The sequence below is a fragment of the Mesoplodon mirus genome (genome assembly GCF_964341445.2).
Source record: "Mesoplodon mirus genome assembly, chromosome: 2".
In the NCBI taxonomy this organism is placed as follows: domain Eukaryota; kingdom Metazoa; phylum Chordata; class Mammalia; order Artiodactyla; family Ziphiidae; genus Mesoplodon; species Mesoplodon mirus.
Genome location: NC_138977.1, coordinates 210,613,268 through 210,865,805, shown reverse-complemented (window position 1 = coordinate 210,865,805; position 252,538 = coordinate 210,613,268). Strand labels below are relative to the sequence as shown.

The window sequence follows — 252,538 nt, the reverse complement described above, 5'->3', positions numbered from 1 at the left end:
GAGTAATACCAATGCCTGGCACATAGGAGGTTTCCAACAAATGGGAGCTGCTATGACTTAAAAAATAAAAGCCCAATCCAAAATATCGTCACATGTGACCTCAAGTTCTCTTCCCCCAATGCACGCACACTCACTCACTCACTCACAGACGCACGGGAATCTACCTTCGCGGGGCCAAATGAAATCCCCAGGCCACCAAATCCCAGTTACAGATTTACTCACTCTTTCTTTCTCCCTTCGAATGCAAAGTTATTTTCCAGGAAGAGGGAGGAGGTGTAAGCATCTCTCCCCACACTCCTCTTCCCAGCCATAGTCCAGCTGTGCAAAGCTCACAGTAGGGTGCCTCCACACCTGGCTCTCTTTTATTTGACAGAAAGGCAGAAGTGGCAGCCAAGGAACCTCCCACCCCTACCCCAGCTGAATTCCACCTTTTGGTTCTGAAGACCCCTGCCCCAGTTGACATTGTTTCGCTGCTACTGCAGACCCAGTGAGAGTCTGCAGGAACCATGGATGCTCTCCAGGCCCGGGAAGGATGGTGGGAGTCAGGGCCCTTTGGGAGTGCCATAGAGAAGGATTCAAGTCCCAGCTCTGCTGCATACAGACTGCGTGTGTGCCTGGGTGAGTCCTATAACTGCCCTTGGCCTAAGTTTCCCCATCCACGAAACCTCTGATAAGATTCGTGTGCTGATTAAATTATATCTGCACTTAGTACACTGCCTGGCCCATAGTAAGATCTTTTGCTTCCAGTATAGACCCAGACAAGAGCCTGAGTCCCCTACCTGCAGCTAAGGGGGGAAATAAGTTGCAAGAAACAAGACTCTTCTGCACTTTGTTGGAAAACATATCTGCAATAAGCCCACCTAAATATTGTCAACTTGCGAGGTCACCTGGAGTTTTCCTCCAGGGAAACCGTTTACTTAGAAGACACAGTGAATGCTGCCCCCTGGAGTTGTGCAACCCAGCCACCCTGCTTAGAGTCAGCTTCACACACCGTTTGTCAGGAAGACTTTTCCTGGAAATGGAAACTTTTTGAAAAAAATGAAAGTACATTTCTTTGTAAAAACACTCACTGTGTAAAACAGAATACACACACCCTCACCAAAGTCCTGTGTATTTGTAGTCTATAATAACCTGCTGCTGATATGACAGGAACAATCAGTATTTGGCATTTTAAAGCCAATATATTCACAGTTTGGATCATAATATAATCATACTACACATACTCTGCTCACTTTCCATCTTGATTGATCTCTGCATCCTTTGGCTAGGGTAGAGGAGAAGATCCTAAAAGCTGTGGGATAAATTACTTCCATCATCAGAACAATTACTTACTATTTGTTCTATTGGAACCACAATCTGAGTTACTCATGCTTAAAAGTCTATAAACGTCTAAGGATTTTAGGAAGTACAGTTTCAAACAAGTTTTAACCAATGCCATTTTGCAAAAACTGATCACCCTTGTCCTAGATGAAAGACGATAGTGAGATGACGAACCACCTAAGCCCGGAGAAAACCTTGGTCCCTCTTTAATTCCCCGGTGGAGGCATGGGCCAAGTGTGCACATATACAGTACTGTGACCTGCATGTATGTATATACACACGCACCAAGATAGGCACACCCCACACATGAGTGCCAGGGTGGGGGTAGGGTGTTTTGTCATTATTAATTTATCCCTGTTTCATCTGTCATAGATCTGCAAGCTTCAGAAAGACCAGTGGGAATCTGCAAGCTGGGCCACAGATCTGACCAAAGCCAAAACAAACAATGGCTTGAAGAAAATCTCCAAAAATTGCTGATTTGCACTATTCCCACAGTCAGCCACAGCCCCCGCCATCATTCCCATGGAAAACACCACTGCTGATGCCAAATCAAGTCTTCCCCCCCATCATAGGGGCATTGTTTTTTGTTATTATGTGAGTTCTTAGCATCAGACAATGGCACCACAAGAGACACATTGGAAGCAGGAGAAATGCCTTTTTGTTTCACAAAGTCTATGCTATTGTGCCCCAGAGTGTCACATACAGTATAGTTGCATATATTTATTTTGGTAACGTGTCTGTGGAACGATGAATGTGCTAAAGCTCAAAGGTCCTCCCTTATTTTTTTCAGAGTCCATCAAGTGTTAAATCATGTTAGCATCCCTCCTCCCTCACCAACCCCCAATTAACAGATTTCTCTAATAAAGTTGGCCCCAACAGAAAGGGTGGTGTTTCAGAAGTTATATCCTGGGATAGGCATCCAAGATGCTGGGTTACAAGCTCAGCTCCATTCTTGATTACCTTTGCTTCCCAGGAGGAGCCATCAGACCCTCTGCACCTCTTTCTCTGGGGCTTTGACTCCATAAATAAACAGGTCTCTTTGGAACCTTGCTGAGAATTTCTACAGAGAACAGGTAGGGGATGAGAAGGTGACCAGCCTGATAAGAACATGTGAACTCTTTGAAAGGAAAGCAGTGAATTTTTGCAGAGCCTGGCCAGGCCAGCCATGATGCTCCCAAGGGCCCTAGGTGTCTTGGGTGCCCACTCAGTCTGGTCTCGTTTTCTCAACCTTCTGTTTCTTTGTTTGGCCTGTTTGCCTGTTTGGTAATATTTTTCCATTAATCTTGTTTCCATATTAAAGCAAAATCACTCTTTCTTTTTTTTTTTTGCCCCTCTTTCCCCCCAGACTACACTACACTCTTACATCAAAGGAGTTGTTTTGCCTGTAATTATGTCTTCAGGTACACAAGCTGGTTAACTACTGAGGCTGTGATATGAGTTGCCCTCAGACCTCCCCATCCTGCATTTGTATGGGATGCCCTTCCCCTTCCTGGACCACTTTGGCTCTCCTGGGCTCCTTAGCCTTGCCTTTCCTCCTTACCTGTGCTCCCCTCACTAGCCCTTTCTGCCTAAGTCTACCCTCCAACATATCACTTTTCCTCGGACCTTGTCAGCACAAACCCGTCAGGTTCTCCTCCGCTCTTTGACCTGTGGTCTTTGCACTCAGGCTTGGTAAACACCATCAAGAGATCTTCGGTCCCCTGCATTTCACTTGAGTCCTAATCCTCAGAGTTTTCCTAGACAGATTTTTCCTGGGCATCTTTCCCTTTGGAAAGGCATTGTCCAGCAATGATCTGAGGAGCTGGCTTGGGGCTCCTTCTCTCCTTGGGAGCCATTATCTTGCCTTCATGTTTTAGAAGAAAGAAGTGGCTTCAAGGAAAGCCGGGGAGTTGGGGGTTAGAGACTGATGAGGCACAAGCAGAACGGCAGGAACTAGGAGAACTGTGGGACTCTGTCTCTCCCACTGGCTCCTGCACAGGCTTAAAAGTGCTGACCAGGTCTCCTTCAACCACTCCCCATGCCCCCACCCCCAACCCCACACTCACCAGTGGGTGTAGTAGACATGGGCAGAGGATTAAAAGCCTCTGCCCTACATGGGAGCTCACCCAGACGTCACCTGCTCCTGGGCATTATCTCTGCTCTTCTGGACTCTGCCCTTCTCCTGGACCTCTGAGGTTGGCAGGCCCTTCCTGTCTCAGCCAGCTCCTGGGCTTCCCCTATGCAACGCCCAGTACTTACAGGGTTCATTAGACTATGAGCTCATCGAGGGCAGGGAGCACGCCTCGCTTCCCCAGCATCCCCAGCCCCTGGCACCTAGCATGGCACAAGCGTGACAAAGAAGAGAGGCTTAGGCCAGGAGGGTCAAAGGGATGAATGACCTTCCCTTGCCTGACCAGAACTTGGTGCTGGCCCTTCATGGTTTCCTTGCTCCAGCATGGCAAAAAGAGGCATCTGACACTGTCTTCAAAACTATTCCTGAGTCACTCACTTTAAAGTTTAAATATCAAAATGCTGCCTCTGTAGAGAAGCCAGAGACCCATTGAGCCAGATGGTTGAAGTTCCCTTCCCCAAAAGTGCAGAGACCAAGCCACCTTCTCCCATGTTCTTATTGTTCTACATATCGGTGACAAGATGGGTCTCCAAGGTAATAAATTGCCTCTAATGGAGAATCTTCCAAAATCACCAGGCCATGAAGGCAGTGGCCTGAGACCAAAGTGGGAATCAAACAGAGCTTACTTTTTCATGTCTTCTTATTCTAAGGTATAACCTGTCTAAGTCTAAGGTATAACCTGGGGCGAGGGGTTGGGGGAGTCCTTCAGGCCTCTGTTTTCTTTAACATCTCCATATTTTTTATTTTTTATTTTTTATTTTTTTCTTTTTGCGGTATGCGGGCCTCTCACCGTTGTGGCCTCTCCCGTTGCGGAGCACAGGCTCCGGATGCGCAGGCCCAGCGGCCATGGCTCACGGGCCCAGCCGCTCCGCGGCATATGGGATCCTCCCAGACCGGGGCACGAACCCGTATCCCCTGCATCGGCAGGCGGACTCTCAACCACTGCGCCACCAGGGAGGCCCTCCATATTTTTTAAATGAATTCAACAAAGATTCTAAATTCAGGTACATTAAGGTACCAGTGTCTGACACTAGCTCAAATATGATCATTTCCAGGGGCATTTGGAAATAAAAGATGGCCAATGCCTTAAGCTAAAGGAATACAGTTTTAATGGTGAAATGTTAGGCATCAGGAGATGGAAGGGAAAGGCAGCGCACAGGTGGCAAAGGATCTTCTTCCTGATGATGAGCTGATTGTGTGAGTCACTCAGAGCCTCAGTAGTGAAGAACAATGTTTGCCTTGCTGAAAGGGTATATATAAAGGAACTCTGGAAACTGTGTTGTACACATGTCAGGATAGTATTGGGCTAAGAGGTCTTGGAAGATTTTCAGGGAAAACTAAAAGAATCACAAAAGGATGGGAGCAAGAGTTAGGACCCCAGAGTTTGGGGCCAGCCGTTCGACTGCACTGTTGTGTAATTTTGGAGAAGTAATCTCACCATCTGTAGTGTCAGTGTCCCCACCCAAGATGGGAGAGTTCCACTGGCACACAGTCTACCTCTTTCCCCCTTTCTGAAAAGCATCATTAATTCGTCTTCCCCATGTTCATTAATCACAGACAGGGATGTCACTACCTATGGGGGTTTTGGGTCAGCATGGGAGAACCAGGTGACCGCACTGAACTGGTAAAATTCTAGCCCAAAGTGAAGAAACTGGCATTTTAGGTCACCCTATCTGCCTTATCTCTGGGAAAAAAAAACCTGCTTCCCTTTGATATTCTTTTTGGGAAACAAACAAAAAACAGGTGGAGGAGACCCATCTCTATCTTCAAAGAGGTCTGGGGGACCAGGACCCCTGTCTGTGAACCATTAGACTCAATAATCTGGGAATCAGCGCCCACATTGGGAGCTACACAAAATCTACAGGGAAGAAGCAGCCCAGAATGGTGCTGCTTCTAGTTCCTGACCTTCTGCCTGGACACCTGTCCACCACCCAGTCTCTCCTCCCCTCTGAAGGTTTTTTTCTCTCTCTTCTTTTTCCACCTCTCCTGACTGAGGCCTGCAGGTTGCCCTCTCCCTTTCCTGACACAGAGCTCAGTTCTCCTGGGTGAAAAGGTTGATGAGCACTGAAGTGGGTATATTTATCAGGGATAATAGATGCATGAGCACATACTCAACATATGGATTAATTCATTCCATCAGAAGACATAGTCTCCCACGTGTCAGGCTTCTTCTAGGTGTAGGGACACAGCAGTGAGCAAAGAGCCAAAACTCCCACCCTCACGGGACTTATTTCTTACCCAGGTACACATGTGACATAGAACCAGTGGGATGCATGCAGGTATACACATAGGCACATACATGCACACAAAACCCTTTACTCCCATATCTTTCAGAAAATGAAATGTAAACTCCAAGTTGGAGCCAGAGTAATAGGGATTCATACAGAGGGACTGTTACATCCTTTTACGTATCACAGAAACAGTCATAAAGGAGAGTAAAGAAGGGTTTGCCCTCACTGGAAACCTTTTCTCTCTTCTTGCTTACCTTGGAAATTGACTTTTGTTTGCATACACTGACCTTGTGCGTGTTTTCACATAGTAAGGCATACTACACTATGTATCAGAATACTTAAATTTTTTAAAATTTTCATATGCTATTCTAATTCACAGAGTTCTGAAAATCTCACAGATATGTGTGGCCTGCCAAAGAGTCACGTCAAAACAACTGTCTAAAATTATGACTTACCTGGAAAAGTCAGAAATGTAATCAGAGGCTATTTCCATATAACTACACCCTAAAAACACCCATCCCAGACAGGCAGGCACACGAGAATAACATGTTGGCATATAGTTGCAAGAATCTGCTTTAGACTTTTGATTCTTAATTGCATCATTGTTAAAGTAGAATTGAGTAGAAAGTACCAACACGGAGGCTAGAATTGGGAAATTCTTCTCCATTTCCTGGTTCACTTTTCAGAGTCTTGGAAGAACTGGACTCTATCAAATCTTAGGCTGAACTGATGCTAAGGAAATGTCTTCTCATCTTGTTAGTTTAATTTTTCATCCTTTGGACATGAGCACTTTTGGGTATACTATACTTATGTGTAATGAGGTCCCATATTGAGACACTGTAAGTATAAGAGCTAGTATTCATGGGATGCTTATAATATTCCAGGCCCCGTTCTCCAAGCACATTCTATTTCATCCTCATAATCACTCCATGAGCTATTATCATCACCCCCATTTTACAGATGAAGAAAGGGAGACTGAGGGAAAATAAGTGCCTTGTCCCAGATGGCACAGCGAGCAGGTGGCAGTGCTGGGGTGCTCCCTGGTCTCCAGTTGAGCACAGCAGGATGTTCCTTCTTCCTGTTTATAACCAACTTACCTTCATCCAGTTCTGTCCAGCCCATGTGGGCTGGGGGTAAGTTTATGCAGTCTCGCACCTATGTACATAACAAGGTGCTTGTTGCAAATCCTCATTAGATTGTAGACCGAAAATTTCTCCAGTAAAGGAAACTTGGATTCTCCCTTCCCAGGCTGTGAGTTCTTCCACAGCTTCCACAGCAAACCCTGCAGTGCCTAACAAGTGCCCTGCGTGAAATAACTGCAATACACGTTGTTCAATTACTAGGAACTCTGCAGAGAACCAACTCAGGGTGTAGGCAGCACCTTCAGTGTTATTTATCAGACACTGCCAATCTCCCCTTGGCACCCAAGCTAACTTCTCATGAGCTATCTGCCCTTTTACACAATTAGTCTCACTGCTGAGCCAGAGGACAGACACCGTGCCACAGAGGGCCCTAAAAACACACACACACATATTTACTGCCTGTGCCAGAGGTTGTGAAGCTGAGTGCAACACATAAGTGCACTTAGAAGGATTGTTGACCACATAGGGAAGAGGTTCTCAGCCTGGACCTGTGCATTAGAATGACTTGGAGATAGGATTACCAGATTTATCAAATGAAAATACAGGATGCCCACTTTAATTTGAATTTCAGATAAACAACAAATAATATTTTAGTACAAGTACGGCCCATGCAATTTGGGGGACATATTTATGCTAAAAACTATTCATTGTTCACCTGAAATTCAGATTTAACCAAATGTCTTGTATTTTATCTGGCAACTTAATTGGGGAGGTTAACCTAGTCAATTAAATTCCTGGAGGTACAGTGGTTAGGACTCCGTGCTTCCACTTTAGGGGACGCGGGTTGGATCCCTGGCTGGGAAACAAAGATCTCGCATGCCATGTGGCGCAGCCAAAAACAAACAAACAAACAAATCAAAATTAGAATCTCTGGAAATGGGGTTCAGATACCAATACTTTTAAAAGGTTCCCTAGGTGTTTCTCATGTGCAGCTGGGCTTGAGAATCACTGATAGAAGGGACCTAATATTGTGGAGGGTAAAGGAGGGGAAATGGGGTTTGGCCCAGGGTAGGTAACCCCCAATTAGAAAGTGGTGGAGAGGGACTTCCCTGGTGGCGCAGTGGTTAAGAATCCGTCTGCCAATGCAGGGGACATGGGTTCAACCCCTGGTTCAGGGAGATCCCACATACCGTGGAGCAACTAAGCCCGTTGTGCCACAACTACTGAGCCTGTGCTCTGGAGCCCGCCAGCCATAACTACTGAAGCCCACGCATCTACAGCCCATGCTCTGCAACAAGAGAAGCCACCTCAATGAGAAGCCTGCACACTAGAGAAAGGCCACGCAGCAACGAAGACCCAATCAATGCAGCCAAAAATAAATAAAATAAAAAAAATTTTTTTCATTAAGAAAATTTTTTTTTAATGAAAAAAATTTTAAATAAATAAATAAATAAAAAGCCTGGAGTTTAAAGCCAAGTAGAGATAGGTTCAAATTCTGTTTCTGTCATTTACTCAAGTGTATACGCTTGGGCAAGTTACATAACTTCTCTGAACGTTGGTTTTTCATCTGCAAAATGGAAGTGATAATTATACTTACCTCAAAAAGTTCTTGTGAGGATCAAATGATATAATGCCTGTAAAGTGCTTAGCACGGTGCCTAGCGCAGAGGAAGCATTCGATATGTACCTGTTATTATTATTGCATTGCTGCTGCCTTTCCCAGATGCCCCTGCAGATCTTCCTCTCCCAAGGCTTGGCAGCAAAAGAGGCTCATACAGGTGACTACAGTACTGTCCAACCCAGAGCTCCCCAAGGAGTCCAGAACATGAGCTCAGACCCTCTTGTTCTCACCCTTCTGGCTTTGAGCCCTTGACCAAGCCTTGTAAAATAGGATTACTCATAGCAAAAGGGAAAGGGCAGATTACACAAAAGGGACCTGACTCCCTGAATTCCACTTGTGACTTTGTCACTAACTGGTCATGATCTTGGGCAGGTCACTGCACTTCTCAAGGCTTAGTTTCTCTCTCTGTAAAATGGATATAGGCCAGATGGTCACATCTAGGCATAATTCTCTGTGATCAGCTCGCTTGTAGAAATTCTGGCCCTGACTCCCTAGCCACTCTCCTCAGAGAATTAAGGTTATTTTTCTACTTATTCCCAGGGTTCTGAAATGGAGCTTCAGGGTTCATGCAGGGCAGAGAGCTCTGAGAGTTGTGGGTTTCTTGCCTTCTCTTCAGGTACATATATACTCTGCTACAAAGTTCAACATACCCTCCCCTTTATATTTTCCCTTCGAAGAATGGAGGGAAACTTCAGTGTTTATTCTGTCTTTTGCCCTTCTTAAAGATGATACCACAATCATCACCACTGGCCACTGCCAAAGTCCACGGGTGCAAATGGACCTGAAATGTGAAGGGGCGACTTTGAGGGTGTCATTCAAAAGCTAAAGTGCCCCCTCCAGCTGGAGCACCCTGGATACACCTGTTCTTTTTCTCTTAGGTAATCCCTTACTAATTCTTTTTCAAAGTTCACCTGCCACTGAGAGTCCACTGCTGTTGCCATTTTGGAAGGACAAACCTGTTTCTCAAGTGATAATTGCACTGGCCATCTGTCTCTCTTAGCCATCCCCCACACATCATCTTTCTCCAAACCCCTAAGTGACTGAAATAATAGTGCAATAGAAGAATCTGGTTGCAACAGACGGCATTTTGTCCATGTGTGTTCAATATCGGGATGGACCTACAAATAAATCAAGTAACAACAGAAAAGTCCTCTTTGGTTTCCCCAAGTTTTCCTGCCACAGGGCTCAGAGCTGAAGAAACAGCCGACTCTCACCTCTGATGAAGATGATCATTTTATTAGTGTGGATCCCAAGGAGGGGTTGTGTTACTGTTTTACAAGGGGATGTAATTGGCTAACATCCACTCTGATGGATAGTCTGAGAACACGCCTGTCTCCATGAGCACTGGAGATAAAGTCCTAATCAAAGTGGTCATGAACTCCTTTTGAAGCTGCACAGGAAATCTCTGGGAAACACAGTTTAAAAGACTCTAGTTCAAAGGAAACTCCTCCTTTATTAATAATACTCAGAGATTTGTTCCTGATTTGTTTTTGGTAAGTTGCTGTGCTGAAAGAAACAAAATAGGAATTTGGGCAATATCTGTGGGAAATCAAACCCAAAAGGTTGGAAGGGGTTGCAGATAATTAATTTTGGGGAAACTTGTCAGCAACCATTTGGAGTTTTGGCATGGTGAAGGAAGACCAAATTGTTGGTCATGTTGGTGTTTTTAAGGCAGCCATTCTAGTATAAAACTATCTCCACCTCCCCGCTTTGAACTGTCAAAATATTAACATCCTTCGATGGGCTTATTTTTATTCTAATAACAGATTTACCCAGAGAGGATCCTTGCATAATTCAAGACTGATCATCTCTTTGGAAAGATGGGCCCAAAATATCTCATGGAGATAGTCTATTAGCAAAGGACTTTGATCACTTAAATTGTTGGTAAGTTATGCTAAAAGTTAGCATGATACTGAAATTTCAGTGGGTTTTTGCTTTTGTTAAGAGCTGTAAGTAAACACAGGGAGGAAAGAACTTCCACTTCTAGGAAGATGAGGTAGACATAATCTTTTCTATCCTTCCTACTAAGCACAACTAAAAACCTTGGACATTATGTATATAACAAACATAAGAAGACTCTTAGAGGCAGAGAGAGAAAAACAAACCTGCTAGGGATCTCAAGACCCAAGGAACAACACAGTGGTGAATTCTCTGGGTTTTATTTTTGCCTCATTTATCCCAGACTTGGAATTGAAGAAGCCAGCAAACTGGAAATGCCAAGTGCAGACAAAAAAAAAAAAAAAAAGACGAACAAAAGTCTGTCCTCTCTAGCCAAATGATCAGGAAAGGGGCAGCCTAGGAAGACAAAAAACTTTTAGATGATAACCACTCTGCTTCAGCCAAACACCGCAGAAAAATTGTGACCCCACCCCCACCCACACCAGTAAAGGCCAAGTGGGAGATTAGACTTCCACCCTAGCCAGGCTGTAACAAGGCTCCCCAACATCCCCTGCCAGAATGGTCCCAGAGAAGGCAGAACAGGGAGCCAGGACTTTCACAGCTACCAGCTGGTAAAGAGGGCCCTTTCTCACAGTGTTAGTGCAGATCGCATGGGGAACTCCTGTCTCTGCCCAGATTAACAGAAGGTCATCGTCGTCAGGTGTCAATTGGGATGAGAGGGGAACCTGGACTCTTATCTCCATGAAGCAGTAACAAGGCAGCGCCCCCCCCCCCTTTTCCTGCCATAGCGATGTCAGAGGAAGCCACATGAAACAGAAGGTTTAAATAAGATGCAGAGTCTTATAATATGAAAATGTCCAGGTTTCAATAGAAAAATCATTCGTCATTCCAAGAACCAGGAAGATCTCAAACCAACTGGAAAAAGACAATCAAAGGATGCCAACACCTAGATAACAGAGAAATAGCTATGATGAAAGTATTTCAAGGAACAATTACAAACATGATTGGAACAAATTAAAAAATGGAAACCCTCAGCACAGAAATCAAAGATCTAAAAAAGAACCAAGTGGAAGTTTTGGAACTAAAAAGTACAGTAACCAAAATAAAAAGCTCAGTGGATGGGCTCAACAGCAAAATGGAGGGGACAGGAGAAATAATCAGTGATCTAGAAGATAGACTAGAGACCATCCAGTCTGAACAACTGAGAGAAAGCAGAATTAAAAAAAAAAAAGAACAGAGCTTCAGAACATGAGACTATAGCAAATCATCTAAGATTAAAGTCATTGAAATCCCAGGAGGGGAGAAAGATGGCAAGGCTGAAAAAATACTTGAAGAAACAATGTTTGAGAACTTCCCAAATTTGTCAAGACATAAACTACTGATTCAAGAAGCTGAGTGAATCCAAGACAATAAATCCAAAGAAATCTTTGACAAGACACACCGTTATTAAACTTCTGACAACTAAAAACAAAGAAAAAGTCTTGAAAGCAGTCAGAGAAAAGTGTAGATATAAACAAGATTATTCTAGAATTTATATGGAAAGGCAAGTGAATTAGAATAGCTAAAACAATTTTGACTCCATCTGCTTGATATCAACACTTAGCATGAACTCTATCTTATACTACTCACAAAAATTAACTTGAAATGGATTAAGGACTTACGTGTAAGAGCCAAAAACATAAAAATCCTAGAAGAAAATGTAGGGGAAATTGTTCCTTGACTTTGGTCTTGGCAATGATTTTTTTGAATATGACACCGAAAGTGCAAGCAACAAAAGCAAAAATAAACAAGTAGAACTATATCAAACTAAAAAACTTCTGCATAACAAAGGAAACAATTAACAAAATGAAAACGCAACCTACAGAATAGGAGAATATATTTACAAATTGTATATCTGTAAGGGATTAATATCCAAAATATATAAAGAACTCATATATCTCAATAGTAAAAAAAAAAAAAGAATTAATCTAATTTTAAAATGGGCAAATGTCCTGAATAAACATTTTTCCAAAGAAGATAACCAACAGGTACTTAAAAAGTACTCAACATCACTAATCATCAGGGAAATGCAAATCAAATCTGCAATGAGATATCATCTCACACCTTTTAGAATAGCTATTATCAAAAAGATAAGAAGTGCTGGTGAGGATGTGAAAAAAAGAGAATCCATGTGCACTGTTGATGGAAATGTAAATTGGTACAGCCACTATAGAAAATGGTATGGAAGTTCCTTAAGAAATTAAAAATAGAACTACCATAGAATCTAGCAATTCTATTCCTTGGTACATATCTGAAGGAAATGAAATCACTATCTCAAAGAGATATCTGCACCCCATGTTCATTTCAGCATTATTTACAACAGCCAAGACTTGAAAACAACCTAAGTGTTCATCAACAGATGAATGGATCAAGAAATGTGATATATATGCATATATAATGGAATATTACTCAGCCATAAAAGGAAGGGAATCCTGTTATCTGCAACAACATGGGTGAACCTTGAGAGCTTTACACTAAGTGAAATAAGTCAGTCAGAGAAAGACAAATACTGTATGATCTCACTACATGTTGAATCTAAAAAAACAGAAAAAACAACCAACTGAACCCATAGAAACAGAGAGTAGATTGGTTGTTGCCAGAGGCAAGGTTGGGGAAAATGGGTGAAGGTGGTCAAAGAGTGCAAACTTCCAGTTATAAAATGAATAAGTTCTGGGGATCTAACGTACAACATGGTGGCCATAGTTAATAATACTGTATTACATACTTTAAAGTTGCTGAGAGTAGATCTTAGAGGTACTTACCAAACATACATACAAAAAGATAACTATGTGAGGTGATGATGTGTTAATTAACCTGATTGTGGCAACCATTTCACAATACACATGTATATCAAATCATCACACTATATGGCTTAAATTTACAGTGTTATATGTTAAATATATCTCAATAAAGCTGGGAAAGAATAACTATAAACATATACACACCCGCAAGTTTCTTGTAAGATGTTATCATTGGGAGAAATCAGGTAAAGTGTAGACAGGATCTATAATTATATTAAAATAAAATATTTACTTAAAAAATAGGTCAGGGGGAAAAAAAGGAATCAGAGCTACCCTTGGAAGACACAACTATGTTCCCCTTTCATAACTGCAGAATATATGTATGTCAAATGAGGAGGCCACTTGGCAGTATGGCTGAGGTGACCGTGTCTGCCCAGAAACAGAATCTAGCACATGTCTACACGATTGCCCTAAGGAAACATGATTACAGAAAAGAGGGCCCAGCAACTGGTAGCATGTGTCCCAGGGGCCCAGTTAAGGTCATAGGCATTGTCCTTGGGAGACCAGACTGCAGATAAGGTTCGGAAGCAACTAGAGTTTGCCTGTGGCTCTCTCAACACCCCTCTCCTCCCTCCCAGCTCTCTCAAAGAGATATCTGCACCCCATGTTCATTTCAGCATTATTTACAATAGCCAAGACTTGAAAACAACCTAAGTGTTCATCAACAGATGAATGGATCAAGAAATGTGATATATATGCATATATAATGGAATTTTACTCAGCCATAAAAGGAAGGGAATCCTGTTATCTGCAACAACATGGGTATTGGTCCTCCAGCCATCTAGCTTGGATTTCTTTTATTCCTTTTTCCCCCCCAATAACTTAAAAAAGTTTAAATAAGTAAATAATTAACACAAAATACAGAGGAGGGCTTGCCTGGTGGCGCAGTGGTTGAGAGTCCGCCTGCCGATGCAGGGGACACGGGTTCGTGCCCCGGTCCGGGAAGATCCCACATGCTGCGGAGCAGCTGGGCCTGTGAGCCATGGCTGCTGAGTCTGCGCGTCCGGAGCCTGTGCTCCACAATGGGAGAGGCCACAACAGTGAGAGGCCCGGGTACCACAAAAACAAACAAACAAAACAAAAATACAGAGGAGAAAAAAAATAATAAAAACCATCCAAATCCCAGCTGCTACTTATAATACCTTGGTTGATATATACACGCAAATACACCTACTCTACTCACTTCAGGCCCTTAATTTGTACCACTCTCCCCTCTAGGGTAAAGTCAAAGCATGTCAAGTGAAAAAGTGTATTATCATAATGCAGAAACCTCCTGCATAAAGTCCTATGTTACATGTGCCTCTAGCAAAGAATGTTCTCCCGAGCTACATCATATATATATATATATATACTTTTTTTTAATAAAAAATGAGATCATACTGTACAGGCTGTTTTGTAACCTCTTTTTCACTCAATAGTGAATCATGAACATCTTTCCAGGTCAATAAATATGCTTTTACAATATTTTAATGGTTACACAATATTCCACTGTACCATAATTTATTTAACCAGTGTCCCAAAGGTATGCATTTAAATTGTTTCCAAATATTTTTTGCTGCTGTAAACAATGTTACAATAAACATCCTGGAGCAAAATCTTAGCACATCCTTAATTATTTCCTTAGGATACCTTCCTGGAAGGGAATAGCTGGGTATATGTTTGCACGTTTTTAAGGTTATAAAAAGGTTTTGTCACATTGTCCTGCAGTTAATTTGCTCCCTTTTTCTGTATATGAAAATGTCCCACCCCCTCTCCCCAACACACATGTAGCAGCAGAGTCCCCAACACTTGGGTGCCATTCTAATTTTCAAGGAGTTGCCAACTAATTCCTGACTGGTTCTTAACTGATGCTAAAGGTTTAGGCTAATGACAAAGTTTGGACCTTTCCATGACAATTTGCATTTTAGATGTGGGTGTCTAGGAGGGTGGTGTGTCCCTTTTAATGGACTCTGCCTCTGTAACATCTGCTGCTGGCACTCAGAGATTAGAGAAGGTACTTTTGGGGTGTCCCCAACTATTACCCACCATGCTGGAGGGCAGTTTGCTGAGAGCACCCCTGTCTCCACCCCTTTTGGGAAGGAGTGATTCCATTAAAAAACAGCAGAGGGCTTCCCTGGTGGTACAGTGGTTAAGAATCTGACTGCCAGTGCAGGGGACACGGGTTCGAGCCCTGGTCCGGGAAGATCCCTCATGCCATGGAGCAACTAAGCCCGCGTGCCACAACTAATGAGCCCGCACGCCACAACTACTGAAGCCCGCATGCCTAGAGCCTGTGCTCCGCAACAAGAGAAACCACCACAATGAGAAGCCCGTGCACCGCAACCAAGAATAGTCCCCGCTCACCACACCTAGAGAAAGCCCATGTGCAGCAACGAAGACCCAATGGAGCCAAAAATAAATAAACTTAAATAAATAAATAAATAAATAACAGCAGAGCCTAAGTCTCTCAAGGTGCCCGCCCACCAGGACAGACACATACCACCTCTACTTCCAGGATCACCAACTTCAGTGGTGGCAACACCCCCTTCTAGGCCATCTCTAGAAGGCACAGTATCTGTTCAAATTCCGCACAGGATCTGCACCTTGCCATCCTTCCTCCAAGTAGACATGTGGTCCAGGTCCCTGACTGGCCAGGCTGCCTTTGAGCCACATGTAGAGAAAAGAGCACTGGTTCTAAAACCAAGGAAGTAGGGGTCTTGGATCTCAACTGTCCAGCAGGGCAGCCGGGGATGTGGAGTAAAACCTCTTTCTTCTGTGTCATCCATCCTGGCAACAGGGAGAAGGGAGGTCCTGTTCCATGTCTCTTGCAACCTAGCAGGACTGGACAATGGGAAAATGTCTGGTGAGAGAGCAGACTTTGAGCCCTCAGGACATGCTTGCCTTGTGTTTATTATCATTGTTCTTGTTAATAGTCCCTAACACGTACCAAGTGCGGACCACCATGGGCCAGTCACGTATTGCTTAACAGGTATTAGCTCACTTAATCTTAACAAACTCTATGAGGTAAGTGCTAGCATTATCCCTATTTTACTGGTAAGCAAACTAAGGTCTGTAGAGGTCAAGAGATTGCCCAAGTCCCACAGCTGGTAAGTGAGGGAGCTGGAAGTCTGACCCAGGTGGTCTGACCCCAGAGCCCACATTCTTAGCCGCTATGCAAAACTGTCTGTATAGTAATCACAGTGCCATCACCCACCAGCCACTGAACAGAGATAAACTGGGTGTCTGGCATGGTGCTGAGAACTTGAAATGCAGTCTCACTTAATCTCCTCCACCCCTGATGAACTGGGGATTACAGTCACTGGTTTACAGATGAATAAACTGAGGTCTGGATAGATCTGATGGCTTGTCCCAGGGCCAGGAGAGCCCTGATCACAATCGCTCACACACCACTTCTCCAGTGGCCCGCAAAGCCCTGATAAGCAGTGACCATGGGACGCCAGGACAGCATCTGTGTACTCGCTCCCCAGGACCCCTGGCAAACAACACCCCTCCCACTGCTCCCTGGCTTATCTCCTAATTAAGCATTTTGTCAGGGCAAGTGGCTTTTTGTCCTCAAACAGAACTCCTCTTTCCTATAGAAGAAAGCAATTTCCTCCATGTCAAAGTTGCCACTTCCTGGAGTGGGGGCCTGGGTGACACCATCAACAACGTGACTGTGGCAGGGCCCGTGGCCCTCCTACCCCTTCAGCCTTCCTGAGGGCTCCCGTCTTATCTGCAGGTAGAGCGCTATCAGTTTCCAAAGCCAGCAGGCTTTCTCTATTTCCAGAGAAGAGAAGGGAGAGCTTTCGGGCCCTGGCTCCATTTGGGATGCTAGTCCAAACTTGCAGCTGGATCAGCCTTCAAGGGCCGATGGACTCTCCCTTCCACTGGGATCTGTGTTCTGAGACCAGCTATGGCCTCAGGGTCTCAGGGTCCTTTTTTAATCTAAAAAGTTCTATATTTTTACACATAAACACATTTGAGGGCTTCCCTGGTGGCGCAGTGGTTGAGAGTCCGCCTGCTGATGCAGGGGACGCTGGTTCGTGCCCTGGTCCGGGAGGATCCCACATGCCGTGGAGCGGCTGGGCCCGTGAGCCATGGCCACTGGGCCTGCGCGTCCGGAGCCTGTGCTCCGCAACGGGAGAGGCCACAACGGTGAGAGGCCCGCGTACAGCAAAAAAAAAAAAAAGACTATATTTGAGGAGTTACCAGGTACCGGGCATTGTACTAGATGCTTGAGATACAAAGAAGGAAAAGTTCAGGTGCCAGGATCCGCTGTTCTATCAGGGAAGAAAGAGGTAGTCATTAACCTGTATTTCTTGAGAGCCTACTCCAGGTATAAAGCATATGGCAGTGAACAAAATGGACAAAAATGCATAGAACCTACCTCAGAGGCTCAGACAAATGCAGATAGATACACAGTGGGTGGGAGAGGGTGCAGCTAGCCCAGCCTGGTGGAGCAGGGAACAGTTGCACATAGAGACAACACTTGAGATCAGTCTTGAAGGACAAGGGGAAATTCACAAGCAGCCAAAAGGGGAAGAGCATTTGAGTCAGAGGGAACAGCCTTTGCAAAGGCACAGAGGTGTGAAAGAGAACAGCAGTTTGAAGGAAGTCTGAGTGACTGGAGAGCTGAGAGGCTGGGCAGGTGTGGGAAGGGGGCGTCACCAGGAGATGAGGTTGGCAAAGTAGGTCAGGAAAAACTATGAAGGCCCCTGTTTTAGTTTCCTATTGCACTTAGCACTTAGTGGCTTAAAACAATACACATTTATTATCTTACAGATCTCAAGGTCAGAAATCTAAAATGATCTTACTGGGCTAAAATCAAGGTGCCCACAGGACTATGTTTCTTCTGGGGGCTCTAGGGGACAATCCATTTCCTTGACTCTTCCAGCTTCTAGAGGCTGCCTACATTTCTTGGCCTATAGCCCCTTTCTCCATCTTCAAAGCCAGAAGTGTAGTGTCTTCAAGTCATTTTCTCTTTGACTCTCTCTCTTGCCTCCCTTTTTCATAAATAGGAACCCCTGTGGTTATACTGCATCCAGCTGGATAATCCAGGATACTCTCCCATCTCAGGATCCCCAGCTTCATCACATCTGCAAAGTCCCTTTTGCCATATAAGGTAATTATTCACAGGTCCCAGGAATTAGGAGGCAGACATTTTAGGATGCATCCTGTTTTCTGCCCACCACAGGCCTTTGAATTAAACCATGTCAGAGATGTGGACCTGGCTGAGTTGTGGACGGAGCCTTGTTTGCAACGTGGGTTTTGGAGAGCTCATCTTGGTGGGCAGTGGGGAGGATGGGCCTAAGTCCCGAGACGCTAAATAAGGGAAACCTGTCAGGAGGCTGACTTGATGGTCCAGGAGAAAGAAAGGGACCAAATGAAGTGAGTGGAGGGGATAGTGGACTTGAGAGGAGATGTGAAGAACTTGAGAAAGGTCTTTCTAGAAGTCAAGACAGAAAGGAAAGGTAGAGCTGAAGGAAGATGTTTCTTGTATTTGCTTGTTGGTTGCTACTGTTTTATCTTTTAAGATAAAATAAAGTGCCTAAGTGTGATTTTTGGCTGAGGGCACAAGACAATGAATGAGAAGGAGATTTTGAGAAATTAAAGATTGAAATAAGTATTATGTAATTTTTTTAACTCGAAAACTTGTGTTTGCCGGGTCTCTCAGCTGAGGAACCACCTTCATTTTCTTTCATTCTGCCCAAAACTTCTGGCTCTAAGATAAAAATTCACTAGAGGATATTTCTAAAAAACATTCACCCAGTATCAGTTTCAGAAGAGGCAAGCTCTTCCTGTATATATTATTTTAAATGTTTTTGCGTTGGCTTCTTCAAAAATTTTGAGGTAGGGGTAACTTAAGCCCTCTAGTTCCAGTGCTTTGATGACATCGGAGCCTTATGACAAGTTTACTTTATGAAACCACCTCTGACACTTTCCATATCAGTGAGAAGAGTTCTGGAATCAGAATTGAAGACCCGGGTTTGAGTCTCAGCTACACGCACCTATGTGACCTTGGACAGGTCACTTATTCTTGCTTCCTCTCTGTGAAACGAGAATAATTATGATACCTGCCCACTTCACGGTGTTGTTATGAGAGAATCAGTTGCAACAGTCCACAAACAGCACTGTAATTGATAAAACACCATATAATTTGGGGGCACTATTGTTATTTTCTTCATGCCCAGACTTCTTCTGTTATTTTTTCTGAAGATTACATTCTATTCCATCTAAAAGTAGGGATGGGCTTCCCTGGTGGCTCAGTGGTTGAGAGTCCGCCTACCGATGCAGGGGACAGGGGTTCGTGCCCCGGTCCGGGAAGATCCCACATGCTGCGGAGTGGCTGGGCCCGTGAGCCATGGCCACTGGGCCTGCGTGTCCGGAGCCTGTGCTCCGCAACGGGAGAGGCCACACCAGTGAGAGGCCCGCATACCGCAAAAAAAATAATAAATAAATAAAAGTAGGGAAAGGAGCTTTGGGCAAAGCCAGGTAAGTCTCACCTGGCCATAGGGGAGATGGAGACGGATGAGCTGTTTGCTCTGGCTCCCCTTTCACAGAAGGGGCTCCTGCTCACCTCACAGGGCTCTCTGCCCTCGGGGGGCTTACAGTCCAGTGGGGGAGTGGAGAAGCGAAGTGACAATTACCACCTGCTGTGGTAAGTGTTGCAGATATCATCTGAATCTTTGGAGAGCAGATTCTCCCAGAATAGGAAATCTGATGCTGGGGACTGGTGGTCAGGGGTGGCTTATAGGGAGGTGATCATATACTGAGTTCAGACAAACAAACAGGTAGGCAAAGGAAGGGGAAAGGGCCTTCCAAGTAGAAGAAACAGCATGTGCAAAGGCATGGAGGTTTTCAGCAATGTAATAGGTTCAGGAGCCTTTGATGGGACAGCCAAATTCACAAGGTTGTTGCCAGCTCATACTTTTATCTTACGGGCTTCCCAAAGCCCAGAGTCCATCTCATTTTGTTCTGATCTGGCCTGACCATCCTGTAGGCTGCATCTCTGCCCTGGAACAACTCCACACAGTTATGGAACTCAAGGAGCACTCAGCTGGCCAATCAACCTTGACTCCTTTACCATAGAAGTCTTAGGTTGCAGCTTTATCTTCTGGAATACATTCGCCTTGTAAAGAGCCAGTTGGCGGCCATGAGTTTCTCACTGAAAGCAATTTTGCTATTAGGAAGAAAAAAAGCCTCTGACCCTGCCCCTGTCCGTCCTCCCCCAACTCCCTGACATGAGCCCGCGTCGTTAGTTACTCGCTTTGGCAGTTTTATTATGGAAATGACATATTGAAATACAAATTGGGACGTGTACAGTATAATTACTAATACTGCATATTCATTTCCTCCCTTTGTTACTGTTGAGTCCCCATAAAGCCCTCTTACTAGCCTTATCCCGATCCTGTGTGCAGTTGGTTCTTGTCTCTTTTTTTCTGAGGGCCAGTCACGGCTGAGAGGGGAAACGCAGCCAGAGGAAGTACCTGCCTTCCCTGAGAAGGGCTATTTTTGTGACAATGCTGAGCTGACACGGCAGTCGGGGCCTTCGAGGTCCAAGGGCTTCCCAGCTCTTCCCAGACAAAGAGCTTGCAGACCAAGCCAGACATGGGAAGTCCCAGACAGGGAACATTTCAAAAAAATTGAATGCAACAAAACAAACATTTTCAGTGACATGGGGGCCGATGGTCCAGGCTGGACTCTGCCACCCTCCAGGCCCCCTGACCTCTCTTCCCTCAGGAGCTTCTCAGGAAAAGGACGTCACATAAGTTGGTTAAATGACCACCTGCTAGAGCTGCACAGTCGGGCATTCAGTGCTGTGTAGCCTGTGCCATCTCCCTCCATGGTCTTGGTGTCTGCCCCTCCCCAGAGGAGCACTGTGCTGCAAATACGCCTCACTGTGACACACAGTCACTTAGCAGATGCACCACTTTGGACAAATTTGCTTAATCCACCTGTACCTCAGTGTCTCCATCTGTAAAGTGGGGCTACTAGTGGCGTCCATCTCACAGAGGTGTTATGCGAATGAAATGCCTTAATACAGATGAAGCATGTAGAACAGAGCTATCGTACTGTAGATTTATTGCACAGATGACCTCAATTAAACCCTTTGCAAAGTGGCTCTGAGAAATAACAGTGGGCCAGTTCTAGGCCCCAAGAGGTCTTACCCACTTCTGTTCTGTTGGAACCCTGCCTCTGCCATGAGAACAAGCTCAGTCCAGCCTGCTGGACGATGAGACTCAGAGCTGAGTTAACCTTCTTTTCCCAGCCGAGGCTCCAGGCATGGGAGAAAGCCCAGCCATGAGCAGCCCACAGGTGACCCACGGCTGACCACAGGAGCATAAGTGTGGCCCTCTGAGACCAGAAGAACCACCTAGTCAAGACATAGACTCGTGTGCTGTTTATTTGTTTCTTATATTAAGCCACTGAAGTTGGAGGTGTTTAGTTAAGCAGCCATAGCTAACTAATGCAAATAGTAAGCTATTAGTGTACTTTCCCCCTCCTCTCATACTCACTGTCTGTATACCTTGATCTATTGCCCATTTAGACTAGAGTCCCCAGGGGCAGAAAGATAGTAAGGTACCAGGGCAAGAACATAGGTCCTGGAGTTGGACAGAGTTCAAATTCCAGCTGTGGCATGGAGAGAGTTTGGAGTTGTAGCAAGTAAATTTTGCTCTATTACATGGGAGTAATAACATCTATCATATGAGGTTGTAGTAGAGATTGAATCAAGTACTGGACAGGGAAGAATCTGGCACCGGGACTCTCCTTCTCTTTCCACAGGAAGCTCAGTGTCTTGCGCATAAAATAACATTCAATACATGATGACTGAAGGCATAACTTTCTTGACTAGGTTGAGCTGTTAAGCTCAGTTACCTGATGCTCTAAGAGAAGGCACAGGTCATAGCCCCATTCAAAAGCGTAACGGGGGTCTTCTCCAATTAGCCAATGATGATAATCCAAATACCAAAAATAACAGAAATCCATGGCATTTGCTTAGTGCTTTCAAAGCACTTTCACATATATTACATTGTTGAATTTCACATTCACTTTGTGGAGCCTCTGAGGATCAGCATTGCCCCCATTGTACAGCCTCCAAGAATGTCACTGGGGGTCAGTGCTTTGCCCTTTGATACATAGCTCCGAAGTGGCAGGACTGGGACTCCAAGGGCCCACACTGCCCCTAGTAAACCAGCTGTTGCAGCACTGAGGGCCCATGAAGAGTCCCGCTAATGGTACATTAACCTCTGCTTTTCTGTTTATTGAATACAGATAGCTTAAAATGAAATGTTCCTCATCTCCTGGAAACACAACTCAGATCTCACCTTGGCTCAGCACCAAGGTCTTGGGCTTTTTCAGTCCAGGAGCCTTTTATTCTGGGGCAAAGAATCTCTCATTGTCCTCATCACTCACTGACAGGAAAAAAAAAGGACCCACAACAGTTCGCAAGGAGAACTATGCAAGTCAAACTCTGCAGCTAACATGCAGGCAGCCAGCCGATTGCACTGAGGGCCCTTCCTCCACCATCACTGGGAGCATCCCTTCTAGCCACATTGCTGGACAATGTGTCCCAGCAGCTGAACTCTCCAAGGATTAGGGTATTTCTTGAATAACGATGAACTCCTTTCTAGAAGGACAGTAGGAAAGACAGGACTACCCTCCGCAATGTCAGTCAGTGCACGTACAGAGCCCTCCCCATGAGTAGATTTCTGTCCTTGGAGAGATCAGGGGTTGAGAGGTAGGGATAGGGGATATGAAATGTCAGCGAAACAGTTAGGTCGGTTTCTGCTTTCCAGGAGCTCGAAATCCAAATGGGTCCTGAGAAATGCCCTTCTGGGGAAGCCATCTCCAGGAAATTAGTCAAAAGTTAAAAGGCTATTTGGACAAAGATATTTATAGCAGTGCTTCAGAGTGGTGAAAATCTACAAATTGCCCAAATGCCCAATAAAAGAGAGTTGGTTAAGCAAACTTTGCATTATCAAATTGATGAAATATTACTTTATCATTAAAAAGGATAATAATGAAGTTTAACTAGATCCATGGAAAAGTGCATATAAAATAATATTGCTTAGAAGAAAAGTGCAAAACAGTTTCTAAGCAGTCACACTTGTGTAAGATCATATATGCACAGTGACAATGATTGTAGGAAGATGTCATAAAATAAAAATAGCAGTTGTTTTAAGGTAAATGGGACTGATTGTAATTTTTTGGTTATGTAAGTTTAATATGCAGTGAGAAATCTAGAAAGTAGCAAGAGAGAGACACATGCTGCCTGGCTTTTAGAACACTGTGCAACACACCAACAGTGCAAATGAGAAGGAAACAAGCAGACAGTAGTGGGGGGATTATTGTGGACTTTGAGTGGCTCAATGATAGATCACTGCTGAGCTGGCATTCCCAGGGACCCCCTGAAATACAAAGCCATACCCACTGAACATACAGCAGTATCTACGATGGGATATCAGATACAAGGCCAGCATATTAGGAAAGAGTTTGGGAGCTCAGGGAGGTCAGTTTAGTGCCCTTCAAATCACATCAGTAACATATTTCTCATCCATCACTTGGAAGACTGGCCTCAACCTGCATCCAAGTTTTTTTGTTTTGTTTTTTTAATATAAATAGCAAGCATTGCATAAAGATGAGAAAGAACAAAGATGAGCAGTGAGAAGGTGAGCTGTGCATCCAATTTCCTTTGAAGAAGCCAGGTTTTATGATCAGGATGCTCAATGTAGGATGTTTCTGGGGGTCAAAAGGAGGTCAGTGCATATATCCCCTCTAAATAGCTTCTCTAACTCAATGGTTAGTGCCCCAAATTGCACAGCTTGAGACTCAACCCATCTGTTCTCAAACTTTAGTCTGAGATGGACTTCAGATGCTTGATAAATAAGCAGATTCAGGGCCCCACCTCCTGATTCAGACTACAAACTATTTGTCAACAAGCCTGTCAGGTGACACTAATGCATGTGGTCCTAGGACTATACTCTGAGAAGTATGGAGCTTAAAGATGTGTTTTATTTATTTGTTTTTTTATAAATTTATTTATTTTATTTTCTGGCTGCGTTGGGTCTTCGTTGGGCTTTCTCTAGTTGCGGCGAGCAGGGGCTACTCTTCGTTGCGGTGCCCCAGCTTCTCATTGCGGTGGCTTCTCTTGTTGCGGAGCACGGGCTCTAGGCACACGGGCTTCATTAGTTGTGGCACCTGGGCTCAGTAGTTGTGGATCATGGGCTCCAGAGCACAGGCTCAGTAGCTGTGACGTACAGGCTTAGTTGTTCCATGGCATGTGGGATCTTCCCGGACCAGGGCTCGAACCCGTGTCCCCTGCATTGGCAGGCGGATTCTTAACCCCTCTGCCACCAGGGAAGTCCAACATTTAGTTTATTTTAAAGTGCAAATCCTAACCCAGACTTACCACCCCATTTGCCTCCTTGAAGCCATATGGGTCATTTTCACATTTTAATAAAGAAACAGGAGGGAGAAGGAAGGAAGAATCCAAGAGCATAGGATGCTGAGGAAAAGGGGGCAGGTCTCCCTCCCCCAGAGGAGAGGCCGAGACCAGGAAGCCAAGACCCTTGCACCCAACTTTACTGATGCCATCTCTGCCACCATTGGCCAATGGTGTATGATGTCTACCATCTTGTTATGAGTGGAATGGGGTGTGTGAGTTTTGGAGCTCAGGCTGGGGCAGGCACAGGAATGGAATGGGGCTCTGGTTGCCTCTTTGATCCTCTGACTTTCTCAAGGTGCTCACAGATAGAAAGAGAGAGACTGATTTAAATAAATTATTATATTTAAAAACCCCCCAAAAACCCAAGAGGGAATAATACAAGTATTGGGGGAACAGGGGCAGAAAAGGGAATGACTAAAGCTGCTTGGGGGCAGGGGGAGGGTGGGGCTCTTGGATGATTAGTTGATGGCCTATTAAGGGCCAGGCACCATATAAGACAGTAATTTCATCCTCATAACAACTCTGCAAAAAGAGGTATTCTTTTATGTGGATGAACCTATATCTCAGAAAGATCAGTTGTATATACAACATCGTACAGTAGTGATTTGGACGCAAGTCTGTTTAACTCTGAAACATGAGGTGTGATCTTCCCCTAGGATTCATTTGGCTGTGATGTTGGGTGAGTCATTTCCCCTCAGGTTCCTCATCTATGACAACAGGGTTGGGCTCTCGGTGTGCCGTCAAGGTCCTCCCAGTTCAGAGCCTTGAGGAGCCTACCAAGACCTCAACTGGGGAATCACTGGACCTGAAAGGAAAGAAGATCTTGCTCTCCAAGAGGGATCACTGCCTTCCAATGAGGAGTCACCATGAGACCGGACACCTGCGCCACCTCCACCCCCGCTGCCAGGCTTTAGAGCAACCACTCTTAGATCTGGGTGAGAGGTGAGCATGGACGGTCCAAAGCCAGGAATATTTCAGCAAGTTGCAGCAAAACCACCAGGGAAAGAGGATGAGATTTTTTTTTTCTGGTTTCACATTTTGATCCTGATCTCCCATCTCTTTTCGAAACTTTACTGATCCTCAGTGCAGTGTGGGATAGAGGAAGTCTTCTTTGTTAGCCGTTAAAAAAAATATTTTTGACCACTGGTGGCCTCAGCAACCCACAGTGGCTACACAATAAATGGGCTGGGAGGAAGGCAGAAAGGCGGGGATCCTCTCTGGGAAGGACCACACATCAGGCTTAACCTCCCATAGCTTAAATGCAAACAGAAGGAAAATCAACCCTGGGTGGTGTCAAAACTCTGGCTCAAGGCTGTTAGGAAAAGAAGAGATCCCCACCCTCTATGCCTGCCACCCCGCCCCCCCCAGAAAAAACCTCCTAGGTTACCAGAAAACAACTCTTCTGCTGCAAAGCCACACCCATTCCTGCCCCAGCAAAAGGCCTGCACGTGAGCCCCCAAAGTGCCTACCACAAGATCAGAGAAAAGGACATGGAGACTGATCCTCCCCTTCCTGGGGCAGCAGCCATGGACCCAGCCCAGGTCACAGAGGGCTCAAGGGAAGCTCCAGGAACAGCCCCGGGTGTCCTCACTTCAGCTGCCTCACACAAGCAGCTGCCCAGGGTTGGTGAAGTTGGTGGCAGAGCCCCTCCCCTTGGCCCAGATTATTTCTCTCTCTCCATGGACAAACAGGCACTCTAGGGGACCCCATATGATGCTTTGACACCCAGAACCTTAGACCAAACATTTCCCAGCTGTGGAAACAAATAGACCAGCTGTGGCTCATCAAACCATGGTGAGCAAAGCAAAAGACACCTCACATTTGGACCATTCTGACACAGCTGGAGAGTAGCCTTAGCTACAGTAGCAAAGGCTTGCTAGAGACATTCATATGGGTAATCTTATTTATTTCTCAAAGTAGCCAGGTGAGGTGAATAATAGTTACTATCCCAATTTTTTGTTTTTGTAGATGAACAAATTGAAGCTACGAGACTTTAAAAGGTAGAAGCAAGACAAGCACCAAGGCAGTCTGGTTCCAGAGCCTAAGCTCTCAACCACTACGCCAAAGGGAACTCTGGGTTCCTCTCAGAGGTGGAAGAAATCCACGATGTCCTCCATTCCATGATGACCAGTTAATGGGAGGCTTTTAGAGGCCCCTCTCCCTCCTGAGAAAGAGGGAGCAGTTATCTCAGAGGTCGGGGGGCACATGTTCATGTCGGGAGGGGGAGTGGGCATGGGTGGGAGGTCACGTGTTCAGGACCCTTGGGGTCGGCGGCCTTGGCTTGCCAGGGGCTACTGGCCCCTGGGCTGCTGCTCCGAGGCAGAGCCTAGGCCCTGGGGCCCTTTCCCCTCAGCACCCAGCTCTCCTCCTCCAACACGTTCTAAAGCTTAGTTGTGTGAATGGGCTATTGGCTGCCAGGGTCACCTGTTCCCTCCTTTGGGTCCCAAGCATTTCTCCAGAGGCCTTCTAGAAGTAAAGTGGGAAGTGTTAGGGAATCTGTGGCACCACAGCAGGTCTGAGGGGGAGATCTCTATCTTTTCCTCAAATCGAACCCGAGAGGTTGCCACCCAGCCTTGAGGTCCTCCCATTCAAGGGCAGAAAAAAATCTTGTCGGGGAGAGGGGAATTAAGTGGGGTGTGGCCAAGATATGGAAGCAATCTAAGTGTTGGCAACAGGTGAATGAATAAAGAAAATGTGGTGGCTTGTGTATATGTGTGTATATATGTATGTATATATACACATACATATACACACAATGGAATATTATTCAGCCTTAAAAAAAAAGGAAATCCTGCCCTTTGTGACAGCGTGCACGAACCTGGAGGGTATTATGCTAAGTGAAATAAGCTAGACATAGAAAGACAAATGCTGCATGATCTTACTTATGTATGGAATCTAAAAAAATAGTCAAACTCATAGTAACAGAGAGTAGAATGACAGTTACCAGGAGCTGGGTGGTGGGGGAATGGGAGAGATTTTGGTCCAAGGGTCCATCTTTCAGTTATAAGATGAATAAGTTCTGGAGACCTAATGTGCAGCTTGGTACCTATGGTTAATGATACGGCTGTATCTTGAAATTTGCTAAGAGAGTAGATCTTAAGTGTTCATACACACACACAAGATAACTGTGTTAATTAGCTTGATTGTGGTAATCATTTCACCACGTCCATGTATAACAAAACATCACGTTGTACACTTTATACAATTTATGTTTGTCCATCATACCTCAGTAAAGCTGGAAGGAAAAAAAAGGGGGTATTGGGGCGTCAGCCACTGCCAGATACCCGAAAGCCTATCACAGAAAAGAAATTAGGAAGTAGGGCTTCAGAAGGCACAAAGAGTGCGGTGGATGTGCATCCTAGGCAGGTGAGTATCAGCTTAACATAAGAAAGAATGTAAGGGGCTTCCCTGGTGGCACAGTGGTTGAGAGTCTGACTGCCAATGCAGGGGACATGGGTTTATGCCCCAGTCCGGGAAGATCCCACATGCCGCGGAGTGGCTGGGCCCGTGAGCCATGGCTGCTGAGCCTGCGTGTCCGGAGCCTGTGCTCCGCAACGGGAGAGGCCACACCAGTGAGAGGCCCGCGTACCGCAAAAAAAAAAAAAAAAAAAAGAAAAGAATGTAAGACTACTTTCTTGTTGTTGTTATTATTACTCTCGCAGCTGCCGTTTATTGGAGACAGCGTTAAGCTTTATGCTAAGCACTTTTATCTACACTGCCTTAAGTAAACCTCCTGACCGCCTGGGAGGTAGATGCCTGCAATTAATTAGTGTCCCTACATCATGGATGAGGAATTAAGCTCAGTGAAGATCAGTAACTGGTTGAATGTGGCTGAGTTAGCAAGTGGGAAAGCTGAGCTCCCTACCCACACCTGGCTGCAAGTCCACACTCTTAACCTTTAAGTCCATCCGCTTCCCCACCCTCTAGAGGTGATGGTGGGGTCCCCATTCTCAGAGGTATTCCAGAGGTGCTGTAACTTGCCTGATCACAGGAATCATCCTAGATGTTCCTCAACATACAGCCGCCCAGGCCTCAGCCTGGAACCACAGCTGAACCTCCGGGGAGGGCCCCAGAGTTTGTTTTTAACAGGCACTAAGCCAGCACTGAGGAAGCTGGACCAGATGCCCCTCAGGGCTCCCAACTCCTGTGTGGGCTGAGATTTTGTGATTCTATTTTTAGGCAGGTCTTTCCTGAATCAAAGTGTCAGACTTTCTGGCACCTTGTGATGGCTCTAGGGCACCTGAGCTGTCTTCAGAGCTGCCCTGATGCCCCAGAGATACAAGGAGCGGGGCTGGGAGGAACTCTGGGCGCCAGCAGAAAGCAGAGGGAAGCCACATTTGCCGAGTGGAAGGGGGGTGGGGGAGGTGAGAGGGAGAAGACCTTTCATTTCCAGCTCTGAGGGGAATTCTTGGTTCTTTCCACACTGAGGCCAACAGCTGAGAGCCTGTCCTTGCTGTAACCCTCCCTTGCAGAGAAGTTATCCCTTATCAGAAAGCATGGATGGAGGGAGGGAGGTTTCCATGGACCATTTTCCTGACTGCTTTGGTGGGATGGAAGATGGCTTTTGGGAAATGAGTAGAAGGGACATTGTAGAGAAGTCCTGTTTCTAGGAACTTCTGCAGCAACAAAATGATGGGCAGGGATGGTTGCTGAACCTCCCTGAGTGCTTGTTTTGTGCCAGACACTATGCTGACCACCCTATAGGGCAGCCTCTCAGTTAACCCTCATGACAATCTCGGGAAGTAAGTACCACGACTGCTCCCATTTTACAGATGAGTTAATAAGCTTAGAGAGGTAAGATTACTTGTCCCCAGCCCCCAGTACCTGGCAGAGCCTTCAGATTTCACTGATGGAAATCCTGCACTCCTAACCACACCACGTGCTGCCTCTCAGGCCCCCAGAGAACCTCAATGTTTCTTAACCTACCTTTGGATCACTGACTTTTTTGTGTGTGTGTGGTACGCGGGCCTCTCACTGTTGTGGCCTCTTCCGTTGTGGGGCACAGGCTCCGGATGCACAGGCTCAGCGGCCGTGGCTTATGGGCTCAGCCGCTCCGCAGCATGTGGGATCTTGCCGGACTGGGGCATGAACCCGTATCCCCTGCATTGGCAGGTGGACTCTCAACCACTGCGCCACCAGGGAAGCCCGGATCACTGACTTTTGAAGAAGTGCCAAAAGCTATTATTTTGTTGTCACAGCTAGTGATCAGTAATATTTGCCATGGCCCAAGTACTATTCTAGGTGCTTTGCAGGTACTGATTCATTTCATCCTGGCAACAACCCTACAGTGTATCACCATTTAACAGATGAGAAAACAGAGCCTCAGAGAGGTTGAGTAGCTTGTGTCAACGGTTGTAAACTGGCGTAGCCAGGCTTCAAATTCGGTGAGTTTGACCCCAAAGTCTATACCATTAATCATTATTCTATACTGCTTTACCCTAGGAAAGCATGCACTCCCCCGCCATGCAATACACATACTACAGTGTACTTAATTTCAAGGGATATAAGGCTCTTCTGAAATCCTCTGTTGGGGTCCAATTCTAGGGGTCCAATTAACAATAACTATGGATTAATTTTACCTGTCCAGGAGCACCACGTACTGGAGGAGGGGCACACAGGCCTGGAGTCTTCGGCCCGGCTGCTCTGAAACTCTCTTTCTCCTTTCACCAGTCCTAGATCCTGGAGTCTACCTCCAGCCTGGTGAAGAGGTCAGCTCTCGCCATGCCTTTCTTTCTGAAAAGCCATGCTATTGGGCAACTCCATCTCATGCCTGTCCCCTTGCCCTGAAACTACTGGGCCTACATTTGCCTTCCTGCAAGGGTATGAGCCAGTGGTCAAGTCCAGGAAGGTGGGGCAGGTGAAGAAAGTTCTACAACTAGATCACAGGTATCTTAAATTTTAGTTTATATCAGAATCAGCTGTTCAAAGGCAGATTCCTGGGCTCCACCCCCCCAAAGATTCTGATTGAGTCCAACTGAGATGTTTTTAATAAAAGCCTCAAGTATTTCTGATGTGATGGCCCAGTGACCAAGCCTCTGATCAAGGTCAGAGTCCACATTATCCTCCCTGTTGGCAGTTGCACTTAAGAGGAGGACTCTTGGTTAATTCTACTCATGCTTGGGGCAGGGCGGGGGCTCCTGGGTTGTACACTGAGCAGGGAGGGGAGGAAGGGGCGGTCCTAGAACTTCTTCCTGGTTCTGCCTCCCAGAGTCCCTGCGGGTTGCCCAACATCAGTCACTCTCCCTTTCTTCCTCTCTCCCCGTCGCCAGTCGCTGGCCTTTATCAGGCCTCCACCTGAGTCCCTGCTCTGAGCTGTGAAAGCTGCTGAGGGATACAAGACTGAATCTGATAGGATGAGACATAGTTCCTGGCCTCAAGGGACCAAAGTCTCCTTGAGAAGGTGAATAAGTCAAGCGAGAAATGTCAGTGAACCTGGGGCTTTTGAAATCAGGGGACTGTGGGAGCCAGAGCCCAGCCCAGGGGCAGGAAAGCAGAGGGTTAGAGAAGGGAGGTGATTCCCAGTGAGAGGCTGCAGTGAACGCTGTTTGGGGGCATAGAGGCGAACGGTGGGGAACCTGGGAAGTAGGGTAAATAACTGACTCTTTTGTTCTGGGGACGGAGGGGCTTCCCAGGACGCAGAACTTTCGGTGGAAAGTCCTGGGCAGACTCTATAGGGAAGGCAGGTTGAGGTCACCTTCAGAAGGCCCCAAGTGTTCCCCCAAGACACACGAGAGCCCACCTGAATCCTTCATGACACTCTCCATCCAGGGAGGAGGTGAAAGAAAGCTGGGGTATCTGGAGATTTGGGGACCCACTTCTGAATAGGCCAGACTGTTTTACAAACCTTGAAAGGTCCCTTGAAAGACACAGAGGCTGGACCAGTTCACCTCAAGTTTCAAGTAAACAGATGAATTACACTCTAAGAAACACGAGGAGGAGCGGCAACTAAATTAGTTCTTAATTGAGCTCTTACTATGCGTCAGGACTGTTATAAGTGTCTAACAGGGGCTGTCCCATCTAATCTCCATAACTTCCTGGTGAGGCAGATTTCATTACCCCCATTGGACAGACGAGAAGAAAGAGGCACAAAGGGAGCAGGTCACCTGCCCAGAGTCACACAGCTGGCCAATTGCTGAGCTGGGACTATGGACAAAGCACACCTTAACTGAGGAATACATAAAGATCCACAGGGTATTTGCTCTAATAGGTCAACGTGAAACGCTCCAACGTTTTAAACAATACTCACCTGTCACAGAGGATTAGCACCAGCATGAAGAAATGACTTAGGTCAAGGCACAGCACTTAAAAAAAAAGGAAAATCTAACAACTAGAGACATCAAAGTGAGTCTTCAGAGTTTAAGCTGCATTCTGAATGGCTAAGTTGAAGCAAGAAGCGAGAGCTTCAATAAACCTGTTTTTCTAGACAGAAAGGTGCCTTCTGGTTGGGGAGGATAAACAGCATTTGAAAAAGGAACGATCTTTCGGTTGAATTTCTGGAGCACGGTGAATAACAAAAGGCGCCTCTGTCATTCTCTGGGTCCGGCAAGGTGACACTGCTAATCCTAAAATCTATCCCACAATCGCACAGCCAGGGAGAGGCCCCTGTCCCAGGAGTCCTCACCAGAGAGTCAAACAGGTTGAGTCAGGAGATGAGGCTACTCCTCACACGACAGTTTCCTTCTATCTGGAAGAGGAGGAACTCTATAGCAGTGTTTTTCAAACTTTCTGACCACAACCCACAGTAAGAAATATATTTTCTGGGGCTTCCTTGGTGGCGCAATGGTTGAGAGTCCACCTGCTGATAAAAGGGACACGGGTTCGTGCCCCAGTCCGGGAAGATCCCACATGCCGCGGAGCCGCTGGGCCCGTGAGCCATGGCCGCTGGGCCTGTGCGTCCGGAGGCTGTGCTCCGCAACGGGAGAGGCCACAACAGTGAGAGGCCTGCGTACCGCAAAAAAACAAACAAACAAAAGAAATATATTTTCTGGTATAACCCAGCATGTACATATGTGTACATGTGTTTCAGAAAAACTATACTCACCGTATTAAATGCAGTGTGCTCTGTTATTTTCCATTGTAACCAGATTCATTTGTTTGAAAGCTGGTTGCAACCCACTAAACTGATTTCACTACCCAAAAATTGTTTATGATCCACAGTTTTAAAAAAAAACTCCTTGCATTGTGAGCAGGGCCAGGGAAACTGAATAGGGGGTGTTAATGACAGGAATTTATACTGGAGGCATTATCTCTACCATTGTGCCTATGAATAGTGTTTTGTGTTTACCCTACTTTTATCTAAACCGCATTTGTCAAACTGTGTTCCATGGATTACATTTATTCAGGGAGATTTTAATAGGTATTTTTCTCCAAAGTGGTTCTATGGTCAGAAAAGTTTGGGAAATGATACATACTATAGCCACATGTGAATGTCACAGTGTAGTTAGCATGTTCAAGGCTCTGAGAAGGTCTGCAGTGAAGGACCTGATTAACTTTGTTTACCCAGGCTTTCCTAGACTTTTTTTTTTTTTTAACCACGCAGAGCCCTTTATTCCTTCCAGGAGCACTAGTGTCCTCAGAAACCAGTCAGGGTCTGGCTGCTTCACACTCTCCTTTGTGACCCTTACCCTGTCCCTGTGAAGCTGGGGAGACAGGTATTATGGGATACTGTTGCAACAGGCAGTTCGCCTACTTATCTGCTCTCCCACATCAAGTTGGGGCTAGAGCTAGGCCAGAGCCAGACCTTCTGACTCTCAATCAGATGGGGGAGCCCTGGGGCAGCCCTATGGCTCCTGAAGGGCCACCCTGAGCTGCATCCGGGGCCAGTGGAAGGGTGCTGAGTGTCCCAGGAGTTCAAAGCTCAGCCTGAAGAACCTTGAGCTGCTCAACATCCCTGAACAACAGGAGCTGAAAGTCAGGGGAGTGGGTGGCTAATTTGTCTGCATAATTGCTGTGTGAGTTACTTAACCCCTGTTCAGGGGTGAAGGGGAGGTGATGACAAGGCTCACATCCCCTTTTTGTCTTCAGGGCAAAATGAACATAATCTGCACCCTGTCTGCACCTTATTTTTTTTTTTTAGCGGTACGCGGGCCTCTCACTGTTGTGGCCTCTCCCGTTGCGGAGCACAGGCTCCGGACGCTCAGGCTCAGCGGCCATGGCTCACGGGCCCAGCCGCTCCGCGGCATGTGGGATCTTCCCGGACCGGGGCTCAAACCCATGTCCCCTGCATCGGCAGGCGGACTCTCAACCACTGCGTCACCAGGGAAGCCCTGCACCTTACTCTTTAACTTAATGATGGATCTTGGAAATTGTTCCCTATTAGTACACAAAGAGGTTTCTAACTCTTTTTACTGCTATATATATTATGGCCGTTTATGGGTGTATCATAATGTATTTAACTAGCCTCCCACTGATGAACATGGATCAATTCCAGTGCTTTCTATCAGAAGCGATGCTGCAGTGGATACTTGTGTACCTAAGTTGTGCACACCTGTGTGATCGTGTGTAGGATAAAGTCCTAGAAGTGGAACTGCTGGCTCAAGATACAGAGGCTCCTTTAGGTGATGTTGGAGGCTGCCTTGCGATGCTGCTCTGGCAGGGGGATCACAGGAGGAGACCTGGGGTTTCCTTTTCTCACGTTTAATGTTTAATCCTGGCCAACTTCACACATTGACACTGGACTTAGGAGACATGCGGTGTAGTTCTGCCCTGTCTTAAACCAGCTGTGTGATCTTAGGTCAGTCACATGCCTAACCCGAGTCTTTCCCCTCCTTTGTAAAATCAAGGTGTTGGAGCACATGATATGAGGACCTACCAGCTCCTTATTCTTTGTGATTCTGGTAGGTGTTCTTGCTGAGTTTTCCAGGAATGGGTAAGGGCAGCACGAACCGTTCTTACCTTCTTGTCTAATCTCTGTTCTGAAGACATTTCTCATTTATAAAATAGCTGGTTGGGACCAGGTTTTTGGCCTTATTCTTTGGAAGACGCCAACTAGGCTGTCCTTCAGTAGGTAAATGGATCCATAAACAGTGGTACATTCAGACAATGGAATATTATTCAACACTAAAAAGAAATGACCTATCAAGCCACGAAAAGACATGGGGGAACCTTAAATGCACATTACCAAGTGGAATAAGACAATTTGAAAAGGCTACGTACTGTATTATTTTAAGTATATGACATACTGGAAAAGGCAAAACCATGGAGATATTGAAAAGATCAGTGGGTGCCAGGGGTGAGGGGGATGGGAAGGATGAGTAGGCGGAGCACGGAGGATTTTTAGCACAGTGAAACTATTCTGTATAACACCATAATGGTGGATACATGTCCTTATGCATTTGTCAAAGCTGATATAATGTACCACATCAAGAACGAACGAAATCTAATGTAAACTCTGGATTTGGGGTGATAATGATTTGTCAGTGTGGGTTCATCAGTTTTCACAAATGCAGCATTCTGCTGTGGGATATTTGTAGCGGGGGGAAGCTGTGGGGGGCACAGAGTATATGGGAATCCCCTGCACCTTCCATTCAATTTTGCTCTGAACCTAAAACACTCTAAAAAAGAAAGTCCATGAAAAAATGTGAGCCACGTATGTATTTTTTCCATCAAAAAGTTAAGATATAATTCACATAACAGAAAATTAATTCCTTTAGCAGGTACAGTTCAGTGGTTTTTAGTATATTCAAATGGTTGTGTAGCCATCATCACTATCTAATTCTAGAACATTCTCATTATCCCCCAAAAGTTTGAAACCCTGTATCTGTGAGCAGTTGCTCTCCTTTCCTCCCTCTCCCCAGTGCCCTTACAACCTCTAACCTACTTTCTTTCTTTCTTTTTTTAAAAAATATTTTTATTTTTTTAATTTATTTTTGGCTGCGTTGGGTCTTCATTGCCGCGCGCGGGCTTTCTCTAGCTGCGGCAAGCGGGGGCTACTCTTTGTTGTGGTGCATGGGCTTCTCATTGCGGTGGTTTCTCTCGTTGCGGAGCACAGGCTCTAGGCTCGTGGGCTTCAGTAGTTGTAGCACGCGGGCTCAGTAGTGGTTCACGGGCTTAGTTGCTCCGCGGCACGTGGGATCTTCCTGGACCAGGGCTCGAACCCGCGTCCCCTGCACGGGCAGGTGGATTCCCAACCACTGCACCACCAGGGAAGTCCCTGTATACAGATCTTATATTCTGAAAACTTGATTTGTTTATTAGCTCTAAGAGTAATTTTTTGTAGCTTCCATAGAACTTTCTGTGTAAAAGATCATCTGCCAATAAAGATAGTTTTACCTCTTCCTTTCCAATTTGGATGTCTTTTATTTCTTGTTCCTCCTAATTTCTCTGGCTAGAACCTCCAAGACAATGTTGAACAATGGTAAGAATGGACATCCTCGTCTCACTCTTGATCTTAGGGGGAAGCATTTAGTCTTTTATCACTGATTATGATGTGAGTTGTGCACTAATTTAAAATTGGTGGCCTAGTAGCCACATTAAAAAAAGAAAAGGGTAAAATTAATTTTACTAATCTATTTCATTCAACCCAATATATAAAAAATATTATTTCAGGAGTTCCCTGGTGGCCTAGTGTTTGGGATTCCGGGCTTCCACTGCTGTGGCCTGGGTCCAGTCCCTGGTCAGGGAACAGATCCTGCAAGCTGTGTGACATGGACAAAAAAAACGCAACATGTTATTTCAACATGGAATCAATATCAAAATTATTAATGAGATATTTTATTTTGTTTGCATACTAAGCCTTTGAAGTTTGGTATGTATTTTATATGTTTAGCGCATCTCAATTCAGAGTGGCTACATTGTAAGTGGTAGTAACTCCCATAGTGAGCAGCACAGGTCTGGAATATGCCTGGATCAAAGCAATAATAGCTAATAGTTACTGACCACTTACCACAGGCCAGATACTCTTCTGAGATTTTTCATATATTAACTCAGTTTATCTCTACAATAACCATATGAGTTAATGAAGGCATAGAGAGGTTATGTTACTTGTCCCAAATTGCCTAGCTGGAGAATGACAGAGATGGGATTCCAACCTGGGGAGTTAGATATTTTATGTTTTATATCAGATTGACCATGATCTGATTCACATACTATATAATTCACTCACTTCAAAGTGTAAAACTGGACGGTGTTTAGTACATTCACAGAGTTCTGCAATCATCACAATCAATTTTAGAACATGTCATCACCCCAGAAGGAAAGCCCTTACCCATTAGCAGTCATTCCCTAGGTAACCACCAATTTACTTTCTATCTCTATAGATTTGCCTATTCTGGACATTTCATGTAACTGGAATCATACAATATGTGGTCCTCTGTGACTGGTTTCTTTTGTTTAGCATAATGTTTTCAAGGTTCATCTGTGTTGTAATATGTATCAGTACTTCATTTCCTTTTATTGCCAAATAATATTCCACTGCATAAGTATACCACATTTTATTTACTCTTTCATCTGTTGATGGACATTTGAGTTGTTTTCATTTTTTGGGTATTATGGATAATGCTGCTCTGACCATTCATGAGCAAGTGTTTGTGTGGACATATGTTTTCATTTCTCTTGGGCATATATCTAGGAGTGGAATTAATGGACCATATGGTAACTCTGTATTTAAGTTTTTGAGGAACTGCCAGATGATTTTCCAAAGTGACTGCACCATGTTACATTCCCACCAGCAGTGTATGAGGGGTCCAGTTTCTCTATATCCTCACCGATATTTGTTATTATCTTTTTGTTTCTAATCATCCTAATGGGTGTGAAGTGGCCCAATGCCTAAACTCTTAATTATTATTCTACACAGGAGAAAGTCAATGAATATTTTTTAAATTAATGAAGAAATAAACACATCTTGTCACTGTCAATTATATGTTCTGAATAATAGAACAAATGGCTCAAAGCTTACTAAAAAGGAGCTTTAACAGAAGAGAAGAGTGTTTTCCTCTAAAATAGTGATCTCCTGGTTATATCTGAGTCACCCAAGGAGAGTTTTAAATGTGCCAATGCCCAGGCCCCATTCCCACAGATTGATTTGGTAGGTAAGATGAGGGCCCTGGGAATCTGTATTTTTAAAAAGCTTCTGCAGGTGATTCTGAATGCAGCCAGGTTTGGGTGGGACCCAGTAAGCTAAGAGGCCATTTAGAGTATAGGGTTTACATTTGCAATAAGCCAGTCACTGGAGTGCCTTTCAGAAAGGCAAGGTTCTGGGAAGGGCAGGAATCGACCTGGCTGAGGTTTGGGAGCTGAACCCCTTGCTCAGGGCTGTATCGCACATGCCAGAGGAAGAAAGAAAAACAATAACGAAGGCTCGTTGAAAGCTTACGTCGTTCTGCCTAAGCCTGGACGTGGAACACCTCATTTAATCTTCCAACCAAGATCTTAGGAGGAAGGTGCTCTTAATTATTCCTCCGTTATAGATGAACAAACTGAGGCTCAGAGGGATTGAGCTGCCTGAGGTCTCACAGCTCAGTAGAGCCAGGCTTCAAGCAAGGTCTGTTTGACTCCACTCTGCCAGCTTCCCTCCCAGGCCATTTCTCTACCCTGGATGCACTCCAGCATTCTGGCGGAGTCAGGACACAAATTCAAACACGTGGTAGCTAGACAGGCCAACAAAGAAAGGAGCGAGATGCTTGGGGGGAGTGTATGGAGTGGTTCTGGGTGACATGTCGGTGTGAGGAAGGGCAGCGGGGTAACAAACAGGAAAAAGAAGTGGTTCTTGGTGGCAGTGACTCTGTACAGTTTATGAGCCCTACAACCGACCCCATTCCTTCCTGCAGCATTGCATGCTTGCCCCAGAATGCCCTCCCACCTCTCCAGAGAGACTTGGATACAGCAAATATTCCTTAGCATCTAAGAATCAGTAGCAGATGATTTCAAATGCTATAGCTCACTTAGACATCATTTCTAGATGAGGAAACCGAGGCTCAGAAACATTAAATCATTTGCCTAAACTCACACAGCAAGTAAGTTTGCAAAGCAGAGGTTCAGACTTTGTTTTCCACTCCCAGTTCAGGCTCTTTTCCTTTTAGTAGTGATTCTTTTTTTTAAATTGAGTTATAGTTGATGTATTACATTATGTTAGTTTCAGGTGTACAGGATAATGATTCTATATTTGTACACACTGCAAAATGATCATCACAATAAGTCTAGTTAACATCTGTCACCATATATAGTTACAAAACAATTGATTTTTCTTGTGATGAGAACTTTTAAGATCTACTCTCTTAGCAACTTTCAAATATACAGTACAGTATTATTAACTATAGTCACCATGCAGTGGTTTTTAATTTGGGGCAGATTGTGGGTCCCTTGGAGAGTCTGATGAAAGCTTATCTTCCCAACGTTGTGAGTGATCATCCTGCATGAGTGTGTGTACTGGGGGCTCATTCACAATGCTTCAGTTCTAGGACAATACCCAGACCCTGATTAACATGCTCTGCTTTGCTCATGCTTTGAGGGACCCCCTCCCAGGAGCAGCAGTTTCACAAGAACATATTAACACCTCTCAAAGACAAAGGCAACTTAAAAGAGCTGGTTCATCACAGAGCTGAGTCCCTCCTTCACAGACCCAAGGAGACCCGGAAACCATCAAAAGCTGAGGCTGGGAAACCCGGCTTCCTGCTTCTGGCCTCAATTTCTCACCACCATTACCACCATGACCACTAAAAATAAGACTAAACCCTACACACACCCTCCCCAAGTCATTCTCCTTGTGATTTATCTCCTTGTTTCCTGTTGATCTTGAAGGTTGTTTTATTTCACAGCCTCTGACTTCTGTTCACAGCCCACTGGGCACTCCCCCAGCTTGAGAAGAAACAGCATTAAAAAAAAAAAGACCGAGAGAAGGTGAAAGGTGGGAAACAGCAGGGTAATGAGTGTCGATGTCCTGCCTCTGTTCATCCACTTTGCTGGGAAAGTGGGAATCCCCCTCCGACCTTCCAGTGTGGCTGCTCCCAGGAACCCTGGTCCAGACCCAACTCAAAGGCTGCCAGGGCCAACCTGGACGAATCTTGGTTACTGGCTTGACAAATGTCCCCACTGTCCCACCAGTGGTTGTGGAGATATGGAAGGCATGAACTCTAGGTGAAATTATTCCACAAACTTCAGGGAGGACTAGGTTACATGACATAGGATTTTGGGGACAGTTGATGAAAAATGCCCTTTGCCCCTCTCTATTTGTCCCCTAGAAAACCACGGACCATTGGCCGAGTTTTCTGATTTACTCCCCCAAATGCTTCTTCTGGCCATGATTTCAAAGTCCGTCCCCTCCAGGAGATCTCCCTGAGGCCCCTCAGTAAGACTAACTCCGCCCTCTCCCAATCTCTTAGCCTCCGCTTTGTAACGTTCATATCTGTCTCCCTTGCTGGATCGTGAGCACTTGAAAGGGCATGCGTGACCTCTTAAACACTGTTCTTAGAAATTACACAACTAGTAAATGTTTATTGTGTGGAAATATCAGAAAATCCAGAGAGATTTTATCTCAAAAAAAAAAAAAAGACAAAATTTATCCACAAAGGCTTGTAACATTTTGGTGATCTTTCCATTTTCCTATGCAGACACACACACACACACACACCACATTTACTTAGAGCTTAGAGTGGAATCATATATTCTATTTCGAGTTCTGTAACTCCTTTTATGCCCGCTCAATAATCTTAAGACATTTTCATATCAACATTTTATATTATTGGAAATCACTGCAGAGTGTTCTATCTGACAGTTGTAACACAGTTTTCTCAACCAGTCTTATATTGCTGGACATTTAAGTTGTATCTAGTTTTTTTTAACAGCTTTAGTAAGATATAATCCACATGCCATAAAATTCATCCTTGTAAGGTGAACAATTCAGTGGTTTTTAGTACACTTACAGGGTTCTGCAGCCATTACCACTAACTGATTTTGAACATTCTCATCACCCCCCAAAGAAACTCCACAGCCATTAGCAGTCACTAGACCCCTAGACCCTGGAAACCTCTAATTTACATTCTGTCTTTATGGATTTGACTATTCTCGACATTTCATCTAAATGGAATCATACAATATGTGGCTTCCTTCATTTAGCATGGTGTTACCCAGGTTCATCCGTATCGTGTCGTGTATCAGTACTGCCTTTCTGCTGCTGCCGAATAATATCCCATTGTACATATAACACCACATTTTGTTTATGCGTTCATCAGTTGATGGACATCTGAGTTGTTATACTTTTTGGCTATTATGAATAATGCTGCTCTGAACATTTGTGTACAAGTTGTTTTTTTTTTTTTTTTTTTTTGCGGTACACGGGCCTCTCACTGTTGCGGCCTCTCCCATTGCAGAGCATAGGCTCCGGACGCGCAGGTTCAGCGGCCATAGCTCACGGGCCCAGCTGCTCCGCAGCATGTGGGATCTTCCCAGACCAGGGCACGAACACGTGTCCCCTGCATTGGCAGGCGGACTCTCAACCACTGCGCCACCAGGGAAGCCCTTGTGTACAAGTTTTTATGGGAAAGTATTTTTCAGTTATCTGGGGAATATACTGAGGAGTCGAATTGCTGGCTCATAGGTTCACTCTATGTTTAACTTTTTGAAAAACTCCAGACTGTTTTCCAAAGTGGTTTTACCATTTTACATTCCCATTAGCAATGTATGGAGACAGATTTCTCCACATCCTTGCCAGCACTTGTTTTTGTTTACCAATTTTTTTTTTTAACCAATTGGTTTTTAACCCCACACAGCACCCAGACCTCTCCCTTGAATATAGGAACTGCTGAATCCATGTTTGCTTGGCTGATCCTGTGCTTTTCCTGAACCAATTTTTGCTTCTTCGAAACTCATCTACACACTTTGTCCCCCAAACACGAAGCCAGATCCAGCCTCCAGCCCTGGAGATGGGGAAGGCTTTGTGGAGGAGGAAGAGTTTAATCTGGAAGACAGTTGTAACAAAGAGCGTGGATTTGGGAACAGGATCAACCGCTTGAGGCTTTAGTTCTATCACCTGTTAAGTGGGGGATGATAACAGCACCTATCTCACGAGATGATGCAAATCAAATGCTCAGCACAGTGCCTGGGAGGATGAGGAACTGGTTCTCCAATTCGAGCTGGGGAAGGACACGCCGCTCTGAGGAAAGAGCACTTGCAATGACACGCGTGTGAAAGCAAGTGTCTGGAGCCAGGTGAGAAGCTGAAGTGTGGAAATAAAGCCAGGCTGGTTCCCCAATGGGCTCCTGGAATGCAAAGGAAGTTGGATTTCATCTTTGCCATAAGTCATAGATTCTGGGCAGCGTGTGACAGGACCACGATTTGCATTTTAAGGAGCTCCCTCCCCAGGAGTGTGAGGCTGGAGCAGAGAAACCAGTAAGGGCACTGTTTAAATGAATTTAGGTGAAAAATGAAGAGCCTAGACTAGGGCCATGACAATGGAAATAGAAAGAGGGGCCAAAAGGGGGAGAGATTTAGGAGGAAGCACCAATGGATACGATGGCCATGTGGCCTCTGTTATGGCAGAGCGCTCTACAGATCTCACCTTACTAAATCCTTACAAGTCTGCAAGGAGGTACCCACTTTCCCAGTTACAGATTAGGAAACTGAGGTTTGAAGAAAGTAAGTGACTTGCTCAAAGTTGTAGCACAGTTATAAAATCTGAACCCAGGTCTGCCTGCTCTCTTTGTCTTGGTGTCTCTCTGGGCAGGACTTAGCTGTATGGTAAAGCCTGGGGCACATTGGGAGGGTTGGGAGAGCAGCGGGAGGACAGTTCTTCTCCTTGAGAGGCTTGGCTTGATTGGCAGCTCAGAACTCAGGTGGGGCAGGCTGAGGGCTGGAAGGCCTCTCCGAGGAGCAAGACAGAGAGTGAAGTAAGAGGATTTGCCCAAAAGGAACTGAGATGTTTCTGATCCTCTCTCTTCCCCTGGGGGCTGGGCACAGCATGAAGCCTTGGAAACGAAGTGTGTTCAAGGTAGACCATGACCCAGCCTGCCCACGTCTGGAGTAAGGGTGATGACGTGTGGGCCCGGGAGGAGGGCAGGCAGCCCCTACTTCCTCCCTCGTTTAGAACCCCATCCTGGAGTGAGACCTAGATCCTCTGGGCTTGGGGCCATGCTGGGAAGTCACAGGGCTGGTGGCTGAGGCCAGGCTCTCCCAGATAGCCTGGGGCCTCTTCCTGAATGCTGCCAGCAGCAGGGGGGCAGAGACCCCATCCCCTTGCAGGAAAAGTGAACACTCCCAGCGTGTGGAGCTGTCCCAGGCCTGCCTCACAGGAACAGGTGAGCTGAGGGGCAGTGTGGACATGGCACAAGATGCCCTGCCCACTGAGTCGGGAATGAGGGAGGGGCACCTGGAGGGGGGTCCCAAGCTGTCAGGCCTCACACAGAATGGGGAGCCCTTTGCTTCCACTTTCCCCCAGGCCCTACTCCCCATGGCCCCCTTCATGTGTTCAGTAGCCTTTGTCCACAAGGCCCTGCTCACTCAGCCTAAAGTTAGTGGAGGCCCAGATGGGGACATGGCAGGGAGCCATCTGGTCTTCTCCCAAGACCCTCAGCCCCCACCCCCAGTGCCTCGCCTGCCTCATCCCAACCACCCCATACTTCTCTGCCCCAGGGTCTTTCTCCCTGTTTACTATCTTTCAGCTAGGCAGCCTCAATACCCTGCACACAGAAAGCCAGCCAGCCAAGCGTGGCGATCCCAGGGCCCCCTCTCCTGACTCTCTTTTCCTCTGGGTTCAGGGACTGGGGCGGCGGGGGGAGAGAGAAAGGCAGTCTGCAGTCTCCCCTCCAGCTAAAAGTGACCATGGCCGTGGTCTCTCTGCAGTCAGCTGTTTCTGCAGGACCACAGCTGGAACTCCTGGGGTAGCGGTCGGTGGCAAGCAGGTGCCTGTGAGTGAGGGGCGGGGTGGTGGGTCGGAGGCCCGGGGTATGGCTGTCATGGGACACGTGTCCTCTGATTGACTCCGGGTCTGGCTCAGTTAACCCTTCCGCTTGGAAGTGTTCTAGGTCACCAGCAGGTGTGTCCAATGACCCCTCCCAGAGTGTCCCTGGACACTCAGCCACATCTCTCTGGCCACACGGAAGCCCCCAGCCACAAAGAAGGGAGGGGGAGGCAAAGAGTGAAGAAGGCGGAAGAGGAAGGAGACAGAGAAGGAGAGGCACAGTTGGGGTGGCCGGGTCCCAGGAGGAGCCTCACAGGCCCTGCAGTGACACGCGGATGCCTGGAGCACTCCAGCGCCAGTGCAGGCGCTGGGCTCACACTTGCTTAATCCCCAGCATCAACCCTACAAGGCAAACATGCTCACACTCACTTTAGAGCTGAGAAAACTGAGCTTGGAGAAGAAAGCTGCCCAAGGTCACTCAGCTGGTCCTCGGCAGAGCTTCCGGCTCCAGAGTTCACATGTTTGCTTCCTTCTGGGCCGCTCAGCCTCTGCCTCGCCTTGTTCCCTCCCCCAGAGTGGAGTCCACGATCACGGCCCTGTCCACCCACGACCCAGCGCCTCCTCACCAGGCTGGGTCCTGCCTTCTCCAGGGACGCACTTGGCCCGGTTTCAGGCCCCAGATCTGTTCTGGAAAGGCCTGCCTCACAGCAGGGATCATGGGAGCTTCCCAGCGTGACAGGGCCCAGCCTCCGTCCTCGGAGGAAGCTAGAGCAGAACAGATGGCTTCAGAGAGGCAAGACTTGGGGGTCCCACGCATGGAAGAGGAGACTTCTCTCAGGAGAGACCTAGGAGCTCGAAAGGGTCAGGAGTCAGAGACACCAGCCTTTGAATCCTGACCCCCACTTACCACTGTCTTGGGCAAGTAGTTTAGCCTCCATGGGTCTGAGGTTCCTCAACAGAACAGGGTGAGTAATATTGCAGCCTGTCCCCAGGGGCATTGTTGGGAACGCAACCGTCTTTATAAAGCACCCAGAGCGCTGCCTGGGACATGGCAGGGGCACCACGAATACTAGCAGAGGTTATCATTCCTGTACTTTCTACCCCCAGACTGACCTCTCCCAGGGCCACACCACACACTCGTGGGCTCTCAGGACAACACGGCAGGGTTTTGTTCACCTGCACACAACATGGTCTGGCACTGACCTGAAGCTGCCCTCCTGGCAGGGTTGTGGGCTCACCTGCTTCATTCATCAGTGTCAGATGTCCTGGGGGCTTCCACGTGAGGGATCAGCCTTAGCTATAAAGAAAGGGAAACTTCAACCTAATTGCTGACCAAGGTGGACAGCCAGCAGCTAGCTTATGGGTCCAGTCCCTCCCAGAGTCTCCCTCTACCCCAGCGAGGGCAGCTCTGGTCCTCTGCAGAGGTCCTGCTCTGTGTCCCAGGCACACACTGCTCCAACCACGGCAGACAAGCCCTGGGTCTTCGTCCATGAGGCGACAACTTGGTGATGGTTCCCTGCCAATAACCTCTCAGTATTTATTGCTCCTTTTCTTGGAGAGGAGGCTGAGCACAGAGAGAAGAGTGGAGAACCAAGTGGGGTGGGGTGGGAGCAGCAACGAGCTTCAAAGGCACAGATCACACCCAGCGAAAAAGTCCTGCTGTTCACCAGATCTTCACCTTTGGCAATAAATTGATGCAAGAGGTCTCAATGCCTTCCCCTACCTCGGAGTATTTCCTCACAGTACTCTTTCAGTCACACCTGGTTGAAAGATACTTCCCAAGAAGTTGACATTCTTCTTCCTTTTTACCTGAAAGGGTGGTTCTGAGTGCCCCTATGGACTGGAGCCCCGGTTAACGGCCCAACTGACCTGCATCTCACTCCAGCTCTGCCTCTGATGGCAGCACTGGTTCCTTAGCTTCCAAACCAAGGAGAATTCTCTGTACAAGGAAATGTGCCTTAGGAGATGAGATACCCATGGAGCAGAGTTCCAGGGATTCCCCAGGCATGAATTCTCAGCAGAAAGGACAGGGTTGACCAGAGAATCCATCAGAAGTTTGTTTCCTAAGAGGAATGGAGTGGCCAAAGCTGAAAAGGAAAGTGGGGTAGGAGAGTTATGGATTCAGTGCTTTCTCCTCTAACCCCAGCCGGTAAACCTGGCATGCCAAAGAGCTGGTCCTGCCCTGGATCAGGTCCCATCTCGCAGCAGTGAGGAGGCCACCAGCTACCTTTGGAGAAAAGTACTCATGTGACAATCAACGGCTGGGAGGGCAGCATCGGGAGAAATCTATATTTGGAAGAGGACACTGAACTGGGTGGGTGACTCCCTGGCTTATCAGGCCCCCGCAGTCCAGCATGGCACCAGGGCAGATGGGCTGTCCGATCTCCACCCTATTGGGCTTGGTTCAGTCCCCATAAGAAGGAGGGCCTTGTCCTCACACACCCCTGTGCTGTGTCATCTTACTCCATTGACCCCACTGGCCTCCGTATCACAGCCAGCTTCAATGGGAAGAGAAGTTGGCTGGCTTTCAAAGTCAGGGGTGAGCAGAGGCGTGGCCCTGCCCGGACTGGGTACATACTGGTAATGGCAGAAGGCAGGGGAGGTGCTTCTGAAGGAGAATTAACACATTTGATTCCAGGGAATTTAAAAGTGAGTTAAACAGCTCTGTAAGAATTCATTCAACTTGGAGTATTAATCACATTTCTCTCTGGTGACAAAATAGCCATGGCTTAGATAAGTCAAGGTAGCAAATAGTTGAGAAAGCTTTCCATTCCCCATGGAGATGGCACAGCTGTGACCTCAGGCTGACATGTGCTTGACATGCACCTCTGACACTTACTAGCTACTACGTGACCTTGGACAAGTTATATATCCTCCTTGGGTCTCACTTTGCTCATCTGTAAAACGGAGAATAAGTTTTGATGAAATTAAACACCATCATGTGTGTGAAGGACAGAACCCAGGACATAGCAGGTGCTGAATGGGTGTGTCCTTCTTCTAAAAGCGACCTTCCCTTATTTCTCATTGTCTTTACCATCTCATTTAACTAATTTGATATGAATTGACTAATTCTGATTATTTATTATACCCTGTGGTGGTTTTTAAATACGACTACAAATTCTTTGACACCCCTCTCTTCAAAAGGTGAAGCTGAATAGCTCTCCCCCTGAAGACTGGCTGGACTTGGTGACTCACTTCTAATGAAGAGGCTATGGCAGAAGTGAAGGTGTGTGACTTCCCGGGCAAAGTCATAAAAGGCATTGTGTCTTCTGCCTTGTTCTCTCTTGGATTGTCTGCTCCATGGGCCACCCTGTCCTGAGGCAGCCTGTGGAGAGGCCCATGTGGGGAGGATCGAAGGCCTCCCACCAATAGCCAGCACCAGCTTGCCGACCGTCCTGGAAGCAGGGTCTCCAGTCCCAGTCGAGCTCTCAGAAGATGGCAGCTCTGGCTGACATCTTAGCTGCAAACTCTTGAAAGATCCCAAGCCAGAATGCTCCTGAATTTCTGACCCAAAGAAATATAATCTGTGAGATACAATAAATGTATATCGTTGTTTTAAGCCTCTACATTTTAGAGTAACTTGTTACCTAGCAATAGCTAATGAATACATATCCATTGCCTTCTAAAGAGGTTTTGAAACTGCATCTAGGGCAAGGAATAGCTCTAACTAAATGGAAAGCTATTAGAACAAAATTTGAAAGATGAGAGTGGAGTAATAAATGGGGTAGGTTTAGTTATGAGTCTGACTGTCCCCTTTAACCAGACAGTCTGGTTGAAGACAAAACATAGCTCAAGGTTTCTTGGAAGCCAAGGCAAAAGTGGAAATTTGATGGGTCATATTAAGACTAATTTTTTTTTTCTTTTGGCTCTAAATGAGGATCCGCATTTGACATGTGGGCCTTTAGATAAACAGCCCCACACAGTGTGGTGGATGGTATCGTGGTACCTTGCAGACATTCTACCCACTGTAGATCACACAGAGCATGTTTGAAATGGTGAGCATATAGTTCACTTATAATGATGTGCTTTCTGACAGTTTTCAGGAACTCTTGACATTACAAAAATAGGGGAAAATATACTGTATTTAAAAAACATTTTACAAAAAAAATAAAATAAAAGGGTTTATAGTGAAAAGTCTCCCATCCCTGTCTCCTACAGGGCAGTTCCCCTTCCCATGGTCAATCCTCTGTGACTGATTTCTGGCTTAATTTTCTTGGGGTATTTTATATACGTACAAATAATATATATTTTTTGCTTCCTTTATTACATGACTGGTAGCATACAATAGGCACCATTCTGCTCTGCGCTTATCATTCAATATTGATATATGACTTAAAAATAACATTAACCCTATTTATCATAATTTTTGATTTTCTGAGTTTTTAACATTTTAGTCAAAATTTGGAAATATAAAAGAGTCAAAAAAATAAAAATAAAAAGCACATGTAATCCCAGTACCAAGATATCACCACTGGTAGACTCACAGATATAGAGAACAGATTTGTGGTTGCCAAGGGGGAGCGGGAGTGGGGGAGGGATGGATTGGGAGTTTGGGATTAGCAGATATAAACGATTATATACAGAATGGATAAACAACAAGGTCCTACTGTATAGCATAGGGAACTATATTCAATATCCTGTGACAAACCATAATGGAAAAGAATATGAAAAAGAATGTATATATATGTATAACTGAATCACTTTGCTGTACAGCAGAAATTAACACAACATTGTAAATCAACTATACTTCAATAAGGTAAATTTAAAAAAAGATATCACCACTGTTAAATATATTCTCTTTGGGTGTATTCTTTCCTGTCTTTCTCCTATGAATATGAAAGTGTATAATGTGTTTTATTATTCAAACTGTAGAAAGAATTTTACATTCTGGGCTCCCTTCCCATTTACTTTTACATAAGCCCTTTCCCTCTCCCCCACTGTTAACAATTATATTGTGAGCATATGCAGGTTTTTCTCATGAAGCATCTTTATCTTCTTACTAATGTTTTGCCCAGCCCAGGATTGCTATGAACCTGCCTTTTCTGGGATTTCTCCATGGTGCTCTTAAAACAGTTCACACTAACCTCTGTCACCAGAGCCACCCCAAGATGCTGAAAACTGAAAATTGTGAAGCATCATTTAAGCTTGTTCCTAAAGGACTTTCTTTGATTTCCAAGATCAGACAGTTAGGGCCACAAAGGCTGCAGATAACCAACCCCCTATGTGATGGCACTCAGCTTTCAAGGGACAAAGAGAACTAGGAAATGTAATCCTTTCCAGCAAGAGCCCCAAAGTTAGTTGCTTCCACGAATACACCTTAGAACCTACAGGATTCTCCAGGAAGGTGCCTTAGGTCTAAGCATTCCCACTGATCTTGAAGTTGCTGCTCTGGAGTAGCCTTGTCTGGGAGGAATCAATGTAACAGTTCCTTCAACTATCACCTTCCCAGGGCACAAACCACACCTTCCAACAACAAAGTTTCTTACTGGAAAAGAGCAAGTTACGTATTCACTCCTTGTCATCTTCTGCCCTTCTTTTTCAAAGACTGGAAATCTGGTCATAGCTGTACAAAGAGTTCTGAAAAGAACAGGAATGACAACATTTCAAATGGATAACTGTGGAAGGGGTAAACCATCTGTAGTTTCATCTTGTTTTCTAATACGTATTCTCTTCTGGCAGATAAGGGAGACCACAGAACGTGATAATACTAACAGTACCAGCATTAGCTGAGGGCTCACTGATACTGAGCTCCGTGCTAGGTTTTGTGTATATTACCATTTCACTTAATTCTTTTTTTTTTTTTTTTTTTTTTTTTTGTGGTACGCGGGCCTCTCACTGCTGTGGCCTCTCCCGTTGCGGAGCACAGGCTCTGGACACGCAGGCTCAGTGGCCATGGCTCACGGGCCCAGCCGCTCCGCGGCATGTGGGATCCTCCCAGACCGGGGCACGAACCCGTGTCCCCTGCATCGGCAGGCGGACTCTCAACCACTGCGCCACCAGGGAAGCCCTTCACTTAATTCTTATAATCATCCTAAGAAGTGAGTACAATTATTATACCCAATTTAGAGAAAAGTAAGGAGCCAGGAATCAAACTCAGGTCTCTATGACTCCAGAGCATAAGCTCTTAATTATTAGACAATCATGTTCTATTACTGGACAAAAAAAAAAATGCTACAACAATTTCAAATGTGGAAATTTCAGGGTATTATTGGTACAATTGTTTAATTAGATAATATATACCACATCATGTGCCATAGATAGAGTATTCTAGCACCAAAGTGACTGAGAGGGAAAGAAAACATGAACCCTGTATAATGTAATAGTTTCTTTAACTGATGTCTGTTGTCCCCAGAAAGTCATGTAAATGAAGAAGATGAATGAGATAGCAGTTATCCTTGGGAATCAAAGACAGTAGAAGTATGAGCTCTCAAGTTTGATTACATAGGTTTCAACCCCAGCTTTTGCCACCTTAGGCACCTTCTCTAAAACTTTAGTTTTCTCATCTGTAAAATGGGAGATAATACTATCTCTCTTGGAGGTTTGTTGTATTAAATGAATGCATCCATTTAAAGCACATGGTACTCAGTAAATCCTAGCTATTACACTTCACCCACGGAGTTATAATGTGCCAACAACTTCTATCAATGACAGCAGTCTTCAGTTAAATAAACAATTAGCGAAGATCCAATGGGCAATACAGGAATTTAAAAAAACCACACTGCTGATCAGGATGCAGTGGCTGTATCACTGTTAATTTAATAGCACACCTGTGGTGGTGTTTGCTGAGAAAAGACCAACACCCAGTCTTCTATTCTTTATAGGTCCTCTAAGTTGTCCTTGGGTTCCTAACCAAAACTACATTGTGTACGTGCACAGGAAGCCCTCCCCCACTGTAGATTAGTGATTGCAGTGGCGCTGCCCAGGAAGTCTGCCTTGGGTAGACTCTTCGTCACTTAGAAGCCACTCTAGCCATGAGAGAGACAGGTTGGGGAAGGCTCCTCTGACATTGCTGCAAGTTCTAACGCTTGAATTTTCTACCAACTGACAAGAGGGTTGCATTTGGTGAATAACCTGGCAAACAGTAAGAAACAGACTTGGAGTTTGAATCCTGGATTTACCGCTTACTATGTAGCGATATGAGACAATTTATTAGCTTCTCCCTTAACCTCAGGTTCCTGTCACTGCGGGAATGGGGATTAAATGAGATAATGCAATTCAAACATGTAGTACAATGCCTACGAGTGGTAGGCACTTGATAAACTGTAGCAATTATTTTTATTATTTGCTGTGCAGATCAAACTAGGAACTCCAATCAGGATTTTCACCTCAAGCCACTTCCTGATTTTGGCCATTTAAAGTATATGAGAACATCTTTTTGCTATGTACATATCATTAACTTGTACAGTAGTGTCCATCATAAGCAACAAAAATGCAGTCTCTATGTTTGACCAAGCATGGCGGAAGACAAAAGGATGAACAAGGTGTAGGCTTTGCCTTCCCAGAGTTCACAGTCTTGTAGGGGAGACAGATAATCAACAATGGTAATTTAAGACAGGCTGAAATAAGTTTGACCCTAAAGTGCCATTGGAGTTTGGTAAAGAAGGAAGTCATTTTGGTGAGAGTAACATCTTTCATCAAAGGGGCCAGGTGGAGGATGCCTGGAGAGCTGGGAAGCTACCTGAGAGGCTGCAAGCCCTCTGCGGGGTAAGCAGGAGAAGGGAGATCGGTGTAAAGAGGTTCTGTTTGTCAGGGAGTGGGAACAGGTGCCCTGTGGACAACTACTGGAGTGGAGGACAGAACGATTCAAAGAGAGGATGATGACCGATCTGAGCTTTGACAGGTGAGGGCCCGAGGAAGTTATCCTCTCTAGTAGCAGGCTGGAGGAGTGGACTGAGGGGTCGTTATGTGGGCAAGTGTGGCAAGACAAATCAGTGAGGCCTTCGGACTTGGGGCAAAAGGCTGTTACCACAGCCGGAGGGTCTGGAGGACGTGCCATGTGGAATCAAAGCTGTTTCGGGGCTTCCCTGGTGGTGCAGTGGTTGAGAGTCCGCCTGCCGATGCAGAGGACACGGGTTCGTGCCCCGGTCCGGGAAGATCCCACGTGCCGTGGAGCGGCATGGCCGTGGCCGCTGAGCCTGCGCATCTGGAGTCTGTGCCCCACAAAGGGAGAGGCCCCAACAGTGAGAGGCCTGCGTACCGCAAAAAAAAAAAAAAAAAGCTGTTTCACCAGCCTAAAATCGGAGCCTCACTTATTCCAGCAGCAGCGGCAGGCAGACCGTGCGCCGATCCTCTTCTATCCAGGTAGTACTCTTGAGTCGCATCTCCTAGTGACCCCCAGAAGAGGGGCCAGACTCGTCCCTAGAGCTCATTTTTCTGGGGTGAAGCTGTGCCTTCAGACAGAGAAAATGAGTTCCCAAGGAACACAGGGCCATTTTCACAGCTAGTGTTTCAGTAGCGCTTGGCCCTTGTCCTCCCAGGTAGGTTCTGGTGTGAAATATTAATAACCCATTCTGGCTGCCCTGCTGAGTCTTGCTGTCACATGGGGCTGCCTCCACTGTGAGAGTCAGGCCAGGCCCCTGCCTGTCTCTGCAGTCCCCTCCCCCCATCGGCTGGAGCCACTTGACCCCCTCACGTGGGTGTGGGCTCCAGGATGAGTCCTGATGAGGCAGGAGGAACTAAGGTGGCTCTAGTTCCAGGCTCTGGGACTCACTCAGCAAGAAGCCACACCTGTCTCCAGGCCCCTCATGACCTTGTGTCTTGGCTCCGAACCCTGCTTTGCTCCTGGGATCCTGAGCAGTATCACGTACCTCAGCTCTGATAACAGGATCCCCATCTGTCATTCTCCTTCCATCTGAGTTTCTGTCCTGAAGCCTGAACTGTACTCAGGCCCCGTAAGCCCGAGGTCCTGCCTTGATCTTGCCCTTGCCCCACAGGAAGAGGATGAAGTGTTGCTCTTGAAGCTTAGGCTGGGGCTGGGGCTGGGGCTCCTACACGTGCTACAAGACTTCTGCGGTCCTGCGTTCCTGCTCCGGTGTCTGACGGGGACTTACATTTCCCAGATGCAGACCACTTTACCGGATTGTGCTCTTGGTTGACTGCCACGTCTCCAGATTCCATGCTTCACCTGCTGGGCTGGACTTCCTACTAGCTGCTTCAGCTTAAGCTGTTGCCCCAGTGCCTGACTTGGCTCGGTGACTGGGTAGAATTCCAGAGCTTGCCCCACCCAGTCTGCCCTGTTCTTCTCAGTTAACTGAGCCATGCTCAGCTTGACTTTAGCAAGTATATGTGCATGTACTCTTGCTCAATATCCACCTAAAGGTCAAAATGGAGACATGAGACCATACTTATACAAAATCATTTCCCACACATGGTTCTACAATATAAAATTACTTAAAAGATATTTTAAAAAGGAAACATCTCAATTACCACACAACATATTTTAAAGGGCTTAATACAGCCAAACATCCAGATGCAGTGGGAGCCTCACCCCTCCCTCTCCCCATCTTCCTCTCAGCACCGAGGCCCAGTAGATATTTGGAATACATTTTTGGTTGTCTGAATAGCCTCAAATGACCTTTATTTCAGTTGAAACAATTGAAGCCAACATTTCCAAAATAGAAATCAGGTAGGAAGTAATGTTTAACCTTAACTTGTTAGTCCAGTAAACACCTTTGGAAGAGTAGGCCTGTGCCTGCCAGCAAGTTGGCTGTATCTCCATGTTGTCTCATAAAACTGAGGAGGTCATCTACTCTGAAGTCAAAGTCTACCAAACCAGTCCCCACTGAAATCCAGCCCCTAGAGCATTACTCAACAGGAAAGGGCTGAGTTATAGAGTGCAGCAACGACTTCCTCCAGAGCTCCTGCTCAGTAAGAATCTTCAGAAGTTATTGCTTGTGGAAAAAACAATTAGTTTAGATCCTGCTTATGAAAGAAAGTGCCCTTACATTAAGGAAGGACACATGCTAGTCTGGCAATCGTTGAAAGGCGTCTAGCAGCACTGCAGCTCCAGGTCCAGGCTGGGACTGTCACTACCACTTTTTTTTTTGACCCAGAAAATATCTTTTAAGTCAAGAGGACCAGTGGGAAATCCACAGAACAGTCTACCTCTTATAACCAAACCACTTCCTCATTTCCATCCCCATCGGTTAGGATATTACTGCTTTGGGAAATCCAAGTTTTTTCTCTAAAAATCTCAAGTCTAAATATCAACCCGATAGGACATTCTTTGGTCTAAGAAGTCCAATAATTAACACAACAAATTGGTCCTTCCATAGGGCTCACATACTTACTGGCCTTTCGAGGAACAGTCTAATATAAGTAGACAAATAATGAGGAAAAATCTTGTCTATAAGATTTTGTGCTACATATTGTTATTTCAAAAGCATATTAAAAAAATTAGAATCATTTCTTAGAAATTTATTATTTTTTTGTGTGTGTGTGCGAAAGCAAGTTTATTTAGAGAGATACACATTCCACAGGCAGAATGCGGTCTGTCTCAGAAGGCAAGAGACTGAATGATTTCTTAGAAATCTGATATTCTTCAGTGAACATCCAAATTGGATTAATAAAATCAATGCTATTAATTTTAAGGTATAGAGTTTAGTGAGGAACTAGTATTTTTTCTAGTGACAGGAGTTACCTGGGACTGAAAATAAGGATTTTTTTTTTTTTTTTTACTATTATAAGCAAGGTCGATGCTGGCCTGAGAATGACAAAACCTAAAGTAGTTTGTGCAGGAGTAAAACAAAAGCTAGCTTAATCAATTACCTTCACCATTGCTTCAATATCAAGACTTAACCAACCAGAAATTATATAGGCCTTAAAAATAATTGTTGACTGGAGACATATCCATCTATCAGCTAGATAAGACATATAACATTTTTTGATATGGAAGGAATATCTAAAGGTATCAGTTTGTCATTTAAGGTATAAATGGCATTTAAAATATTACAGGCTGTAGCACTAAAGAAAACATCGTCTTGAGGGGAAACATAGAAGACTGTTCTATCAGAGCATCTAACAGACTTGAAATTTTAGGAAAAACAATTATTGATAAATAATATACAGGCTCCATTCTGCAATGTTTCTCTTAACTATTCCCATAATAAAGTTCTAAACATTAATTTGCAGGGAACTTTAGATAACTGTGTATCTGTTCCTAGGTTACGATCCAATGGGCTTCCGAGGGGGACTGTAGCATAGCAGACAAGTGTGAGACGCAGACTTGAAGACCTTTGCTTGAATCCTGGCTAAGCCATCTCTGAACTGTAAGTCAGGCAAGCACAGCTTCTCTGGAGGACTGATTCTTCCTAAGTCAGAACAAGATAACTAGGCTGTAAGGCATGAATGAAGTAATTTGGTATTTATAAACTTTCCTCAACCTTATTCTGCATCTAGTAATGCATAATCAGAAAAAAGTTGCAAATCCAAGCTCATAGATATTTTGAAGGAATTTCCCTCAATTAACTAAAGCTAAATATAGACCCAGGATTGCCCCCTAATGGTCATCTCTTAGAAATGAAATCTCTTTGAAAACTACTGAATTTGCGAATTGTTTTTTCTATCCAGATTTCTCCCAAAGGCTTGCTTATCCTTGTTCTGATCTCCAGCATGTACACTAGATTTTTCTCCAAGAAAGATCATCTCCAAGTATGTTCATTTAAATAAAATTGTACGTAGGTACAGTATATTTCTTATCTTTAAAACTGCTTCTGTAACTAGATTAAGCAGCCTTTTCAGGTTTTTAAAATAACTTTCCTTAGAATGTCTCTCCTTGATCCCAACATTGGAAATTAAAAAAAAAAAGCAAAGATAAAGAGCATCTCCCCAAGCCTTTTTTGCATCTTAAGCAAAAGTGTAGATATCTTATCTTCCAGGTATTATGGTGAAGGTTCAAGAGTTGGTTCTTTATCCTAAAGGATCATGTTACCGCAGGTTGTTCCCACTTTCCAGGTATTCATCAATTTCTTCATTCTTGGGGTAATTTGTTAAAAAAAAGTCTTCCAAATCAAAAGTTAATGTTTTATCCCAAATCTATATCCCATCTTATATCAAAACATGAATTCACCATGGCTGGACTTATAGTCCACATTAAGTAAACTGCCTCTCCCCCCAGAAAACGTACATTGGAGGCACATAGGGTCTGGCACTAGCAGTTTTAGAAATCTGAATCTCTGAGTGAAATACTAGCGCCCCCTTTTAGTTTTCTGCAAGCCTTAGTCTCTATCTACAAAATGAGAATATCATCTACTTTCTTAGGATGTTGGGAAGGCCAAATGAGGTAATACATGAAAAGTATTTAGCATAATCTTTGATAAACAGAAGGCATCAAAAAATGACAGATATTATCAGTTATCTCCTGCAAAAATGTCAGTTATTGAAGCAGGCATTATATTACCACTCACAGGCACGAAAACTCCTCCGAGGAGTTATATTCTACCGTGGTTTCTTTCTGAGACCACACCTCAACAATTTTCAATGTGCTCTCCAGAGGCACTGAGTCCCTGCTGGTGGTATTGGTATTGGTGAAATGGGACCTGCTGAGACAACTAGGTTGAGAACAGTCTAGAGAGGAGAATGATAAGCAACAAAGTCTTCTAAGTTCTGGGTATTTCACAACAAACATGGTGGCGCCTAGCAATTAAGAAAAGGGAAGTTAAGTTCAAGGACTACAAACATACAGGATTGTTAGGTCTATTCCACCCTCTAGTGGCTACAAAGAAGATTGTTCTTTTTAAAATCCTAGTTTGGTCTAGATTGCAACTTTGATGTATATACTTCACCCTGGAGTTTGAAAAATAACCCACTTGCCTTTATGTGTTTTCTGCCTGTGTCAAAAAAAAAAAAAAAATGCTGATGTTAAGAAAAACCAATGCTGTCACAACTTGATCCATTTGGTTCTCTTTATTCCCTGCTGAATGAAAATACTAATCAATAGAGGAAAAGGCACAGGCAACATTACCTTTCATGCTATATGGACTCTCAAGTGAGAACTGAAGATAATTGCCTTTGTTGCTTTATGAAAGGGAATTTTGAAATGAGCATCTTTCTAAAACAGCAGTTTTTCGCCAAAGGATTATTTACAAGCCAAAGTAATACTTAAATATGCCCAAGACTATGAATCTATCCTCTGCCCAAACCCTTCATTTTTATAATGGGTAATTATAGTAAAAACTTCAATCAACCAGAACCCTCAATTAACATGATTTCCCCTCTTGCACTCTATTTTTAGGACAAAGTGGTAGAAAAAAATCACAAGAAATCACTCATATGAGGGATTTGGTTTGAAAATCTTCTAGGACAGATTATGCTATGTTTAAGTAGAAAAAAAATCTTGAATAAAATTACACTCACCCCATGATAACCAGTACACAGGAAATACATACATAGCTGAATAAGAGCTAGAAGGGAGTGAAATATTTTGTTGAATGTTAATGTAGTGGAATTGTAACCTTTCTATTCTCTCTACTATCTTCTTTATTGTTACATTGTTACATAAATAAAAATCAAAGAGAAGTAATCTATAAACTCAACACATATTCTGCAACATTTTCTATTCTACATCCATAGATTCTGAGACTGAGAATCAGAATCCTTAATCTATAAACTCAACACATATTCTGCAACATTTTCTATTCTACATCCATAGATTCTGAGACTGAGAATCAGAATCCTAAGTCCTTCAAAGATCTCTAGATGTCAGAGAAATAGTTAAGGTTGCCATATCCTATCAAGAAAAAAAAGTAGGTAACTTGGGGAATATTTCCTCCAAAATGAGCTGAAACAAGAAGGGTTTTATATAGTTGATTTTCAACTAATTTGAAAATAAATGTATTAGGACATTCCTTATTCAGAAGTGTCAGTCTTACTCAAAATCTCACTGCAGTACAAAACTCAACAGTCCACAAAGTAATTCAGGATAAGTAACCACCCTTGAACTGAAAGCTCTTGATACCAAGTCCATCTATTTAAAATACTGTTTATTTGTGATTTTACATTAATTAGCATTACATCTAAGAGCAATATCAGATAACATTTATACATTTTCCACATGACACAGAGGTTCACTGGCTCATTCTTTATGCCAAAGCAAGTAAATAGAGGCATTAGCAAAAGGTGCAAATAGTTCACTGTTGCATTTAAAAAATATTTATGCACATTGCATTCATTTTATATATATTTTTAAAAAGTTATGGAAAAGCATAGTTCACAGGTTACTGTTTCTACATACATTGTAATACAACATAAATGATGTAGAACATAAAAGAATCCTCAAATACAGAATTAAGCAACTGAAAGTTTCCACTAAGATTAAAACACTGATTCCAGTAGTTAGTGAGATCTAGAATGAACTTTCCAGGCTCCATTTCAACTTTGCATCATCATACACTCACAGTCAAACAGAACCAGCCCCAGAGCACACTATCATCAGTGTAATTTTTTACACGCCAACTCACCCTTCAGAAATACTTTGGATTATTTTTACCCACTGACTATGTTGGATCATTGATTTTACATTGATTTGTGACATGACTTGGGTGAAAGGGAAAAAATAACTATATTAAGCCTAGGTTTAAATTTGTATTTACATTAGAAAGAAAGTTAACTGAAAAGATAAGAAAAATTGGTAAAAATTAAGAAGTGGTAGTTCTCTCACGGTGGGGGTGGGATTAGACCCACTGATTTCTTCTTGTGCTGCCTTCTGAAGATACACAAGTTAAAAGGAGGATCTGACCCTTTTTAAAACTCAAATATCAACTAAGAAATACAATAATTTTGGCAGAGAAGCAGAATTTTAGAAATTTGGGACATGCATTAAATAAATGACACTTCAAATCCTATCATGACTATGAATCATTATCGAACTAGAATTCTTCTCATGACACCTCTCTTGTTCCCTTCATTTTTCACTTTCTCTCTCATTCTTTTCCTTTCTGTTTGGTTACCTTATGAGGGCTTCTTCATTCATTAGTGATACTAAGAGAAAAATACATTATAAGGTTCAAATATGAATCCTGTTATGCCTTTAAATGCTCTAATCCCCTTTTGATACCAAGTCCCTGGATTCTTTAATTATATTTAAGTATACTTAGTACCAAGCAGCCTCAAATGTGCTCTACTGTTAAATGATTGGCTAATATGCTCAGACACTTTTATACTGAATGGTATACAAACATCTCAACATACAAAAATCGTTTTTGCCAGAGTTAAACTAAATAACCCATATTATGTGTATAAAATCCCCTTTGTTGAAAAATAAGGGGCTTTCTAAACTAATAAAAAAGGAATTTTTCAAAAATTATAGTTTACTAAAATGACATGTTTTTTTTGCAAACAAAGTTACTTTAGGTGAGGAAATTTTATACTATGAATAAAATTCCAAATGAATCTTTTCTTAAATTTAAAAAAACAATTATGTGCCAGTGTATACTAATGCTATAGATTCTTATCTTAGAAGCTTTTAAAGCATTCTGTTAATGCCCATTTTAACAATGGGAACCCAAAAGGGACAGTCAATAATCAAGATAAAAAACTATAATCTGCTTACCAAGTGAAGCAGGTTTTGAGAAACAAAAATTCTCTCACTTGTTCACTGGTAATTTCTTTCCAACAGATATTATGTAGAAGGCCTGAAGTAATTCAGACAGATATCTGTTTGTGGTGATTATAACAATACTTCATGAGGGCAGAGCTAATCAAAACTAGCAATTGTTTAAAAATTCAAAACTTTTGGACATACAAAATGAGAGATGAATTTGAAAGTGTTTTTCATAATATGTTTTTCTTTTAGTAAAACCTCTTTCCAGTTCTTAAAGTCCAGTTTGCTACATACCCCCAATCTGATCTACCACTGCATATTAATGATCAACTTAAATGTGGTTTTTAAATGTGCAACGTCACATTGTAATAATAATAATTACAAAAAGACTTTATTTAGGCTTCAACTTTCTCCTTTTTTTTGTTCTTTTTCAGAAAAGAAGGAGTGCGGAATTTCTTCTTTTTCTTGGATGGTGATTTTGAAGGTGAGCCTTCAGGTGACAGGACTTCTTCAATTTTTTCTGGAGACTTAATGGTAATCTCGATGTTTTCTATGGTGGTGCTTGTAGTTAACCTGCTCACTCGCTCAGCAAGCTCGTCTTCAACCCCATGCACGTCATCCTTGCCGTTCACTATCAGGACAGGCATGTCCATGGAGATGAAGCTCTTGGAAAACAGCTCATGGTTTTCTACAAAAGGGGAGGATTTTTTAATTTTATATAGTCAACATCCTTGCTTTATTTTACAAAACTGAAATGTTTAAGCAATGTACTTTAATTCCAATAAAGATAGATCATTATTTTAATAGACTATGGGTCTATTAGCATAAAGCTAATGCTCTTAAGCGGTATAAAGAGGAAAGTTGTTAGACCAAAGAATGAAGGCTGGATAAGTCCAGTTTGATGACTTGATAGTTTCATTGTAAAGCAAGTCAGTATAAATGAGGAAGACAACATACATATATTTTTCTTTAACTTTGGGGTCACTGGGCAATCAAAATTGAAAAAGATTTCATGCTTCTGTTTGGAAGACATATGACAAACCAATTTTAATTTCACAAATTCTTAAGAATTGCCAATATCCAGGTTAAGGTAAGTCAGTATAAATGTTGAACAAAAGTAGCACCCCATTTAATAAAAAATATAAAATTATTGGGAGCTTTAAGTAAAATCCATGGTAAACTTACTGTATCAGGTGTTCAATTTCTTTATATGAAGACAAATGACAGAGGGACAGACTCTAAAGATTAAGTCGGTGAAGGCTATGGGAAATTACATTGAATACCTTCTAATTTTTCAGGGATATTTTGCGGTGACTGAGTTTGAGACTGAATTTGTGAAACAGATGAAGCGTCATCTGAGAGTAATTCCTGCTCAGCATCTGTTGGATAAGAGTTTAGTTAAAAGCCATGCAAAACAAAGAAGCATAAGATTTCAGGGAGGTTAGTGCATACATCAAATACCTGCAATACACAGGGATGATAAGCTCTTCAGCAATGAGCTGAGCATGCTAACAGTTATCTCACATATCGATAACTATGCAGTAAGAGGAGGTTAATGTGTTAACATTTCTGGCTGCTACTGGTAATTTTATATACATGCTTTAAGGAAGCATGGCTACTGGAAGCCCAGGCAAATAATATGTATGCATTTAACTTTTGCTAGAGTGTTAGAAAATCAAAATACATTGAGCAGCCAAATGAAAAGAAATATGAAAGCTTCACCAATGATGCTACATTAATGAGGCAGAATGCCTCACTGAATTTTTGAGCAATATCCAATTAGTGATTCCTGTCAGCAATATTAGTGAGCCAATTCAGGTCATAATGAATGTGGAAGAAACTATAAAGTTATATATAAAAGGTGATGGTTCTATTGTGCGTATTTGTTACCTGGCATCTTTAGGCTTTCAAAAAATAAGAGATTAAAGAGGGACATTTTACAAAATACAAAAACAGAGAAAGTTTCCAACCTTATGTTAGAATAAACAAGTTGAATAGTATCACCTAACATTTAGTGTAATTACATTAATGAGTCAGGATGACTTCCTTTTGTGACAAAGACACTAACACACTTATAAAAACTGTTCCCTGGATGATCCAGATGTCATTAGTTCTTTCTACATGATATCTAACTGGGACAAAGATTCTTTAACTATTGGTTCTGTTTTGCATAAAAATTTCAACTGTATATTGAAGATGCTCTAAAGCAGAGGCTCTTACCCTCTTTTGGGGTTACAGACTTCTTGCCCTCCACCTTGCACCCTTGCCTTCCTCAAATCTGTATTGCACAAAATTAAGCATATATTTTTCAGATGGCTCATGGACTGTCTAAAGCTTATCCAAAGACCCAAGATTGAGAATGCTTGCTACAAAGAATCTCTTATTCTTGAGAAAAAGGGAGCTAATATTCAATTGGCATTTTCATGAACAATTCTAAAATACAACCCTTGCTTAGGGTTCTGAAGTCAGATAAAAGCAACCTCACTAGAGTGCCCATGTACTTAAGGAAAGTCACATAAAAATTCTAGCAGTTTGTTTTATATTTTGATTTTGAAATTAAATATTGACATCTTGAGACATCCAGTAACAATAGAGATTTTACAAAGCATTAAAGCCACATACTTGTTAATCTATAATTATGTCAAAATAGAAAGTTTTTTTAAAAAGCCACATATTCTGAATGTTTAAATCTATTAATGTATCTACATTTACTCTAGCTAGTGATTCTTTACTCATCCGGGGATTTCACTTTACTATAGAAGACGTTTTGCTAGCAATCAGATTGTTTTCTGAGGAAAACAGTCTTCTCTACACGTTAACATAGATGGTGTGTGGTAGCTATTTGCATTTCAGTCCTACTTATACTCAAGTAAGGACTGGGAGAGAGGATATGGAACAACTGATTGTAAAAGGAACATTAAAAAAAAAAACCCTGACTGCCCTCTGTCATCCACCTCAAGAGGCTGTTAGCAGTGTGGTTATCTTGGGCTCAATCTCAAAACGAACTAACCTTCCAGTCCTTGCTGTTTACGTTCAATTGCCTTCTTATACTCTTCAAGTTCTCCTTCTGTGAGATGACTGAAGGGGTTGGGAGGAGCTGGTGGGGCATGATCGTCTTCTTCAAACTGCATGGTCTTGCAAAGAAAAGCACTGACTTGTTACCAAGAGCTTTACTTATATCTATATATTTATTTATATATATTTACATATATACACAACTTCATACACACACTTAAATGTATATATGATGTTTGTGACACCCCACCTCACAACAATCATAAGAAATGATAAAGTAACATGCTTTGTTTAAAATATTCATATCAGATTAATGCTTTTAGACTACTGATCCAATAGACTAAAATTGCCAGTGATGTTTCCTCAATAAGCCTGCATAGGTCAATTTTAATAACTCTGAAAAAAAAACTAAGCCAAGTTCTAGAAAGCTTCATATAACTAAGAAATATCTTAAAAATGAAGAATTTCAAAAAGTCTTTGAAGAAAGTCTTAGAAAAATGAAACTGTACCAAAAGAACTTTAAATTTGCTATGAAAATAAACTTGTACCTATTTGCTCTAGAAAAGAAATTAATGAGACTTACAGCTAAACCTGGCAGATTGAACCCATGCATTTAAAAAAATTCCTCCCAAAACCCCACTAAAATGATAGTAAAGGAACAACCACAAAAAAGTATAAACTTTTAAGGACAAAAGAATGGAAGATGAGCCAACAGAGGATGAGAAGTCGTAACACATTGTTGGAAGATGGAAAGCAGGTGGAAGAATGGGTGGAAGAGCTGAGAAAGTTGAAGCCTTCGCCTTGCAAAGGAGAAACCTGCTCATTTGCCCTGTGGAGGCCTGGTAAGGCTCAGGTATCACAGAAGGTGCGGTGAAGAAAAGCTGAAAAGTGGGGACAAGTTAGAAGTGTAAATAAGGAACAGACAGATTCTCAGGTCCCCTTTCCTGTTCCACACAGCTGAGCATTTACTTCTCTCTCATCTCTGCAGAAGATCAGAGGCTTATTCTTCAGAACAACTGATTAGGGGACACAAAACATAGCTGAGGGTTCCCAGGATGATGGTGGGAGACTGGCAAGAGACTAGAGAATTCTCTGGATAAATTAAATGACCCCAGATAAAACAACTACAGATACTAACATCTGGGCATTTCTGAAAGAATCAACCTGGTCCACATCCAGTCACCCTACAGTGGAGCTCGCCAGTTCCCAAGCTCTGCACCCACCTGAAGCTTCTGACTGGCTTTCAGTGTCTCATTCTTAAATACAGACAGACTACCACGGATTTCCAGACACTTGAGGAAAGTTTCCAACATGGAGGAAACCACAATTAAAAAGAAAAAGGGAACTCAGAAGAAACAGACAATAAAGGCAGCTGAAGAAAATTTAAAATTGATTCCCTTAGAGCAATAAGAGAAAATACTGTATCCAGAAAGACCAGGATGTTATTTAAAAAAAAAAAAAAAAAAAGGAACATTCAGGGAATAAGAAGTCTTAAAAAGTAAAAAAAAAAAAAATCAAAATAGAAAATTAAATAGAAGGCTTAGAAAATAAAGTCAAGCAAATCTCCCAGAAAGTAGGATTAAAAGACAAAGAGATATAAAATAGGAAAGAAAAAAATCAGAGGCTTAGTCAAAGAGATCCAACTAACAGCATATATATCCTGACAGAAAAAGAAATTGAAGGGAAAAGGACTACTTACTGAAGAAATATTTTAAAAAATTCCCAGGACATGACTTTGCAGATTGAAAAGGGTTACTACGTGCTAAAAGTGGAGACTAAATAGAAATTACTACAAAGCACACCATCATAAAATTTCAGAACAGCAGGAATATAGAAAGGGTCTTAAAAAAAAAAAGCCTACACAAAGGTACACGAATCACAATACTCTCCTACTTCTTAACAATGATATGGAGCTAGGGGATAATATGGTGATGCTTTTCATTTTATTTGTAAACTAGAATTCTGTATCCATTACATGCACATTTGAAGGTAGAATACAGGTTTTCAGACTGTTACCTCCTATGTATCCTTTCCCAGAAAGCCATTAGAGGATGCGCTCAATGATAAAGGAGTAAGAAAGGAGTCTCCTTTCTTAAGTAGGAGACATATGATGCAGGAAACAGGACTACATGGTGAGAAGCACAGGAATCCTCAGGATGGGCCTGTACCTCTGGCCTGAAGAGCACCTAGTCCAGATCCGGACCAGAATAACAATGACAAAGGGCTAGAACTGAGAGATTACCTGTTACCCCTGACCCTATGGAAAATACTATTAAGAAAAGTTTGGGAAGAACTAAGCCCAATGTATCCTAAGTACTAAGCCAATGAAAAAAGGAGGCAACTTTTTCTCCAAGGGGAGAAAAGTTGTATAAGAAAGGAAATGTCATCATGGGATACTACCTGGCTCAGCAGTAAGCGTTTAAAAATATAAACACTGAAAGCTGACTAGACAAAACATTGTGGTACAACCTTACTGGGTGAATGAAAAAGGGAAGCCTTGTGTAAACAGGCTAGATCCTCATAGTCCACAAAAGAAGTCACTACTGTCTTTCATTAATTCTAAGATGCACTTTTCTCCCACATTTTCTGATCCTGAAATTGGCATTCATCTTATAATTAGGTTTTTTTCTCTTTCAGTGATACATAAAATAATGGTACTTCTCATAGTTGATGAAATAGATTTGATGAAATACAGTTGACGACTAAAACTGATAAACCAAGAAAAAGCAGAATAAAGATGCTCTTTAGAACCAAAAGTGTATGCTAGAATAAAGTCCTTGCTCCTAGAAGTTGGGAATTGAAGGTGACATTTTAAGTCTTGTGGATTATTTGACTTTCTAACTTGTGTTTATATTAACTTTAGTAAAGACAGATATTCATATTTAAAAAGCAAATAAATTAACGTGAAAACAAAGATCATATTGCTTTATGGACTTACAGAAGGAGGCTTATCCACAACAATTCCAGCAAGCAACTGAGATTGTGGTCCTGCTGTTTTCAAGTCATATCGATTTTGTTCTCGAATCTGAATTGAAACACAGTAACAAGTTCTTGGGGGCAACTCTGCAGGTGACCTTTGGCTTACTATTTGACCACCCCAGGGTAAGAGCCTCTTTAATTCCCACCTCCACAAAGCCCTCTTTTACCATCATAACAACTCACATTAATCTCCACTCTTCTTGATGTGTGATTTCCTATTGTCTTACATTGTTAGAGGACTACATTTTTCACTAATACAGCAGAAATATGTCTAATACTTCTTCCCCGTATAGCCCGCTCACCAGAAACTAGAACAGAACTGGAGGTATTCAATACAAGCTAAAATTATACAGAATTAAATTTCAAATTCTTCTGTATTTAAACCTCTAAGCTTAGCATTAATCAGATTCAGTCACCAGTGATTTAAACATAAAACTGCATAAAAAGGCCTCGTCTAGTCACAGATCAACCATGTCTTACCTTATTTCTCTTCTCTAGTACCTCATTCGGGTTTGTGTTTAAAGGAACAAACTGATTTGGATCTTCAATTTTGATAGGTGTTCCACTACTAACTTTTGAAGAGTCCTCTGCCTTCATCCACTAAAGAATCAAACATTTTCCAGAATGAAGCTTTGTGTTAAGGAAATATGGTAGGTTCTTGACAACTGTTGATTGACTCCAGTGGTTGGGTGCATACACTGCTAATATTTTAAAGAATTTCACTGAGTAGTTTTTAGTGGTCAATTAGTGTATCTCCCATACTAGTTAGAATCAGCATTCACTTAAAAACAAACAAATGTCATTACTATTCACATGAATACTAAATTATGCCTATTTAAATTTTTTCCTTTTGGCATTTTAACTATATTGGTGAAAATATTTCAAGTATATAGAGCTTGATCTCACATTAACTCACATTCAGAGTTGCCACCTGCATTCAAGTTTTAAGTGATGATGGCTAAGAAGTCATCAAAAAGGACTCAAGAAATCTCCTAAGATTTAGTTTTCCAGATATCATTTTTATTTTTGGCTGACAGAATGGGCCAAGCCCCTGACCAGCATTTCACAAAGGGGATAATCTTGTAGTAATCTATAGTGTAATGGCACCACAGGGGTGGAAAAGCCTTAAATAATTCTTCTCATTTTCCCGTTATATCCCTTAAAGAAAGCTAATATTCATCAAGATTAATGATGACTGGCCGCTAGTTTCTGTCAATAAAATTAATTCTGGGAAACTTATGTTCTTTTACTAGGAGATAAGAAATCAATATAGACTAGGGGAAATAAAAAACTTTGATGCCTAGGTATTTCCATATTGAATACTACTGATTTATATGATAGGATGAACCAATTTTGAGTACCTATAGAATATTTAGTGATAAGCACTCCAAAATTAAACCAAATCTGAGACAAAATGCTGAAAAATTTAAGATAACCTGTTTCTTTATCTACAAGATCTTGCCTATGTGCAGTAATTCACAAAATCTGGCACCGTTAGGTGTTGATAACTTTTATAGTTCTGATTCACAAGTACAATATAAACTACAAAGCAGTATCATGCAATGGGTAACACTGGGCTCCAGAGTCAGACTGCCTGCATTCAAACCCTGATTCTACCATTCATAAATGATTAGTGAATCCCTCTGTGCCTCCGTTTTCTCATCTATAAAATGGAGGGGAAAAACAGCATCCCTTCCATATTAGGAGAAGTAAATGAGATAATTCATGTACGGCACTTAGAACAAAGTGCCTCGCACAAAGGTTACCTGATAAGTTATAGTGATATTATTGTTAGCGTTATATTCTACTTCCCCAATATTTTCAACATAGACCATCCAATTCATCAGTAAACGAGGCAAAATATTTAGTAAAGGCAAACCACGTAACGTAGGGGCATACTGTGATTTTGGTCCTGGGACTGGTCTCCCCATTCCGAGACTCCTCAGGCACATTCACTTTCATGTAGGTATTTGGTGAGTTCAGCCATCTTGTTTTTTCACGCTGCTGCCTCTGTGCCATGTATTTGAGAGGAGAGAGTGGCACTGTATCATCTTCAAAGGAAAAGGCAGTCACGGTTGCTGGGATCTCCACATCACTCTTGTGCCTAGGCTTTTCTCGAATGAGAGGATGCCTGTAAGCATAGCCTGTTCTATATCCCTAGGGGAGGGAAAAACCACATTTGAAGCTATCAAACTTGTAGCAAACACAGCATTTAGAGTCTAATTCTTTAAACAAATGATTCAATAAGACCCTTTTACCAAAAAACAAATAAAGGGAAGATCCTTCCAAACTCCATATAACCTCCACATAACACTAGAGTTGAAAATTAAGCAAATACCGAGATCTGGTTAAAACTGATTTCAGCTGACAAAGCAATTTCCACTCACACAACTGTTCCTGACAAAGGTAATTTCAAAACTGCTCACCAGAAACATGTTCCTAGATATAAACTGGTGTTCTGGAGGCCAAATCTCAGTGCTCATTTAATAAGTATTTGTTCCCGGGTCTGAAGGCAATCTGCCTTCTGACTCTTAGTGCAAGAGGCTAATAACTAAGATAAGACAACAGTTGCATGTTTCACTGATTCTTAAAATACACTGAATTCCTTCTTGGGGTCACACTCTGGAGTAAGGAGCATGTTCCAAAACCAAAGGGAGATGGAAACATCTGCTCTTGAATCTGGAAACATGAAATCAAGGTTATGTTCAATTTTTCACCTACCAAATTGTCCAGAGTCCTCATCAGCCCTTCAAACTCAATCTCGCCAACCTTCCATTTCTGATGGGCACCCATATTCACTCCTCCTCCTCCAGATGCTGCCACAGTGTGAGTGGAAGCTTTATACTTCTGAAGATCCAGTACAAGCAGATTGTCTACTCCACCTGCCCCTGCTAATGCCCGCACCTGTAATCAATGGCAAAATATAGAGGCACAGGACTGTAAAGACTAGAATGAGTATTTCACTTTTAAAGAGGCATAAGGTTGATTCAGCAAATATCTGTAACACTTTCCTCCAGGCTGCCAACAAAGAAATACACTTGTGAAAGCAGGCAGCTGAAGTATCTTTTCCATCTATCTATACCTTCCAGGACTCTGACCCTCCCTGATGGAAAACACATTTAGAGCCATACCTTTTAATATATTTCAAGAAACTGAATTCTCTTGCCAAATTTTAAAGTTCTTTCTTTGCAGTTTTCCCATGGCAATCCAGTTAATACTTTTGTTGACAGTTATAATTTTAAAGGAATATAAACACTATACTGTGAATTTAAGAATATTTAGGCAGAAGTCAGCTCATTATCTCAATATTATTAAGCTTTTCATAGCCTCATTTGAGAAGAAGAGTGACCAAAAAAAAAAAAAAAAGGTGGTTAAGACAAGTTGGTAGAAAAAGTTTTTTCCCCCTTTTTTGCGGCCTTTCCAATAAATTCAGATTATTACCATTTGCTTCAAGAGAATCTGCTTGATTTTTCTTAAAGGGCGAAATTAGGGCCATTAAATGCATTCAGCTTCTCTGGGGGAAAAGTGGTTAATAAGTAATCCATTATAATAATGAGGCTGAGGCTGTGGCATCGCCGGAAACTGCATGAGTTCATAAAACTTCTGGCACTGCTCTTACACTTTTTATAAAAGTGGCCACAACACAGCTGGTCTATTTTGATAACTGGTAGTCACCTTTCTCAATTAGCACCACATCACTAGAGGGTGAAAATGGAGAAATGTGCAACTATACCATCTTAAAAAGTAGGATTATGAGGAAAATGATGTTTATGCAGCACTTAGATTCGGTGTGTGTGTCTGTATATGAATTTCAATTTTCTTTCCTCCTGTTTTCAATTCAAGAGATACCTCAGTTGACCCTTTTTTACTCAAGTGAAGCAGAACTTCTCTTAAAAGACAAAACAAAAAGCCACCAACTGACAGAACTCTGGAAATAAGTAAACACAATACCCAACACAACAAATAACAAAGCAAAAAAAAAAAAAAAAAAAAGAGAGAGAGGGGGGTAGACAATTTTTCTTACCTGAATCTCACAGGCTATCTGCACATTAAAAATGTAATGAAAAGCCTCCTCAACTGTTTCTCCAAGTGCAACCACACCATGATTTCTGAGTACCAGCACCTAAAATAGAATCCCAAAGCAATCACTTTAAATAACTGGCATAGCTCACACTGCTTTCATCAACAGTAACGGCAACAAAAATAGCTCCTTAGATAGAAACTCTACTACATACCTTACAACTTGGCCCCAGAACTTTCTGCAGTTGAATTCTCTCCTCCTGTTCATCAAGTGACCCTTGGTAGTCATAATAGGCGACATCTCCCAGGATCAGGGACTCTTGAGAAATTGGAAGGATCCCGCACTTCATGGAGGATACCTATTTGGTTGGGTTCATGCCAAGATAACACACTTAGTTACTAACTACACCTTCATAGGAACTGGATTCTTCAGTCAGCTCAGGGACCGCTGGCCTATTCACTGTGTTCACCATTCCAGCCCACCTCCCACTTCAGTTCTTCACTTCTTCAAGAGAAAAAAAAAAAGACCTTTTAGGGATACTACTCAATTTACATGCTGTGCCAGATATTAGGAAAGAAGGCTTGCTCTAAAGAACTCAATGACCCCATTATTAAACCGATGAGATCAAAATGCAAATGCTATCTCTCCAGTTGTTTCCTAGAACAGTAGCATTTACTCCAAAGGGACTTTTGCTTTCTGGGTATGCAGAGGATTAATACTTTGAAAATAACTTCAAATGGTGGGGTCTGAAAGAATGAAGATTATAAAGTATCATGTAAGGAAAGCCATGAAAAAATACACTTCCCAGGGTCATTGTTGATTTTGGCCCTTCAGTGACTTACAGCTGCCGTTGCAAGGGTATGGATGTGTATCACACACTTAACATCAGGACGTGTTGAATAGATTGCGGCATGGGGACTGAAGCCTGTGTGGTCAATTTTCAAATTAGTACTTCCCTGATCAACCACTTCTCCTATTATATTGACTTTCACCTGGAAAAATCAGAAAGACACAGTTAACTGGCACACATGCATCAAAGTTTCCTGTGTTTCATGAGCTAAACCAGGGGGTAGCAAACTTTTTGTCAAAAGCCAGATAGCAAATATTTTAGATTTTGTGGGCCTCTGTTGCAACTACTCAACTCTGCCATGGTAGTATAAAAGCAGCCACAAACTACTGTAAAAGAATGGGTGTGGCTTTGTTCCCATAAAATTTTATTTACAAAAACAGGTAGTCTGCAACAAAACTCAGCATTTAGCAAGAAGCACAGTTTCCAAGAAACTGAATAACTTAAGCTCTTCACTGAAAGTCTGGATAAGTCTGGCATTTACTGAACTGGCTGGAAAATGTTCATTTGCTAATTAACACTACAGCACCAGAACCCACGTAGTTCCTACTCTTCTAGAGGCCAATGACAGTGGCTTGGGGTACAATCATGGAAAAATAAAATGCTAGAATGTCAGACCCCATACTCACACCAACTGAACTTTGTTTAAATCTAGCTAAACAATATACAGAATTTGTGTGTGGGTTTTTTTTGTTTTTTTTTTAAAACAAATTACAGAGAATACAGGGTGAAAAAAATCAAGATTCTCTAAAAAACATAAATAGGTTAACTGATTAGACCAATTCATTTATTATGCTCTTCAACTACCCTGTTTTTCTTGAACGCTAAAGCTTTTCTTAAAAATCAACATTAGCTTTCCAAATTCTTCCCTGTTCACTAGTAAATGTTCTTCCATCCATACCTTTGCTTGTTCTGTCCTGTATTAAAAGCTAAAATCTGTCAGAAAAGTACAAGGAAGCACAGAAAAAGTAACATAGGAATGAAAATTGTACCAAATTGGAGGCGGTGGCTTCAGAAAAAGACAGGCCTCTGGGAATTATTATTATGTGGTCTTGCTCCTTACTTATTCTTACCTGGGAAAAAGAAAAACAAAACAAAACAATACAGATTTACTATGAGGTGTTCATATTTTGCAGTGTAAACATGACTAGGAATATATTTACAATGAATAACTGTAAGATATCTGGGGGGAAAAACAAAGCAGAAGTTAAAGCTGTGCAGCATGAAACTTTCCTTGAAAAGTTTTCTTCCCTCAAGCCCTCAAGTACTGCTAAAAAATTCTGACATTAGTTTCTCGTTTACTGGACTTACCTAAAAGTGTTATTTTGGGGGTCCTAAGGTTATTTAGGGTCAGCTACACGCAGGAGAAACGAATGCCAGTATTGTTCAACCCAATGCAATATGGAAATTAAGGGGAAATGGGCAAAGGAAAGAGAATAGATTCTCTTCCTAGGAACGAATTAAGGTGGAAATGGAAGGGGAAGCCAAGGAATAGCTGGAGGAAGGGATGAAAAGTTGTAGGAAGACTGCACCTCACATCTGTGCCATTTTCATCACACAATATTTTCATACTTTTTGCTTCCAAATATTGTCTTGTGTCCAAGTGTGGCAACATGAAAACAAGATGATGATGAATGGGAAAAATATATTTAAAAAATAAAGACGAGAGAGGAAACTTCCCTGGCCCCCTCTATTTTCCCTGCCCCAAGTGCTTTTTAAAGCATTTTTTTTTTTTTTTTTTTTTTTTTTTTTTTGCGGTACGCGGGTCTCTCACTGTTGTGGCCTCTCCCGTTGAGGAGCACAGGCTCCGGACGCTCAGGCTCAGCGGCCATGGCTCACAGGCCCAGCCGCTCCACGGCATGTGGGATCCTCCCGGACCGGGGCACGAACCCGTGTCCCCTGCATCAGCAGGCGGGGTCTCAACCACTGCGCCACCAGGGAAGCCCTAAAGCATTTTTTAATATCACTGACTCTCAGACATAATTAACACAGAGAGAGAAAATTCTGCCAGGAGGATTTCTTCCTGGATAGGTTCTGCGACTGGTCTGAATTAAGGAAACGACACAGATAACAAATGGAGAAGAACGTTGGGGTAACTGCAGCCTCTCCCTTAAACATAAGGTTTATATCAGGATGAGGTTGTGGTCCAGCGTGCTAGGTTCAGAGAATAAGGCCTGAAAACCAGACTTCTGAGTAAAGGTGAGGAGAGTATAGTTGCCTTTAAGTTGGGATTTTAAAAAAAGGAACTGAAAGACGAAGGACTCACTGAGATATATGTATTTGCCAGGTGGGCCCATCCAAACAAATCTGCAAGTCTGTATAGGCTGGCAAGTTTACAACGAGTAAGCTTTTCTCCCTTCATGTACGAGGATGTATCTGTCCCAGGAAGGTCATTGATAGGTGTGACCATGCCGAGACCTAAAAGAGGAAAAATTGTGGAGAAAGATTCAGGTCAAATAATTCCTTACCTGAAAATCAGTTGCCAGGAAGCAGCCTGAGTCCGAGAGTGTCCCAGCCTGTAAATGATGATCTGAAACTTATCAGCCCACACAATGTTGCATTAGCTTATCTGCCTTCAGAGAAGTACACTGAGAGTAAAAATACGTATCAGCTATCGCCTTGCTGTTTCATCTAGTACTTGTGATGTTAAGGAGTCAGGTTCACACCACTGGGGAAAAATGGTCACAGGATCCCAATGGTAAAAGCGTTATTAACACTGAGGTTATTGCTAATTTTATGATGAAAAGATCTCAACAGAAAGCTATTGTACCTTTCTAATACCTCTTTTGACTTTTATTCAAACAAAAAATATTTAAGAATGCAGTCAAACAGCAGTCTGGTTTCTGCCCTCACCAAGCAACAAAAATGAGTCTTAATCTCTAATGACCCAATTGATGAATTCAACTTTCGCTCAGTCTTCATTCTCCTGGACACCGTTTCCCACTTCTTTCCTAGACTTCTTTTCCAGGCCTGTGTGGTACTATCGTGGACCTCTTATCCCTTATGGACTCTTGTAAGGATTCATGGCACATGACAGATTACGTTATAGAAAAAGTGAACAAAACTAGCTCAACATTTTAACTTTCCTGTTGATTCTGATAGAATGGTTCTCCCAAGCTGGAAGAGTGGGTGATTTGGGAACTCATCGTTCTTCTCACCATCCATCTGCCACCCCCGACATCACCACATTCAAACCTGTGGCTAAGTCTTCTCTCCTCTTCCTTGGCTATGCCTTTCTCACTGATCTCGTCCTTCTTTTACCCTCAACCACTACTTTAGTTCAAGCACTTATAATTCACTTTGGGACTCTTTCAAAGATTCTTTAACCCGTATGTATGTCCCAACATACTGATCCACTTAGGAGTTCTACCCTCACCTTGCACGTTCCCACCATCATGTCTCTTTTCATACCATTCCTCTATTTGCGAAGTATTTGAATTCGTTGAATTCCTGTTTGTAAATCTTTAACCAAAAAGAAAAAAAAGGAAGTAACAAAGGAAGAAAGAGAAGGAAAAGAAAAGTCCCTGATGGTCTGGGACTCTGTGTACCTGCCCTGGTACAGCAGTGAGTTCTGTGCATGTCTCTCTGAGATGTAAAGTGCCTGGACTCAATGCCTTATGATTCTTGGTATCCTTAATGTTCAGTCCACCAAATTGGTGCTCTCACTAAAGAACTGTTGAATGAATAAAATGTCCTAAACCCTTTTACACCAAGTTCTAACTGCTCCATCCTTTAAAGTCTGGTTAGTTGAGGCCTCTCTTCTTCCACAAAGTTCTCTCAGTCCACTTCAGCCAATAATCAATTCCAACTCTGAGCTCATAGCAAGATGACTTAGAAAAGGTCATTAGACAATTTCTTACCAGCTGCTTTGTAATTTTTTCCTCTACAGTTACCTTGCAGTTTTAATCTTTTGTGCATTCACTGTATGTCTCCTCAATTCAAATATGCATTTATCTGGGGCAGGAACCACACTTTATAACTATTTTGTAATCCTCACAAAGTCTAATAAATGTCTGGTTGGTATGAAAAAGTAAGAGATCCTAACACTATGTTCCTCTAACTATTAGATGTTATAAACTTAAGGACTGAACCAGATCAGAATATGCTGCTAGAAATGTGCAGTGTACAAAGTAGAGATGAAATTACTGTCTTTTAAACTTTACGAAACTGACGTACTGAGGGGAGGTGAAGTAAAGCCCGAGAAAGAATTGGCCATGATGTAATCTGCAATCTGTTGTAATGCTAGTAATCCAGTTGGATTGTGGCCTTTCTTCATCTGTTCTTGAATAAGGCATTCCAGGTCTTCCCGAAAGGCCTGTAATACACAAAAATAATCACTGAGCACATGCATCTCGCTTGGAGCAGAACGACCCAAACATAACTTGCTCTGATGTAATCAGTCTTCTTCTCCCATCCCTCTCTTGAATAGCTTTCATGTACATTATTTTAAAACAAATATAAAACAAAAAATAATAAAATTAAAACACTGGAAGAAGAAGCAAGAAGCTTGCTTTCAGGGGAGGGAAAATCATTAGGCATTCTTAATCTCAAAGCAAATGAGCTATATTACAACATCTATAATAGACAGGTATAGGTAAAAGCAACTTTGTTAATAATATGCAACTAGAGCACCAAGTACAGACTGATGTAAAAAGAGACCCATTCCTTGCCTAGCAGCTCATTATCTAGGTTAGGATAGAGTTCTTATCTGAATGGGGCATGACTCTGACTATAGCAACTCCCAGCAAAAGTTTAAGACATAGTAAGACATAGTAAAAGTTTAAGACATAGTAAATCATGGCTTCCATTTTACGATTTCCATGGCAATTCCGTAGCTCTATAAACTCTGCAAGCAAACTTATAAAAGCTGAGAGCTGATTACTCCCCTTATGCAATACTGTGCTAAAGAAAGAACTTTTCCCCCCAACTTTGGGTACTGTATGTTCCTGTTCTGGAGTGCTGTTTTTCTTTCTTTTCTCTTTTTTTTTTTTTTTTTTGCGGGGGTGGGGGTGGGGGGGTGGTATGTGTGGCAGAAGCACTATTTATATAAATAAAAATACTGAACATTAAGAGAAAATTTTCTATTCCAGTAACCCTTGAGTTGTGAATATGATTCATCATTTGAAACATCTCCCAGTCCTTCACATTAGTTGAAATAGCTGGTTTTGTATTTCTATCACACCCAACCAACACTTATTTTATTAAATTCATCATTTATTCTCTTGCTCATGTTTATATTCATTCATCTTAAACATGAAGGCTCTTGCAATATAAACCATCTAGACCTTGCTCTTCCGTTTGAGATTGGTTACATGTATAGCAGAATACGCTGCTGGAAATTAAATTCAGTTTGTTCCCACCTCACCTAAGAGGGAGAAGGCAGAAAGCTGCTTTGGAAACATTACCTCCAAGAGGGGTAGATATAAACACCATGGAGATCACTGGGAAATCCTCCTTAGAAGAGTGACTCTCCTTCAAGTCGCTGAGAATAGCCCTCCTCATAAAGGCTGGGAATAAGATCTCCTGGAACAGTTGCTTAGATGTAGCTTTGCTTAGAGGATGGCTGAACACCTCTGAGGTTTTCAGAAGGAAGAACTTTTTAAAAAAATTTAAATAATGGCAGAGAAGCCCATGGTGAAAGTGGAAATGTGGTTGTGAGGCTATGAGGTGGTAGTACATATTAGAACCAGTACTGACTCATGCTTGTGTTGCTTTTAGAAAACTTTCTGCTCATACAGCAAATGGATGTTTGAATGATTAATTTTAAAAATACTGTGACCATATTTGAGTTCTGAGTTCATAGAGAAGTTTATACCAGTTAAACATGGTTTTTCTTTTACAAATTCAAGGCTTATTAAATATAAATCCTTAGCATAATTATAAAAAAATTCTAAACATCTAATTCCATTGACTTTGATCTAGTTCATTTAAATACATGATTTAAACCGGAGAAACTATCATATAAAATATTCTCTACAAAGACACATTACATTTATCAGAAAACTCCATTAGTACATATCTAAGACCTTGTGAACATAAAATCGTTGTGAGCTGCATATAAGATGGATGGACGCATTCATACTGATGAGTAACATGAGTGTTTTACCATGTTTAAGGCTGAAAGGAAAAGAATCTCCCAGATATACTCATTTATCTTTATATAAACTACAGAAAACTTCTAGATACCTGGCAGTGGGCCAAAATGCTCTTCTGAAACTTTATCTTCCCTTCAAAACCAAACTCTATTTAAACCTTCCACAGTTCAAAGCAGCTATAACCAATATTCTTTGATTCAGTGTAAAAAAAAAAATTTACACCTACTGTATGTATCACAATAGCTCTGAGAAGTAGGCGTAATTTATTTTATTGAATGCACCTTATGTTATTCCAGGAAGAATTTAAGGCAGATTCCATAGATTAACATGACATGAAAATAAATTAAATATAGGTAAGAAAAATCAAGCTAACGAGAAAATAGGCATATGAAGGTAAGATAGAGCCAGGAATGAGGTTAAGATACAAAGAGCATACTATAAAATTGTATCATTTGCTAGAGATGGGCCAACTTTTATCTAAAGTCTCCAGCAGCCAACACGAATCAACACAATCGCTCAGTATGCTGGTTTATAGGGGTTTTAAGAAATAAAAAAACCCCAACTAGTTGCTCAAGAGAATCACGACTATTTATGACCCTGATGAGAAATTTTTGCTGGGTGGATTGAGAAAGCTAAATAAGAAAGGTTGAAAAATTCGTTCACAGAGGTCACAGAGCTGGTAAATGTCAGAGGCAAGGACTCAGGTCAAATGCTTTTTTTAATCAGTGAAAATGCTTTTTTTACTTCCATTTATCCCATTGTATGGTGAGTACCATCCTAAAGCTTTGAGATGATCCATGGTGTCACAGAGGAATGTATAAGCCCTTCTGAAATTAATTAAGAAAAAAATATGAATTTCCCCTTTAAGGCTAGTGAATTGCTTCTACGCAGTATAGGAGAAGAAAATAATTTTCAAAGTAAATGGAATGTCCCCAGCCTTTTTATATAGTTGACAGTTGACAGCTTCAACAGATATGAATTCTTCTATTCCAAAAGATTTAATATTTTTTTGTCATGAACATTTATAACTCAGTTATTATGTTCCAAATATTTCTGAAATATTGTTCAGATAATTACCTAAGCCATAAAACAGTCAGTATAAAATTTACTAATGATATAAAATTGTTTCAGCTGGTTTTTAAAATTTATCAGTAAACTTAAGCTTTCGTTAAAATAATAAAAATTTTGTTTGTCTTTATGGTGGATAGTTAATCATATTCCTACTAAAATTCAATGTTAATAAAATAATCCTTTACAGTTGATTCATTTGAATCTCACAACAAAGTCCTGAAATAGGCAATGACTTGCTCATGGTTACACAGCTAACAAGTAAATGGAATAAAGATTCAGATATCGAACTCTCAGTTGGGCACAGATATTTGCCTAATTTTATCAGAGATGGGTTGTATCACTGAAACCAAACACAGGCATACCTTGTTTTATTGCACTTTGCAGATACTGTGTTTTTTATAAATTGAAGGTTTGTGGCAACTCTGCCGAGCAAGTCTATCAATGCCATTTTTCCAACAGCATTATTTTAAAATTAAGGTACGTACATTGTTTTTTTTAGACGCAATGCTACTGCACACTTAATAGACTACAGTATAGTGTAAATATAACTTTAACACGCACTGGGAAACCAAAAAATTCATGTGACTCACTTTATTGCAACGTTTGTCTTATTACAGTGGTCTGCAACTGAACCTGAAATATCCCTTAGGTATGCCTGTACAACTAATAAGGCAGCAGGTGTGCTGTGATCAGAAATATGAGTAAACCTCTTAGGCTAGATTAGGGCATTAGGTTATAATGATAGATAAAGCAAAAAAAAAAAATTATACAGCAGATCTTGGAGTACCAAAACTTGCCCTCTTATAGCTAGGAATTCTCCCACCAAAGCAGAATGAGAAACTCAGTTATAAGCAGGGCAGCAAGATCACATGCTGGGGGGCTTCTGAAGTCAGATTAAACCAACAATTCCCTAGGGTCTCTACTAGAGAAGAGTCAGGTTAAAATATCAAACAACACATACACATATGTGGTTTTACAGCATAAACCGTCTTCCTTCTCAGATAGAGAAGAACAGAGAAGAGAAGGCAGTCCCTGAATACATGAACATCAATAAGGCAGAGTGCCATAGGGGTGACAGATCCTTTAAGGCCTTCAAAAACCAAAATACAGTCTAATGAATTATGATTATAATCTTCAAAGTGTTGTCACAAAAGCATAAAAATGCTTTAAGTTAGCGATATTGTATTCAACCCTATGTATTCATTTCCACAGAAACAGTTGTCTACTATGTGCTAGGCACTGCACTACAGGCTTTTATGTTATTTCATTAAACTGTCACAACCACCATGTGAGGTCCATTTTTACCAGCAAGGAAAAGTGAAGTTCAAGTTAAGTGAGTTTCCTAATGTCACATAGCTATTAAGTGGTGGTGAGCCAAGATCCAAAACAAACACTATATGCATATATATGCATGTATAAAACATTTATATAAACAGATTAAAACTGGAAATGATGAGAAAATGGGCTGACCTCTAACTTAGGTCACAATAGTCTGGTACTCCAGGATCTCTACAATCTGTTAGGTCAATTTTTGGCTCTATCTCCCATTACTACCTCATGCTCTGGTAGCCTATGAGGTTTGCTGAGCATTCTCTGATCACAACTTGTACTTTTCTATCCTTGCTCACTGTATTTCATCAAATGGAAATGCTGGTTTCTACTGTTCCTCTACCAGATGAATTCTTACCCTTTACTCAACACTCATCTTAAAATGTCACCTTCTCTTTGAAGTCTCCCCTTTAATCACCACAGTTAGGAGGGATCTCCATATTTCTTCTCTTCTCACCCCACTTTGAATTGTTTTAACATTTGCCTATACTACATTTAGGGTAGCTACCATGATTGTGATTTATTTTTCATACTCTACTATACAGTAATATCTGATGGCTGGGACTGTGTCTTTCACACTTCTAGAGTCTCCTGGACACAATTATTCAGTGCTCAATTATTATAATCATAAGTTGGAGCTTCTTTTCTATATTTTCCTAGATATAAGGAAAGAATGCAAAGAATCTGATCTCCTCTTGAGTTAATGATAGCAAAGATCCATTTCATAGGTTATTAGCACTGGAATCTGAAGTTCTAGAAAACAGTCTTATCAGTCTGTCACTTGAATGAGAAATACCTCCTGTGTAATAAGGCTTGTCCATCATCTAATGGGAGAAATTCAGTTTTTTTAAATAAGAAATGAATCTTAACAGAAGGTTATACATTTTTGAAAAGTCATTTAGTTCTTCAACTCAAACAAAATCCTACTTGAAAACTTGGTTTGTCCCCAGAACATTATAGTTTGGACAGCTCTCTCATCAAACACATGTCCAAAAAAGTGTGGTTAAAAAAAAAAAAATCACTAGGTGAAAAACAAAATGTTTAAGTTAGAGAGAGGGTGCCTGCCTTTAAAGCTTTCTCTGAATCTCCCCCGTTTCATTTGATACTTCTCCTGTCAATGTTGAAGGAGTGATCCTATAAACTTTGAATTCATAAAGGTATGGATAAAAATAAACTTGTAAAAATACAAAAGATTCAGAGATTTGAATGTAAGGTCAGAGTATACTTTAAGTATACTCTTAAAGTATATACTTTAAGTATATACATATTCACGTATACTATACACCAAAAGTAGGAGTAATTTGAAACATCAGATCTTAAGGCTTCTGCATCTAAGATCAGAACTTTCAGGAGAAAGTGGCAATAGATGAAAGATTTTCTATTTTTAAATCACAGAAAAGAGAACCAATTTGATACAAGAAACAGACTTGATGTGATTATTTTGGTTAAGGCTAAAAAAATTACATAGACTGACCTATAAGTAATGTCTAACTTATGAAAATCAGTTAACAGAATACTGATAAGTATCAGAGCTGGATTTTAAATATCCACATCTGGATGTTCTACCTCATAATAATTACTAGAAAGAAAAACTGGAGCAAACAGAAAAACAGATTACAGACTTGCTGCTCCCAAGGCACCCTGCAATTATGCTATTAGACCTCTCCTAAAGTGGGATTAGGAGCAGAACAAACTTACTTAGAAGTTTTCCATTAAGAAATGTATTCATTTGGAAATAGATTACCACTGGTCCTGTTGAAAGGAGAAAACACAAATACACCAAATTTTCTTCTGGATGATCTTTCTCCTGTATCTATGCGTCTTAATTAATATAAAGCTAAAGGTTAGAATAATATCTTTTCTTAAAGCTGGTATAAAATAAAAATGCAAACAAAGTTAATAAAGAATACTTGTGACCAGATAAATCATGGTAATTTTGACCAACTATTCTAACTGAGGTGATCTGTTAACATTTTAGGCCTTGATTACAGTGATATTCTAACATGTATATGGCTTTGAAGTTTCTCCTATCTTTAAAATAAGTTTGAAGCATTACACACTGCCCTTTTATTAAGAAATGTTAGTGTGTCATGTGCCTGAGCAATCACCACCTACACTCCTGTTGTCCTATCTTTCAGAGTAACGTTGCACACTTCTGTTAACAAGTCTAAATTGTTAACTTCTGTTAACAAGTCTAAATTCTTGTAGTGATATGGCTTAAGAACATTCATTCTTTTTCTGAAACCCACCAACTGATTGTCATTTAAGCAGTCAAGTTCAGTAGGAGCTTGTTGGACAACATTCAAGTGTTTAATGACTCAAAGCCCACTCAGCTATTCATATATCCATCCATCCATGTATTCAGAATTTACTAAATATCTACTATGCACAATGCGCTATTAGTTTTCAACTTACATGATTCTTTAACTTTGATGAGGTCCATCATTTAATTCTAACAGTTTGCCCTGGACACTTCATTCCGAGACAAGGGCAATCTTATATATGCCATCAGAGACATATATATGAGGAATATATTGGTCAAAGAAAACTTATGGATTCTCCCGAGTGCATTAACAAAATCTCTAGCTAAAACAAGTTTACTCGCCAGCTCTTAATTTCTAAGACAAATACTTTCTTAAATTAAAAAAAAAAAGACAAAAGGCCGTGAAATTCCTAGAAAGAAGTAATAACTTGGAGTTAGGATGAGACAAATTGCTGTTATTTTCTCAGCTCAAGGCAATAAGGTGTCAAGTTTGTTATCCAAATTTACAGACACCAAAATGTCTTATGATTCGGAACTCTTCTTGAGTTGGGTTGAATTAACTTGAGCAAGAGAATTTGAAGAAGAATGAAACAATAATATATGAGTGGAATTTTTTCAAAGTTATTGAATGCTTTAAGTGGTACAGCCTAGTGCGTAAGGGTGTGAGCTTTGGAGTTTACATCCAGACCCCACCATTTAACTAAGCTTGTAAAAACTTCTGCAAGTTATTTAATGCCTCTAAGTTTCAGTTTATTCCACTGTAAACTAGGGATAGTAATACTTCTTTGATTGAGTTGTTTTGAGGATTAAGTAGGGTTTGATACATAATAGGTGCCTGGTACATAGTAAGTGCTTTCAAAAAAAGTATTATACTTTGCTTTTATTAGTTTTTCTCCTGATTTCCTTTCTTCCCAAATGAACTCAGCAATTAAAATAGAAGGATTACAAATTTGTTTCTTACAAACATGAATTAGTAATACCTTTGATTTGGATCTTTATTGGTTATGGGTTTTGTCCAACAGAGTGAACCCCAATATTCACAGGAGACACACAAAGGTTTTAGGAAAATTATATTCACAGAAACATTACAAGTTTGGACTTAAAGAAACAAAGAGAGTACAAAAAGGAAAGAGGTCTTTGAACTCTAAAACCTCTACAAGTGGAACCAAAAGCTCAGAGGGCAGAGCCAAGAACTAGGGAGACTCATTCCTACTAAGTAGAAGGACTGGGTCTTCATCAAGGGAACTGCCAAACATTTGCCCAGGTGAATTTCAGAATTGCTATGGACCAGTGACTTCTTTGTACTCCCAATTTTCTCCCTTTTTGAACAGGAATGTCTATAGCAGTTATCTTTGCCTGTCCCACCACTGGGTGTGTGGGGGGCAGATAACTTGTCTCTTTAGTTCTCTGGTCTATAGATTGAGAGGAACTGTACTTAAGAAATTACACTTGAGAAATTACATCTTGAGAAATTACACTTGAGAAATTACTTAAGGAATTACATCTATACCTGGACCATATTTAGATAATGATATTCTGGATTCAGGCTAATGTTGTAATGGGATGAAACTTTTGCAGGGGTGTTAGGAGATGGTGAATGTATTTTGCATGTGGAAGGAGGAGGTGGTGAGTGTATTTTGCATGTAGAAGGAAGGTAAATAAGTTGTGGCAGACTGTGATACTTTTAAAATAAACTGTGATCAGAGAGTGGACAATCCTCCCCTCAAAAGGTGGAGCTTAATTCCTCTCCCCTTGAGTATGGGCTGAACTTAGTGACTCACTTCTAACTAATAAATTTGGTGGAAGTGATGGTGTTTAATGTCAGAGATTAGGTCATAAAAGGCACTGCAGGCTCCTCTTTGCTCTCAGATACTTCCTCTGGGGGAGAACACTCAAACAGCCTCAGGTTAAGGTCCATGTGGCAAGGAACTGTAGCCTTTTGCTGACAGTCATGTGAGTGACCCATCTTAAGATCAGAAACTTCCGCCCCAGTCAAGCCTTCAGATGCAGCATCCCTGACTGATGTCTTGACTGCAACTTTATGAGAGACCTTAAGCCAGATCCACTCAGCTAAGCTGCTCCTGAATTCCTGACCCACAGAAATGACAAGCTAATAAAAGCTTGTTGTTCTAAGCTGCTAGGTTTTGTTATTTAGCAATACAGGCCACCATGTATTATTTCCTGTGGTGAAAAGTTTGTTGTATTAAAAGAAATTTGAAAGCCATTGTCCTAGAACATGGCAGAAAGACAAAATGTATACACTTTTCCAAGTCTTTCACAAACAAGATTTTAAATTCACTAGTAAAGATCTAGGAAAAAAGTGATCAATCCACAATTCTTTTAAATTTTCTTTGTTTCTCTCTGGGCTAAAAATTATCACTCTTGCTATATGAACATGGAAATGACAATCTATGTACCTGCCCTTTCCCATTTGTTCATTAAGTTCCCTTGGGCATAAGTAAAACTGATACTTTTAAGCCAATCTACAAGTAGTAATACACAAGTAAAAACATTAGGTAATCTCCTTACTGTTATACTGTTGTTAGTTTAGTGGAGAAATAATCTTAAAAAAACCCTGGCATAGAAATGTAGTTTGGTACTTTTTCCTTTTAAGCTTTAGTTAGAATTGAATGATCCTCTTTGGAGCACTTCCCAAAGAAATCTCAATATTTAATAACCTTGAACAAAATCTGAACTTCATCTCATTCTTTCAGTTACCTTATTCTATATATTACCATAATCCTTTGGCTAATGAGTTTGTTCTTCAAAGTGGAGTTTCTTTATAGAAGGAAATATATCTATATAATTAGCATGCTCTTCAAGTATTTATAAACATAGAAACTAGTCTGCATAAAAGAAGGCACTGAACATTTAGTCCCTCATGATGAATTTTATGGTTAGTCTCCTTTTCATTGGGAAAAGGTTTCTTTAAGGGTTTATTTAAAGGATAGCTTTACATTTAAGCTATACTTAAATTCCTCAAAGCTTGCCTTGCTTTTATAACTTGTACTTGCTTTTATCTAGGTCACTGATATATAAGAACTACTCAGGAGTGGAATTCCCCTTTGGCTTTGGGCTCAGCCTCTGTGATTAAATCCACAGAGGCACAACAAAAATGATTCACCAGGGCCACCTCAGGCAGTTCTATGTCTTGGTGTTTATTTTAGTACCTAAGTTGGAAATCTAATAGAACCCCAACCTGGGCATCGTGTGTCTATGTATGCTGAACTCTGTCTTAAGGGGCCCATGATCTTCATTATACATAAAGCTATGAATTCATTTTGCATGTTAAATCAAGCTGTTCACTCATTTTCTAAAACTTATATGTGACCTTTACAATTCCACTAAAGGTTTGTAAGAAACTTAACAAATCACTTGAATATGATTTACAAAGTCTGGATATTACTGTGCAGACAGAATTTCAGCTTGAGTTAAGGTTAGAATCCATGTTTAATCTAGTTAGTTTGGTGCATATGCATATATGTGTGCCTACATTAGGTGTATGTAACATTAGGCTGACAAATCACAGACATCCTCATGAACCTTAAGTCTTCCTATGCTGCTCTGAGTGTCAAGATACCCAAAGGAAGAAGAAAGTATGTTCATGGGGTGTATCTGTTTCTTGGTTCCTAACACTTCACTCATACCTTTATTTTCTTCACAGATATTCAGTCTGTAATGGGGATCCTTGAGTTCAGTAGCATCTTTTGTCCTCCTTTAATGAAACATTACACTCAGAAATCACTCAAGAAAATTTATCCCACCAAGATGATACCAGTTTATTATTAAAGCCTTGCAAATTAAATTTATAAATTAGGTGCTTATTTTGCCTCTGAAAGACTGGGGACAACTAGTCACTCTTCCTCCACCCCTCTTCTAACCTGAGAGTATCATTGTATCAAGGTTTCCAAAGAGGAAGAAAAATTATAGCCTTCAAATTATTTTGACTCACCGGACTTTGCAAGATCTGAGTAACTCGTTTCCTCTGCTCCATCATATTGAAGTCTTGCCGTAGATCAGGAGACATGTTCCTCTCCCTTATGTATTCTGGGTCATTTTCATTGATGCGGTCAAAATACCTCTCTTTGTGAGGCACGCTGGGAGGAGGAGAAGTAGTGACCACGCCTTGGCTAGCATCTGAACTCATGCTTCAAGTCTGCCAATTCTCCTTGCTATCTGCATTAATAAACACAAGTAGGACATTCATAATAAATTCATTATTAAATTCAAATTTTACACAGGTCATGCAGCACTTTTTTTTTTTTGCCCTCAGAGTAACAGTGGCAACTTTCTTTAAAAAGTAGCTTTTCAAAAAATATTAGAACAATTTTTTATTAAGGTGAAAATATCTTGGATTACAATGCTAAATTGGAAATTGATATTTTCAGAGCTAGTGGCAACTTGTGGTTCAATTATAATGTCATCAACTGCTATATGAATTTTTTAAAGGAGCAATGATCAAAATATCTGAAAGTAAAATGCCACACCTAAGACAGCAAATTTTCACAATTAGTGATTACTGTTAGTGGAGATTCTCTTTCCTCTCTTACTCATGCTTTTACGTTAGACCAAACTCTGGCCATATTTAATGATCACTGTTTTATAGTGAATGTAGTTTTAGTTTATTAACACATGAGAGAAACAGAGTTGTAAGCTTTTCAAGTGATTCAATAAGTTCCAGGGAAAAGGTAGGAATTATTAAGGTTGCCACACTATATAACTTTAGCAGATAGTGCTTCAAATCCAAGTAAGAAAAAATAAAAAGCCATTCAGAAACCACAGGAACAGCTGATTCATTTAATTATTACTGACACTTAGGATAATCCTTGACTTTATGCCAGGAAACAAATTCATTTGGGCTTTGCTACAGCTGAGCACCTAATCAACCAACTGTAGCTAGATCAACAGGACAGTTATTTAACATCCATCCCCAGCCCCAGGCTGTGATGGCTTGTGCTAGAAGTTGATGAAGTCATCTAACCCAGTTCTTCTCAGACTGTCTGTGGTGAAGGACTTTCTCCAATTTTCTGTAAACCAGTATTTTTGTAAAATACAAAATAATGCATTTAGATGTCACGGCAATGTCAAACTGCATGAAGTTTCTAAATGCTTAATATTATATTCTGTACTTGTCATGGACTGCAGTCTGCAGAATGGCACCGGATCCTGGACCACACTTAGAGTATCATTGACCTAGTAGAGAGCAACAGTCACTGCACACTGAAGGAATGTTTCCTCTTTTAGATGTGATTTGGCAAAAGCCTAAATCAAGAGAACAGGACAGCACTGATTAGTGTATCCCTTTACATAGTTGTTCTTTTGAACTGAATGTAGAAAGTGCAAAAAATGTGCAACAAGGAAGAATAAAAGGAAACAAATTTTAAAGAAGAAATTGTAAAGACAGTTTTGCTTAGCACGATTTTCTCTACAGGTGGTAACAAATGCAACCTGTTCAATATAAATGACTGGGTAACAGAAAAAAACATTCTCACTACAAAATGGTATTTATTAAACTGATTATTTGCCTAGTAAGAAGAATCACTTCATAATAAGGGAAATTAAATGTGAAAAATTCCAAGTATTCTTTTTCTATTTATGTAGAAAACTAAGGGGAGAGAAATATCTGTGGACCTGAAACTCTGAAGATTCTTCACAGCCTTGGATTCCCTCTCAGCAGAATAGTGTCTAGGTAGATCCAGAAGGGAAAAGGCAAGGGCCACCTTTTTTCTTAGGGATCTGAATCCCTGATAAAGACCAGAGATACCTGATCTCATCTTTTAAACACAATAACAACCAGTGAGGTTACTGTATTTGTCTCTAATAACAGTCTTCTCTGATAGAATTCATTTCTAAAGCTGCCTTGACTCAACTTAGCCCAAGCAAACTCATTGCAAGACATTAAACATTCTTGCATTAATTCTGGTCCTGGAAATGTAAACTTATTCTGTTGAATAATTTTTGCAAAACAACGTTAAAACTGTTTTCTTTTACTTGCCAACATCAATCTCATGCTGAACATTCTAAAAGCTACCTAAATTATTTTAGTGTACTACCCCCAAAATTCATGAAATATGGTTAAAAACACTTTATATCATATGGTTTTAATGAAATTCTGATTTTATGACTAGAAAGCAACTAATCAGTGAAGGAAATGTGAAAAATGAGCTTTTCTATAACTGAGTCTTCCACATCCTAATTCATTAACTTAAAAATTGGGAGAAAACACTCAACTAAAGAATGAATATCTGATCATTATATGTATTCTCCACAGGATAAATGGCCATTTTTTCTTCTTTTTAGTATAACATCCACTATTAATGGAATGATCCTGGCCATATTATATTCTTCCAAAAATTAGGTTTTGCTACACTGTTATCAGACTGGCACTAGCCTATGGTATTTTATGTATGTATGTATGTATGTATGTATGTATGTATGTATGTATGTATTTATTTATTTATGGCTGCCTTGGGTCTTTGTTGCTGTGCGCGGGCTTTCTTTAGTTGCGGCGAGCAGGGGCTACTCTTCGTTGCAGTGCGCAGGCTTCTCATTGTGGTGGCTTCTCTTGTTGAGGAGCGCGGGCTCTAGGTGCATGGGTTTCAGCTGTGGCTCAAAGGCTCTAGAGCACAGGCTCAGTAGTTGTGGGGCACGGGCTTAGTTGCTCAGCGGCATGTGGGATCTTCCTGGACCAGGGCTCGAACCCGTGTCTCCTGCATTGGCAAGTGGATTCTTAACCACTGCGCCACCAAGGAAGCCCTAGCCTATGGCATTTATCATCATCTTGCTATTATCCAAAAATGTGGTGCACAGAGCACCAACTGTAAGAAACTTTTTTTCATATCCAGCTGGGTTATCAGCAGTCTAAAGGTCTAACCAATCTTTGGAACGTAGTTTTCTTAGAAACTTTTTATAATAGGTCATTTGAACTCCTTAAAATAGTTTACTGCTAGCAGATAAAAATTTCAAGGAGAATGAAAGTTTTTAAAAAAGCAAACAAACAGGGCTTCCCTGGTGGCGCAGTGGTTCAGAGTCCGCCTGCCGATGCAGGGGACACGGGTTCGTGCCCCGGTCTGGGAGGATCCCACATGCCGCGGAGCGTTTGGGCCTGTGAGCCATGGCCACTGAGCCTGCGCATCCGGAGCCTGTGCTCCGCAACGGGAGAGGCCACAGCGGTGAGAGGCCCGCGCACGGCAAAAAAAGAAAAAAAAAAAAAAAAAAAGCAAACAAACTCACATATATTAGTAAATGTCATGCTGCTCTGGCCAAGTACAGACTAAGTGGGTACTCAATAAATGGGACATCAATTAATAAAGAAATTAGTTCTGTTTAGTTTACCACACTAGGTCACTGGCTATGAATAAGTCATTTTTAAAAAAGAAACTCCACAAATATTGCCTTCAGTTGGATTTTAACCTATTCCTCAACCCCAAAAAGCTCTGTTTAGCCTAATGGAGGAACAGAGTTAGATAATAAGCTTATGTCTAACTGAATTTGCTGATGCTTATAAACTAATTTTATTAAAACACAGCAAAAAGCAAGGAACTGTTGTAGTAGATTCATTTTGTTGTCCCAGCACTGGTTTAAGAAACCGATAATAGAAACATTGATAAGTAAAAGCTTAGAGTTTAAAGAACTCTTGATGAATGCATTTTTAGATGAGTAAGGTAAAGAGGAAAATATATCTAACCACCCATTTTAATAATAAAAGAACATATTATAGATGTGTAACACTTTATATGGTTTATACCATGCTCTTACACCTTTCTATCTTATTTTACCTTTGCAACTACACAATGAGATAGAGGTTAATAATCTGGAGGTTCAGGGGATTAAACATCCTGCCAAAAATCACACTGCTTGTGTCACAGGCAATATTCAAAGCCACAATTTCTGTCTCCTAGTCCACTTACAATGAAACATATCATAAAACATAAGAGGGCTACAAAATTTTGAGACTTTTATTCTACATTCTGCCCTAAATATTAAACAATTCAGAGTTTATAGAATCTGTCAAAATTGAGGAAATGACACCAAAAAGGGGAAATAGGATTAGAAATGACTCAAAACACTCAGACCTTTTTAAAACTTCAAAAGCTCATTATTGAACAGACTTGTGGTTGCCAAGGGGGAGAGGGGTGGGGGAGGGATGGATTAGGAGTTTGGGATTAGCAGATGCAAACTATTATATATAAAATGGATAAACAACAAGGTCCTACTGTATAGCACAGGGAACTGTATTCAGTGTCCTGTGATAAACCATAATGGAAAAGAATATGAGAAAGAATGTATATATATGTATAACTGAATCACTTTGCTGAAAGTAGAGATTAACACAACATTGTAAATCAACTATACTTCAATAAATTTTTTTTAAGCTCATTATTTAGCATGGCTTTTTAATACAAGAAGTTTCAAAGTTTTATGTACTTGGAATAAGAGTTGAGAATTTATAAGAAGGATATAGAAATAAAGAATAAGAACACTAGCTTGCCATTTTGGTGCTCTTCTATACCTAGATACTCAACACTAAGAGTTTTACACAGATTTTTAAGCCAATCATAAGCAACAACTGATTATTTGCAATTTTACATACCAAACACTATAGACTGAAGTGTTATTTCAAGCCTGGAAAAAACTTAGGATCCACAAGATTATCTGAAATAAACAGAATTCAGAAAAAAAATAAGGGAAGCTTTAAGCATTATTTACAACAACCAAGACATGCAAACAACCTAAGTGTCCATCCACAGACGGATGGGTAAAGAAAATGTGATACACACACACAATGAAATATTACTCAGCCATAAAAAAGAAGGCAATTCTGCCACTTGCAACAACATGGTTGGACCTTGATGGCATTATGCTAAGTCAAGTAAGTCATACAAAACAAAGAGAAATACCATATGATCTCACTTATATGTAGAATTTGAAAACATCAGACTTATAGAAACAAGGGCTGAGGGGTGGGGGAAATAGGGAGATGTAGGTCAAAGGGTACAAACTGTCAGTTATAAGTTCCAGGGACCTAAGGTACAGCAGGATGACTATAGTAACAATACTGTATTATATATTTGAAAGCTGTTATGAAAGTAGAACTTCAATGTTCTCACCATAACAACGACAAAATAAGTATGTGATGTAAGGCTGTGTTAACTAACCTTATTATGGTATTTCACTATACATGTATCAAATCATCACACTGTATACCTTAAACATATACAATGTTATGTCAATTATATCTCAATTATATAGTTACCCATAAGACACATATCACCAAATACCATTCTGGAAGACTAGGATACCAAAAGGAAAAGACTAAAGAATTTTTACTCAACCTAATAAATTCGCTTATATAATATAAAAATAAGTGGTTTCTATGCTTAGAGAGAACTCCTAAATTAGTCTGAAATAATGATAAATGGGCCACAGTCAACTAACGTGCTGTATATAAATATATGTCAGAGGTCCTCCTTCCTTCTTTCAAAAATATTTATTGAGCATCTACTATGTGCCAGGCCTTGTACTGAAGGTATGGATGGAATGTTGAATCAAATCCTTCTGGGAGCTCCCAGAGTAGTTCAGAGGTTTCTATAACCCAGTGAAAAGGATTCTACCCATCACAAGGGGAAGCTTCCTAGAGAATATAGCATTTTCTTACACTAAGGAAGGTACAGGCCCAGGGAAACAGCAATGTGCCAGGGAATAAAGTTAGCAACGGGATAAACAGCACATCTTACAGAAGCAATTGCTTAAAGATTTGGTTAAAAATCAGTCCTACAGGTAACTTAAAGCATTTAAATACATTATTGTTATAATAAAAAGTTACATGAGTTTTAAAGAAACAGGTGAATTTCACATTTGCTTTAGAAGGCAATGCAAACTTACTAACAGACTGATAAGGCAAGCCAAGTAGTAATTTCCTACCATTTCTCAGAATTTTGTACAATATCAAGTGAAAAATTGGGTTTCCAAAGTGAAAACTTTACACTTAATGATTACTCTAGTAATCACTACTTATTAATGCATACACTCTATTCTCCTTCACTAAAAAGTTGACCCAGAAGTTTTTTCATAGTATTTTGTAATAAAGTTCAGTGGTTTTACTAAGACTAGGAAATCAAGCCTACTTCACCCACTAATGTTAAAATATTCTTTTCTGGGAGCAGGGGAATAAAGTAGTCTAAGGAAAATAACAATATTAATAGGGCCCTAAAGATAGCAGCTAAGTAGACTTCTTTAAATAGAAGTTTTCTCCTCAAGCTAGTTTCAGGAGTAAGATTTTTAGGTCCCTGAGCTTAAAAAAATTCAACAAAAACTAACAAGTCATAAGCAATATATGTAAAATGGTGCCAGTTTTATTAGTCTGAGGCTGATTTTTCTCAAGTTGTTTTTCAAGCTTCTAAGTCAGAAATGCCACAGAAAATGCATGTGAGTTCACTTAAACCGGGTGTGAAAACCTTTCTACACATTTGTGTCAGTCTTGCCTGACCAGAGCCCTTATTCCATCCTACCAAGAGTTGTTGTTCTTAAATTCCATCTTTTAATTTGATCTGATTATGTCTGTCTTTCTTATAACCTTAAATGGCTTCCTGTCATCCATGGGATAAAACTATTCGTGGCTCACTTGTTTTCTCTTTCTCTCATCCTCAATACGTAGAAAATACAATTGCTTTGTCTGTAATAGAAACATCCAAGCTTAAACTTTCACAAATATAATATAAAGAAAAGCCCAGTAAAACCCACCAAACTATCTTTACAATGCTCCATTACTAATTCTTTTGCTTTTCTTCAAAATTACTGTATACATACAGAAATTCTAGTGATTCTCCAAAAGCTTTACAATATTCTTTAAAATGGCCCTTGCAAGAGAGCCTTCTCAAAAAAAATGGTGAAGAAAGTGTACATCCATAGGCAAAGAAAAAAAAAAGAGAGAAAGAGAACCTCAACCTAAGTCTTATACCTTATTAAAAAATTAACTCACTTCTAAATATTAACCCAAAAGAACTGAAGACAGGTATTCAAACAAAAACTTGGACGTGAAATGTTCATAGCTGCACTATTCACAAGAGCCAAAAGGTGGAAACAACCCAAGTGTCCATCACCTGATGAATGGATAAACAATAAATATGGTGTTGCCACATAATGGGAATATATATCCATAAAAGAAATGAAGCACGGATACATCTACAACATGAATGAACCTCAAAAACATTAGCTAAGTGAAAAAAGTCAGACACAAAATGCCATACATATTATATGATTTCATTTATATGAAATATCCAGAACAGGAAAATCCATGGTACAGAAAGCAGATTGATGGTTGCCAGGGGCTGGGTTGTGTGGGGGGGCAGAAATGGGGAGTGACTGCTTAATGGGTACTGGGTTTCTGTCTGAGATGATGAAAAAGTTCTGGATCTAGATAGTGGTGATGGCTGTACAGCATTGTGAATGTACTTAACGCCACTGAATCATACACTTCAAAATGGTAAATTTTATGTTATATGTATTTTACCATGATAAAAAATTAACTCAAACTAGATCAAATTAACTCAAAATAGAAACTATAAAGCTTTCAGAAAAATATAGAAAATCTTCAGGATTAAGTCCCAGGCAGTGTTTATAGATTTGACACCAAAACATGGTCCATAAAAGGAAAACTGATAAATTGAACTTCCCCTAAATTTTAAATGTTTATCTGCAAAAGACCCTGTTAAGAGGATGAAAAGACAAGCCATAGACCATGAGAAAATATTTGCAAACCATACATCTGACAAAGGACTAGTATGTATAATATATAACAAACTCTCAAAACTCAACAGTAAAAAGAAACCAAACAATTCAATTAGAAAATGGGCAAAAGACATGAACAGTCATTTCACTGAAAAGGATACATGGTAGAAAAGCATATGAAAAGGTGTTTAACATCATTAGTCATTAGGGAAACACAAATTAAAATCACGAGATACTACAACACAGGTCCCAGGATGGCTAAAACAAACAAAAAATAATGATAATCTCAGACGCTGGAGAGGATGCAGAGAAACTGGATCCCTCATACCTTGCTACTGGGAATGTAAAATGGTACAACAACTCCAGCAAACAGTTTGGCATTTTATAAAACGAAATATGCAACTATGAAATGACCCAACAATTGCTCTCCTGGTCATTTAATCCAGAAAAAAGAAAACATATGTTCACACAATCTGTATACAAATAAAGCTACTATGGACATTTGTAACAGTCAAACACTGGAAATAATCTAGTTGCCCTTCAGCAGGTGAATGATGAAACAAACTGTGGTATACCCATCCTATGGAACATTATCAATATAATAAAATGGAATGAATTACTGATACACAACAGCCTGAATAAATCTCCAGTGAATTACACTGAGTAAAAAAGCCAATACCAAAGGATTATATACAGCATGATTCAATTTATATAATACTCTTCAAATGACAAAATTATAGAAGTGGGGAATAGATTAGTGGTTGCCAGGGGTTGGGAAGGAGTATGCTCTGGAGGGAGGGAGGGAGGGAAGGAGGGAGGAAGGTATGGTTATAAAAGGAGGTATGGTTATCCTTGTGGTGATGGAATTCTTCTATGTCTTGACTATGGTAGTGGATACATGAACATACACATGTGATAAAATTGCACAGAACTAAACACACAAACATACATCCATACAAGTGACTTACAAGCAAAACTGGGAAAATCTGAATAAGACCAGTGGATTACCACCATGTCAGTATCCTGACTGTGACATTACACTATGGTTTTACAAGATGTTACCATTGGGGGAAAGTGGATGAAGGGTACAGGATTTCTCTGTATTAATTATTATAATTGCATGCAAATCTACAATTATCTCAAATTTTAAAAGTTTAATTTTAAAAAAGGCCATTCCATAAGAATGTGATCAACCCTAGAGCAGAATAAAGCTTATACTGTAGATATTTTTAGATATCTTTTGTACCAGAATGTATTTTAAATATTTAGATATTTTTAGATATCTTTTGTACCAGAATGTATTTTAAAAGCAGTTCCGTCAATACAACTAAATTGCATCTGAATAAAAATGCATACATTCTATTAGCATCAACTGGTCACTGCAAAATACTTCTCATGATGATTAGTCTAGAGCAACTTTGGAACTTAACATCTGCTTACATAGCAGTTTACTCAAGTTAAGGACAGTCAGAATATGAAGCCCCCAGGAGACAAAATAAAATACCGTAAAAAAAGCATTTAACGGATACTGTTCAGATTTCACTACTAGGCTTTATAAGCCAGCGGACACAGCAAGGGGAAACATTAACTCAACTACTGGCTTTGTAAAGGAACTTTAAAAAATCTTGCTGTGGTCAGATCAATTTAAATATGATTGTTTTCTATCAGAAATTTTCACTTAGTTGAAAATAGTTAAAATGTTCTAGGAGCCTTAGCTGATTATCAGACTAAAAAACTTCTAATTATATTCTAAAAATTTCCTTGTATGTAATCCTGTCAAGAAGAAAGCAGAATGGTGCAGAGTACTGGACTGAGGACAAAGAGACCAGGACTCAAGTCTTTGCACGTCCACCAAGTACTGTGTGACTTTAGAGTAGCCATGGCACATTCAGTCAGTAAGTGTCTGAGCAACTACTACGTGCCAAGGTCCTACTATATGGAGATAAAAATGGCAAATAATACACAGTTCTTCCTGAGGTTTGCAGTCTAGTGAGGAATATGAAGAAGTAAGTAAGCAATTACATCATAAAGTTCCCAAGATTAACTGTAAAATAAAAGGGCTATCTCAAAAGACCCTTCAGATTTTCCTAGTTCTAACATCCTATGGTCCTACTGGTATCCCCTGATCTAGTCCCATAATGAGGCAGAGAAGGAACCTTGATATAGCTTGGTATTCATAACAGCTAGAGATTTTCCAACAATAACTAGGTATTCCTTACTTTAGTGAAGGGTCATCACAGCATTTAAAAACAACTGTCAGGGGCTTCCCTGGTGGCGCAGTGGTTGAGAGTCCGCCTGCCGATGCAGGGGACACGGGTTCGTGCCCAGGTCTGGGAGGATCCCACATGCCGTGGAGCGGCTGGGCCCGTGAGCCATGGCCGCTGAGCCTGCGCGTCCGGAGCCTGTGCTCCGCAGCGGGAGAGGCCACAACAGTGAGAGGCCCGCGTACCGCAAAAAAAAAAACCCAAAAAACAAAAAAAACCCAACAACTGTCAGTTACTGAGCTCTTACTATGTGCTAGCTGCTGGAATTTAAATGCATTAGCTCATTTGCTCCGCATAATCCTATGAGGTAGGTGTTATTATCTCCATTTTACTGATGAGGAAATAAAGTCACTGAGAAGTAACTTGTTTCAGGTCCAAGAGCTAGCAAGTGGTGGACCCGGGATTTAAATCTAGTCTGTTGATCTCTAAAGCTCATGGACTTGATCACAACTCAGACCCAGGCAGGGGTAACTAGTAGTTTCTTTTCAAATGCCAATTCTAGCTATTCGGTGGCACTGAGGGATTGAAAAGGTTTCACTCAGGCCCCAGAAGAAAAAGTACCAGAATTGCCATGGCTTAGAAGGGAGTCAGGCATCTTCACTACTGCCCCCAGGGCTCCTTCTCTTTAAAATTAACCAACCCTATTTTTTAAGACCACATATACACAGTCATGCTTTCTACTACTGCAGAACAATATAAACACCAGTGCAAACCAGTATGAACTACATTAGGGGAAAAAATTAGTCTTTCAACAATGTTCTCTGAATTGAAAATGATGCAGAAGACAGATTTAAAAAAATATAATGTTATAAAACTTGTTAATACTATGGGTTTTCCTCTGGCCATGCAGATTAGAAACAAGATATCAAGCATAAACAAAATTCTAGCTTTAAAAACATTATCCAAATATTTATGTAGTAACTATACAATATGTATGTTTAAAGGACATTAGGTTCAAGACAAAATTAGATAAAACACTTTAGAATGATGGCTTTTGAACTTTTAAAAAATGGTAATCCACAATAAGAAATACATTTTATATTGTAATCACATACAAATACATGAGATGTATAACTGAAACAAATTCAGGGCATGATACTTTCCTTTACTATGTAGTATATTCTGGTATTTTCTATTTTAATCTCTTCCTTTTTTAAAAACAAATGCTCATCAAATTGATTTATGATCTATTAATAAGCTGTTGTAATCTACAGTTTGAAAAACACTGCCCTAGGAACTCTAAGTCATGGTCAGATGGGAAATAGAAAGAAAAAGAAGAATGTGTGTGTGCATGTGCGTGTATGTGTGTGTGTGTGCATGTGTGTGTGTGACAGAGAGAGAGAGATGGGGGGAATGAACATGTGCTAGAGAGATGGAAGGGAATAAGAAATGATTCCCTGATTTTTTTTTTAATATTTATGGCAGATTATAGCAATAAGATCCTAGTGCTTTGTGGGATAACTAGATTTTCCTCCATCTGAGCACTTAGAAAGTACCATCTGTACTACCCAATGTCAGGGTTTTTTTTTTTTTTCTTTCATTTTTCTTGACTCATATTTACTTCTAGTTCAATTTTCAAGACCTCTTTGCTTATGTTTGTAGTCCCCACAACAGCAGAATACTCCACAGCAGCGGCTGAATTGAATTATTTTACTATATCACAACTCCTTCCAAAACAACCTTGTTTGTGTTACTTCTAGACTGGGAATGGTAAAAACAATCCTACGAAAAGTTATTACTTATAAAAAGTCTTTCCAAGCTTGAAATTCTTGGTAGTTTTAACAGCTTTCTCTAGAACATAAGCAAAAAGATGGCTGTACTTTCAAGTACCAGGCCCACTGTTTGGTATTTAAAACAATAATCAAAGATATGCCGAGACTTCAAAGCAGCATATTTGGTTAAAAACAACAACAAATGCTAGTTTATTTAGTTTTTCTTGATGAAAGTTACTATAAAATTGTGAAGGTATTTAAAGTTCTAGAAAACAACTTGGACTCTGCATAAACTATGACAAGCCACATCAGATCGACCACTGAAATTTTATTCATTTTAAACTGCAAAATACATGAACTACTTTCAACTGCTAGCCAAAATTTTATATACAGCTGACATAGAAATTGATAGATATGGAAAATTGAACAGAAGTAGATAAAAGTCAAGAAAAATGAAAAAAGAAAAACAGGCATTGAGTGGCACTGAGTAATACAGATGGCACTTTCTAAGTGCCCAAATGGAAGAAGATTTAATTATCCCACAAAGCACTAGGATCTCACTGCCATAATGGCTACTGATTCTATGAGAGCTCTCCTGGAATTTTTCAGACTAGATTCAAGGAACACTTTTTACTGATGAGAGGAAACTATAATCAGAGGTGTTGAGTAATTTTTCTAAAGCTACAATTTTTCTAAAGCTCAAGTATCAGATATTGCTATGAAATCATAATAATGACATTTATTAGTATTACCATATCATTCACAGACTGCCCTATGGCCATAATTTACCCTCAAATGAAATATAAGAAAGAAACAAGGCCCACCACACACAGTTTATGCAGGTAATTTATGAATAGTATTGACTGAGAAGAAATAGGCTATAAGGAAAGCCTAAAAATCCTAGTGCTTCTAAATGGACTTAATGTTATGATTGTCTGTCTGTCTAGCATGCACAGAAAAGTAGATGTACAAATGAGGTAGTTGTATAGTGGTGGTTTGCATGACTTAAATACCTTAGGAATACTCTTTTTTTAAGTAACTAGATTTTTAAAGATTAAGAAGTATCTACTAACATATTACCAGTAAATTAAGGATCTGTCCTTTCACTTAAATTCTTTGAAGGCTTTGAAGCAAAAATTAGGAGAACAACCAGTCCAAATCTCTTGTGTTCTAGATTAGGTAACTAATGAAAGAGGTCTTCATACAGAGACATGCCCAATATCATACATCTAACATCATCAGGGTGATCTAAGTTCTCCTGGCTCTTTATGCAACACAATATTGCCTCCTCATAATTGGCCTTCTTTTCTATCAGTACTTAGCAAACCAGATAAATAAGATACATAAGGACAAGGAGTATTAGGACATGGGCAGACCAAGAAGCTTAATGAAGTAGGTGAAGATGAGTAGTATCATAAAATATCATGGAACATTCCATACAATTTTGAGTTCCAAACAAAGAGGAACTAAATACATGCAGGGTAAGGGCCCTTAAACTGGTTCAAGTCCATCTGAAAACACCACCACATGGGCAATGATCAGTATGTTGGAAGTTGTAACTGTTAACCTAGCAGATAACCGCTATGTCTTAATTAGAAGTTATCAGAATGACATTGACTGTGCCCTGGGTAACAATAAATTATGTTCAAGTTTACATTTTTATCTCTAAAGTTAAGTTAGCATCATTTTGAAAGAGTTGAGGGCCTTTAACTATTTATAATGAAACAAATCAACCCTTGGAAAAAGATTATGTTGGCAATAATTCCACTGTATAGATTAAAAAAACTGAGATTTAATAATTTGCCTCAGACTACCAAATATTCTTCACCAAACAAGGAATTATTCATGGTTATAGATCTTAATTAGGTGTGGAAGAGTTGACCAAAAAAGATGGAACGGCTCAAAGGACTGTTATTTCCTAGAAGTATACACAGCTATTACAAACTTAATTACTGTCTTTCTTTACTGGGGCATCTGAAAATATATTATAGGATCACAATATTCAGCACCAAAACAGAAATGGTAAATATTATCAAAGTAGTAAAATAAAAAAATCTTGTATGGCTACCAAACTGGTATAACTGTGAAAATTTAACTCTCTGTGGTCTATTGCCAGAATCCTAAAATTGATCCAAATGGGCCTTAAATTTCTGAATACTTTTTTTTCTCTTATGAAATGACTTCTGTTGAGTATATCTTTAAAATAAAACTATAAACTCTAAGCTTCAATACAAAAGTCTAGGAAAAAATGAATCTATAGTTGATTAGCAAAAGATACCATTAATCTGGGCCTGAGTCAAAAATGCAACTTAACTCAAAAAACTAAAAGTAGAAAAACAGGGCTTCCCTGGTGGCGCAGTGGATGAGAGTCTGCCTGCCAATGCAGGGGACACGGGTTTGAGCCCTGGTCTGGGAGGATCCCTCATGCCACAGAGCAACTAGGCCCGGGCGCCACAACTACTGAGCCTGCGCTCTAAAGCCGGTGAGCCACAACTACTGAGCCCGTGTGCCACAACTACTGAAGCCCACGCGCTGTACTCCGCAACAAGAGAATCCACTGCATTGAGAAGCTCACGCACTGCAAAGAAGAGTAGCCCCGACTTGCCACAACTAGAGAAAGCCCGCATGCAGCAATGAAGACCCAGCGCAGCCAAAAAAAAAAAAAAAAAAGTAGAATACCATGTGATCCAGCAATTCCACTCCTGGGTATATATCCAGAAAAATGAAAACACTAACTTGAAAAGACACATGCACCCCAATGTTCATAGCAGCACTATTTATAATAGCCATGATATGGAAGCAACCCAAGTGCCCAGCAACAGACAAATGAATAAAGAAGATGTGGTGTGTATATATATATATATATATATATATATATATATATATATATATATATATACAATGAAATATTACTCAGCCATAAGAAAAAATGAAATTCTTCCATTCGCAGCAATGTGGATGGACCTAGAGAATATTATGCTTAGTGAAATAAGTCAGACAGAGAAAGACAAATACTGTGTGATATCACTTATATGTGGAATCTAAAAAAATACAAATGTATATGCAAAACAGAAACAGACTCAGATATAGAAAACAAACTAGTGCTTACCAAAGGGGAGAGGGAAGAGGAGAGGAGCAAATTAGGGGAATGGGATTAAGAGATATAAACTGCTATGTACAAAATAAACAGCACAGGGAATTATAGTCATTATCTTGTAATAACTTTTAATGGAGTATAATCTGTAAAAATAGGGAATCACTATGTTCTGCACCTGAAATTAATATAATATTGTAAATCAACTATACTTCAATAAAAAAAATCTGACAAAGTCAAGGAAAAAATGCCAACAATAATAAAACAAACTAGTAACAGTGACAGCAACACTTTATGTTTCTAAGGGTCTTGTACTTTTAATGGAAGTTGATAGCTGGCTCAGCATTTATTAAAAAAACAGATATCAGAAAAGTATCAACTGGAGGGCACAGCTATGAGAGTATTTTGGTCTCAAACTGTTTTAATAATAAAAGCAATGCTGCTAATTAACATAAACTACTGTAGCAAACATGAAAAATACATCCTGTGCTTGTATAATTGGAACATAGTAGTAGTTCTGTATAACCATAATACACGTTGTTTAAGTAGGTGCTTGCTAGGTCACACTGAGCAGGGTGATCCAAAGACCAAAGGCATTCACTGCTGGATAAAGCAGAAAATGAATCTAACTTCTTTCTCACTAAGGTATCAGTAGTTGATGAAGAATATTTTATTGATCAACATTACCTGTTGCAAGGAACAGAGAGCTGGACTTTTGTACGTAAAGAGTAGGGGCTGGGGAGAGGAGAGTCAGTCACTTGCTTAGACATTGGTAGGACTGGAAATAATGTTCACCGGTAACTTGAAAAAAACTTTCATTATAAATAGGTCAAATTTACCAGTTGTAATGGCCATGAGAGGGACAGAGTTATAAACTTGAAAACATGTACAAAAAGTTCAGAAGTGTATTTTCTTGAAGCCTAAACTCAATCACTTTTTAGACTTAGCTCAAATTGTTCCCAACGTGAATCATTTGGAAAAGCAAATATAAGACTGATTTATATATATATATATATATATATATATATATATCTTATAAAATGATGAGTAAAACAATCAACCACAGAGAGGCAATCTCTCAAGTATCTTGCAGAATCCAAAAACACATGGCCTCAGTGCCTTTACCCTCCTTTCTACAAAACATGATGAACGTTCTGTATATATTCCCTCAGTCATCATTTGTCTTCAACATGGTGTGTATTGGAAATGGTTGGGAAAAAACCAAAAGGTGTTTTTTTTTTTTCCCCCCTAAGAGAAAGTTGACAGAGACCAGTGGATTGATTACTCAGATGTGCCACTAAGACATTTAGTTTCTGTTATTATGTCCCCTGGTATCAGTGAAAATTTTTAAATTGAGATCCAGGGAACTATCCAGAACTTGACAGCTCATGATAAATGAGAGGTTTAAAAAAGTGGAATAAGTGGAGATTAGGGTTTTTAAAGAAAGATTCATTGCTCTCAATTTCTGGAGATACCTTAAATCGTTGGCTCTTTACTATTTAGTAGTCCTGGAAAAAAGCTTTTTTTTTAAAAAAAAATTACATGTGCAGCACTGAGCTTGAAAAATTTAAAGCTATTGCTTTTGACATTTTCTTGAGAGCAATGTTTGAGGAAAAATCACTCTTACCTATTACTGCATATCTACTCTGAAACCTCAGGAAACTTTTTCCAAAGTGAGTATCAGAATACAAGTAATATAGAAAACTTAACTCCCTCAAATTCCAATCTTACATATACCTATTTTTCAAAATTTCTGAACTCAAGAAATTCTAGTTCCTCATTCTGAAGAAATGCAAATGATCCTACAAAAGCTCATTATTAAAAATGAGCTGAGTTTGCAAATCAAAACATTCACCCAAAAGGCTGGTCTAGAAAACTGATTTGTTATAGTGGATCGTACTTCTAATGGTCCATTCCTAACGTGATTGTTGTGACCAGTGAGGGACAGAAGGGAGGCTGGCACAAAAAATATGAGGCAAAGTTCCTTACTTTAAAAACTGGAGGAGGGGCTTCCCTGGTGGTGCAGTGGTTGAGAATCTGCCTGCTATTGCAGGGGACACAGGTTCGAGCCCTGGTCTGGGAGGATCCCACATGCCACGGAGCAACTAGGCCCGTGAGCCACAACTACTGAGCCTGCGCATCTGGAGCCTGTGCTCCGCAACAAGAGAGGCCGTGATAGTGAGAGGCCCGCACACCGCGATAAAGAGTGGCCCCCGTTTGCCACAACTAGAGAAAGCCCTCGCACAGAAATGAAGACCCAACACAGCAAAAATAAATAAATTAAAAAAAAAAAACTGGAGGAAAATATACAAAAAAATCTTAAAGAACACAAGGTATGAGTAAGTTCCAAGAGTTCATTTTGATCTACTATCAGGTATCCCAACTAAAGACTTCTGGCTTTCATGATTATAACTTATAAAATACAGCTGCAAAAGTCAATCCAAAAGCTGTAGGTAACTCAGTACATCGTTACTGCAAAGAAGTCATTTGAAGGAGTTCCTACCTCTAGATTTGGCTGGTAAGGAGGATTTCAAGATCATCACAACCTCATCTGTTTTCTTTCTATGGAAAGTCTAATACTGAGTCATGAAAATGCAATTTATTAAGCATAGGTAATAGTACTTGAAAATTATTTCCAAAAATACTGGTCATAACCCACCATTCAGAACTCTGATAACAGTTTTAAGAGGAAGTCCATGCAAAGAGATGTTTGTCAACCTTGAAAATCTGTTTTTATAATAAAAAAACTATTTTTGTGAAACTAGCTTTTTTAAATGAATTATCCTTTAAATCTAAAGTTTGATATTACATCCTGTACTGGGGTTGAATAGTGTCCCCTAAAATTCATATCATTACCTCAGAATATGACCTTATTTGAAAATAGGGTCTTGGGACTTCCCTGGTGGCGCAGCAGTTAAGAATCTGCCTGCCAATGAAGGGGACATGGGTTCGAGCCCTGGTCCGGGAAGATTCCACATGCCGCGGAGCAACAAAACCCATGCGCCACAACTACTGAGGCTGTGCTCTAGAACCCGCGAGCCACAACTACTGAGCCCACGCTCCACAACTACTGAAGCCCACGTGACTGGGGTCTGTGCTCTGCAACAAGAGAAGCCACCGCAATGACAAGCCCACGCACCGCAACGAAGAGTAGTCCCAGCTCACCACAACTAGAGTAAAGCCTGCGCGCAGTAACGAAGACCCAACGCAGTCAAAAATAAATAAATATATTAAAAAAAAGAAAATCGTGTCTTAATTTGTAATTAAATTAAGATGAGGTCATATTGGATTATGGTAGGCCCTAAATATGATGACTAGTGTCTTTATAAGAGAAAAGTAAGAGAGATGTGGATACAGAGACACACAAGGGAAAAAGCCATGTGATGATGGACAGAGGCACAGACTGACCTGATGCAGCCACAAGCCTAGGAACACCAAGGATTGCTAGCAACTACCAGAAGCTGGGAGAGAGACACAAAAGAGATTTTCCTCAGAGCAGCCAAAAGAAACCAACCCTGCTGACACCCTAATTTTGGACTTCTGGACTCAAGAACTGTACGAGAATAAATTTCTGTTGTCTTCAGTCACTCATTTTGTGGTACTTTGTTATGGTAGCCCTAGAAAACTAATATACATACTGTTCCAATGGAATTTCCATCTTAATAATACCTATTTTAGGAGGCATTTCACCATCACAACAGTGTAGATAGGTAGCACACCTTTGCAAAATCAAAGTCAGCTCTTTGGGAATAACAGAAATCAAAATAGCAACCCGAATGACATTAAAAAAATAAATTTATTTATTTTTGGCTGCATTGCGTCTTCTTTGCTGTGCACGGGCTTACTCTAGTTGCAGTGAGCGGGGGCTACTCTTTGTTGTGGTGCGCGGGCTTCTCATTGCAGTGGCTTATCTTGTTCCCGAGCACAGGCTCTAAGCCGGTGGACTTCAGTGGTTGTGGCTTGCGGGCTCTAGAGCACAGGCTCAGTAGTTGTGGCGTATGGGCTTAGTTGCTCTGCAGCATGTGGGATCCTCCCAGACCAGGGCTCGAACCTGTGTCCCCTGCATTGGCAGGCAGATTCTTAACCACTGCGCCACCAGGGAAGACTCCCGAATGACACTTGATATACCATTTGATATACGTAAGGGCAACGCAACATAGATGTCTTGCACAATGGTATGACTTTTGCAAACTATTACCATGTTAGATCAAGAAACAATGTTTCCAAGAAAATCTGAAGCCAGATGATATGAATGTTCTTGTCACATCAGATTCTGAACAGAAATTTCTTTGTAAAACTCCATGAAGATTCACAGTGAACATCAACCACAAATTAAAGATACAGTGGGCTCTACTGGTCCTATCATAGCTGAAACACTTAAAGCAGTTATCAAATTTTAAAATATTCTAGTCTGATGGAATGTCTTTTCATTAAGCAAGAGTGGATTTAAAAAGCCACTCACTCCGTTTATCAGGTTTCTTGCCATGTGTACATACAAGCTGCATTTCTGCCCTTCTCCCCACATTAGGGACCACTAAACCCTAACCTGCAGATTCAGCATCATGCCAGGCTCTGGGCCCCCAGGATTATGAGAGAAACCTTAAGAAACTAGTTTAGCAGCTCAGCATCAAGTTAGTCTTGCTGCTGCTGCTCCCATTCTGATGTCTGACTTTCACTTTAGCAATACTTTTATCTGATTGTTAATAATCAAACTTAGCCACTCCACTCACTCTAAAGCAGCCTAAATCCCTTTCTTGTTTTTCTATCAGGTAACTCCATATACTTTCAAAATTGAAGATTTATGCCTGAACCCTCTTTCCCAGGTCTCAGTCTTAGACCCTTCTATCAGTTTCTACCGTTCCCTAAGGTAACCTGATGGCTCACACCCCGGCTTACACTAGGGGATTTCTGATGCCATGCAAACTTCCCTGGTATGAATTCCCCATCTAGGCTTCTACCAATTGCCACCCTTTGCCAAAACACCCTGTTCCTATGCACTGCCTACAGGCCAGGGTTTGAAACCTACTGTCCAACCTCCCTGACAGTCCATACACCTGGGCTTTTTCCTACTGTCTGTTGCTAGGATTCTGCCCTGTCCTCAAGGGTCTGCCCGGATTCCAAATCTTTGTCAGGCATTCAGCCACTCCGACTCTGTTACTGACACCATCCTTCTTAGTAATTTAGCTTTCGTGTTTTTCTATTAAACAAATTACATCAGAATTTTTAAAAACACAACTTTTGATGAAAGTATGTTTTTATGGGGAGAGAGGGTTAATGGCCAGTAGTCAACATTTCCTGAGCATCTACTATTACCTAACATTGTTTTAAGAAGGCAGCGTGTTTTAACTCATTTAATCCTCATAATAACCTTAGACAGGTAGGTGCTATTACCATACTCATTTTACAGACAAAGAAACAGCATACAGAAGTTACGTGTACAAGGTCACATACCAATATGTGTGCAGCTATGATATAAATTCAAGTAGATGGGCTCCAGAACCTGTGTTCTTAACCACTACACTATATTGCATCTCTACCTTCTACTACCCTATCCCCACCCCTAAACTCCAATGATGTTTTCAAATTTTAAGTCGTTTCAAATTTATACCTGTTAAGATCCTCCAGTAAATGTTTCCAACTCCTCCCCTACCCAGCCCCAAATCTAAGTCCCCACCTCTAATGTGAACTCTTTGAAAAGATAAATGTTTTCATAGGCTGTATTTTCTTACGATGAAGTTTACCTGAATGTAAAAGCATGATGTACAGGGTGTGACACTCAGGAATTTGATGATTAAATCAATAATAAATAAGTAAAATCCCCTGGTCATTCATCAAATTTCATCTTCTACAAAGTGTAATCTAAATTACAACTATAATTGTGAGCTTTAGAAAGAGGTGAGGGGAGTCCTCTGGATCCTACTACCTAGATTATATATGCCCCATTATTTCATCTAGAACTGTGTTGGACATTTACTGCCATATAGGTTTGTCGATTCATTTAAAGAGGTCTAGGCTCTGACCTGGTATAAAATAAGATTTAGCCTTGCAAAGTAGGCCTAGTCAATATGAATAAGAATCCTGAAGATGTGTGCAGACATTTTGATATTTTATGACAATTCATATAAGAGAAACGAGATCGAGATTCTTTTCTGACATGAATAGTGAGGAGACTGAAGATGATAGGAAGATAAAGAGACAACCACCCAAGCCTCTAATCCACAGCTGGAAACTGGTCTTAATAAAAAGTAAAAAAAAATCTGAAAGAAGATCTAAAAAGGCTAACTGTCCAAGTCATGGGAAAAGAGAAAGCATTAAAATAACTCATTGTTTAGTTTATGGAGGAAAGTTTATCAAAAACAGCAGGCTGAAAAATACCTTTGTAAGAATAACAGAGAAACAAAACATTTATAAGTCCATATAACAACTCTTCCAAGAAATAAATACTGCCTTCCTTAATATTATCTAATTACAGCCAAAAGAGGAATAGCATCTCTAGAATTTAAAGGTGTTAGAGCTTAATAGGGTATAAGGTATTATTACATCTAGTACTACCCCTCATTTCTCCATATGAAGAAACAGGTCCCAGGAGAGAATCTGACTTGCCCAAGTCCCTCAATTTATCTTACTCAAGATTTTTCATATTATCTAGAGCAGCATATGATACATAGAATGTAGATCATATGATCTATCAATGTAAGAAAAGATTTAAATATGAACTACATTTTAAAAATTCCTTTAACTAAAGGTTTTGGCAATAAACTAATTCCAGAAGCTACTGTATGTTAAATAAAATGTTAATTTTCATGAAAAAGGAAAATCACCTAATGCCTCAAGTACCGGTTTCTTGATTTTAAGGGGTTTGTAGGTATGCATTCAGGGTTAAAAACACACAAAACAAATTTTCTTGATGTGTGCTTCCATAAGAATTTAGAGTCATTTATACCATTTTAAAATAATGAGAACACTTCTCTGTTAAGCTTTCATGGTAATTCACTAGGGAGAATAAATTTTATGACTCAGCTTTTTGTGCTCACTCACACATGCCTGAATGGTCCACTTAAATTGCTTGCTATATTTTAAATTCAGGCCTGGAGTAGGATTCTTGTTTCTCTGAGGCTCACAAAGACCAGACTCACAGCTTAGTTCTACAGTGCCTATTTAGCTGGACTTAAAGCCTACATCAAGTAGTTTATTGTCAAAATAAAAAGCAATCTTCATAGAGCTTAGTAACTTAAGTAGCTCTCCAGAGTTTGGTAAATATTTTGTGTCTACTTTTTATCTCTATTGTCAAGGAAGGGTTCTATAGAGTGGTGAAGTATTATTTTACACATCTAAAAGGTACTATAGATACTACAATCCTTCAGGTTCATGGTTACAACTGAGAAGCACAAAGCCACCTACAATAATTTTCCAAACACACAATTTTCTTAGTCATTCCCAAGTTTTTTTTTTTGTTTGTTTGTTTGTTTTTTAAGCATCCTGGAGTCCCATCTTAATCAGTCTAGGTTTTTTTAAAATTCAGGCTCTGAAAATAGCATGGAAAAGGCTTTTAAGTAGACCCCACAGACTGAGAGGAAAATGATGACCCTCCCAAACAAAAGCCACTTCTCTAACTAATGCTTTGCTCACCTTATTTCTCACACACTTGGACTGTTTTCCCTGCTCACCTCCATCCATTCAAATCTTCCACATTTTGTGGTGTGTTCAAAAACCAACTCCTTCCACGATGGCTTCCCAATCTCCTCTATCAGAATTAGCGCCCCCTCTTAGTGTTCCCAAAGCACTTTGTCATAGTCTGTGTTGATTTTGAATTATCTGAGTATGTCTTTCTGCCCCAGTAACTGGGCCAACATCTTTTTCCTTTCTTCACTGTCTACTAACTGTTATACTCAATAAGGGGTTATTAAACTGAGTGAGGTGAGTAGGGCTATTGACTCATAATATCCCATTCTCTAGTCTTAGAGTAAACTAGCGCAGAGAATCTACAGCAGCTCTTGAAAAGTGGGCTAATCATGGTTTGATCAGAATGGCCAGCTACCCAAGATGGTTGAGGTAATGAAAAAGTAATCACAAAAAAGTATGAAGGTATAAAAAGAGCAATTAAAAAAAAATCTATACCTACTGCTGTGTTCTGAGACCAGATACAAATGGTGCTACAAAATGTCATCTTAAAATAACCAAAAAACTACTTATCCAGTCAATCAGTAAACACTAATATAGCTGTTAGGTAAAGAGTATAAAGAGATATAAAGCACAGATCTAGGTTCTGCCCTTAAAGACTTCCCAGTTTTAACTATTAAGAACTAAAATTCTCTACTAAAATTCTCTATTGACCTCATGGAAAGAAAACTGATAATAAAAACCAGTTTATGGGACTGCCCTGGTGGCACAGTGGTTAAGAATCTGCCTGCAAATGCAGGGGCCACAGGTTCAAGCCCTGGTCCAGGAAGATCCCACATGCCGCGGAGCAACTAAGCCCGTGCGCCACAACTACTGAGCCTGCGCTCTAGAGACCGCGAGCCACAACTACTGAGCCCACATGCCACAACTACTGAAGCCCGCGCACCTAGAGCCCATGCTCCTCAACAAGAGAGGCCACCGCAATGAGAAACCCACACACCACAACAAAGAGTAGCCCCCGCTTGCCGCAACTAGGGAAAGCCCGTGCACAGCAACCAAGACCCAACACAGCCATAAATAAATAAATTTATTTATTTAAAAAAAAAGTTTATGACAAATGCTAAATGAAAGATAAATATAAGATATCCAAGAGTTGTTGAGGATTGCTGATAAACAGAATTATGGATTAAGATAGTAAGGGAAGATTTCAATGAAGAGGTAAGGTCTGAGTTTCATGATGTATAAAATGAGGTGGTTTGAAATAGATGACCTCTGGGCTTACCTTCCAAATCTGAAATTTTATTGTAGTCTTATCACATAATTATATCAATAATAGTGACTTGATATTAACTAACCACCCCCTGAATAGAGTTTTCTTCTTAATCATTATGAAAGTAACAGCTTTTAAAAAGCTGTCAGTCCTCAAGTAAGCAGTTTTATCAAATCATTTTAAATATAAATATCCAAAACTGAATGTGATATATCTCACAAGAAGGTTTGGTATTTTGTAAGAGAACTTGAGCTGGAGGCTTTCTTTCTTTATACCAGTTTCTTGGTGTGGCTTCCAAAATTCAAAACAAGCTTTTAAGTGCACACATTTTCATACCCAAAAGTTGTATTTGAAATCATTTAAATTATTCTTGTCTGTGGATAGGAAGTGAATAGAGTAAACCTGCAAAAGTTCATCACCACTATTAAAGTACTTTTTTCTTTGTTCTTTTTGACTGTCATGGCTTTTGTGCCCAGCAGTTACTGATGATCAAATGTATTCTGAAGGTCAGCCAAAGTTTTTTTTTTTTCTTTTTTTTTTTTCAGGCAACACTCAAAACAAAGCAAATATTGGCTTAGTTATGACACTTGTTGTTCTAACACATTAATAGCCTATTGTCCACTGTGGTTGTCTCAACAAGATAATACATTGAAAAACAGCGTTTCCTGATAGGAAGTGAATTCCCACTGTGTGTCACAGGACCCTAGCCAAAAGCTGGGCTCTAAAGGAGAAAAAGCAGTCGCTTCTGAGATTGCATACATAACAGACCAGAGTAATGATTAGACTTTTTCTTCCCTCTTGTTTAAAAAGGCTTTCTGCTTCAGCTCAAACTACAGTCTATTTGACTGATTTTGCTATCATAGGACTGCTTTTCTAAAATGGTTTCAAATATTTTAGACAAAGTTTGTTCAACATCCTGTAGGCAGCAGTATCCTGCATATTTCTGACTCTAGAGAACTTCCTTAGTCGTAAATGCCACAATGGATAAGGTAACATGACAAAGAAGATATTGGGATGTGTCATAAAGACACAGTGTGACCATTTTCAAGGTTAGTTTCATACAAGCAATTATTTAAGCCATTATAATATACGGAGGTACAATAATTGCAACGGTAGGCAAAAATTGGGGCTCAATTAATCCACACATCACAAATGTGTTTATTTCATTTAGAATTTGATTAGTGAGAAACTGATGTCACTAGCAGATCCACACACAGAAGAGTAACTGACATTGCCCTAAAAGACATTAGTACCCCTTTTTAAATGCTGAAAATGTACTTTTTTTCCATCTATTTTCACACACTCAAACTTGGAGAACTTTCTCTGCCCAGTTCCACTTACCAGTGGATACTGCAGAACTCCAACAATAGAAGAACTAAGAACAGTTGTCATTTTGGTACATTCCAGTGAGACTGTCTCTGTCATCTAGGTACTCCCACCTTTTAATGCAATGCTTGCCTCTTAGAAGGTCCTCAATACATTTTGCTAAACTGAACTATGTCAAACAATTGATATGAAAATTAATGCAGAATTCTAGCATTATTTGGATAACAAATAATCTCTCAGGTTTTAGGGAAGTATACTTATTCAAGGTATGTCAAGCCTTCTGCTAAGAAGCTAGGGTCACCAGCATGAAAACACACAGACTCCCCTACCTCCAGGCCAAGAAAATGTCTTTTTATCTTCCTGTTGTAATTATATAAATCAAACGATAAATTCTTATTCCATTTTGCTTTCAGGACAGCTGTCGTTTGATGGAATTATAAGAATAAAATTGTGAAACAGGTAATGTTAAACATCCTACATGTGATGCAGCAAAAATTCCTGCTTCGGTTACTTTATAACTTTGCTGTGTAACTTGATAACTTTGCTGGCAGGATGGTAGTGCACAGTTCACCTCTAAGGCTGCTTCCTCAGCACCAAGTCAGAAAACTTTAGCTATGTCGAGCAACATCAATTTTAGCATTCAGTGAAACAGAGAGATGGATTAGAGGGCTAGAATGTGAAAACAATTTAAACAAGGGGACTGAAGCCAAGTTTCAAAGCCCTCAGGATTAACTCTGAATGGCTGGATTCATTGAAAATTACAAAGATCCATTTTAAAAACAAACATCACCTCAGAATCTTCTCAAGTATTCAAGCTTGATAAAAAGATTTGCTTTTACTTCTGGAATGGATTTTATACTTTTGAAAGTGATTTTTTAGAAAAGGAGAGTTTACGTAAAATATAGTATAATATTCAACTTCTCTCTCTCTCTCTTTTTTTTTTTTCACATGCTTAAACTTTCAAATAGCTTAGGCCATATGGCAGGTCAAACAAATTACAGACCACACAATATACACAAAAGATGTTTTTAATTTAAATAACAGAAACTTCGTACAATTTGGGTTATATAGCTTAAGTCAATATTAAAAAAATACTATGTAACTATTACAGCTGGAAGGGACATTAAAACTCATCTATTCCAATCTTTCATTTTATACTCAATAGATGGTAAAATTGAGGATCAAGGTGGTTAAGTGACAGGCTCACAATCTCACACTCCAGTTACCAGATTTTGAACCCAATGTTATTTCATTAATCTGCTGAAAAATGACTCCTAGGGCAGTCTTACCCACTCATGAATGGCTGGGACAGTGGGGCCTACTTTTGGTGTTCTAGCCAGAGGAAGAGAAGTTGGTGAGGGGTTTTTCCACTTCCACACAGCACTATCACCCCTTTCCAGTAGCACCTAGGTTCTGGGTTCTGTCCCAAAATGGAGGTAGGAGGGAAGGCTAATAGCCTAAGTATATCTGATGGGGAGAAAGGGAACAACTTGGAAATAATCCAGATACCTATCAAAAGATGAATGATTAAATAAATTATAGTCTATCCATCCATACACTGAAGTACCATACAACCATTAAAAAGAATGAGGCAGATACATAATGGTGTGTGTAGTATAATTTTATTTGGATTTTTAAAAAAGATGTCCACTCATATTCACAGAAATTTTCCGGAAAAATAGAGAAGAAACTCCCCACTGGGGCACAGCGTTCAAAGATTAGGGTAAGAAAGAGACATTTTGTCATATGCCCCTTATATTGTTTCATCTTTTTACCATGTGCATTTTTTAAGTTATAAAATTAATACTTTTTAGAAGTACATTAAAGCAGAGAAGGGAACTTCTCTAGAGCCCTGGGAAAACTCTGAGGAGGACAAAGATGGGGTCTATCAAGGGTAATTTGATACTCTGTATCTAATCTATGTGACACACAGTTTATTTCTCTAGAAAAGACTTCCTAACCCTTTTCATGTCATATTAGTTTTCACTAATACAGTGTGCATAAATAAAATTTGTATAGCGTACTGGAGTAAAGAGGAGGGGGTTTGGGGGCAGCCATATAATAGGGCTAAGTAAAAAAAACCCACCCCATTTTGTCTATATTACATAATTATTACAAGAAAAAAATAAGATAGAGTATTATTAGATATTAGCTATTGACTTTCTACAAAATTTCCAAATAAAAATCTATCTAGAAAATCTTCTAATTTCAGTATTTAACAGCAAACTAGTTGGCCAGCTTTGCTCTGGAGCAACTATAAAAGTCTAGGAGTAACTATATTCTCCTAGAGTTCAAAGGGACAGTAGAGGTCATCTAGCTCAGTGGATTGAAACACATTTAAAAAAAATAAATCAGAACAGAAAATATAGCAGTGTTTTTTTTGCACTGTTAAGATAAATTTATTTTAGAGATTAAGTGGTGTGTATGTGGTACATATATTGGGTTGTGATGCAAAATATATTAAAAAAAAAAGATTGAAAGCCACTTACCCAAGGCTATATAACTAATAATTGTACACTGAGTATAATAGGAAATGTTTAATAAATGTCTACACAACACCTGTGGCAAGAGGTTCACCTAGTTCCTGCTTGAAAATTTATTTTCTTTTTTTTTGTGCGGTACGCGGGCCTCTCACTGTTGTGGCCTCTCCCATTGCGGAGCACAGGCTCCAGACATGCAGGCTCAGCAGCCACGGCTCACGGGCCCAGCCGCTCCGCGGCATGTGGGATCTTCCGGACCGGGGCACGAACCCGTGTCCCCTGCATCGGCAGGCGGACTCTCAACCACTGCGCCACCAGGGAAGCCCTGGAAATTTATTTTCTTGTTGAGGACATCACATATATACTAATTCTACTGCTCAGATATTAAACAGTAAATTTCCAAAATTTCTGATATACACAATTTATTTGAAGCAAAGCTTTAGTTTTCATGTCATTTGTAAGAATGATTCTGGGTTAACGTCTAAACATTTTTTTCTCAAATCTAATACATTCCCTTTAGCATCTCTGGAATAGGCATGAGTCTTTTACCAAGAAAATTAGGGTATTCTAAGCTGGAAAGTGTCTTAGAGAGCTAACCCAAATTCCTACTTTTACAGGTGAAGAAACTAGTGTCCAAAGTAAAAGCCTCTTAATTCCCAGGCTAGTGCTTTTTTCTATTATATAGGTTTTTACTTTATTCTTGTATCCTTGTGATGTTAGAAAATAGCTAAACACATTACTACTACTACCAAAGAGTAGTAATTCAGCCAAGAGGAAGCTGAAGCAAGGAAATGCTAGGAAGTTTAAGTCAAGAAAGGATGACACAATGCCACCCCTGCAAGCTTTACAGAAATCTGCCGTTTTCAACCCGCAGCTTTAGATTTCAACTAAGGCAAATGATTCAACTTGCTTGTACTGAATGGGTGTGTTTGCACCACAAGGGGACACAATGAACACGCAAGAGAGGAAGACAACAGTACAGACATCACAAAGCACAACCTCTCTCCCAACGTGCCCACTTTGATCAGTGCATAATTAAATGCTTCGCAGGCATTTAAAACCCAACTACAAAGAGAACTCCAATATGCGAGAAGAAAGGTTAGACCCCATTTGCAAAGAAATATTGCTGAATGTGGACCTCACTGAATAACAATCAATCTCCTATAGTTCAACTTACCGTTCACGTCACAAACTCTAGAAAGAACACAGAGTCACAGACAAGGCACAGAGCAGAACTTGGGGCTGCAGCCTTCCCCAACTCCTCTGACAAATACCCAACAGCAGGAGGACAAAGCATCATTATGACAGAAATAAAGGCTCTTTAGATGCTGCCTTTTTTTAATTCAATGAACCCACTCTTACACACAGAGTTCATGCCACGATGTCTCGAAATACACTATTGCCAGATTATGCTATTAATGAGTCCAATAAATTCAGTGCAATATTTTAAAGCATTTGTATCTTAAATGAGAGATACATTTGTATCTCAAATGTATCTCACATTTGAGAGACTACCAGTATTTTCCTTAAACAGTCAATGTCATCCCCCAAACAATTAAGAACAATTCAGTAAACAGTTCAAGGGGGGTAAAAAGCAAACTAACAGGAAAAAATTTAATTGACTGATAAAGTCACAAGCTCCTCCCCAAGAAGAATATTGCACATTGCTAGCAGCTGGCACAAAATTAAACACCTATCTTATCTATGCTTCCCCCTAAGCTGTGAGCTATCGGTATTACAATAGACAATTTTGTACTTACTTATTAAAAAGAATGGAAGCTGCCGCACATATCTTAAGCTGGGTTTTGTGTGGCAATTCTGATGCAATGCTGCCCTAAAAATGAACTTTGTTTTAAACAGTGAGATATCCACACAGTGTGGTTAGAGCAGGGGTGGAGCCCACTCTGGGGGAAACAACACACCCAGGCCGACTTCAGTGAGAGCAAACGGCACGTTAATGTTGCCACAACGTTTTTCAGTGTCTCAGAGTCAAAATTAATTGGGTTAAACCCTCTTCATAGAAATGGGGGGAAAGTTCAGCTTTCCTGCCATGGAATGAAATACAGACATTTCTTTTTCGTGAGGAAAGTAAAGATAAAATGCAAGGTAGATCACGCAGCTCAGCCAACAGAATGTTAGGTGGAAGTGGACTACTGTAAAGGAAGTCCAACCATGCCAACTGCTAAGTTTAGCAACAGCAGCTTCTGCATATCTCAAGGTGTCAGCAACACTGATCTGGCACTTGACTTTGGCCTAGGTGGCCAAGACAGGGGACCTGAACATTATCAAGCATTACCTATCCTTCTCTACCAATGCTCTAGTTCTCCTGGCAATACAGAAACAATAAAAGCATTTTCTTATCAACTAATTAGCAAGAATTGCCTTCAAAAATAAGGGATTTGACTGATGCTTTAATATTGAAATAAACACATAAAAGAGGAAATTATTTTGATGAAAATCATTAATATGAATACTATGCTTTAAAAAATTTGCAATCATCCACTTTTGCAAATAATTCCATAAATTTTGATTTTTAATTTTTTTCTGATTTATTTCCAAGTAAGATATTCAGGAGGATGTATACGTACTGTCTAAAAATCTTTAATAGCGTGTAAAATTTCAGTTATTGAAACTATTATTAAACATCCGATTATTGTTCAAAATGATTTTAATCAATACTACTTTCTGTATGCACGTTCAGAGATGCACCAACAGTTACTTTTAACTGAACTCCTATAACCCATGAAATAAAAAAATAGGTTTCTCAGTAGAATACCCAAGCATGTAAAAAATAAGCTATATAATCGTTTACATAGAATGTAAAACAAACAATGGAAATAGCTTTGGGAGAAGACCAGGAAAATATTTTTAATGATACATGTTGTCACATTACCCTCTCCAACTGCTACTCCCTCACACTGGAACAATAAATCAGTCTGGAGTATTGAATATTTCAATATTTTGAGAGATGGCCTAGAACACCCTCTTTCAGGACCCTGCGGGTAGGTGCTGACTGATTTCGTCTGTTGTTGGATTATGAGGTCACTCTTGCCATGATAAGTTAACCCGTTCCAAAATCCTCCTTTCATAGTCCAAGTGCCTGATATAATTATGTTTTTCATCCATATATATAATTATGAATTGCCTGCTGCCATCCCTTGCTCTTCCCCACCTAACCCCCAAACTGCACAACTCAAAGGTAGCAGTTGGATATTACATTTGAAGAATCCCATCTTGATACTTTCTGGATTTGCACTGCTGGAAATGTCTGTTTTCAAGTCAAACTTCACTTTCACAGCTGCAAAGGAAATGACAAGAGAAGAAAAACACAGCCAATACATATCAGCAATTAATTCCATCCACAACTGCCCAGCTGTTTGTGCATGGAAGAATCAGTCTGTTTCCTTTTGGGGCTTTCACCACTGAAAATTGATACTGCATATTCAGAGACACAAGCTGTTTGTAACATGTCAGGAATGTGCACAAGATCACACAGAGTTGAAGAGACAAAATGAAATCCAGATCTAGTTTTCTTGGGACTTGCCAGTATTATTTCATAGCTAAGAAAGAAAAGAAAAAGAAACCATAAAAACACCTCAATCACAGAGAGAGGAAAATACACACAAAAAAATTATCCTGTCTGAATTCACCCTACCAATAAGGAGGAAAATCTGCCAATGACATCAGATTTAGTATCAAGAATAGACACTCTGATTTATTGGCATAGACAAGGTGTGACATTGCTTGGAATCCACATGCCCCTAGTACACTAAATCCAGCCAATACTTTCTGGACTACACAGCTGCTTGCCCAATGTGTAGTTAGTCCTCAAAACAAAATCCTTATAAACGTGAAAGCTGTTGGGAACCAATGCTTTCACCAGTCATGCAGAAAAGCAAGTTTTTCTTGGTTAGTTCAGACATTATTTGGCACTTACAAATACCTGCCCGTTTCAGGGATTCAGGTAAATTTACAGATCCAATCTTCTAGTGTAACAGTCAAGGAATCAAATTTCTCCTTTCCTCTCCCATTCAGCTTTGTGGGTTTTAAATAAAAATACTCTCTACTGAGTGCCAGAGACTCATGTGCAACTCAAGAAGTAGTCTATCCCCTTCTCTCCCTGCACTCCAAGTCCAATTTTATCTCAAAATGTCTGTTTCACTTAAGTCTTGTAAAATGTCATTTTGTTTTTTCAAATATGTATTTGAAAAAATATGTATTTGAAAAAATATGTATTTGAAAAAAACACTGTATTTTCAAATATACAGTGAGTCAAATAACTTGTGTTTTCAGTATGTAAAATGACTTGTGGTTAATTATTGTCATGAAAGTTAGAGAAAAGAAAAAGATGACATTTTAAGAAAATAATTCAAAACATATTTAAGCTATTTTACTGTTTTTTTTAAATATGAAACTAGGTATCCCAGGACTGAATTCATTGTTCTAAGCACCTCCTCTCTCCCCTTTTGCTGCACAAGAGTTCATGTACTCCTAATGCCAGTATATTTTCAAGCACAACTTGGATGGCACACTCAATTTGGGCACCACTAGGGGATAGGGCTTAACCAGTGAAAAGAAGAAAAGCTCTCTGCTCCAAGTATGAGAGAGACATTCTGTAATCTTCAGAATGAAGATGCTCTCAAGTGCCAGAACTCAAACCAGCACAATGAGAAGCTGTCTCCAACTAAAGTGCTGTGAAAGCACGAAGTGTGATTTGTTAAAGAAATAGAAGGCATCTCAAACAAGTGGTAGACTGAAAACAAAGCACAAAACCAAAAAAGGGTTTTTTTCCTTAACAAACACCATCTGATCAAGGATATATCTGGGGTAGGAAAGGGGAGGAGAAGAAGAGTTTAACCTTTGGCTTCTGGTGACACTAACTTATAGAAATATGGTATAACTATTAGTGACTCAAAAGCCACAGAGACGAGCTTTGCTTGGCAAACTTCAGCTCTGTGGGACACAGACTAGTTTGAAATGTCTAAGGGAAGGAACTTCCCCACCTACAAGGTTGGCTGAGGAAAGAAAAGGTCTCTCTGAGCTGTTGAAACCAGGTCACTTAAACTCATGATAGTCTAACTAGAGCCTTGGGTAGCCTTAACAAAGACCGTTCAGGAGAGGAGGCTGGAGATACGAAATTGTCAGCTCATATTTAAAGTGATTTTTTTCCCTCAACAATTTATTATGATAATATTTGATACTAATATATATGGATTTACTATTTTATTCTTAAAAATTTTACATATACAGCAAATTTGAAAGAATTTTACAGTAAGCACCATGTATGCACTAGCTAGATTCTATCATTAACACTGTACTATACTTATTTTATCACATATCTCTTCAACTACCCATTCCTCTTTCCATCCATTAATCTATCTCACCTTTCAGGCATTTAAAGTAAATTACAAGCATTAGTATACTTCCCCCAAATACTTCAGCATACATATCATTACCTAGAGTTCAGTATTTGCTTATCGCTTTTTTCTTTTACGTAAAACATACATACAATGAAATACAGAAATATAAGTGTACACTTGTATAACCCCAACTCCTGTCCAGATATAGAACGTTACCTTCCCCCCAGAAAAGTTCTCTCGTGCCTCTTCCCAGACAATCCCCTTCCCCCACATTCCCAGAGGCAATCACTATTTTGATTTTAAAAGTGATTTTAAACAACTCCAAGTAGTCATGCCTTCGCAACCTGTGCATCAGAACATTCTCCGCTACATCACGTAACTTATACTTGGCTGAACAAAATGATCAGATATGAACCAAACAGATGGAAGGAGCCAAAGAAGAAATCATCAAGTTAGAAGGAAGTGTAGACTCACCTGCTCCAATTGCTCAATTTCTTAGGTGAAGGAAACAAAACTTAGAAAGCTTTGGCTGCCTGTACCACTCATCCAACTACTCAGCGATTTATTGGGTGGGCCTAGTCTAAGGCTCTTAGGCAGCAGCTCTACACTTCATTTTAGGGTGAAGAGAACAAACTTTGGAGATAATGCTGGTTCAGAGGGAGAGCTCAACCACTTACAGGCTATACATCTTAAACAAGTTTTTTGGTTTTGTTTTTTTTAAACTCCTTTGAGTCTGTTTTCTCAACTGCAAAACAAGGAAAATCTTAATTCGTAAAGTTTTATGGATTAAAAGAGATAACATTTGTAAAGTACCCAGCATATTGTAAGTGATCAAAGGAAGGAAACACAGGAAGTGGAGGGAAAATTGACAGTACGAAGCACAGTTCAAGAATATGCACTTTCACATATTGCTTCTAAGTCCTTGTGCTACCCCTACATTTGCTCTCATTTTGCATATATATGCAAAGAAAATAACAGCACTGAGGCAAGCCGTTTTTCACATCTAAAAAAAACACAAAGGCTACTCCTTTTCTTTTTTTTTAATTTTTTTTTATTAGTTTCTGCTTTATAACAAAGTGAATCAGTCATACATATACATCCGTTCCCACATCCCTTCCCTCATGCATCTCCCTCCCTCCCACCCTCCCCTCCAGGCGGTCACAAAGCACCGAGCTGATCTCCCCGTGCTCTGCGGCTGCTTCCCACTATCTATCTACCTCACGTTTGGTAGTGTATACATGTCCATGCCTCTCTTTCGCTTTGTCACAGCTTACACTTCCCCCTCCCCATATCCTCAAGTCCATTCTCAAGTAGGTCTGTGTCTTTATTCCCGTTTTACCCCTAGGTTCTTCATGACATTTTTTTTTTAATTCCATATATATGTGTTAGCATACGGTATTTTCTGTTTGCCTTTATGACAGAACTGGAGACTTTTGACTTTACAGTGACCATATGTACCTTATATCCTTACCTGTCTTTGTATAAACAGCTCCCTTTGCCTGGACTGATCTTTTTAGCCACCAAATGAGAAGGTCCAGTTAAAATCTAACGTACTTTCTTGATCTACTCAGAACAAATTTAAAGCTCCTTCATCTGTGTTTCCATAATGCTTTAAATAACAGCATTACAGAACTCCTCATCCCAGCTGGCTGCTTCCATGTTGTTTCCCCTACTTGAACGGGAGCGCCTCTGTATCCCAAAGCCTAGCACAGAGCTTAGCACATTGAAACCATCCATAAGTATCTGCTGAATGGATATGCCTGGGTAAATCGGTATTCGGTTATGGTCAAAGTAGCAAAATAACTAAGTCTGAACACTCACCAAAAAAGGAAAGCAAAGTGGCCAGAAAAATGGGGGGGCAGGGAGATGATCACAGGGCATATCAAAAGGCATGAAATTTAGAAAAGATTAAAAGCCAACTGTGTGTAAATTTTTGTGTTCTCAAAGAAGTGACTGCCACTAAGCAGCTGAAATGCCACTGGAATAATTCAGTGTGCTGTGTGCTTTATATACTTATCCCATGCACCACCCACGACAACCCTATCAGGCAGTACTATTACGCTCCTTTTATAGATGAGAATACTGAGACTCAAGGAAGTTAACCAAATAAGGTCACACAACTAGTGGCAATGGAGATAAAAAGCAGAGTAGTGATGTTTCATTACAAGTCATTTGCATACTAGGCCTATTTCACACACCGCGTGGGGAGGCTCTGCATTAAAGAAGACCCAAACAGTTGAGGGGCAACCAAATAGTACAAGAGACTCAACAGAGGGAGCAAAAGTCAATGCCAGAAAAAAAGGCCTAGACAAAAAGCAAACCAAAGCTGAGGTGATAAGAGGTGTGTGACTTCTACGTAGGAGTCATCTTCACAGAACAGTTTGCAGCCCAGAGTTATGAAACATAAGCCAGAGATGGACCTAGAACACGTAGGAGTGCGAAAGAGTAGCTCTTACTCTCGGCATGGTTGTTTTCCCCAAAACTAATTGTTCTCAGAAGGGATAATACAACATGGATAACTCCTTGATAAAAATGCTGACCATGGTGTTCATGCTTCAGAAGATAATGAAAGCCTCACCAAGTTGATGAAATGGTCTCTTGTCTGCAGGCATCTCTGGCTACATTCTGTAGTTTCTCCTTTAGGAATACCCTGGTTTTGCCTCCCTTGCAAAGATGGATTTATGAAGGAAAGCTTCCTAGAAGCCTCCACCTTGAAGTTTAAAGCCTCAAGTCCCACAGCCCTCTGGCTTACCTCCAACATAGCACTCATTACACTGGCTCACAACTGGCTGTTCACGGATATAGTTCTCACACGTGCTGTGAGAACCTGCAAGGCAGGGTCCCTCAGGACCTAGCACAGGGCAAGTTCAAAAAACATTATGGATGGTAAATGAATAATGTCCTTTGCCTATTTAACATTTGATAGATGGTTATCTGTCAAAAGAGGTAATACAGGATTTAAAGAGGAAGCAATTATAAAAAAGTCATATTATAGAAAAGGTTGGGGATAACTGAGACTTCGTTAATGTTCAAAACAGGTCTTTTTTTCTGGATTAAAAAGAAATGTACTCAACATAACATACAATGATTGGCGAGTTAAGTCTAATGGAGTGAGGCTGAATTCAGTAAAACATTGGGTCTAAAGATTAGGCATGATCCCAATTTAAAACAAAAATCAACCGAACTAGTGAGCTTAGATTGTATCTGAAGGTTGCCAAACTCCAAGTGGAAAAAAATGTGACTTTGACTCAACTATGGCATAATACTTCCAAAAACAATGCATTTCATTAACCACCTCTTAAAAGATGGCAAAGACTACACGAAAAGAAAAAAAAAAAAACCCACAGAAAAAAGTGAAGGATAAATATTTACGTGCTATTAAAAAACCTGCATTCACAAATAATTTTTGCTTTGAGAAGAAGTCCAAAAACAGAACAGAAAACAAGCAAAAATAAAATGTAATATGGCCATGCAACATATGAAATATTCATGACACATGCAATTTCTTGTTAAAAGTATTACTTTTGTTTTGATCTGCACCATCTAAGGATATGGGACTATGCAGCCATTTTTTAATTGTTGCTTTTTCTAAATATGAGGAAAAAACTCTTTAGTTGGAAAAATATGTGTCATATTTCAAATGACTTACCCAGTAAAAAAAGACATACCAAATTTTTTTTTAATCTTGGGGCATTTAAGTATTCTCTTCCTTCCAGATTCAAGTACTTAGCTTCAAAGACTGCTAATAAGATAGGTAGGAGGCCAAGCTGACAAATCACAGGATTTACAGGACTAACAATCCTACTTCTCCAAGATCAAGCTCTGGAGCAGGGGTCTAGCGTCTGTGGCCTGTTAGGAACCAGGCCTCACAGCAGGGGGTGAGCGGTGGGCGAGTGAGCAAAGCTTCATCTGCTGCTCCCCATCTCTGGCATTACTGCCTGAATCATCCCCCTCCCCCAACCCCACGGTCCGTGGAAAAACTGTCTTCCAGGAAACCAGCCCCTGGGGCCAAAAAGGTTGGGGACTGCTGCTCTAGAGCACGTGCTGCCCATCCATGACAAGAACCACATACCATCCTCTAAAACTAAAACAGCTTTGAGTCACCAAATCCTATCATAAGCTCTTTCCAAGACAGGGCAAGAGACAGGTTTAGGAATTTTCTCCCCATCTTCACTCCCATTCCTCAATGCCTCAGTGAAAGTATCCATGGATGGTTGGTAGATTTGCCCACTTTCTATTTCCTCAGGCAAACTGACAGCATGATAGGAGGTTTAATTAAAATACAAACAAACACAAAAACAAAAGTAGCCTATAAACACATCTCTTCTTTGCATCTGGAGACACTTCAGTTTACTGCATCATACTTCCTGCCCCCAAATATTACTAAAGTTGGAGAATATCAACTTGTTCTGTGCCAAATCTATACTATACTGATTTTAATCTACTCTGATTTTAGATTTTAAAAAATTATCTTTAAATTCTAAGTTGGTTAGTCAATTCATCAACTAATTTCTCTACTTTTCTGCTTAAATTCATTTATTCTTTGAACAATAACTCATTCAACACCTATCATGTGCTACAACTGAGGAGGTGGTACAGTTGGAGAATGCAAGACATGAATGAGACATGAGCCCTGATTCTAAAATACTAGCAACTTAGTGGGTTCGGGGAGGAAGAAGGGAGAGACAGTTTCTTAAAAATTTATATAGGACACTGTATTATTATAGATGTATTACAAACTCAGAAAGGAGCCAATATGAAAGATTCCTGAGAAGTTACACTGGAGTCTGGTCTTAAAAGGATGAGTAGGTATGAGGGGTGGGGGGCAGACAGGTATGCAAAGCAGCATACTTAATAAACCTGTCCTTTAACACATGGTTTTAACTTTAAATAAAAGTATTACAGATCCATTAATACAAAAAGGAAATCAAAATTGTCACTAGTTAACAGCTTAACAGTGGTTCGTATAATTTAAGCTAGAGAAACCCTACAATCTATTAGCAAACCATACAGTTTTGTACCACGTGCTTTTGCTTTCACTCTAATCTTTTGATTTGCATGCTAAGAAAAGAAACTCAAAAGCCATTTATATCCTTTCTTGGAACAATGCTTGTTCTTACACTACACTAACCAATGACTTAGAAATAATTAAGACCAATTATCTTGAAGCCAGTCCAACTGCAATCTGCCACGTATCATCATGAAAGGAGGCTTAAGAATGTCCTAGGTTAACACAAAGGTCAGTAAACAAAGACTTGGTCAACCTGGCACAGATATACCACACCCTATGAGCTCAAAGCCTTAATGGTATCAAGCATAAATCATGGTTGATTCAATGGGAGGGGCTAGGAAAAAAAAGAAAAACATAACTGATCACAAGCATTGTGTTTGTAAGGCACCTAAATGCTCAAGTTCACTGGCCCAGAAAGATGTTGATACATACGAGAAAGATTACTTTCGTGGATTCGAAAATTTGGCTAATCTGATGAAAGGTGAAAAGAATGCCATGTTAAACTGCTGAGAATAGACCACCCATTTTGATCAAGTTACTATTGATGTGAAAATGCTGTAAAGTTAAAATTTAAGATATGTTTCCACATCAAAGTACACATAAGTAACAAATCTCCCATTTTTATGGAGAGTATTATGAAGATCATTTACAACGCACACTATATGACCACCCGAGTGAAAAAAATCTAAAACAGAAAAATTAAAGTAGGATTACTTATATTATGTGACTTCTTTATTCTAAAGATTCCTCTGCCAGGTTCTTTTAAATAGTAATCTCCCCTGCATCTAATATATTATATTAGGATACAGCCAATTTTTTAGAGCACATATTTTACATAAAGCAAGCACTATCTGTATTTTATATTCATGAATTCACACATATAATACCTAAGCTCTGACAAAAAAGAAAAAAAAGACCTCCTGCAAAATGTTTGAACTGAGAGGTTTAATCCTAGTGTAGGAATTTCTCAATGAAACATGTATATTTGGACAGTGTGTAAGTAACTTCCTCAAAATATTTAGAGAAAAGGGGAAAAAAAAACCTTATGAGAACTGCTCTTGAGCCTTTGAGAAGGGAGGTGACTAGAGCAATATAAAAACTGGGTGGAAGAGGAAAAAGGAGGAGCTAAGACAGTAGATGAAGAGACAACTAGGGAGCCAAGAGATAAGGAGGATCATGTAACTATCTGAGCAGCAGTCTGAGGCCGGCACACCCACACGGAGCTATGCGGCTTATTTCAAGGGGGTGGAACACTGAGCGAGTGAACAATTTTGGTTTTGTTTAACTGAAAGGTTGAGCAATCCTACAAGCGGGAGAGGGAAAAAGGGGTGTTTTTCTAATATAGAAAAAATTAGGATATAATAAACGGCTATCATTTTAAAAACTATTAAACGAAAAAGAGAAGTAAATACCTTATATATGAAAATGAAAAATTGAGACCTTTGAGGAAAAACACTATAAAGTCCATGTAAATCCAGGGCCATATCATTTATTGATTGTCATGATAAAGCTTTTTATCCTGTGGACTACACCATCCTTCAAACAACAAGATGCCAGCAAAGTATACTGACGAGAATTTGGGGGGGATGTGGATCAGTGTAGTTTTTCTTCGATCCAACTTTTGATTTGGCAGCTTATAGAAACAGTTCTCAATGGCTGAGTTTTAAGAACTTACTCCAAGATAAGCAGGACTGTGACTCCAGTGGGCTATTTCCAAGTTGCCAAGCCATTAATCTAAAACAGCTCTCGAGTCCTTTAAACTGATTCCTGCTGGTCCAATATAATAAATGACATGATGTTTTAAATAAAAAGGGGAGAGGGAGGGGAAAAAGAAGGTCCAAACAGTACCTTTGGAGTTGCTGTTAAGTTAAAAAAAAAAAAAACCTGGAGGTGGGAAGCAATAAGATAATACACATTTACTACTATATTTTTCAATCATGTGGCTAGAAATTACAGAACGGATTTTGGATAGGCCTTCTACCAGAAGCAAATTACTTTCTTCAATTTAAAGTTTAACAGCTATTTATTACATTTGCTACACTCTCAGAAATGAAAGCTGAAAACAACCCCCCATAAGAGATAGTTCAAGCTTTTTGCAGATGATTTACTACATTAATCACATCTCTTCATTCGTCTAGGCATTAATGAATACCTTCCTACAGGAACTGGAAAAGGGATACGGTATAGTCAAGTGTTTGCCTTTGTCATGACACAAAAGATGTACCTGATAAACCAGTTAAGCCATCAGTGCACCTAGACCAGTGTTTTTAGTACAGTCAGAACAGAGCAACCAGCTGCAGCTTTAGCATTCTGACTCGTTGGTTTAACAACAAAAATTTGTAGATAGGGCTCAAAGGAGCAAACCTCTCTCAATATAAAGTCATTACATAGATCATACCACTATTAAGAAATACTCATGGAAATACTCTTTTATTTCAGTAATTTCAAAAAAACTAGACATTTAATTACATCACAAAGCAATATAAACAGCTTAAAACTTATGAAAGAATTCCTAATCATAGTCAATCAATTTACCAGGGTTAATTGGATTAAAAGGAAAAAGTAGAAGTTGCCTAGTCTTCTGAAAATGGTGTTATGAAGAAAAAACTGCTAAATTAGAAATCAGGTTTTCTTCAAGTCACAACTTACAGGGGCAGACAGAAAGAGAGTTCTTTCCAGAAAGTAGGGAGTTGTTATTAGACCACCCTGCCACCACCCTCCCCTCAAAAGTCAGAATCCTGAAGGGTAATACCCTCAGTTAAGAGGTAGACCAAAAAAAAATCTGTCCACAAACAGAGGGAATTTAAAACACACACACACACACACACAACCACCAAAAAGCCTTATCTGTCTTCTCCAGAGCACTGAGTGGGAAAAGAAAAACCTCTCCTGAGAATCTGTAACAACAGGTCTATCCTCCTAAGAACTCGGGATTTGAATTTACACACCATCATGGTCCACAAAACCCCACGCCAAGAGAATAATCTGAAGTGGTCTTACACCCCCACCAGACACCTGGCGAAAAGGAAACAGATATATTTGGAGAAAGGTGCTCTCAAAAGTGGGCCACCTAAGGATACCCACAGATAAAATCCTGCCAAATTCAAAATTCAGAATTACAAAGCACATGTGTAAACAAACCACATTAAACAAAAGTCAGCAGAAACAACAGAATAGAATTTGACACCTCCCCCATGCCCAGAACTGCACACAATAGAATACTGAGACATAGACTGTAAAATGAGTATTTTTACCATGTTCAAAATCCTTACAGATAGAATTAGAAGCATGAGAAAGAAACAAGATGTTATAAAGACCAGTAGATTTGAAAAACTACTGAATAATTGAAAAAAACATAATGAATGGAATAAACAGTAGACTAGACCCAAGTGGAAAGAGAATAAGCTGGAATACAGATTAGAAAAAACCAGCCAGACTGAAGCACAGAGAGACGGAATATATAAAAGAGAGGCTAAGAGACATAGAAAATAAAGAAGTCCAACGTACTGGAATTCCTGAAGAGGAAATAGGACAGAGGTCATGCTCGAGGAGATCATGCCTAGAAGTTTTCCACAGCTGTCCAGAGACAAATCATCTGAAGGACTGACAATTAGATTTGCAGTAGACGTCAAAAGAAAAAATAAATATATGTCATGAGACAGAAATAATATTTACAAAGAGCTGAGAGAAGATAACTGTCAGTCTAGAACTGCATATCGAACAAAACTATGACGTAAGTAAAATAAAACACTGTCTCACTAAAGTGTTCGATAAGCTCATTAAAGGAACTTTCAAAGGATTAATTTCAGAAAGAAATTAAAACTGGAAGGAAGAGCTGAGATGGAAGGAGTGAGGGAAGAAATTGGTAAACAAGTGAGTAATTTCAAAAATGTTATATAAAACAATTCCAACAACAAATGTAGGGGGTTAAAAACAAGAAAGAACTAAAACCCCATCACATAAGATTGGAATGGAGAATAAGAGTTAAACTGTTTTAAGATCCTTATATTGGTCAGAAGGGGAGAGAGGGCTATTACCTTTGTCTAGAATATTTTCAAAACCACTAAAATCAGTACTAATAAAACATGACACCCTAATTCTGCCTATTAGTAAAAGATCTGAACAGGCACTTCACAAAAGAGAGTATCTAAATGACCAATAAATACATAAAGAAGTGCCAACATCATTAGTCATCAGAGAAATACAAATTAGAATCATAATGAGATACTGCTATCTACCAATAAGGTAAAAATGAAAACAAACACAATAGGCTGTTAATATCAAGTATTGGCAAGGATGTGGAGCATCTGGGACTCCTGAACACTACAAGTCCTTGTGCAATTAGTACAGATATTTTAGAAAATTGTCTGGCATTATCTACAAAAGCTGGACACACACCTGCCCTGTAATCCAGCCACTCCTCTCCCAGGAACAGATTCAACAGAAAAACGTACATATGAACACCAAAAACAACAAAACAATGTTCATGGCAGAATTGTTTTTAATAGCTAAAAACTGGAAGCAATCTGAATGGCCATCGACAAAATGGGTAGATTATTGTATGTTCATGTAATGAAATACACACAATGAGAATGAACTATTGTTACATGCAGCAACATGGGGAAAAAAATGTTGAGCAAAAGAAGCCAGATACAAAAGAGTAGACAGTGGGTGATTCCATTTATACAAAACTCAGAAGCAAGCAATGCTAAGCTATGGTACGTCAGGATTATAGCTACCTTGCAGGGAGGAGGAAACGCCTGAGAAGGCATATCAGGGTGTTCCTGGTGTTCCGTTTCTTGATCTAGGTGAGGTTACACAGTGTTCACTCTATGTATATTCACCAAGCTGTAGTACCTTATGATTTGTGCATTTTTCTGTTATGTTTAACTTATACCTGAAAAAATTAAAACAATTTAAAAGAGAGAAAAGCCTCCTCTCTGTAGCAAAAAAAGCATATACAAATATTGAATCATTATGCTGTACACCTAAAACTAACATACTGTTGTATGTCAATTATACCTCAATAAAATAAATAAATATATATATTTTAAAAAAGCAAACAGCTAATCCTTCATTAATCCAGTCTATTTGCTATGGTAGATCTCCATACAAATGGATATTCCTTATTTCTCTACAAGCACCTGGATTTCATCTGTGTATTACAGCAACTATGTGCACTACAGTAAGTTTACTCTGTGTGAAGTATAGCACCAATTTGCTTCACTCCTTATAAAAATACTTCTTGAAGATGCTCTCATTCTGTGTTCCCAAAGGAAGGTTTAACTCCAGTCAATTCTTTCACTTAGACTTCCCCAAGGCCAACTAGCAGTAAGAGAAAGAGAAGACAATCCTTTTCTGCAATGTCCTACTCCAATAAAAGTGAGTGTCACTGAATAAGTCAATCCATTAGCCCCTACCACCAGTCCACTACCTACACTGTCAGGAGGCCATCAGCCTTACCTGTGCCTACTTTGGCTGGAGTTTGTGGCTCTGCTAGATGGGCCTAACCATCTGGAACACTGTGGCTTCTTCCTTCTAAATCAAAAAGCTCAACTGGCTTACCTTCTCTTCATCTTTCATATGATATAGTGGGTGTTTGGAGAAATAGCCATTAACATAATGAGAGAGAGAGCTGCATTTTGTGCTAGCGGAGAACTCATGCTCCAAAAATGTAAAATACAGCTGAAGGGACCTTTAAGGTCATCTAGTCCAATTCTCTCTTTTCACCTGTGAGAATTCAGGTCCTTGAGGCTGCTACCTAAGGTCACACAGAGTACTCATCTCCTGACTTCAGGCCAGTGCTCTTTCCACTCTTATCATAAAAGTTAAAGTTGCCATTAAGGAAAGAATGTTCAAATTGGAATCCTCTTTCCAATGGAACTTGTTGATTGTCATTCTGCTGAATCATCAATGAACCATTCCATCCCAACTGAGATGAGATACTGAAAAACATTTCCAAGCTATCTGTTTAATGTCAAAAAATGAATTTGCACTGTTGAGAGCAACTTATCAGTGTAACAGACATTAGAATATAAATCCCAAAGAAGGAAGGAGCTCTGGGTAATTAGTATTGTTCCAGTGGCAATCAAAGATTTTTAGGATGGTAAGATGAAAGGTGTAATATCCTGAGGTTGTTCTGAAGCTTTAAGAGAGAATAAAGTGGTAGAATAGTTACAATGCAGAGCAAGTATTTAGTTCTTTGTAAAGGAATTGTCTGGTTTATAAAAGAAATAGAACTGCTTCAATTATAGCATGAAAACTTCTAAATGTTCTTGGGATCTTCTTTAAAAAATTTATTCAGAAGGGGTTTCTCCTTGTCATTCAGTCTTTGCAGCACACATATTCCATATTTAATTCACTCTCTGCCTCTAACCCAGTATTTTACTAATGTTCACATTCTAATCTGGGCATATATCCAACCCCTTGCTCCATGCAACACTGGAATAAACTTTAATATATTAGGAAATTAGAAAAATGAACAGGAGGAAAAGCAAATGTATTTTCACACAAAGTACAGGATACAGCTGTGATCTGTCAAGCTTACGGGACTATCTCCTTAGCTAACAGCAGAGTTATAGGACTCTCCTTAGCTGAACAGGAAGTAGCAATCTAAAAAGTATAAATGTTCCCAAGCCCCAATTCTATTCCCTTCCCTTCACATATTCAGCACACACTCACCCTTTGACCAGGCCTGTGGTGAACACACCCATTCAAATAGCCTTGATGAAGTGTCAGTAGTCTATGGATGACAAGTATTTTTTTTTTATTTTTATTTTTTTAACAAATTTAATCAGTCATACATATACATATGTTTCCATATCCCCTCCCTTTTGCGTCTCCCTCCCACCCTCCCTATCCCACCCCTCCAGGCGGTCACAAAGCACGGAGCTGATCTCCCTGCGCCATGCGGTTGCTTCCCACCAGCTATCTACCTCACGCTTGGTAGTGTATATATGTCCATGCCGCCCTCTCACTCCGTGGATGACAAGTATTTTTGAGAGTCCACAAGAATAACCTTTAACCATGATGTCCCCAAATAGAAAACCTATGTTGGTTGTACTCTTCTGAGGAAAGAGGTTGTAGTAAGAATGACCAAACCAGCCTTGGCTCTTCAGAAATTCATATTTGTATGAATGATCTTTAGTTTCCCAGTTCTGAAAGCTGTTTCCAGGGCATCAAAATATAACTAAAAAAAAATAGAATTTCCTTTCATATCCTTTGCAGGACACTATGTAAGCTCACAAACAAGACACCTAACCCAGGTCCAGTGCAACAGAGGTGGAAAGGGAGCATTTCATAGTGGAGCTAACATGTGATGATAATATATAAAATTTTTATGAGACTTATAAATTATATATATTTGATTTATAAATTATAATTTTAAAGGATAAGAGTTAGCCAAGCAAAGAAGCAGTGAGAGAGTGTTCTAGGCACTAGCAGCAGCATGAGCAAAAGCAACGGTATATCTGGGACCAATGATGATTTAGCAGTAGTACAGCAGATCCTTCCTAGAGCTCCACTTTATTTTTTTTAAATTAATTTTTATTGGAGTATAGTTGCTTTACAATGTTGTGTTAGTTTCTACTGTACAGCAAAATGAATTAGCCATACATATACATATATCCCCTCCCTTTTGGACTTCCTTCCCATTCAGGTCACCACAGTGCATTAAGTAGAGTTCCCTGTGCTATACAGTATGTTCTCATTAGATATCTATTTTATACATAGCTGCACTTTAGAATGGGGTTGATACTGAAAAAGTCAGTTAGCTGGATACTTGGATGCTGATTAGAGGTGCTCAGGTGAATCAACAGGAGATCATATTCCAAATGGTAATTCTGCGTATATAAATAAGAGAGGCTCAAAACTAAGGAAATAGGGATATGCTCAAATGGGTGTGCTTAGAGAAGGGAGGAAGCGGTGAGCATTTTAACCAAGAAAACACTATAGAATTACTTTCAAAAGAATACCCCTTTTAATTGCTTGATTTTCCCAGCTTACCTTTTAAATCAATAAGAGAGCACACCAGTGTTGCCACAATCCTTAAAAAGTGTTATCACCATGGGTCTGACACACAAAAACAGAGCTCACTCTCAAACAGGAAGTCAAACAGGAAGTCACCATCTTGTCAATTAGATGGTACACATTAGAAATGAAAAGATCAGCTGTATGGAAAAAGCAATAAAAAAAAAAACATGTGGAATGGAGAGAAGGAACTCTTTCTGAGATTTTGCCCTCTGCCACCACAGGCTCCACAATTTATAAACAGCTGGGAAATTTCCTTTTCACAGGAAAAGGATGACTTCTTAGTTCACATTAAAGTGGAAATGACAAAAACTGACACACAGAAAAAAAGGTGTTTCCTGAAGAAAGGAGACAGAGCACAGCCTTTATTAAAACACACACATGCACATGCACACACACACACACACACACGAGAAGCAAAATACATGAATACAGCAAGCAGAAAAAAATCTTTTTCAAGAGATAAAGGAGAAAACAACTAAACCAAGGAAATGTTTCACATGGTAGGAGTTAGCTTAGTGGGATAATCATTTTGCCCCAGCGGGTTATCTCAAGTGCAAATAGGCTTAAGGGGAATGATAAGAACATATTTGCACTTTATATTCATGCAGGGATTTTTATATATATTAAAAAAAATAAATGTCTAGTTTCAGTTTTTCTTTCACACTCACACACACAAAGGATCCATGTTTCATCACTAACTTATCACAAGTTCTTATAGTTCAGATTATTTCAAAGAATTGATGCTTGAATGGTTTGTTCTTTAAATAAATTACACTAATTCTTAAGCATATTCTTTCATTCAGCAAAAAGTATTCTCTGAGTGCCTACCCTGCACTAGTTACCAGTTTACATGTTTGAGGCACAGTGGAGTACAAGCTTCCTGCCCTCTCTGAACTTAAACTACTCACAACTGTGAAAGATATATTTTAAAAATTGCTTTGTCTAGTTTTGTTGTACTGAATAGTAGCAGTGATTTTAAAACTTTACTGAAAAACAGAATCATATGAGGAGTTTTTAAAAATCCCAGGCTGCATCCCATTCCATTTAAATCAGAATCTTGGGGGTGAGACCCAAACATTAGTATTTTTTTAAGCTTCCTAGATGACTTCAAAGAATAGTCATATTTGAGTACCAGTGAACTAGCACATTGGTCCTCACTAAAGAAATGAAGATAAAAATAAAGAATCCCTAGAAATAGATTCCTCTATGTTCTTCTTCCAATCCTACCAACCCAAAGTAAGAAGATTCATTGGGCGTATAGGACAATTTTCTTAGTGGGGAGGTGAGATCTACTTGCTATCCACATCAGCAACTCCCCCACCCCTCACCCTAGTCAAAATATAATTCCTGCAGGGGGGGCTACCAAGCTTGCCATTTCTGCCTTCTGCTAGGACATCTGGGATAAATGGGGACAAAAGAGTCATCTTGGAATATGCTGACACACATGAAGCATATAGGGGTGCTTCTATAATATGATAATCATAGCATAAGAATTTAATTGTTTAAAAAATTCTCCTTATTGGATCATTTTCTTAAATCTTAGGATCAAAAAGTCACACTGAGGTTCAAATTAGCAAGAAGGGGTTAGGCACCATTAACTCAAGTATATGTCTGAAAAACCAAAATAATCCAAAATCAAGATGTTTTGGTTCTCAATGGGAAGAATACAGGTAAAATCATTAGGAAATGCCCAAACCCAAAGGTAGGTATTTTTAATAATGTTGTGGAATTAAAGGGAACAAAAGCCAAAAGACAAAATTAAAGTCCTTTATAAAGCAAAATATAGTCCCTTTAATTTTCATATTTCTATATAAGTTTATTTAAAAAGCAATTTAAATTAACTAGTAAGAGCAAAATAGAACTAAATTTTTCACCATGAAAGGTCATTCCCTGCACTTAAATATCTCATAAAAGCTGATTTATAAAATTCTAAAGAGTTCCCATGCTAGACCTACACAGATCTTTCTAGAGAATATACTTGATGATATCTTAAAAGTTGCATCTAGAAAGTCTGTCATTACCTAGTTTACAAACCCTTGTGCTCCTCCAATTCACTATATCCATCAGACTTTACAGCCAAATCCTTCAGGCATGTCACTGATCCCTTCCTGGTTGTTTTCATTTCACGTGTGAGTCACAAGCATTTCTCAATATTTATACCATGTGTTGTAATATCCACCATACTCAGTTTTTAGTATACATCTTTTCTCTTCGAAGTAAATATTCTAAATGCTTTAAGCATGTCCCATTAGTATGCCCCAAGAATGTACTTGGTAATAGTCCATGATTTAAAAATAACTATTGGAAAAGTAACATCATACACAGACACCACAAAAATCACCATTTCTAAGATGGTAGAAACATTCGTTATAGTATATTGCCTGTTAACCAAGCAAAACATTTAATCTCTTTTGACATGTTTATGTACAAAGTTCAACCCACGTTACAAAGAATACATTCCAAGTTGAAGACATCTTTCTTTCACCTGTGAGTAGAGAGATAAAGAGATCTAGCGGCAAAAAACAAAGACACCTCTTGTTTAAGTAAAAATGCTTTCCCACATCTTTTCAAAGGAAGGAGAAGTTTCCAGAACAAGCTATTAGGGAAAATTACTGGCAATTATTTTTGGATACATAACAACAATGTAATACACAGAGAAAAGTTAGTTGTCACATAATGACCAATTAGAAAAGTGTTGGGTGGGATGGGGTAGTGAAGGGGAGAGCTAGGGGTATAAGGGAAGAATATGCAAGTATCACAGATCTCTTAAGAGTCTGTGTCACTGAGTGTCTACCCTCACCCCTTATAAGTCTACCTCTTATCAACAAAGGCATCAAAGGATTTTGCAACCAAAGAAACTCTTGAGGACATCATTGGAAATAACCGGTTAACCACTGTTAATAACCTAGTGTTTCCTTATAACACTGACCACAGGAATCCAAACGACTTTCTCATAAAGACATGGGTCTGGAAAGAACCAAAATAATCTAATTATAATTCTATCTTCCCATTAGTATCGCCACTGTCCAAACAGTCCTTTTGGAAGCTGAAGAAAACCAATCAAAAAGAAAGAGTTCTCCATTTGTTCTAGATACATGATGAGGGTACCTCTGAGGAAGGTGAGCTATAAAGTAACTTCATCAAGTTTCACTTGGGAGGGGTTGGAGGGTTGGATTTTAAATTTATGCCAGTTGTTTTAAATTCAATGCTTTTGTGAATCTATTCAGTGTTGACTGGATGAAAAATCTGATTTGTCCATTTCCCACTGCCTCTGTTAGCTCTTGGTCAGAACAAATTAACACCCTAAACCACAAAGTGCATTTTTCACTTTCTATACCAAATCCTGGAATTATTTTGCAAAAAATTCTATTTCTTCCCAAAGCATAAGGAAAGGTATTCTCCTACTTCTAAAAACTGTATCTACTATTGTTTGTGAAGGGGGTAAAAATCCTCAACTTCAGCTGGGCTGTAACCTTCAAAATAATTTTAATTCCCAATATAAAAGGTCAAGACTATTTTTTTTTTTTTTTTTGCGGTATGCGGGCCTCTCACAGTTGCAGGCTCTCCTGTTGCGGAGCACAGGCTCCTGAAGCGCAGGCCCAGTGGCCATGGCCCACGGGCCCAGCTGCTCCGCGGCATGCGGGATCCTCCCGTACCGGGGCAAGAACCCGTGTCCCCCGCATCGGCAGGCGGACTCTCAACCACTGTGCCACCAGGGAAGCCCCCAAGACTCATTTTTTCAAACCTTGCTAGGTCTCACCTGTACTTTCCTGCTTTTTATAAGTATTACTGTTTGTGCCTGAAATTGATCATTAAAGGAACCAGCTGATTAGAAAACATACCATTCAATCCAGGAACAGAAAGTTTGGAAATGCAAAATGGAAGTCACTCTGGTATGCAATTTATTCATGGAACTAATTGTTTGAGGCTCATCAGAACCCTTCTGAATTATGTCAGCTCAAGGATTAAGGCTTTCCCTCCAGGTCTAAGCCTTGGAACAGAGGGAGGGTGACAGTTATGCAGCTAGTCATCTCATTAAGAACACGGGATTGTGATGTGATTTTTGGATTAATGTCTTTGTTGATGTATAAAAACCTGTTTGCAATTCAACAGCCTTCAGGTCATAAGCTCGTACGCTACCACAGGCACTATAAAAGTCTGCATGTTTAGCTAGGCCAAAAGATTTCTTAGTGGTTAGCTTGGATTTACAATAAGTGTTCCATTTCACCATTACTGTCTAATTCCATTAAGAAAATTGGTATGATGAGCTTTAACGTCATCTGATAAAACATACTGTGCAAAGAAGGTCTAGATCGCAAAAAGATTACATAGCCCCTTTTATGTATAGTGCCTTCTAGTTTACAATACACTTTCATATATATTGTTTCATTTTATGCTCAGAACAACTCTTAAAATTATACCTCCATTACACAGATGAAAATCTATCAAGGACACAGAGTTAATAAATAGCATGATTAGGACTGGAATCCAAGTCTTCTGATGCCTGCCTCTTTATTCTTAGGCATACTTTAGAAACTTAAACTTTCAGCATATCAGTTTTTTATTTTTATTTTTTTTTAATTTTTTTAATTTTTAATTTTTAATTTTTTTGCTGCGTTATGCGGGCCTCTCACTGTTGTGGCCTCTCCCGTTGCGGAGCACAGGCTCCGGATGCGCAGGCTCAGCGGCCATGGCTCACGGGCCCAGCTGCTCGGCGGCATGTGGGATCTTCCCGGACTGGGGCATGAACCCGTGTACCCTGCATCGGCAGGCGGACTCTCAACCACTGAGCCACCAGGGAAGCCCCATATCAGTTTTTTAAATTAAGGTTTCCTTAGACTTACAATATGAAAAATCAAGTAAAAATAATAAGTTATTAACATTGTAAATATTTATAAAGACTTGAACCTTAGATAATCCCATTACCCCAATAATTTATATTGTGAAATTTTTTCAGTTTTGTTTTATTGTGATAAAGTACACGTAACATATAATTCACCCTCCTAGCCATTTTTAAGTGTACAGTTCACTGGTATTAAATACCTTCATAATGCTATGCAACCATCACTACCATCCATCTCCATAGCTCTTTTTGTCTTATAAAACTGAAACTCTATCCCAATTAAGAAATAACTTCTCATTTCCCCTCCCCAGCCCCTGGTAACCACCATTCTACTTTCTGTCACTTCAAGTGAAAATTGTAGAATCTCATGTAAGTGGCGTCATAGAGCATTGGCCTTTTTTTGACTGGCTTATTTCACTTAGCATAATGTCCTTAAGGTTCATCCATGTTATAGCATGTCAGAATTTTCTTCCTTTTAAAGAGTGAATAATATTCTATTGTAAGAATATGCCATATTATGTTTATCCATTCATCCATTGATGGACACTTAGGGGTAAACCAGATTTTTGATTGACTCTGCCAAATATGGAACACTGTACTCAGCACTTAGCCCAAAACACACGTATTTTAAAGCAAAGTAATGTTCAGGAAGTACCACATGTAGTATCTCTGAAATTAAGGGTAAGAGTGATAAGCAGCTGAGTGGCCTATGTAAAGACACTGATTTACCACTATTTTCTACATCCACACAATGCCAAAATAATTCAGAACACTTGAGCAAGAAGTTCAACAGTTCAATCAAATACTGTGAATACATCTGCCTGGATGTTTTTATCACTACAGCTTTCTCCTATTTCTTGTCTTTCTGGTATTTTTTCCAGTTTGACATCATGTCAATCAAGGAAGATTTCAGTAGCATTATAACCATGAATAATATTGGGAACTCACTAGATGCTAAGCACTTTACTTGGATTTCATTAAAGAATGAGAAAATTAGCTCCTAAAGACCGGCTTTCTTCAAAGTTTTGTCACAAGTTGGGTGGTAGTTCCAGAATATGAATCTAGGACCTCTAACTCTAAATCCAGTGCTCCATCCATTACACACAAATAATATTAGCATTATCTGATAGTACTAAAATATTCTGTGACTAAGAGTTACAGCTCTTACATTTTATACTACATTCTTGAGTTCTAAAAATGTATTATTATAAAAACCATACTCATATTTACATACCATTCCCCAGAAATAAATTTATTCACAGTTTCTGTGGTTTCCTTTCATACCTTTTCTCAGCATATAGAAACAGAAACATTCTTGTTCACACTTTTTTTAAAGAAAACCTCATATTATATTGTATATTCTGCTCTATACCTTAGTTTTTAAATTAATAATTATGTAATGGACATTATATTCTAAATCAGTATAAACAGAATGATGCCATTCTTCAATAGTTACGGTGAATGATTATGCCATCGTCATCCCACATTTTCAGGTTTTTTGTTTTTGTTTTTTTTAATCATAACCAACTCTGCAGTAACAGACATCCTTGTACATATAACTTTGCACACGTTTTGGAAGTAAAATGTAAAGTAAATTCCTAGAAATGTCATTGATGAAATGTCATTGATGGGTCAAGGGTTAGGGACATTTAACCTCTGATAAATATTGACAACCTTCCATGAAATTTGGACTTATTAACAGTCTCATCACCACTGTATACATTAGAATTAAAGTTTCACTTATAATTTCTATTCCAGGGGAATCTTACTCATTTCTTTACTCAGTGAAAACATTAATGCTCAAGGAAAAGGAATCAGTGGTTCTATTAACTTTCCTGCAAGATTAGACTACTAATTATCAGTGAAGGTTCCATTTACTGTTTTTAAGTTTAAAAAAATAATCAAGCTAAAAAAATAATTCACGTACATTCTGTGATATAAACTTTGCTACTTTAAATTTATAGAAAAAGAATAGTCTTGGTATTAGAGCACAGCACTTGATTCTAATAGAGTATTACTAGAAATGCTGACATAAAATACATCTAAACACCCAACAGTGACCTTATAGAATCCAGATAGACAGTTTCTAATAGTAATAACCAAAAAGATAATATATTAAGGAGTGCTCACGGAAAAGTGAAAAGCTTTCATATTCCATACTATTTGCCATAAAAAAGAAATATTCACATTAAGTCCAAACAGAACCTGGCATTATTTAAATTCACCTACCTTAAAGTGAATCTAAAAGCATCCTTTTTATTACGATTGAACTAAATGGGAAAATGTAGAAAGACGACTAATGGTAAATTGTTGAGTTTAGTTTTCCCCCTTCTGCTATGATCTTATGCTCTTAGCCATCTGGATTGTATTTACTGTCCTATTGGGAAGCTATATTTGCTCACTAACAAAAGTAAAAGCTCTATCTTTCCTATTGTGTTTGCACAGTTATTCCCATGTGCCAGGCCAGGTATTCTGCCCACCTCAGAATGGATTCTTTAAGGCCTCATGATTATTTATTAATGCAACAGAATATGCTATACTTCCTTACAATATTGTTGTTTCTGCACTATAGTTGAACAACGGTTTCTCTAAGCTGTAAGGAAATTCCTCTGTCTTACTCCAACTTCTCCAGCAACCCTGTCACTGTAAGGGCCTTAGTGCCTGTGATAGTTTATTTTATGTGTCAGCTTGACTGGCCACAGATGTCCAGATTAACTGTTATTTCTGGGTGTGCCTGTGAGGGTGTTTCTGGATGAGATTAGTATTTTAATCGGTGGATTTAGTAGACTGCCCTCCCCAATGTGGATGGGCATCATCCAATCCTGTGAAGGCCTGAATAGAACAAAAGGTGGAGGTAGGAGGAACTCGCTTCTCTTTCTGCCTTACTGTTTGAGCTGGGACATCTCATCTCACCTCCTGCTCTCAGACTGAGATTTACAGCATGGGCTACCCTGAGGATTTTAAAATTAAAAATTAACTTAGTTTTACAATAACTATACTTCAAGAACACTCCTGCCATGAAATTCCATTCCCCAACACCCCTCTGTCTGTTCTCTGTATTTATGACTCTGTTTCTGTTTTATCTTTGTTCATTTGTTTTGTTTTTTAGAGTCCATATATAAGTGAAATCATTGGTATTTGTCTTTCTCTGTTTGACTTATTTCACTTAGCATAATACCCTCTAGGTCCATCCATGTTGCTACAAAGGCAAGATTTCATTCATTTTATGGCTGAGTAATATTCCATTATATAAACATTATATAATATGTATAACATTATATATGTGTGTGTGTGTGTGTGTATGTATGTGTGTGTGTGTATATATATATATATATATATATATATATATATATATATATATATCTCAATATACCAATCACATCATCTTTATCCATTCATCTATTGATGGGCACTTAGGCTTCTTCCATATTGGCTATTGTAAATAATGCTGCAATGAACATAGGGCTGTATATATATTTTGGAATTAGTGTTTTCATTTTCTTTGGATAAAGACCCAGGATTCCACTGTCTTTTTTTTTTTTTTTTTTTTTTTTTTGTGGTAGGCGGGCCTCTCACTGTTGTGGCCTCTCCCGTTGCGGAGCACAGGCTCCGGACGCGCAGGCTCAGCGGCCATGGCTCACAGGCCCAGCCGCTCCATGGCATGTGGGATCTTCCCGGACCGGGGCACGAACCCGTGTCCCCTGCATCAGCAGGCGGGCTCTCAACCACTGCGCCACCAGGGGGTGGGGGATCAATTTCTTTACATGATAATGTTATAGCTTTCTCTGAAAACATTAATTCAGATACAGTTGAAAATAAATCCTCCTTCTTTCAAAAATATACACGCACAGATTTGAAAAGTTTCTATTGCATGATTTTAAAATATCAAAAAACTTGATGAATATATTAATCTTATTTTTTTTAGTGCTTAAAGTTATTTCAGGAAAAAAAATTCATCTGGATTTAAAGGCTAAGACAATCTCAAGTAAAGTTACAGTTACTACAAGAGCAGAAAGTGATGTCCACCTGTAAAGAGCAAGCAGATTGACTAAAAACTGAACTGGCCCAACAATCATGCAGACCAAGGTCTCCAGCACACAACTGAAGTGCAAACAAAATTACTGTGTCTTCCCTGGGCTATTCCACAGCCTGGAAATACGTTTTTTAAATCAACATTCTTGACCACTGAACCAGGATTAATCATTACTGGCCCAGTGCATGTAATTTGCCAAAAAGCTTAAATACATAATAATTCATGAAAAACAAAATAAAAAGTGACCATTAAAACTCTGAAGTAAAAAAACATGCATTCTACTTTTTTTCTCAAAGTTTTAATAACTAGTTTAGGTCAAAATTAATTTAAATTTTCTTTGGTAGATATATAATTTTAGACAAAGAACAAAATCAAGTTGTTTCACCATTAGTGGAAACCTTCTTATGAAATACCCGGATGATGGAAGTTGTTGAAGAAGTACTTATTTGTAATTACCAGGATAATTAGATTTGGTTCCTGAGTTTAAGACATGAAAAAATTGATGGAAAAAATTACCAAATAAGTTATGAGTAAGATTATTATTAATATTGTATTATTGTGCTAAATCTAAATTAAAATCCACATTACATGTAATTCCAGAATATTCCCTGACTAATAATAGCATTATTTTAATTGAAATGAATTATTTTTTCTTCTTTTAAAACATGAGGTTTTTCTGTAAAAATATTTGTAGGATTATTTCTCACATAGGATTTCTCTTATAGAATTATTTTATTTATAGGATTTTCTTCTAGTTCACCTAACATATATTCCTAAACACCTCCAAGTCACTTGGGCAAGACCGAATTTGACAAACACGTTGCCATGAACAAGCAAAACACTTCTGTACAAGTCAAACCTCCTGAATGCCTGGGCTCTTTGTAACCTTCTGGCTCTGCCTCCCTCCCGAGATGATAATATAGAATGTTAGTATAAACTAATAGTTATTTTAATATAGTTGTGTTTTAAATCACCTATTCTTCTTAATGTTAATGTGGTTTCTAGTTTGCCCACAGAACAGGCAACTGTTTTCTAATTATGACAAGCTCTGATACAAACAATAATAATGCCTTTAAGAAACAACGTTGTTCGAAAACCATGACAGAATTCCTTACCTACAATTATCTAATCACAAAGTATATTTTCAAAAAGAATGAGGCCTCCTTTCACAACATATAAAGTCATAAAATCTTCGAGGAGAAGATTTTTCTAAGATAAGGAATTTAATATAGGGCTCATGGATCCCAAGAGCTTCCATGGATAAACTTCAGAAAAATTAATTTGGATTCTCTCAAATTAAATACAAAATTATATGTGTACTTTTCTGGGGAGAGTCCATAGCTTTCATCAGATTCTCAAAGTAGCCTGTGACCTCAGAAGAGGTTAGGAAGTGATCTAACTAGATTGGGAGTTTTAAGTATGGTTTCTTTGGTACATGCCTATCAGCTGTGAGGTTATCTATCACGAGTAACTTCTTGCTGATTTAAGTACTCAAGTTTGTGAAATATTTGCTTTTTGAAATATATAATGGAGCAGACCTAAAATTATCTTTATATTAACATAACTCTCATTTACTTGCATTTCTTATATGACAGAGAGACTCAGAGCAATGAATTTGACCATAATTCTGAGCACACTTGTAGAAATGTGCTGTGCATGTGAACATCCTACGTTACACATAATCCTGCAGAAAAAAGCTTGAGAATATCTGATTTGAAGCAACGTCCTCATTTTATAGATGAAGAAACTTAGGCTCAGAGATTTTAAGTGATTTGTTCAAAGTCACAGAGGAGTCCTGGTACTTCTACCTATGTAACCTCAAGTAGGGCTGAGATTATAACGGATCCCTACAATGGTACTTTTTAGTCTGTATTGTAGCTATAAAAAGAATGACTTTAGACCTTGGTATCTGACAAAGTTCCATCCTGGGCATGCTTTTTTCACTCTCACCTTCACCTTGGACAACCTCATCTGCCTCCCATGACTTCAGCTATCACTCTCCTCTCTCATTCACAAATCTCTATTCCCAGTCCTGTCAAACTCCTTGCTTGCGCTCCAGATCTATGTCCAACTGCTCACTTTATATCTCCTACTGCTGTCCAACTCTCAACCTTCACATGTTGAAAAATCAAACTCCTATTTCCCACACATCCTACTACTGAGACAGAAGAGATCTTTGCCACAGTTTTCTTTCTCTATGCCAGAAACCCCAGAGTTTCTTTAACTGGACCTTTACCTCCTACATCTGGGTAACAACCAACTCCTTTTGATTTTACCATTTTTCCTCTCAGGGCTTTTCCTCTCTCTCCCTCTTTATCCCTGAGACTGCTGATTTATTTCAGGCACTCATTCTCTCTCTCCTGGAATACTGTTAATAATTTCTTTGCCTTCAAACTTTCATTCCTCAATCTACTTTCAATATTGCTGTCAAAATGAGAATTTTTAAACCAATCTGACCACATCACTCCTTTTCCCATAAATTCTTCAATGGCTCCCCATTTTCCAAAGAATAAAGTCCAAATTCCTTAACATGGTAAGTAAATTTCTCCATGATATAATCTTTGCTATAAATTACTATCTGCTTTATACTGCAATTAAATAATGAGTTCTTAAATTTGCAATTAACTCCTAATTATGGATAACCATTAAAAAATTACTGTAGGGCTTCCCTGGTGGCACAGTGGTTGAGAGTCCTCCTGCCGATGCAGGGGACACGGGTTCGTGCCCCAGTCCGGGAAGATCCCACATGCCGCGGAGCGGCTAGGCCCGTGAGCCATGGCCGCTGAGCCTGCACGTCCGGAGCCTGTGCTCCGCAACGGGAGAGGCCACAACAGTGAGAGGCCCGCGTACCGCAAAAAAAAAAAAAAAAAATTACTGTAGAAGTATACATATATCAACTGGTACATACATTAATCGGTTGTAGATATGTGCTATATAATGCTGCCAGTGTGAATTTGTTCAGTCATGTTTCAGGTAAGCTGGCCCATTAATCACCTCTCAATCTTGGCAAAAGTGTTACATGATCTATCTTCACTAGGTAGAGAAAAAAGCTATATCACATTTTCCCACTGAGTGTATTCTCATCCAAAGCTCACTCAAACAAGTATCGCTGGCAATGTCTGACATCACTTTATAAGATAAAGGTTGGAAATCTGTGAAAATATTAACTTCCCTAGTGATTTACCTAAAACCACCATTAGTATTTGTGGTGGGCAGCCTCTAAGATGGCCCCCAATGAGTTCACCCTCCTGGTGTGCACACTCTTGTGTAGTCCACTCTCACACTGTATTATGATTGGCCTGAGAAAGCAATAATAGCATATGACAAGTGATGGTATGCCTGCAAGATTAGGTTATAAAAAGACTGTGGCTTCCATCTTAGATCCTCCCTGACCCCCCCTTACACCCCACCCATTCATTCTGGGGGGAGCCAGCTGCCATGTCTTAAGGACACTCAGACAGCCCTGTGGCAAGGCTCACGTGGCAAGGAACTGAGTCTCCAGTCTTGAGGAACTCAGGTGTGCCAACAACCAAGTGCATGAGGCTGGAAGGAGATTCTCCAGCCCCAGACAAGCCTTGAGATGGCTGAAGTCCCAGCCAGCAGCCTGACCGCAACCTCAAGAAAGAGCCTGAGACAGAACCACCCAGCTAAGCTGTTCTTGAATTCCTGACCCACAGAAACCATGCAATAATAAATGTTGTCTTGAAGTGCTAAGTTTTGAGGCAATTTGTTACATGGCAGTAGGTAACTAATATATAGTATTTTGGGTTTTGCTTATTTTAACATTAGAGAGTGCTCATGTATGCTTTCCTCTTGGAAGCAATGAGACACACAAATTCTTTACCCATCTCTAATATTTTACCAGAAATTCCTTAAAGCAGCATTTGTCAAACTTGAATAATACACCAACTTTTAAAGGAAAAAACCCAAACACTAAAAAAACAGAACCAAACATGTGACCTTATGATTTTGTCCAATAATGATTAGAAGAATGTATAACTTTCAGCCTCAAAACATACAATAGGGAACGTTGAGTAAATCAATATATAAATAACTCTGGCCATATTTTATCTTCTAATAATAACTTTACTAATTTTATTGATTTTATAAAAATGATTCATGCACAATGTTAAAATTAAAAACTACTAAAACATTTCTGAAAAGTTGATAAAAATCACAAATCTAACAACTCAGAGATAAATTACTGTTAACATTTTGGTAAACATCCTTCAAGCACACATAAGGACATCCATCTCTGTTTACACGTTTGCTCTGCTCCTGAATTCTTTGGAGTAGGATTTAGTCAAAGAGCATAAAACATTTTAACACACACGCAAACCTTCAGAAAGGGTGCATCAAGACGATGTGCTTTTAAAGAGCATCTCGAGTACAGCAGCTATCTTTCACATCTGTTTAAAAACAACACTTAATAATGGGACAGTTTGTAAGGGCTGCATAATATTCCAGTAGTACTTAATGACTAGGGGCAAATGATAAGCAAATGTTTTAATAAGCAAGATACAAAATTGTTTTTACACTGCTGTCCCAGGTTTGAACACTAGTTCTTAAAAGCTACTATGGGTTCCTTCATTGTCTCTCTCTTCCCTCACTTACTGGTCAGTTGCAAAAGATCCAAGATCCAGTGCAGGATCCAAAGGCCCTGAGGGATGGAGCCACTGTTTGGATGGGCCTGGATCTCAGAACCACCCCTCTCCCCATTTACACTGAACTACACATAGTGAAAAGTAAACCACTGCATTAAGTCACTGAATTTTGGAGATGTTTGTAAGCACTGATAGCCTACTGTAATATATTAAGCTCTTTCTGTGGGATGATTTATTCCTGGTTTTTATTTACTAACTTGTATCTGTATTTCCTAAACATTTTACAATGGGCTTGTATTATTTTTACAGTCAGAAACAAACATTATTAAAAAAAAATAAAATACACACATACACACAATATATGCTATGATATGGCAGCAATTTCTTTGGATTTACATAATTTTTAAATCACCAAAAACATTATGATTTTAAAAATAAATATTACATGCCATTAATTTCTTAAGAAGCTGAACTATGTGGCTAGTTACTATCTCAGTATGCCACAAAATTTCCCTTCATGCCAGTGTCAAAGAGCAGCAGAAGCCCTGCAGCAAGACGGAAACAGTGGTCAAGTGATTTGTAAATGGCTGGCTATATGACTATGACCTTGGGCAAGTCTGGGAAACATTCCACTTCCTACCATGTCAAGTGAGAAAGCTGAACCAGATGACCTTTAACATCTATGAACAGTTCCATGCACGTAGCATTTTCTTACTTTCTTATGATGCACCTAGTGCTCTTATAGCTCTCTGTCCCCCAGAAACCCACCTGCTTGTTCTCAGAACTCAGTACCTGGCCATTTCATGGTAGAAGTTAAGAATGACAAGGCTGTCCCTGAAGCTTGAAGCCTGGACATGGCAGTGCAAGCTGAGGCCCCTGTGCCGGTGCTACAGAGCCCTCCCCTAGCAGTGAAAGTAACACCAATCTCCTTGGACACACCCAGTGGCAATTGCCTAACAAGTCATTCCTATAGCTATTACTACAGCTCTATGTAATTACCTTTTGTTGCACACACAGTCACGCTTCCCAGCATGGCCCAACACTGGAGGCTGAGCAGGATCCACTCCCGGCAACCAGCTCACAGACCCAGAAGCTCAATCCCACCTCTCAACGACGAACTTTTTTGCCTTTTCTCAAGCAGGGGCAAAGCACCTTTCTTATTAATCTCTCTAAACCATAAAGGACCCTGTTGATGCTGCATATACATGACTCAAGAAGGCTACTTACATGACTTTTGCCTAAAGACTTTCTGGTAGAGCCTACGCTGAGGAGCAGTGTGAGCCTTCTATGGGTGGAGCCTTCTCTGGGGTAAGCCTTCTCTGGCCAGGGGGGTTTTAACGTTCCCCTGAAATAAAGAGTCTGACCCCGTTTTTGATGTTTGACTAATTTTTCCTCCCAGTTTTATTGAGGTATAATTCTTATTTAAAAAATCTGCACATAATTAATGAATACAATTAGATGAATGTGGATGTATGTATATACTCATTTTCCCCATAGCCAAGGCTTTTTTTTTCTTTTTTCCTTTTTCCTTCTTTTAGGTTGGGGTTCTGTTTTACCTTGCTGTTGTTGATTCATTTATATTTTTGAATTTTATTTTTTTTATACAGCAGGTTCTTATCTATTTTATACATATTAGTGTATATGTCAATCCCAATCTCCCAATTCATCCCACCACCACCACTCCCTATATTTTTATTTTTTTCTAATAAATCTTTTATTTTTCTAATTTTATTTTATTCTTTATATTTATTTTTTAGTCTTTGTTATTGTACTGCTCCTTTTTTTCCTTTTCTTTCTTTCTTTTTTTTTTTTTTTGCTGTGCCATGCAGCTTGCAGGATCTTGGTTCCCAGGCTGGAGGTCAGGCCCGAGCTCCTGTGGTGGGAGTGTCAAGTCCAAGCTGCTGGACTAACAGAGAACCTCAAACCCCAGGGAATATTAATCAGAGTGAGGCCTCCTGGAGGTCCTCATCTCAGCACCAAGACCCGGCTCTACCCAACTGCCTGCAAACTCCAGTGCTGGATGCCTCAGGCCAAACAACCAGTAAGACAGGAATACAGCTCCACCCACCAAAAAAAAAAAAAAAAAAAAAAAGAAATGACAAAAAGTATGTTACAGACAAAGGAGCAAGGTAAAAACCTACAAGACCAAATACATGAAGACGAAATAGGCAACCTACCTGAAAAAAGAATTCAGAGTAATGATAGTAAAGATGATCCAAAATCTCGGAAACAAAATGGAGAAAATACAAGAAACGTTTAACAAGGATCTAGAAGAACTAACAAGCAAAGAAACAGTGATGAACAAAACAATAACTGAAATTAAAAATACTCTAGAAGGAATCAATAGCAGAATAACTGAGGCAGAAGAACAGATAAGTGAGCTGGAAGATAAAATGGTGGAAATAAGTGCCAGAGAGCAGAATAAAGAAAAAAGAATAAAAAGGACTGAGGACAGTCTCAGAGACCTCTAGGACAACATTAGACACACCAACATTCGAATTATAAGGGGTCCCAGAAGAAGAGAAAAAGAAAGGATCTGAGAAAATATTTGAAGAGATCATAGTCGAAAACTTCCCTAACGTGGGAAAGGAAATAGTCAATCAAGTCCAGGAAGTGCAGAGAGTCCCATACAGGATAAACCCAAAGAGAAACATGCCAAGACACATATTAATCAAACTATCAAAAATTAAATACAAAGAAAAATTATTAAAAGCAGCAAGGGAAAAGCAACAAATAACATACAAGGGAATTCCCATAATCACAGCTGATCTTTCAGCAGAAACTCTGCAAACCAGTAGGGAGTGGCAGGACATATGCAAAGTGATGAAAGGGAAAAACCTACAACCAAGATTACCTGGCAAGGATCTCGTTCAGATTCGATGCAGAAATCAAAAGCTTTACAGACAAGCAAAAGCTATGAGAATTCAGCACCAGCTTTACAACAAATGCTAAAGGAACTTCTCTGAGCAGGAAACACAGAGAAGAAAAAGACCCACAGAAACAAACCCAAATAAATTAAGAAAATGGTAATAGGAACATACATATTGATAATCACTTTGAATGTAAACAGATTAAATGCTCCAACCAAAAGACAAGACACAGACTGGCTGAATGGATACAAAAACAAGAACCTTATATATGCTGTCTACAAGAAACCCACTTCAGACCCAGGGACACATACAGACTGAAAGTGAGGGGATGGAAAAAGATATTCCATGCAAATGGAAATCACAAGAAAGCTGGAGTAGCAATACTCATCAGATAAAATAGACTTTAAAATAAAGACAGTTACAAGAGATAAGGAAGGACACTACATAATGATCAAGGGATCAATCAATCCAAGGAGAAAACATAACAATTATAAATATTTATGCCCCCAAAATAGGAGTACCTCAATACATAAGGCAAATGCTAACAGCCATAAAGGAGAAATCGACAGTAACACAATAATAGTGGGGGACTTTAACACCCCACTTACACCAACAGACAGATCAACCAGACAGAAAAGAAATAAGGAAACACAAGCTTTAAATGGCACAAGAGACCAGATAGACTTAATTGATATTTTTAGGACATTCCACCTGAAAGCGGAAAAATACACTTTCTTCTCATGAAACGTTCTCCAGAATAGATCACATCTTGGGTCACAAATCAAGCCTTGGAAAATTTAAGAAAACTGAAATCATATCAAGCATCTTTTCTGACCACAACACTATGAGATTAGAAATCAATTACAGGAAAAAAACAGTAAAAAACACAAATATATGGAAGCTAAACAGTGCACTGCTAAATAACCAACAGATCACTGAAGAAATCAAAGAAGAAATAAAAAAATACCTAGAAACAAATGACAACGAAAATACGATGATCCAAAATCTATGGGATGCAGCAAAAGCAGTTCTAAGAGGGAAGTTCATAGCAATTCAAGCTCACCTCAAGAAACAAGAAGAATCTCAAATAAACAATCTAAACTTACACCTAAACTAACTATAAAAAGAAGAACAAAGAAAACCCAAAGTTAGTAGAAGGAAAGAAATCATAAAGGTCAGAGCAGAGATAAATGAAATAGAAATGAACAAAACAATAGCAAAGATCAATTAAACTAAAAGTTGGTTCTTTGAGAAGATAAACAAAATTGATAAACCTTTAGCCAGACTCATCAAGAAAAAAAGGGAGAGGACTCAAATCAATAAAATTAGAAGCGAAAAAGGAGAGATTACAACTGACACCACAGAAATACAAAAGATCCTAAGAGACTACTACAAGCAACTAGACGCCAATAAAATGGACAACCTGGAAGAAATGGACAAATTCTTGGAAAAGTACAACTTTGCAAGACTGAACCAGGAAGAATTAGAAAATATAAACAGACCGCTCACAGGTAATGAAATTGAAACTGTAATCAAAAATCTTCCTACAAACAAAAGTCCAGGACCAGATGGCTTCACAGGTGAATTCTATCAAACATTTACAGAAGAGTTAACACCTACCCTTCTCAAACTCTTTCAAAAAATTGCGGAGGGAGGAACACTCCCAAACTTGTTCTACAAGGCCACCATCATCCTGATACCAAAACCAGACAAAGATATCACAAAAAAAGAAAATCATAGACCACTATCACTGATGAACATAGATGCAAAAATCCTCAACAAAATACTAGTAACCAGAATCCAACAGCACATTAAAAGGATCATACACCATGATCAAGTGGGATTTTTCCCAGGGATACAAGGATGCTTCAATATACGTAAATCAATCAATGTGATACACCATATTAACAAACTGAAGAATAAAAACCACATGATCATCTCAATAGATGCAGAAAAAGCTTTTGACAAAATTCAACACCTATATATGATAAAAACTCTCCAGAAAGTGGGCATAGAGGGAAACTACCTCAACATAATAAAAGCCATATATGACAAACCCACAGCAAACATCATTCTCAATAGTAAAAAATTGAAAGCATTTCCTCTAAGATCAGGAACAAAACAAGGATGTCCACTCTCACCACTATTATTCAACACAGTACTGCAAGTCCTAGCCACGGCCATCAGAGAAGAAAAAATAAAAAGAATACAAATTGGAAAAGAAGAAGTAGAACTGTCACTGTTTGCCAGTGACATGACACTATACGTAGAAAATCCTAAAGATGCCACCAGAAGACTACTAGAACTAATCAATGAATTTGGTAAGGTTGCAGGATACAAAATTAATGCACAGAAATCTCTTGCATTCCTATACACTAACAACGAAAGATCAGAAAGAGAAATTAAGGAAACAATACCATTTACCATTGCAACAAAAAGAATAAAATACCTAGGAACAAACCTACCTAAGGAGGCAAAAGACCTGTACTCTGAAAACTATAAAACACTGATGAAAGAAATCAAAGATAACATAAACAGATGAAGAGATATACCATGCTCCTGGATTGGAAGAATGAATATTCTGAAAATGACTATACTACCCAAAGCAATCTACAGGTTCAATGCAATCCCTATCAAATTACAAATGGCATTTTTCACAGAACTAGAACAAGAAATTTTACAATGTGTATGTTAACACAAAAGACCCCGAATAGCCAAAGCAATCTTAAGAAAGAAAAATGGAGCTGGAGGAATCAAGCTCCCTGACTTCATACTATACTACAAAGCTACAGTAATCAAGACAATATGTTACTGACACAAAAACAGAAATATAGATCAATGGAGCAGGATAGAAAGCCCAGAGATAAACCCACACACATATGGTCACTTTATCTGTGACAAAGGAGGCAGGAATATAAAATGGAGAAAAGGCAGCCTCTTCTATAAGTGGTGCTGGGAAAAATGGATAGATACACGTAAAAGGATGAAATTAGAACACTTCTTAACACCATACACAAAAATAAACTCAAAATGGATTCAGACCTAAATGTAAGGTCAGATACTATAAAACTCTTGGAGGAAAACCTAGGCAGAACACTCTATGACATAAATCACAGCAAGATCTTTTTTGACCCACCTCCTAGAGTAAGGGAAATAAAAACAAAAATAAACAAATGGGACCTAATGAAACTTAAAAGCTTTTGCACAGCAAAGGAAACCATAAACAAGACGAAAAGACAAACCTCAGAATGGGAGAAAATATTTCCAAACGAAGCAACTGACAAAGGATTAATCTCCAAAATATAAAAGCAGCTCATGCAGTGCAATATCACAAAAACAAACAACCCAGTCAAAAAATGGGCGGAAGACCTAAATAGACATTTCTCTAAAGAAGACACAGAGATGGCCAACAAATACATGAAAAGATGCTCAACATCACTAATCATTAGAGAAATGCTAATCAAAACCACAATGAGGTAACACCTCACACCAGTCAGAATGGCCATCATCAAAAAATCTAGAAACAATAAATGCTGTTGAGGGTGTGGAAAAAGGGGAATGCTCCTGCACTGTTGGTGGGAATGTAAACTGATACAGCCACTAGGGAGAAGAGTATGGAGGTTCCTTAAAAAACTACAAATAGAACTACCATATGACCCAACAATCCCACTACTGGGCATATATCCTGAGAAAACCATAATTCAGAAAGAGACATGCACTACAATATTCACTGCAGCACTATTTACAATTGCCAGGACATGGAAGCAACCTAAATGTCCATCAACAGATGAATAGATAAAGAAGATGTGGCACATATATACAATGGAATATTACTCAGCCATAAAAAGGAACGGAACTGAATTATTGGTAGTGAGGTGGATGGACCTAGAGTCTGTCATACAGAGTGAAGTAAGTCAGAAAGAGAAAAACAAATACTGTATGCTAACACATATATATGGAATCTAAAAACAAACAAACAAACAAACAAATGGTTGTGAAGAACCTAGGGGCAGGACAAGAATAAAGATGCAGACGTAGAGAATGGACTTGAGGACATGGGGAGGGGGAAGGGTAAGCTGGGATGAAGTGAGAGAGTGCCATGGACATAAATACACTACCAAATGTAAAATAGATAGCTAGTGGGAAGCAGCCACATAGCACAGGGAGATCAGCTTGGTGCTTTGTGACCACCTAGAGGGGAGGGTGGGAGGGAGATGCAAGAGGGAGGAGGTATGAAGATATATGTATATGTATAGCTGACTCACTTTGTTATAAAGCAGAAACTAACACAGCATTGTAAAGCAATTATACTCCAATAAAGATGTGAAAAAAAAAATATGGCTTCCAATGGTGATATTTTTTCCCCCTCAAAGAAAGTTAGGTACTCCAATAAAGATGTGAAAAAAAAAAAACTGAACATAATTAATGAGTACAATTAGATGAATTTGGATGTATGTATATACTCATTTTACCAACACCATTGTCCAGGTAATAAACACATCCATCACCTCCCCCAAAAAATGAAACAAGACTTTAAACTTTAAAAGGAAGATGTTTTTTCTAAACTATGAAAGGGGATGTTTCCATGAGATATATCAAGGCTTGGAGAAAGTATAAGGAATTCCAAGACTAGTAAAAATATTGTACAGTTATAAATTGACTCCATTGTACAATGCTGTCTCACTGTAGATGGTTAAAAAAAATAAAGGAAACCAATGTAAGAAAAGCTAATAAGAAAAGAGGGCTTCCACAACAGTTCCATAACAGAAGACAGCTAGCTTTGTTGGGGACAGCGGGTGGCATGAGGGAGGAAAAGGAACGAAAGGAAAAGAGAAGATTCAGAAAGATTTCCTAGTCTAGGAAAAAAACAGTGGTTCTCAAATTTGGTCTCCGAACAGCAACATCACCTGAAAATTTATTAGAAATTCAAATTATTGGGCCTTACTCCAAACTGCTGAACCAGGAAGTGTGGGGTGCAGCCCAGCAATCTATGGCTTAACAAGCCCACCGGCTGCTTCCAATGCAGGCTGATGTCTGAGAACCACCAGTCTAAAAGGCTTCACACTATCACTGGCAGTAAGAGAGTTGGTCCCTCTACAGGTAACTGGGAAAGTTAGTTCCATACGTGCAGTTTCTCTTTCGTCAGCTCATCTAGCTTGGCTGTAAAATTTTTGATACTGTTTCTGTTGCTGAGCAGCTCCTTTCTGGTGGAGTTAGTTATCACTATAATCTTTAGGCTTCCTCATTAAGCAATCCTATGGATGAAAGGAAACTGTGTGGATAAGATATTTACCTTATGTTCCATAAGAGAGCAAGTTTAAGGATCTTGTACTGTCTAACGTACTACTAAAGGGAAAAAAATTTTATATTTCAGTAAAAGAATCTCTCCCTCAATTCCATTTGGGGTTTGATGGTCTAGTCATTAAATACTACTTAGTTTTAAACATGCCATTTTTAGTTATTCAGCAAATGGCAAGCCAAAGCTAACAGAAACATGGTCTTCCAAATACAACTGAAAATAAAATATTGTCTCATGGTTTAGTTTGGTGGTTAATGGGTAAGACAGCTATTTCTTTTCTTGTAGGAGGTTATATTTATACATTACATATCCCAAAACCTGAAACATGGCTGGTTAAGCTTTTTTGGTCTAATTTAATGTATGCACTGGCTCACACTAAGCTTGAATATATTTAGTATTTTTTATTACTCACAATACGACACAACTTTCCAGTTTTCCAACCTGGGGATGATTCAAGAACCACATTTAGCTGTAACATTTTTAAAAATTCTCAGATGTCATTTTTAAGGAATTCATGAAAAGCAAGAAATGCTTAAAATCCATGATGTATATTCAGGTTAGAGAATATGAATAGTTAGGCTTTGATATAGATAAGTAATTTGTTTATCCGTAGAGTGTCATTGTCTAAGTTGACGGTCTCAAAACCTCATTTCATAGAACAAATTTCATAGCAGTATCTTGGGTTACTGAAATCTTTGATTTTCCTTCCAGTTCAGGTAAAAACAATTACAGACTAGTTTAATTGCTACTAAAATGTCTCTTTACCTACTAGTTGAATTTAAAACAATTATATTTTATTTTATTCTTGAAAAAATATATAATTAGAAAATAGCTTGCTAAAGAAATTATCTGGCCTATCAAAAGTAAATGTAAATTTTAAAGTATAAGAAAAATTACATTTACAAAAAACATCAAAATGCCCCCAAAAGATATGAATATCAATGTAAAGACATACCTCATAGAAATGAACATTTCTATGTAAAATTATAAAATTTCTATGTAAAGTTGTCTTATAATTTTAAAACAAAAGTTTTAAACACAAGCATTCTATCCCCCAGGCTAAGGTATCTATAACTGCCAAATATAATTTTAATTGTGATTTTTTTAAAAAAAGAGTAATCACAAAAATAAGCTCTGAGATCTGCTAACACATTACTTAAGGGCGTTATTTCCCCCCGGTATATTCTAAGAAACAAGAGTTCCATGGGATATTAATACATTTTATTAGAGAGACTGATTGATTTCCCTGGTCTATGTGACATATTTAATTTGTGATACACTGAGGGGTTTTTTTTGTTGTTTTTTTTTTTAAGGTCAACCCAGTACTTAGCAATACTTCTCAGTCTTTGCTATGCTAATGTTCATTATGAGCCTTTAAGAGAAAGAGTGCAGAAAATAGTTTCCCAAACATATTTGGAACTATTTTTCCTGAGAAATCTTTTAGAACTAATGATCTACAGAACATACTGTGGGAAATGCTACTCTGGGGCATGAGGTTTCTAATGTGAACATGAAAGTCTATATTAACACTTATACAGGTTAACTTCGAGAATAAAAAGGAGTCATATTAGTTCTTCAGGTCTAATCCCCATGTATGCTGTTTGAATTCTTTTTCATTTATGCCAAGTTGTCTTTCACTAAGCCTATCTACCACCTCACCTTAAACAGAGTATTAGTTTAAAGCTAATTCTACACAGAAAGTGAGTTGCCTACTTTTACTAGGTTTAACCCATCTGCACTTCAGTATCTTTCTTGTTCATAGAGATTAAGGGGAAGCAAGTTATGATCCCAGGAACTCAAAATAGAAATGAAAACAAATGAATACAATACAATGAACCTACTGTTCCTGCTGTTTATTATTTATAAAAATGCATGAAGTATCTGCACTACATATATTACAATGTTTATACTACATACATTTCAATATAGCACATGAGAATTTTAAAATTAAAATTTAATTTATTTTAAAAATAACTATACTTCAAGAATACTGCTCCTGCTATGAAATTCCATTCCCCAGAAATGGGTTCATCTGATTAGCACAACTGATCTGCCAGCTGGATGGATCCCAAGTAAATTTCAAACTGGCATTTGGCAAAATATTCCTGTAGCCAGCATTTTACATGGAATACAAACTAAAGATGCATTCTGGGATTGCCCTGAGAACCAAACAATTGTACGGTAAGATGAATATATTCAACTTATCCTCTTTATGCTAAATTTACAAGATGAGCAGTTTAAATAATACTTCAAATTCTGTGCTTCAATTCTGCTTACATTCATTCTGTGTAAGTCTGTTGGTGTCTAACACTGGATTAAGAAAGACTGCCATCTGGTAGTTATAGCAACCCTTTACTAACTTGGTCGGAAGTTGAAGACCATGAGCCTCAAAGAAATGCAAACCAGGTTTATTACTATGAATATATCAAAATCTTTTTTAAAAATAGTCATGGAATAGCGCTTTTCACTTAAAGAGAAACATCGTGTGTGCTTGCACACTCATGCATTATATAATCGACCTACAAAAGTCAAGTTTTAAAAGGAGTTAAAAGGATGAATGAATTAAATAAGCAATTAGGTCCACATTCCCTTCACCCACAAGGCTGCCACTGTCCCTTTTATAAAGCCTAGGGATGTGAGCCAAATTAGTCCTATTTGTTGGTCGTTTAACTCTAACTTCCCTTAATCATGTGTGTTCTTGGGTACCCATTTTTTCCTCTCAATGAAGTTTCACAGGTAAGCAACACTTCAGATGAAGAGTAAATAACAGTATAAAAACACTAAAAACATGCATACAGCACATGAGCATACCCAAAGTATTTTCAAACTCATCACAATCATATTAAACCATGAAGGAAAGTCAGAGAGGTAGAAAGACAATGATTATCTCAGATTCTATAATTTCCTAGGGTTACACAGTTAGGGGTGGTAGAGCTGGGAAAATTGAATCTACACCACCTCGTTAGAAATTTTATTTTCTTTCTAGTATATCACAGTTCCTTTCCTGAAATAACAGTATTTTACAGTTTACACAGTTTTAGTATTATCAATATAATGTGTGTACATGTATAAAAGGGCTTTGCATTTTTGAATTTGCCCAAACCTCCCTGTGGCCCACCTCCAGTCTAGTGTCACTCCTTGAACCTCTTTGATCTTCCTTTTCTCCCCTTATTTTTTTCAAAGTCACTACCACTTGCTTGAGCCTAAGTGAAGGCAGCAGAGTAAATGCAGCATCCAGCCTTCCAGAGCACTCATGAGTTATGACTATATCTACTCCAATTTATAGACAAGCATGCCAACACATGGACTAGTTCCCCTTGCTCTCATTCTTAATGCAACAATGTCAAGGACACAGCCATTAAACGATGACCTAGGATTATACAAGACTTATCCAGCTCAATACGCTTATTCTATCCCATTATTTTACTTCACCCCCTTTGTCTATAAAAAGCCCCTTCCTTATATGGCCAGTCTCTGAAGTCTAAGATTTGATATTCCTGGCATTCAGAGTTCTCTTCTTGTATCTCTTCCTGAAGGCATCTGAAACATTCTTTGTTGATGGACTTTAAAGGTGGAAGGGATGCTCTTTCACAGGAGGCTTTTAGATTATCTGTCCTGCTCAACAGGCTGTCAATAAGCTTAAGTCTCTCCATTAATGTCTGGGCCACTCACTAGGTACTAGACAGGGGAGGAAAGTGACCTGGAGTGAGGAGCACTGAAGTCATTCACCAACACAAAGGAAATCAACTTAAAGATCAGTCAACACCATTTGGCAAGAGACCCCTTTATAGAGAGCACTCTGTTTCAGACTAAAGTACACACATAGTTAATGGAAAACATGAGTAGAGCATAATAAAGCAGAAAGAACAATGGCTCTGGAATCAGAGAGATTTGGGATGGAATCCTGATTTTGCCACATAGCTGCCACTAGCTGACCCAGGGCAAAGTCACAATGTATCTGAATCTCTTTTGTCATTTATAATTATCAATCTTGAAGAAGTGATGTTAGGATTCAAGATTTTATGTAAAGTATCTAGCACACTATCTGGTACATGGTCAGTGCCCAATAAATAGTAGCTATAAATTTATCTTTTTAATCACCTACCTTCAAGAAGCAGCTAGTCAGGAGATAACACCATTAGAGGTTGTGGGCAGAGTAATTTTTTTAAAATTCCTCATGAAAATAAATACATACATACATACATACATATTTCATGAACTGGGAGAGTTAGAGAACAAGGAGAGACAGTGGCTGCTTGTAGGCAACAGCTCTCAAAACAGCACTGTAATACAAAGTGGCCCAGCCAGGTCAGCTGGAATAGCTGTAGCTAAGGCATCCTGAGGGAGCATTTCCCTGAACCTCTGCAAGCTCCCAACAGTAAGAACACAACATAAACTCTCTTGTCCTTATAATAGCATTGTCCAATAGAAATAAAACGTGAGCCATAACTGCTTTTATTTTATTTATTTATTTTTAAAAATAAATTTATATATTTATTTATTTTGGCTGCGTTGGGTCTTTGTTGCTGTGCGTGGGCTTTCTCTAGTTGCAGCGAGTGGGGGCTACTCTTCGTTGCGGTGCACAGGCTTCTCACTGTGGTGGCTTCTCTTGTTGTGGAGCACGGGCTCTAGGTGTGCGGGCTTCAGTAGTTGTGGCACGTGGGTTCAGTAGTTGTGGCACGTGGGTTCAGTAGTTGTGGCACAGGGCTCAGTAGTTGTGGCACACGGGCTTAGTTGCTCCGTGGCATGTGGGATCTTCCCGGACCAGGGTTCAAACCCTCGTCCCCTGCATTGGCAGGCGGATTCTTAACCACTGCACCACCAGGGAAGTCCCCATAACCTGCTTTAAAATTTTCTAGTAGTCACATTAAAAACGTAAAAAGAGGGCTTCCCTGGTGGCGCGGTGGTTGAGAGTCCGCCTGCTGATGCAGGGGACGCGGGTTCGTGCCCTGGTCCGGGAGGATCCCACATGCCGCGGAGCGGCTGGGCCTGTGGGCCATGGCCGCTGGGCCTGTGCGTCCGGAGCCTGTGCTCCGCAACGGGAGAGGCCACAGCGGTGAGAGGCCCGCGTACCACACACACACAAAAAAAAAACGTAAAAAGAAACAGGGTAAATTAATTTTAATAATATATTTTATTTAACCCAATATATCAAAATATCATTTCAACATGTAATAAATATTAAAAATTGAGTTATTTTACAGTCTTTTTTCTTGTACTAAGTCTTCGAAATCTAGTGTGTATTTTACACTTAACAGTATATCTCAATTAATTCTAGCTACATTTCAGGTGGTCAGTAGCTACACGCAGCTAGTGCTTGCTGTATTGGACAGTGGGGCCCTACAATCCTGACACCAAGCCTGCCTGGGCCCAGTCCACAGAATCTACCCCAATACTTGTTACTCACCATCCCACTAGGGACCTTGAAAGCCTTGTTATTAAAAGATCTGACTTTTAAAATGTAAACTTCTCTGGAAAAGCAGTGAACTAATTAACACTTCAACAGAGATTATCTGATACAGGTTAGCCACCTGGAAAGTCAAGAGGAAGAAAGCAAAAGAAAGCCAAAACAGGCGGTGCTGAGAAGGGAATCTTAAGGAAACCAAGGACATATTTTGCCTAGTTCACAGGTTAGCCTAGATTCATGCCACTTAATACATGGCACAAATCTTCTCTAGGTTGCCTAGCCCTAGATTACTATTATTATATCAAAAGCTCACACAATCAGTTTTGACAAAGATCTACACAAGAATGTAACTAGTAACACCTGTAGGGAGCTGTAAGAAATTGGTAAAGGAATGCCAGTCACGTCAATTAACACCATTTCTTGATTGCCAATCAGCACAGTGTATTCCAACCAGGTCAGGGCCTTCAAAATTCCACAAACCTTAAAGAACTTTTAGTAAATAAGACCTCTGTCAGGGGTCATTAGAATAATGAAAAAGTCTGGACAACTTGAAAAGCTGGTAACTATAAGAATCCTCTATCTCAGGTGTCAGTGATAACAATCCATGCATTTGGACAATTATGCCTTTAGTTACGTTGTTTGTTAAAGTTCACCTATAACTGTAAACAACTTTCAGTCAGGTAAGAAAATGTGTCATGTGGTTTGCTCTTTTGCAATTCAAAGACTACTTTCAAAGTCTGTAATGCAAAGTGCAACCAGATGCTATTGGCAAAGAACTGAATCTTCAAATGTGACCGATTTCCAAGAACATTACCACAGATGTGGGCTACACATTGGGTGCACACAAAGCTTTGAAAAGTTCACATCTAATCTAATCATCTATTCAGAACACTCCACGCTTTCCCACATTTCAATGAATTATAAATTTCTCAAAATGCATAGCAAATCAGAAATATATGTATGATTGAAAACTCCCTCCTAGATAGATTCAGAACATGCTATACAGCTAATGACACAGAAAGTCCCCGTTCTATCTAAAAAATACAAATTGATGTTAATGCCTGAGCAAGAACAAAAGGTCACTTGCATTGTAACATAAAGCTTAGTCACCAAGTGGCAGCTTTCCTTCCATTTAGAAAAGTTTTCCTCAGTTCCAATTACTACACAAGTTTACAATCATCAGTATACTATTACTCTGAAGACAAGCCTTCTGAAGTAGATGCAAAACATAAATTCCAAATTGCAAAATCCCTTGTGGTAAAAAGATAAAGAGGTATCTTTAATAATTGAGATTTTTCTCTTAAATAATTGAAACAAATTTTAGAAACATTTGCAGGTTCTATTTTTACTGATTATTGAAATAAGTATACTGAAATAAAATTGGCAAAATTCATTTCTATTTCAACAATGTAGAGTACGAACTATTTCACATCATTACTCTGTGAACCTTTCAGATAATGGTCCTGAACTAAAATCTCAATTAACCACAATGCTTAGGGACTAAGTTTGTTCTGGACAAACATTGAATCCCAATCAGTTTAGTGAACGGGATAGGTTTCTTTACTCTATTTCGACATTTATTTTAGGCATACCTACCTCCTTTCTTATTCCTCTCACAAGCAGGGATTTGGGAGTGGGGGACATAAGCAAGCAACAATCATTTACTCAACACAAACTTACTGAGCACCTCATAGGTACCAGATACACAGGACATACTTCACATACATCATCTTATTTAATCTTCATAGCAACTCAAGAGATAGGTAATTTTATCCCAATTTTACACATGAATAAAGTAAAAAGGCTCAGGGAAGTGAAGTAACTTGCTCAAGGCCAGCAGGATTCAAAGTGAGATCTGTCCTATTTCCACTACCCAGTGCTGACTCTTCCTTTTCCACCCCAGCTCTCTTCACCTACGCACACCAACTGAAGCTGCCCTCTAAAGTTCTCATTCAGTAATACTGGTATTTCTTCAGCAGTACTAGTTTCTGTAAAGGCGAAAAATTGTTAAAATAAATATGATTGAGAATTGTTTTTTCTCTATGGAGTTTTTCCTTTTCCACTCAATTATAGAAGAGCATACATAGAGATAGACGGCAAGACTGTAGTCCCCCCAAAATAAATTTCTAGTGGAAGAATCCTCAACACTGATGTGGGACAAAAGAGAAAGATGTTCTAGAGCTGTGCTGTCCAATTTGGTAGCCACCAGCCACATGTGACCACTGAGTACTTGAAATGCAGCCAGTATGAACTGAGATGTACTAAAATGTAAAATATGTACAGGATTTCAAAGACTTGGTATATTAAAAAAAGAGCAAAATATTTCATTAATCTTTCACTGAATCAATATTTCAATGAATCAACACTTCATTAATATTGATTACATGTTGGATATTTTTAAATTGTGTTCAATAAAATTCACATTTCTTTTTTTTTTTTCAACATGGCTACTAGAAAATTTTAAATTACACTTGTATTTTGGGGAAGGGGACAGCAGTAGTCTAGGGTCTTCATATGAGACTTCAAATCAAACTGTGTACAAAAGCCGTCCCTGAACAGAAGGCCCAAATCCTTATAACTAAACCTCTTAAAAGAAAATGTAGTGGGCTATCAAAACTTTGGAGAAACCCATAATTAATTACTGTGATCATAAATGGTAAATAAATGTCAATTCTTATAGTAACCAGCCAAACATGTGGCCTTCTCACTTATTTTCCTCCAAAATCTAAAAGCCATCATTCCAACTTCTGGTTTCACATACATTCGTGAATACATTTATCTTTATTGCTTAAGACTTGTGCAAAATATTACAGTTTTCCCTCTGAATGTTGATTGTAAGTACAGTAGACCAAAGAAGATAGAGGAGTCAAAGTGTGCTGACTTTAGCACCCACCTAGAAGTCATTGCTTCCAATACCTCCCTGAAACTCCCTTGTGTGCTTAATCATTTGGTTCTCTTCCATTAAAGGACCCAAGGAATTTCAGGTAATTGAAGCATCTATTTAAAAGACATTTTATTCTCTATAGACCAAAATCTCAGGGAGAAGCACCAATAGAAGCTTTTAAAAAATCAATAATTAACTTAAAAGAAATATGACATGGTTTTCATAAAATTGACCTATAAGGTTTTAATACAAATACTGTCATCATGAAACACAGCTAGCCCCCAAGTAGTTTAAATCAACTTAAACACTGAACTCAAAGTTCTCCAGTAAGTACTCTGACCTTGTACCTACTCCTATTAACATTGGTTTAAAATCAGAGCAAAACACATCTTTTATACCCATAGTAAAATCAAAAGCAATTATATTTTATTTACACACCCACCATAATAATGAATCTTTTCAGTTCCTGAGAAGGATGTATTACATAAAGCCATATGTAGTAAATATTTTGAAAAGACCAGGTTATCTTGAACACTGCCTACTGAAACTGTTGTCATGAAACCAAATGCTATAGCAAAACACTGAAAAAAAAATCTGATAGATTCCATTCAAAGTCCTTGGTATGATGCAATATATGATGGCTAAAAATCTTATTTGATAAATGAGTTTAATCACAAAATTATACTAAAACATTAACATTTCTAATATGACCAATTTCTTCCTTCGCTGTGCCTCATGTAATGGGACACTTAGTTGAAAATAATGGAAAATTGGGGCCATAAATTCTATCATCTATTTTACTGAAACAAATGACCTAAAACTTTTTCTTTTCATCAGAGGGTGGAACTGTTTCTCATTTAAATATGTTCTTTTCCAGAAAGAAAAAAAAAAAAAAAAATCAAGGCAGCCAAATACATCTAGTTTGAATTTCCAATATAATGTTCCTAAACATGTCAGTAACATTTACCATGTACATGACTTGCTTCAGTGGTGAGCATGCTTAAACTGGAACAATATATAGAAGATCAGCATAGCTTTTTGTCAAGATAACAAGAAAGTTCACGACATGGTCCAGATTTTTAGAAGAAAAACTTCTTTACAATACACTCCCTAATTCAATGAAAGATTAAAACAAAGAAAGGTACCAACTATTTCTTGAAAAGCAGCTTCAAATCCCTAAGAGATAAAGGTCTCCCATCCTGCCTAAACCCTGCCCTAAGGAAGGTCAAGTGGAATTCTGGTGAACTCCCTCACCCCAGAATTGCATGAATGGGTTAAGATGGCTGGTAATGTGATAAAGTAGAAAAAGCACTAGACTGAGAGTCAGGAATCACAGTTGTGAGTCTAGATCAGCCACTCTGAACATGTCATTTCACTCAATCAAACCAAGTCCTTCACCCATAAAAATGAGGAGAGGATTTCCAAAATTCTATGAGTCTAGATTTCATCCTCCTCTTTACTCTACCAAACTTTGCCTCTCCAAATGACAGAGTTTACAGAGAATTCCCACTTCTGCTCATAATAGAAACTCTGAATGATTCAACAAAGGCAGAATTTTAGCATCCAATGAAACCTGCAAACCTGTGGAACCCCAATTTCTATTACTGGGGAAAATTCTTTCTTACTGGGTCATGGGGGCAGAGGTCAGCTAGCACCAGTTTGCTGATCCTTGCCTCTCCCATAATTATCACCCCCTCTCCCATCCACCAACATTAATTTGCACAGCTGATGGAGAGGGTATGGAGAAAAGGGAACACTCTTGCACTGCTGGTGGGAATGTGAATTGGTACAGCCACTATGGAGAACAGTATGGACGTTCCTTAAAAAACTACAAATAGAACTACCATATGACCCAGCAATCCCACTACTGGGCATATACCCTGAGAAAACCATAATTCAAAAAGAGTCATGTACCAAAATGTTCATTGCAGCTCTATTTACAATAGCCCGGAGATGGAAACAACCTAAGTGTCCATCATCGGATGAATGGATAAAGAAGATGTGGCACATATATGTAATGGAATATTACTCAGCCATAAAAAGAAACGGAATTGAGCTCTTTGTAATGAGGTGGATAGACCTAGAGTCTGTCATACAGAGTGAAGTAAGTCAGAGAGAGAAAGACAAATACCGTATGCTAACACATATATATGGAATTTAAGAAAAAAAGAATGTCATGAAGAACCTAGGGGTAAAACAGGAATAAAGACACAGACCTACTTGAGAATGGACTTGAGGATATGGGGAGGGGGAAGGGTAAGCTGTGACAAAGTGAGAGAGAGCATGGACATATATACACTACCAAACGTAAGGTAGATAGATAGTGGGAAGCAGCCGCATAGCACAGGGAGATCAGCTCGGTGCTTTGTGACTGTCTGGAGGGGTGGGATAGGGAGGGTTGGAGGGAGGGAGACGCAAAAGGGAAGGGACATGGGAACAGATGTATATGTATAACTGACTCACTTTGTTATAAAGCAGAAACTAACACACCATTGTGAAGCAATTATACTCCAATAAAGTTGTAAAAAAAAAATTTGCACAGCTGAGGGGTGAGGTCTCTTCCAATTATAATGCAGCTAAATTCTTCACTTTGAAATATGTATCAAAGGCCATAGGTTCTGTGTCCCTTGTCTCAATTCCTGGGTCTTGAATGTCAATCATAATCTTTGCTGCATAATACAGACCTGTATAGAGGGTTTCAAATCACAATCTTGATTAGGAACAGGAATAACAGATTTTGTATCACCCAAAATCTTGATCTTAATTTTTCTGATCCAGGAATATAGGAGAGGGAATGGGAAGTTATTGTTGAATGGGTATAAAATTTCAGTGTTACAAGATGAAAAGAGTTCTGGAAATTGATGTTGGTGATGTTTACCCAACATTATGAATGTATTTAATACCACTGAACTGTACACTTAAAAATGGTAAATTTTATATTATGTGTATTTTAGCACAATAAAAAGTATTGGCAGACACCCAGGACTCCAAGATGGCATCAGGGGCTTCCCTGGTGGCGCAGTGGTTGACAGTCCACCTGCCGATGCAGGGGACATGGGTTCGTGCCCCGGTCCGGGAAGATCCCGCATGCCGCGGAGCGGCTGGGCCTGTGAGCCATGGCCGCTGAGCCTGTACTCCGCAACAGGAGAGGCCACAACAGTGAGAGGCCCGCGTACCACACACACACACAAAAGATGGCATCAGTTGCACCAGTGAAGAAGAAACTCATGGATGTTAAAATAGGGGAGCTGCCAAGTTGGATACTGAGGCAGGATTTTGCCCCTAAGGGCACTGCTGGAGTGTTCCAAAGAGGTTACCAGTGGTATGACAACAGGTATGTCAACGTGAAGAAAGGAAACACTGCTGGGGTTTCTACAGTACTGGCAGCTTAGGTGCTTTTCAACTACTGCCTTTCTTAGAAAGAACTCAAACATGAGCAGCTCTGCAAATACCACTGAAGAAGGCCCACTGCAGAGGACACACTGACCATGACCTTTGCCCGACACTCCTCCTTGAGGAACCTGATCACTGCTGAATCTTTTCATATCCTAATTGAGAACAATGACCAATAAAAGATAACCAGTATAAAAATTTAAAAATACATTGGAAAACTTTTTAAAAGGACCCTTCCACACATAGCACAAATATGAAACTATTATTTACAGTATCTGCTTAGGAATGACATTCTATTAAATACCATCTAAAGATGAAAAGAAACCAAATCCAGTATCAGAAAGTTTAGAGTCAGGTAATCCCAAGGCTTGGGAGAAAATCTTATGACTTGGTGGACAGCCAAAGGCAGAGTCAACAAAATAATGCCAAGTACTAAAAAACTAAAAGTAAAGTTTTAGAAGCAGTCCAGTCCAGCTGGATGCACAAAGATGGGAAAAGATGGGAAATGCACAAAGATGCACAAAGATGGGAAAGGCTGACCATTCTTTTCCTTAGGTACTAGAGAATGTTTTTGCATGGGAGCACTTCTCAGCTGGAATTTGCTTTGTTAGCACATATCATTTCATAAAAGTTACTTGTCATTGCCTAGGGTAAAATATGAGTGAAAGATGATTACAATTACCACCTCCCACTTTCCATACCTTTGCCTTAAGTGGAGGGGAAGCTAGGAAAGCACACTCTTTAATGAAAAGAGACAATGAATCTAGAAACCACACTTATGAGAAGAACAGGGCTGGCTATTTCGCCAGGTTGTTTTGAGCCTAAAGCTATTATTTATATCTTTTGCAGCAATTCATGCACCAGGTGTAGGCAGGCAAAGCCTTGATTCAGGATTTTAAAAATAAAGAATGAAAAATATCTCTAGAATAATATACAAGGAAGAAAGAAAGTGTAGTAGTTCAGGGATGGAGTGACAACTTACTTTCACTTTATACTCTTGTGCCTTTTGTTTCATGTCCTCATATTTCATACTCAAAAGTTAATTTCAAATATTTTAAAATGAAATTGATTTCGTAAAAATGTGACTCAAATAGTAAGTTTACCTTAGAAATCAAGTTAATAAAATCATTCTTGCTTTAAAAAAAAATCGAGTGCTCTTGTTTCTGATTTTTAAACTTTCATTATATTGTAATGTTCATAAAATATTTTTCAATTTTATTGAGTTGCTTTTGAATAGGTTATTTTAAACATTACTTAATACTTAGAATTTTTAAGCACGAAAGCAAGTTTTATACTGTGATATTTTAGAAGTCAGTTCTGTCAAATCTGGTATTTTCTTTCAGCCATTTATAAAATCACTGTGTCCTAATATAACACCCTCTTTGTACATGTTTTATTAAAGGGAATTACAAACAAACAAAAATGGCCAATCATGCCTGTAAATAAGCGATGAGAAACATCAGAGGAGCCAAATCTTATGTTAGTTGTTTCATTAAACAAATGTGCAAAAAGTCTTATTGGATTGGATTCTCCACTAAATTTACACAGAAAAAAACAAATGACTTTGCACGTACTTCTTTTGACATTTCTAATTGTTTCTTACAGGTGCTTACCATGTGTTACTTTAGAATTTACAAGATAAACCACTAAATGTAATAAAGGGGAAACTTCAAGATGGCACAATGACTTCCTGTAATGACAGTGTACAATACTTAATATTGCAATGCCCAATACTACCTTCAGTTCTTTTTTATTATTCCACTACACAAAAGTTTAAAATGAAACACAAAAGCACAGCATAGGGAGGCAGTTTCATTTGGAAACAAAAATACTATTCTTTTGCCAAAATGATGACTATTCAACCATTTCCAAATGCACAAATGAAAACATATCCAAAGATTGGAAAATTGAGTAATAGCTGACAAGCAGTAAAAATTAAAGAAGATTACGAAATAGTCACATTTCTAAAGTCTTTTATGTATAGTAAGGAAAAGATACATTCAAGACTTGCTGAATCCACCTAATTTCTAGTTTTACAGGTGTATCTTGCCTCTGTCATAAATCAGAGTATTCGAAATGGAGTAAAGCACAATATTTAAATTTCTATCCCTGGTGATCAAATGTTCTCTCAACATCTGAACTGTTCAGCAAGTTGCATGGATTTCTGTCTCCAAAATGTCTCATTCCTCCCTTTCTAACCTCAAAGCCATTGCCTCAGTTCATCCGCTTATCTCTAAATGCTTCCTAACTTGCCTCTCTGCCAACACTCTCTATCACCACATTCTTCACAACAACAAATCTCAGACACATCTGATTATGCCTCTCTTTAGCTAAAATAAGTGCCACAGAATAAAACCTAAATTTCTTAAAATAGCACCCAAGGCCTTCACGATCTGGTGCTCTCAACCTTACCTTCCTGTTTTCTCTCCCACCACATCCATCCACAGATCACATGCCTTTGCATAGCCTATTATTTCGGTCAGTAATTTACTCTCCTCTTCAACATTTAAGAGATCCCCTAAAGCTCAACTCAAATTCCATCCTCCTCCATGAATTATTTCTTCCCATTGGAATAAACATTTCCCTTTTCTGTGCCTACCTGCACTTCCTATAAATTGTTGCTATAGCATTGCTCTCAGGTTGGTGCTGGAGTCAGTGACATAAGTGTCTCTTTTTCCCACTATGGTTCTGGTCTGGTTCTCATATGCTTCCCTTAAGATGCTGAAAACTTATCAAGCCGCTCAAATAATATGGACCTCTGTTCTCCAGACATTTTTATCCTAATAAAGGAATATATGAATATATGTATATTCATAATAAAATTAGGGGGTAAATTTTATGGTATGTGAATTATGTCTTAATAAAAAAATAACATTAGGGTAAGTGGTACATGAAAGTTAAAGACAATCCTTTCCTGTACTTCCTCAACAGGCAACTCTTTGATGGTAATAATGTTTTTAAGAAGGTAAATATCATCTTGGGTTGTCTAAAAAAATTGTTGGGAATTGAGTTCTCCATTTTTTTTCATTACAGGCACGGAGAAAAATATTAAGCCATCTTTAATGACTTAAGACCTAATAAACTTATTTATAAACTGGTTCCTGCTCTCTGAAACCCACAGAAATGATAATAATAGAGCCTTCTTTTGCTTATCTAGGTCATCTCCATGAAATTGGGTATTTAAAAACATTTAGATTCACCCATGACTTCACCAATAGGATCACAAACTGCTTCATTCACCCATGACTTCACCAATAGGATCACAAACTGCTTCCTGATTCCTACCGGAATGATCTAAGTATCTTAACTCTGCCTCTTTAAGCAAACCAAGCTAAACCAAGTTTAGTGTGGTAATTCTTGCTTCATCAACTTTCTACTGGGAAAACAGTTTGATTTTAGGAATAAGATCCATGTAAGTTGTTTCAGTTGTTCCTGTGTACATATGGGTGTGCACATACACTTTTTTTCCTGGTATCTTCCTTTAAAAATTGAGATATAATTCACACACCATAAAATTCACTCTTTTAAACTGTACAATTCAGTAAATATATTTAGTATATTCACAATGTTGTGCATCAACATTATCTAGTTCTAGAACTTTTTCATCACCCCAAAGGGAAACCCAGTACACATTAAGCAGACACTCCCTATTTCCCTTACCCCCTGCCCCTGGCAACCACTAATCAATCTGCTTTCAGTCACTATGGATATGCCTATTCTGTGCATTTCACACAACTGGAACCATACAATATGTGGTGTTTTGTGTCTTGCTTCTTTCACTTAGCATAACGTTTTCAAGGTTCAACCACGCAGTAAAATGTATCAGCATTTCATTCCTTTTTATGATTGAATAATATTCCATTGCATGGATATACCACATTTATTTATCCATTAATCAGCTGATACACATTTAGGTCGTTTCCACTTTTTGGCTATTATGAGTAATGCTGCCATGAACAGTGGTGTACAAGTTTTTGTGTGAACATGTTTTCACTTCTCTTGAGTGTATAATGTAGGAATAGAATTGCTGGGTCATAATGGAAACTATCAATATGTTACTATTTTTAACCATTAAACCATATTAACTTTTGGAGGATCAGCCAAACTGTTCCATCTGACATTCACATACACATTTTTAAGGGCAGTAACAACACTTTTTATTTTCACATTTTGCTTAAAAGTAAATTGTTCTGTCCCTAGAAGAAAAGATTTCCTTTGGGACTAAGTGTCCTTAGAAGTCAAAGTAAATTCTAGATTTTACAAGACAGATTAAACCCCTCCAAAAAATAAAGATGTATACAGCAATACATCAAACCCTTACTACAGCAAAGTTTATTCTAGTCATCAAAGGCATTAAATATGCAAATATTTTTAAATGAAAGAGGAAAATAATAACAACTCCCAATTTTATATAGTCAGCCAATAAATATGCACTGATCTTCCACTCACAGAAACATCTACTCCAACATCACTCATAGACATTTCAAACTTAATATGTCTCATGGGACTTCCCCAGTGGCCCAGTGGTTAAGAATCCGTCTTGCTAGGCAGGGTACACCAGTTCGATCCCTGGTCAGGGAACTAAGATCCCACATGTCACGGGGCAACTAAGCCCATGCACCACAACTACTGAGCCTGCATGCCACAACAAAGAGCTCGCGTGCTACAACGATAGATCCTGCATGCCACAACTAAGACCCGACACAGCCAAAAGATAAATAAATAAATAATTTTTTTAAAAAGATAACAAAAAAAACTTAATATGTCTCAAACTGAACTTCTGTTCTCTACTACTCCCCAAAACCGTTCCTCCTGAAAACTTTTGCCTACGTCCCAAACCCTGGTGTCAAGTTTGACTTCTTCCACTCACCTATACTCCACATCCCAGTCAGTAAATTCTATTGATTCTATCATCCAAATACATATAGAATCCACTCAAATCTCACCACCTCTATCAGATACACAATCTTTCACCAAGATTATTGTACCACTATGGTCTCGTGTCAAAACACAGCCAAAATAATCCTTTTAAAACATAGGTCAGATCGTGTCCCACTTCTAAGGGTCATCCAGTGGCTTCCCAACACCAAATACCACATGCTTGGTATTCCCTCTGCCTGCCATGATAGTCCCCTTGATATTACACAGTCATCTCAGTACTCGAGGGGGATTTGTTCCAGGACCCTGGCGATACCAAAATCTGTGGCTACTCAAGTCCTTTATACAATATAAAATGGCCTAATATTTGCGTATAACCTACATACAGCCTCCCATATACTTTAAATCATCTCTAGATCACTTATAGTACCTAATCCAATGTAAATGCTATGTAAATAGTTATAAATACTATGTAAATAGGCTCTGGCACACAACAAATTCAAGTTTGGCTTTTCAGAACTTTCTGGAATTGTTTTTCCCAAATATTTTTGATCTGTGGTTGATTTAATCTGCAGATGCAGAAGCCACAGATACAGCATACCGATTGTACGCATTCTCTTACCTTCTTCAAGTCTTTGCATACGTGTCACCTTCTTAGTGAGGACTTCACCTATAGCCACTCTATTTAAATTTGCCATTGCCCCCTAACACTCCCTTTATCTTCCTCCCCTGTTCTATATTTCTCCATAATATTTATATTAACAAATATATACTTCATTTATTTATTTCTCTTTACCTCCAAGAATATAAACTCCATTAAGGCAGGAGGGTTTGTCTGTTTTGCTTACTGCTGTATTCCAAGCACTTAGAACAGGGCCTGGCACATAGTAAGTGCTCAATAAATATTTGTTGATTGAATAAATGAACAAGTGAAAGGAAGCATAAAGCTGCTCAGAAGAGCTAAAAGGAGGCCAGAGAAATATTTATGAGGAACTAATATACTAAACATAATAAAGTTGTGATGGGAATGGAAAGCACCATTTCAAGAAAAATATGCTACAATGTTTCTATAGTTGGCTTTAAGAAAAATTGCTATCCTTGACTGTTTTCAAAAAGGGTCCATCCATTGTCCATTGCCACGGGCCCTTAGCTTCTGAAGAACTGAAAAAAACTCTGGGAGTTGACAAGTTCCTAGAATGATGATGTCCTTTTCTAAACTGCCACATATACACGGAGCCAAGGACTTTCATGGTCTTGGCTTTCTATGAGATCTATTCCCAGGACCATCATATAGTACAATCATAGGTTTCTTGGCCACCTTCCAGCTAAAGCCACTAATTGGTAAACTCACCTTCCTTAGAACTACAATCACAGCATCTTCAAACTAAAATGGATCTTAAAATGATCTCAACCCCTTACGTACTTTATATATTTAAAAAACTACAGTGAAGGGGCTTCCCTGGTGGCGCAGTGGTTGGGAGTCCGCCTGCCGATGCAGGGGACGCGGGTTCGTGCCCCGGTCTGGGAGGATCCCACATGCCGCGGAGCGGCTGCACCCGTGAGCCATGGCCGCTGGGCCTGCGCGTCCGGAGCCTGTGCTTCGCAGTGGGAGAGGCCGCAACAGTGAGAGGCCCGCGTACAGCACAAAAAAAAAAAAAAAAAAAAAAAAACTACAGTGAAAAAGAAATAGTGACTTGCTCGAAATAACTTGAATAGTTACACTAAGTATTTTTCAAATAGTAAGTGATAAATACTATTAAATCTAAGAGAATTCAGACACTTGGAACAAATTCTCTAAAATCCAAAACAAGACAATGTTATTTATAAAAGCTAAGTCGAAATTATACCTCATAGTATCAACAACTCTATCTATCTACACATTAAAGTTAAAAGTTATAACAGAACCATCAATGAAACTTTGGCATTCAGCAAACAGTAAACGATGGATAAATTTGGATTTTAAAAAAATGTACACCTCTTCCCCAAAGGAGGCTTTCCTTGTCCAGTGTTGGGAATGATGAGGATTTCTAAAGTCTTTTTCAAGTACCAACTTTCCTAAGCATTACTGGCTTCAAAATAGCAGTAGAAGGATGTTTCTATGAACCAATCATTTTCACATGGGGTTCAGAGAGAATATCTGTTAAAAGGTACATGATTTTCACCACACCTACCACTCTCTCCCCCTTCCCCTGAAATATTCTAACACACCTCCTAGGAAAGTATGTCCTCAGCACCGTTTCTGATACGAGTATGTTGCATATTTCAAGTGCCTTACAGTGAGACGAGATTGTGAACCACGATTATAAACTATCTCCTGTCATGCTACACAAAAAGGATGACTATTTTCATGGACAGTAATTTCTTGCCAAAACCCTTTCCATGGTCTGCATCTAGTGAAATCCTACTGTGCCTTTAAAGGCCCACCCTTATTCCTCTTTCCTGGGAAACTTTTTCTGACCATTCTATCCATGGTGCTCTTTTCTTGACCAGATGACCTATGGTATTTGTCATCTGTACCTGTCATTTAGCATTCATCACACACTGGCAAGTAACATCTTTTGTATAGTCGTCTTAGTTGTTGCTGGCTTTTTTTACGTTTGACTGGATAGAGTCAGAATCCCAAAGAGTTACATAATTGATATTCCTATGGCGATTTTCTGGACAATAACGCTTTATGCTCTTACATATGAAGGGAAAGAGTCAGAAGTCCCAAAAGAGTAACTGGGTTTTAGAATACACAGCACAACCATCACTGAACTATAATTTTAAAAGCTTTGGGTTATACCAAAATAATGATTCCCAACCTTTTAAAGTAATAAGGATGCCTTTTAAGATCAAAATATGTTTTAAAAAACCAAAAACATATTCAATATTAGTCAGGTGTTAAAGTTCTTTTAACTGAGAATACATGCATTCAAAAGTATAAGTACACAATGTCAGGTATGGGACTCATTTGGTCTATAGAGCATACTTGATGTGCACAAGAAGTTGAGGTTCCTCCAGGACCAGACTGGCACATGGTTGAATGTTACTGTGCTGTGGACATGGAATATTACTGCCACATCAAAAAGTACTACTACCTAAAAGTATTTAGGAGCAAGCAAAATATAGAAATACTAACAAATCCCTCCCTACCCCCAACCCTGCTCCTCCCCCCAAATCCTTCAGTAACTTAACCCTTCCTCCCAAGAAGTAGCAGATTTTAAGCAATGTGAAACAATTCAATGTTTCAATAATAAAGTTTTCTTGGGGTTTCAAGTTAATAAATAATATAGCAAAAGGAACAACAACAAAAAAAGAACATTATAGACAAACCAAATAGCAAATATTGAAAGTCCATCTCTCATATATTTCCTGATTCTAGTGAAATCTCAATCCCACTTACCCAGTTCATCACCCTCTTAAAACAAACAAAAACCACCAATATTTTCCAGCAGAGGTAGAAATATCATTCTAACCTCAGTTCAAGTCCTTTGTGCAGTCACCAACAAGAATGAGCTTAAATAAATAGCAGTAGAGTACAGCGTTTAAAGGAATTAGCCCTGGGCTCAAGTCTTGGCTCTGTCACTTATTAACTGTATGATCTTGGGCAAGTTACTTAACTAAACTTCAGGTAATTTATGTAAAGTGCTTAACATGATCCTTGGCAGGTTTAAGGGCTGAGAAAAGTGGTTACTGATTAATTAAGTAATTATATATAATAGATATATAACAAAGATATTCTCCTTATCATAACAATTTCAAAGTTTCCTTTCAATTCCTTCTTGTCTGGCTCTGACGGATCTATTCCAGGTATCATAAACCTCCACTCTTGACCTATAACTGGTTCTACAACCTCCAATTCTACCCATGGCTACTACCATAAGCAGTTTCTGGAAGCTAGGGAAAACATAACAAAAAACAAAACGGGAGGCCACTTGAGCAAGCTAAAACAAGAACAATATCCACTTTGAAACAGTGAATTCGCTCAAGTAGGAATCACCGCCTTAAAACCTGAGACAAAGAAAAAGGCAAAAGAAAAAAACAAGCCAAATTATCCAAATACTTTAAAAACCCTTACCTCCAGTTAAACAAATGATTGACGATTTGAAGCCCAAACAAATTTTAAACAACATTATTATTGTCTGCAGGACCATCAATAACCAGCACTACTAATGAAACATGCCTCATTAAAATACCTTTCTTTAACACTTTTAATTTAACCATTGCTAGACTATTTTTTAATATTAAGTCTCAACAATTTCTTCAAGTTTCTCCTTTCCCACGCATTCCAACAAGCAGTGAATTAGTTCTTCATCATGTGTTTAGGCCTCCTGCTGGGAAGCATAATTAAAATTAAGCAAGCAACAATTCCACTTGGTGCTAAGATCCTGTCAAATCCTTCGATGAAGTTGAGTCTGGTTTCTCCAGGAGCCAGCTGAAAGTTCTGCAACAAAAACTTGGGGCTGCTCAACTCGATGCTGGCCATTCAGTAGATGGCACTCTTTCCTTTGGGCCCAAATTACAAAAGCACCAAGAAGCATGTTCTGTGACATTCAGGTGTGATACAAAACAGGGATTCCCTCTTCAAAGCACTTAACTGGTCGTCACAATCCCTCCAGAAACCCATTCATCAAAAGCTGATGGTCCAACCAGACACTTTTAAAGAGCCCAAGGAAGTTCAGATTATAAAACATCAACTACAATATAAAATCACCTAACTCAAGCGATTACCAAGTAATCAGCTTCTCAGAGCCTTTTCTATGTCAAGCAGATACACTTTTTATTCAGGCATAAAATTTTCCTTTCCTATTACATTCTGCTACAGAGGTGACAGTCTTTCAGTGGCTAGTGACCAAATCTTGTCTATCAAATATCTCATTAAGGTATTTAACGATAGCAAAGTGTTTAGAGAACTATGATTTTGTCATTATCAACATTCACTAAGATCAGTGAAAGATATATTACTTTTGTATTACTTTCAACATTTTTGGTTGAAAAAATTCAGGTAATCTTTGATACCCACTTAAAAAGAACCACACATCCTAATACAAAATTACTGTACATCTAGTTTTGCAAAAAAAAAAGGGTTTAAATAATATGGATTTCTGATTCATTAATGATATGTCTTTTACTTTAATACATGATGGCTCCCAACTATTACATGACAAGTAAGGTTTCTTACACTTCTGTTTCAGAGATCTTTTTTTTTTTTAATTTAAAAAGCAGACAGTTGTGGAGAGAGATGGAAGGAAATTCTTTTTAGTGCAACCTCCAGGTGAAAGCCAAACTTTACAGCAGTCACACAGGAATCACCTTAAAAATTCCACCTTTCTCTAGGAGAGATAAAACTCAGTCCTAGCAATAAAAGTCAAAGGAGAAAGGCAAGTTAAAAGGAACACTGTTTTAAAATTAAAAAAAGAAAAAAAAGCATTGGGAGTAGGGACAAGAAATAAGAAAATATATCGATTTCATTGCCAGTCTCTTTCCCCTGTACACTCTCACCCTATGCACTTAAGCCCATTCACAACTCCACTTGAGCTCTATCACCCTTCCCCAACCACTTCCTTAGATATTAAAAGGCTGACCTTACAGAATCTTTTTCTTATGTACTAATAAGACGAATGAGATTAGAAGTAACAACGCAGCTTACAGTTGCTGGCTCTAATTTATGTAGGATTATAAGTAGAGTGTTGATCCCAAAATATACTTCTTTAGACATACCAAATAAGCCTAACTACCTTCTCCATGAGGATACTGAGTAAACCTATCTTTTTGCTATGGCATTTAGTCATTCCAGCAGATCAAAAGATGACAGGATAAGAATACTGTATGGAAAAGGGAAAAGGAAATGCTGTCCTTGCACAGGATGAGCTGAGCCATTGTGGAAGAACTTCACAGAAACATTGCTGATGGTGACAAATTAAAGGCATATACTAAGTCCCCAAGATGCTGATAAAACTCAGCACTTCTCCAACCTGACTGCTTTCTACATTGTTGGAATTCCAGCTTCCCTAGCAGGCAACCAACAATAGCCATGAGAGCTGAATTAAACAGGCTCCTGAACTCACACATGCACTGTCCATTCCTCTTCCATCCAAAGTAAGCACTTCTTGGTGGGGGAGTGAAAAATTACAAGAAGAAATTAAAAAGGGTATAAGAGCTAGCAAAAAGAATAAAGTAACAATTTCATGTATGTTACACAGAATTAAGTTTTCATATTACTTGCCTTAATGCACTTTGTGAGAGCATCAAATTTTTTAAAATTGTTTTATTAATATATACGGTGTGCTTCTTGAGACATTGGTTGATATGTTGTTGTTATTGCCCTTAAGTTTATAAAAAGTGTTTTTACCCCCTGGCTGGCTGGTTGTGGGAAATTTTTTTATCTTATGGATGTCAGTATGCCTATGGCAGAAAAAGTGAGCTGCATAACCCAAGTTTCAAATGGTAGTCTTGTTTGAGGAGGTAGCAATCTTAAATGCTAGTTAATGTACTGCTATACACCAATATCCTTAGGCCCAGTTTCAGGCAATTTAAAACAAGAGGTTTCAAAGTTCATCTTATATCAGGGAGCCTTACCATTTCCAATCAAGCTTTAACTAAAGCCAACTTTTAAAACAAGTAATTGTAAAGTATATGGTGGTGAAACAGATCAGCTTGACATCAGGTAAAAAGCTCAACTTAGATCTAACCTCATTATAAAGATATAACTATATGTCAAAGCCTAAACATCTTTCATAATAACATTTCAGCTATGGCATAGTTAAAAACTAGTCTACACAATCTTCCTAAGAAGGAAATTTACAAAAACAAAAAGCCTTTTAATATCAGGGATGGGTTTCATCCATTTTATACCTTTTGGTGACCATGCAGCTACTTTTTGAGCTATGCTAGACAACTCTGAAAGCCACATTCATTCTTTAAGGTTTCTAGGATACTCTTTATTAAATTGTTCCTTCAGTGTAGTAAGTCATGTCCTAGAAACCTAAAAGAGACTATTAACGCAGCTTTTCAAAGATACCCAACAAAAAATAGTTTAAAGAAACAAGAGGGTGATTCTCATTATCTATGCTATCGTCTAAGACTTTAGGGTAAGTTAAACAGTACTTGCTTGACATTCAAGTATGTTTTCAACTGTGCAATTAACTTACTTTTGAACTTGATTTTGAGACTAGTCCACATATAACAGATCAACATTAAAATACACATGAAATAAACAAAAAACCCACACACCTTTTTTTCTCCAACTTTCAGTTAATTTTCAGTTAAAGTTGCTGTTCTATGCATGCTGTTGGTATTCAAATATTCACTGCATGAATGCCAAGTGAATCATTTCTAACTAACCTGAAAGGAAGAGCATACCCCAAGTAGTATGGTTACACTCATGTGTGTCCATAACTAGCTACTGCTAGAAGAAAAAAATAAATTCATCTAACTATTATACATAAGGGATATACAAGGGATAACAGCCTTTTTTTCTTTCAAGCCATAGTCAATGAAAGGCTGATAACTTATATAATTTAGAGAAGATTCTTAATATACACAACCCATTGCAGTAAAAATTTGAGATTGTCTTGGCTTTCGGCCAAGAAAATTTAGTCACTAGCAGGACCTGAAAGACCTCATAACAATCTCATCTAGAAATACTGGGGCATGGACTCCAAGATCAAATGACAAAGCATTAACATAGAAGACATGAAATAAAGTATCAGGGCACCCATTTTGAATCTCAATGACAAGACACAGTCTATGACTGCTCAATTAATTTCAAATAGGGTGTCCATGTTTAAAAGAAAGAATAGTACTCTTGATTAAACATTTAAAATGTTTTCTATTCAAACTCTACAAGTTTAATATTTCCAACGGAATCTGAAACAGCACTGAATTTTAATTATAGCAAAAACATATTAGCATTGTTAGTATGAGAAACAGATTAGTAACCTGTGTCTTCAGTACCATTTGAGCTTTCTTAATTCAACGTATGCTTGCTTTTAAACATTTTTTCCTAACATTACCTTTCACTAAATTGCCAACAAAGGACATATTAGCTCTATACAATAGTTATTTTAAACATTACGTAAAACACCTACTAATTTAGGTTATAATTAATTTGCTTGACATATCCACTACACGGGTGAAGCAGCAACACACAGTTCCTTGAGGAATGTGAGTGACAAAGTAAAAGCCACAAGTGACATCTTTCCAAGTAAGGCTAATTTTGAGAGGCAACTCAGGTGGAATTTCGAACAAACTTAAGTTAAAATTCACCTCAGGTTAATATGGTGGAGTTGGTAATCAGAAGATGAGGCCTACCGATTTAGTGCAGAACCAGAATCCCTCCAAGGGCCCTGCTGGACCATCTGGAGCCCTACACATCTGGCAAGCTTGAAAAACAAAAAAGACTTTAATCTTTAGTAATTAAAAAGATAACATACTACAGCCCAAATTCTAGCATCCTAGCTAAACATATGTTGTGTGAAAAGAGAAGCCTCTTCCAAAGTCAAAAGGTGATTCTACTTAACGCAGATTACCACCATTCACATTTAAACACAACTTGGTGGTACTAACACAGGAGGGTGTTACTAAACAAGGCATATGCACACCTGTAGTCTTGGAGATATTGTGAAGGTACTTCACTGATTTGCTAGAATTACCACAAGTATAATGGCAGCAGGGGCTACTAGTTATGCGGGCTCACTCTCAAGCCAGGCTCTGGGTTCAGAACCAGCCCGTCTGTGCCTAGTAGCTGCACAAAATACTTAACCTCTCTATATCTGTTTAGGCACTGGGTTGTCATGAAGATTAAGTAAATTAAATCATACAAAACTGTGCCTGGCACAGAGGTAGAGCAAATAAATATTGGCTGTTACAAATATCTGCTGAGTCTTCACTTGCTGGGTTGCATGATATAGCCACCTTCAAAAAAAAATGTCATCTTATACTGACGATGATAAACACATTAAACACTGAGTACCAGACTATATTCTAAGCACTTCCCATATAACAACTCAGTTAAGATTCCGATATTATCATTCCCCAACATTTTACAAACCCAATTTGTTCAGAGTTGGGTTTTTATGCTTTTATGTGACTTCTTCCTTCAATAGAAATGCTTCTTATACCCTGACGACATACATAAGTGCTGCCCTGTACTGCTAACCAACTACTTTGAGATAGGAGAGATTAAACAGCTAACAACCTGTATAGGCTTGAGTGTGACAAAAACACTCAGACACAACAGACCTACTTCAGGAGGCCTCACAACCCCAGAGGTTGGGCCCCACCCTGTATTTAGGTTTTAGGATTGTGTGTAGGAGGTCAGCTGATGCTGTGTCCTCTTAGTCTCAAAAGACGTTCTGGTTTTACAAAGACCAAATCCACACTTCAAACATCATTGAGCAGAACACACATTCATCCCAGTGTAACATTACTGAAAAAGGGGGTTAGAAATAGCAAAGTGTACAGTATAATTTTCTCATTCATTTTCGGAATGTAAAACTTATATTCTGAAAATACAATCCTTCTATTATGCAAAATAGTTCCTAGATGTCACATGATCACGTATGTCATATGTCAAATGTTTACCAACAAACATTTCCTTCTATCATACCTGTAAAAAGCTGCAACATATTGAATGCCTCATACCCAACTACCTCAAGAACTCTTAAATTATGTTTAACATTCGTGTATCATGTTTAACAGATACACCAATTTTTTTCCTTAAAAGCAACTATTACCAACATGCCAACATTTGCGGTCAATTTAAAGAGTTTTAAGAGCACAGACTGAACTCTTTGGAAAAATGAACACTTAAATATAGCAAAAGTGGCCATTTTTTTTTCTGGTCTTCCCTCTGCAAAGTTAATCTGCTCAATTTAAGCAGAGGAAAATGAGTGAGTTACAGTGTAATTACAATGCAATGGAGACTCAGATATAAAAACTTTATACATAGTTAAAAAGTAACTTAACCCTATAAATGAACAGGTCCCATATCGTAATTACACATTTTTAAAAACAGTCAAGCATCTTACTTAAAAACGACAAATTACGCTGTATTCTTAGTTTACTCTCTTTAATAGTCTCATTAGAAGTCTCCTAAAGTCAAAATTAGCATGTACCCAGTATGATGCAGTTGCGCTCCATTCCAAGAAAAGCAACATTTCATACTGCTAAATCTAACATGTCGTACAATTTAACATAAACGTGCCTCCCTCCCCCAAACCTCATCAACTCCTTCACGAAACTTGCATATAATCCTCACTCAAAGCCTCTTGGTTGGGCTACCCTGGTGGCACAGTGGTTAAGAATCCGCCTGCTAATGCAGGGGACATGGGTTTGACCTTCCTGGTCCGGGAAGATCCCACATGCCGCGGAGCAGCTAAGCCCGTGCACCACAACTACTGAGCCTGCGCTCTAGAACCTGCGAGTCACAACTACTGAGCCCGTGAGCCACAACTACTGAAGCTCGCGCACCTAGAGCCCATGCTCTGCAACAAGAGAAGCCACTGCAATGAGAAGCCCGCGCACTGCAACCAAGAGTAGACCCCGCTCACTGCAACTACAGAAAGCCTGCATGCAGCAATGAAGACCCAATGCAGCCAAAAATAAAATGAATAAAATAAATAAATTTTTTTAAAAAAGCCTCTTGGTTGAGTTAAATTCCATCTCTCTCCATACCCCTCTAGCAGGTCAACTGCAACAGCACATGTGCCAAAGAAATGAGTGGTTTTACTCACGCTCCCATTTTAAACGGGCACCTACTTGCAATTAAATCTCTGCAACAAAAAAGTTTACCTGAGGCCATTCTTGCCATTCTAATAGAGGCCTAGCTTATTCTACCTGTCTCTGTGGTCTTGCCTTAGCTATAATAGCATACCCCCAAAGAGGCTGGACACCAGCAAAGCGGACCTGCTGCCAACTCTGCCTGTCACCCCGGGCAGGAAGCGCAACCTAACATGTATACGTTTGTAGGGGTGGGGTGGGTGTGGGTGGGGGGGGGGATGGGAACGCAAATTACAGGAGAAAGGTTTGGTTGAATACTTTCAACTTGTAACAGAAGTTGTTTAAATGAGGAGAACAAAAATAACCAACACTCCCTCCCTTACCTCCACCCTTTCCAACCGCGGGAACCTACCACCTTCCTGGAGAGCACCTTCAGTGCTTAAAGCACTCCGGGTCACTGACGCTTCAGCCAGCTCTTGATTTTTAGAACTCCCAGTCCTCCGGGAGAAACCAGAGGACGCCCGAAAGACTCGGGCCCACCCCGCGGCGTCCCGAGATCCTCCCCTGCAGGTCCACCCTCTTCGAACCAGCCCGAGGCTCCCATTCCAGTCCCGGAGGAAGAGGGGTCCACCTGAGGCCGCAGGGGCAGCTAATAGGCAGTCCCCTCCACCCCGCGAGCCTTCGCGTTCCCCACCCCCGCGCGACCCCCTGGAAGGGTCCCCGCAGCCCAGCCCGCGCGGGCGCCCGCCGTCCCCGCCGGGAGGAGCGGCGGGAAGGCCGCGCCTTCACTCCCCTCAGGATTACCTCGCAGCGCGAAGCCGGCTTTGTGCTTCCCTCCCTCCTTCTCCGCGGCCGCCCGGGCTGCAGCGGCCGCGCGATCCTCCACCGCCGCCTCTTAAGCGCCTCACGGCTCCAGAGGGGAGGGCAGAAGGGGAGGGGGCGTGAGAAGGGAGGGACCTGGGCGCCGAGCCCTGTGTAGCAGGAAGCGGCGACACCTGGGTCGCTATGCCTCTAGCTCTCGCTCTCTGTTTTTAAAAAATATAATTTAAACCCCCTTCTTCCCCCTCCCGCCCAGCGGCCCCGCGACCGTTACCGGCAGGCGGCTGGCGCTCTGGCGGGACTGGCCGCGAGCCCACCGAGTGTCCCCTGGCCCCGCCCCTAAGGCCCCGCCCTTAGGCCCCCAGGCTCCCCTGGCTCCACCCCCACAAGCCCGCCCCTCGCAGCCCCCGAATGCTCATGGCCCCGCCCTTCAGAATCACAGGATGTTCCTGGCCCCGCCTCCTCAAGGCCCCGCCCCGCGCGGCCCCTCGCGCCCCTCCAAAGCTTTGGTCCCGCCCCCTGCGGCCCCCTGCCTACCTCCCTCACCCTGTCTCTGGAGCCGCGGACCCGGGCCCCTACTGGCCTGGCCTCTGGGAGGGCCTGGTGTGGGGCAGCTGCCTAGCATCTCTTCAACGTCCTCCCCGCTAGGCAGCTTCGATTAGCGGCGTCCCCTGAGGGTCGGAGGAGTAAACGACCCCGACGGAAACCAGACTACAAGCGGGAGGAGGGGAGACTCCGCGATGCCGCCCTCCCTAACCTGAGCGAGCCACCCCCCACCCCCACCCCAGCTCCCGAGGCTGAGACACAGCTTTCAGAGTCAGCTTCAGCCGCCCACACCGGCTGCTGGGTCTTCAGCGGGAGGCCACTGCTGAGGTTCCACCTCCGCACGCCCCCCCCGTAGGAGGAGCCTGGGTATTCTCAGCACAGTTGGCTTTGGGGGCGCCTCTTTCCCCTGCTCACCTCCACTGAGAGGCCGGGCAAGGGCTCTCTCCGTGAGCTCCACTTGCATCCGTCGAGGGTTTTCACCCCGACGTTGGCCCCTGGCCTTGAGACCTTATGAGAGCTGATCTCTTGGAGGTGAAAAGTCAAGGCACCGACAGCCTTCAAAATGAATTCGGGGCCGGGTGAACTTTGCACTCAGTGGCAGGGATGTGGATCCATCCACAGGTGACGCTGGGCCGCCCACCCCGGCCGCCCAGACACGACCTACTCTAGAAATAGACCTCCCAGCAACGCACACCTTTCTCTACCACCCACGACTTGCATCCCTCCCGCATACGCGTCCTCCACAGTCACGAATCCACTACCAAGCACACCCTCCGAGCGAGCGGCATTCCGGTTATTCATGGTCCCTTGGGTCAACCCCACCCTAACACACAACAACAAACTTCATTCCCCACGCTTATCTCCCTGCGTTTCCAAGGTACTGGCGACAGTCCCCTTCATTTCCTTCCTCTTCTGCAGACTCTCTTCTTCCCCCTCAAATACTTCATGCCATCCCCCTCAACTTCATTCCCTCCCTCTTCCCTAAAAATGTGCTAATTAAAATGTAGTTTCCTCTTCCCACATACGAAGTGTGGGAAATGAATCTTGGCTTGACACAAACTGTGATTCATTTATCCTCGTTTTCTCTCCCCACTGGACTGAAGCTACAGAAATTTTAGTCTACCACCATCTCCCATATGCTCAAAATCTAACCATGCCTTATGGTTTTTAAATACCCCTAAAGGATCGTGGGTAAGGCTTCCTGGCTTTGGGAAGAAAATATTTAGAAAACGCTCGGCCTGTCATTTTATGTGGCGTTTTAAAATATCTGCAGTATTTGAGAGAGATACTGGGAGTGGCTAGATGTTTTCTTGCATTTAAAAAGCAAAAAATGAAAAAAGCTTGGCACGCATCAAGGTTAGCCTTTTTATGAATAGCCCCCCAAAAATGTGTTAGGGGTACATATCAGACAATAGTCTCCACTGTACAGGACATTTGCCAGGCACAAATCTAGACCCCGCTCAAAGGAAGACAAATTAACATAGTCCATTTTAAGCATGTCTGATGAGCAATCCTTTCCATGATCACTCCCTTTCCCACAGTTTTTCTGGACAAAATGGATAAAAGATTTGCTTACCCACTGAGGATCCAAGGCTTTCCTGTGTCCAGGGTAGTAGACGTGTGTATCTTCTAGGTGTGGATTCTGCAGTGCTGCACGGGAACCCACTGCAGCCTCAGACCGGCGGTGGCGGCGGCAACAGCAGCAGCGGCGGCGGCAGCAGCAGCGGCGGCGGCAGCAGCAGCAGTGGCGGCAGCAGCTTCTCCCAACGCTGAGTAGTAAAGTGAGTGACTTTGGTGGAGACTCCACAATTACCATTAGGCACTTGCTTATGAGAGAGGAGGTGGAATCTTTCTTAAAGGAATGGGTTTTGTTTTTCCTCTCCACTATTGCTTCATAAAAGGCAGAAAGGGTGGAAGCAGGGAGTTTTTTTGGACTGAGTAAGGCAGTACAGCTGTAGGAGGTCAAGGTTAAAATTAACTGGGTGATCGAGGGACCAATTTAGTGTGAGTCAATGAAATGCTAGAAGCATTAGTTTTAAAGAGCCCTGCTAACTTCAAACACTGGGGTCCATGGCAAAAATAAAGCCATGTGCCTTGAAACTGAATAGTATTTTGTGTTAATATTTAATTTCCAATCATTGCACTACAATGATAACTATATAAAGGGAGGTTATTTAGTATTTAATACAAGAATGTGAAAAGAATAATACATAAAATAAAACTGATTTACATGATTGGGAACAACAGAGTCCAGTCTTACTAATACTTATAAGCATATCTGGAATTTCAATGAATGTCAGTATTGGAAAATATATTATTGTAAATCAACTATACTTCAATTTTTTTTAAAAAAGAAAATGTATTATTGACAGATACCACTTTGTACTTATAAAAATCACAATATTATTTATAGAAAAAAACAAAAAATTTAAAATCATTTAAGAATATAATAGCAGGGTACTATTTCAGTGGCAATTCAAAGTTCAGCAAAATTAAGGAGCTCATAAGTAGATAACTTTAAATGCATGCAAATTTACTGTTTACACTATTAGAATGTGATGTGTCCACATATGAGGAAATTGAGAGTCTGCATTATAACTTTAAATTTTATTTTAGACAATATTCCTCAATTTAAGCACTCAACATCTGTGATTTTTTTCTTCATAGGTAAATGAGGAGGTGTGGTCCCAAAATATGAATAGAGAAAAATATGGAAAATATTCTGCAATTGATTTTTTTGCACAGCCTTTGTTAACTACCTGTGTGATCTTGAGCAAGTAAGTAAACTCTTTTGTTCCATAGTTCCCTATTTTGTGATTTGAGGATGTTGGATTGAAATTTTCCTTTAGCATTCCAATAGACTATGATTTTATGAGATTTAAACTTTTTTGTGTGTGATTTAATGCATGTATCTTTCGGTCTACACTACTTTTCCTGAAAACTTGGATTAAAAATAAATTTTTATTTTAAATGTGCAGCCAGAGTTTGTTATTTACCACCATTCCAAAATTATTTTGCAAATCATCGTTTTTGTAAAGTGAAAAAACAGTTCCATCTGACTTATGATTTTGTACCCAACTATGACAAGTTTTCCTGAAGCAGGACCCTACAGTATTGCTAAGGATACTGACTTGGCTGGAGCACAAAATGTATGTTTAATAGCGATGAGAACATAGTTAAAAAAACTGGTGCATCATTGGGTGGTAGAGTTGGAACAGAATTTAGAGCTCACCGACTCCAGCCCTGTAATTTCACAAGTGGAAAAAATGGAAACCCAGAGAAGCAAAATGGGGACACAGGGAAGTTAACTCAGTCTCCACTCTTCCCATACACACAAGTCAAATAAACAGCACGTATAACCATATACACTGTTTCACACACCCACACTGGGCGCTGAGCAAGACCTGTCACAGCAACAAAAAAGTAGTTTCACTCAGTGACACTGTTTGTGTACATGTAGTATAAACTAAAGAGATATATCAAACAAGTGCTTATAATGTGTGTAAATATTAACACAAGTTTTGCCTTCAGGCTTGGAGATGTTTATGCTAGAAAGTAAAGAAATTTGTCCAGGGGAATTTTTTTTAAGTGACCTCTAAGGAAACTCACAACAATTATTTGCAAACTCTTACTTACCTTCCACACAAATGACAGGGCCTTGCACTTGTTTCCTTGCACCCGTTGGTGCCTCTGTTCCCTTTAGTCTACATCCTCAAGCATACCTGCCAAAAGGAAAAATTCATTTTGGAGCCAGGCAGGGGAAAGTACTGTAGAGATTTAATTCTGGCCTTCAGAGATGCTTTTTGGAAGTTGCTTTTGGGGCTAGATTCTAACATTTTTCCTTAAATCCTGATTTGGTATTTCTGATAAGGAACCTGGCACTAACCTAAGCCCATTCTCCCTAGTTTCAAAGGGGCATTACCTTAGATTAGATGACATAGCAAAATTAGTGTTTTGTATACCTGGCAAGACAATTTGTCACCAACGTTTTTTCTTTAAAAAAGCCTCCTAGGGACTTCCCTGGTGGTGCAGTAGTTAAGAATCCGCCTGCCAATGAAGGGAACATGGGTTCGAGCCCTGGTCTGGGAAGATCCCACATGCCACGGAGCAACTAAGCCCGTGAGCCACAACTACTGAGCCTGCGCTCTAGAGCCAGAGAGCCACAACTACTGAGCCCATGTGCCACAACTACTGAAGCCCGTGTGCCTAGAGCCCGTGCTCCTCAACAAGAGAAGCCGCCGCAATGGGAAACCCACACACCGCAGCGAAGAGTAGCCCCTGCTCTCCACAACTAGAGAAAGCCCACGAGCAGCAGCAAAGAGCCAATGCAGCCAAAAAATAAATAAAATTATTAAATAAATAAATAAATATAAAGGCCTCCTATAGGGAGAGAATTGAAGGAAATTAGTTGCCCAGTTTCTTCATCTGTTTTTATCTTGCTCTTCTGCAAGGAAGGCATTTCCTTTCATCTACCAGGTGGTAATGGACAATGAATAAAATGGCTGTTATTTGTATAATTCAAAGCAACCCCTCAAAATTAAATGCATTTCTTTGTATCTTCCCCAAAGTACTGAGCACAGTCTCTTATATAAAGGCACTTAATAGATACTTTAAAAAATGAATACGCAAATTAATGAAATGAATAGCTCCCAAAATATCCAGAAACTGATTACAAAGTGTTTTTGTTTGTTTGTAATTTGGATTGTCTAAAACAACTGACTCCATCCTCTACTTCCTTTTTCTAACACAGTCATGACCTAAGAGAAACAAATTCTTTTCTGGAGAGCTCTTTAGGCATGCCTGATTTGTATTCTCCAATTAAATTGTAGCCACATATCTCCACGTGAACTCTGGGTAGATCAAGCAGTAGTGGGACAGTCTCTCTGCCAAGAAAGCACTGGATTAAATTTCAAAATTCCGGTGCTCTAGTTCTAGTTGGGAAACCAACTGGTTATGTGACCTCGAACAAGTTTCTCGACATGCTTGTGCCTCAGTTTAGCCATCTTTTAAGTGGCTGTGGTGTCTTATAATACCTGCTGTCCCTACTTCATAGGGTGGTTATGAAGTTCAAATGATAATAAAGGAAAAAATGCTTTGAACTTTTCAAAGTACTTTGTAAATAGAAGATATTATTATAGGCAGATGTATTTAAAATCAACTATCTAGTTCAAGGGACTTTACCCTAAACAACCTGTTTTACTACTTACTGGTTCGGAAAGCAAACAGGTTAATCTCTCTCCCTGTGTGTGTGCGTGCATGCATACACACACACACACACACGCCCGCACACACACACGCATGCACCCTGCTGCTCCCAATTTAACAACTTCTCAGCTTTGAGGCTTTCCCCTTGGGTCAGGAATAACATCTGCAATATGAAGAGCTAAGAATTTATATAGAGATCCCTCTTCCATCCTTTTCCCCCAAATGTACCTTTTTAAAGCTCTCGGACCGAAAAGTAAACTCAGTGAAGCACAACAGCCTTTTAATACTTCCTAATGTCATGTATTCAATCAGTGGGGTTAGATGAACCATTCATTTTGAAACTTGGCCATGCTACATACGTTTTGATCACCCTTTTGTGTCGAGTGAGTCTGGAAAGTAGTTGGGGAACAGAACAGGAAGGACTAACATGGAACTCACGCTAATGAGTTCTCCACTCCCCAAGGAGATATAATCGGGGTGACACTCAAGGATTCATCAACATACTTTGTTAGCACTATGTGACCTATATAGTTTATTTTAAAGGAATTACCTCAGTTAAATGCCTGACAGGTTCTTATACAACTGTTTAAGTAATCAGGCCTGATAAATTTCTGTAACATTTATAAACTATCACCCTCGGAGTCCTCCTTTTGTGTCCTAAAAGTATTTCTTGTCATTTATTCATTTTCCATTTGGTGAGTCTTTTAAAATCATCATGGCTAAATAAATAACTGCTAATACACAAACAACTAATAAACAATTGCTATAAATAAGATACTCCAAATGAGAGGCCCACACATAGGTAAGATAAAAACTCACAAAAAATCAACTTACCAGTTTCTGTGGAGAGAAATGTAAAATGAATACAAAGTATGCAATTGCTATGTTAAACCTAAAATACATCATTTACCTATATCTTATCATCTCATGCCTTAAAATTTCAGCTGCTAATCTTAATATATATTACATGATCTATAACGGGGTGTTTTAATCCTTATGACACTATTTCTAGAATGTGATCAGGAGCTACCTGCAACAAAATCACTTGGAGTGTTTCCTGAAATTCTGGTTCCTGGACCCTATCCTTGAATTAGAATCTTTTAGGATGTGGCTGTAGATTGAGGGTTTTTCCCAAGCATTCCAGGTGATCCTCATGTGCACCAAATTTGAGTACTGCTAGCCTACAAAAACGATGTACTGTGTGTAGAGTCTCAGAGACAGGTTGAGAGAAACATAGGTGGCTCCTTTTTTATTATGTGAGAAGGATTCAGAGAAGGACTAACACTGGCTCCACCCTTTCTAGTGTAAACTTGGGCAAAAATTTTAATCTGTCTAGGTCCTAGTATCCTTATCCATAAAATAATTCCTGTTCAACCGTGTTGTTGTGAGGATTATGTCACACAACATGTCAATCATAACATATGGAGAGCTTCTACTCTAGAGCCTGGCCCGTAATGGAGCTTAAGTATATGTTCATTCCTTCTCTCCTTGTTCAAAAATGAGTTTCCAGGTGGTTTCTTCTTGTCCAGTGTTTTAGTATGCTTGGTAGAGGAATACAAACTAGTAGTTTCATGAGAGCTAATATTCTGAGTACTTATGGTATGCCAGTGCTAAATACTTTATACTCATTATTTCATTTCATACCCAGAATAATCCTTAAACATAGGGACTATTATTATTTTTGGTTAAAGGAGCTGAAGCTTGTAGAGGATAAGTAACATGCCCAGAATCTCAGAGCAAAGAATTAGCAGAGCAGGGATTCAAACCCAGGCATTCTGGCTCCAGAGCCTAACTATTTCTAATGCCGTATGTTCTGAATATTCTCTAAGTGGCTTAGATTCCAACATAGGAGCCAGTCTCTTAGAAGGAAAAAGCAACTGCAAAAATGGAGTTTATAAACCTGCCAGAAATACAGACAAATGAATGCCATCATTTGCCTATCTTAGAAGCCTTTGCCAGTTGCCTGTAACAGAGTATGGCACAGAGTAGGTGTTCAAAAGTATTGAATAGATGTACGGCAGACCTTTCACCGGCATACTATTTAAGCAGATGACATATCTAAGCCCAAATTTTAAATTTTCCAGATTTTCTAGATCAGCTTATGTTCTGACATAATGCAAGTCACTAAATTTCAGAGCTATGGATAATCTTATCATTTGCAACAAATAGTTCTTGAGCACTTGCAATGAACTATGCACAGTTTGGCACTTAGAGGATTATTAAAAAAAACCCCACAGCAACAAAACCTTGAGACATAGCTAGCCTATACCCTAAACACCCAGCTGGAAAATAAGACACAAATGCATGAAGCAACCAGACTGCAAAATCACTACATATGAGCTAATAAATGTGAAGCTCCTAGCAAATAGTAAACAAGCAATAAATTTTATTAAAAATATTATTACCAATATTATATTATTATCAATTATTATCCATAATATTATTTTCTATTTCAATAATCATTGTCATAATTATTATAGTTTTATTAGAAATAATAATTGTTATAGCTACCATTTAATGAGTGATCTTGTGCCAAGAATTGTGCTTGGTGTTTTATATGTATATATATATTTCATCATCTTATCAATCCTGCTAAATTAGTACCATTAACCATATTTTTTAAATGAGGAAACTGAGGCTCAGAGAGGTTAAATAACTTGCCCAAGGCACATATTTGATACATATTCCAGAGTCAAGGTAAATAGTGTACTCAAAGAATCCAAAAGGAGTCAGGGAAGAGAGAGATCAATTCCTGCTGGAGAAAACAGGGAGTATGAAGGGCAGAACTGTGACAGGGAAAAGATGGAGGAGAAGGGCCTTTGATGACAGAGGTGGCAGGAGCAAAGGTATGTGTGTGAGATTCCCGAGACAGGTCCCCCAGCACTCTGCTCAGGCCATGCTCATGGTGAAGCACGACTTGGGTCTCTTCACTGAGCATACCGGAAAGTGTAAAGAATGTTGGCAGGACATCAAGTAAACCTGTCTGCCTGGAGTGAGAAGTTTGTGTGGGGCAAAGTTAGAATACATGTAGTCCCCAAACATGACCCTGAAAACTCAACCTTCCTTTACGGATAGCCTGTTTAAGTAGCCCCATCTCGAGTTACTTTCCATTAATACACTCACTTCTTTTCATTCATTGAGGCAATGGCATTTTTTGAACTCCTATTATGTGCCAGCCACCAGGTGCTAGGGATAGAACCGTGAATAAAGCAGACAAAAATCCGTGTACTTATGAAGTTTTACTGTACTGAGAAAACACAGATGGTAACATGTAAACAAGTTGACAAGTCGGATTATTTCAGATGCTAAGGACTATAAAGAAAAGAAAACATACCATTGACAATGACTAGTTAGGAAGGATGAAGAAGCCCTCTTTGAGGAGATGACATTTGAGCTGAGACCCAAATGACCTGAACTTGTCAGCTGGAGAGAAAAGCAAGTTCAAAGGTCATGAGGCAGAATAATCTTGGTATGTCTGGGAGACTGAGAGAAGGGAATGGTGGTTGAACACTGTGTGCAAGGGACAAAGCACCCCAGAGGTGGCCAGAGTGCCGGAGGCGGGGGGCGGTGCTGGGCTGGATCATGCAGTTCTGGGCGATCAGGGTGAGAGTTTGACTTTTGGGAAGTTTTAAGCTAAGGAGGGATAGGGTCTCATTTACATTTTTGGAATTTTGCTCTGGCTGCTGTGTGGAGAATGGGCTCAAGACGGAAGTGGTTAGGGGCTGGGAGGCCAGTTAGGCAGTTATCAAAGCCATCCATGCAATAGGAAATGGGGTCTCTTTTGCAGGGGTGGCTGTGGAGATGAGGAGAAGTGAATGGACTTGGGGCACGTTTTGTGAGTAGAGCTGACATGACTTGAGAATGGATTCATGTGGTGGGTAAGGAAAGGGAAGGAAAGAGAGAAATCAACCCAGAATGACCTCTAGGCCTTTGGCCTGAGCATCTGGGTGGAGAGGGCACCATTATCTAAGACATGGAAGACTTGAGAAGAAAGAGCATGACAGGTAAAAGTGAACACTTCTGTTTGGTCATGTTTGGCTTAAGATCACCCTCTTTCTTCAGAATGCTTGTTCCACTCTAAAATTATCTTGTTTATTTTTTCTATTTGTTTATCATTAATTTCCTCCCTGTAAGAATCTTTGAAAGAGCAGGAACGTTGGTTATCTTATTCATTGTTGGATCCTTAGAGGCCAGAACACTGACCAGTGCAGAGTATGTGCTCAACAGCTAGTGGGGTTTGTTGAGTCCCGTTCAGTGGTTCTCAAACATATATCAGAACCACCTGGGAAGCTTATTAAATATTCAGTATCAGCCCCTGCCTGAAGCCCTCCCCACCAGAACTCGGCTTTAGTGGGTCTGGGATTGTACTCAGGAAACTGCATATTTAGTTAGGACAGGAGATGGGCAGTGATCTACAATCTAAACCAGTGGTTGAGGTATATTAGTATTCATTCAAATATTTACTTTAGAAACCACATTTCAGCACCATCCCAAAAGACTGAAAAGTGTGGCTTTAAGAATTCAATGGTATTCTCAAGTGCAGTTAAATCATAAGGTGTTCATTTTAAAGCTTTTGAGAGAAAACCATTGAAAGAATCCTGGGGTCCCTCCCATCTCATTTGACTTATGTGCTCTCATTAGAAAGGGTCTCGTACGAGGCTCCTTCATGTGAAGAAAAATGGCTACCTGAGCGTGGAGACAATCCTCCTCTTCTTCCACATCTTCAAAGTGTGTCCCACACCCATCGACAGGTATGTGAAATGCCTTTACTTGGTGATTATAGTAAATGTATGTTTTTGTCAGCACAACATCTGTTCCCTTTTCCGCTAAGAGTGCCTCAGTATTCCTTTGTGGAACCTTTTTTCATCCCATTCTTACAGTGGGACCCTTCCCTTTCCCTAAGCAAGGGGTTGGCCTCAAGCTGGACCAACCAGATGTTCTCTCCCTAGCATTTAAATATTGAATAGAATGACACAAAAACTTAAGGAGATGAGAGTTCATTTTGAATGAGGTCCCTGAGGAGAATGTGGATTAGATGCTGCTGCAAAGCTCTTGCTTGACTTGGCTCCTGTCCTTTACAAGACCTGATTCTTCAGCTTTACCTTCAATTTTATGAGCCGTGAGCCTTATTCTTCCAATAAATTCCTTTTGCCTAAGTTAATTAGACTGGTCTCAGTTGCTTGCAATATAATCTGTGACACAGCAATTAAAAACCTTGCAATCTGTCATTCAAGGTAAAACTTTCAAAACAAACCCTTCCTGAAAGCAGTAATACATTGACCTAAATTTTCATTAAAGTGTAAATGTCTTATAGCAGAGACTGAACAGGCAGATGAGAGTGAAAGGGCTCCGTGGCTTGACATTGGTTCCACCACTGAGGTAGGAAAGAAAAGGATGGCTAGGACATGACACATAAATCCCACTTTACAAATTTGCCCTGAATTTACACATGAGATAAATAGCTTGCTGGAAACTCTCAACACTTTTATTTCATAGTTCCTACTCAGCTCTCCCAGCTTCTGAATTTCTATCTTCAGACTAAACTTTCAGAGTAAGCCTTTCCAAAGCAGGGCATAATTACTGGGACACATAAACCTAACACATCAATTTATGAACATGAGAACTCATAATATTAAATTTAGTTCTCATTTCCTTCTGTGGCCCCTAGGGGGAAAAAAGAACGTCCTGTCCTTTTAATCATCTCTGTTAAATCCTAGTCATTCGTTGACCTCTCCCCTCCCCCCATTTCAAAAAAGACCTATAGGGCTTCCCTGGTGGCACAGTGGTTGAGAGTCCACCTGCCGATGCAGGGGACACGGGTTCGTGTCCCGGTCTGGGAAGATCCCACATGCCGCGGAGCGGCTGGGCCCGTGAGCCATGGCCGCTGAGCCTGCGTGTCCGGAGTCTGTGCTCCGCAACGGGAGAGGCCACAACAGTGAAAGGCACACACACCGCAAAAAAAAACAAAAAACAAAAAAACAAAAACAAAACAAAAAAAGACCTATAACTCTTTAAGACTCTTAAGAAATTAATAATTTTTGTGTTGTAAGCAATATTTTTTTGAACAAGTTTCTCACACCCTCATTCTTAGTGATTGCTGGGATTAAGCCACAACAGACAGGATGCTGAACAAAGTCAAGAGCGTGCTGAGTGTGAACCACATCCACGGAGGATAAGGAGCACGTTATAGTTTAACAGGAGTAATAAAAATGAAATCTAATCACTTGCAGATTATATGCAGTGTAAGTGGAGATCAAATGTAAAAAACAGTCTCATTAATTTAAACATTTAAATTTTTAACAGTGGTTGCTATTTGTGAAAACTAGCCATACAATATTTGGCTATAAATCTGTACAGAGTCTGCATGGTCATTTTCCTCTCAGAGGAGAGGGGTGGATCACCACTCTCATTATTAAAGCATAAAATAGCATTACAAGCATTTGCTGAACACCTACTATATTCCAGGTACTATTCAAAGTGCTTTATAATATAGGTATCTCATGTAATCTTTACAACAGCCCCATGAGGTATTATCCTATTATTCCTGTTACAAACAAGGGAACTGAGACACTGAGAAATTAAGTAATTTGCCCAAGATCAAAGAGCTGGTAAATGGCAGAGCCTGGGTTTTAAATCCAGGCAGTAAAATGACTACAAAATCTGGGTTCTCAGCCCCTTCTCTTACCACCTCCCAACACTGCTTAGCCAATTAGTGAAATAACACCTGGTCTTTCCTTCCACCTGTACTTGAGGCCCTTCTAATCCTCACTTTGAATGTTTAAAACTACATTTTGAAAACTATGTGAACCAGGTAACCAAAATAATTAGGCTTTCCAGATGCCAAATTACTTGGATATTAATTGTTAACTAAATGGTGAGCCTTTCCAGCAGCCTTGACAGAAATTTACTTACCCAGATTTTACAGTAAGTAAAATAGTAAGAATTTAGAGATCTAAACCAAGTCAAGTCTCCAAATGCATGAGCAAGGCCTTTGATTTTCAGATTCTGTTGAAGGGTTTATAAGTTGTTACAGTGGATTTGGGATGGAGGAATGGGTGGTGATTTCTCACAGAAAAGTGGGTTCTTTTTCTGATAGGTGGTTTTTACTTCTTTGCCAGAGAGATAATTGAGAGACCAGCCTGGGACTTGCATCTGTACTCACCTGGGTACAGAGTGAGGGTGACACATACATTCAACAACTTATTCTCGAACATTCAGAGGCTCTGCAGATACAGCGTAGATTTTCTGAGCCGGTCTCCCTGCAGTCTGGCCATCACACAGCATGCTTCAGCCCAGAAGGCGGGTAGTTTCTTGAAGACTCTTCTTAGTCTTTTTTCTTTTTCTTTTCCTTGCAATGAGTTGTAGAATTGATCCAATCCTGACTGCTGTCTAAAAGACTGCCAGAGTTTTTACAGGATGTACCTCTAGTACCTCAAGTTGGGCTTGGCTTTTGTTTTTTCTGGGAGTATGCCAGCTCCTCTTCTCTCATGCCATTACTTTCTTTACATACAACATTAATACTCTTATTATGGATTAGGAATCAAAGGCATTAAAAAAAAAGAGGGAGAATGTAGGGTGACACCAAATGGTCCTGCCCTTGGTGCCTTTGCTCTTAGAAGAGCCAGGAGGAGGGGAAAAAAGGAAGAGATGGGAGGACAAAACAAAGACATGAGTCCCTGCCTCTAATCATGTATTTGTTGTGGGGTATCAAGGTGGAACCTAGGTTAGCTAAAGGCACAAACAAAGGAGTGCAGACATATCTCGGAGATATCGCGACTTCTGTTCCAGACCACCAAGATAAAGCTAATATCACAATAAAGAAAGTCACGTGAATTTTTTGGTTTCCCAGTGCATATAAAAGTGTGTTTACATTATACCCCAGTCTATTAAGTGTGCAATAGCATTATGTCTAAAAAAAGGTACATACCTTAATTTAAAAATACTTTATTGCTAAAAAAATGCCAACTATCATCTGAGCCTTCAGTCAGTAGTAATGTTTTTGCAATAGTAACATCAGAGATCCTTGATCACACATCACTATCACATATATAATGATAATGAAAAAGCTTGAAATATTGTGAGAATTACCAAAATGTGACACAGAGACATAAATGAACAAATATTGTTGGAAAGATGTCATCAATAGGCTTGCTCGATGCAGGGTTGCCACAAACCTTCTATTTGTAAAAAAAAAATGCAGTATCAGCAAAGTGCAATACAACAAAATATGTCTGTAAAAGGGATTCAAAATTATGTAGCTAAGTGCTAGAAAGGCTACAGTCATGGAAGTATGTGTGTTCAATGGAAAGGTCAGTGGAAGAGTCACCATGATGCTTGGGTTCCACACTAGTTAGTTGTGAACTTGAGCATGTTACTTAAGGATTCTCAGCTTCTGTTTTCTGATCTGTGAAATGGGTGTGGGAATCAAATTATACATTTGTAGACTTGGAAATGGACTCAGAGGTCATTTGATCCAGTCTCTGATCCACTGCAAGAATTCTGTCTACAGTATTTTTGACAGAAAACCAATCACCCAACCTCCCATGAAAGGGCACTCATAATCCCTTTATTCTCCTTAAACTGAGCTAAGTTCTGTGTACCTCAGGAGGTACGTCAGGACCTCCATTCATTGGCCATGGTTCTTTCCTATGAAGTTCTGAGTTGGCAACTTGGATGGCAACACAGATAATACAACACAGTGGAAAGAGAATCGGATGAGCCTGAGTCTGGATCCCAACTCAAGCACTTACCTAGCTGTGAAATCTTGACCATTGCATCAGTTCTATGAGGCTCAGTTTCCTTATCTGTCTAATGGAGAAATTGCAACCCACCCTGCAAATTTGTTGGGACAATTAGAAATAATTTATGTAAAATGCCTTCACATAGAGAGTGCCTAATAAAAAGACCATTAAGAGGATTCTTCTTCTTAGAATATAATAAAATCAATATCTATTGAGGCCTGAGGAGTTTATGGCATGTCCTTGTTACAATGGTTTGTTCTGAAATTTGTTAGCTTTTCCTCTTGTTCCAGTCCTAACTAAATAACTACTTCCTATATGTTTCAATGCATTTCCCTTCCCAATAAATCTTCTCTTCTTTGTACAATTAGAAAAGGAGAAAGGAGCTTGAATGCAGACTTAATGAAATTGTAGGTGAGTGTATGCTAACCATTTAGGAAAAAAATCCACAGTAGAGGTGGAGTTTAATCTTCACTCTGAAACATGAGCGGCTTCTGAGTTTTGCTGTAAAGAAATCATTTGCTTCTGAAACAAAGCATAGTTGCTAAAATGTGCACCGGGAGGAGAGATTGTGGCAATATAGAGAGCATGTTCACTTTACTGGGGTGAAAGGAATTCTGTGAGTTAACCCAGAGCTGTGGATCCCACAGTCAGTCAAAATCTCATAGAGAGTCTCCTTAGGAGCAGAAGCGTCAAAGTGTGTCCTCTTAAATTTGGTCATAACTGTCAAAAATTAAAACATATGACTCTTCGATTAAGTAAATCCACTTAAAAGACACTACCCTACAGAAATCCTTGTATGAGCATTTGAATGAGATAATTACAAGGATATTCACTGCCATGTGGTTTCCAATAGCAAACAAAAGAAACAACAATCTAAATCTTTAAATAGGAGAACAGTAAAATCAATTTTAATGGATCCATATAACAATACTATGCAGCACTGATGAAGTATGATTTTGACCTTGATATACTAACCTGGCATGATGCCCATGATATATTGTTAAAGGAAAAAAGTAGGTTGTAGAATAACATGCTGAGAGTAATGTCATATTTGTATATATACATACATACATATGTGAATGTACATATATTTCCATGTGCAAATAGGTATAAATATATGTTATATGTTTTAGGAAAAGGTTTAGAATGTGTACATGAAACGGTTAATGTTAACAGTAGGTATTTACTTCTGAGAAGTGGGATTAGGAGGGTGAGGGACACTTTGATTTTTTATTTTAAATGGTATATATTTGAATGTTTTTACATGTGTAAATATTATTTGTATCATTTTGAAAAACAATGACATGAGAATAGCTAAATGCAGAAACATATATTTAAGCTCTTAGTTACGTTTTCCTAAGTTTCAGGAGTCCTCACTCGGAGAATACCTTTTCAAGGGAAATGGATAAAGTTAATCTGTTTCTTTTGGATGAAAAGAGTCTCCGAAGTGAAAAATCATATTGTTTAACTCCCTAGAAATATACCCTCCTATCCAAATCCTCAAGTCAAGGGAGGAATCTGGAACCCCTGACATCCCAGGGTTTCTTCATACTTTTCCACTGCTTCCTTTGGACCTCAGAGAAGGCCAAAATTTTAACTAGAGTGCAAGTGTTTTCCTTGAAAGGAAGTGAGATTTGGTCATCAGATAACTTTCCACAACCTGATGTGTGCACTTGGGCTTAAGTGCTGGTTACTATGAATAAAGCTCTGTGGCCCAGGAGCTCGCCTTCTCAAGTTCAGCACTGGAAACATCCGTCACCTACCATTTGCTAGATGGGAGTTCAGTTGATTAAAGAACGATGTTAATGAGCACTTAGGTTTGAGTTTTTTCCCAAAGGACCAAATTGCTTCACACACAAAAAATACTCTTCACTAAACCAGACTTCATCACTAACTCCAGCTGGTTGCATCTTGAAACTATTCCACTAGTTGTAAAGGTTAGGGAACTAGAGGGTGTGTGTGATTGGTTAGTCATCAATTTGTTCATTCAGTTATTCATATATCTCTTCGTTCAATTGTCAGCAGTAAAATATTGTAGTTAGCAGTCAGTTGGCGGCTTTGGAGTCAGAAATACTTGGGTTTGAATTCCTGGCCTGACACTGGTTATAGAATTTTGTCAAATTACATAACTATCCAAGCCTCCATTCCTCATCTGTAAAATAGGGGTAGTTATCAAAAGATTGTTGTGAGGATTTTTAGAAGAGCATCTAAAGAGCCTAGCACAGTACCTGGCACATATTATACACACAACCAAACTTCACTACTGTCATTTAAAAAAATATTTATTAAGCACCTATGGTGTGCCAAGTTTTGTGTCAGATTCTGTATGTTTAATATGATTAGGATATGATCCTTGCTTTTTTTTTTAAAATTTATTTATTATTTTTGGCAGTGTTGGGTCTTCGTTTCTGTGCGAGGGCTCTCTCTAGTTGCGGCAAGCGGGGGCCACTCTTCATCGCAGTGCGCGCGTGGGCCTCTCACTATCGCGGCCTCTCTTGTTGCGGAGCACAGGCTCCAGAAGCGCAGGCTCAGTAGTTGTGGCTCACGGGCCCAGTTGCTCCGCGGCATGTGGGATCTTCCCAGATCAGGACTCGATCCCGTGTTCCCTGCATCGGCAGGCAGATTCTCAACCACTGTGCCACCAGGGAAGCCCTGATCCTTGCTTTTAAGAGGGTTAAGTTTAGATCAGAGGTGAATTCAGGACTTCCTGAACATGGATGGGAAAAAAAAAAATCACATATCTAGTTTTCACTAACCTCTTAACTGAAATTTAACATTCTTTTAATTATGAATTTATACAACAAATCACAGAGGAATTCACAATATGTGTGACTTTGTCACCCACAGAAATCACAGACATTGTCATAGCACATTGTAGTTTTGCAGAAATTTTGAAATTTTATTTAGTGCATCATTACTTCAAAATTATAATAGTTATTAGACCCACTGCTGGCTCTGGGAATTGTGTTAATAAAGAAGCATATACATAGCTATATCTAAAATTTTATAATTTGAAAACTATATATTAGTTTATTTATTTTGTGGTCCTATGTATTGTATTTTATGCATTTAAAAACATTGTTTTGAAATGCATACATAACATACATTTACCATATATGAGGACAAGGTAAATGTATGAGGATGTCCATAAAAGCACTATTAATCACAATGAAAAAACAGAACAAAACTACATCTTCATCAATAGAAGAATGGATAAATCAGTGGTGGTATATTCATACAATGAAATACCACCCAGCAATGAGACTGAATGAACAATTGCTACATTCAGCAACATGGGTGAATCTCACAAACATAGATTGAGAAAAAGAAGCCAGATGTAAAATGGAACATACTGTATGATTCAATTCATAAGAAGTTTAAAAACAGGCTAACTAATCTCTGGAGTTAGACATCAATATAGTGTTTACCCTTTTGTGGGGTGGTGGCTGGAATGGGTATGGGACTTTTGTATTATTTATTGATCCAGATGTTAGCAATGTCAGTGTGTTCACTTTACACAAATGAATTGAGCTATCCATCTATAGCACTTATTTATAGTTGCTGTACTTTGGTAAACATTTACTTTAAAAAGAAGGGTCCATAGGCTTCACCAGTCTACCAAGGGGATTCATGGCACAGAAAAGATTAAGAACCTCTGGTCTAGGTGGAGACACAAATCCAGAGAAATTACTATAATACGAGGTTTCATACACACCCTAGACATTCTAGGCTTTTCCTGATCCCAGTATTCTATTGATCTCTTAAGTATAATTCATACTTTTGAAACCAAGAATCCTGTATTTGTACATTGAAAGTATGGTCACTGCAGCTGTAGGAAAGGAATTACAAAGTACTGTGAAAACACAGAGAAGGGAACCATTGGTTTTGCCAAGTGTGGTCAGAAAGGAATCTCATGGAGGAGGTGATATCTGAATGGAACCTCAAAGGATAAGTCGACTTTCAACTAAAGGGCTTCCAGTCAGAGGGAGCAGCATCAGGAAAAATATAGGAAGCATGCTGTTTGGAGAACATTGAGTCATCTGGTGTGGCTGGATCCTGGGGAAGATAATTGGGGATGGGGGAGGAGGGGGACAAGTGGGAGATACATGAAAGACTGTGTATCATGCTAAGGGGAAGCAACCAATGCTGGCTGTTTGTTTTTACTTTTTGTTGAAGGAAAAGACATAGAGAAGTGTGCCTAAAACATAAGTATACAGCTTGATAGATTTTCACAAACTGAACACATCTGTTTTACTAGCACCCCAATCATGAGACAGGACATTAACAACATCCTAAAAGCCCCTTTCACGATCCCTACCAATCCCAACAATTGCTCCTCACTTTATTGAGGTCTGATGGCATGTAAAAAGCTATACATATTTAATGTATACAGCTCAATGAGTTTGGAGATAAAAATACACCATGAATCCATCACCACCATCAAAGCCATAAGCATACCCATCACCTCCCAAATCTTCTTCCCACCCCCTTTATTATAATTATCATTGTGTGTGTTGTAAGAAAGTTTAACATAAGACACTCTCTTAGCAAATTTCAAGTGTACAATACAGTATTGTTAACTATAAGAACTATATTATATAGTAGATTTCTAGAACTTATTTCGTCTTGCAGAACTGAAACTTTGTACCCTTTGACTATCACCTCCCCATTTCACCTTTCCCTAGCAATTACCATTCTACTCTATGCTTCTATGAGCTTCATGATTTTAGCTTCCACATATAAGTGAGATCATGCAGTATTTATCTTTCTGTGTCTGGCTTATTTGGTTTAGCTAATGTTCTCCAGGTCTATCCATGTTGTCACAAGAGGCAAGATTTCCTTTTTTTTTTAAAGGTTGGTAATATTTCATTGTGTGTATGTATCACGCTTTCTTTATCCATTCATCTGTCGACAGACACTTAGGTTGTTTCCCTATCTTAGCTATAGAGAATAATGCTACAAAATGAACATGGGAGTGCAGGAACTCTTTGGGATCCTGATTTCAATTCCTTTGGATAAATACCCAAAAGTGGGATTGCAGTGTCATATAATAATTCTATTTTTAACATTCTGAGGAAGCGCCATACTGTTTTCCATAGTGTCTGCACCCATTTACGTTCCCACCAATAGTGTATTAAGGTTCTCTTATCTCCACATCCTCACCAATACTTATCTTTTGGGGCTTTTTAAAGAAATAGCCATCCTAACAGGTGTGAGGTGATATCTCATTGTGCTTTTGATTTGCATTTCCCTCAAGATTAGTGATGTTGAACACCTTTTCACATACCTGTTGGCCACTATTGTGACTTCTAACACCATAGATTGGTTTTGCTGGGTTTTGTGCTTTATTTAACATATGTACTCTTTTGTGTCCGGCTCTTTCACTCATGTTGATAAGTGAAACATGATGTCATTGTATGTAGTTATGGATCATTGCCACCTAAGTTTAAAGCAGGAGAATGGCTTGGGCTGGCCTCTGTGTTAGAAAAATCACTCTAGCAGCTTGGAGGAGGGTGGGGTGGAAAGATAAGAAAGAAGTTCCATGCAGGGAGCTAGAGCAATAATCGAGGTGAGAGATGATGAGGGCTTGACCCAGGGCGCAGGCAGTGGGAACGGAGAAGAGGCGGACAGATCAGAGTCACCCTGAGCTCTGGAGAAACAATTCAAAACATATGTGCCATTTACAGTGTCCTTCAAACACAGAGGAAAGAGCTCAGAACTAGATCAACATTAATTGACCACAACATTAGTTTGGGTGTTTGTCAAGATTTAAATGAAACAAGCTACATTCCTCTAAGAGTCTATTGTCCTAGATGACAAGGATGAGACAGACCAAAAGCCAAAGCAATGTAGATAAATGAAGCCTGTCCCGTGAGACTTTAATGACCTCAAATGATATTGGAGGACTTCTGCAGTTGAGCTATTTTTCTTAAATATTTTTTGAGTAGTGGAGTTTCAACATAAAATTTAGATTAGTTAGAAAAACAAAATCAGGATTGAAGAGACAGCAGGGCTAGGGGAGAATTTCAGCAGAAATTTGGGAGAAATGAGGCTGATGAGGGTATGGGATGGGTATGTAGGGTAGAGAGATGGGGAGATAGTTGATGAAGCATGAAGTGAGAGCATCTAATTGTTATGCTTCTCAAACTCAAGTATGCACACCCCTGACAACATGTCAGGAGGAACCTGAGTCATCTGATAAATATGGTACATCTTGCTGGAGTGTCTCCAGGGTTGAGGAGAAGGATGCCATGTATATGAAAGCAAAAAATATGTTATGGAGTAGAATACAAATTTTATGTGAAGTGTCAAGATAAAACACAAGACTTCAAATAATTTTCTAGCCAAATTGCTTTGACCGGGGACTTCCCTCGTGGTCCAGTGGTTGAGAACCTGTCTTGCAATGCAGGGGACACCAGTTCGATCCCTGGTCGGGGAACTAAGATCCCACATGCCTCTGGGCAACCAAGCCCATGTGCCACAACTAGAGAGCCTGCCTGCCGCAACTACAGAGCCCACACACTCTGGAGCCTGCGTGCCACAGCTAGAGAGAAGCCGGTGCGCTGCAACTAAGACCCGACACAGCCAAAAAAAAAAAAAAAAAAAAAAAAAAAAAGTAAATAAAGCATTGCCTCTGCTTAAAAAAAAAAAAAAATGCGGGCTTCCCTGGTGGCGCAGTGGTTGAGAGTCCGCCTGCCGATGCAGGGGACACGGGTTCGTGCCCCGATCCCGGAAGATCCCACATGCCGCGGAGCGGCTGGGCCCACGAGCCATGGCCGCGGAGCCTGTGTGTCCGGAGCCTGTGCTCCGCAACGGGAGAGGCCACAGCAGTGAGAGGCCCGCGTACAGCAAAAAAAAAAAAAAAAAAAAAAAAAAAAAAAAAATGCTTTGACCTTCAGGCCCAATGCTCCCCTTTGCATTCATTACATGGAATTCAGAGGAAAAGTTTTAAGAAGCCTCATCTCCATCACTCCCAACTCCATGCTGCACTCCAGGATACTAGGACCTCCACTGAACTCAGTTCCAGATTGGGTGTTGTTACTCACTCAATAACATTCCTCTCTTCCTTTACTCATTCATTCCAACAATATTAAGTAAGAGCTTACCACATACTAGCAGCTGAGAGTTGTTTTTCTCGTATAATATTGTAAGCTCCAAAAAGGACTGTGCCTTAAAACAAACAAACAAACAAACAAACAAAACTTAGAGTCCCCTTAGCATTTGTCAAATCTTGCATATATCAGATGTTCTATTTCTTGACATGAAATGAAATGAGATCTTTGCAAACCCCGTGGAGGAGTTAGGAGAGAGACAATAAAGGAGAGAGAATGGGCTGAGTATACGTGAACTAACTGCTAACCATATGAACCAAACATATTGTTTCATCCATGAACAACTCTGAGATAGACTTTAAATTATATCCTTTTTTTTTTTTTTCGGTACGCGGGCCTCTCACTGTTGTGGCCTCTCCCGTTGCGGAGCACAGACTCCGGACGCGCAGGCACAGCGGCCATGGCTTACGGGCCCAGCCGCTCCGCGGCATGTGGGATCCTCCCGGACCGGGGCACGAACCCGTGTCCCCTGCATCGGCAGGCGGACTCTCAACCACTGCGCCACCAGGGAAGCCCTAAATTATATCCATTTTATAGCCATGGAAGTTGAGGTTGAGAATGAATAAAGTAACTTGTTTGAAGTAACACAGTTAGTGACAGAGCACAGATTCAGTCCCAGCTTTGTCTGATGCTAAAGTCCATGGAGAACATTTATGGAAGTGTAAAATGCATACCCCCTCTGACCCAGTAATTCTACTTGTAGGAATTTATCCTCGTGATCTTGTGATTTATAATAAGAAACATATATTTGGTCTACGTCCCATTTCTGGCACACAGCTCCTAAAACTCTTGGAATTTCCTAAGTGATGAGAGAGATAAAGATGTCTTTTGTTCTGTTAATGAGGTGACTTGTGTATCACACCTAAGGATGGAGTCTGGTTGCCAGAGGAGCAAACCACGTGATTAGAGGGTTGGAACTTTTAGTCACAGCCCCTTCCCTTTCCCCACCTTGAGCTTAATCACCAATGGACAATGATCTTCATTCCTCTGTAATGAAGCCTCCCTAAAAACTCAAAAAGGATGGGGTTCAGAGGGCTTCCTGTTTGGTGAATATGTGCAGTTTCGGGGAGAGTGGCACTCTCAGAGAGCACGGAATCTCTGTGCCCTTTCCCCATGCCTTGCCCTGTGCATCTCTTCTGTCTGGCTGTTCCTGAGTTGTACCTTTTATAATAAACCAGTAATCTAGTAAGTAAAATGTTTCTTTGAGTTCTGTGAGCTGCTTTAGCAAATGAATTGAACCCAAGGAGGGAGTCATTGGAACTTTGAATCTATAGTGGTCAGTCAGAAGCACAGGTCAGAAGCATCTGGAATTGTGATTGGTGTCTGAAGTGGAAGACTGAGCCCTTAACCTGTAGAATTTGATGCTATCTCTAGGGTAGATGGTGTCAGAATTGAGTTGAATTGTAGGACACTCAGTTGGTGTCAAAGAATTGCTTGGTGGTGTGGGGAATACCACACCCCGCCTCCACATTGTAAATTGGGTGCAGAATTGATAATCCTGTAGATATACTGAAATAGGTGCTCAAAGATACAAACACAAGAATGTTCATTTCAGTGCTGACTACAATAACACTAAACTGAAAATAATCTAAATATTCTTTATTGGTTGAATAACTTAAGGAACATCCGTACAGAAAGAGGCATAGTTATATATACTGATACGGAAGGCTATTCAGGATATATTGTTAGTTGAAGAAAAACAAGTGTAGAACAGCATACATTATTTGATTACATTTTCTCTTTTAAAAAACAAATGCATAAACCATATATGCATGCATGTATAGGCACCAAAAATTCTTAAGGGCTACCCAACCTTAACAAAGATTACCTCTGGGGAAGTGATGTGAAACTCTGCTCAGGTGGGAATGAAGAGAGAGGTCTCTTTTTTTCCACTTTATTTTCTTTATAAATTATGTGAAAGTAAATTTTAAAATGTGACTATGTATTACTTTCATAATAAAAGGAAACAAGTTAATACATTTCATAAAAATAAAGCCTTTTTTTAAACACTCCATGATGCATGGAGTAAGTAAAAGTTCCAAGGACAGGGAAACAGGAGAGAAGAGAGTTGAAAAAAAGCAGAAGGAGCTAAGAGGCAAAAGAATCAAGGAAAGGAGAAATGATACCATTAGGGAAGCTCATGCCAAGGCTTTTATTTTTATTTTTTACTTCTTATTGGTTTCTATTAAAACAATAGAAATCTAGTGTCTCATGGTTCTGGGAACTACAAGTCCACGATCAAGGTATTGGCAGGGTTAGTTCCTTTTTGGGGCTTTGAGGAAGAAGCTGTTCTCTGCCTTTCCGCTAGCTTCTGGCAATCTCTGGTATTCCTTGGCTTGTAGATCTCTGCCTTCATGTTCACATGGTATTCTCCCTGGGTGTGTGCCTGTTTCCAGATTTCCTCTTTTTATAAAAACACTAGTCATATTGGCACCCACCTTACTCTCGTATGACCTCACCTTAACTAATTACATCTGCAAGGACCCTATTCCTGAATAAGGTTACTTTCTGAAGTACTGGGGGTTAGTTAGGACCTCAACATGTACATATTTCAGCCAGGAAGGAGGACATAAAATTCAACCCATAAAAGCAGATGTAAAAATTTTTGTGATCTGTGTCGTGTGCAAAGATTTGTACTTTAGGATTTTGGATTTCTCCACTTTAGAGATAAACCAATTTTTTCCTGTGAAATAATCAACACACTAGTTTTAAAGTTTTGGTCAAAATCATATTTTATGCAAAGGAACTCTGGGAATATTGAAAAAACTGGAAGAACAGATATCTCAAGTTGATTGGAGATCAATATGAGCTGAGTGGAAACTTGAGATACTGAGAAGAACAATACACAAATACTTGTTTCTGGTTTTCTTTCATTTGCTGTCTACTTACCCTGCTTTAAAGCAGGCTAATGCTTTTCGCTGCCTTAATGCTCTGAGATTTTACCAGTGAACCTTCACAATTTTACTGAAGTATAATGAGACTATAATAACTGTATGTATGCTTGTAACAAACTGTACAGGACTTAGACACTTCCCATCTCTCTCTCTCTCCCTCCCTCTCTCTCTCTCTCTCCCCTCTCTTCTTTCCTATTATTTTTTTTAATTAAAAGAAACTTAACTGTGGTAAATACACATAACAATAACCATCTTAACCATTTCTAAGTGTACAGTTCAGTATTGTTCAGTATCTTCACATTGTCTGCAGCCAATCTCCAGAACTTTTTCACCTTGCAAAACTGAAACTCTATACTACCCATGAAACAGCAACTCCCCATTTCCCAGCGCCCCCAACCCCTGGCAACCACCATTCTACCTTCCATCTTTATTAATTTGGCTACTTTAGATACCTCATATAAGTGGGCTCATACAGTATTTGTCATTTGTGCCTGGCTTATTTTACTTAGCATAGTGTCTTTAAGATTTATCCATGTTGTAGCCTGTGTCAGAATTTCCTTCCTTTTTAAGGATGAATAATATTCCATTATATATATCACATTTTATTTATCCATTCATCCATTGATAGACACTTGGGGTGCTTCCAGTTTTTGGCTATTGTAAAAAATACTACTGTGATCATGTGTGTACAAATATCTCTTCAAGATCCTGCTTTCAATTCTTTTGGATATATACCCAGAAATGGAATTGCTGAATCACATGTAATTCTCTTTTTGAGGAGCTGCCATACCGTCACAAGGTTTTTATTTTTTAGTTTTTATTTTATTTTTTTTTTCAGTACGTGGGCCTCTCACTGTTGTGGCCTCCCCCGCCGCGGAGCACAGGCTCCGGACGCGCAGGCCCAGCGGCCATGGCCCACGGGCCCAGCCGCCCCGCGGCATGTGGGATCCTCTCGGACCGGGGCACGAACCCGCGTCCCCCGCATCGGCAGGTGGACTCCCAACCACTGCGCCACCATGGAAGCCCCGTCACAAGGTTTTTAAATTGTTATATACTTACTGCTTGGTTAGAAAGATAGAAGGCAAGAAGGTGGCTGTTTTTCAATATATAAACCACACAACACCCAGGGAAGTAGCCTTGCCATCAGTAGAATCAAGACTTTTTTTTTTAAAGAACTCTATGACACCTAAAGCAAACGTAGGAGTATTCTCTAGACTGTTTCCCTGAGAAGTGGAGAAGGAAAAGCAGTTGCTGACTAAGTTGCTTAAGGATCTAAGTATTTTCTACTAGGAAATATTTATCCGTTTGGTAGAGCTGCAAGTTCTGGGGAGTGCTCTCATTAGAAAACAGCTGATGATTCCAGGAAAACTTGGAAGAATCACCATGGTGATGGAGAGTGACCCATTTAAAGTGTAAGGCCTATTGTGAGTTGAACTTCAAAAGATGTCTGTACAAAAGTTTCTGTTTCATTTTTCGTTGGACAAACGATATGAAATAAGGTAACATTATTATTATCATCTCCATCTCTCTTGCAGTCTAATGTACTAGGGAGATCCTTCAGCGTCTAGTCCTGGCTTGGCTACTCTGTGGCTGCCAGTGAGTTGAGCAGACCACTTAAACTCTCCAACCTCAGAGGGTTGACCTAAAGAGCCTCTAAAATCCCTTTAGTTTGTGGATTTACTTCTATGCATATTTATAATTGCTTTTTTTTTTTTGAGGTAAGCGGGCCTCTCACTGTTGTGGCCTCTCCCGTTAAGGAGCACAGGCTCCGGACGTGCAGGCTCAGCGGCCAAGGCTCACGGGCCCAGCTGCTCTGCGGCATGTGGGATCTTCCCGGACCAGGGCACGAACCCGTGTCTCCTGCATCGGCAGGCGGACTCTCAACCACTGCACCACCAGGGAAGCCCTATAATTGCTTTTTGTTCGCTACTTACTTTCTCTGGAACTTGGCTGTTAGGCAAACTCACTTAATCAGACACAGTGGAAAATGAAGAAATAAGCCAAAAGATGCTGAATGGACAAGCACAACATCAAAGTCCATGTCCTAAAGCTCCTTCACGTTATTGCTTTCCTGGGACCTCAGGTGCACAGGGCTGTGTTGATCACACTCATGGGTGTACACAGTCTTTCTTCCTTAGTCTGGACAAGGCCCTTCTCTGTTTATCTTACTCTATTATTTTCTTCTCCTTCATCTCCTATCCCCTTCTCATTTCCAGCACTGCGCTTGATGGTATAAATAGACTATTGTATTGAATTCTAATGGCAATGCTATAAGGTAGACAATGGTGTTACCCCCATCTTACATATGGGGAAACTAAGGCTTATGGAGATTAAGGGGCAGGGGAAGAATTTCATCCAGATAGACAGATCCAGAATCTACCCTTCTAAACACTACACCATCTAATCAGAAAACTTGTTTAAGATACAATTTGTCTCTAAGTTATTCTGAGCTGCATGTAGGAAACCCCCCTTCCATTCTTCAAAGAAAATGTTAACAGATCTATTTTGAGGCACTTTGCTTTTCCTCATTCATCTTTTGCAGAACTTGATCACCAACTCAGGTCACCAACTCTTTGGATTTCCTTGTCCTCCTTTCCATTTCTCTTGAGAAACTTGGAGTTATAATGGTCAGCTTGGCCCTTGACTCTATTGTTTGCTGGGGACATAACTGAAATGCTAAAAGATAGCATTTCCTCTCCATAAACAGAACACCTTTCCCCTCACATTGTACTCTTTCTGCATGTCACTTGTAAGAAGACGATTGCTGATGTACAGACTATGCTCTTGAAGTCGCCTTTCTCCCCTGGATGAAGAGTGTAGGGATTTATAATAGAATGGAGTGCACGTCACCTTTTAGGTAAATCCACCCCAAATTGATGGTTAGCTAATGTGATGGCCAGTTGACATTCCTGGCATTCTTTTTTTTTTTTTTACATCTTTATTGGAGTATAATTGCTTTACAGTGGTGTGTTAGTTTCTGCTTTATAACAAAGTGAATCAGTTATACATATACATATGTTCCCATATCTCTTCCCTCTTGCATCTCCCTCCCTCCCTCCTGGCATTCTTAACACAACTCTGATATGAGAAGGTACCAGATTGTTGGGGTAGGCTGCATTTTCTTTGTGAGCCCTCGTGGGAGGGGAGGACGTTCCTGGGGGAGATGCAGGGGCAGAGAGGCTAAGGGCTTTGTTGATTAGGAAGATTCTTCCCACAGTAGTCTGAAGATGGATTACCAGGATGGGGAGGTGAGGTCATAGTTGAGAGGAGCCCAACTACAAATATTTATGATAATGATGATGATGAGCTTTGGATCCAAGGTTTAAGGTAAAGATAGAATGGGAGAATGCCTTTTGAAGGGGGTGATGGAGAAGATCTACAGCAGGACCATATAAAGGTGCCCAGGTCTGGTTGAGTGGTTCAGGATTTTACCCATATGTGGAGACAGAGGACCCTGGGGCGGCCCTCCTGACTGGTGCCAAGCATCCATGAAGCCAGGCCAGGGCCACACCCTATCCTTAGAATCATCTCTTTACTATCTTCTTCCCAGTTTTAAGGCCATGCTGTTATATAATTTGGATATAACAGCCAGAGGTAATTTTCTGCTTGAGACAGTCATATTTTATGTTGGATAGGTTTGACTGGGTAAAAGACTTCTTTCTTCAAGTGAGCATTTTATGCTGTTCATTGTAGAAAGTCCTTGTGGAGACATTTTTGCAAATGATGGAATTCAGCTCTTCCCCTAAGAGAGTGGTCCCTAAGAATTCCCGGACCTTGCAAGAAAATCATGCATCCTCAGCATTAAATTCATTTAGAGTCCCATCAGAGCATTCTAATGCAATTTTTATAAAGTGTCTTTTATTTTGTACTTGGTTCCCCTGTAACAAATGAGTGAGTGATTTTCAAAAAATTTTAAATGTATCCAGAACCTTTTTTTTTGTCTTTGTTTTGAACAGCCACTCAGAAGCCAAAACCAGTAACCCTGTCCTGTCTCCCCACTGCTTTGCTGTAAAGATAGCTTTCCTCTGTACGGATCACCATGGTTCCTCTGACAGGAATGAGCAACTCTCAACCAGCCAAACTGTTGACCAGGTGAAAGAAGCACCTCACAAGTCTCTGCAAAATATTGCCCAGGAATTATCTTTAACACTTGTGTGCTCTGTTCCGGGAAGGTCTGAAAACAACAATAGTTTAAAAAAGAACTTTAGGGCCGATCTCGGTTCTCTCTGTGATTCACGAGGTATTCTACACTAGGGTTTCTTTGGAAGCCTCTTCTTGTGAGTGAGCCTCACCATTAAACGGTGGTTGGGTACAGTAAACCCCTGAGGACTAGTCAAAGACAGATTCACTTGATGCCAAATTCTTTTCTATCACCCAAGAGTGACCAACGAGACCAAGGGTGGGAGTGGGAATTCACCAGGGTTTTCAACAAAGCGTTCCAATAAATTAAAAAACAACCAACCTTTGTTCGAATGAAAAAAAGTGTTTGTAATGCTTGTTGGTTAGAGCGCCCTCATGTGTCTCAACGTGGTAGTATCATTTCAGGGTTTTCAAAGGGCATAAAATGCTCTTCTAGTCATGCCAACACCATTTAATGGCATTCTCTTCCTTCCCATTTGTTTCCAGGGCTACAAATGAAGCTCCTTCTTCTTTAGGTGTTAGAATTTCCAGTGTGATGATTATTTTTTTTTACCAGAGGCTGCAAACGTAAACAATTTCAGTTTTCAGAGTCTACCTATATGCATGTTCAATAAATACTTGCTGAATTAGTGCTCATTTAAATCTCAGTTTCTGCCCCAAAGTGAAAATAATCCCAATGCCCATCCTCTGGTGAATAGATAAATAAACTGTGGTAACCCATACCATGGGATGCTACTTAGTAATAATTAGGAAAGAACTACTGACATATACAACAACAAAAGAGTGCATATTGTAAGATTCAATTTATGTGATACTCTGGAATACAGACATATCAAATCAGCGGTAGTCAGGAGCTGGGGGAAAGGGGGTGGGATTGGCTGCAAAGGGGTACAAGGGCACTTTTGGGGGAGATGGAAATGTTCTATATCTTATTTGATGTTGGTTACCTGATTGTATACATTAGTCAAAACTCAGAACTGGCATTGGTGGTATGCTGTTGAGTATAGCTTCTAAAACTCATCGAACCGTACACTCAAAAAAAAGTGAAATTTACTGCATATAAATTATACTTCAATAAGCCTCATTAAAATTTTTTCAATTCCTTAAAGAATCACCGTGGACTTCTTCCAATCTACAAATCCCCAACGCTTCTGGGTTAGCCTCTTGGCCTCCTTTTCTTTGCCCATCTGTAAAAGACACTAGGATGAACTCTTATGAGTCTGCAATTTCTAGTCCAATTCAAAGCCGCAGTGGGGCCAGACTGCATTCCAAGCAGTCTGCTCTCTGACTCTGCCATCGTGCCGGAGACGGTGTGTGCAGTGACACGAAGCCTCCCTGGCATTTGGATATTGAAAAGGAAAACTTCAAAGTTCCAGGCCAGTGCTAGCCCTGCTAGCAACAAGTGGGAACCCACCGAGGGGAACTGAGATCTGGGCCCTGAAGGCAAACTTGTACTGTCCGTTTGCTGGCTTCCCTCCCTGACAGACAACAGCCAGTTGTTCCTGGGCAGGAGCTGTGCCTTGTTCAGACCACCCATTAGTCACAAGACTGAACATTCCACCCCAGGCAGCACCCAACATCTGATTCTAAAGCAAACAGCTTAGGTTCAGTGGCTCCCAAGTGTTCCACACCCTGATCCCCCACAGTGGTGACCCACAAATGTTGATCCAGGCCAGTGGTTCTTAAACGTCACTGGGCTCGAGAATCGCCTACCTTGCTAAGACACTAAATCGTATATGCTCTCACCACACCCACACACACAAAAGTAACTGTGAGATGATGGATGTGTTAATTAAATTGATTAGTAATCAATTAGTAATTTGATCAATGAGTAATTTGATTAGTTTCACAGTGTATACAGTTACATTAAATCATGTTGCATACCTTTTAAAAACACAGCCTAAATATAACCAATTTTTATTTGTCCATCATACCTCAATTAAGCTCAAAAAAAGAAGAATCACCTAAGGAGTATATTTTCTAAATAACAGTTCCCACTCATACCTGAGATTGTAGTGTAATAGGTCTGGGAGTGGTCCCTGAAAAGTGTATTTTTAAAAATTGAATATTATATAAGGTTCAGGTGTACAACATAGTGATTCAATATTTTTATAGTTTATACTCCATTTAAAGTTATTATGAAATAATGGCTATATTTCCCTGTGATGTACAATAATATATACTTGTTGCTTATTTATTTTATACAAAGTAATTTTTTTTTAACTATTGGAGTATAATTGCTTTACATTTTGGTGTTCGTTTCTGCTGTATAAAAAAGTGAATCAGGGCTTCCCTGGTGGTGCAGTGGTTGGGACTCCGCCTGCCGATGCAGGGGACACGGGTTTGTGCCCCGGTCCGGGAAGATCCCACATGCCGCGGAACGGCTGGGCCTGTGAGCCATGGCCACTGAGCCTGCACGTCCGGAGCCTGTGCTCCGCAACAGGAGAGGCCACGACAGTGAGAGGCCCGCGTACTGCAAAAAAAACCAACCAAACATACAAACAAAAAAAGTGAATCAGCTATACATATACATATGTCCCCATATCTCCTCCCTCTTGCGTCTCCCTCCCACCCTCCCTATCCCACCCCTCTAGGTGGTCACAAAGCACCGAACTCATCTCCCTGTGCTATGCAGCTGCTTCCCACTAGCTGTCTATTTTACACTTGGTAGTGTATTTATGTCCATGCCACTCTCTCACTTTGTCCCAGCTTACCCTTCCCCCTCCCGTGTCTTTAAGTCCACCCTCTACATCTGCATCTTTATTCCTGTCCTGCCCCTAGGTTCTTCTTCTTTTTTTTTGGATTCCATATATATGTGTTAGCATATGGTATTTGTTTTCCTCTTTCTGACTTACTTCACTCTGTATGACAGACTCTAGGTCCATCTACCTCACTACAAATAACTCAGTTTTGTTTCTTTTTATGGCTGAGTAATATTCCATTGTATATATGTGCCACATCTTCTTTAACCATTCATCTGTCGATGGACACTTAGGTTGCTTCCATGTCCTGGTTATTGTAAATAGACCTGCAATGAACATTGTGGTACACGACTCTTTTTGAGTTATGGTTTTCTCAGGGTATATGCCCAGTAGTGGGATTGCTGGGTCATATGGTAGTTCTAATTTTAGTTTTTTAAGGAACCTCCATACTGTTCTCCATAGTAGTTGTATCAATTTACATTCCCACCAACAGTGCAGGAGGGTTCCCTCTTCTCCATACCCTCTCCAGCATTTATTGTTTGTAGATTTTTTGATGATGGCCATTCTGACCGGTGTGAGGTGATACCTCATTGTAGTTTTGATATGCATTTCTCTAATGATTAGTGATGTTGAGCGTCCTTTCATGTGTTACAAAGTAATTTTTATCTCCTAATCCCCTACCCCTATCTTGACCTTCCCTCATTTTTTCTTCCCACTGGTAAACAACTTATTTGTTCTCCATATCTGTGAGTCTGTTTCTGTTTTGTTATAGTCATTTGTTTTATTTTTCAGGTTCCACGTGTAAGTGATAGCGCAGAGTATTTGTCTTTTTCTGTCTGATTTATTTCACTAAGCGTACTACCCTTTAGATCTATCCATGTACTTGCAAATGGCAGAATTTCATTCTTGTTTATGGCTGAGTAATATTCCAGTGTGTGTGTGTGTGTGTGTGTGTGTGTGCATGCACACATGTATCAATCACGTTTTCATCATTCATTCATCTGTCTGTGGACACTTAGGTTGCTCCCATATCTTGGCTATTGTAAACAGTGCTGCTATGAACATGGGTGCATGTATCTTTCCAAATTAGTGTTTTTGTTTTCTTCAGATACATACTCAGGAGCAGAATTGCTGGATCATATGGTAGTTCCATTTTTAGTTTTCTGAGGAACCTACATACAGTTTTCCATAGTGGTTGCCCCAACTTACATCCCCACCAACAGCATACTAGTGTTCCCTTTACTCCACATCCTCAGAAACTGCAATTTTAATAAGCACCTCAGATGATTCAGATGTAGGAAGTCTAAGAATCACACTTTAAGAGATGATATAGGCCAAGAAAACTTTTATTTTTAGGCTTTTGTTTTTACTTCAGAAAGCTGAACAATTTCCTTTGGAAATATATGACCTACAAAGTGGTTGAACAGCACCGTGATTAGGAGTGGGGCTCTGGAGTGGAGTTCCTAACTTCAAAGCCCACCTCCACCTATTTTTATCCGTGAGGCCTCAGACAGCTTACTTAATCTCTCTACAGCATGTGTGTAATAGGGGGTAAGATCAAATAAGCTGACACTTGCAAAGCACTCAGCATAGTGCCAGAAAGCATTAGACAAACATCAATTATCATTCTGTCTGGATCAATAAAGACTGAGGGGAATACTGCAAACTGTGAACAAAGAGAGTTACTTCAAGGAGCTTTTCATTTAAAGCTTGGACATCTCCAAATACTTCAAATGATAGAAGTAACTATAACCACTTTATGTATGCCAACTTTCCTGCATTCTTGATTTCTTTGCCCTGTTTTAAATATTAAACCTATAAGCTGAAAAAAAAAGCTGACTTAACAGTACCCTTCTTTGATTGATAGCTTAAGACAACTCATATATTAGCTTACATAATATATGTAAGTATAAGTTGTACGTAATCTTTGGTGATTCTTAAACAGAGATGCAAATCAGAATCATGTGTAGAGCTCTTGAAAATTACAAAATTTGACTCAGTAGAAATTGGGGTGGAGCCTAGGGAATCTGAATTTCTAAAAAGTTCTCTCCGTAGTTTGGCTGTACATTCCAAACTACTGTTACAACAGGTGAAGGCTAGGATAATCTACCTTATTATTTTTTTTAATTTTTTTATTTTTTGCGGTACGTGGGCCTGTCACCGTTGTGGCCTCTCCTGCTGCAGAGCAGAGGCTTCGGACGTGCAGGCTCAGCGGCCATGGCTCACGGGCCCAGCCACTCCGCCGCATGTGGGATCTTCCCGGACCGGGGCACGAACCCATGTCCCCTGCATTGGCAGGCGGACTCTCAACCACTGCACCACCAGGGAAGCCCTACCTTATTTTATATCTTAAGAAAAAGACCAAACATGTTAACTACTTTGCCAAGGTCACACAGTGAATTATTTGTGGAGGCGGGAGTTGGATTTTGGTCAGTAGTTCTAAGGTCAATATTCTCTCCACTACAGTTTATATTGTAGAATCCACTTGTATAGGGAGGGATAAGCATAGTAAATTTTTATTTGCTTATGACATAATACTCTGATCTGAATTTTAAATTAGAGCTGCTGATCTGGGATTCTGAATTCCTTTTAAATTCCACCTTTCACCCTCTTACCTGCATGTCCCCATTTACCGATTACCCCCATTAAATCCCTGGAAGTGTAAAAGAGAGTCGGCTCCTGTGGAGCCTCGGTCAAATCCCTATGGGAAATATGCTCATGAACTTGAGGATCCTTTCTTCTTCTCCACTCTTAGAGCATAAGAAACTCTAAGACTACAGTTTCGTCATGGACAAATCCAAGATAAACTGGCACACAAAGTTAGGAAATGAGGATCCCCTAAGATCATGATCCTAAGACTATTATCCTGTAAATCATCAACTGACAAGTTACTGGGACGTGAGTCAGGAGAATATCCAAAAGGCCATTCTAGTGGTTAAAGGGCGTGGCATTTTGGTGGCCTCTACTCTGGGCTGAGGTTTTTGTGGGCTTCTTTTTCATCTTGGGACATATGTGTGACCTATAAAGTCCCTCAGAAATCATTTTCTTTCATGCATTATCAGAGAAGAAAATCTGTCAGTCTGGGTGGGAAGGGAGGTGGCCACCAGTCAAGTGAAATCGTTCTACTGAACTTGAGCCAGGGCACCAAACTGGGGCAGTATCATTTCACTTGCAAAATGGCCCAGCAGGCTGGACTCCCTGCCTGCAGACCTTCACACATCACCAACCCCTTGAGAATAAAACAGATCCTTTATTAGTTACTTCTTGGCATCCATTGGCTGCTTTCCTTTTACATTTTCTGTTGCCCATATTTCAATATCCCGCCTTTGCATTCTGCTCCTGCTCTTGTTAAAATACTGTTGTCGTTGTTTTTTTTTAAAAAAAGATCCCTTTTAATCAGATAGCTCCTGCTGGCATGAGCTGTCAGAGGTATTCATTTCAGTGGACTCTGGCATTATGCAGCATTACCGTGGCAACAAGATTTAGAGGCACAGTCCTGGCCTTGAACTTGTCATAGTCTCCAACGATGTGAACTCAGCACATATTACTCTCCAGCATATCAAGTTGTCATGCCAACCCCAAACAATAAAATCCATCTCTCTCTTCTAGGATTTTAATTAAATAACTTTTCAAATTGGTTCCTTTTGTAATTCAATTGGCCTGAAATGTAATATATGAATGTGTGTGTGTGCAGGCACGTGTGTGTTTAACCAGTCACGAATGGTCTTCCACTAAATGATTGTAGATTGGAAATACAATTTAGGAAAAAAGTACATCAAAAAAGCAAAGAATAACCAGTGCTGGATCTAACAAAAGGAGCCTGCAATTTTGGAAATTCTGACGCAGAGGTAACTAAACAAAATCTTAAGAACTGACTTCTGCCCTTAGTATGTATGGGACTCCATCGGCACTGCTGCATAACACATTCGATACCCAGAGTAGCTGCACCCCCATATGTATTTAGAACTCCTTTGATTAGTTTTTTTAACATCTTTATTGGAGTGTAATTGCTTTACAATGTTGTGTTAGTTTCTGCTGTATAACAAAGTGAATCAGCTATATGTATACATATATCCCCTTGTCCCCTCCCTCTTGCCTTTGATTAATTTTGAGTACAAACCAACTTCAATTCCTTAAAAGCACTCTTATTTTTATACTTACATTTTATTTTCCTCTGAACCAGAAAGCTTTGTAGGAAGCTGTCCCCTTAGAAAGTCTCTTCAGGCAGGCAACTATTTTTATCATTTTAACCTCACAGAGTAAGAAATGGAGACACAGAGAAGTTAGGCAGCATGTCCACAGCCCCATGGCTAGTAAGTATCAGAACTGAGGTTCAAACCCAGCAGTGTGGTTCCAGAGTCTCAACTTTGTATACTGCTTCATTGGATTCTGGTTGACTGTCTGAGCTTCTTTGCAAAGTTTTATGTAAGAAACATCGATAATCTAAAATCACAAACTCCTTGAAAGCAGAGACCAAATCTAACACTTCTATGTCTTTCTTAGTTTCTAGTTGAGTGTCTTTCACATAATGGTTATTCAGAAATATGGTTAGCTTGGTAAAGATTGATCTAGGAGAATCCTAGAATACCAAATTCAAGGCCATTTTGAAAATAAGTTTAAGTTGTAACAATAGGGGCTATCATCACCTCCAACCCATAGGCTTCTAGAGACCAAACTCAACTGAGAACAGAACCCGTGTTTCATAGTGGGATGGATATTTTTTTTGGCCTCACCAGAGACACTTTCTACCTTTTTCCCCTGTGTTCTTTGCCCAGGACATGGGACTTTTATAGATTATACCAACTGGGGTCTGTTGCCCTCTGGCTTTGCATCGGCTGAAAGAAAATGAGAGAAAGGTTGGGATATTTATTCCATAGCTTGCTCCTTGCCAAGGCACAGTTTGGTAATATTTGCTTCCCTCTAACGAAGACCATTGGTTCTACTGAGCAGCTCTGTCCCAGTGCTATAGCTCTTGCTGGGATGTAATAGCTTTCTGCTAGTATTAGTTCCACGATGCTTCACCATTCTTTATTGGTGTCCTGTAACTGAGTGAGGTTTTTTTTCATGTTTTTTAAACTGAAGTATAGTTCATTTACAATGTTGTGTTAGTTTCAAGTGTATAGCAAAGTGATTCAGTTACACGTATACATATGTATATTATATTCTTTTAAAAAATATATTTATTTATTTATTTTGGTTGCACCGGGTCTTAGTTGTGGCACGCAGGATCTTCGTTGTGGCACGTGGGATGTTTTAGTTGCGGCATGCAGACTTCTTAGTTGCGGCATGCGGACTCTTGTTGTGGCATGCATGTGGGATCTAGTTCCCCAGCTAGGGATCAAACCTGGTCCCCCTGCATTGGGAGCTCAGAGTCTTAACCACTGGACCACCAGGGAAGTCCCTATATATATATTCTTTTTCAGATTCTTTTCCGTTATAGGTCATTACAAGATATTGAGTATAGTTCCTTGTGCTATACAGTAGGTCCTTGTTGTTTACGTATTCATTTATTTATTTATTTTTGCGGCACGCGGGGCCTCTCACCGTTGTGGCCTCTCCTGTTGCGGAGCACAGGCTCCGGACGCGCAGGCTCAGCGACCATGGCTCACGGGCTCAGCTGCTCCCCGGCATGTGGGATCCTCCCGGACTGGAGCACGAACCGTGTCCCCTGCATCAGCAGGCGGACTCTCAGCCACTGAGCCACCAGGGAAGCCCTATACTTATTTTATGTATAGTAGTGTGTATATGTTAATCCCAAACTCCTAGTTTATACCCCCATGCCTCCCCACCTAACTATCCCCTTTGGTAACCATAAGCTTGTTTTCTATGTCTGTGAGTCTATTTCTGTTTTGTAAATAAGTTCATTTGTATCATTTTTTTAGATTACACATATAAGTGATATATGATATTTGTCTTTGTCTGACTTACTTCACTTTATATGATAATCTCTAGGTTTATCTGGGTTGCTGCAAATGGCATTATTTCATTCTTTTTATGGCTGAGTAATATTCCATATATATATATCTCTATCTATCTATCTATCTATCTATACTACATCTTCTTTATTCTTTCATCTATTGATGGATATTTAGGTTGGTTCCATGTCTTGGTTGTTGTAAATAGGTGCTGAAATGAACATTGGGGTGCATGAATCTTTTCGAATTAGAGTTTCCTTCAGATGTATGCCCAGGAGTGGGATCGCAGGATTGATTGGTAACTCTGTATTTAGGTTTTTAAGGAACCTCCATATTGTTTCCCATAGTGGCAGCACCAGTTTATTACATTATCACCAACAGTGTAGGAGGGTTCCTGTTTCTCCACACCATCTCCAGCATTTGTTATCTGTAGACTTTTAAGTGATACTTCATTGTAGTTTTGATTTGTATCTCCCTCATAATTAGCAATAGTGAGCATCTTTTCGTGTGTCTGTCGGCCATCTGTGTGTCTTCTTTGGAGAAATGTCTATTTAAGTCTTCTGACTGAGATTTTATTTATTTATTTATTTATTTATTTATTTATTTATTTTTTTTTTTATTTTTTGTGGTACGCGGGCCTCTCACCATTGTGGCCTCTCCCGTTGCAGAGCACAGGCTCCGGACGCACAGGCTCAGCGGCCATGGCTCACAGGCCCAGCCGCTCCGCAGCATGTGGGATCTTCCTGGACCGGGGCACGAACCTGTGTTCCCTGCATCGGCAGGCGGACTCTCAACCACTGCGCCACCAGGGAAGCCCTGACTGAGATTTTATTAATAGTCCCTCCAATAAATACATCATTTATCTCCTGACAGGATCCTGGCTCTTAACCCCGTCATCTGGTCCAGTTCTTCTCACATGAGAATCACCCACAGAGCATGTTAAAATGCAGATTCTTATTCAGAGGACTGGGGTGGACCTTGAAATACTGCATCTCTAACAAGCCCTCAAGTAAATGGATACTCCACAGGCCACACTTTCAGTAGCAATCTACTTTCAGTAGAAATCTAGTAGATGGTCTATAGTTGTCATTCGATAGGTATTTTAAGTTGAATAAAAGAATGATTAAAAGAACAACTTAGATGCAATGCTGCACTTGTTAACACTGGTGGAGGAAGCCATGCCCTTGCCATACCTGTCATGTAATAACTTACCCCTGGGGTCCCAGTGTGGTTACAGCAGACCCACCTGGTCACACCAGGAAGCTCATGGCTGGCTGGACATCCTTATCTTTGTCCTTCTCATTGCCAGAGCTATCCTGATGATTCTCATCATCCCTGGTTAATACTGTTTATGAAAAATAGCAACTACCACAACCAACCTCCAAGAAACTGAATTCACACACATGAATTTTTCTTCTTCACAGATAAAAGTAAAATATATATTTTCAACATCAGAATTGATCCCCCCAAGGGACAATCCTTGCTGAGTGAAAGATGGTAAAGAAGTTAATGGTTTGCCAAACAGTAATTCTTATTTGCTCAGTTTCTGTACAGTCTTGTACAAACAAGTTCTATGGGCAAAGGTAAGGTCACTCTCTAAGAAATTATTCAAAACAAGACCCAGCTCAAGGCAAAATACACCTAACTGTGCCTGTAAGCAAATCAAGCTTTCAGGAGATCTGAGTTCCTTTTTACATGTAGCTTAGCAACACACACTTTTTGAACACCTACTAAGTGCCAGATGCTTTGCAGGCCATGATTATGTACACAGTAAAATCTTACTAATTTCAAATTTGAATAAATTGAATATTGTAATAATTCAGGCAGATGCTAACCTGCATTTGATTAACTAACGATGTGAAAGGATTTATTTGCCAATAATAGGTCAATAAGTTTGCAAAAATACTGCTTAAGAGAATAAATGATTTTCAAGACTTCTTAATTGAGTTGTTTGCTTTTTTGATGTTTGGATTTTAACCCCTTATCCATCATATCATTAGCAAATATTTTCTCCCATTCAGTAGGTTGTCTTTTTGTTTTGTCAATTGTTTCCTTTGCTGTGCAAAAGCTTTTAAGTCTAATTAGGTCCCATTTATTTATTTTTACTTTTATTTCCTTTGCTTTAGGAGGCAAATCCAAAAAAATATTGCTACGATTTACGTCAAAGAGTGTTCTGCCTATGTTTTCTTCTAGGAGTTTCATGGTTTCCAGTCTTACGCTTATGTCTTTAATCCATTTTGAGTTTATTTTTGTGTATGGTGTGAGAAAATGTTCTAATTTCATCCATTTACGTGTAGCTGTCCAGTTTTCCCAGCACCACTTACTGAACTTCTCAAGTGTTTTAGGAAGGCATATTTAGGTTTTGACCATGGAGTCACTAATTGATAGATTAATAATGTTGATTGTTGTGCCAATTAAAAGCATTCTGCTAAATGCTATGTGATATCCTAGATTATATCTTGGAATAGGAAACTGTGAAATCTGAATAAAGTGTCGAGTTTAATAGTAATAGATATGTTAATAGTAATAGTAATGTGCCAAGTTTGGCTTCTTAGTTTTGGCAAATATACCACAGTAATATAAGATGTTAATGTAAAAAAAAATCTGGTTGAAGCATATATGGGAATTCTCTAGACTATCTTTGCAACTTTTCCATAAATATAAAATTATCCAAAAAATTTTAAGTTTATTTAAAAAAATCTTGCACATTCATGAAGTCTGATTCTCTAAGAACTCCTAGTAGCAACAACAGAAACTGTTTATTGAACCCATACGCTGGTTGGCATATTGCAAAATGTCTTACTCATGTGCTCACGAACTGTTATGAAGTAGGTGTGGTTAGTTATCTTCATTTTCTAGAAACTTGCCCAAAGACACACAGATACAAATTGATGGAGACAGGATATAACAAGCTCTGTCTAATCCCAAAGCCTTGGCTCTCAGCAACTCCACCACTCCACTGTTTTGCCTCTCTTAGTTTGAGTTTCTCTGGGTAAAAGAGAATTATCACTTATTCACATTGACACCCATCTTTCATTTGAGTTGGTGAAACATGAACCCAATTATTTACACTGTATCTTTAAGTAAACCAGAGTATCACTTGAAAGTAACCAAACTTAACACAAGGTCAAGTTGTCCACCTTTCTGCTTTGTGAAATTGGGCTCTAATTTTTCTGGAGGAGGGGACTGGGAGGAGAGGCTGAGAGACGCATCTATTCCAAGGAGCTTAGGATGCTTGCAGAGCTAAGTAACTGGTTCTTTCCCCTTGGCTTCTGTCTTCTTTTGCCCATCATATGATCACCTTGGGATTCTGGGCTTGATGCCCAGGATTCTCCGAGCACTTTTTATTCAGCCTTTGGCCATGGATTATTTACTCAGAAATGGAAGAAGGTAGCATGCCATGGCATGATACATGGTCTAGGGTCAAGAATGCAGCTCTATATGCAGAGAGAGAGAGTGAGTAACTGGTTCCCTTAATACAGTTACTGGAGAGGCCCCAGAATGGTCTTTGTTCCCAAATATCACTCCCACAGGTCCAGCAAAGTGCCTGTGATCAACTAATTCATGTTAAATGCAGTGAACCATCTGTCATGGCACACATTCTTCTCACAGCCCCTCACGATTTTGCTTAGGTACACCTCTTCACACATTCCCTGGGTCTGTGCATCCCAGCTGGAGTTTAGCCCGCTTTAATCCATCATTCATTCATTTGTGAAGGGACAAAAATTATTACACAGTAGAGTTCCCACCCTTTCCCCCCTCTTGACAGCCAAAGATGATTGTGTAATTGTGAATTGCTCTGCCCTTTGAGAAGGATCCTGTCACTGCCAACTGAATGGTTCTTTGGGCTTTCTAGATACAGAATCAGAAAGGAAGGGGAAGAGTAGGAAGAGGCATATCAACCAGCAAGAAAGTTTTTGAAGAAGATTGCCGGGTGGGGGCAGTTTTAGTGAATGAAACACAAGAACAATCTTTAAGGCCCATAAGAAAGAAGTGAGGCTTAAAGAAATATCGCTCTATACTATTTTTTCAGTCTTGGTGTTCAGAATAATACAGATTCAGGACCAGTCTTTTTTTTTTTTTTTTTGCTTTTTGGCTGCATTGGGTCTTCGTTGCTGTGCACGGGCTCGCTCCAGCTGCAGCGAGCAGGGGCCACTCTTCGCTGCAGTGCGCGGGCTTCTCATTGCGGTGGCTTCTCTTGTTGCAGAGCATGGGCTCTAGGCACGCAGGCCTCAGTAGTTGTGGTGCGTGGGCTCAGTAGTTGTGGCACGCAGACTCCAGAGTGCAGGCTTAGCAGTTGTGGTGCACGGGCTTAATTGCTCCACGGCATGTGGGATCTTCCCGGACCAGGGCTCGAACATGTGTCCCCTGCATTGGCAGGCGGACTCCCAACCACTGCACCACCAGGGAAGACCCAGGACCAGTCTTAAATGGATTAAAGACTTGACTATAAGACCTGAAACCATAAAACTCTTAGAAGAAAACATAGGTGGTAAGCTCCTTGACATTGATCTTGGCAACGATATTTTGGATTTGACACCAAAAGAAAAGGCAATAAAAGCAAAAATAAACAAGTGGGACTACTTTAAAAAGTTTCTGCACAATAAAGGAAACCATCAAGAAAATGAAAAGGCAACTCATAGAATGGGAGGAAAAATATTTGCAAATCATATATCTGATAAGAGGTTAATATACAAAATATATAAAGTACTCATACAACTCAATAGCAAAAAAAAAAACTAATTAAAAAATGGGCAGAGGAACTAGACATTTTTCCAAAGAAGACACACAGGGACTTCCTTCGTGGTCCAGTGGTTAAGACTCTGTGCTTCCAATGCAGGGGCCCGGGTTCGATCCCTGGTCAGGGAACTGGATCCTGCATGCCACAACTAAAGATCCTGCATGCCACACAAATGGCTAACAGGTACATGAAAAGATGCCCAACATCACTAATCATCAGGGAAATGCAAATCAAAACTACAAGGAGATATCACTTCACACCTGTCAGAACACCTGTCCTAAAAGGCAAGAGATAACAAATGTTTCTCACCAATGCTTGTTATCTCTTGACAGAATCCTTCTCTAAGGGCAGAACAGTTCACAATTACACAATCCTTTTTGGCTGTAAAGAGGGGGGAAAGGATGGGAACTCTGCTGTGTAATAATTCTTGTCTTCTCACAAATGAATGAATGTTGGATTAAAGCAGGCCAAACTCCAGCTTATCTCCAAGGGTTCCCTTGGAGAACCTTGTGCACTGTTGATAGGAATGTAAATTGGTGTAGCCACTATGGAAAACAGTATGGAGGTTCCTCAAAAAATTAAAAAACAGAACTACCATATGACCCAGCAATTCTACTTCTGGGTATATATGTGAAGGAAATGAAATCACTAGAAAAGATATCTGCACCCCTATGTTCATTGTAGCATTATTTACAATAGCCAAGACAAACAACCTAAGTGTCCATCGACAGATGAACGAATAAAGAAAACGTGGGATATATCTATTATGTATATAATAGATAATTATATGTATTATTTGGCCATAAAAAAGGAAGGAAATCCTGCCATTTGTGACAACATGGATGGACCTTTAGGGCATTATGCTGAGTGAGATAAGTCAAAGAGAGAAAGACAAAAACAGTATGATCTCACTTACATGTGGAATCTAAAAAAAACTGAACTCAGAAACAGAACAGGGACTGCCCTGGTGGTGCAGTGGTTAAGAATCCACCTGCCAATTCAGGGAACACTGGTTTGAAAATTGCTAAGAGAGTAAATCTTAAAAATTCTCATCACAAGGAAAAAAATTGTAACTATGCTAGGTGACGGATGTTAACTAAACTTTTTGTGGTGATCATTTTGTAATATTTACATGTATCAAATAACTGGGCTGTACCTTAAATGAATACAATGTTTTATGTCTATTATATCTCAGTATAACTGAAAAAAAATCATTCCGGAAAAGCATAGCTTTGGGGTAATGGGTCTCTGAAAATTGTTAGTGGTCCAAAGCTGGGAGAACTTAACTTGTGACTCAACCTTGCCCAGAAGCAACAGCTTACCAAAAGACAGTGAACAAAAGAGATGGAAAACCCAAAAACATTAAGAGACTTGGCATCAAACATCAGTGGCTGCTAACAGCACAGAAAAGAAAGAATTAGACATTAAGTCCCTTCTGATGAAAATAAACACTATGAAATAGTCTTTAAAAAAAATCAAACCTGAATCTAATCAAGGCTTCAGATGTAATTTTCAGTTTTTTTTCATGACAAGATGTTCAACTTTATCAATAAACAGGAAAAAGCAAATTAAGACTATAATGAAATACTATTTTTTTAAATTTATTTATTTATTTATGGTACGTTGGGTCTTCATTGCTGCGCGTGGGCTTTCTCTAGTTACGGTGAGTGGGGGCTACTCTTCGCTGTGGTGCGCAGGCTTCTCATTGTGGTGGCTTTTCTTGTTGCAGAGCATGGGCTCTAGGCACACAGGCTTCAGTAGTTGTGGTGCGCGGGCTCAGTAGTTGTGGCTCACGGGCTCTAGAGTGCAGGCTCAGTAGCTGTGGCGCACAGAGTTAGCTGCTCTGCAGCATGTGGGATCTTCCCGGACCAGGGCTCTAACCTGTCCCCTGCCTTGGCAGGCGGATTCTCAACCACTGCGCCACCAGGGAAAACCTGAAATACTATTTTACATCCACTGAACTATAAAAAAAAATGGAAAAGTCTGTAGTTTTCAATTTTTAGGAAATATAGGGGTTAGGAAGGAGCGCAAGGAATATGTTTACTATGTCACAGGGAGGCAATTAGCAAAATCCAGACTGAAGGAAAGAAAGACACTTCAATAAATAAGTTGTTGGGCTTCCCTGGTGGCGCAGTGGTTGAGAGTCCGCCTGCCGATGCAGGGGAAACGGGTTCGTGCCCCGGTCCCGGAAGATCCCACATGTCGCGGAGTGGCTAGGCCCGTGAGCCATGGCCGCTCACAACAGTGAGAGACCCACGTACTGCAAAATAAATAAATAAAATAAAAATAAATAAGTTGCAAGGGGGAATGGGGGAAGAGAAATGAAAGGAGATCCTACTGATTTTTTGAAAAGGCCATTGCAATGTACATCTTATCTGTATCCTGATTCAAATAATCTGTTAAAAGAAAGTAGACATTCATGAGACCATTGGCCTTGGAACACTTATTGGACATTTCATGATGTTAAGGGATTATTGTTACGTTTTTAGGGATGCTGGTAGTATTGCAGTTTTGTTTTAAAAAGAATCTTTATCGGGCTTCCCTGGTGGCGCAGTGGTTGAGAGTCCGCCTGCCGATGCGGGGGACACGGGTTCGTGCCCCGGTCCGGGAAGATCCCACATGCCGCGGAGCGGCTGGGCCCGTGAGCCATGGCCGCTGAGCCTGCGCGTCCGGAGCCTGTGCTCTGCAACGGGAGAGGCCACAACAGTGAGAGGCCCGCAAAAAAAAAGAATCTTTATCTTTTAGAGATACATCCTGAAATACTTGGAGATGAAATGATATGGTTTCTTGTACTTGCTTCAAATAATACTGAGGAGAGGTGCAGGGAGAGTACTGAGAAATTGGCCATGAGTTGATAATTGTTGAAGATGATCATCAGGTTCATTATGCTGTCTTTCTACTTTAGTATATGTTTGAAATTCTCCTTAAAAAAAATTCAACAAAACAGAAAGTGAAAAAACAGGAGAACATGATGTATCCGTTCTGCCATCACTGTTTAAAAAAAAAATCTTACGATGTCTCACTTTTCAAGATGGTATAAGTCACTTCTTAAAACTTATTTCAACAGCACTTATTCAATAACACTTGTACCACTTTTATCTTTTCCCAGTGTATTTGCAGAAGAAACCCACTCTCCATTTCTTCCCGTTTACAGATAGGATTTGGGTGGGGAAAAAAAAGGAAAGAAATACTACTCAACACTGTTTTTCCCTTTTAGGTGTTCAGAAAATGCAGGTAAAGGACCAGATGGTTGATTTTTTTTTTTTTTAATTTTTTGGCTGCATGGCATGGCATGCGGGATGTGGGATCTTAGTTCCCTGACCAGGGATTGAACCTGTGCAGTGGAAGTGTGGAGTCCTAACCACTGGCTAGCCAGGGAATTCCTGAATTTTCTTTTTATTTGTCAGACAGTATTTCTTTGGCCAGGACCCTACCTCTCCTGGACCACAAACATCCAACTTTAGCAACAATGCATGTACTTACCACCAATCTCTTCCTCTTGCCACCAGCCGCCCCTCCCCTCCTGCCAACTCTGCTTTTTTGCCCGCAACACTGCTGAGCTCTGCCTGAATCTTCTAACTGATCTTCTAACCACTGAAGTCAATGCATACTTTCAGCTTTTACTTAATGTCACCTCTCTGCAGCATTTCTCTGCTGCCAACTCTTGATAGCTGTCCCACATACTGACAATCCTCAGGTTCAAGGCTCCAGATGCTTTCTATTCATTATTTATTTAATTAATCCCCATAATTTTAGGAAGGAGGTTTTATTTCCCACCTCACCCTTATTTAGTTTTGCTAAATAAGGAAACTGGCTCAGAGAAATTAGTAACTTATCTAAGTTCTTAGAGCTAGAAAATGACAGAAGTAAGGCTTAAGCCTAGAACTAGTTGATTCTCAAATGTTTACTATTATTATTTAATAGTTTAATAAATGATTACTATAAAAATATTTTATTATAAAATGTTATAATACTATAATTATTATATTAGTATTATATATATTACATATTTATTATTATCATGCCAGTGGCTTCAACTTTCAGATTTCATGGACTAGAAAAAATTTTTCAACTTTTTTGGGTCTCTAAGGTGAGACTGCCGTGTGTGTGTGTGTGTATGCGTGTATAGTCATTAGGACATTTAAAAAATACTCAATTACAATATATTATCACTATCATTTAACTAAAAAAAGATTTCCCAAATGTATTGCTATGGAAATATCTTTACAATCTGTTATTAAGTGAAAAAAGCAAGATGCAGGATGCTGCCTGCTGTATTAAAAATGAGTTTCTATAAACACATCTGCTTTTATATGCATAGAGCATTTCTTTCTTTCTTTTTTTTTTTTTTTTGTAGTACGTGGGCCTCTCACTGTTGTGGCCTCTCCCATTGCGGAGAGCACAGGCTCCGGATGCACAGGCTCAGCGGCCATGGCTCACGGGCCTAGCCGCTCTGCGGCATGGGGGATCTTCCCGGACCGGGGCACGAACCCATGTCCCCTGCATCAGCAGGCGGACTCTCAACCACTGCGCCACCAGGGAAGCCCAAGCATTTCTTGAAGAATAAGAAATCAGTAACAGTGGCTGCTTCTGAGTTTGGGCACTAGAACTCTGGAGTAGGAGGGAGGTGGCCTACATAATCAATATTGGAGGTTTTCTCACATTTTGAATTTTGTGCTAGGGGCCTCATGTATTAGCTACTCCAAAAATAAGTAAGTAAATGCAAAATAAATCTCTAAAAGAAAATATATTGCTATGGTCTGAATGTTTGTGTCTCCCCAAAATTTGTTTGTTGAAATCCTAACCCCCAAAGGTGATTACAAGGTGCTTAGGTCATGAGAGTAGAACCCTCATGAATGGGACTAGGGCTTTATAAAAGAGATTCCCTTGCGATCCCTAGCTCCTTTCACCCTGTGAGGACATAGCGAGAAGGTGCAGGCTATGAATCAGGAAGGGAGCTCTTACCTGAAACCAACCATGCTGGCACCTTGATCTTGGACTTGCCAGCCTCCAGAACTGTGAACAATACATTTCTGTTGTTTATAAGCTACGCAGTCTGTAGTATTTTGTTATAGCAGCCCAAACAGGCTAAGACAGGTATTTTAACATTTCCAGAAATACATGGCTAACACAATCAGAAAATACTTTGAATAAATTTAACTTTACCCTTATTTTTCTCTTTTTGACATGGCTTGGTGAAAACTTGGTTAGGGTCCGACAGTAGCCTTCTAGCTGACCCTCTAGTTCTCACTGATCACTCCCCGGGAATGTATAGATGTGATGTCCTTAAGTTTGCCTGACCCACAAGTGAAGGCATCTCTTTTGATTGTCCCTTCTAGGCACCCAAAATTCAAAACAATTTTCCCAGCATTAGAATGTAAATAAGGGAGTTAGGCCTCGCTGGAGTCAGTGGTCTGAGATTAGGAACCTGGATTTGAGCAGTTCTCATCCTGATGCAAATTCTTGAACTTGACCACACTTCAGAATCAACTGGGTAGTTTGTTAGACTAGCATCCTCTTAGAGACTGTGTCTCAAGGCAGGGCTGGATATCTGAATTTTAAACAAGCATCCTGAGGATTCTGATGCACCACTATTTGAGAAGCACGAATAGCTCAGGCTGTGTATCCTCATGGACTGAGGATGATGACTGAGTTTTAATACTAATTCAAGCTTTTCCTAAAAAAAAAAAAAAAGAAGAAAAAGAAAAAAGAAAACAGTAACAGAAAGTGGAGGCCCTGGGATCAGTGACAGTCAAAAGTCAAACAGAACAGTTCCCCTCCCCCTCTATGCCAGAGGTCAAACAGGATGTGTCTCAGATGGAGTCCACTGATGCAAACAGGATCTGGAGAGAAATAGCAATTTTTCCTTTTCATTCTGAACCTCCATCCGACCAGTTCCGGAAACAGTCCTGATTAGAGCATAATTGATTCGGACTCCGTGAGCAGAGCAGGCAGACCTGCACATGGCCTTGCGCTGTGCGGGATCATCTGACTCTTTACTGCATTAAAAACAATGTGATATGACATGTGCTGGTTTTCTAACAACATTTGCAACCTAAGTAAGATTATATAGTCCATGACTGTGCCAACCGTTCTTTAGAGAAACAGCAGGGCATTTCTACCCAGCCCCCAACAACAGCAAACAAACTCAAGGCATTGTAGTTGCATGAATACTAACTCTGGTCACACAGGATTTGGGGTCTTTTGCTGGTCAGGAAATGAACATGTATTACTTTCAAAGTTGAATCCGTTATTCCAGTTTAAACAAGGATTCTAAAGAGTTTGGCTTTTTGTTTTTTCCCATAACACACATCATAGAGTGACTATAATTCAAATTTATCAGAGATTGAAAAGAAAACCAAATAAACAAAAAAAACCCCATCGTACCAGAAGCCTGGGAGGATATGAGTTGAGTCAGAGAAGAATTCCAGCAGGGACTTTTTGGTCAGTGTGTTAGACTTCTTACTTTCAAGCAGTTGTTTCCTCTTTTTGCCCCAGTCTGTGTCAAGACCCCACTGAGTGGTAAACAGGACACCAGCCAACCAAGGAATAACTGCTAGTCTGAAGCATCTCTTAGGTCCACACCATAAATCCTACTGCCTGAATTTACTGTTCCCCAAAATTAAGTCTACACAATCCAATTATCCTGGAAAGTGAGAATACAAACAGTGCTATAAACACTTTATCAGTGAATTTACAGGAAAGCATAGGCATTCTGCCATGAAATATTCTGATATACAAGAGGTTTAATCCATAGCTCCAAATGGCTTAATTTTGCCAGTGTGCCATTTCATTTTGTTCTATGTATACCTGAAACCAACGTCCCTTATGACGAATACATTTTTAAAAAACCCAGACATATTCTATTAGATCCTTGTTTGTATCTTTTTCTATGATACAAGATAAATATGTCTATGATGACTTTAATTTAAACCTTTGTAGTATGGAAAATTTCAAGGATCATATATAAAGGTACAGAGACTCATATAACGCTCTCTAAGTTTATGGCCAATGCCCAGCCTCCACCCCTAGCTTATTTTGAAGCAAATCCACATCATATCATTCATCTGTAAATGTTCAGTATGTAGTTCTGAAAGATAAAGATTCTTTTAAAAACATAAACGCAATGCTATTATCATACTATAAAAATTAACGTTCTCTCTTTAATATCAACCAGTATCCAGTCATCTATTGACTTTTAAGCAGAAATCTTACAGAAAGTCAAGCTGATGAAAATCTAGTAGTTCCTGCACTGCTACTGTGTGATTGCCCTCACCCCCAACGCCCCAAGGCAAGGCTGCTTAAGAATCAGATGCACAAAAGTTCTTTCAAGGACTTGAGGCTGAATTCATGTGTCCAAACCTCGCCGGCTCCGGAGACCGGGTTGGATTCTCCAGCACTGTTGACTTTGGTCTGGATGTTTATCCATTCATTTTTCAGACCTCCAGTCGCTTGTTTATCTTGGCCATCCCTTTCCAGCCCAAGACTTCCCACACTCTGCCATCTGGCACCCTCTCTGGTTTCGTTCCCACAGCCCCAGCTCTGAGTAGAAACCTCAGCGGAAGCCCAGATCTTGCAAAGGTCCCGAGTGCTGGGCCCATGCTTTGGTACCCTAGTTTTCCTGTAGAAAAGAAGGGGACAAAAAGATATTTTGGAGAGGATTCCCAAGGTTCATTACCAAAAGACTATCAGTTGATAGATTTATAGTCATTAAATATCTCAGTGCCTTGATGAATATTATCTCATTGCGATAAGCTTAGGAATCAAGTGTAGAACTGTACCTGGTGGTTCCTCTTTAAAAAAAAAATCCACCATATAACTGAATATTCAACTTGCATCTTTAGATCTATAAACTGCTCTAGTCAAGATAGCAAATTTTTTAGCTATGAGGACTTCAGGTTTAACAGAGCACTTTAGACGGTAAAGAAAATTTTTAATCAATCCCATGCAAACTGAAGCAGCAGCTTTGCTGATTTCTGGCTAACAAGACTATTCGACATTTCCTAGAATTGCTTCCCACTTTCCTGCTGTCTTGGGAATCACCCCTGACTTGTCAAACTTACCTATCCTTGAGGGTTCTGTTGATTACTCAGGCCAAAGAGCTTCCCTCCTCACTTCCAGCAAGAGAGACACCATCTCCATCACCAGGATGTCTTTGACAGTTTCTGAGAACTTACTATGTGCTGGGCACTGTTCTTCATCCTTAATGTATTATCTCACTTATCTTTAGTGTATTATCTCCATTAAACAGCTCCAGGAGAAAAACACATCACTTTATAGATGAGGGGAATAAGGAAAGAGTAGGTAAACAGCCAAGGGCACAGGGACAGTAAGTGACAGAGCTGGGTCACCTGGCTTAGAGGACCTCCCCTCCATCTTTAAGCTGTATTACCTTTAAATAAAATCATATCCTACCCTGTGTATCAACAACGTGTGTATGTATACATGCCCTCTCCTTAACATAGGCTATGTAAAATTAATTAGTGCAGTATCTGGCAAATACAGGTGGTTGATGCTCTATAAATGTTAGCTATTATTATTGTTGCTGTTACCAGCAATTATTTCTGCCTGGCGCAAAATAGTCTCACTTCCATGCTGGGTGCAGTGGTAGATGCAGAAGCATCATAGTCTGGCCTTATTGTTGCCAGATGTAGCAGATAAAAATATGGGATGCAATGCATGGGGCACACTTATACTGGGAAGGTATTTGTTGCTTCTTGGAAATTCAAATTTAAGTGGCATCCTGTATTTTATCTGGCAGCCTTAGTCGAGGGACTTAACATCAGTCAAAGAGGTGACCACGGCACTATGGAGGAGGGGGAGGAGGAGGAGGGGGGAGGGGGAGGAGAGGAGGAGGGGGAGGGGGAGGGGGAGGAGGAGGAGGGGGGAGGGGAGGAGGAGCGTTCCCTGCTCAACCATATGATGCTTATTAGAAGTGTTGCAGGAGTCCTGAGAAGGGAGGGCAGATTGGCTGTTGGGCAACCAGAGAGGGCCTCACAGAGGAGGTGGGGCTCCCAAAGCAGGCAGAATGGGCATTTTAAAGGCATATAGGCCAAAGAAAGGATTAAGCAGCAATAGACCAAGTGCCTTCTAAAATGTGCTTATTATAGAAATAAGTTCACGGAACAGAGCTGAAAGAAAGGGAGATGTCCCTTTACGTTGTTTTTGAAAGTGCACAAGATGGTAAGTTGTCCATGACATTGATCCAGATGTGTTCAAACAGCACGGTTCCTGCAAGGCCAGAGGTGTCCACATTCCTGGTCTCTTGTTAGAAAAAGTGGAATAAGCACAGCTCTAACCTCTGAGGCTCACTAGGCCCCAGAGTAAAGGAGTTCAGATGCACTGAAGAGTAGGAGCAGTGTGACCTTTGCTGGGGGTGAGGGGGTAGGGGAGAGCATAACTGCCATCTTGGAAAGATGCTCCCTCATAGGCAAAGGTGCTGCCTTAACCCTCTCCTGTGGAGAGTGAGGACCTTCTGCTTAAAGATCCCATGATGCATTTCATAGGGCAGAGCATTTATTCAGTGCCTGTGGAATACAAGGCATAATATAATTCTCATAAGAATCCTATTTTCTATTGTAATCCTCACTTTATAGAAGAACAAACAGGTTCAGAGAGCTCAGATATTTCACTGCGCATCACTCAGCTAGCAAGTGGCAGAGCCAGGTTGCAGATTTAAGTCTGCCAGATTTCCAATCCTGTTCCCTTCCTCCTCCACCATCTGCATGTGAGTCAGTTCTCTGCCAGTCATTTTTAAGGAAACACTCCTGTCGTCTGTCGTCCTCCAAGTATGTGACAATGACTATGTTCTCACTCCTGGTGAATGTCGTCTTTGGCTCAGACTGGTAACTGGATTACTCCTGGGTACTCAAGACTTCGTTTTTGACAGTGGGGCACGCCTGTGAGTCTTCACTCTCATCCTTGTGCCTTTGGGAGGGCAAATTCTTCCATGGTGCTTTCATCTGGATCCCTCAGGCATCTTTTTCTAGAGTCCCGAGGGGTCCTCGGCACCACGGAAGCCCCCTAAGAGGCCTCCGTCTGGTTTAGTGACTCCGAAGACCCCACCTGCCCCCAGATCCTCTGTATATGGTGCCTCCAACAAAGGAAGAAGAGGAATAAAAACGCATCTAATTAAAGTAACTTTCCAGGTGAAGGGAACAAAATCCAGGCTGATTACAGGCCAAGGGCAGGCTAGCTGCTTTTGCAGATGTCTAGAAAGAGCCCAATTATGACAAGGAGTATAGGGAAAGACACTTCCAACCATGGAGAGCCGAATGTTGAAGTTGAAGGGCTATGAAAACAATCTATCTAATTTATTGGAACATGTTTTTCTAGCAACTTTGGGTTAGAGCTGTGATTGCCTCCTGCAGGGATTTGTGACCTCATCCTTTCTTTCCCCCACTCCACCTCCCCCGAACTGTAACTATAGGGTTTTCCCGTTATAACCTAACATATGGTTTGCAGCAGGAAGTGCGAAATCCCAGTTATGAGTAGAGGCTCAGGTTTCAGACTCAAGAGAGACTCAGGTGAGCTACAAGGAATGGCCTTTGTTTCCTATGAAAGCAGAGTTGAAAAGAGAGTGTTTCATGACCCCTTGGTTTGGAATGAGGTAATTAATTCTCCAGAAACTTCCTCTAATTTCCTGGGCAACAAAATCAATGTGTTGTTGATAGAAAAACTGGGAACAATAAATTGGTTTACATTACAGATTTTCTTCTTTTTCTAAAATAGGGATTTTTTGCCCAACAACCCAAAATATAAAACAAAACAAAACAAAAAGCAAACAAAAAATTCAAACCACACACACAGCATGTAAACACACACAGCATACACACACACACACGCACGCACGCGCACGTGCACGCACATAAACTTAACTCTTCCTCACACCCTGTGACTCAGCCTCACTCTTTTAAAAAAATTTGAGTTTAGTGCTGTGTGAATATTACTATGCTTGAGAAGATAGGGAAAGAGAAAGGGATCCAATCCCATGCATAACTGTACACAGAACAAGAACATTTTGGGGTAATCTTCAGGCCGAAGACTCTCACTCTGAGTGGGGTGATGGCAGGGTCAGCATATCAGAATTCCTGGGAGGTGTCAGAGGGAGGGAACTGGTATGAGATTTGTCAAAAAGCGTTGGGGATTAAAAAAATAAAAAAGACTGAGAAACTGGCTTAGATGGTCTTGGTTTTTTTTTTCCCCCATTTCAAAACCAAGTAAGTAAAGTTTTGCTTTTTAATGGCCAGTTTAAGAACTAGGTAAGTGGTGTGGTCTTCCTGGAAATCCTATTCACAGCACTTTCTGAACTTCTGGTTGAAATCAAAGTGTATTTTTCCCCTACCCTCTCCCTGGGGCAGCAGGAACTTCTCACTGTATGGCCTGAGAACACTGATGCCAGAACCAAACTGTTTGGACTCTACCCTGGCTCTCTCACCTTCTGTATCTCATCACATTTAAGATGCCATTGACTGTAAAACAATCATTATTTTAAGCCTCACTAAGAAAAAGAGCTGCCAACCAAATTATGACACAATGCTAATATGCCATCAATTGCAGGAAATATCCTAATTTCAGTGATGTTAAAATATGACAAAAATTTGTCTTAGAATTGATGAACAATGGCACTTGTTTAGGAAATTTAATCTTTCTAATTTAACCTCTCTCTGTTTCACCTTCCCACTTAAAAGATAAAGATAATAATGGTACCTACCTCATAGGGTTGTGAGGATTCAGTGAGTTGGTTCACTTAAAATGCTCAGACCATTCCTTGACACATAATAAGCACTGAAGCTGCTATTATTATATTCAATATACACCACTCTAATTGACAGATACTTGCTCAAATGCAGGGTGGAGGTTGTCATTTCTGCTAGGGGGAAAAAACAGCATGGTAACACCCACACACTGCAAATTGTGATTTTAGAGAAATGAAAGCATACCATATTAGAAGAACGGTAACAGATCGTTCCTCTCTGCCTTAGTCTCTGGGTGATTTCTTCAAGTACACCCTGGTTCCCACAGAAAAGTACTTGGCTTGTCTGGCAATTGTTCTGTTGTGGGGAGAGTTTTTGTATTCATGATGCTCTTGTGGATTATTTTTGCCAAATTTTTGTTGCTCTAAGCACTTCCTGGAGGCACCCCAGTCACAGGAGGGTTCTGAACTCAGGGAGATGCCAGGCAGGGTTTGATGCAAACAATCCATGCTCTGCATGGGCCAGATGGTTCCACACAGCAAGCACTGTTATTTCATTGACAAAAATCAGAAATAAGCTGATTTTTCCACTATAGCCTTAATAAATGGAAAAGTGAACAACCCTATCTTGATAAGCAGGCCCATGTTGAGGCAACTCATTTTTGCAAATAGATGAACATGAGTGCAAATGAGAATTCCCAAAGTAAATACTGCTTAGACACATTTGACTCAAAATTAAAACCAGTAAGGGCAAGGCTCCAAGTCCACATATGTTTTCCAGACTCTTGGAAACTCTTGCATTTTGTTGTTGTCCTTAGCCTTCTGCTATCCCTAACTTCCTCCTCAAGTTATTGAAGAAATAGATATTTGGATGAATAGAATGTGATCTAGCTGGCACTAATTTAAAGGCACATGTGTGTTTTTATGCCCAACCAAGTTTGATCAAAAAAAGAAACGGTGTGGGAGTTGGCACTAGGGCTTAGGATGCCTAGCTCCAGAGTTTGAGAAAAAGCATTGACTGGGCTTTAGGAGACATAAATCCTAGACTCTCTTTTTGGCCCCAGGGTCACTCTTCACCATTCTCTGCTTCTTAGATTCCTCATCTATAGAGTCTCTCCTAGCCCCGAATCTTTATGATGTAAGGAACTTGTTTCTGCTGGGTACCTTTAAACAACACATGACAGTTAATTTTGTGTCCAGGTGTTTGGTCAACACTAGTCTAGATGTTGCTGTGAAGGTACTTTTGCACTCATGGTTAACATTTACAGTCAGTTGATTTTAAGTAAAGCAGATTACTCTTTATAATGCAGGTGGGACTCATCTAATCAGGTGAAGATCTTAAGAGCAAAGACTGAGATTTCTTGTGATGTAAGAAGGAATTCTGCCTCAAGACTATAATATAGAAATCTTGGCTGAATTGAAATCCTATTGGCCTGCCCCACATATTTAGTATTCAAGCCTGCAACACCAGCTCTTACTTGGATTTCCAGCTAGCTGGCTTCCCTATGGATTTCAGAGTTGCCAGCCTCTACAAATGCATGAGTCAATTTCTGAAAATAAATCTTTCTCCTCTTTCTCTAGATATATATATTTCCTACTGGACCATTTGCCCTGACTCACCTTGCACTTGACCTCCCTATGTGACCTTCTCAGTATCTGGCTTATTTTTCTACACATGAACTTACTTCACTTCTCACCTCTACATTTCTAGTTCCAACCTTGTGTTTTCCTCCTAGATGACCAAGATTTAAACTTGCTTTTTGGCCCAGCTACTGTTTATTTCCTTGAATAAAACTTCCTCTGATCTGCCTCCAACTCTGAGACCTTACTGAGTGACCCCAAGAGACCTGAACAGGTATGACTGAACTCAGCTAGGTACACGCACAACTGTCCACATGCTCACAGCCTCCAGGGCTCCTGCCTTTTTGTGCTTCAGCGGCTTATGGCGTTCTTGCCCTACATACTTCTGCTCAGAAACCACATTCTTTACACAATGTCCCCACACTTTTTTTTTTTTTTGCTGTAGGCGGGCCTCTCACTGTTGTGGCCTCTCCCGTTGCAGGGCACAGGCTCCGGACGCGCAGGCTCAGCAGCCATGGCTCACAGGCCCAGTCGCTTTGCGGCATGTGGGATCCTCCCGGACCGGGGCACGAATCCGTGTCCCCTGCATCGGAAGGCAGACTCTCAACCACTGTGCCACCAGGGAAGCCCCCCATACTTTTACAAAGGGTTAAAAAGCAGCTGGACTCATTTCCATCTCCTGGGTATTGTATTTCTTGTTCATGTCGCAGGATATATGTGGTTATAGAAGGACATATTTATTAATTAAAAGGGAGTATGTATAATTAGTTTTCGCTTATTTGCAAGGGATATTTTTAAGTACAGTTGTATGCCTGTGTGTAAAGTTATTTGACAGCAAATGCTTGCATAGCTCCTGGAGATCCACAAAGGGCGGTTGCTTGGCCAATGCCAAGAATTACTAGAAACACAGGCATTGCTATTGTTGACTCTACTCTAGAAGACCCTTATCATACAACAAGTGTTTGCCTTCATAAGGGGCAGCTCACAGGAAGTCTAGGGCATATTCTTTTTTTTTTTAACATCTTTATTGGAGTATAATTGCTTTACAATGGTGTGTTAGTTTCTGTTGTATAACAAAGTGAATCGGCTATACATACACTAGGGCATATTCTGACTTCAATGCATTGCCTGTCGGAATCTAAAGGGGCCTATATATGGCCTCTCAGTCTGCTGTGTCTAGAAGACATTATACATTTTGTTCTCCCTTGTACTGCAGTGGAATCAGGCCGAGTTTGCGTTATATAACACCGCCGTCTCACTCTGTAATGAGGAACTTCTGAGGAGGAGGCGGCAGGGGGAACAAAGCCACCTGCCCTTTGCCAACCCCTCCATGCTCTGCCAGTGCACCTGCAGAGAACTCCAAGGGCTCGGCCTGGAAGAGAGGCCGCTTATTATGTTTCATTGTGTAGATGACACAGGGCCTTTCCAGGACAAACCAGACGGAAAAAAATCTCTGCTTTGTTTCTTGGCCAGGTTTTACGCAAGGTCTCCTAGGGCTGAGGGATCATTAAGCAGCTGCCTCGCTGAACCCTTGCCTTTCACTTCACCTGCTTTGAGAAATTTGATCGACTCAGAGAGAGACATGAAATATTCAAAGGAAGCTCCCAGCGACCAGTGTCTCAACAGCTTGCAGTGTTTAAATTGGGGACCTGTCACATGTTGGTTACACCTCAGTAGCATTTGTCCACAGTTCAAGTCTGACCCATTGGTGTGCTCAGTCAGACTGAAGTTTCGTCACTGCTCTTAGTTATAAGGTAAGCATCACTCTCTCCCCCATGGTCTGCCATAGGGCCCTTTCTGTTGAGATAGAGACCCAATTCAAACTGGTTTAAATGAAACAAGAAATGTATTAGATCAAGTAACTAAAAAGCCCAAGGCTAAGCTGGCTTCTGGGATGGCTGGCTTCATGGCTCGAATGAGGTCATCAGGACTTGGTTTCTCTCCATCTCTAGGCTCTGCCGTCTGTTTGACTGGCTTCATTTTCAGCAGTCATGTGGTGGGCCCCAGCAGTTCCAGACTCCCCCTTGTGGTCGGAAGGTGGCTGCAATAGTTCTAGCCTCCATAGTGTAAATCAGGGGTCAGCGAAACGTTTCTGTAAAGGTGACAGATGGGGAATATTTTAGGCATCGTGGGCCACACAGTTTCTGTTGCAGCTTCCAGCTCTTCTTTTAAAGTGCAAAAGCAGCCATAGATAATACGTAAGTGAATGAGTATGGCTGTGTTCCAATAAAACTTTATTTAAAAAACATGCAGTGGGCTGGATTTGGTCTGTGGGCTATATAGTTTGCAGATCCCTGGAGCTAGAGAGTTGCTATTGGAAAAATAGCTGCCCAGCCAGGGGCTAATCTCCCAGCTTCCCTTATAATTGGGTGTGGCCACATGACTGAGTTCTAGCCAGCACAACACAAGTGGAAGTTATGTGGACCAGTTCTGGGTCAAATCTTTTAATAAGCAGCAATGCCCCTTCGCACTCTCTTTACCCTCTTGTTACTGATCCTAGTCCTTGGACTCTTTAATCAACAGAAATTGATGAGACCAAATGAGAATTTCAGGCAAGGCTTTAATGGGGCTCATGCTACAGCACAAGGGAGCGAAAGCAAGAAACAGGTACCCTTGCCTGCTTCCCGAGAGGAGGTGCTTGGGTCCTTAAATGGGATAACAACAAGGGTGAATCCATGGGTTAGGCAGGAGGTGTAGCTCAGGTGGTCTGTCCACCCTTTTGGTGGTGCTGTGTGCAGGGATCACGCGAAGCACCCTGCTTTTTCTCCCGGCACCTCAGAAATGGCAGTTTGTTTGTGGCCTTTTTTGTATCTCATTGCTCATAATTGCCTCAACTGCGCATGCATGCAGTTATTTTTAGTCTCTTATAGTTTCTTTGTATCCTATTGCTCAGGGAGAGGTTTGTTCAGGTGCAAAGCACTCCGGTAGAGGGTCCCAGGTCCCAGCCTGTTTCACTCTGAGACTGGACACAGATGATGAGGAAGTTCTAGGAGTGTCAGAGCCACAGGATAAAGGAATCTGATTCCTGAATCACCGTGTGGAGGGGAGTCACTCAATTGACCAGGAACAACTGCCTTAGACTACGAGGCGAGTGGGAAATAAATTTCTATGTTGCTCAAATCATTGTATACTTCATGTCTATTTTTAACAGCAGTTTACCTACCTTAAGTAATACAGAAATTGGTGTTAGAAAGGACTGCTAAGTAAGAAACACCTACATTATGTGGCACTCATTTAGCAGTTGTGCAACGAGAGACAAGAAAATAGAGTGGGCTTCAAAAATGGTGACCCAGGTCATGCAGTGGCAGAATATTTGTTCAGCTGTTGCCAGCAGTCATTTGGAATGCAGACCAAGATGAACCTGTAGCTCTAGGGGAAGCCATTAAAAAGAGACAGAATGTTAGTGTGTGTTAGAGTTGAGTTCCTTGCTACTTGTAACAAGTTACTACTAGAAAAATATGAGCCCTGGCAATAATTGGCCAGTTTATAAGCAGAAATAAAAGGGAGTGAAGAAAGCCTCTGAATTTGAAAAACCTGATTCTGGGTCTCAAACAGTAAGAAATAAGACCAGAAGAAAAAAATTAAAACCCCAGACTTGGAAAGGACAAAAGCCTATTAAGAATTCTCAGTTAAATATAGCAGTTCAACCCCTGCAGAAAGATCAGATTAAGGATGTAGCCTTTCCACTTGGGTCTATTGTTCAGATGGCCTCAAGGTAGCTGTCATTAAGTTGTGAGAAAGCTACAGAGACTCAGAACTACATCCAGGAAAGAATTTTGGGTGTGGTTATTGGCATTTGGAATTTACTAGAAGCAAATAAATGAGAAGCTTACCAAATTTTTTGAGGGGATTGTATTACTACTGGAGTCACAAACCTGGGTGAAATAATCTTAAATTGGTCAAGCCTTACCCTTTGGTCCTAAATTTGCATGAGTAGAAAGTAGACTATGAAGGCTGTGGAGTCTTCAAGGAGGGCATGTCAGAAGTGGCCAGAAAGAATAGTGGGCAAGGAAGGATATCAGGAGGGTGGAGTAAAGGGGCCTAGAGAAAAGTAGACAGTGAAATCCTCCCAAAGGGCCGATTAAAGGACTAAACAGGGAACTTACCCTTTGTTACCAGGCAGAGTGTCTTCGTACTGTCCATCTAGCAGGGCTCCATCATGCTATTAACCAAAGACTCTGTTTTTCCCATTCTTCCTTTTTCTGAACTGGAGTCTTATTGCAGTTATCAAGTCCTATTCCATCATGTTAGAGTGGATGTGTGTTAGAGGCCAGATAACTGGTCTTTTAGTTAATAAATCACTGGGCTGTGAGGAACCACATACAGACCTGATTGAGAAAATACTGCATCATCAAGAATCCCAGACTCTGAGGTGCATGTAGTGACTAAATGGAGCTTTAGGTTGTCTTCCTTGAGAAGGACATGAGTGCAGGCTCTTTATGTGGGAAGAAGGATGCAGATGGTCATTTAGTGTCTGGAAGGGTGGACTGTGATAGATTGAAGCTATTTACTAAAAATCTATTTCTTCTTCTTGAATGCATAGCTAGACCACACTTCCTGGGTTACATATGCAGTAGGACACAGCTACATGAGTGAGTTCTAGCCAAAAGAATGTGAGTGAAAGTGACGTAAGCCATTTCCAGGCCAAGAAGGTCATATGCCACATCCTTGCTTCATTCCCTTTCTGTTGGCTGGATATAGATAATGATGAGATCTTAGACCCTGGAGAATAGTGCAGCCACAAGCTAGAAGGAGCCTGGGTTTCTGAATCAGCACATGGAAAAGAGCTGTCTTCAGATCGTTGAGTAAGCGAAAAATAAACTCCTACTGTTTGTGAGCATTTATAAAATTTTGTCACCCCAGCTTAGCCTACTTAGTTAATACAAGAAACAAAATAGTCTCTGTGTCTGCTTAACCCTTTCTCTCTCTGAAGACTGGCTTTCATTGCTCCTCTGTATGTAACTCAGATGTTAGCTGGAGCTTCCCTTCTCCTTGAGTTCTAGGTGAAACTGGAATGAACTCTCAATTCCTTGTCCTGTGGTTATCCAAAGACTTTTCTAAGATATCTCTGAATTCCCAGTGGAGCTTCTGTTCTTATGGATTCCTTTCCCTCTTGAGTTCCTCAGTTCTCTTTTCTGTTCCATAGTGACCAGACAAGAAACTCAACCCATTTCTGACTTATACACACACATACACATCACACACACCTCTCATTCACACAAATTCCTTATGAGCATAAGAGGCTGTACAGAGAAATTGGTGAGGAAGAAATGGAGGAAGAGCTTACAACCACAAACTGTAAAACTTCAATGAAACAGTAGGTGTCACCATTCTTAAACCACCCACCCCTGGTGAGTTTCACTAGCCCTTCACTTCACCTTATCTCCTTAGTTTTTACTCTTCTCCCTTCCTCTTTCTCTTTCCCCTTTACTTATACCAAGAACCAGACAAAAGCTCTTGGGTACAGTGGACAGTTTAACAATTTGTCACCCTGGGAAGACTGATAACTGGATGACTTTTCAAATCCATCTTTGGAGGGGAGGCAATGCCTTGCATGGGGTGCATGGAGGGAGAACAAAAGAGGAGCATCACACTCAGCCTCTGCTTTGCCTTCCTGAGCAATTCCACTCTGGCCCCAAACATTCACAGCTCACTGAGTAAAATAAAAGTATTGTGTTTAGCTTGACCCACTATCCTAAAAAGTTGTTTTAAAACCAATTCTCTGTTTTTATACAATCATGTTCCTGGTGGCTCATCCCAACCTATGTGGCTTATCAGAGTATCTGTTACTAACTTACACTTTTGTATCTGAGAGAAGTTTTGGGAACCTCAAATTTCCCATTTCCTTCACATTTCCAGTGGCTTTTTTTTTTTTTTTTTTTTTTTTTTTTTTTTTTTTTTTTTTTGCGGTACGCGGGTCTCTCACTGTTGTGGCCTCTCCTGTTGCGCGGAGCACAGGCTCCGGGTGCGCAGGCTCAGCGGCCATGGCTCACAGGCCCAGCCGCTCCGTGGCATGTGGGATCTTCCTGGACCGGGGCACAAACCCATGTCCCCTGCATCGGCAGGCGGACTCTCAACCACTGCGCCACCAGGGAAGCCCCCAGTGGCATTTTTATAGTGTGGCTTCACTGCTGTTTATAGGTTAGCATTCCAGGCTGTGGCCTACCAACTTCCTCCTAAGACAGCATTTCTCAACTGTCTCCATTTTAGGGAAAAAAGCAAGAAATATTTCCCTTTGTCTCAAGCAGTGTGGTTTTCTTCCTCCTCTGATGTCTCGGCACTAACTTATGTTTGTCATTGAAGGATTCCCTAAGTAGCTTATCAAGGTACTTTCCCATACAGAGATAATTTTTTTCCCTAAAATGAATTCTGGTAATAGCATAAATATGTTTTTCACTTTATTTTACATGGACATGATGGAATATGGCCCTTTTAGCCCTGGAACGCAATTAACTTTGAGCTCCAGAAGGGTTGTCATGTACAGTAGTACAGGTTGTACACCAAGTGACTCTAGGGGGCACCTTTTACACTATTGTCTATGTGCTTGGTAATCCCTAGAGTTGTGTAGTCCACAACCTGTACAACCATATGTTACAGACTTATCTCAAGGACCATCCACCATCCAACTGTCATCTCAATGGTCTAATTTCAAAATGGTCATCCATTGTGTGTCAGTTAATTCCTGTCCAATCAGATATGCCCAAGTTAGAAACATCATGTTATAGACACATGGATCCAGAGTTTCAGTCCTTTTGGGGAGCCTATGTGGGGGCACTCGGGTTATATGGAAGAGAAGGTATTAGATGGGAAGGATAGATGTCTCAAAACATGGCATCTACTGAAAGAATTTGGCATTGGCATTGCCAAGGGCCAGTGACAGAAAAAATGAATAGCCAAAAGGTATATAAATATAGTCAAGCCAATGTTTTTAAACTGTGAGCTATGATCCATTAATGAGCTGTGAAATCAATTTAGTGAGTCACACTTTTAAAAACATAAAAATGAAATTAAAAAGATTAGAAGCAGAGAAGTCACCTCTAATAATAGTAAACATTGTTTTGTGAAATTATGTTTTAGTTATGTGTATCCTGGATCAGTATATAAAGTGTGGATTATGGTGCAAAAAATTCAAAACGCCAAACCAAAATCCAAACCAGATGGTGATCTTCAATCTTACTTGCCAACCCACAGGTTTGATGCAGGTGCCCTGGGACATTTATCTCAGAGCGTGTCTCTGGACCTTGTCTCCCCCACTGCTCCTGCCATCTCACCTGATCTGCTTAGCTGACCCTTTTTTTTTGTATCTGGTTCTTGCTTCCCAGTCACCCATGTCTCAGACTGTCTTCCTCTTAGCTCCATGCCCAACTCCAACTCTGGGGAGTCCAGGCTGGTTAGACTTGCCAGCATCCCCAGAAAGGGAAAGTTGGACAAAAGACAGCAGTCAGAGTCTTGAAGCCCAGCCCTCTCTTGTCCACTTTTCTTTGGTCCCTGAGCCCACCGTTATCTTGGCAGATGGTAAGTCAGAGTTTCTAGCTGTAGAAGTAGGGTTTCAAGTTAGTTGTGCTCATCAGGGTCCGATATCCCAATGGCACTAGGTATGTCTCAGAGATTCACTTGTTCCCTGAACTGCAGCCTATTGCTACCTTTGCCTAATTGAAACAACTGGGCTTTTGCTTAAACTTTTTGCTGTACTCTCTGTGCTGGGGTGCTGCCTGGTGCCTAGATCTTGTAAACCAAGTTATCCTTGGAACTGGACAACATCCCTAACATCTCCTACCCCAAAGTCATAGCTGATTAGATCACAGATGAACACTTGTCATAAGGGCAGCTAGTCTACAGGCTCCCCAAAGCAGCCTATAAGGTAGCCTGGTACAAAAGTTTTTCACAAGAGGATTAATAGTGATTAAGTAAACCAATCAGATGTTCTCTTTCAGAGCTTTGAACTCAATAAGAGAAAGTGAGAGAGTCAGTTGGTAGGAGGAACAACCCTCACCCCACAACCCCTCAGCTCTTACTGGCAGGGGAATCTCTAGATACTGAAAACTGCTGGAATCAGCCTGGAACTTTGGACCCTGTATCTTGTGCCTCTGCCTGCCCCTTGGAAATCTTGGTCCTAGCATCATCCTGTCCCCATTGACCTAACAGTTAGCCCAGCACCTGGGTCAAGCTAGAGGTCAATGGATGCACATATGAATGTCCTCCATTTCTTTTGGGTTGCAGTGTCTGTGGTATGAGCAGTTAGACGCCCTGACTGTGAGTTCTGGCTCTGCATGCTCCTATCTATGTAACCTTGGACAAGTTACTGGAATCCTCTAAGCCTCCATTTTCTCCTCTGTAAGGTGAGGGTGGTATTATTTACCTCTTAGGCTGTTGTGAAGTTTAAAATAGCAGATGTGTGAAAGCCTGTATTTAATGAGCCCTCTAAAAGCCTTTAGTGCATCTGAGTATAAGGAAGTTACATGTTATATGAGGGTTGCACTCTGTAAGACCTCATGTAAGTAAAAAACAAACAAATTTCATGAAGCAAGACTCTTCCTGGCAAAGGATAGCAGCCATCATGTTGGCCAGCTGGCAAGAGAATAAGCAGAATTTCCAATTCACTGGGCTCTCGGGTGAAAAATTTTGCAATTTTGAACAGACTTTTAATTTTAGAGTCTTTTCAAAATTTCAAAAAAATGTCTGTATGATTACCTTCACAATATGCACTTTTAAATATACCCCCAATCAAATTTGCTTAAAATACACTGAGCTCTATGATTTGAGAGAGAAGAAAATGAAAAATGCACACTGTGATGCAAAATGAATGGTTCTTCACGGTCCCGCACAGCTGCATGTTCCCGCATCGCATTAACCTCTGCATCTGCTCAGGCTTCACTCTGGAATTTTTAAATGTCATAACAGTGTACTTTCAAAATAATATGCTTGTGTATCCCCCCACTTCCCCAAGTGTGTAATCTTGTCAGCATGTTTTATCTGGTGCCATATATCATGCACATGAAGAATCCATTTCCCCAAACAAAACATCACACATGTCCACAGTGTCTATAAATTTTGAATCCTGACATCGATGTTATTATCCTCTGACATTTGGATTGGCCTGACTTGGGCATAATTTGGGGGTGATGTTTTTAAGGAATGAAGGGGATGTCACTCTTTTCTTCCTGATGGGTTCCCTCTGGAGAAAGTGATGTCAGGAACATGCAAGACTTAACCCTGCTGGAGAAGGCCCCAGATGCTCTCCCCAGGGTACCAGGAGATTAAGCAGGCCTGATCTGTAAGCATTCCCACTGCAGGGGTGATAACAAGGTCATTCTGTACTTAGGTTTGGCTTTATAATGATACATCTGGCATCGATAGAGTTTCCTTCTTTCCAAGTGCTTTCCTACTTATGATCTCATTTTGCCCTCACAGGAGGAGGAAAGGGAGCTGCTTGGGATGAGCAAACCTGAGTTACTCCTTCTCTGGGTCTCGGCAAGTTGCTTCTCAGGTTTAGTTTCTCCATCTGTCAAGTGGTATCAGAATTGCTATTGGGTGCTTAGGGTTGGATACGTACAAATGTGCCTGTGTATCCCAAAGTGGGGAAGTGCTTTGGGAAATCCCAAAAGCTATGCAGGCATACCTCATTTTATTGTGCTTCACTTTATTGCGCTTTGCAGATGCTGTGTTGTTTACAAATTGAAGATTTGTGGCAACCCTGCATTGTCAGATGATGGTTAGCATTTTTTTAGTAATAAAATATTTTTTAATTAAGGTGTGTGCATTTTTTTAGATGTAATGGTATTGCACACTTAATGGACTACAGCATAGCGTAAAGGTAACTTTTATATGCACTGGGAAACCAAAAACTCGTGACTCCATTTACTGTGATATCCACTTTATTGCCGTGGTCTAGAACTGAACTTGAAACATCTCTGAGGTATGCTTACGGACAGAAATGTGCTGTGATGATAAAAGTCATTTACACACTCTTGAAAGAATTTAAGAAATGAAGCAGTAAAGAGGTTTTCAAGCTTTCTCTTGTGAAGAAGACAGATGAATGGTGGTCATGAACAGAACACATTTCTTTTGTCGGTTCAGATTTTTGCTCTCTCACTTCAAGGGGTGCCTAAACTGTAGGTCAAATGCCTTTGTCTGTGTTGGTTCTTTCTCCACCTCATTCTCTTTCACTCAAGAAAGTGTATCAGAATGCAAGCAAGTGAGATGTTATTATAAGGGTAACCTTGATTTCACTCAATTTATTTTCATTCAATTTATTTTCCAAAAATGCAAACTCGGGATTCTTATAAGTAACAGAACCCCAACCCAAACTGACATAAGCAAAAGATAAAATGCACAGACATGTGTCATATAAGAATGTGCAAGGGCAGATGCTTCTGTCATGGCTGGATCCAGAGGCACAAATGGTTTTATCGGGACTTAGACTATTTATCCATCTTTAGGTTCTACTTTAGTTTGTGTTGATATTTTCAGGCAGAATTGCTTCATGAGTGATAAATGGCTGCTGGCAGCCTTAGGTCTGTATTCTCAAGGCTTAGCACCCTCTGTGAAAAGAGAGCTTTATTTTCTCAATACTGTAATTCTAGCATAAATCCTAGGATTAAGACTCATTGGGTTGACCTGGAAGCACTGCCCGCTTCCTGAATCAGCCACAGGGTTCAAGCCAATAGGATGTGCTGATTGGCTGGGACTATATTGTCTCCCACTTTTTCCACTATGGGGGGATGGGTGATGGAGGTGGGCTTAGTCTTGTCTGAACCACATAGACTGAGTGGGTGTGGGGTATTCCCTAAAGGAAAATTGAGGGGCTGTTCTAAGAAACTAGGAGAATGGAAGCTGGGTGGGCAAAACCAACAGATGTTCTCTACAGTAAACATGATACTTAGACAATTATTTTTAAGAAATTACTTAAAATGTACATTACAAATGGGTTGCAATTTACCAGGGTGTTAGAATAGTCTGACTGAAAACCTCTGATCTAGTTTGATCCTCTCTTTTTCCAGATATTCCTGTAGCTTGGTAGGTTTCTTTTTGAGCATAATGAGTTGAAGTTTTCTTTGTGATTTTGACACCTCATTAAAGGTTTTCTCAACTTAAGGAGCCAACCTAAAGGCTCTTCGCACAAGTTTTCCAAGAAATAAACTGTCCTTCCAAAGGTGAGAAGATTGCTAAGGCCTCCTTTGTATAGATTGCATCTGTACTTCTTGCTATGTGAAGAAAACCTTACCAAAATTTAATGCCTCTGATTTCCTAACTTTTTCATATGCAGAAACAGTAGAAGGAAGTGCAAGTTCTATCACCTGGATTTAGAGACAAGGAAACTGAAACAGAGAGAGAAAACCAGGCTTATGTGTAGGCAGCATGGCTAACTACCTCCACAGTATGACTGAGACACTTCTCAAGGCCTGCTATTTCTGGAAACCTCTAAAACAAGCAGTTTGTGCCACTGAAGTGCTTTCTTAATGAGACGTGTGTAGTTTAACTGGATCAAGGCATTACATCGCCTAGAGGCCAATGTATAATTAATGTTTTTCAGGGATCAGTTCAATTCAACAAATAGTTATTGGGGACTTATTACTAGTTGTATCACTTAGGGTGCTTTTGGTTGCAAGGGAGAGAAAATCCATTTCCAACAGTCTTAAAATATAATACAGATTGATTGATAAGCCCAGTGGTAAGGTGGCCTTCAGGTGAGGTTTGATCCAGAACTTCACCAAAGACCCAGTTTCTTCTTTCTTCTCAGACTTCCAGGCTGTCTTCTTCACCTTAAGGCTGGCTGGCTTAGGAACACGGGATGACTGACAGAATGTTCTGAGAGCTACATTCTTCCTTATTTACTTCCACCAGGAGAAAAGCAGTTGTCCAAGGAATTTATAAGGGTGAGGCATTTTTTCCCCCAGAGAATCTCCTCCCATCTCACTAGTTCAAACTGGGACATGTACTGCCTATTCCTAAACCAAACTTTATGGCTCGGAGGATGGGATATGCTGGTAAACAAGGACCATGTCTGGCACTCTCTTCCCCAGACACTGGGGAAGATAAGATGGGCTGGGTTGTGGGGTGGGGGTGGATAAGGGTCTTGGCTGAATGTAAATCCACATACTGTCAACAGAAGGAAGGGGAATACATGCAAAAATTCATCTCATTAGGGGTTGTCTTTTTATTAATGAATAGAATGGTATTGAATATTTGTAACTACAGCAAAAGAATCAAATTTCAAGGAAAAAGGAGAAGATAATGTTAATTTTGGACATATTGAGTTTCAAGTGCCCGCAGCATTATTTGGGCAATACTGTTGAGTACGGAGTTAGGAATAAGGACCCATTCATTACTCAGAAAGTCAGGTTTGGGCTGGAGATTTAGATAAGGTGGTTAAGGACATGACAGTGGAGACAAGTAAGTTCAGGTTGAGCATCTAGGGGCAGTGCAGGGTGAGTGAGAAGGAACCCTGACACCTACAGAAGTGGGAAAAGGAAGGGGGACCCTGGGGGCTGGAGGAGAACGCTGTATCAAGAAGGCCTGGGGGAGAGCAGTTCACGGAGGAGGGAGGCATCATCTCAGAGGCCAAGTTAGATGAGGCCTCAGTGGTGTGTGCTCAGCTTGGCAGCTGAGAGGTCTGCGGAGGGATGCAGCAGGTGGAAGAGAGTCAGTGAGGAGGGACGGGGAAGGGAGGTGGTGAAGGCAGTGACAGGGCTCCTCATCCTGTAAGCCTGTCTCTGAAGGTCAGGGGGAGCTAGGGCAGAACTCAGAGAAGAGGGAGAAGACTATCTTTTTCCTGACAGGGTCTTAAATGGGTTAGTGCTTTTTGTATCAGGCCATTTAACCTTTTGATGTTCCTCTTTCTGGACAAGGAGGGCAAGTGTGGGCATAGGAGGTGGAGGCTGGGGTCTACTACAGCTGGCAGAGCCTAAATCCTTCCTTCTCCTAGACTAGGTAAGGACTGGTGGTGCCCCAGGGTGACCATCCTTCCGTGAAGCCCCCAGGAACCCAGCTGACTTCCTGCTCTTCCTCTCCACCCAGACCAGCCCCAGGGCATCTTTGAGTGGCAGCTTGGGCATCCTGGGTGGTAGCGGGTATCTGCACTCCTCTCCACTCCCGCCTTCCCCTAAAGGAAGTACTGAGGCTCCTCTAACTCCATACGAGGACCTCCCAGGTTGTCTAGTGTGTAGACTACTTCCCACGATGTCTGAGCTTCCCCAGTCCTCTCCCTTTCATGCTTATCTTCATCTCGCCGCTCAACTTTCATCTGCTTCAAAACTCCCTATTTGAGCTGTGGGAGCACCTGGGCCTTGGGACACAGCATCTGATGAACATCTTTTGTGTGTGTGTGTGTGTGTGTGTGTGTGTGTGTGTGTGTGTGGTACGCAGGCCTCTTACTGTTGTGGCCTCTCCCGTTGCGGAGCACAGGCTCTGGACATGCAGGCTCAGCGGCCATGGCTCACGGGCCCAGCCGCTCCGCGGCACGTGGGATCTTCCCAGACCGGGGCACGAACCCGTGTCCCCTGCATTGGCAGGTGGACTCTCAACCACTGCACCACCAGGGAAGCCCTGATGAACATCTTTATTTTATTTATTTTATTTTTTTCCTTTGCCTAATTTCTTTTTTTTTTTTTACATCTTTATTGGAGTATGATTGCTTAACAATGGTGTGTTAGTTTCTGCTTTATAACAAAGTGAATCAGTTATATATATACATATGTTCCCATATCCCCTCCCTCTTGCAACTCCCTCCCACCCTCCCTATCCCACCCCTCCAGGCGGTCACAGAGCACCGAGCTGATCTCCCTGTGCTATGTGGCTGCTTCTCACTAGCTATCTACCTTACGTTTGGTAGTGTATATATGGTGAACATCTTTAATAGGCTTTAGCCTCTGCGTGTCTTTCATCCTCCTGTCTCAAGGGACTCACAGGCCCTTCTCCTTTCTAGCTGTTGCTGGTAGTACCCCTGTGACCCCCTTCTTCGCTGCCTGTCCCCATGGAAAACACCCTAGGCCAGTGGGCGGTGCCTAAATTCAAGCTATGGGGACTGGGCCCGTGCTGGTCGGTCAGCACTTCAGAGAGAAAATCTTAAGCAGGGTGTTTCTGGGACTTGGAGAAGGGAAGGGAGAGTTCCGAGGAATGCTTCCCAGGAATGCTAAGATTAGCGTCTCTAGTTAGCGCCCAGAGACACTCCTGCACTCGCTGTCCGGCTGCCTTGCAATCATCTCTGCACTGGGCCTCAGACCGGGGCAGTTTCTGGAAGCGTGAGCCATTTCTGAGGTGCAAGAAGAGGATTCCAGGAAATGCAGGAGGCCTCAGAGGGGTTGAAATACTTGACTGGGACTAAAGCTGCCCTCATCGGGACACTGGGCACTGCTTCTGTAACAGGGGAGCATTTGCTTCTTCCCTGGAGTCACCACCACCCCGCACCTCCCCTCTGTAGTGGAGCATCAGGTTACTTGTGGTTCCAAGTACTCCAGGCCTTGCATTCTACCTCTGCCTGTTCTGGGCGACAATTGATTTTAGCAAGAGACCAGCCTGCTCTGTGCTCAGCACGAGCATAGTAGGGCCATTAAAGTAGATTTTTCCTACCTTTAACTCCCTCTTTATGCTAATGGTTCAGCTCCAAAGGCAACACTTAGGCAAATAAAATATTTAGAGAACCAATCAACTTTGTATTCTGTTCTTTGAAGGATAAAATCAAGGCAATACAGGGAGTCAGAGCTGTATTATCCAGTATGGTAGCCACTAGCCACATGTAGCTATTTAAATGTAAAGTAAAATTAAATAAAATTAAAAACTCAATTTCTAAGTCATACCAGCCATAGTAGGTGCTCTGTAACCACACCCGGCTAGTGGCCACCCTATTGGACAGAGCAAATGAATATGATTCCTCTCCAGAATGTTCTATTGGGCAGTGCTGGCCTAGAGTAATAGAGGTCAACTTCATAGAATAGGTATGGCTCGGGCTGGGCCTGGACAATAGCAGAATTAGGTAGAAGAGGAGGGGTAGGGTCTTCCAGGTGGGAGAAAGTGTGCAACTGTGCTCAGAGATTGGAATGAACCTGGCAGTTTGGGGCAACACCCAGGGGAAGAGGCCTAGCTGGAGCAGAGACTTCCTTTTGAGGAACCATGGAAGCCATCACCAGTGATGATAACAGCACAGGGAATGAAAGGGAGAAGGCTGCCCTCCTCCTCTCAATTCTCAACCCCATATCCCATCCTTCACACTCACTCTACTCCCTCGGGAGGAGAGGGTCCTGATGGGACTGCAGCTCCTGATCTCCAGAGAGAGGCATCTTGGTATCATAACTCATCTGTTCTTTTCGAAAAAACAGCTGGGAATGGACTGGGATGGGAATCTGGACCTGTGACCTGTGACCTCCCTCTCCCTACAGCCTGGATATCTTATGACCTGACCTCTAAACCTCCTTGGCTGAGCAGGGAGTGGGGAAGCTTAGAAGTCAGGCCCACCCGAATTCAAGTACTGGCTCACTAGCCAAGTGCCTGTAGCCAAGCAATTTAACTCCAAGCCTCAGTTTACCCATCTGCAAAATAGGGATGATAATAGCGTTGACCTCACAGGGTAGTCATGAGAGTTCAATGGATAATGTTTGCAAAGGGTGTGGCATAGTTCATGGCAAAATAAATGTTACCTATTCATGATGTTATTCCTTAGACTGAAGCTATTTACAGGTTCACTGCTGTTGTTTCTGTTTCCCTCTTAATTAAAAAAATTTATGTAGTAGATTAATCAATTTTTCCTTAATGATTTGTATTCTTTGTGTCTTATTTAAAAAATTTTCCCTACCCCAAAATCTTAAAGATAGTCTTCTGTATTTTATTCTAAAAGTGTCTTTAAGTAAAATTTTAATTGAAGAATAATATAGGAAAGTGTGTAAGTTGTAATAGTGCAGCTCCATGAATTTTCACAAAGTCAACATATCCATGAACCAGAACCTAGATCAAGAAAGAACATCATCAGTTCCCTGGGAGCCCCATTTCATCTCCCTTAGTCACTACTCTCCTGCTAGGGTAACCACTAACTTGACTTCGAATGTTACAAATAGGTTTTTCCTGTTATTGAACTTTATAAAGGCGGATTCATACAACATCTACCTCTTAGGTGTCTGGGTCCTGTTTGTAAGATTCATTCACGTTGTGCATAAGCAGTAGTTTCTCATGGCTTTATTCTACTCCGTTGTATGGATAGACCACAATTTATCAATTCTACTGTTTATGGACATTTGGGTAGTTTCTGATTTGGGGCTGCGGTGAATAGCACTGCAATTGTATGTGCCTTTTGGTGAACCTATGTCTGTCTGTCGGCTGTGCAGACATAGGAGAAGAATATCTTAATCATTCTTCACTTGATATTAGAGTCACCAAATGCTAGAGCAGGGACAGGGCTTGGAGGGCATCCATTCTTCCCTATTACAGATAAGGGGATTATGGCCCAGTGGGGACAATGACCCCTGAGGTCACACAGTTCAGCAATTGGCAGAAGCAGGTCTCCTAAGACCCTTTCTCCTTCCAGTTCATCCTGTTGCTTCTCTTGAGAGATCAGCTGGATCCTCTTTTCTTTAGCTCCGTGCCAGTCTCCCCTGCTCCCTAACACACACACACACACACCTGGGAGCAGAGTTCCTGTTCCAGGGAACCTCCAGCCTCTTAGGGCATTCACAGTGTGCAAAGGTCCTGAGACACAAGGGAAGGTCCCTCTGAGGAACTGGATGGTGAGGCTGGAGCCCAGAGAGAGGGGCATTGGTGAGGTGGAGGGTTGGACAGAGCCTTGCCCAGCATAGCAACTTAAGGTTTTTAGACTTTTAAAGCCCATTTGCAGTTGACAGGTGATCATGTCATACAACAAAATCTTCTTTAGAGAGCTTTAATCTATTACATTTATTTTTTATTACTCAACACCCACATGATTCCAATTCCACCTAACTTCAAAGAAAGGAAGAAAGACTTGGTTGGTGATGAGGTCATACAATAGAAACGTTTTGTTTTACTCTCTCTCCGTTGAAGAGCAGTTCCTCCTTTGCTCCTACTTCCTGAAGCCACTCCATGCCTTCTTTGTGCCAAAGAGCTGGGGGAGGCCAGTGGGATGGGCTGTTTTTACAGCTGTGCTGAACTCCAACCTG

General features: G+C 40.2%; 1 protein-coding gene and 1 long non-coding RNA gene across 4 annotated transcripts; one reads left to right on the top strand and one right to left on the bottom strand.

The window, feature by feature from the left end:
* Positions 1–57,318: 57,318 nt before the first annotated feature.
* Positions 57,319–182,408, bottom strand: ADD3 (adducin 3). 3 transcript variants are annotated; one of them, XM_082631746.1, is made up of 14 exons: positions 182,269–182,408; positions 84,467–84,690; positions 73,933–74,071; positions 72,023–72,174; positions 70,749–70,829; positions 69,752–69,901; positions 69,124–69,267; positions 68,913–69,011; positions 67,610–67,792; positions 66,788–67,045; positions 65,369–65,488; positions 64,848–64,934; positions 61,905–62,028; positions 57,319–59,582 (listed from the first exon to the last, which is right to left on the bottom strand). In XM_082631746.1, exons 2-14 carry the CDS (start codon positions 84,659–84,661, stop codon positions 59,290–59,292), a joined length of 2,025 nt encoding a protein of 674 aa, XP_082487872.1. In that variant the 5' UTR covers positions 84,662–84,690; positions 182,269–182,408; the 3' UTR covers positions 57,319–59,289. The 3 variants fall into 3 exon arrangements, with proteins under 3 accessions (XP_082487872.1, XP_082487871.1, XP_082487873.1); XM_082631745.1 differs by lacking the exon at positions 182,269–182,408 and adding an exon at positions 180,132–180,434; XM_082631747.1 differs by lacking the exon at positions 182,269–182,408 and adding an exon at positions 113,771–113,832.
* Positions 182,390–193,374, top strand: LOC309810113. The gene is made up of 4 exons (XR_014294943.1): positions 182,390–182,473; positions 183,360–183,469; positions 190,539–190,648; positions 193,016–193,374. It is a non-coding gene; the product is annotated as an uncharacterized lncRNA (long non-coding RNA).
* The last annotated feature ends 59,164 nt before the right edge of the window (positions 193,375–252,538 follow it).

Bases quoted from the DNA above. Each gene is read 5' to 3' on its own strand.
- ADD3 (XM_082631746.1), bottom strand. From the start codon at position 84,661: ATGAGTTCAGATGCTAGCCAAGGCGTGGTCACTACTTCTCCTCCTCCC. The intron at 64,935-65,368 runs GTAAGACATGGT...GTTTCAATTCAG, and splicing joins TACTAGAGAAGAGAAATAAG to ATTCGAGAACAAAATCGATA. The intron at 62,029-64,847 runs GTAAGTCCATAA...TTTCTTTGCAAG, and splicing joins TTGTGGATAAGCCTCCTTCT to ACCATGCAGTTTGAAGAAGA.